The following is a 265801-nucleotide window of genomic DNA, read 5'->3' as shown; positions in this document are numbered from 1 at the left end:
TAAGACAGCTGCACCTGCTGCTTGGATGACCAGAATCAGAGAAGCATCACGGTACAGAGGTTAAACCACAGGATTGTGTTTTCTGATTAAATCAAAGCATGTTTCTTATCCTGGATCACATAATTTATCCTGAGTGCTGTGTATTTCACATGTTATAAATCTTCCCTGAACGCTGTATATTTCATATGTTAAAATTTTTTAAATGCGATAATACGTGGTTTTGTATACTTGATCTGCCATTCTTCATTCATTCAACAAATACATATTGGTCATCTGCTCTAAGCCACACCTTTGCTAGGTGCAAGGAAGGCCATGGTGAGCAAGATTGTTATAGATCCGCTCCCATGGGGTCTTCTATCTAGCTTATACTTCCTAGTCTTGAGATCTTTGGAAAGTCAGTTTCTCCTGCGCAAAGTGAGAAAATTAATGAATTCTTTATAGTGTTTCTAGGAAATATTAATATTATGCAAAATAAAGGACCTAACATAGAGTAGGTGCCCAATAAAGTTTAATTCACCTCCCACACCAACAGACTCTGGAAGAGAGTCTGCTTTCCATTACTTGGGGTACTTTCCGATGACTATTGAAATTCCATGGGTTCCCCTAAGATTCATGATATACATTATATCCTATAAAAGACCTCAGGGAAGAAAATCCGCTTAGTAGCTAACCAGTGAGAGGGGAAATGGGTCACCAACTAAGCTGATTACACCCCAGGCTTTCCATCCAAGCCAGATATATTTGCTGGAGTTTCCAGACAGTCTAACTCTACAATCTGGCTAGATCTCTGGACTTCCTCTCAAAGTGAAAATTTAAAAAGCAAGGAGAGTACAATGAGCACAGAGCTGTGGCAGATGTGGCGAGGTGCTGCCTAGACACCCTTCAAGGAATGAGTCGATACTCAACTCCAAGGAGTGCTTGCACAAGGTCATGCCCTTCCCCAGGCAGCCCCATGCAGAGACTGAGGGTGGTGAGGGCACAGGGCCCTAGCCAGTCTGGCCTGATGGGGGCAACTCTGATGGGTGATTCTCATTCCAGAGTTCCCTACCAGGTTGGCCAAAATTTTGCCAGGCTTGCTTTGTGGGAAAATGTGATTCAATCCATGGGTATCACAAATGACTAGTGAGTTCTTTTCTCACCCCAAAATAGAAAGGCCTAAAGAGCCCTACATCCCCACAATTTCTTCTCTGTTCATCCCATCTAGCCCTTTAAATGAATCCAGCTCAACTCAACCTTCCAGTGGTCTGCCGGAAACTTGAGAAGGACACCCACTGGTATGTCATCTCTGGAATCACCCAGGTCACTTCTGCACTGCTCCTTCTTCCCTCCTGACTCCCTCATCCTCTGGTTTCCTTATTTTGTATATAGGCATAGGGAGTAGCTGTGCTGTCGGTTAAAACAGGAGACGAGAACAATTAAAGTTAGCTTGGCTCGTGTCATTTATCTTAAACAACTAATGGTTAAGTGGTGTCCCTAAACTCAAGAGACTTAACAACAAAGGGAAGGAAGGAAGGAATCTGAGAATATTATAGCCCCATCTCCCTTCTGGAAGGATCTTTTAGGAGCTTGGCTCTTAGGATTTTTAGTAGAGACAGCGTCTTGGGGGAGGAGTTACTCTGCGTTCGTGAAATAATTAGATAAAAATGGCTTCTGAGCGGCTTGTCTTAGATTTCCTATCTATTCAACTGGAAAACGCCCCCTTCCCCCCATCCCCCAATATGATCGGAACTTTGGGAGAGCTCAGACAGAGAACTAGGCAACCTACCAGGAAGCAGATAGGCTGTCCTTCCTCTTTCTCAAGCTGGTGTTTTTCCTTCACTCCTCCACCTGCTCCAACCATGTCTCAGATGGTCCTCTTGGCTCCCCATGCTCTGTGGCATGCCTGTGATAGACACACGTAGGACTACATCCCCAAGCCCCCTTGAAACAGGTGGGCTACATGACCAATATTCAGGCTAATGAAATGTTGGACGAAATAATGTTTTAAAAGCCCCTACGTGATTCTCCAGGTTCTCTTTTCCCTTGTTGCAGCAACTGTTGACATTCCAGGTGGTGAAGTCTCCATCAGCCTGGGTCCCTGAGTGAAGAAAACAGCAGAGCCCTCCCCCCATCCTCACTTCCCACTCACTCAAGTAGACTCTGTGAGAGCAGGAATAAATGTTTCTTTGTTAAGCCACTGAAATCTGAGAATTGTTAGCACAGCATAAGCCTAACCAATCCTGACTGCAATGTCCATACAGTAAAATATGCTCAAGTACTTGTAAATTGATTTTTGTCTCTCCCGGATTATATGATAGTTAAAACAAAAGTTTCCAGCTCTAGTCCTCTAAACGCACTGCTCACTGAGCCCCCTGACTAACAGCCTAGTTTTAATAGCCACATCCACTTTCCAGGATAAAATTTCTGTCGTCTGCCTTTTGGTTCCCTGTAAGCTTACACATCTACATCAAGTGGCGACAGACGTACCCTCTGCCTAGGTCAGGAGGAATATAACCATGTTGCAGTCAAAAAAAAAAAAAAAAGACACGTTGGAGATGTCATGATTCCAACCAACCTCCAAACAAGGCTTCCAAGGGCCACGTGCTGTGAGATCACCCTAGTGCAGGCTGGTCTTCAGCACTTGAGAGACTAGAAATTCATTCATTCATTCATTCATTCATTCATTCGTTCATTTATTTATTTATTTATTACTGTGTTGGGTCTTCGTTGCTGCCCGCTGGCTTTCTCTAGCTGCGGTGAGTGGGGGCTACTCTTCCTTGTGGTGTGCGTGCTTCTCATTGCAGTGGCTTCTCTTGTTGTGGAGCATGGGGTCTAGGTGCGCGGGCTTCAGTAGTTGTGGCATGAGGGCTCAGTAGTTGTGGCTCGCGGGCTCTAGAGCGCAGGCTCAGTAGTTGTGGCACACAGGCTTAGTTGCTCTGTGGCATGTGGGATCTTCCCGGACCAGGGCTCAAACCCGTGTCCCCTGCACTGGCAGGTGGATTCTTAACCACTGCGCCACCAGGGAAGTCCTAGAAATTCTTTTCCCAGGATTTTAAGAAGACATTAGGTTTCCAGGGACTGACTCATACTAACCAGATTCATATACCAAAAGACTAACATATAAACAGTACGTCATTTTATTTTTTACAATGTGAATTTGTTTTTTCCAGTGACTTGAATATTCATGAGCACAATCCAGGATGATTCTTCTCTACAAGAGCAAACCAGGGAAGACAGAACACACAAAGAAAGGCTGACATATGGGTATTTGGAGGCTGACCATCTTGGGGGCCATTCCATTCAGACCACCAAGGTAGGTCTTCATGAATCATTGGAAAGTTGAAACTTTCTTTCTCTCTCTCTTTCACACACACACACACACACACACACACACACACGATACTGGATAAATACTAACACATTTTTGCTTTCAAGTTCCTGATTTTTCTTCAAACAGGGTTCAATAAAACTGACTGCATGTTAGTTGGGTCAATAATTGTTCTATCTCGATTGGCTCAGCCAATCATTTAGAGAAAACATCTTTATCATTTCAACATATGGCTGCTTTCATCCACTGCACTTATACTTGTTCTGATTTGGGGAGTGTCTGTCAGTCTCATATACCAAACAATCAGAGTTGAATCTTAATTCTCACAAGGCATAGCAGAAATGCCTTTACAAATCTAGATCAGGGGTTGGCAAACTACAGCCTGGGAGCCAAATCCAGCCTGCCACCTGTTTTTGTAAATAACATTTTATTTGAACTCATCCATGCTCATTAACTTACATATTGTCTGGGATTGCTTTCACACTACATCAGCAGAGTTGAGTAGTAGTAATGGAGCCTAAAGTATCTCCTATCTGGCTTTCTTTATAGAAAAACAAAAGTTTGCTAACCTATGATGTAGACAGTGGCTTTGTCATTTTCCAACCAAATAATTTCTCTAACCAATAGCAACAGCCCCCAAGTTAAAGTCAGATGTACCCTACAGGTGATGGGCAGGAAATAGCCATGTATGGAAATCCCACATTCACATGCACTGGTGCTCTCATGGTTCTGATCCCAGGTTTCAGTAGCTCAAAAAAATCCATTTCCATAGTAAAACTGCTGTGGGTCACACTGCAGAGATCAATACTGAACAAAGACCCTCAGCCTGGCCAGAACATTATCAAAGACACGGATCCTCCAAGAAAATCCATCACTGTGCTCTATAAATTATTCAGCTCTTTGGGTTTCAGTTTTCTTGTCTGTAAAATCAAATAACCCAGCCTTCAAAACAGGTCATTGTGAAGATCAAAATGAGAGAAAACAAGAAAAAATGTTCTAAGGTCATCTGTTGTAAGGTCTTTTGTAAATGTGAGAGGAAGTACAGTAACTTTAGACATCACTGCATCACACTGGTTTTTATATTTAGCAAAGAGTCAAAACAATATGGGGTCTCTTAGGTGATACTAGCAAGATAGCGTTCTTGCATCACTTGCTGTCCCCAAATTTCCTCAGTTGTTACCCAAAGGTCTTGGCACCAAACAGCCTGGGTGCTCCCTTCATTAGAAGCCACTCCTTCAGACAAGACAGAACATTGGCCCTTCTGCTGGGAACGTTTGTCTTCTCCTATGTGCAGAGATGACATCTCAGAGGTTTCCAAGCTTTAAGCAAACTGAACAGGAATCCTCCTTTGAAGTGGCTTACTGAGTGACCCAGAAGGCTCTGAGACACCCTCAGGAACCCAGGTAAGTTTCAGTTAGAATCACAAATGCTGCTACACGGGGACAGAGGTGGGCTGTGTGCCAGAGAGCATTGAGTGTACTGTGCCACCTGCCACGGAGGGTCTCTCAGATCCCTCCAGCCTGACATTCTGAGAGTAAATGAGCAGTAGTCTCCTGGGCATCATCTAAATCTCTAGAATTTACTGAAAATCAGATGATTATCTCTAGGCAGAATGGCACCCGGAGAAAAAAAAGTTAGAATCCATGTGTCCACAGTGAGGGTCTCTGTGGAGACCCTCATGTGTATGTATGTGGCTGTACAAATGTGGTAAATGGATAAAGAGATTATGTGTGAGTGCCTACGAGTTAGCATAAATGGAATCAAGATGCAGTATAGGAAAGTAGCAAGGACTATCAACTCTGGAATCAAGTGCATGGTCCAAATTCTAGAGCTGCCACTTCCTAGCTGTGTACTTGTGGGCAACATAGATTAGATTACTGCTCAGCAAAATATGTCCTGCCCTACCATTACCTCCATGGGAGAACTGTCCTTTCCTGCCCTGTTTAAAGTTTAGTTTTGGCCATGAGACTTGCTTTGGCAGGTAGAATATGGGCAGAAATGGCAGTGTTAAGGAGCTTAAGTGGCATCACATGTTTTTGCTCATTTCTCTGATATCATCTGACATCTCCATGAAAGAAGCCTGCCCCAGGTAGCCACTGACTCTCCATCCTGAGCCCCAAGTAGGACACATGGAGCAGAGCCACCACAGTCAACCCACTGACCTATGGATTGTGTGAAAATAAGTGCTTGTTGCTGTATACCACTGCAATTTTCCCTTTATTTGTTACACAGCAAAAACTGACTGATACAGGCAAGTTACTTAATCACCCTGTTCCTTCTCCAGGTAAGCGGGGAGAAGAGTGGTGCCTGCTGCAAAGTGTTGTCATAAGAATTCAATGAGTTAATGTATATAAAGCACTTAGAACACTTTCTGGCACATAGTAAGTGCTTATATAAGTGTTAGCTGTTGTTGTTGTTGTGTGTGAATGTATGAGTAAGCAGATACCCAAGTAGGTAAGGGTGGGTGAGCATGGACTCAGGTGTCAGAGTGAGCGTGTGGGAGGCGAAGAGGGAGAGTGGTCGGGAGCAGGCGTGTAGGCATCTGTGTGCACGGCCCTCAGCAGAAGTACTCGTTGATCCGTCTGCCCGCCCTGACGCCCAAGGCCTGAGAGTCCAGGCTGGAGTGGGCAGAGAGGAGCCTGTCGGCTTCACTGAGGCTGTGCTGGGACAGCTCCTCTGAGCCGTCCTCACTGTGGCCCAGTCGCTCCAGGTTGACGTAGGCACCTGTGGCCTCGGCGGAGCCCCTGGTGTGGCACTTGCGCCAGCGGCTCTGGAGAGCACCGCAGCAGACGAGCAGCGTGAGGGGCAGGGCGATGATGGCGGCCACACTGATCACCACCACGTTGATGAGCCACTGAGTGGCTTCAGCATCCACCACCTCGTCAGTGGAGAAGATGACACACTGCTCCTTCCGGGGCACCAGGCCCTGCACGCAGACACACGCCACGTACTTGATCTTGGGCACCAGCCCGTGGATGGTGACGCTGGTCTTCCCAGGCTGCACAACCACCTGCCTCATGTCGCGCTGCCCAAAGACCGCGTAGAGGACGCTGAAGGAAGTTGTGTTCCCAGCCTGGGGGGTCTTCCACACCAATGTCACGCTCTGGTAAGTGTCCCCCACCACCTTGAGAGAGCTCACCCTTTGGGCCTCCTGGGGTCCTGCCTGCACATCCAAGTGCTCTCCTGGGGCCCCCATGTGGAAGGGCTGGAGGATCAGTTGCTCCTTCGTGTGGGGCACAGGGGGCCGAGTGGCTGGGACAGCAGGCTCGGGGATGTGGGGGACATGCCTGGCCACCATCTTGTTGTATGCAGCTGCTTCTGCCCCCTCACCTGTCCTTGCCCACAGTACCGCCGGGCCCCCACTGTGTTCCGTGGATGTCTGGGGCTCAGAGACGACCAGGGAGATAAGAGTCTCCGAGGCTCCCAGGAAGTTCTTGGCCTGGCAGATGTAGTCTCCAGAGTCAAGGTGGGACACAGCAGGCAGGCCCAGCAGAGTCCAGCTCGTGCCGTCACTGGAGACTTCCTGGTGCACTGCGGGGAAGAGGCATGTGTGGGAGAATGAACGGGCCCATCTGCCCCAAGCTTCCTTCCAGGGCCGAGTTCACAGCCCCTGGACTGTGTACATTCTGCCAAACACCCTGTTATCCCGAGAACAGACTGGGTGTCACTGAACTTTTCTTAGGTTAGCCATGGGGATGGAGATCACCTGGGCTCAAATTTGAGGAGACACAGGCTGAGGCAGAGTCTAAGAATGATCAGCCTTCTAAATCTGAGATGCTCCAACTGTGTCTTTCAAGGGCCTGAGTTCTGCAGAGCTGACCCGTCAGGGGTGGCAGGCTGATGCTTTGGGAGTATGGTGGGTTGGGTGAACCTGAGGCAGAGGCCCAGCTGGAAGTGCTCTGCACACCCCTGCCTGGCCCCACTGCCACTTCAGTCACAGCATCTCCAACTTTCTGTATTACATTAGTGGAGCTCCTTACACAATTTTGTTTGTACACTGATTTCAAGCCCACAGTCCTAGAGCAACGCTTGCCAATGTAGTTGGGGGAAACACAGAAGAAAGCTGGGAGGGATGGGAGGTGTTCTGGTCAGGTGCCAAGAAATTATTCCTCCTTCACCCTCTTTCTGCATGTAGGTGGGCTGTGACTCCTGCAAACCGCCCCCCCCCTCCGCAAGTGCCAGGGATGGACCACCTCTGTCTACACAGCAAAAAGGGCACAGGCAGTTCCTCCTTGTACGAGCTGTGTGATGCAGACCAACCATTTAGCCTCAGTTTACTTATACCCCAAATAGAAGGATAATCAGTTTGTTCTTTAAAGTTCAGTGACACCTTGTACGTAATACATTTAACACTTGAAGAGCTCAATAGATGGTAACTCCCAGCATTAATTACTCCTAGTGATGCTGGCTTCATATTTACAACTTGGAACCTTACTATCAATATTAAATACACTGAGAGCATCTTCTACCAAAAAGCCAGTGTTTTGCTCCTCTCAGGGTGGGCCCCAAGTCTCTGATAGAGTGGCTGGTGGAATATGACAGGACAGGTTGAGATCCATTGTTATTACTGAAGCCACTGTCCCCATGCCCAGCCTCTGGGCAGAGTCCCCCAACTCCACTCAGACAGGATGGGAGTAAAGAGCCTTGCTTAGCTTACCTCCCTCTCCCTGGCACACCTGAAGCCCCATTCCCCCCTATGTGGGATGATGACCCACCCGCCCCAGTCTGGATCTCAGCACAGCCGTCCCCAGAGCTCACACACCTGTGCCGTTGAGTGGGTGCCCATTGGCCCTACTCCAGCTCATTTCCGGCCCAGGGACCCCGGAGGCCCCACAGCGTAGCAATACTGCACTGCCCAAGGGGGACCTGATGCTGGCCGCCCCCGGACGGAGCTCCGGACTCTGGCACTTCCTCAGTTCCAGCTGGCTGAAGGCCACTCCGGCCAGGCTGCGTGGGCTGGCACACCTCAGCCTGGCCTCTATGAAGGCCAGGTTTGGGGCCCAGCCTTCCAGGAGACGGACCAGGTCATAGAGTCGGCAGTCACACACCCAGGGGTTGTCCTGCAGCCCTGCAGGGGTGAAAGGCAGGGCAGGAGGTGAGCCCTAGATATTCAGATCCCCAGGCCCAGCCCCCCTTCTCCCCCAGGGAGGACAAGGCACGTTGTGAGCTCAGGGTCAGCAGAACTGGCCTCCAGACCCAGCTCCTTGCTTCACTACAAACTTAAGCCTGGTTCTTCATCTAGAATGGCAGCATTACTCCCCTTTCTGGGTGGCTATAAGCATAAATAAAGATAAATGATATTAAGCACTGGGTAAGCCATACAGCATGCCGACAAAATTGGCAGTTACTGCTGCCACTCTTGGACTGATCCTCTCAGGCTACCGGCCAGGCAGTGGGTATTTCTGCAATAACTGCAATATGCCAGAATCCATCCATTTCTAGAAATGCTTCATGACCCCGACCCACCCCCCCCTTTTTTTTTTGGCCTCGCCTTGCAGCTTGCAGGATCTTAGTTCCCTGATCGAACCCAGGCCCCCTGCAGTGGAAGCCTGGAGTCCTAACCACTGGACCTCCAGGGAATTCCTGACCCCTGTCCTCCCAGTATAAGTGGCACTTTCAGCATCACCCCAGCAAAGAGTGTGGCTGTTCTGAGCCATGGTCCCTTTGACACAGGCTCAAAAAGACAAGAGTGAGGATGACAGGGAATCAAATCTTATGTTATATTCCCAGCCCTCTTTACTTTAAAATTGAACACTTTTATAGAGCTGAAAGCAGGTCACTGCACCTACCCTGTCAAAGAAACTTCAACATATAGAGAGGTATTGTGGGTCCTCAATTCTAAGACACAGTTCCTTTTCATATGTTTGCATTTCTAAATACAAAATGAATGCATTTAATGTGATGTCCTTTCTATCCTCCACAGATTGTTATTAAATTTGATAGCATCTAATCAATAGCATATTATATATTTACATACATGTATTTGATATATTTGGAAACGGAAATGTCAAGGGTTGGGGAAGGTGGATTCAGACCTGCTTGTATATCCATGACTCTCGGGTCTTTTAGAGCACTAGCTGGGAAGGCGCCAGCTCCTCTCCTACTCCCCACCCCCATCCCATCCAGGTGACTGCTACCTTGTGTCACTGGTTAAATGCATTTCATGATGCATCTGCACCCCAAGAGTCATCACTGCCCAGCTCTGGTGGTGAGCTATCTGACTTCACACAGAATCCCCAAAGAATTAACGCAAATGGCAAAGTTAAAGGACAATGAAACTTTCACCAGTCAGACTGGCAAAAGTTAAACATTCTGACCACTTTAATTGTTAGCTTCATGAGGGAAAAGATGTTCATCCATCTTGTTCACTGCTGTATCCACAGCACCTAGAATGGAGCCCACACATTGGCTGGCATTCAGATAAGCTTGCAGAGTGGACACAAGCATGGATGGTCGTGCACACTACTGGTGGGGGGTAAGAACTGGCACTTTAGAGACTATGATTAATATTAAAACATCCAACGTGCACATTCCATGACCCAGCAATTCCACTTCTCAGTTTCTATTCTAGAGAAACATTTGTCTCGGTGCACGAGGATGCATTGTCAAGAATGTTCTCTGTGGCATCACAGGTGTTAACAAAATAATGGAAACAATTTAAAGGCCCATAAAAGGAGGAATGGCTAAATAAACTGTAGTATAACTGTATGATGGAATATTATGCCAGAGTTTTAAAAAATGAAGTTGATCCCTTTGTAGTAACTTACAAAGATCTCCAAGACATATTGTGGGGCAAAAAAAGTGCTAGTTGATACATATGATATGATGAAATTTTGTGCAAAACACACAGCTAAAATTTCTATGTGCATGTATGTTTGCTAAAATTTCTATGTGCATGTATGTTTGTATATGCATGTGTATGTAAATGTAAATGATAGGGAACATGCAATAAACATAACAGTGGCTACCTTTTAAGAGGGGGAGAAGAAATTATAATCAGAAGAGGGCATAAAATATAAATATATATATATATAGGACATTCAAAGTTGATTTTCAAATATACAATGCCTTTCCATGTAAGTACTACCCTATACAATGTCCTTTATCAGGTGAGAAAGTCTGCCGGGTGGACAGAGCTGGAATGGGCTTTGCTGTTCCCTGCCCCACATCCAGGAAGTGAGGTGTCTAAATATTCCCTCCTTGAGAAACTCTCCCAGGCCTCAGGGCAGGAGCTGCCCCAAACTGCTCTAAGATTGCTCCAGCCCCCAGGGCTGGACCTCACATGAGCCAAGGCATGCTCCAGGGACACCTGCCAGGAGGCCTCTCTTCTGACACTGCCCACCCACTCCCCATCACCCACTTTCTGCCAGGGCCTCACCATGATTCCCAACCCCTCATGGGACAGGGAAAAGGGGCAGAGCTGGGGTCTGAAATGCAGCAGTCTGGCTGGGAGCTTGAGCTCCTAAACCTACCTACCAATGTGTGCCTCTCATTCAATCTTTACTCAAACCCAGAAGGCAAGTGTGATTTTCCAGGTAAAGAACTGAGACTCAGAGAGGCTTTAATAAACTTGCCTAAGACCCCCGAGTCTCACTAAAGTGGTTCCAAGTGAAGGATGCCATCTCTTACCTAGGACCAGCTTGGCGTGGTGGCCGGGAAGGAAGGGTCCCGTCTGCAGGTGAGTCCAGGTGGCGAGCAACTCCTCGGGGAGCCTCAGCAGCTGGTTGCTGGAGAGGTCAAGGAAGGTGAGGTTCCCTAAGAAGCGCGCGGCCTCCGGGGGCACAGTCGAGAGGCGGTTGGCCTGCAGGTCCAGCAGCCGCAGCTTGGGGGCGTCCCTGAGCGCCGCCCAGGGGAAGGCGGCCAGGCGGTTCCCGGGCATGCGCAGCTCGCGCAGGCGGCGCAGGCCCCTCAGCATCAGAGCGTTGAGCTCGCAGAGCGCGTTGTAGGGCAGCCAGAGCTGTTCCAGGCGGCCCAGCGGCTTGAAGGCCTCCCCGGGCACCCTGCGAATGGCCGTCCGCTCCAGGCGCAGGCTGGAGGTGTCCAGAGGGACAGATGCTGGGGGCAGGGTCATGTCAGGGTCGTTGCACACCACTGTCCTGCTTACAGAAATGGGAGTATTTGAGCAAAGGTCATGTGGGGTCGGAGATTCCCCCTTACTTTACCTCCTTTCAAGAGACCCCCTGGTGCGAACGGCCTCATAGGACACCAAACCCAGACTGCGGTGTGCCCTGGAGGTGGGCTAGTAACAAGATTCCTTCTGTTTTCTCTTTGGGAGCTTCTTGCTTGCAGAGCCTCTCACAAGTGTCCCAGGAGGGCCGTTTGGTCTCGGTCACTGGCCTGAAGGACCTCAAGCTTGAACTACTATGTCCCCTTACAGCCTACACCACCTGCAGCGCACTAAGAATGAATAGTATTTATAAATCCTGAGATCATTTTGGGCTTTGCAGCATTGCATCTATGAGTTAAAAGGGTTCCTTTGTTAAATTATAGCTCAGTTTTTGTGACTGCTTTGGCTTTTCTTCATTTAAAAAAATATATATATAGCAATGGCATCAGAACTGGAAGCCACACACGGGATGCCTCGAGCCTCTCCTGACACTGAGGGACCATGAGATGATCAAGGCGTTTAAAAGCTGCAATTTTGCAGCCCCACAGCTGGATTCACCTCTGGGCTCTTTGCTTGCTGGCTGTGTATCCTTGAGTCTATTATGTAACCTCTATTTTCTTCAGTTTCCCCAGAATAATCGACTCCACCTCACAGGGTGGTTTGGGGGTTTAAATGAGTTCATGTGTGTACCAGCTCTGCATACCTGTCACCTGTAGGAGCCCAATTGCTCTTGACCACTGTTGTAAGTTTCTGCATCCCAGCACTGCAAGTACATCAGGTCAGTCCTACCAGCTCCTTCCAATGCTCCTTCTGCCCAAACAGTGACTTCTTAAACCTCATTCTATTAAGTTTGACGCTAAAGCAGATAGAGAGATAACAGGAGGCAGTCCCCGCCCTCGAGGAGCCTACAATGCAGGACTGTGCTAAATGCTATCACTGAGAGCAGCACACACACGTACGGTAAAAAGGGAAAGATCCTCAAGAGAACGAAACTTTGAGTCTGGGCGTGAGGGGCCCAGCCCTTGTGCAGCCCCAGTTTCATCTGGAGGATGTTTCTGCTCGCACTGAAGGAGGTGGGGTGGGAGTGGGGTGGGGATATTGTTTAGCTTTGCTAAGAGAGGTTGTTCTCTTGTAAGGTCATAACGCATTGCTCATATCATTCTTCCTGGCACCACACACACACACACACACACACACACACACACACACTCTCCACCAGCATCCCTCAGCTTAACTTGCATGCATTACTCAAAGTCAGCTGGGCTTGGCTTGTTTTTGTCAATGGTGCCCACAAAAGGCCCAGTTACTTCCGCCCACTCGTATTCATTCTTTAGATATACATGGAACCCCTACTGAGTGACAGAAGAATATCAGACTCACAGCCCCTGTCCCCATACAGCTTATAATCCAGCAAAGGAAGAAAAAGCATTGGAGGCAATGATACCTTCAGTGATAATGGAAGGTTGGGTGTTAGAAGGAGGAAGGTCTGGATGTAGGTGGGAGGAAGGGAGTTGATGGGAAAACATGTGCTGGAAGCGGGAGAAAACGGTCAATGGAGGGATCAAAGAAACCGATAAGAACCAGCACAGGCCAACCGCACAGCTCCTGGTGGGGCAAAGCAGGCATGAAGGACAAGGGGACACATCTCTCCAGGTGCCCAGACTCACCCCCCTGCCCCAGGAAACCCCAGGACCCACAAGTACACACACTCTGTTCATGATAGGGGAGCATGGAGCACAGGCAGGTCCATCAGGTGCTCAGATGTAAGGGCTGGGCCCTCCGAGAGACCCTGGTTAAAGATGGGGTGAGGAAGGTGTCTGAGACACAAAAGGAGACTCGGTCTGACTGCACAACCTGTGCCCTTGGCCACTGGGGATCTCAGGTTTCCCAACAGCCTTTCATGGCCTCATTCCCCTCATTCCTCACACTCCATGCAGGAGGGCCGGTGCCTATCAGCTGTGGGACTTCTGGGCAGGTAGAACTGATGGTGAGAGCTCTGGCTTCAGAGGAGGCGTAACCACTAGCTGATGTTAGGGGCCCTGGAAACTGCCCTTGGAATTTCATTTTCCATCCTAAAGTCAACCTGCTATCAGAAGCCCTCCCTGGTCCCTGCCCATGGCAGCATCACCAGGTAAGAAGAGTTCTTGAAATGGAACTGAAGTTCTGGGTTCCAGGACCAGCTCTGCCACGGATGCTGTATGACTTTGAGCCCTGTGCTCTCTGTAGGTTGTAAGGGAGGCTCTTTGTCACCCTGGTTCACACTGTCCTTGGCCATGGGCTATTCTTGGCCTATTCAGGGCTTAGCCCTGGCTTCCCTTGGGGAGAAGATCCTTACCTCTGATGATCCACATGGGTTGGAGCATCACAGCTTTGGGCCAAAAATGGAGCTCTTCCTGTTCTTCAGACCACGGAGTATCCTTTCTTGGGGGTGCCTCACCTTACTCTACCACCCCTCACACCCAATCAGTCTGACACCCGTTGCTAAGATCATTGAAAGAGTTGCACTGATAACATTGCTGTCCTGATCAGAAGCCATCAGTGGCTCCCCAACACCCATCTAAGACAAGGGAGAAATAGAGGATGAAATTCCAGAAGGTTGGAAAGATGGTAGGAAAGACCCTAAACCAGGGACTGAAATCATTAAGTTGGGAAATGCAGTGGTCATTAACGGATGGGCTGAAGAGGTCAGAGAAAAGAGAGTTTAAAGACTGCCAAAGAGAGATAGGGAATGAGCCATGGGGGAAGAGCAAGGGTCCACAAACCACGGGAGCCTTGGGAACGTCCCAGGGAGAGGACGGAGGTGCTCTCAGGGCTCAGATGGGGGATGAGGAAAGTCAAAGAAGAGGCTGAGGATGGAGGGGCCCTTGCTTGCAATGGAGTGGGCACTCCTGGCCTTTCTGAGAGCCCATCGAAAGGGGTCAAGGCTGAGGCTCCTGGGGGCTGGGCCAGAGGAGACCCAAAGTGGTAAGAGCATGAGGAATCGGGTGGTCCCATCATGGGTGGGGCGGTAAGAAATACCTGGGATATGATTGGGTACCCCCAGGAGGTGGGGCAAGAGAATGGAAGAGTCGTGGGAAAGAAGGGGCTGGGGAGATAGAGGATGGTAGGGGGCAGGAGGGGAGGAGAGGAAAAGAAAGAGGTAAGAGGGAGACTTCCTGTGCCCTTAAAGAGGGTTCCACTCACAGAATCCTGGAGGAAGACTCAGGAAGGATTTCTGGAGCTGGCACACCTGTGCCCCACCCCTGCCCCATGTGTAAAGGTACCTGGTACTGCCACTCCACCCCCAAGGCAGAGCCACACCCTGCTGACTGGAAGAAAATGCCCAGACAAGCCCCACGAGACCCTTGGGTCTTGAGGACCAGGGAGATGGAGGTTTCACCCCGCCACGGTCCTAGGGCCATGCATCCAACCCCTCCCAGCCCAGCCTAGCTGGTGGAGCCTTGGAGGCTGGGCAACCCACCCCGCACACCTGGTGCCATACCTGGCTTTGCTGCCATCGCCCAGGACGTGGAGGCTGCAGCTGCACTGAGAAGGGCAGGCGCCCCGGGCCTGCGGGGGCCCTCCGAGGGCCAGGAGCCAGAGAATGCCCACCGCCACCCTCATGGCTCCTGGCTCCTCTGTAGCCCAGGCAGAGGCCTGTCCCTGACTGCTCTGTCCTGCCGGCCCAGCAAACTCAGCAGCTGCCCACTGGCTCATCGGCTGCCCACACCCCCAACTGAAGCCATCGGATAATCATGGACAGGCTGGGGATTAGGGAGGGGAGCCCTGGCCACAGCACTCAGCGGCTTATTCCTTCCTGGAATCACTCAGTCCTGAAGATGGGGGTGGGGGATCCCCTTCCAGAGCCACAGCCTCAGACCCAGAGCACGCAGGGCACGGCAGGAAGTGGGCAGCCACCCAGGGGCAAGCGGCTGCTGGACTGCCCTATGCCGGCCAGGCTGCGGCTGCACAGACCCCACAGGGTGCCTGGGCTCAAAAGAGATGAAGACAGAACGCTGGCCTCTAATAAGGGCCACTGGAAATTCTCTCCAGTGACCCTGTCTTATAGTGAAAAGGCGTTGGGATGAAGGCAGTGGAGGCATTAGAAAGAGCCCAAACGCTGGGCCAGGCCAGCTGGGTTCAAATCCCAGCTCTTCCATTTGCAGGCTGTGACGTCGGATAAGTCACACAGTCTCTCGTGGCCTCTGTGTCCTCATCTGCCAAAGGGAAGTAATGTTACTCTACTCAGGGTGTTTATGAAAATTAAGCAACCCAAGTTTCTCAGACTTTGACAGCCTGTGGGAGCAGAAGCTTTCTTGGGAGAAGTACCAGTTCCACGGGCACTTCCAAGTACCTGCTCACAGAGGAGCTGGGAAGATTCAGCTATTTGGGGTCAACCGCAGAGGTGTCTCCCATGGACTCAGGAAGGCTCCCAGCCCGCCGGGCAAACAGCTGCCTCCTGGAGTACCCTGTGACACCGAGTCTCGGATCACTGCCATCTGAGCCTTCAGGGCATTACCACCAATGCCAAAGGCATGAGGGGTCTTGGCCTGAGGGCGGAGCGTGCCCCTCCCCTCAAGTTATCTCACTCCAAGGAGGGTCTCAGAGCAGGATCTCCCAGAGCTTTTTTTTTTTAATTAATTAATTTATTTTTATTTATTTTTGGCTGTGTTAGGTCTTTGTTTCTGTGCGAGGGCTTCCTCTAGTTGCGGCGAGCGGGGGCCACTCTTCATCGCGGTGTGCGGGCCTCTCACTATCGCGGCCTCTCTTGTTGCGGAGCACAAGCTCCAGACGCGCAGGCTCAGTAGTTGTGGCTCACGGGCCTAGTTGCTCCGCAGCATGTGGGATCTTCCCAGACCAGGGCTCGAACCCGTGTCCCCTGCATTGGCAGGCAGATTCTCAACCACTGTGCCACCAGGGAAGCCCTCCCAGAGCTTTTAGAGAAGCTAAAAGTTTCTGTTGGTTTTTACTGATTGTCCCCTACCCCCAACCCCCAACCTCATCCCACCATAGACACCACCTTTCACTCATTTATTCTTCACGTTTGACTCCAAGGCTTTGCTCTTTGGCCCGGCAAACCCTACCTGGCTCCTATGGCTTTTCCAGAAGGTTCCTCAGCCCATGCACCTAGACACACCTACACCAGTGAGGTGTGACCAAGGCAGATACCTGGGGCCCCGGTATACACACAAAATACCTGTGCCAGGCCTGTTTGGACAATATTGGCTTTCAGGAAATATTGGTTCCCATTCCTTCCTCTCTTCCGATTCAGCCAATGTGATTTTCTCAGTTCTTCCCACCTGTACCTCCTCCTCCCCAAACCAGAAAGCCAGCCCTGCCCATTCCCACCTCTCTGGCTTTTTCTCCTTCTTTTGGCCATGCTGCATGGCATGTGGGATCTTAGCTCCCCGACCAGGGATCGAACCCGTGCCCACCTGCAGTGGAAGCACATAGTCCTAACCACTGGACCACCAGGGACTTCCTGCTGGCTTTTCCTCCTTCTGTTGGGGATGCAACAACCCTGCTCTCTTTTGCCAGCCTAAATTCTATCCTTGGTTCCTGGTCCTGTCCTGCTTTCTCTTCTCCCTTGAAGTCTTTTGCGATCTTGCAGGCATGAACAAAAAAACCTGACATATGTTGCTGGTTACAGTAATGCAAGATGGAAATCAGGAAAGGCAGGGAACACTCTGTGGTAACTGAGTTATCAAGGAAGGCTTCCAGGAACACGTGGACAGTCAGCTCAGCCCTGAGGGGTGGTTAGGCTTGGATAAAAGTAGGGGCCAGCAAGAGGAAGGGCATGGGAAATGAACATTTACAGAATAAAATGAGCTGCTTAACCAGGAGCCCAGGCAGTAGGAAACTGGGCTTCTGTTCCAGCTCCATCCTTGAATCACTGCATGACCTCAGGCCAATTCTTTGCTGCTTTGAGCCTCAGTTTCTTTGTGTGAAATGAAAAGGATGATGGTATCTAATTTACGCAGTTGTGGTAAGAATCATCATAAGATCATTTAGCACAGTGCCTAGCCCTTAGCGAGCACTCAATAAACATTAGCTGTATTACTGGTAGTGTAATAAGGAAGAACAAACCTGACTCCATATTAGATCTGTTTCTTTAACTTTGTTATTCTATTGCTTTGGCTTAGAGTTAAGAATGTTACCTGTAGCCTGAAATATACAGAATAGCCCATTCTCAAAGCTCTGACCTTTAAGAGTATAACACTTTTCCATTCATAAAGAGATAAAAAGTTGCAGAAAGAGAATAACATTTGTCCTGTTGAAGGTTTACAAGAACATCTTGGCCTGACATAGGTGGACAGCTGCAAGAACAAAGGATCTGACACCAAGAAGTCTGCAACAACCAACCACGCCCCTCCCTCACCTTGCCTTTAAAAATGCTTTGCTGAAACCCTTCGGGGAGTTTGCGTTTTTTTGGGCTCGAGCCACTCCTTCTCCTTGCATGGCCTGCAATAAACCTTTTTTTGCTGCAAACTGATGTTTACTGTTTGTTTAGCCTCACGGTGCATCGGGCACATGAGCTCCTGTTCAGTAATGGTAACACTCTGAGCCTTGGTTTCTTTACTTGAAAATGAATTAAGTTGTTCTGGATTAGTGTTTCTTTTTTTTTCCTTTCCTTTTCTTTTCTTTTTTTGTTTTTTCTTTCTTTTTTTTTTTAGCTGCACTGTGCAGCTTGTCGGATCTTAGTTCCTCGGCCAGGGATTGAACGTAGGCCTTGGCAGTGAAAGCAAAGAATCCTAACCACTGGACCCCCAGAGAATTCCCAGGAATAGTGTTTCTTGATGTAACTGGCACTATAAGCCAGTGTGTAACTTGTAGCAGGCCCTCATTTATAGAAGGCACAGCTCTTAGTGGGTCATGGGCCACTTACAAGAAGACAGAAGCCCCTCTGTCTCAAGCCAGTGCCTTGGGAGATGCTTATGCTTGCATAGCTTAAGTGCTCTATGGGAGACAGGAAATGCAGCCCCAAAGGCTATATCCACCATGTATTCTTCTGACCAAGACTCACACAGGCCAGGGACAAAGATGCTTACTTTGCAAAAGAGGCAACTGAGATGACCCCAGTGGTCCCGCCCCAGGGACATAACTAGTTAATGGTTAATTCGGAACCAGAACCAGTGTCTAGTCCCAGTTGGAGCTCTTTCTATGACAGCAAATGACTTCCCAACCAGCATTCTTTCCCCATCGCTTGTGAGAACACACACGAGCAGGTGGACACACACACATACGTGCACACACATGCACACAGGTGCTAGGCTTGTCAGCACCTGAAAACATGGAAGGGCCTGGCTCCTGACCCGTTCTCAGGCTCAGCTGCAGCTCAAATCCCCCCTTCTGCTCCCCATCCCTCCCTTCGTTATGCAACTGTCTTCTAATTTAGCTTTCAGCCATACACCATTTGGATTCCACATCCTTAATCCGATGGAGCTGAAATGAATGAGGCAGGACTCCGTGCTGGCTTCACAAAGGCGGCACTGTCTAACTGGTGAATGGGTTCCTTCTGCCCGGGCCAAGAGGACGATTTGGAGGGGCCAGGGAAGGCAGCAAAAAGGAGCTCAATGTGTAGCATAATAACCTGCATGTGCCAGCACGTGGAATGGCGCTTTATAACAGAGGGGCCTGGGTTGGGGGAGCCAGAGAAGAGCTGGGTCAGCTGGGAGAAAGGCAGAGAGAATGGCAGAGTCCGGGACCCTGCCCACTGGCTTCGGGGAGCTGGAGGTCCTGGCAGTGGGAACGGTGCTGCTGGTGGAAGGTGAGCCAGGCAGGAGCCGGGGTGGAGCAGGAACTCAGCGGGGTCCCAGAACCCAGGCCGCAGCTGCAAAGCTGGCAAGGAGAGGTCCCCAAACCCTACTCCTCTGTGCCCGGACCCCTGGGGTCTTCTGATGGCTGCACCTGCGGGATGCAGCACGCAGGCTGGGAAGCCAAGAGAGAGAAGCTGGTTAAGGGTCAGGGAGGGAGGAACTTTGAGAAGGGGACGTCTGCCCAGGGCATGACCAAGAACCAGGGCTTTTCATGTCTCTGCAGCCAGGAGAAAGTTGAATCCACTCCTTGGAAGTCCTACTAAGAATCTCATATAAGATCAGGCCCCTGGTAGGCTCTGGAGGCAGACAGCTCTGCCACTTGCTGTCTGTGTCACTGAAACCAAGACACTTGAGCTCTCTGACCCTCGGTGCCCTGACGTGCCAAGTGGGTGGTGGTAAAGGTTAGATGGGATCAGGGCATAAAGTGCTAGCCTAGATAGACACCCAGGGTTTTCAGTTCATTCATTCCCTTCCTCTCCAGCCCCACATTACTTGCACCATCTCCATTCCCTTGGCCCTAAGCTCTTCTGCTCTAGGGGTGACCTGGGTCCATGAGGTGCCAGCTTCAATCCAGAGTCCCTAAGATGCTCATTGAGGCCAGAGCTGGGCCGGTAGACCCTGGAGTTGGGCCAGCCCAAGACTAGGTTGATGGGGGATGCAGCCCTTGTTCAAAGCAGATCCAGAGAAATAATCAACACATTTTCTCACCCAACAAGAACTGACAGTGGAGAGGGAGCTGCAGCCACTAGGCTGGTCCCAGAGACCCTGGATGTCATCGTCTGGTGGCCGAAGCCCCTTTTCCTCTCCACTGGGAACCCTACAATCTAGCATCCCTCTAGGTCCTCAAACATGCCTTGAAAGTTTACAATTTTATGTTTTTGCACCTGCTGTTCCCTCTTTTTAGAATGCTCTTCCACACCCTGTCCGCCTAGTGAACGCTCACAGTTTGAACGCAGGATCCTTCCCCATTCCTCTTTAGACGGGAGAAGCCCAGGTTCAGGGAGCATAAGGGGCGGCAAATGAGTGATAAAGCCGAAATTCAAGGTCAGGTCTGTCTACCACTGGAGACCACTCCCTTCAAGCTCAGCTCACTGCCTGGTGTCCTGGGAAGCTCCCAGTTCTACGTTGCCACCCCTTATCCAACGCTCTCCCCGACGTTGTTCCAGAGCCCCTGGCGAAGGCATTTTGGAATTTGAAAAACCTGATTTCCAGTCCCAGCTCCGCCACTTACTAGCTGCACACTTAGGGCAAGCTGGCCAGCATCTCTGAGCCTCGGCCTCTCTGCTGTAAGTGGGGAGGATGGTGTCCAGGTGAAGACTCAATGGGAGGATCCACATAAAGTGCTCAACACCCTGCCTGGCACGTGATAAGTGCTCAGTGGCTGTCCATGGCTGTGATTGTTCTGGCACAAACCATGCTGCCCTTTATCGGATTTCTTCCTTGTCTGTCTTCCCATCAGACTGTGCGTTGGTAGAGGGCAGGGTGTACATCTCATGGCTTTCGGTACCTGAGGCCCAGCCCACTGTGTAGGGGCATGGTGAGCTGCACTGAGATGGATGCTGAGTGTTTCGGGGGGGGCTGCTGAGGCCCCATCCACCCCATGGCCCCTCATTCTGAGCCCAGGAGGGCCTCTCCAGCCCCGGTGCCAGCTCTCCCCTTCCTTTCAGCTCTCTCCGGCCTCGGCCTCAATAGCCTGACCATCCTCTGTTTCTGCAAGAACCCGGAGCTGCGGACTCCCAGCCACCTCCTGGTGCTGAGCTTGGCGCTGTCGGACAGTGGGATTAGCCTGAATGCCCTCATTGCAGCCACGTCCAGCCTCCTCCGGTACCTGCCCCCTCCCCAGTCCCTGGGCTCTGGGGCCTGACCTCTGGGCACTGGGCAGCAAGCCAGAGACATTCTGCCTACCTGTAGAAGACTATAGGGGAGAGGGTGGGCAGACTGAACTAGGTTAAATCCGAATTCCAGACTATCCCTGTAGAACCCCAGCCGATTTCTGGAACACAGGAGTTGCTCGGACCTGACCATCAGAGCTGGCTGACTGCGGGGATTAAGAGCATGGGCTCTGCAACCAGGATGCCTAGGTTGGAATCCTGACTTCATTATTTCTATCTCTTGGCTTCTTCTGTAAATTGCATATTATTACCTAACTCATATGGTTGTTGGAAGTATTGACTTATTATTTGTAAATAACATAAAACAATGCTTGGCACCTAGGAAGCCAATAAGTGTTTGTGAAATAAGTGTTTGTGAAAGCAAACAGGATTTTGACAAGTGTCTAAGACCTTATGTGCAAATCAGGGTCTTCCAAAGTGGCCTCAGAAAGTGTTTACCGGATTGCTTTCTTAAGCAGATGGAACATTCCTGTGAAAGCTAGAGCCCTGCCCCACCCCCGCCCCCGGCCCTCCTATGAACACTCAGGGCTGACCAGTCTGTAGGGTCTGAATCAGTGAGGATTCCTTGCCTTGTTCTCCTCCTACCCTTTCCCAGGGCTGGGGAGGGACAACTGAAGCTTCCACCTTGCTTGGCCCATGAGGCTGGGAGTTGGGAGGCCTGGGATCTACCCTCTGGCTTTGTCTTCATCTGCTGTGTGACATTGGCTCAGTACCTTTTCCCCTCTGAGCCTCAGGCACAAGCTCTCCTCCCAACCAGGTTGTTCCATTTCCTGTGATGCAGGCATCTGATCACCAGGGAGACCCTTCGGTCCAACAGAGGTGCTGTGAAGGACCCTGATCCTGAAGAGTCGGCATCAGGCTCCACCCCTTCACCCAGCTGCTTTATCTCTAAGGCCCCAGTTTCCTCATAGGAAAAACAGATACTAAAGCCCTTTTCTAAGGAGCTGAAAGTGCCTTCCAAGCTGCTGCTGAGCAGGTGAGGGAGGAAGACAGGGACGGGGGGAGGGGTCACTGGTGCCCCGTGTCTCCCACAGGCGCTGGCCCTATGGCTCAGAAGGCTGCCAGGCTCACGGCTTCCAGGGCTTTGCAACAGCGTTGGCCAGCATCTGCAGCAGCGCAGCCATCGCCTGGGGGCGCTATCACCACTACTGCACCCGTACGTCTTCGAGTTCCCACAGTGGAGGGACATCCACATACTGAGGGTGATCAGGGAGAAGGTCTGCTCAGTGTTTCCCAGTTCAGGGAAGTGTGGGTGTGTGTAGGTGCCCATGAGCGTGGGGTGTGGGCACTCAGGAAAGGAGGTGGGGGGGATAGTGCAGGAGAGGTGTTGAGGCACATGCTGGGAAGGCTGCCTGTGCCCTCACTACAGCCTCAGGCAAGTCAGAGGTCCTCTCTGAACTTAGTCTCCTTCTCTGCAGGATGATTTTTATAACCTACCTCACAGTTTTATTTTGAAAATCAAATGAGATCCTGGATACAGAAAATGCCCTTGAAGACAGGCACAGTTGGGAGGCAGAGAGGTGGCATGTGTATGTGTGTGTGTGTGTATGTGTGTGTGTGTATGTGTGTGTGTGTGTGTATGTGTGTGTGTGTGTATGTGTGTGTGTGTAAAACTGGGCATGTGCCTTCGCACCCCACACTTCCATGGAGCCTCTGTCATGCGAAGGCTTCATGAAAATGAGTCTAGCTCTAGACTTTCCAAGCTGTATTGCCAAATTCCATCTTCATAATTATCCATATCAGTGTACCACCTGCCGTTATTTTTTTTTCTTAAAAGTGACCCATTTTTAAAAATTTAAACACCTGCTTTAGTCTCATTCTAAAAAATATCTGTGAAATCACAATTTTAATGTTCTTATAATTTTAATACACATTAAAGTAAAAAACATGTTCACCCATAGACCATTTAGAATAACACTCACCACAGAGATACATAAACATGTATCTGGGGGGCCGTGGCTCAGTTACCACTCACAGCAAACCCCCCAGCTTGCAGACTGGGAAGCAGAGGCTCAGAGAAGTTGAGTAGCTTGCCCCGAGTCACACAGCTATAGGGGCAGAGCTGGGATTGGGCATGGCCTGGATGCCTCCAGAGGGAGTCTCTCCCTTTGTCTCCTGGGCTCTGAGTCCTGGAGCTGTGGATTTGCCTGGCACAGAGGCTACTCTGGGGTCCATAGCTAGCATGACCTCAAGACCTGAGCATTTCCCCTTTGGAATCGCAGATCTACCCTGGCCACAGACACACATGGCCCCCTGCCCTCCACAAAGTCACATGCCTCTGTCCAGGCCAAAAAAAAAAAAAAAGGCTTTGTTCTTATCCTAACTCCTATCTGAGCCCCTCCCACCCCATCTGACCTTGGAGCTCCTCTCCCACCACTTCTACCCCAGCCCTGTCCCCAAAGCTCCCTCAGACCATCACGCATGCGTGCACATGCACTCTCACATGTGCACACATAAATGCACACCTTCTCAGATGGCAACCGGCTCTCGGCCTTAATATAGAGCAGTAATCCCTGTCCCACGGGCCTCTGGATCAAAGCCCTTCCCGTGCTGGAGGGCACAGGGGAGCAGCACGAAAACAGGGAAGAGGGAGGGGGGGTGTTATCATAAAAATTATCTCTTTTATTCTTCATAACAATCGTCTGAAGCAGGGAGTATCATTCCCACTTTGTGGAGGAGAAAACTGAGGCTCAGAGAAACTCTTATTGCCTGAGGCACTACGCTATTACGCATCAGAGCCAGCAGTTAGGGACATTCTGCAGACCATAGAGTCCATTATTTTTCACTCTGCCAAGCTATCTCCTCCTCTCAACCATCCTCCTCCTGTGTCCCACGCAGGCAGCCGACTGGATTGGAACACGGCCGTCTCCTTGGTTTTCTTTGTGTGGCTGTCTTCTGCCTTCTGGGCAGCACTGCCCCTCCTGGGCTGGGGACACTATGACTATGAGCCGCTGGGGACATGCTGCACCCTGGACTATTCCAGGGGGGACAGGTGAGGTGAGGGGAGCGGCTTCGAGGCTCCTTTCCATGGGAGTCTTGGCTTTGAGTCTGTAGGACAGCAGTGTCAGCTGAAAATCCAAACGGGGACATGTCAGCATTTGCCAGACAATCTCAACTCCCTAGTCATGATACACACTAAGGAAAGCCCATTCCAAAGACTGGCCAAGTGATGGGAATGTTATGCAAATTGGGGTGCAGAGTAGGGCCACAGAAGGGGTCCTATCCGGGGAGCTATTGGCCTGTGTCGGTTATCACATTCACTGAGCCCCATGACCCCTTTGCCACCTTCAGTACAGTCAGATGTCCCAGCTCTGACTTACCAACTTCTACAGGGAGCCATATCCTTGGTTCGATAGCGTCAAAGAATGTTAAGGTCTTTGCATTGGAAGGGACCTCCTTGGCATACAGTTCAGTTCTCTGAATTCCCTGAGCATCGGCTGTGAACCAAGCCCTGGGCCAAGCCCTGGAGAGACAAGAATAAATGCATGATGGAGCCTACCATTGTGGAGCACACGTCTAGTATACTGCCAGGTCGACCTGGCTCTGGGGAGTCCGGAGCTCCCTCTAGGGGCTGCCTTGGGGAGGGACCACATGAGCTTCAGCCCCCCTCTTGCTTCCACTAGAGCCACATTGCATTCATCTGCTTTACATGTTTATTCATGTTTACTCATAAAGCACCTGCATTGATGACCCGCTTCCCTGGTCAAACCCACTGGAGAACCCTGGGTCTTGTCTAATGCCCTTCAGGGCATTCCCTGCAGGTATTTCCCCAGCTGGTGTCCAGTCCTTCTGGCAGCCCTCCTTCCCACCCCTCCTTAGTGGACAGCACCCAGGTGACATGGTCTCCCCTTCATGGAATGGCAGCCTACCTCCCTGTGACTCCCACCTGCTTCTGGGCAGCCCTCTTGCCTCCCCATGACCACTACCTGGGACCCCAGGCTCTCCTCTGGTCCCTTCAATGATTTCTTCAGTGATACAATGTCCAGTCTCATCCACAGGGTCCTTCCAAATCCCTATGCCAGGAACACTCCTTGGATGATCCTTCCTCCTGGTCCATTGACATCTCCATTTGCTAAACACGTTTCCCAAACTAAAGTGTCCCGTTCTCTATGCTTGGGGCACATACAGAGAGCAGGGCTGAGCCTGCTCAGGGTTGACCTGCCCAACAGCAAGTTAAAGGAGGACTATCCCTCATTCCAGCTCCCTGGCTCCTAAAGGCAGGTTCCAGGAGGACCTAGTAGCTCTCTGGTCCCGAGGGGAGTTCAGCTGGGACCTGGGAGCACCCACACTCTGAATACGCATCTGATGGGAGCAGTTCCCTGCACCTGACTGTCTAGAGCAAAGTCTGGTGGGCTTTCTAGGGTAGCTGATCGTCTCTGAGAGGCAATCCTGACTCCTCCATCCCCTCTGTCTGCAGAAACTTCACCAGCTTCCTCTTCACCATGGCCTTCTTCAACTTCTTCCTGCCCCTCTTCATCACAGTCATATCCTATCAGCTCATGGAGCAGAAACTTGGGAAGACTGGTCGTCCTCCGGTAAGGATCAACACCTAGAGCAGGAGAAATCTCTCTGTCCCTCTCAGGGACACCAGGGAACATGAATGATGTGACAGCCATCAGGGGTTCTCTGTGTTTTCAACAATCAGGAAAGAAATCCAGCTTTCGTACATTGAGCATGGGGTGTTAGGGCAGAAACGCACCTTCCCCATTGCTGGGGATCACCAAGACCTGGGAGGAAGGGTCAGAACTGCTCAGACTTACCCAGACCCCAGAACTCTAAGAGCCAGGGTGCCCTACCGGACACCATCCTTGCTGTTACACTTGCTTCTTCCCAAGAATGTGAGGGTTGGCACAAAATTACATGCATTTTAAATGCTACTTTTAAATTGCTTCAAGATGTTTCATTTAATCACAGGCACAGGCTGTTACCCACAACATAAAACCACACCTGAAAACACATTTGTCCAAGAAAAACAATGCTTCAAAATAAGCCCTCCTGGTCATTTCTCAATTTCTGTGTTAATATTCTCTTGCCACGATTTTCTTTTAACTTTATCAACTGACCAGTCTCTAGCAGATGAGTCATAAGAAGTACCAAAAATTCAAAAACAAACCAAAAAACCCAGGTACTAATGTTACTTTATGTGCCTTATGTCATTTCATTTTTGCACCCACTCCCCGAGGAAGGAAGGTTTTACTGTCCCTATGTCACAGATTAGAAATTTGAGGCTGAAAGGGGTTATTAGCTAAACAACTCAAAATCCATGCAATTAGTAATAGCAGAGTTGGATCAAACCCAGGTCTGGGACTCCACCACTCAAGTGGGCAATCGTAGTGCATAAAAGAAACACTCTCTTTGTTGAGAAACTTCATCTGCCACATTTCTTTTTTCTGTAAATTGGAAAAACACTGTACAAATCGATTTTAGCTGTGGACCCAGGTTCCCCTGGTCACAGAAGGAGGGCGAGGGCTGTGCCGGTGGTTTCCTGCTCATCACCGCCTCCACGGTTGTCCTCCGCGCTCTGCCCTCCCCTAGCCCTGCCTGGGTGCTCAAAGTCGCCCCATTTTATTGGAGGTTCAATCGGCCAGGAGACAAGGCTGTCACACGGATTTTTCCGGGTTGACTTTAAACCATCCGTTTCAGTAACATCAGCAGAGGTCGCCACGCGTTGTCCCAGGGACCACGGCTGCGAGCTTAAGTCACCTTCTTTGTTAAAAGGCGACATGGTCAATAAGAAAATAGGCACTGATTTTTAGCGTCAGAATTTTAACCTCTGAGTGTTATGTGGAGAGCTGGAATTTAGCAAGTTCCGTCCTGAAATTAGAGCGCAAGTCGTGCGCCCTCCTGTGGCCACAGGTGGTACCACATCGCCTGCTGCTTGATTCTATCTCACAGGGCGGAAAGCGGCCCCTTTGAACCCAGGACTGGTTGACCTGCAAGTTGGCTGCAGCTACTGATGGCCAGCTGGTTCTGGGGCTGAGTTGTGAGGGCAGCTCAGCCTGGGGACCCTTACGCACACATTCACACTCACAGAGCCCCTGGTTTCTCAGAGCACAGACCAGGAAGGAAGCTCATTATCCACCCCAGTCCCGGCCTCCAGCGAAGTCAGGCATTATCAGGCCACTTTACAGACAAGGCAGCTGAGGTCAAGTAAGCTTGAACGGGAGGCCTAGGGTCAGGCATCTTAAACCGAAGAGAGATTCATATGGTCCCAGGTTCCTCCACAGGCTCAGCATCTTCCCACAGCCCTGCCGAGTGCCGACCTGGTTCCTGGACCTCACGGGGCTGCCGACCACCTGGAGCAAGTCGATGCCTCCCTCCTTTACCCATGTCTCCCCAGGTGAACACCGTTCTGCCAGCCAGGACGCTGCTGCTCGGCTGGGGCCCCTACGCTCTCCTATATCTATACGCAGCCATTGCGGATGTGACCTCCATCTCCCCCAAGCTGCAAATGGTACAGACACCGCCAGTACCCAAAGCTCTCCCCATCTTTGGCCTCTGTTTCACCCCATCTCTCTTTCTGGCTTTATGGCCTCCAAGATAAGCTCTCTCTTTCTCTTTTCCTTTGAACACTCATAACTCACTGGGTATTAGCTTGTCCCCTGGTCACGCAGGGCCGCTGCTTGACATGGCCTAGGCCTCATGTGAGATGACAGGGACAGCCAGCCAGATGGTGACACGTACACTCTGGGACCAGGGACTGAGATTGAGGCCCAGAGGACTGTGATTCCATGCATCATCCACCAACGTATGTAATAGTCAGAGAAGGCTTAGAGGTTGCAGAATCATGCTAAGGACAGATGCTGGGCGGCTGGGGGGATGTCGGGGTGAACATGGGGGACTGCAGTCACCAGCTTGGACCAGAGAGAGGAACAGAGGCTCTGAAACTTCTCTCCTGGACTTTTCTGTCACAACAGGTGCCCGCTCTCATTGCCAAGGCTGTGCCCACAGTCAACGCCATCAACTATGCTCTGGGCAGTGAGATGGTGCACAGGGGAATCTGGCAGTGCCTCTCACCGCAGAAAAGAGAGCGGGACCGAGAGCAGTGAGCCTCTCCAGAGCGCTGCTCAGACCCAGGCCCACCCTGGCCACCCTGGACTGAGCCCCTCGCAGGAGGCTGCCCGGGAGTCCTGTCCAGCAGCCTCAGGAGCCAAGCTCCAGACACTCACCCACCATCCCCGATGGCCCTGTTGAGCCTGGCCCGAGGCTGGACACAGGGGATTCAGAGAGAAACCAGGCTGCGTGGAAGGAGCTGGGACTTTGTACCCAGACAGACCTGAGTGTTGGTCATAGCGGTCCCCACGGAGGCTGAGAGATCTTGGGGAAGTCATGCTCTCTGAACTCAGCTTCCTGACCCCTAAGGATGTTAATGTGGACCTCAGGTCTGTTGTGAGACTTGAACATGATAGTGTGTACTCACCACGCACATAGAAGCTGCTGCTCATTAGAACAGCTGTTAGGACTCAGAAACTTGCATAGAAAGGGTTGAAAGCCCCAGGTTTGTTTGTGGGAGCTCAACCCAGGCTGCCAGAGTTCAAATACCACTTATTAAATCATGATCTTTGCAGGTGACTTACTCTTTCTGGGCATTTGTTTCCCAACTTGTGAGGTGTGACGAAAGTAATGGTGACTTGACTGTGCAGAAAGGCCCAGAATGTTACCAGGCACATACGAATTGCTCACTGAGAGTAGCCGCCAGCACCCGCCAGTCAAGACAGCTAGCTGTACGTTGTTTAGCTACCGACATTTAAAAAATCAGGACACTTTATTTAGAACTCCAGACATCTGAAGATGAGGCCCCATCAGCCCCAGAGGAGGCTCCATGGTGACAGTTTGAGGCGCGGGGTGTCTCTGCCCTTTGCCCAGGGCACATGCTCTCCCATCAGTTACAGCTCGTGTGTTCCATGAGGAGCCCGCGGGCATCTGAGTCTGAGACACTAACGCTGGGGTCCCCATCCCTGGATGTCCCTCTGCTCCTCCCACAGAGCCAGCGCTTCAGGGACAAGGCACAGCAGGTGCACAGGCCTGGGTGGGACCCGTGGCCCTAGAGGGAAATGGAGATGGGTGGAGGGTGACGGAGGGCTCTTCAGAAGGTCTGATGATGGAGGGACAGCTGCCCCAGGCACCGCGGAGGCAGCAAGTCTGAAAGCCAATCCCGTGGAGCTGAGGGGAGGAGGGGCCAAGTCGGGGGTGGGCGTGGGGTGGCCAGGAGAACAGCATCTGGGGTCCCTGCAGACCAGGACCTGCCTCTTGGTTTTGCAGGTGCAGAAAATCAGGCCACAGAAACATCTAACTCCCAAGAAGTCTGCACAAAGCAGAGGTCGTTTCAGTCATTTTGCAAAACCTTGTGGGGTGGGGAGGGGAACGCAGCCTTCACACAGCACTGTTTCCTAGACCGTGCCCTGTGCCAGGCACTGTGGAGGCCAAGATGCCGCTCGGCCTCACTCCAGCATCCACGCAGAGTCCTTGTCTTCAGCCCTGGAGTGGGGATGGGGTGGGGAAACCTGGGACCTGAGCCGGGCTCACACACAGACGGAGTGGGTCACTAGGAAAGTGATGGAGGCTGCAGCTCAGAGATGCTGACTCTGCCTCCACAGCCCGTGGACCTTTAAATGGTCTTTATTGGGGACCCGCCCTTTACGTCCCCATTAGAAACACTAAATCCTTAAGGAGGGATGAGGAAACACATTGAGAAGAGGGGAGATGAGCCCCTGACTCCAAGAGAGAAGGGCTGGAAGGTTAGATGAAGACACCCAGCAAGAGTGACCCATGTCCCCAGACAGACCAAGCCCCCGCTGGTGCTCAGAGAGGAAGGGAGGAAGGCAGTTTGGCCGGATGAGGCCAAGGACAGCGTTAGCTCGAGCTCTGTATCCCCAAGTCTGTCTGGAGAGGGGAAGGTGGGCTTGGGGCATCTCCACCCTGGGCTGGGTCGGCAGGAGATGGGAAGGGCTGACAGCACCCAGTGGGGAGCGACCAGAGCCCCACCTGAAGCTGTTTGTTCAGAAGCCCCAAGTCCACTCACCCATACCCCTGCATCTCACTCAGGGAATGGATTTAGGGAGCCTCATCAAGGTGCCACTTCTGCAGAACCGCGGGATTGTGTAAAGCCCATTGTAAAAGGCACAAAATTTGTTTCCTAGGAGTGCCTACATTCTAAGGTCCATTGATTTCAGAGTTTATTTAAGCTCTTATAAAAAGAAGTATAAGTATAGTAGAATAATATCCCCCATCCCTCCCCCCCCCCGCCGCCATCTTCTTTCTGGGAAAGATGACTCTGCCTATTGACAAATGGACTTGAATTAAGGTTACAAATAAAGTGGCAAGTTGTCTCTGAGGTAAAGGAATGTACAATCCCTGATCTCCTCCCCGAGATCCCCACTGGGACAATTTTCCTGGGAAGAGGAGGGACTGTGTGCCTGATTGATTAGAAAAAAAGGAAACAAACTAATTATGGCCTAAACTACGTCTATATTTTCTATTAAAAGTAAAAGGATTTTACAAATTTTCTACATTCAATAGCAAGGTAGTAGACCTAATTTATTTATATCTTTCCCCTTGCCATGAAATTGAAAGGATTTCTGCTGTTTTCCCTGTTAGAGACACTCCTAATTCAATTTGTTCAAATACAGGCTCATTCTCCCTCCAACAAAACTGTCTCCTGGATTATTTTTCCCATCTCAGTAATATCATTACTATTTGTCCTGTCATATAAGCTAAATGAAGAGAGAAGAAAGGAGGGAAAAGCAACAGCGTGCTAGGCAGAAGTCCTTACCTGGAAGATAAGGATGACGCGGTGCCTAGTTTCTACCACAGGGTGGCAGTGCTAACTCAATGATAAATTAATTCAACGTGGGTCTCCAGTCCCGGAGGTGTCCTTTTTTTTTTTTTTTTTTTTTTTAATTTATTTATTTAATTTTGGCTGTGTTGGGTCTTCGTTTCTGTGCGAGGGCTTTCTCCAGTTGTGGCAAGTGGGGGCCACTCTTCATCGCGGTGCGCGGGCCTCTCACTGTCGCGGCCTCTCTTGTCGTAGAGCACAGAGCTCCAGACGCGCAGGCTCAGTAGTTGTGGCGCACGGCCTAGTTGCTCCGCGGCATGTGGGACCTTCCCAGACCAGGGCTCGAACCCGTGTCCCCTGCATTGGCAGGCGGATTCTCAACCACTGCGCCACCAGGGAAGCCCCCGGAGGTGTCTTTTGAAGAGCCTGGAGGTTCCTCACAAGGCTACTGGGGTGAATTATAGATTCCTGCAGGATCCCGGACAAGCTTTCTTTTCTGCTCTTGCTACAGAAACCTGATGTCTAGTTGTTTTCCACTCCAAATAATGATGTGATTCCACATCTCTCCTTAAAGGGCACAGAATTGCATGCCCACTGTCCAGAGGACTCCCAGAGGGCCCTACACAGCTCCCCTTTTCTCTGCCTACAGAACAGTCATTGAAAGTTCAGCCAGATGTAAACCTCCAAAGTCTTCCCATGCATAGGATTTGGTTAGGAGGTCTGGTCTGGCTTTTGCCTCTGTCTAATCATGAGAAGTTGGGGCAGTCCCTGAATTTTTCTGACTTGGATTATTCACCTGGAAAGTGGAGGTGAGAGCACCTTATGCTGATGTTACATGTGGGAACACACAGTAAACTATGGGATGTGGGACATAAGGGCATTGCAAGGACTGTACCCAGAGAAGCAGCCCGAGCCTCAGCAGAAGTGCAGTAAATGGCTTTTGGTGATGGTAACGTTTCTAAGGTAACGAGTCCTGGAAAAGCCCTGGGTGAAGGCCAAAATCACAATCCCTAAATCTTCCTGTCCTCTTGGTTGAGGTAACTCGCTGCTCCCCTCTTAAGCTGTTCCCTGGCCCTGACACCACACATCCCTGCAGCTGCTGCTACAATGGCCTCCACTGTCTCCCTGCAAGGCCTGCTCTGACCAGCTGCCCTTCCTTTCGCAGCTGTCAAAACACATGCAAGTCCTTTGCCCTCTAGGTGTGAGGCATCGTGGCAGCTCGGAAAGCACTTAGGTGTGGGTATTGGAAAGACCTGGCATGGATCCAGGATTGGTCTTTTGTTTAATGTGTGACCAAGTTTGAGCAAGTTTCTTATCTCATATTTTGTTCTGCTCCCACCAAAATGGCCTCATTGGGGTGGCATATTTTAAAGCACATAGTGCTTAGTGGGTGTTCAATAAATATTAGAGTCCCACCTTATCGACTATTCCTTGCTATCCCCTGATTTTTACTATTACTCACTCAAGAAAGGGGCGTACAGGAAAATGATGATGATTGAGTGACAATTATATGCAACATGTGTCACATCTACAACCTCGTTTAATTCCCCACAACATCCTCAAAAACATATTCTCAAACTTGTCTGCACCTTTGAATCATCTTGGGGCCTGGCCATTCAAAGTGGTCCCTGGACCAGAAGCACCTGAGTGCTTGTTAGATATGTAGATTCCCAGGCCCCAACCCCAGACCTCCCGAATCCAAATATGCTTTTTAAATGACCCCCAGGTCATTTGTGTGCATCTTAAAGCTTGAAAAGCACGGCGGAGCTTTACAGACTGTAAAGTCTGGGTCCCTCCCACAGAGACTCTGATGTAATTGGTCTGAAGGGCTGGCTGGGCTTGAGGCTTTTAAAAGCTCCCAGATGATTCCATTGTGCAGCCAGGATTAAGAACCATTGATTAGGGGTTGGGGTTATGGACACTCATTCTGTGAAGAGTGATTTAGCTGAGATTTACTCTGAGTCATCTCTGAGGCTATTCTTTGCTGTTTTATATGAATATATTATATATCTATATCCACACACACATATGCATACACATTTCTCTCTAGAAGTCTATTTCTTTCTTTTTTTAAAAATTTTATTTATTTATTTATTTTTGGCTGCGTTGGGTCTTCGTTGCTACGCACAGGCTTTCTCTAGTTGCGGCAAGTGGGGGCTACTCTTCGTTGCAGTGTGCGTGGGCTTCTCACTGCAGTGGCTTCTCTTGTTGCGGAGCATGGGCTCTACGTGTATGGGCTTCAGTAGTTGTGGCGTGCGGGGTCAGTAGTTGTGGCTCACAGGCTATAGAGTGCAGGCTCAGTAGTTGTGGCACACGGGCTTAGTTGCTCCGCGGCATGTGGGATCTTCCCGGACCAGGGCTCAAACCCGTGTCCTCTGCATTGGCAGGCGGATTCTTAACCACTGCGCCACCAGGGAAGCCCTAGAAGTCTATTTCTTTGTTACTCACCCCCATCTAGTCCTATGGCTTGCTCTCATCTTTCTCTTACTAATTCCCCAAATCCCAAAGATCATGGACCCAGCAGTAGAGTTTCAGCCTAAGGCTTTTTGTTTTATCACCATGATATCACTTACAAGGGTCAGGTCTTGTAACTGATGGAGAGACAAAGGCATAAAGAGGTTAAACATGCTCCTTAAGGCCATACAGTACGTGGGGAAACATGACTCCTGACTCCCAGCCCAGATTTTTGGGTATCAGTGCTGGCCATTCAGATGCAGGAGGTAGAGAGCCGGGCTTCTCAAGCCATCAGGTGCACACGAATCATTGTTAAGTGCACATTCTGATTCAGTAAGTCTCAGGTGGGGCTGAGATTCCGCATTTCTAACAAGCTCCCAAGTGAAGCCAATGCGGCCGAAGCTGTAGTGTGTTTGGCCAGGGCATCACACTATGATCCCTGGTCCCCGTTGCCTGGCTCTCCCTTCCCAGCAGCTGACCAGGGTGTTCGTTCAGTCTCCCTCACTTGCCAGATGTTTCAAACCAAAGTTTCAAGGTGCGTCATCAGGCTGTGGAGATCGGCTGACCTCCATGCCATGACTCATCCTACCACTGGGTGGCGCTCTGGGAACACCTCCCTACAGGATTTCATATTGCTCAGCTGCTGTTGGGTGTTCGTGAAACAAATGTTTATTTAGCCTAATTTTATCAGGACACCGTTTAAACAAGACAGTCAAGGTCCTCACTTGCAGTTTACAGTCTAAGACAATAAACAAGTGTATAAAATAGATCATTATGAACTGTGCTGTGCAAGGAGATAAATAAGAGCTAAGATGGGAAGTGACTGGGAGAGGTGGTCAGGAAAGATAGTTCTGAGGTGGTGTCCAGTGAGCATTTGGAAACATGAGCAGGAGCTAAAGGGAGTTGCCCTGGGCGGGGCCACATCACATGGCATCCTCTAGGTGTGGGACAGAGTCACAAACTCCCAGCCTTAGCACAGTCTCTCTTGACAGCCCAGGAATTAGCATGAGGAAAGGAGTGCTCTAGGATTCTGATGAGAAGTTTAGGGCCTGTGATTCTCCAAAATAAATAAAGCCATGAGCATCAGTATTCTGCTACTAGGGGAATAAATGGAGGATCTTAGTGAACATGTGGATTGGGAAAAATTAGAATTAAAAACATTTTTCAAGTCTTTTATTTCTGTGATCCTTAGAACAAACGAAAGCGGAAAGCAGGAAGGGGATTTGGAGTCCCATTTTTTGATGAAAAACTGAGATTCACACAGGTTAACTGATGACACCAGAGCCTGCATTTGAACCCCTTCCTCTTGATTCTAAATTAAGCCTCCAAACCCTGCAGATCCAAATACCTATGGCCAGATAAACTGTCTTGGAAAACATGTACACGACTCAAGACAGCACGTGCTCGAATGTTTTTTCAGGTGCTTTGGGAGGTGACTTAACAGGGTGGCAGCAGGTAAGGTGGAAAGAAGCCCTGGGCTCCCAGTCAGAACAACACCCGCCTTGGGGTTCCAGCTTTGCTGCTCCCTTCCTGTCTGACCCTGGGTGGGTCACTAAATTTTTCTGGTCTGTATTTTCATCTAATAAGGGGTTTGGATTATATCCGTTGTTTTCAAAGTTTAAAAAAATGGAAGTTTTTTTGTGTTTTTGTTTTTTTGTTTGTTTGTTTGTTAGAGAAAAGCCATACCAGGATGTAAATAAATTAGAGGATCCCAGCATAACTTGTCCCCAGTCCTCTTCTCCAAGAACCATCATCCTGGAAGGTCTGATGACCTCTCTGCTTTGCTTTCTAGGAGTCTGTAGGTTGCTTCCCTTTCTAGGTAAGTCCTGAGGTTTCCTACCTGCCCCCAGCTTTAAAGCCTCCAGTGCCCCAAGAAAGCTGCCTCAGAGTCCCTGTCTTCACAGCTGGCAGCCCCACAAGGCAGCAGGTGCCCTCTGTTCACAGCTCTGTCAGGGCATGAGCCCCATGGATGGAGCCTCTTGGTTGTTCTGCCTGCCTGGGTTTCAAAGAAGGCCTTTGTGGAAGCTCAGGCATCAGAGAGCTAAAGACACTATTATTCATCTGTTGCTGTTGGCAGGTGCATTTGCCAAACCTTTGCTTAATTTAAACAGGAAATGATTAAAGGGCTCCCTGGAGCTAGGAAAGGCAGGAAGAATGAACACTCGTAATTATGAGCAGCAATGCCTGACACCGTGCTTTGTGTCATCTCATCTAATCCTCTGAACCATACTAGGATAACAATATTATGATATTAAGTATTATTTTCCACATTGCATATATGTGAAAACTGAGGCTCTAAATGATTATAAAAACTGCCTTAGGACACTATTAATAAGTGACACAATTGGGATAGAAACCCTCACAATTATCTAGATACCAATGCAAGAATAGTTTTTCTAAGATTCTCTAGGATTAAGAAATAAAGCCACAACATCGCAGGATAGCACAATAACTTGTCCTCAGTGGTTACTTCTTTGGAGTTCAATCATTCATTCCTTCAATAACAGCCTGCTATTTACCAAGCACCTGACTTGGTTCTGGAGGTGAGGATAAGAGGTGAATAAGACATAATCCTTTCACTCTAGGAGTTCACAGCCTAGCAGGAAAATAAAGTCATACATTATTATTTGTTACAAGTGCTATAATAGAAGTTGATTCAAAATACCATGGGGTGTCTGCAGGAATGATGGAACAATATATATCTCAACCATATAGCTCAGTTTTAGGGTGTATAAATTGAAAGTGCTACAGGAGCTCAGAGGAAAGTTAAAAGCTACAGGGGCATCCAAGAAGGCTTCCCTGAGGAGGTGATATAAGTTCTTCGCTTCCTAGCTCTCAAGTCTCTGAAATATAGTTGGCTCACAGTCACTTTCCAAAGCAATGTCTCACCAGAGCACTAAGGTCCCACTTCACACGCTGATGTTTCTTCCTAGTGCCTTCCTTTCCTCTATACAGGCTTATATTACATTGACAAAATCCTCCTAGCTCTATTTGTCCATCCTTTCTTCAGTGGAAGTTTCTTCTACATCTGACTATATTTTTTCATAGTCATTTTATTTTATTTTATTTTATTTATTTATTTTTTAAAGATTTATTGATTGCTATGTTGGGTCTTCGTTTCTGTGCGAGGGCTTTCTCTAGTTGAGGCAAGCGGAGGCCACTCTTAATCGCGGTGCGCTGGCCTCTCACTATCGCGACCTCTCTTGTTGCAGAGCACAGGCTCCAGACGCGCAGGCTCAGTAGTTGTGGCTCACGGGCTTAGTTGCTCTGTGGCATGTGCGATCTTCCTAGACCAGGGCTCGAACCCGTGTCCCCTGCATTAGCAGGCAGATTCTCAACCACTGCGCCACCAGGGAAGCCCCTCATAGTCATTTTAAAATCAATGTCTAATAGACATCTTGCATGAGAATTTTCACGTCTTCCACATGTTTAAGGCTGGAGCAGGGTGGGAGAGAGACAGCCCATGGGAATGGAAGGGAAGGGGCATGCTAGGGGCTGAATGTCTGGGTGTAAGGGGCATTATCTAGTGACTTGTAGCATGGTTTTGCCACGCACTATGCTTGCACCGCAGTTGCATGCCATAAAAGCAATGCTGATAAGGAAACCATGGCCCAATGCCAGGATCCATTAGGTTGTGTATTGATCAGAAAGGGGACAGAGTACAGAACAACAAACAGTGGTGGAAGCATCCAAGGGGCACCGTTGATGGAGGATAGATTTGGAGATGGGCTGGGAGGAGCGGAGTCCTAACTCTAGGTCCTGGAGGAAGGAGCGTTCATCTTTAGTACAGGAATTGCCTGCTCTCCACTCCCCCACCCCACCACTCTATGGACCTTAACATCACTGAGGTTTGAGAAAGTCATACCCTTTTAGTTGGGGTGTTTTTGAGATGAGAAAGGAGATGTTGCTCTAAGGCCATTGGAGTTGAAATAATAAATGTAAGGAAAGGAATGATATAAGCTGAGGCAGGAGGCACTGGCCAGACCACACAGGTCGGTTTAAAGATTTTAGACTTTACACTAAGTGTAATTGGAAGGCATAGAAGGGGGTTCAGCATAGGTCAATGTAATCCAATTTATATTTTGACATTCTGGCACAAAGAAGGGTCTTTGTTAGGAAGAGTGGAGGCAGGGGACGAGTTAAAGTCTATTTATGGACATCCAGGGAAAATATGGTGGTAACTTGGACTGTGATGATGGCAGTGGAAGTGGAGGAAAGGACTGGAAGGTGGCTGGGTTTACGGGGAAGATTATGAGTTCAGCCTGGGATTGTTGTGGTTGGAATACCCGTGTGATGCCAAGTGGAGATGAAGAGAGGGTGATTGAATATAAGAGAAGTCTGGATGGGGATGTAGATGTGCAAGTCCTTGCTACAGAGTTGATAACTAAAGCTGTAGTCCGAGATGAGATTGCCCAGGGAAAGATTATACATGGAGAGGAAAAAAGAGCCTCCACCGAGCCTTGAGGAAACCCAAGGTATTTAATGGCCTGATGCAGGAGGAAAAGTCTTGAAAGGAGATGGAGAATGAATATCCAGAGTAATGGGGGAAAAAAACCTGGAGTGGGGGGTGTCCAGAAGTAGAGGGAAGTGAGTGTGTCGAGAAGGAAAGCAAGGTCAAGTCAAGTAAGAATGGGAAAATGTACATTGGATTTGGTGACTTGGTGGCCATTATTGACCTGAGCAAGAACTGTCTCAGTGAAGGGAAGAGAATGGAAGCCAGAGTGGAAATACAGGAGATTATTCCAAGAATTTTAACTGTGAGGTGAAAAAGAGAAATAAGGTAATATGGGGGAGAAAGGGAAGTCTGTGAACTCTAATTTAAGAAGGACAAGATGTGAGTAAGCTTAAATGTTAATGGGAAAGCTCTATTGAGAAGGAACAATTGTACATATGGGAGAGAGAAGCAATAATTCATAGTGTAAGGTTCTTTTTTTTTAAAAAGAGGCTATCGCTTTAATTATTTATGTTTGTTCTGGTATGCACAGAATCAAAGTTTCTCATTTTTCTATGGCACAAAGACAATGATTTAGTTGAGCTGATTACAGTGTAAGCCAAAGGAAAAAGTTATCAAAATCCTTTTAAATACTTGATTTAACTGCAGGACAGAACCTGCTTAAGAATAAATTTTACAAAAAAAAAAAAAAGAATAAATTTTACAAGCCTTTTGAAAGCTGAGGTTTTATTAAGTCCATGAGATTTTATTAAGTCCATTAAAATATCATTCCTTTTTATGGCAACATATGAGATGTGATTTTAAGCATCTTCACTTCTAAACATGTTTTTCTCAACTTTTAGGTATACAATGTCTTCATGTTGAAAATGAAGCTATCGCAACTTCCTAATTTGGAGGAGCATTTCACATTTTCTTTTCTGTATAAATGTTATCTTTCTATACATCCACATAGTGTAGGGTTCTGAGAAGAGGAAGAAGATAGGACCTAACACAAGAGAAGAGAAGGAGAGGAGGGAGGGAGATTTGGATGTTTGTGGGTATACTGGCAGAATTTTAAGGAAATTCCCATTTGATGACTTCAATTTTCTTTGTGAAAGAGGAAGTCTGCTATTAGCAGGGGAAGAAGTGAGAAGGTCAGAAGATTGGGAAGAATGATAAGAATAAAGAAGGTTTAAAATAAAAGTTGAATTTCACTGAAGAGGATTACAAATAAACACGTGAAAAGATGCTCAACATCATTAGGCATTAGGGAAATGCAAATTAAAACCAGGAGAGAACTCCTGTTTTCAGGAAATTGGAATAGACGTGCGATTCCTTATTCTTCTTGCCAAGTATAACTAAAAACCCTAGACAGGATATATAAAGCAAACATAAGAAAATGGCTGAACGATGGAGAGAAGGAAGCCTGCCTAGAGACCTCAGGACCGAGAAATGACACAGCGGTTTGCTCCCTGGGTTTTGTTTTTGCATCCAATACCACAGATTTGAAGCTGAGGAAGCCAGCCTCCCAGTCATGACAATCAGTGAAGAAAAAATAGCCCCAATAAAAAGCTGCTCTCTCTAGCCAAATCAACAGGAAAGGTGCAGCCTGGCAAGACAGAAAACATTTAGCCAATAACCACCCCAATTTAATTAAATACCACAGGAAAATGTTATTTCAACACGTAAATTTGACAACTTAAATTTTATCGATTCCTTAAAAGCGCAAACTACCACAACACATCCAATATGAAACAGATCTTTTGAATAGCCCTATAACTATGAGGGAAATTGAACTTATACTTTAAAAAATCCGAGAAAAATCTCCAGATCCAGAGAATTCTACCAAATGTTTAAAGAAGAACTAACACAAATTCTATGCAATCTCTTCCATACGGTAGAAGAGAAGGAAAGGCTTCTCAATTTATTTTATGAAGCTATCATTACCCTGATACCAAAAACCAGACAAAGACAGGAAAGCTACAGACCAATATACCTCATGAATATAGATGCAAAAGCCCTTAACAGAATATCAGCAAATAGAAATCAAAAATACTTAAAAACAATTATACGTAAAAACAAGATCAGAAGAATCTATTCCCAGGGATACAAGGCTGGTTCAATATGGGAAAATCTATCAATGTAATTGTGGACAAAGAATGTCACCTGCCATTTCAGTAAACAAAGAGTGTTGCCTGCTCTTCCAATAAACCACAAATGTTGCCTGCCATCAAGCCGTCAGCCACTGCAGCTGCCACCTGCCCACGGTGCACCCTGAGGGGAATTCAAGATAGAGAAAAAGAGGATACTGGCCCTAAATAGTTAAGATGCATATCTAAGGAATAATTTCAATATGCCCAGATTCTTGCATATTCCCATACATAGAAAAGCACTAAAATCATTAACTTGGGATGTCTGGGTTTTGTGATTAGCAGTCTTTAGATGTTCAACTACATGTTGTTGTTGTTTTGTTTTTCATCAAAAGCTCCTCTATATCCTTGCTCCTCCCTTATCTCTTTGGAGCAGTTCTTGAGAGCTATATGAGAGGCTGTCTCTCAGGCTGTGGTCCACAGGAAGGTCCCTGAATAAAACATAACTCGGAATTTTTAGGTTTTGCATTTTCCTTCAGTCGATATAATCCACCATATTAACAGACTAAAAGAATAAAAATCACATGATCATATCAATAGATGTAGAAAAAACATTTGATAAAGTTCAACACTATATTATTCATAATAAAAATTCTCAGAAATATAGGATAAAGTTATTTAAGTCAGACAAAGAAAGACAAACACTCTTCCTTAACTTGATAAAGAGCATCTACAAAAACTTACAGCTAACATTATATTTAAAGGTGAAAAACTGAATGTTTCTCCCTAAGATCAGGAGCAAAACAAGGATGTCCGCTTTCATACGTCCTATTCAATATAGTCCTAGAAGTTCTAGCCAATATAATCAAGGCAAGAAAAGGAAATAAACAGCATAGAGTTTGGAAAGGAAGAAATAAAACTGCCTCTATTTGCAGATGACAAGATTGTCTATGTAGAAAATACCAGCAAATATACAAATAAACTCCTAGAACTAATAAGTGAGTTCAGCAAGGTCACAGAATAAAAGAAAAACATACAAAATCAATTGTAGTTCTATATGCTAACAACTAACATGTGGAAACTGAAATTAAAATACAATACCATTTACAATTGCTCAAAGACAATGAAATACTTAGGTGTAAATCTAAGAAGACATATATAGGACTTGTGCGCTGAAAACTACGCAATGCTGATGAAAGAAATCAAAGGCCTAAATAAATGGAGAGACACATCATGCTTGTGAATTGGAAGACTCAACACAGTAAAGATGGTAATTCTCTCCAAATTGATGTAAAAGTATAACGCAATTCCTATTAAAATCCTAGCAACAATTTTTGTAGATATAGATTTGTAAAAATTTTATATAGAAAGGCAAAGAAACTTAAATATCCTAAAATTTATGAAAAGGAAGAATAAACTGGGAGGAATCCATCTACTCGATTCCAATACTTGTTATAAAACTACATAACCAAGACTATGTAGTATTGGCAGAAATATAGTCACATAGATCAGTGGAACAGAATGGATAACGCAGAAAAAGACCCACCCTAATATGCCCAACTAATTTTTGAGGAAGGTGCAGAAGCAACTCAATGGAAGAAGGGTAAGCTTTTCAACAAATTCTGCAATGCAAGTCCATAGGCATAAACAAACAAACAAACAAATAAATGAACAAAAATTAACTTGACCTAAGTCTCACACTTTAGGCAAAAATTAACTCAACATGGATCATGGGCATTAATATAAAATGCAAAACTATAAAACGTTTAGGAAAAAAATTTAGGGAAAAAATTCACAGGATATAGAGCCAGCCAAAGTGTTTTTAGACCTGACACCAAAAGGACGATTCATAACAGGTAAATCTGGTAAATTAGACTTTATCAAAATTAAAAACTTTTGAAAGCAACTGTACTCCAATAAAAATTAATTTAAAAAATTAAGGGCTTCCCTGGTGGCGCAGTGGTTGAGAATCTGCCTGCCAATGCAGGGGACACGGGTTCGAGCCCTGGTCTGGGAAGATCCCACATGCCGCGGAGCAACAAAGCCCGTGAGCCACAACTACTGAGCCTGCGCGTCTGGAGCCTGTGTTCCGCAACAAGAGAGGCCACGATAGTGAGAGGCCCATGCACCGCGATGAAGAGTGGCCCCCGCTTGCCGCAACTAGAGAAAGCCCTCGCACAGAAACGAAGACCCAACACAGCCAAAAATAAATAAATAAATAAATAAATTTATTAAAAAAAAAAATTAAAAACTTTTGCTCTGCAAAAGACCCTCTTGTCAAAATGCCTCTAAGAGGTACTTTGACAAGAACACATTTAATAGTTTCTATGAGGAAGAAAGGAAACCTCACTTCAGTTCAGTAGAGATTTTTATTTGGGACCCTTTCAAAACAACCAATTATTACTCTTTCTACGATATTGCCATCCAGCCCCCATCCCTCACTACTGTCTTCATGGTAATTAGAAGGTATTCATTCATCCTGTGCCTTGCTGAAGTCCAGATACTACTGTCTAAAGCAGTTCTTTAATCTGCCTGTCTAGTGATCCCACCACAAATGGTTCTATTGAGTCTGGCACGCCTCGTGCGTGGTATGATTTTCTACACAGTACACTCATTGTAGGTGAACGGGACAAATGATCTGATTAATAAAGAAAGCTACATTCAAAGCATTTTGTCCCGGACCCAGTAATCTCCATTAGAAGGAAAATACACTTTCTATTTGAGAATCCTCGGATTTAAGTCTTCCATTTGGAGGTTGAAGAGAATAAAGAAGGGAATCTGTGGCATCTACTTCATTCAAATCTTTTTACAAGGTGAAGATTTATTAACTATTTGTTGTTTGGAACTCTTCATTTTAAAGTTCTCAGTAAAAGCAGTCTGTGATGACAGCATCTTCCTACCTCAGAATTCATGTGTGCCCTTTATATTATCAAGGAATCAAATGTTAATAATCATAAATACTTTTTTATAGAAACTACTTTCACCCCTCTTGCCTTCATTGCACACTGCTCTGAAAATATTTCAAATTCTTCCAAAGATAAATGCCTTGGGAGTAGTCACGGAACATTCTTCTTCAACCTGCTTATTAACCCAGCAACAGTTTCGGGATTATGCACCTGTGATCAGGCCAAATGTGGTAGGAACATTATTTACCCCTGTCTCCTCAGGGATGAAAAAACTCTGCATTGCACATCAGCCTCATTTTTTTCCCCTTACTCTCTGCCCAGAAATCCAGCCCCACCCCATGAAAAGGCTGTCTATTCAATCAGAGAGACACAAAGTTGGCTTGTGTAAACCAGGCCTAGAAGACACAAGAGCAATTTATTCTGGTTAATAAGCTGGGAGAAAACATGTAGAGGCCAATTGTACGGTGGGCACAAGAAGGGTTTCTTGTCTGACCAGTGTATAATGTTGTGGCAGACACTGTTATTTGTTTGCTTACCCAATAGCCACCTCCCACCCGCCTTCTTTATTACTTAGAAAAAAACTATCTGCTACAGATATCAGGCAGGTGGCCATGGGATTTAGGAAGGAATGATTTGCTATCAGCCCTGACAGATGAACAAATTACAATTTCTCTATACAAATGTTGGGAGGCTGCTTTGAGATGCTCAAATGATGCTCACCTCCTGGCCTTCATGCCCTTGTGTAGTTGTCTCCTACAGTGAGTAGGGCTGATGTGTGAACAACAGGATATTGTGGAAATGGCAGGGAACACTGGCTAGCAGAGCTGAGGACCCCTAGGAATAAAAAGTCTCTTAAAAGAAAATGAAACAAAACCTGAATCAGCTGAGGTCTTCTGGCCTGATGTGAGCTGCCTTTGGACCCACATAACCTTTTTAAATGGGAGGAAGAAAAGAGTGGATACTGGTAGAATGTGTACTCTGTGTCTATCACTGGACTAGGTACTTTATAAAAATTGTTTTATTTGGTTCTCACACACTATATGTCAGCAAATGTGTCGGCGTTTCCCTAATGATGAAGGACCCAAGACACTGAGAATTTAAGTAACTGGCGGAAGGTCACCTAGCTAATCAGCAGTGGGGAAAGAATTTCATTCCAGGTCTCTCTCAGTCCAAAGCTCCAGCTCCTTACACTCTGGATGCTGCTATTTCCAAAAAGTCAACAACACAGTGGACTCTTGACCTATCTAAGAAGAACTAAAGAGCATTTGGATTAGGTAATAAATAATGTGGATTATTTATTATCGTAGTGCTCTGCTTGAAGTCAGGGGATACTGCTCCCTCTACATCCCCTCTTCAGCTTTCAGGGGAGCTCCTCTCGGTGCTGGAAAGAGCCTGCAAATAGCTTCACTCCTACTCAGTGGGAGAAAGTGAGGTCATTCCTGAAAACATGGGCTGGCAATGCCCTGGGACAGTGACTTAAGCCAAAGAGGGCCAATGCTTGACAGCAACCAAGGGATTTCCTGGTGTGTGGTGAGGTCCCAGGGAACAGAAAAGGCTTCACACAGTAAGACCAGGACCCCATCTTGAAGGCATGCCTGACATGTGGTCAGTTCAACAAACACCACACTATGGGATAAACATTTTATGGTAAGGTAATAGCATAGTGGTTAAGTGCCACCTCAGGTTGTCTGCATTCACATTGTTTCCACTAGCTGTGTAATTTGGGGTGCATTTATTTAACCCCATAAGCCTCAGTTTTCCCATCTGTTAAATGGGGATAATAGGGCTGATTTTATGCAATTATGTATGTCATATGCTTGACCTATGGAAAGTATTCAATTAACTTTACCTATTTTTATTAACACCATTACTCTGCAGTGATGCAGGTCACTGAAGGAAAAGGCAGAGTTTCAACAATAAAAGGGAGAAGGTCCTTAGTGTGTCTCCATATTCCTTGAAGCAGAGCTGGAAAGACAAGATGGGCTTGGCCTCACTTCCCTCCCAGGCCCTCCCTGTTGGACTGTCATTCCTCTGCACACATTCCTCTACAGAAGCAGCCCCACCCATCTCCTGAACCATTCCCAACCAGGACAGGAGGACGTCATGGCCTCAACCCACCAGCTGCACCACAGTTGAGCCTCTTGTCAGGTGCCCACTGAATCCCAGGCCACCCTTCTCCTGTCCTTGTGTATCTGACCTGACTTCTGACTGGTTTTCTCTGCTGGACACTTGTCTGGGGCTGTATCTCCACATGGATCTTGTGGTCCCCTGCCCAGAGGTTGGGGGGAAGAGGCTCCCACGCCCTAAGACGACAGCTGAGCTCAGTCCTCTGTGAGTGCCGCCTGTCAGAAGAATAATGGCACTGTGTTTAATGTGCCAGCTGTCACTGTGACCCCATCACCCAGATGAGCACATGCCATGCACCTGTGGATCACCAGCTGCTTTGTCGAGAGGTTCTCCCATCCTATGATGACCTAATCAGCTTCCCAATCTTCCCCAAAATATGATATCGCTGAGGTCCCTGTGGATCTTGCAGATAAACTCACAAAGGACATCCTATACACAAGACAAGCTGCTTATAATTAAACAGTCTTGCTCTTCGGTTCCTGGGCCCTACTTCACAACAGATGGCAGCCAGCTGTCTGGTTTACCCACTTAGGCAAAGGGATTCAGAAGTTTTCCCATCCATTAAAGCTACCACCTTCCATTCTGAACCACACCCCTTAGTGGATGCACTAAAACACAGTCTCTCCCCTCCACCTGCTTGCTGTAACCCAGGGAAGCCCATGGGTTGTTCTTGATTTCAGTATTTCTGATTGCTATGGGAACAGGGGAAATAGCAGCCACATAAGAAACTGAGTTTGACTCTGTAATATTATAAAATTCTTATAATAACTGGTTTTAGGCTTAGGGTCTGTATTGTTAGAAAGAGATGATTCAGTGGATGCTTGTTAAAAATGGCAAGACAGAGTTTATTCAAGACTATTGCAACAGAAGAGAGACCAAACTCAACTCTGAATACAAACAGAGAAGGAGAGTGTAGGAGGAACTTGGTTAGGTATCAAGAGTTGGGAGGAAGAAGAACTGGATTAGCCCTTGATAAAAGGTGGAGGAAGAAGAGTTTGATTGGAAATCAAAAGGTGGTTGGGAGAGACTCTTCATAAACTGGCTTAGCAGGATTATTTGGTAAAATTAGGCTCAGCAGGTCAAGGATGAGACCTAGTCAAGAAGATCAAGGGGGGAGTCTTTGTCAGTATCGGTCAGAATCGGAACCATCAGGATATATGTATATGGAGAAGGGGTGGGGAGGGGTGGGGAGGGGTGGGAGGGAGGGAGAGAAGGAAGGAAGGAAGAAAGGAGAGAGACAGAGATTTATTTTAAGGAGTTGACTCATGTAATTATGGAGGCTGGCCAGTTTGAAATCCATAAAGTAGGCCAGCCGGCAGGAAACCCAAGCTGAATTTCTGTGATACAGTCTTGAGGCAGAATGTCTTCTCTGGGAAACCTCAGTTTTTTCTTTTTTTTTTTTTTTTTGCTCTTAAACCTTTTAATGGATAGAATGAGAACCACCCACATTATGGAGGGTACTCTGCTTTTTTAAAAGTCAACTGATTGTAAATGTTAATCACATCTACAGAATACCGTCCGTCACAGCAACATCTAGACTAGCATTTGATCAGAAGACTGGCACCATAGTTGAACCACCCTGACATAAAATTAACCATCTAGCATCTCAGCTCCACTGGGACTGGCTGGGCCTCCTTTCATAGGGAGTCCCTGTTGTCCAAGACCGTGGGTGGTCTTCAAACAAGCAAGGGGGTGAATAAAGTTTTCCTACTTTCTGTGATGGATATTCTTGGTGTGATTATAAAGTAGGGTGCTTGCCTTTAAAAGGACAGCTCCCTTGATTTTACTTACTACATCCCGTTCTCCCAGAACTTGGACATTAACGGCTGGGCTGAGAGACAAAGCTGAGAGATGCCAGGTCTGGCTCCTTCCTAATAGCCAAGCTCCTGATTGGATCAGGCTCAACCTGTGGGAATTCCTCCCCTCTCATTCACTCACGAGTGCAGTTTAGAAATGTACTTTGAGTGCCTGCGCACCAGGTACTGCTCCGGGTGCTGGGGATTCAGCAGTGACCACACAGCCTCTGCCATCCTGAAGTTGCCCCTTCTTGCAAAGAGACCTCTGCTCCCATCACCCAAGTGGTCAGATGTGTCCCAGTGGTCAGATGTGTCCAAATAGGCCTGCTTCCAGTTCAGACTCATGATGGGCTCTCTTACCCCTGCTATGTTACGTATATTTTTTTACAATATTTTTAAACATTTGTTAAATAGCACTTAGTGGTAGATATTTCTTTAAAATAGGAAAACGCAGAAAAGTTTAAAAAAGAAAAGTAATCATTTTTACATCCATGCCCATTGATAACAATTGTTAATATATTGGTATATTTCCTTCCGGTTTTTTTCCCCAATGTATATAAAATTGGAAACATACTACACATCCTGGTAATGGGAAGAATTGGCCATTATCTCCGTTTCCTCCAGAAGGACTTGGGAGATCAAAGGCCCTTGGCTGAGAATGAAGTGAAGGCATTGTTAGAAGCGTCATTTCACAGCCCCTCTCGGGGTAACGAAGGGAGCCTCCTCTGAGGCATAATGTGGGTCCTTTATTTTTCAGGCCAGCCTTAAGGAGAGGCAGGTAATAAACCAAACACAACATAGCTTAACAATGCAGCATACTGACTCCCAGGAAATAGGGAGGTGCCCTCAAATTATGGAGCTGCTCAGGGAAGAACTCCCTTCTCATTGCGGGTTTGGACACTGACTCTGACCACTAGCATTGCTGTCTGTCCTTGGGACACGTGGGTGTTGATGCTGGCTTTAGCAGGTGCATCATTTGAAGAAGCTGGATGTAACAGGTGCATTCGCTGGTAGAAATGTGGCAAAGGAAAGCCGATCTGATGCCAGCATCCACCTCGACAGTTGATATCTGAGGGCCAAAGCCCCTCCCGGGCCCAGGATGTGCAGGGGACTAGATTATGGGGTGGGAGTTCCCCCATCATCCTTCCAAAGCCCAGTGGATCATAGACTCAGGCTTGGGGAAAGGCACTGGCGCTTTAGAAAGCGGTGGGTGTGGGCATTAGGGCTGTGTTGCTCAAAAGTTGGGTGGAGGTTTAAAGAAAGAGGCATCACCACAGTGGGGCAGGTGTGAGCAGGGCCCTAGTGCCAAATTAGGACCTGGGTCATGCCCTGAGGGCATTATTTAAAAAATAATAACCTGGGCTTCCCTGGTGGCGCAGTGGTTGAGAATCTGCCTGCTAATGCAGGGGACGCGGGTTCGAGCCCTGGTCTGGGAAGATCCCACATGCCACGGAGCAGCTGGGCCCGTGGGCCACAACTACTGAGCCTGTGCTCCGCAACAAGAGAGGCCGCGATAGTGAGAGGCCCGCGCACTGCGATGAAGAGTGGCCCCCGCTCGCCACAACTAGAGAAAGCCCTCGCACAGAAACGAAGACCCAACACAGCTAAAAATAATAAATTAAAAAAAAAAAAGTGCTCATCCAGGGAGCTGGGGTGTGGTCAGAGGTGGTGCAAGATATTGCTTTATCATCCTCCTCTTCTCCTCCTCTTAGTTCTCTTAGCCATGTTTGTGTATAACTTTTACCAAAAAATTTAAATCTATGAAATTATTTGGGAAGTGAAAGTATGCCTGTTTACATGGCTGGTATACGGAGAGGGGGTCTTGGGGACTACAGGAGGGTGGTGGAGGAGAGGGGCCTCCTGCATGACCCCCGCCCCCCCATGTCTGTGCTGTGTTGGAGGACGAGTAGCAGCCAGCCATTTAACAGGTGGTGTCCGGGGAGCAGCTCTAATGCTGCGGACGCCCTGCAAGGACCCCTCCTGAGAGACACAGGTTAGACCTTCTCTCTACTTGTGTAAGTAAGAGGAAGCTGGCATTGAATGGGGAAGTCGAGGTTGACACTGGTGTTTCACATATCTCTGTGTCTTGCTTTTTACACTTATGGGCATTTTGTGTGTGTGTGTGTGCAATATATACATCCTTTGGAAATTTGGTCAAAATGATATCTAGTCTCATGTCGTGACAATCCCATGTTAGTGGCAAAGCCAAAAACAACACTGCTGGTTAAGAGTGCAGATGTACCAGTCCTATCCTCTGGGCTGGAACCCTGACTCTGCCACCTGACACAGCTTCAGTTTCTACCTCTGTAAAATGACCTACTTCCCGGAGCAGTTGTGAGATTTAAATAAATGGATACATGCAAAGTGCTTAAAACAACATCTGTTACATAGCAAGCACTCAATAAACTGTAGCTATTCCTTTTTTTAAAATTTAGCCATCCTCATTTTTAAATTTAAGGTTTCTTTTTCCTAAAGCTCACTTTGATAAACATCCTTGTACAATTTTTTTTGTGAAACAGTAATACAAATAATTTATATTTATTATAGAAAAAATAGACAATGCAGATGAGAAAAAAAAAAGAAAGAAAGAAAAGAAAAGCTGCTTGCAGTATTACTCCTCAAAGACAACCACAATATATTTGGTGTATATATTTCAAGTTTTTATTTCCTATATGTGTGTATGTACACATACACACACACACTTTACAAAATGAATCTTGTGATACTGTTTTACAATTTTCTTTCTACCAGTTAAGAATAATCATGAACACTTGTCAGGAAAAAAAGGCAACAACATAATTTTTAGTGGCTGCCTAGTATTCCTTTGCATGTTTGTATCATTCTTTATTAGCACCCATTGCCAATTACAAACAGCATTTTATTATTCAAATTGTGCGTATGTGGTGGGGTAAAAAGTTATGCACAGTCTCCTCTGGTGCAAAAGCGTACAGCTTTAAATTTTCTCTGTAATTATCACAAGGTATTCTCTATCAGGTGGTGTAATGACAAAAATTTAGACTTGCCATTTAAAAGTTTGCTATCTCTTCTCTTATTAGAGATAAATTGCCTGTCAATATTTAGTCTCCTTCTTCTGAAATTGGTATCTGGATTGACAGGAGCACAGTGTGTGGAGGAATGAGGGGGCAGGTCCTGGGGCAGAGCTTGGAGCTGTGTACTCTGGTCATGGGGTCTAGCATGAAGTCTCTGGGGGCCCCTTTCTACCAACTGAGCCCTTGACCCATGAATCCTGCAAACTCTATGGTCTAGACACTTTTCTCCATCAGTCCCCTGGCCAGTCTGTCTTCACCAGTGCTTTTCAATCTTTGACACACAAAGCAATCACCTGGAGAGCCTGTCAAAAGAGATTCCTGGGCACCACACCCACAGATTCTGATTACAGGTCTGAGATAGGGCTGTGAGAGTTTGCATTTCTAACGAGCTCCCAGGAAAGGCAGGTCCAAAGACCATACTTTGTGCAGCCCTGGTCCACGTCTCCACCAGAGCCTCTGCTTTGGGGTCACTTTGCTCTCACCAAGGTGGTCCTATGGATGGCTCATTGGTTCTCAACTCAGCTGCCTACCCCACATGTTACTGGGAACTTAGGAGAATTTCTGGATTCTTGTATTCCACAAAAGAAACAGGGGTGGGTGCTGGGAAAGTGCTTCCTCTAGCTCTCCCTTGGATGAACATTCCATGCTGCCTCCTCTCCCCTAAAATGAGGTGGGACTTCCCTGTGAGAGGCATCTTCCAAAGTACCAAATGGGAAGAGAAACACAAGCTCCCTTTGCTTTAGGCTTCGATCTGAAGAGGCAGTTCTTCCATTTTAACACTAGGACCAAATGTGGGGAGGGGTAAACACAAGGACACTGGCACCTGACATTATTTGTATCTCTTTCTCTCCTCTCCTTTCCTCCCAGAGCCAAAAAGGCTTTCTTTCATTGCCCACTTTGTCTGAAAATCACTTTTCCATTGTTAATGCCTCCTTCTTCCTGTGGTGGACATTTGGCCGCCTCCCCTGGGGCCATAATGGCAGAGTGGCTTCTGGGGAACATGATTGAGAGAATATTAAAAAATACATGGCTTAATGTTTTCAAAAGATTGTCTCTGATACATTCAGTAATTGTGTTATCTTTTTTTCTTTGTTACATTTGCCAGACATTTGTCTATTTGTTTATGCTTTTTTATTTGGTTTGATTTATTAATTCTACTTTTTTCCTATTTTCACATTCAATAATATTGTTACCTTTATGACATTCTTCAGTTTTAGATTTTTTCTAACATCTTGAACAGAAAACTTAGTTTATTAATTTTCATCATCTTGAACTTTAAAAATATCAGTATATTTCACAGTCACATACTGTAAATATGTTATTTTACATAAATGGGATCATGTCACACGTGGATACCTTCTCTGCCACCCTCAGTTACATCATCCCTTTGCATCAGCACCTCCCCTTGCCTTTTTCTTCTTATATAATAGAACATTTGAGGCTAGAAATTTATTTCTTTAAATGCTTTGGCTGTATCCTATTAGTTCAACATGTAGGATTCTCACTGTCTTTAAATTTCTATAGACATTAAAATCCTGCTATAGGTTGCCTCATAGATAATGTGAATTTAGACATACTAGATCTAAATTTACTGAGATCAGTGCTTTGATCCCCCCCTCCTCTGAGCCCTCTTCTTCCTTTTCTTTTTTTTTCTTTAATTAATTTATTTATTTTTGGCTGCGTTGGGTCTTTGTTGCTGTGCGTGGGCTTTCTCTAGTTGCAGAGAGCGGGGGCTACTGTTCGTTGCGGTGAGCGGGCTTCTCACTATGGTGGCTTCTGTTGTTGTGGAGCACAGGCTCTAGGCGAGCAGGCTCAGTAGTTGTGGCACGTGGGCTCAGTAGTTGTGGCGCACAGGCTTAATTGCTCCGCAGCATGTGGGATCTTCCCGGGCCAGGGATCGAACCCGTGTCCCCTGCTTTGGCAGGCGGATTCTTAACCACTGCACCACCAGGGAAGTCCTCTTCTTCCTTTTCAAACGGGTTCAGCTAAAATTCTTATCCTCCTCACAGGAAGGGGGAATCTTAGAAGATGTGAGATTGGGCAATGGAGTGAAGAGAATATGGCCTCCAATTTCCTGGGATTCTCCTGGCCCATTGGCCCCAGGTCAGCTGGAAAACACCAGGTAAGAGATCCTGGGACTGTTGCTTATGTCCTGGATGTAATCAGCCACAGAACTCAAATGCACTCCTGTGAATATTTAGGTTGGGGCAGCCATCGGCTAGCAGGTAGCACCAAATGCAGCCAGATCCTGGATGGATTTGGGGAAATCCCAGCTACAAAGACATGACCCTCATCTTTTCATCTCATTAAACCTGCAGTAACATAAACCCGTACATTTTACAAAACTGAATTTTTTGGACTCTCCTAAGTGGATTATGGTGGGGTTTTACTGTGGGATGTGTGAACAAAGAACAGAGAGCGTCGCTTATCACCCAGTTATACAAGGGTTAAATCGAAACCCATGAGGTTGCCCACTAACGGGGCACCCTGAGAGGGATTCAGGATGAAAAACAGGATAAGGCACTCTGTGCTTTGAATAAATGGGCCCCTATATTCCTAGAGAGTGAGAAGTCTATCTCAGGAAGAATTTCAATGACCCTAGATTCTTGCATCTTCCCACATATATTAAAAAAACACTAAAATCATTAACTTGAGGTATCTGTTCTTTGTGATTAGCAGTCATCTTTTACCATGATGTATGCTTGACTATATGTATTTCCTAGCCAAAAAAAATCATATACAAGCTGGCTCCTCTCCTACCTCAGAGCTGAATGAGTGGCTGTCTCCAGGGCTATAGTCCTCAGTAAGACCCTGAATAAAACTTAAACTCACAACTCTTATGTTGTGTTTTTCTTTAAGTCAACAGATGAAATATACTTGAGTCTGTTCCTACCCCCTAGACCATGAACACCCAGCGCCAGAGAATGGCTCCCTGCCCCTGATGTTCACTCACCCACTGCCCTCCTTCCAGCTCACATCACCCTGTGGTCCTGGCGCCAGGCTTTTCTGCATTTCGCACCCTTGGCTCCTAATCCTGTCTGCCATTTCCTCCCTCAAGCCTTCTTACTCCAACCAATGATTCTGGTACTCTCCTTTTTGGTTGCGTTTAAAAATGATTATTATTGTTATTATTTGAATTTATTTCCTATACTGCATAGGTGTTTTCTTCATATGGTACAGCACTGAAAAGCCACACAAGAGTCTACAGTGGAAATAAAGTCTCCTTTCATTCCACATCTCTTAGTAACAGAATCCCCCTTTGTGAAAGCAACCACTGTTAGAAGTTTCTTGAGTATCTTCTGAGAGATGGCCTTTGAAACTATAAATATTTGTGTATGTACACCTATTTCCTTTTCCCTAAACAAGTTGTGGCACGTTATACACATACTTCACACCTGGCTTTTTCCCCTTGACATCGTGACTTAAAGGGAGCTCCATTCCAGCACATGGAGACCTGCGTGTTGTTGTTAATGCCATTACATTTCTTGGGCCTTGACTTTTGGAAAAATGTCTTGGGTCATTCTGAGAACCCCCAAAGCTGCCTTCTACTCCCCACACTGCAGCTTCCAGTAAGAGGTACCCCGTTCAGTCCACCCCACCCTCAGGGACTGGCACCATCCCTGACTCTCTCCCAGGCTTTCCTGCCAATGATGGAGAGGAACGAGCCAGTTCTAGCCACAGCACTTTATTTCTCTCACAGAACAGCTGAGCTGAAAAGGGAAATGGCTCTTTCTGGAAGGGAGTCTGTGGACATTCAACAATGACATGCTGACGCCTGGCGAGGAGCCCAGAGTCACAAAACCTTCCCAGCCATAGCGGGCAAATGGCATTCATACGGGAGGGCAAGGCTCAGCAATATCAAATCAGCAATCCTTTCTTCTTTATCTGCGTGTTTATCCTGTAAGATAAACAAGGGGTCACTTTCCACGAGGAACAGTCAGCATCCTTCTCAGGGCCCAGGGCAGCAGGATATCTCAATTTCTTTACTCCTTGATCATGCAGGTTATTGTATTATCACTTCTTAAAAAGTTAGCCTTTTTCTCCCCAATTCAACAAATATTTTTGAATACTCACTACGTTACAGGTTGTATTCTAGGTACCAAGAATATAACCGTACTGGAAGGTCCCTATTCTCAGTCCAGTTGGTTTTTTTTGTTTTGTTTTGTTTTTTTAATTCTCCAATCTTCCCTCTTACATGCTCTAAAACCTGTTGGCTGTTTCTTGTATAATATTGATATGTTCATTGTAGAGTAATTTCACGGGAAGGATAAAAAACTTTGCTCAATTTCCTGCTTGCTTTTGGTTCCTATTCCTTTCTCCAGACATGTCCACAGATCAGGTGTGTCAAGCAGAGTCTCTTGGCTTCCATGGCTGAATGCCCTGGTGCTCAGCATAATGCAAAGGAGAGAATGGAAGGGAGAAGGAATCAGATACTGCACTGAAGTCGTCCGTGGTAGAAACTGCCTCTAATACACATTCTCCTTTTCTTCATAGGCATAGATTTTTATATCTGGGCACAGAACTGTAGAGAGGAAAGAACACATTTGCCAGCCTCCCTACAACTAGGTGAGGCCATGAACTAAAGTTTGGCTGAGGAAATATAAGAGGAAGCGTCCTGTGGCCACTTTCAGGAACCTACCTTAAGAGACTGCTGGAGCATGCCTTTTGCCCTTTCTTCATTCCTTTCTCCAGCCTACTGCTTAGAACACGGTTGTTGACTTAGACCTTGAAGATGAGAGCCACATCCTAGGGATGGTAGAGGAACTTCAAGAGAAACTGATGGCGCCAAGCCCCATAATGATACTGGACTACGTACACCTTGACTTTTCCTTGAAGGAGAAAAGAAATTCTGGTGTAGTTGTAACCTCTGTCAGGTTGAATTTTGCTGATTTTTTTCCCCATCCCTACCTAAGTCATAAACTACCATCCACTCGGAATACTGAAGAAATATATTTTCATGTTTATTTTTAAATCTCTGCTATTAGTAATGGCAAGGGTTAATTTATAAATATTGATTTAAAAGCTATTAGCCATTCTCAGCCCCCTGCCTTTCCAACCTACACAGTAAAATTTTCAGCTTGAAACCTCAGTCCTACTCAGTGGGTGAGCCTGAGTAGGGGGTATGGAGTGTGCATGTGGAGCAGGGCAGGGGGTATAGAGGAGTTTGGAATTGTTCTTTCAGGAGGTTGGATTCCAACATGCCCAGGCTACCCAGATGGTACTCTACACACCTGTGTGCTCAGCGCAACATCCGCCTGACCCTTAGTGTCTTGCTTCTCCATCATGAGCAGGTCATTCACTCCTCAAGGGTGCACATCCTCTTTTATGTCTGTTAGAAGAACTGGCTACTGGTGGCCTACGATGGGAATCCTCTCCATGATTAGTCCCAAGTACCAGGGAAATTGGTAGCAGAATTGGCATAGGAGCCAGTTGGGAAGAAGTGAAAAAGGCAGCCCATGGGTCATTAAGCAGATGGTTTCCTATCACTGGCACCACTATGGGCCGATGGTGCATGGGCACATTTACCCAGCTTAAAGGTCCAGGATAATCTGTGTAGTTTCTGACAGAAGCCTTCTGGGTTGCTGGTGCCTCGCCCCTGCACTCTGCCCAGCTCTGAACGAGATGGGTCAGTTGGAAGTGCTCAGGTGCTGCCAACAGTGTCCATATTGCTTGGAGAAGTTGATTCTGGACTCCATCACTACACCAGACTGGGATGGATGCTAGCTCATAATGTAACTCATATTTGCTATGTACCCTGCATGCTGATTTGGAATCCTCGCTCCCTATATTGGAAGTCCTCTCTACAATGTCCTCAGTGACCTGAGCCTTGGGATCACCCATCATCCCTTTCCTTCCTGGCCCATTGTTGAGCCAATTGCCCGGGATCACAGACAGATTTCAGAGGCGCTGTGGTGTTTGCAGGAGCCAAGGTGAGGCCAAGTCATCCAGAGAGAGCCACTGAGCCCTGAACAAGTCAAGAGGACTATATCTCCCGCTACCTTACTTGGAGTCTTCCACTTGGAAGGTTAAACAAGGGACATTGCTGCAGTGACTACAGAAGGCAGGAGACAGCGTCTTTGAGGACCCCAACTCTTCCCCAGCACCATAAGGTCTTAAAAGCTATAGCCCTTCCCATCCCCCATAAATTCAGACACCTTCTTAGAGAGAGAAGCAGGGAACAGATGAAGCCATAGAGATATTGGGTCTTTTTACCAGGAAATAATCAAAGACTTCTTAAAAGGTATTGTTTAAAAGATCAGCTATGTCCAAGTTTTAAGCAGATTGATATATTTTTTTCCAAAACCCAGCAGATAAGGAGTCGGGGAAAAGTCAGATTCATTATAGTCAAATAAAGGAATTTAAATTTCTCTGCTGTTATGGGCTAAATTGTGTCCCCCTAAAATTCATATGCTGAAGTCCTAACCCTCTGTACTGAGTGTATTTGGAGATAGAGTCTTTAAAGTGGTAATTAAGGTAAAATGAAGTCATTAGTGTGGGCCCTAATTCGACATGCTGGTATCCATGTAAGAAGAGATTAGGGCATAGACACAGAGGGACACAGGGATCAGATGGCCATCTACAGGCCAAGTTGAGAGGCCTCAGAAGAAACCAACACTGCAGACACCTTGATCTTGGACTTCCAGCCTCCAGAAGTTGAGAAAAAAATTTCTGTTGTTTAAGCCACGCAGTCTTTGGTACTTTGCTTGGCAGCCCTAGCAAACTAATATATCTGCATATCTGAATAATAGTGTAAATAAATTTACATCCCTGTTACGACTTTAATTTTTACACGAATTGAAGTGTGTTGTAATAATATCTAATTATTTAGCACCTCCTCTGTGCCAGGCATTACTCTAAGGGCTGACATATATTAATTCATCTTATTCTTATAAGAACCTCATTTATTCTCCATTTACAGATATGAACACTGAGGGACAGAGAAAGTAACTTCTAAAGCCTCACAAAGCATCAGTGGCACGTGGCAGAGCCAGGATTCAGAGCTAGACAGTTAGGCTCCAGAGCTACATGCTCCACCAGCACAGGGAAACTTGGTTTTTCACTGAAATATAATACTTCCTGGCAGTTTGCCATGTCAGTACATGTTTGTCTAAAGACTCACATGGAATTATAGTTTTATTCCAGGGTATGAAAATTAAACCTGCATTGATGCCTTTGCTGCTTTAGCAAGTAGCCTTCTGACCATCCTCAGGAACAGTGACTCATCCAGAAAGAATTAAGGCATTTCCTCTCACCCCCAAGGAGCAGAGTGGCCATTGTGTTTCTAAGGATTGGTGGGCCCTCCTTCATTTAGTAGAGCTCCTTTTTGAGAAGCTTTGCCTGAAAGGAATTTAAGCCATATTATGACAGAAAAGAAGTAAAATGAGAGTTTGTAGGAGAGGTACTAGATGGATTTGGAGCTAGCACCCTAAGAAATGCCTGGGAGCAGGGGACAGGAAGAAGTCCTTTGAAAGGTCCTGGGGTCCAGTAACTGGCCCATACTTGTGTGGTCCCATCTGTGGTATATAGTCTGGAAAGGGTCAAGTCTAACACCAGTGGGGGCAGAGGACTGTAGGGAGTTCTGTTGGAGTGGCCAGGGTGGATGCCAGACCAGAGAAGGGCTGTCCTACACCAGAGGCAACCAGCCAGGGCAGGCTGCACAGTGGGGAGAGGAAACTGTGGGAGTAGGCAATTGCCCTAGATGCTGCCTGCCCAGCCTCCTGGGAAAGCCTATGAAATCCATGTCCCCTAGTGAATCATCTGCTAGTGAGGGGCTTCCTCTTTTTACCCCAGGAACTTGGCACACCTTCAGGAGATCTCACTAAATTATTTAATCTCCTGTTCTCAATCTCTTTTTCCATTTTCATCAATTTCTGGGAGAGTTCCTCAACTTTATTTTCTATCCCTTCTATTGAGTTTTTTCATTGCTGCTTCATCTTTTTCATTTCCAAAGGCTCTTGAACAGTGTTTTCAGAACATTTTTTATGACATCTATTCTTGTTTCATGGATGCAAGGATATTTCTTATTTCTTTCATATTTCCTTAAACACATTATTTATACTTTTTTTGTGAGGCAAGTGAATGGGGGGTAGTTTTCTTTTTCCTGCAGAGTTTCTGGTTCCTTTCAGGTCTATTTGTTTGGGTCTCTGTCTTCTGCATTAAAGGTTGTCTTCTAGTGTGCTGCAATTTTGGTTTCCTGTTCATTGTTAAGCAGGAAGGGGGAACTAAGGAATCCTATAAAACTATATTGGATTCTGTACCTATAGAAAAGAAAATATACCTTTTTTTGAAGTGCACGTGGAAAATTCATGAAAATTAACAAAATATTAGGTTGCCAAGAAACTCTCAAGAAATCCCAAAGAATAGAAATATACAAATAACATTCTCTGATCATAATGCAATAAAACTTTTAGAAATTAGTGACAGAATTTCTTAAAAATGTAAAATTTCCTTTTTCCTGGTAAGTTAAAAAAACTATTAAACACCTATTGGATTAAAGGGAAAATAAAAAAATAAGATTGCAGAATTTCTTGAAAATAATAATAATGAAAACATGACATAGAATCTCTGTGATACCACTAAGGCAGTTATCACAGGAAAACTTAGAGCTTTAAACACCTGGTGCAACAGAAATAAAGACATCAATATAAATGAATTTAGCATCCAAAATGGAAAGCTAGGAAAAAAGTAACTAAAAGAAAGGAGAAGGAAACTAATAAAGATCAAATTATAAGTAATGACTTGGAAAACAGAAAAGAGTAGAACTAATACATCCAAAAGTTGGTTATTTGAAAAACACAACAAAATACACAAACAATTAGCTAACTTAAGCCTTAAAAAGGGAGAAATCACAAATGTAAGAGGGAAATCGCATAAAAGGGGGTAAATCACTACCTAACTTATGCTTTAAAAAGAAAGAAATCACAAAAATAAAAGGGAAATAGCATAAAAACAGAGAAAACAATTTTTAAGAAGAAAGTACTTTGTGCAACTCTGCAAATAAATATGAAAACTTAGAAGAAATGGGTATGTTTTCAGGCAAACAGAAGTTGCCAAAATTGATCCTAATAGAGACAGAAAGTCTAAACAAACTAATTGCTATAAAAGAAATGAAAAGGCTAAAGAGTTATTGCATAAAATAATACACAAAGAATCACCAAGCCAAATGGTTTCACAACGAAATTCCACGTAATCTTTAAAGGTCAGATAATTTCATTGTTACTTAAACTATATATAATATTAGGTCAGATAATTTCATTGTTACTTAAACTATATATAATATTAATCTCTAAACCTGATGAAGATTATCAGGTTTTTATTCCGATACATTTCAACTCATTTAGGATAAATTCCAAAGATTTTTATTCCATCTGTAAATCTTTTTTTTTCTTTTTTTTTTGGCCGTGCCATGCTGCATGTGGATCTTAGTTCCCTGACCAGGGATTGAACCCGCGCCGCCCCCGCCCCGTACTGGAAGCACAGAGTCTTAACTACTGGACCGCCAGGGAAGTCCCAAAGATTTTTATTCCAATAAAAGGAGACAACAGACTATTCTCAATTAAGAATTTCCTTATCTATTCATCCATGTCTTGGCTCTTGTGAATTATGCTGTGATTAACACTGAGGAAGAGATATAGCCTCAAGATAGTGCTTTACTTTCCTTCAAATATATACCCAGAAGTGGGATTGCTGTGTCATATGGTAGTGCTATTTTTAATTTTTTGAGGAACCTCTGTAGTGTTTTCCATAGTGGCTGTACCAATTTACACTCCCAACAATACTGCACAAGTGTTCTCTTTTTCCACATCCTTGCCAGCATTTTTTATCTCTTGTTTTTTTTTTTATTTTTTATAATAGCCATTCTAAGAGGTATGAGGTGATATCTCTCTCTCTCCCTTTTTTTTTTTTTTAACATTTTTAAAAAAGAAATTTATTTAACCAAAAAACCAAAAACAGTTCACCCGTTTCTCCCACCCTTCCACACCCCTGCCTCTGGCGCCCACCAATCTGTCTGTTCTCTGTATCTATGAACTTGAGCTTGTTTTTTTTTTTTTTTAGATTCCATGTATAAAAGAAATAATACAGTATTTGTCTTTCTCTGTCTTACTTATTTCACTTCATGTAATGCCTTCGAGGTCCATCCACATTGTCACAAATGGCAAGATTTCATTTTTTTTCATCTCTGAATAATATTCCATTGTATATATACCAAATCTTCTTTATCCATTCATCTGTCAATAACACAGCTGTTTCCATATCTTGGGTATTGTAAATAATGCTGCACTGAACACAGGAGTTCATGTATCTTTTCGAGTTAGTGTTTTGATTTTCTTCAGATGAAAATCCAGAAGTAGAATCATGGGATCATTTGGTAGTTCTATTTTTAATTTTTTGAGGAAACTTCATACTGTTTTCATGGTGGCTGCATCAATTTACATTCCCACCAACAGTGCACAAGGGTTCCCTTTTCACCACATCCTCACCAACATGTATTTCTAGTCTTTTCGATGATAACCATTCTAACAAGTGTGAAGTGATATCTCATTGTGGTTTTGATGTGCATTTCACTGATGATTAGTGATGTTGAGCATCTTTTTAAAGATAATAAATGTGTATTACAGTATTCAAGCAATAAATAAATAAATAAATACAGAAGTCCCTAGGAATATTAACTCCAAACTAGTAAAACATGTTAAGATGTCTGTAAACTTAAGAAAATACACTGAAATATTATTATGATTGTATTAAGTGTGTCTGAGAATTGTGAGAAGTCTTTTCCTTGTTTTACCTATTATGATCCTATTGTAGATACTTTTTTAATCTAATAAACATGCATAGTAAAAATGTATAAATATGCTTGCTGACTCTTCCCTAGACTCATTCCCATACAGACATCTGTAAGGCAGACACCTCTTCCCCCAAACATTCTGTGCTATCATACCGTTTTTCTTAATAAGCAAGTCCAGACTGCGATCCAAAAGATCATCTGATTCCCTGTTTCTGTGCCCTGACACCACTGGGCCCATCCCAAAAAACACAGGGAAGGTTTGTCAAACTACCAACGTTCCCACCACAGCATTTTGTACATCTGCCCCTGACTCTTCATCTTCTGTTCTACTTCCCCTGCTCGTGGGGCTGGGGTTATACCCTGGCCTTCTCAGCTGTTCTCTGCCACCTAGCCTGTGTTGAAGGCTGCCACAGTTGAGTTACTTATCCACATAACACATGACACTTAAACCTTTGTCTCCCATCAGTCATTCATGGGTTTCTGGGAGATGGTCATCTCCTACCTGATTAGGATGATTGTAGCATAGATTGTTGAAGAGGTAGTTTAGTGCAGTGGTTCTTAAGGTGTGGTCCCTGGGCATTATTCCTCCCAGGAACTTATTAGAACTACAAATTTTTGGGTACCACCCAGGCCTTCTGAATCAGAAACTCTGCGGGTGGTGTCCAGCAAGCTACAGTTTGCTAAGCTCCCCAGGTAATTCTAACTAAAATTTGTGAACCACTGCTCATCTTGATCTGCCCTCTCACCTTTAACCTCAGTCATAAGCAGGCTTCAGACTCTCAGAGGTCAGACTTCTAAGGATATATATAATATGTATATACAATATATTTATATTTAATATTAAAAGCTTTTCTATATATAGCTTGATATGCCTGATAGAACTAATGTGACATGATAACAACCAAGTAAATGAGGAAATTGGGATAAAGACTAAACAGCAATAAGGAAAATTAGATGAAGTTGGGAAATATTCATACACAGCAAGCCCCCAGTAACCTTTGCAGAGGAAGAAGGGAAAGGTGACAGTATTTAAGAGCTGCTAAAGAAAAGAGAAAACATAATCACCTCAAGTCTTTAGAGAATCACAAGATAGCAACCTAGCAGTTTGGAGAAGCATAGCTCTTTCTGCTTTTTGGAACAGAGATGTTCCTTTCCTAGATCCTCATATGCAGACTATCGAGTATGTAGCATCTTCCCCAATTCCCGCATACAAGCTGTTAGGAGACTTTTTTTTTTTTTTAATTAATTAAATAATTTATTTATTTTTGGCTGCATTGGGTCTTCGCTGCTGCGCGTGGGTTTTCTCTGGTTGCGTCAAGTGGGGGCTACTCTTTGTTGCCGTGCGCGGGCTTCTCTTTGCGGTGGCTTCTCTTGCTGCAGAGCATGGGCTCTAGGCACGCCGGCTTCAGTAGTTGCAGCAGGCAGGCTCAGTAGTTGTGGCTCGCGGGCTCTACAGCACAGGCTCAGTCGTTGTGGTGCACGGGCTTAGTTGCTCCGCGGCATGTGGGATCTTCCTGGACCAGGGCTTGAACCCGCGTCCCCTGCATTGGCAGGCAGATTCTTAACCACTGCGCCACCAGGGAAGCCCGAGGAGACATTTCTTGTACCACCTCTCAATTTAGCTGATGGCATAAACCCCAAAGCGCATGTTAGTAACTGCATTTCTTGAAGGATGTTCTTGAGGGGTGTGTTCAAGTGTTCAGTCTGGTGTTTGCCTAATGACCTGACTTAATCCAAAGATAAATCGTGGAGTGTTTAGTTCTAGTCTTTCTCTACATTTTAAACATACATCTTATCATCCAAGAAATTCAATCTTTAACTTTATGGGTTGATTTTAAACATGACACTATTTTCCAAATATAAAAGTATATTATTAAGAGAAGTCTGGTTCTACAAATCAGGCATGCCCCCTCATATCAGTCTGGTAATTTCCACTCCCTTTCCCCTTGGAGTATCACTGATCTGGAGGCATGAAAGAAATGGGTATTTCTCAAGAAATCCTCAAAGTTATTTACTGCAGTGGAGCTGTTGATAAGCGTGGCCCACAAGGATTTCAGGTAAGTCTATTGTCAGACAGGGGAACCTCCAGGGCTTTTACATCCAGCTAGACCAGGGAGGCCTCCAGGGGCAAGGGCACTCAACAAGCCAAGCCATCAAGGAAGAAAGGAGAGGAAGAGAAGGCCTATGGCTGATGGAAGTCCCAGAGGGCAGGAAGACCTGGCTTCCGGCAAAAGAAACCCAGATTGATTATGTCATGAAGCTGTTTCCACTCTCAGCACTCCGGTGTGCCTATTTCTTCCCCTCAATCTCAGTAAGATCCGGCAGAGTGTTGGTTCTGGCATTACCCAGAGCAAGCACCGGAGGGCAGAAAACAGGGATGGACCTGAAAACACAAAATGTTAGATCTGTCCACTTCACCGAAGTGTGGGAGAGGAGCCCATGTCAGTCCCAAAGCTCAGACTACTCCTAACTTTTCGGGGTCAGAAGGTTTAGTTGACAGGTTTGACCGCGGTCAAGAGGCAAATGTTGGTCCAGGAGGTCGGCTACAGGTGGGTCAGCCACCAGGCTGGCGTCACAAGTTGGGCGCAGGAAAGGCCTGAGTCAGGGGGCAGAAAGGCAAAGTCAGTGGAAGGGGGCGGGTCCTGAAGTGGGGGCGTAGCCTGGGAAAGGCTGGCGAGAGGGCGGGGGCGGTGCCAGAAATGGGCCGAAGCCGGAGTCAGGCGGCGGGGGCGGGCCCAAAGGCGGTGCCTAACCTCGTGAGGCTCGCGCCTGCGCAGGGCGTCCCGGGGGGGGGGGGTTGCGCGCGCGCGGTGCGCGGGCCCCGGAGGGCGGAGTCCAGGCGGGCGCCGGCTGAGGGAGGGGGTGCTGTGGCTCTGGAGTCCAGCGCTCCCTGAGGCCGTGGACGTGATGCTGGCTTCTGTGGGTCGGGCGGCTGGGCCAGCGGGGATGTGACGGGCGGCCCCTCGCCTCACCTGCCGTCCTTTGGCCTGTAGGTCGCTGGGCGACCCGCAGCCGGGCCGCGGCTGAGGAGGCAGCGCGACCTCCGCACGGTGAGAGCCGGGGTCGGGGCGGGAGCAGGGGCCGGAGTCGGGGCGGGGCGAGTGCCCGCGGTAGCCCTGGGCAGGGGGCGCGGTCCGGGGCCCAGGTCCGGGCGCCCGGGATAGGGCCGTGGCGTCCTCCGGCCTCCTGCCCTCCGGAGCGACCCTCTGGAGTCTCCGCGAGCCGCCTGAGGCCAGGCAGGCGTGGAGCGGGGAGGTCGGACGCCCCTCGCCCCTGGGGCTGTGACAGGCATATCGGGGCCCGTGGGCCGCTGCGGCTGCGGCCCTCTCTCTCTCAAGGAGAAATCAGGGCGAGGCTGAGATACCCAGTGATTTCAGAGCCAGGATGCTAGTGAGGGATGATAGGGAAAGTACCAAGTACCGGGGTGCCCCGAATGACTGTGGGTTTTTTTTTTTTAATTTTAATTACTGGGCCCAAACAAAGACACACCCTAAACACATCCTGAGAGAAAACTTTGGTGGACCACACCGTTGCCATAGGTTCAGATGCTTCTTCTCTCTCCTTTTTAGGCATCTGCTGTTTTTATACATATATATATATTTTAACGCACCTACTTTTTTTTTGTCAGGCAAAGGGAGAATGACTCCTTTGAGGGAGCATTTGACGGCTAAGCTTGAGTTTGAATTTCAATAATTGCAAATTCATCTTTGTGGGCTACCCAGCCAGTTAGGCTTGCTGTTCCTAGACTAGGCCTGAACAGTGTGGAAATTACTGATGCAGGGACTCTTCATAGTCCCAGATTGGAATGTCTGTGTTTCACTCCCATTGGTGAGATAAATGGAGCTTAGGCTTTCCAAAATAACCTTTTGAAAGGCATTCCTTTTCTCCCTTTTTTTCCTGAGCGTTAAAATATTAATGGAACCTATTAATTTTGCCAGTTTTTTTTTTTTTTTTCTTCTTAAGCATCATCTTTTAGACTAGTTTTAAAGAGAGTTTGGTTACGGCACCTCTTCTTCAACCAAAAGGCGTTTAAGATACTCGCCTTCTGCAAAAGATAGTCACAAAAAAACATGTCTTATCTGTAATCAATATATGTATTATAAGGATTTAAACATTCCTGAATGTTTTGCCTGAAGTCAGTCTTAGATGTTATTACTGTTTGCCTCTCTTAATTTATTACTTAGTATCTTTATTATTTTCTTATTTGCTTGTTTTCTTTAGTGTTCTCAACAACACTGATGTCAAATAATCTTTAGGTAAACACACACTTTCTTGAACCCTTTAGCTGTAATTCATACTGTTTTACTTCAGTGTTGTATTAATACGCCATAGTAAGAAACTGCTAGAAGCCATCCTGAACAGCAGGAACTCTCCATTTAAAAAAACACAACAAGGCAATTTATTGTACCTTTTCACATCCAGACCTGCATTCTCCGTTTGTTGTCTTGACTCAACTTTGATTGGGGAAGAAGGGGGGACTTTGATTTCATGTTTAAAAGTCCGGCAGTGACTCTTCATAATCTGTATTGGATAAAAGTCAGAGTCCTTCACGATTTCTCGTACTTGTCTTTGTTTCTCATTTCATCTTCTACCATTTTGCCTGCCCTCTCTGAACAAAGACTACTGAGAGTTCTCTGAAGATGTCATCTTCCTTTGTGGTTTTACACTGTTGCCTCTATTGAGAATTCTCCATCTAGTAAACAACTTGCCCTTCAAGATCTGACCAAATTATCACCTCTGAATCTTGTCCAGACATCTCACTTGTCTTCACTGATCCATTAGTACATTGTACATTCTGCAGTTAGTATTTGTCAGTTGGTAGTTAATGATTTGTTAATATGTCTGTGTCCACCAGACTTTTGGGCTTCTTAAGGGAAGGGACCTTTGCAACTCTAACATATGCTGTTTTATGGCACAGGTGCTCACAAACTGTTTACTGAATGAACTTTTGAGGAATGCTCCTAATCTTGAATATAGTTTATAGGTAAAGTATGTTAACTACCTCTTTCCATGTTAGAAAACTTAGAAGAGGTGACTGCACAAGGTACTTTAAAATTTCCAAGAATAAAGTCAAAATTGTTGTTGCTGGTTAGGAATGAAACCCCACTTATGACAGAAAAAAACCAATATGTTTTATGACAGAAGAATAAAAAGAATATGGCCAGTAAGTATTGCTGTTTCTTTAATTTAGGCCTTTAAGACAAAGAAATTTGCCCAAGGTCATGCAGGTAGAAGGGGACAGAGCTGGGATACAATCCAGGTCTTTTGACCATCTGTGTCCTTGCCCCCAGTTTCCTACTTCTAAGTCTTGTTTTATAATCAGACTGGGAGGTTTTGAGAGAGTTGGACGTATATTGGTTAAGGGGGTCTATTAGTAGAATATTGAACTTGAAAGAATTCGTAGATTATTTGTTTCAACTTTAAAAATTTTACCCATTAAACGACTGAAACCCCAAAGGGCAAGAAACTTACTTGAAGTTACTCAGAGTCACTTGTATCCCACATCTCCTGATGTCACACTTGTGTATTTTTCATTATTCCATGGTGCTTTGGGGGAAAATGAGGAAGTTGTCAATTTTCAGAGGGAGAGCAAATCAGCTTCCACTTTCAATCTCTTTGGCTGCTTAGCTGCCTGCTGCTTCTAGGGTCTTAGAGCCCTTGAGGCTAAGAAACATGATGATTCATTTGAGGATATAGGAGAAACCTAACCTCCACTATTCCATTCGTCTGGGGTTTTTGACCTCATTGCTGGGCAGAGTGCCCCATAATAAGTGGCTTCTGCTCACCATATGGAGACCCCCACATACAGTTACATTTTGATGGTAAAATGAGATTTAATAAAATAAGGTTACAGCTGGCTAATAGCATGGCTAAAATTACATGTATGGCTAGTCTGTATGTGAGAAGAGCCTATCTGATTACTTCTATGTGATAGGTTTTTTGGAAAAGAAAAATTGTGGTTTTATGCCTCTGAAAAGTTAGTTTTGAAATGTGTACTTCCTATGGGAGGCCTGATCAATTCCAACAGACAACTTAATGGTCAAAGAAATAAGGAAAAAAAAATAAACTTAAAATATTCTTTTATTCATTTCTCATCATATATACATGATTTTGTACTGTAATCACAGCATAAATATAGTTCAATATTTGCCTTCATATTTAATGTTTTCTTACTGCTATAGTTTTTATATATTTAAATTATTATACAATGTTACAGTGAGTTGATTTATTTACTTATTTATAATTATTGGACATCTATGCTGCTTCCCGTTTTTCACGGGATGCAGTTAACATGGAGATGTCCTTTGTTTTGCTTCTTTCCTTTAGGCTAAAGCCCCAGCAGGGGGAATTATAAGGTCAAAAGGTATGAAGGTTTTTGTCACTTTTGAAAACTATTGCTAGGTTTGTTTCTGAAAGGTAGTATTTTTTTTTTTTACTGCTTCCAGCAGTTTGGTTGACCAGTTTTATCTTTTACTTTTACAGGCTTTTGTTTTTAACTTTTTTTTTTTTTTTCAAATGGGTATAAGGGTACCTGCTGTCTAAGATCACTATTCACAACAGAAAAGGAAGTGCAGTATTTCTCTCATTTTACTTTCTCCTTTGTATGAATTGTTTGTCCTTTGCCCATAAATTTACTGGACTCTTCTCACCAATTTTCATTAGTACCTAGCATCATAAATATATTATTCTCTTGAAATATGTTTGTGATCTGTTTTATTTTTGTTATTTTTATTGTTGTAGACTTTGCAGTTTAAAAATTATTAAAATCATTGACAACAACAACAAAAAAAACCAAAAAAAAATCATTGACAAAATTTTTTGTGTGTGATTTCATCTTTTGATTGTGAGGTCTAAGAACAAATGTCACTCTACCATCTGATGCATATTTTTATTTTCTTAAGCTTCTACAGTTCTTTTTGTTATATGTATATATCTTTAACAATATATGCAATTGAGATTGCATTTAATTTTTGTGGATTTTATACTATAGAGAATCACATTCTTATAAATATCTGAGTTTCCATTGGTAAACTGCTTCCTGCCTTTTTTCTTCTTGAACTTGAATAGGAAACAAAACGAAACTAACCTAGTTTTTTTTTATAAATGGGTACTTGTTTTTTAATAAATTATAGTAAATTTAGGCAAAAATTTCATGAAAGCAGTTTTTGGTTAATTGAAGTTTTTGTTGTTTCCGGATTAACTAGAAGATCATTTCTGATTTAACTTTTATTGTTAATCATTCTAAAATGTACGAAAATAAAACCTTGGTTATCTTCTTCCTTTGGGAGTAAGACATTCTAGATAGATGAGACAACCCTGGTGTAGTAATTAACATTGATTGAGTGCTGGGTACTTTGCTGGTACTTGGATAGAATTTCTTACTTAATCCTCATAACAACCCTAAGATGTAGGTTCTTTTCATATCCTCATTTTGCAAATGAGAAAGAGAGGTAAGGTGACCCGCCAAAGGTAACACAGCTAGGAAGCATCGGAACTAGAACTCAAACAGCCTGCTTTTAAAGGGCTCTATTGGAAAAGTATATTATATTACCTTATTTTCTCTGCTAAGGATTTGAATTTTATCTCTTAGATACTGGAAAAATATTAGATGTTTCAAAGCAAGGGGATGTTATAGTATGTTATATCTTTTAGGGAGATGGCTGATGTGGCATAGTGGAAATATATTGAATTGTGTTTCTGATAGGAAGTGGTTGAAATAGGTCGAATGAGAAATGAAGCCTAAACTGCAAGTTGGAAGTGGAGATCAGGGGTATTATGGAAAGCTATGGGGCTTAGTAACTGACAAGAGAGTGGGAAGCTGGAGTGTTGATTTGGACGTTATCGAGTGGGGTAATGACAGATGAATATGCGCTCACAGCACTTTGTTATATTTCTTTCATAGCACTGACTGTGATTTATTGTACGTAACTTAGTGACACATCTACCTCCCCCACTGGGTTATGTACTTGTCAAGGACAGGGACTGAGTAGAAAGCATGAGCTAATAATACAGGATGAGCTAATTCAGGAAGATGGCAAGAGACTGAACTGGGGGTAGGAGACACCAAATCAGCAAAAGCAAAAAGTGACTGGAGGAAGAGAAGCTCTAGAGAGTGACAGTTGTCAGGGAGAAGGGGGAAGAGCCATCAGTGCAGGATTAGAAGAGGAGCCTTAAGGAGAGGGAAGTATTAGCACAGAAGTAAACATGGAATGCCACCTCACGCTACAAACAGTTTTGGTTCGTGTGCCCTACTGTGATTTGCTGATGGCCAGTGGCTGTATGGTGTTAAATGGTCTTTCCTTTGTTACTGACCTCCCCCCCCCCCCCCCCCATTTCTCAGAGTATCCTGTGCCCTCTTTTAGCTTCTACCATCTTCTTGCTACAGGGGCTGTTGCTGGGGCGTGACTCAGCCTATAGAGAGCAACGAATCAGAACGCTCCTTTCTTTTTAAGTGAATTGACCAATCAAGAGTACGATAGGTGTAATCTCTGCGTTTTTAGCTCTTCTCTGCTGAGTTGATCGCCTTTGAATGCCCCCCAAGTTACCTCTTGACTTCTAATTGGTTATTTTGAGATTTGGAGCCATTGGGAAGCCAGAGAATTCTTAAAGCCTGCATCCATGAAAGTGAAAGATTTTCACCTTTCCCATGTTGATCAGTAAGTTAGTTTGAAAATATTTAGATCATCTTTGAGGATTGTTGATCTTAAAAATGCCCCAGGACCATCATTCCAAATAATTAAGAATCTCTCTTCTCTTTGTATAGTTCTGTCATTATCTAAGGTGTGGGAATTTGTTTTAAATTTTAAATTTCCTCGGTCAGTTCGTAACTTCATGTCTGTTTTTCGAAGAGTCACTTAGAAGAGGAATTTGTGCATGATTTCTTCTGCTACCTTTTGCTTCAGAGCATCGTTATCCTTCACTGTCTGTGTTGTCCTTCCTTGTATTCATCTGCCCAGTTTCTTCTGTACTTGCTAAGTAGAATAGGAAGGGGGAAAAGAGAAAAAACATGGGTAATTATTCCTCTCCCCCGCTTTTCCATGGTTGTTACCACTCTTCCCTCCCCCATTACTGCTCTCAGCTATCCATTTTGGCATGGTCTCCTGCCCCATCTCTTCAATTCTATGTATGGTAATGGGAGATGCAAGACAGCTCTTTAGCTGAGGAATGCTGGATTTCTCAGGGTTTTGGTTCTTCTGTGATCTCTGTTTTGGTGTCATATTGAAGAGCCCAGGTGACATCTTGTATCTTAACAGATGCTTTCTATTCCCTGGCAATCTACCTCTCTGTAAAATGGAAAAAAATAAATCCAGGTCCTGTTTCTTTGAATTCTCTCTCTCTCTCTCTCTCTCTCTCTCTCTCTCTCTCTCTCTCTCTCCTCCCTCCCCCCCTCTCCCCCCCCACACCCCCCTCCCCCCATATCAAGATACCACAATCTCTTGATGACAGATACCCTAGTGCATACACTAGAGAAAATGAAGATAGGCAGACACCAGAAGGTACTTTGAATTGTTGTTGTCATTACATTAATGATATTTGGTTGCAGCCTGAGTGCTTTGGGGAAATTTGAGAGCTTTCTCTGACCATTATGTCTTGGCAGCCAGTGTTAGGGTTGGAAGTTACAATTTTCTCAGAAGACCATACCTTAGAAAAGCAGGGACTATTCATAACAGCTATTTAAGTGTGTAGAATGGGTCTGGTAATATTTTGGTCTAACTTGGTAGGCCAGCTTACAGGAAACATATCCAGGTGGTATTTCTTTACAGGGAATAGGGAGGCAGGGATGGCCATTTCTTCTTCTTTCTTTTATTTTTATTTAAACATTTTATCTCAAGCTTATTTTCTTTATTTTAAGATAGTCTGGACTTGTCAGCCCTTATTTATTTTTGGCATCAGCTAGACTTGTAGACTTGGCCATTGTTGTGGCCACTTTTGCAGTTGACGTTTTTTTCACTACTTGAGGATTTCTACACTGTAAGTTTCCTCAACCCAGGCTTTGAGACCAGATCCTGAATCTGGATTTTCCTCATTCATGCCATCTTTCCATTCAACAAATACCAGCTGGGCACTTGCTAGTAATGGTGCAGTGAAGAAAACACATTTTCTGACCTTGTGGAACTTATATTCTAATAATAAGATACAGAAAATAAACAAGTATGTATGCAATATGTCAGCTATTATACTGCTGTGGAAAAAAACAAAGCAGAGGGCTTCCCTGGTGGCGCATTGGTTAAGAATCTGCCTGCCAATGCAGGGGACACGGGTTCGAGCCCTGGTCTGGGAGGATCCCACATGCCGCGGAGCGGCTGGGCCCGTGAGCCACAACTACTGAGCCTGCGCGTCTGGAGCCTGTGCTCCGCAACGGGAGAGGCCGCGACAGTGAGAGGCCCGCGCACCGCGATGAAGAGTGGCCCCAGCTCGCCACAGCTGGAGAAAGCCCTTGCACAGAAACGAAGACCCAACACAGCCAAAAATAAATAAATAAATAAATAAATTAAAAAAAAAAACCAACAAAGCAGAATAAGGTGGAAAGAACACACAGAGGGGATGCTGCAGTGATCAGTGGTGAGCAGAGATGTGGAAGAAGTGAGGTTGTGATCTAATTTGTACAGATATTAGGGGAGAGCATTTGAGGAAGATGGAATAAGAGTGCAGGTGTCTATTGTCTGAAGCATGCTTGTCCTGTTTGAGGAGTGATAAGTAGATCATTGGAGGCCTTGTGAGGAATGATTGGTGGAAGATGAGGCCAGAGAGGTGGGTGAGGGGGCTGAAGGGATGGTAGTGGGAGTGCAAAATAGATCATATATGGCCTTACAGACCAGTAGAACTTCTTGGCTTTTACCCTGAAAGTGGGAAGCCACTGATGGATTTTGACTTGTTTTAAATAGACCTTTCCACTGCTGTGTAGAGAATGTCATAGGCGGGGCACAATGAGATAATTCAGCAGGCTCCAGCAATAATGCCAGGTGGGAGATGGTGGTGATTTTAGGCAGGGTTAGGAGAAGTGCTCACAGTACATTTTGAAGGCAGAGCCAACAGAATTTGATGGTGGATTGGATGTGGGTTGTAGGTTTTGACCTGAACAACTGAAAGAATGGAGTTGCCGTTTACCGGGATGGGGAAGACTGCAGGAGAAACAGGTTTTAGAGGGAAGTAATGCGTTCAATTTTGGATATGTTAGCAGTCCAAGTGGAGATACTGCCTAGACAGCTGGGTATACATGAGTCTGCATTTCACTTCAGAGGAGGGGCTGGGGATATAAATTTCCAGTCATTGGCATAGAGATAGTATTTAATACCATTAGAACTGATTAAGATAATCTAGGAAGTGAGTGTGACTGGAGAAGTCAGAGACTTTGCCTTGGGGTACTCTAATGAGAGAGAGGGACCTGGAGAGAGAGTTAGTGCTAGAGCTAAAAAATGAGAGTAAGAAACACCCTCCAAAGGAGGAAAATTAAGAGTGGTTATCTCTGAAGCCAAGTGAAATGTTTTAAGAAGGGGGAAGTGAGTGATCAGTTGTGTTGGCTGCAGTTAGATCGAGGACTAAGATGTGACTTAGATTTAACAATATGAAAATCATTGGTGGGAATTCCTTGGAGGTCCAGTGGTTAGGACTCTGCGCTTCCACTCACTGCAGGGGGCATGGGTTCGCTCCCTGGTCAGGGAACGAGGATCCCTCATTCCTCGTGGTGCAACCAAAAAATAAAAAAAGAGGAAAATCATTGGTGACCTTAAGTTGTTCATGGTGGATTAATGGAGATGAAAACTTGATTGGAGAGGGTTTAAGAGGGACCTGTAGGAGAGAAATTGGAGACAGCCAGTTTTTTCAAGGAGTTTCAACTGAAACTGAGGAAAAACAGGGTGATAGCTGGAGGGGATGTGGAGTCAAGGAATTTTAATTTTTTTAAAAGATGGGTGCTTTTCTAGTATATTTGTAGCCGATGGAATGACCCAGTAGAGAGAAAAAAAATTACAGGAGCTATTTCTTTGAAAAATAAATGAAATTAATTTTATCCTTGTCTGTGACCCTAAGGTCTGTCATTATCATATATGTGTCCTTATGTACTGACCTATTTTTTTTTCAAATGAAGACAGTGGCTAGTGGAGATAGGTATTAAAGAACATCCCCCCAATTTGGTGAATTTTCATCAGTTCAAAACTGTAGTTTTTATATGTGGGTAACAAAATTTTTAATGAATTATTAGGAATCTGTTAAATAATCTTTGTTGTTGTTGTTATTGACCAGTTTTTCTCTGGTAACTTTTATCATAATGTTAACTGATTATCATTCTCAGTAGTTTTGCACAGTGCTAGTAGCCATGTGGTAGGTTCTAAATTTGGATTCGGTAATCTCTGCCTGCTATGGTAGTTTTATTATGAAGTACCTTTTTTAAAAAGAAAAAAAATTTTTTTGATGAAAAAAACCTTTTAAATTAAAGTATAGATAAAGTACTTTTAAGGGGAAAATTTGGTGGCCACTCTTTTTCCCTTTTTTTTTTTTTAATGTCCCTGATAGTACTTTTACTGTAATTGCTTCTGATTATTGAGTTGTTATCAGAGATGAGTTCTGAAACTCATGGTTCAAAGCCCATATTACAGTTACAGCACTTTATGTGCCTCTTTCTGTGGTTCATTTATGTTTGAGTAGGTAGTTGTCAATATTTAGTGCTGGAGCATTATTGCAATTGTTTCTTAATCTTCTTCAGTTTTCCTCGAGATTTTCTTCCCTTAGCCACTGCTACTGACTTTTGGATTTCTGAAACAAGTTTTGTTATTGCTTAAAAATCTTCTGTGGCTCTGCCCTGTTTTTTGCTTTTCCATCTCTTGCCTGCACTTGCACTCTGCTTTAGGGGATTTGGAGTGCTCCTTAGGGCATTCTAATGCACATCTGATGTTTCTTACCACAGGACTATAGGATAAGGGTCAAATTCCTTATCAGTGTACAGAAAGTCTTCCATGAGCTGTGCCATGACATCTCTGTCATGTTTCCATGAAGATGAGAAACTCTTTTTGACATCTCCATGCTTTTGCACATACTATTCCTTTTGTTCCAGAATACCATTCAGCTTCTTAGCTATCTTGTTAAATCACTTCATCTTTTAAAAAGCCCAATGTAGGTGTCTCCTCTTCCAGGACAGCTTCTAGGTCTATTTTCATCATGCCTCCTCTACCCATCCTCCATCATATTCTCTGATCTGTGTTACCTGTGTTTCTTTACATTTTTCAGTGACTTTGTTGTAGTATTTGCTGTATGTTACTTTATTTGCTTTGTGTCTGGTCCCCCTTGTCCCAATGCAAACTGATAGTCACTCAATAAATATTTTTGAATGAATGAATAAATAAAGCAAGTAATTATTTAGTATTGACCCCTTTTTTTGTTTTTTTTTAACACATTTATTTTATTTATTTATTTTTAGCTGGGTTGGGTTTCGTTGCTGCGGGCGGGCTTTCTCTATGCTGCGCATGGGCTTTAGTTGTGGTGAGTGGGCGCTACTCTTCGTTGCGGTGCGTGGGCTTCTTATTGCAGTGGCTTCTCTTGTTACGGAGCATGGGCTCTAGGTTTGTGGGCTCAGTAGTTGTGGCTGTCGGGCTCTAGAGCACAGGCTCAGTAGCTGTGGCTCACGGGCCTAGTTGCTCCACGGCATGTGGGATCCTCCCAGACCAGGGCTCGAACCCGTGTCCCCTGCATTGGCAGGCAGATTCTCAACCACTGTGCCACCACGGAAGCTCCTAAAATAGAATAAAATCTTGAATGCAAAGTCTTTGGCCCAGACTTCCTTTCTTGTCTTCTGCTACATGAACTTTCATTCGAGCAAAACTCTTCTACATTCTGTTCCAAATACACTTCGCACTCTTCCTTTTTTGCTCTCTTCTCCAAACAGTGTTTTTATTACTCTTGCTTCCTCTACTTGTTGAAATTGTATTAACCTTGGACATAGTTCCTAATTGTTAAATCCTGAGTGAACCATTTAGCTGATCGTGCCCATGTTCTTGACACCCTCTTTTTCTTGGCTTCCATGATATCACTCTCTCCTGTTTCTCTTTCTTACCTCTTCTTTCTCAGCTATCATTACTAACTCCTGTCCCTTAATGTTCATGTTTTCCAAGGTTTCAGCCTGACTTTTTTTTCTTCATTGTTATGCTTTCTTGAACACATTATTTTTTGTTATCTCATATCTGTGTTCTTTTACTCACCCTAGTTTCTCTCTTGAGCATTCCAGTCCTTAAGTTTGCTATTTAGAATGCCTTCCTGATAGTTCAGCAGAAAACCTGAAATTTAAAACATCAAAAATTAGTACGTGGTCTTCTCCAGACTTATGTATTCACTTCATTTCCTGCCATGGTTAGTGATGCTGCCAGTCACTCAGTTACCCAAATTATAAACCTGAGAATCATCTTGACTTCTGTTCATTTTCCTTTGCCTGTCAAGTTCTGCTGATGGAGCTTTTCCTTCTCCATTCCCCTGACTGTTTCCTTGGGCCAGGCTCTAATATCCTGAGTAGACCATTGTAAAAAAACCCTTTGAAAGTAATTCTTCTGCTTGGTCCTGGATATTCTACAGGAAATGCATGTTGGTTGTATCCAGTAGGAATGTCAAAGGCAAAATAATTTTGGATCTGCCACCCTAGAATAGTGCTTGCACCATTAAAGGTCAATTTCCTAAATATCTCTGTTAGGTGATATTGTTAAGAATTAGTTTATGCTTTTTACAAGAAATTTGCTTAGGAGTTAAGAATATGGTTTGTAAGGATTAGTGGGGAAAAGCAAGAAAAGATATATGGATAAGTCCCAGAAGTGCTCTTATAGGACATTTTCTTAATGAGCTAGAAAAGAGATTAAAACTTTGAAAGTAACACTTGGTGCTTTGTGTCCAAATGCCAGTTAAAGAACAATTAAGTATAAACCCTGCTTTCCACTTACACCAAACCACCCAAGGATCTGTGACCATACTACTATCTTTCAGGACTCCTTACCAGTCTTGGTACCATACTACCCCCTTGGCTCAAAATGCCCACTCACCCACCTTGGTCCACCTTGGGAACTCTCTCTGAAGACTTTTTCCTTTCTTAGCTTAACCCTTAAGCAGGAAGATCTTGAGGCTGTGAATAGATGAAAATAGGAGCTTTAGTGTGGGGAATTGTAAGCTAATATATTTGAGTAGTACCTTGAAGAGATGCTTTTAACTGTCAGTTAATACTCAGAAGAGACTCCTGATATCATTGTTGCATGTTCCTGGAAGATGCGGGCCTAATATGCTGATGCTGCAGATGTGGTAACATAATCCCTGTACCTCTATATCATCAAATATGATTCATAAGCACAAGTCGTTTAGTATTGAGTCACCATTTTCTGAACCCAGATATAGTCATAGAAGAGCTCTTTAGTTTCTTGAATTTTGTCTTGGTTTGCTAACAGATTTTGTAAAATTTTGTAGAATTTGTCTTGCTTGTTACATTTAAAGAAGTCCAAATTTGCAGAAGAAAGTATTTTAAAATTTGATCCTTTATATTCTGGATGATTTACCACATATTTCAAAATAATTGAATTTTACATGTTGTGAATATTTTGCAAAAGTATTAAGTGTATTTTTATTAGCCTTTGCTGTTGCTACATTGTTGATCTTTATTTACTTTTCTGATAAATGTAGAGTTTATGAGGCTGGCACTATATTCTCACCTGGAAATTACCTTGGAAAATCTATTTGAGCATTCTGTATTGTAGCATTTCGAAGTTTAGAGTGGGGTGTGTGTATCATTTTGGCTTATATTGTCCTGCCTAGGGACGTCCCTTGTGGAGGAGGTAAGAAAGAAAGGAAAAAGTCTTCAGAGAGAGTTCCCAAGGTGGACCAAGGTGGGTGAGTGGGCATTTTGAGCCAAGGGGGTAGTATGATACCAAGACTGGTAAGGAGTCCTGAAAGATCATAGTATGGTCACAGATCTTTGGGTGGTTTAATGTAAGTGGAAGGCAGGGTTTATTGGGTAGTTGTGGGAGAGAGCTGCTGCAAAGGAGTAAAAGCCAGATTTTGAAGGCTTTTGTAATCTTAGCTGCATTTTCTTACTGTCTGTGTGGCTATGGACAGATCATGTGATTTTTCCACGTTTCGTTTTGCTTAAATCTGGAAAATAAGAATAATGAAAATATCTACACTGTAGGATTGTTGTGAGATTTAAATGAGGTAATGCAGGTACCTGGCATACAACTTCTCAGCAGCTATCACCTGCTGTTGTTAGTACTGTTTTAAGGTGTTTGTTCTTTGGAGGACCACTGAAGGATTTTAAATTGAAGAGTGACATGATCAGATTTATGATTTTAAATATCAGCTCTGGGAAAACTATAGGGATGAATTGAAGGGGAAGAAACTGAAGGTAGGGAATTAAGGAAATTTATGCTAGAATACTGGCTCTAGATGGTAAGATTCTAGATTAAGAAATGAGGTAGTGTTGGAGAACACAGGACAGAGTTGAGAATTATTACAAATTGACATGCGCATTGTATTCCACGAGTTGGAGAGATCTAAAGGAAACTAGGAGAATAGACAGCCATCATATAGACAGAGTACCTAGCTGAGTAGGAACCATTGTATTCTCCTACTCATAATAAGAGAGTGCAGAAGAGGATGGATAGAAGCAAGTACTTGTCATTGCCAAGGAACTAATGACTGAGCTGGGTTGCCTACTGTTCCCCAGATGGGGCTGGAGGGTTTGGGCAACTCTGGATGAATCCAGAGCAGTAACTTTGGGCAGCACACGGGGATTATATGCCAAGTGTCAGGAAGCTCTAATGAGTGGAGGAGAGAAATGACGTAGACCACAAGTAGACCTTAAGCAGTACCAGGCATGAAATAGAGAAAGAGCTAGTTCCTAAGGGGTTGGAAGGACAAACTGACAGTGTTGTGATATATTTGGATTTTCTAAGTACTAAAAGAGGATCAAGCCCCACTAAGGACTCACCTAAGTTTTGTTAATTTTACAAGCCCAGAAGTATCCTTCAAGCATTTGGTATTTTAACATTTGATAGTGAGACATTTTGCAGTATTACCATATAGTCATTTTGGGTAAAGATGTATTTCTGCTTTATAGTTTTGTTCTTGAAGTACTTTATGTGTATTCTTGTTTAATCGTATTGTGTCTGGCAAGTTTAACTGTAGTATTTGAAAACTACCTTTCACAGTAAAATGATTAGTTTTTAATTTGTTTACTAAGTTGCTTATTCTTACCTGACATAATTTTACTTAAAGTTTCTTTCATAATAGAGAACAAAGTTCTGTCTAGAATATTATGATATGTATTTTCTTGTCACTGAAGCGTTCCTTGCGTTGTATTGACCAGTTGCCAGCATAGGTTAAATATAAATGTACTTTGATTTTAAGGTGTGGTTGATACTCAGGCCTCAGCCTTTAACTTTTTTTCAGTCATAGTTTATGAAATTATTAATTATTTGTTATTGAAGTAGTTATGAAATTATTATTTGTGTTACTGAAGTAAACACGATTTGGGGATTGTGCATAGTGTTATTAATATTTTCAGTTCTTTATCAGCAACCCCTAGTTGCTGTGTCTCGTTTGGTATGGAATTAGAGGAAGACTCTTTCTACATACTGCTATGTCCAAGGTAAAGAAAAAAACCAAAACACCTTTTTACTAGAATTGTAGTCATAACATATTTAGATTCTCCAGTAACTTTTATTTCTTCCCTCAGCTTTTACTGAGTGTTTTTTCCTACATCTTTAAGAATTAAAAAAACCCAAATATGTTGTGGTCCTTGTTTTTAAGGAGCTTCCAGTCTAGTAGAGAAAGCAGAACACATGTAGACATGATTTTAAAAATAAAATAATGTGATAATTGCTGTACTTAGAGAGGTATGGGAATGTTTAGAAGGAACACTTAATCCAGGTAGAGAACACATGAACATGAGCTGATTCTACAGTGAGGTTTATTGCTGTATGTTACATGAAAAGAGAAGATACAGAAGCAAAGAGCTGTCATCTAGCAGCCTGATATAGGTCAAGACATAGGACAGAACATTCCAGAGAGCAGAAATATAGATATTGTACTTCATGTGAGATTGCAAAAAAGCCTGTTCTAGTCCTCACCTCTTGTCATGCCATATCTCTGTAGAGCTGTTGTGTATGTTTCTTGTCTCCCTGATGGAGACACTACTCTGGATAATGAAAAGACAAGGTGGCTTGTTGGGGAGAAATACAGATGAGATGGGTTGAAAAGAATTGGAAATATTTAGCATGAATAAGAAAAATCTAGGACTGACTGCTTAAAATTTTTTTTTTTTAATTTGGAAATTATTTCATACTCAGAAAAGTTACAAGAATATGAGTAGTACAAAGACTGAGTAGTCTTTATTCAGATTCACCTGTTGTTAATATTTTATGCCATTTGCTTATCATTTGCTCTGTCACATATGTACATATATATGTATATGTATACATATGTCTGGATACATGTATATGTTCTTGCACGTGCCCACGTGTGCGAAGCATTTGAGAATAAGTTGCATACATCATGATACTTTACCCCTAAATACTGTGACATGTACTTCCTAAGAATAGGGGTTTTTAAAAAAATGTATATTACTCAGCCATAAAAAGGAATGAAATTGGGTCATTTGTTGAGACGTGGATGGATCTAGAGACTGTCATACAGAGTGAAGTAAGTCAGAAAGAGAAAAACATATATCGTATATTAACGCATATGTGTTGAACCTAGAAAAATGGTACAGATGAACCGGTTTGCAGGGCAGAAATTGAGACACAGATGTAGAGAACAAACGTATGGACACCAAGGGGGGAAAGCGGCGGGGGGGTGGGGGTGGTGGTGTGATGAATTGGGAGATTGGGATTGACATGTATACACTGATGTGTATAAAATGGATGACTATTAAGAACCTGCTGTATAAAAAAATAAATAAAATAAAATTCAAAAATTCAAAAAAAAAATGTAACCATGGTACAAACTACTTCACTGAATTTAACATTGGTAAAATAATTTAATCTACCATTTGTAATCCAATTTTTAAAAAATTGACCGAGTCTCTTTTATAGCATTAATCCCCTTCCACAGACTGCCTTTTAAAGAGCAAAGAATGAATCATGAGAGATTTTTGGTAGCATCATGGAGACTTAAAAGTTAGATTCCCCTTTTATTCCATATCTGTCTTTCCCCCAGTCTTTGCATCTCAGAAAATGGCAGCACCATTAGAACAACCATTAGTTGTTGCATTTAACCTATCATCAAGTGCTACAGCTTCTGTCTCCCCCATTCACCTTGAACTCCTTTATTCCTTTCTGTCCATCTACTTCAACCTGCCTATCCGTCATTTCTCATCTGGATTCCTCCCTACCTAGCTTCTTAACTGATTTCCCTGCTTCCATGTTTTCTCCCTTCCAATTCATTCTCCACATAACAGCTGGAATAATCTTTTAGGAATGAAAATCAGATTGTGTCACTCTCTTGCTTATAACCTTCAGTGGCTTTTCATTGCGCCAGAGTGCTAGCTCCTCTTAGGTACAACCTAGATATTATCCCTCTGAGATGGCTTCCTTGATGCCCAGTCTGCTGTTTTCTCCTATAGCATTTCATTGTTTTCCTTCATAGGATTTAGGATTCATAATTATTCGTTTAGTTGTGTGTTTTTGTTTTTTTCTTTTTCTCTGTTTCCTACACTAGACTGTAATTGCAAAAACCATAGGGGTCATGTCTGTTCTGTCAACTTTTGTATACCTAGCACCTAGCATATTGCTAGGATCATAGCAGGTCATTAATAAATATTTGAATACACTAGTAAAAGGAAACCTGGGAGGTTATCTAGTTCTACTGCCCACCCAGTATGAGTCTGCACTATCTCTGGCAAGTGATTATCTAGCTTGTTTTTGAATGCTTTCAGAGATGGACAGCTTAGTGTTTTATGTAGTAGCCCATTACCTTGTTGAGTAAATTCTGACAGTTTGAAAAGTTTTCATTATTTTGGGCTGAAAATACGTTTCTGTTATTTCCATCCATTGATCCTAGTTCTGCCTCTTTTTGACACCTTAAGCTACTTGACAGCAATAATAATATATTCTCATGGTCTTGCTAGGCTAAAACATTTGTAAATACTTTGCTTTTCATCATGTAAGATGGTTCTTCACCCGTACCCCAGGGTAACCCTAAAAGTGGTATATTGAAAGATAAAGATGTTCATAATTGGTCCAGTAATTTGTGGTAAAATAATTTATAGCATATAAATTCAGTGTAATATATTGTAGCCATTAAAATAATAACTGTAACTATAGAAGTATGGGAAATATTTATAAAATAATGATATTTAAAAAGTAGAATATTGTATCTAGATATTTATCATAGCCGACTTTGGTGTGTAGATGTAATTGAGAAGGGAAATAAAGTAATGAGAACAGTTGTGTTAGGGTAGTGGATTATAGGAAGAAGTTTTAAAATAAAAACTAGCAATAGTTTATACTAATAGTTTAATAAGAAAGGAGAAAATGTACTGCTCATAATGTCATTCCAATGAGCCTGAAGTGAGACTTCAGTAATCTGCATTAATTCCTGATTTACATGGTGCATTTCTTTTAGTGTAGTCTAAGATTGCCTGTGTGTGGCCTTATCACACTGTTAACCCTTTTGAGCTCATCAACTAAAATTGCTAAAGTTAAACTAAGGCCCCAAATTTATTTCCTTGAGGTTTAAAAACATTTTAATTTTTCTGCAGTAATGTATCAAATTGGCTTAGAGACCTGAAATAGACTGAATGACTTGAGGTATTGTTTAGGGTATTCTTTCCTGTCTAAGTTATTTCTTGAAGGTACCAAAACCTTAGACTGCTGGTGTATTATTTGAATGTTTTCTACCAATACTACAATTCCTACTATCCTGAAATAGGTTACTATTTTAATATTTTCAATTAAAACTAATAATTAAGTGGTAATTATAACTAAAGTTTAGAAAGTTTTTTCTGAGAAAAAGCTTACTTATATACTATAACTAGCATATTTAAAAGCAAACTTAAAAATAACTCCATACTTTGTTTTTACAGAGAAATGTCTTTAGAATTGAATTATAGTAATTTCTAAACTTAAGGGTGTTTATTTAATACTTGGAAAGCTATTTTCTCATAAAACCATTATTTTATGTTTGTCAACCCAAAATAATAGACAGTAACACCATTGGATATTAGTAATTAAATCCAGAAAATAAAATTGATTGAAATTATGCTTTTTTTTTTTTTTTTTAAATTTTTACACTTTATTTATTTATTTATTTATTTATGGCTGTGTTGGGTCTTCGTTTCTGTGCGTGGGCTTTCTCTAGCTGCGGCGAGTGGGGGCCACTCTTCATCGCGGTGCGCGGGCCTCTCACTGTCGCGGCCTCTCTTGTTGCGGAGCACAGGCTCCAAACGCGCAGGCTCAGTACTTGTGGCTCACAGGCGTAGCTGCTCCGCGGCATGTGGGATCTTCCCAGACCAGGGCTCGAACCCGTGTCCCCTGCATTGGCAGGCAGATTTTCAACCACTGCGCCACCAGGGAAGCCCTGAAATTATGCTTTTTAATTGATATGTGAAGAAAATCAAGTTTTATTAGATGAACATTAAGGAGATAGGTGGACATTTAAAAAGAATGAGGGGCTTGAGAGTAGGATTTCTGTGTTACTGTTCTTTGTATCTAGTAATTTGCTGTAAATGGTTGTTGAGTGAATTCTGAAAGAATTTCTAGGTAAGAATTTCTGGAAATTTCTAGAATTTCTAGGTTTCTTTTCTGTGTTAGAAAAGCTCTAGAGAGCAGGCTCAGTAGTTGTGGCGCACAGGCTTAGTTACTCCGCGGCATGTGGGATCTTCCCGGACCAGGGCTCAAACCCGTGTCCCCCGCATTGGCAGGTGGATTCTTAGCCACTGCGCCACCAGGGAAGTCCCAACAAGAGGATTTTTTTGTTTTTTTCCTCTGAAGTAGTAACTGGGCAAGAATTTGAAAAGACAGAAGGAGAGATGGATAAATACTTGGTTTTTAAGTTTGTGTATAAGACTGTGCTGTCCATTATGGTAGCCTGTAGCCACGTGTAGCTTTTAAATTTAAATGAGTTAAAAGTAAATAAAAATAAAAATTTATTTCCTTAGCCACCATAGTCATATTCTAAGGCTCAAGAGCCACTTGCGGTTAGTGGCTACTGTATTGGACAGGGCAGATATAGAACATTTCTGTTATTGTAGAAAATTTTATGGATAGTGCTAGAATAAGAGATTGTATGGAATGGGATTACTCATGAGAGTGGAGACAGATAAAATGGTGACTTGTGTGCACACACTCCTTTTAAGGCTAAAGAGGCTAAATCTTGAAGGTGGGGTGAGGGAGAGGAGGTGTGTGAACAGGGCCCCAAAGACATATAATTCTTTACACTGGCCATCAGGTGACAGTGTCTACTCAGGTCTGGGGAAAGGGAGGAATGAGGGGAGCAGTCCTATGGATGAGTGACAGCCAGTGTGCAAGGTTTTTTTCTATATATGCAAAAGTTTGTCGGTAGGGTCTTTACATTTTAAACGTTTCTTAGATGTTGCAATAAAATGTTTTATCCTTGTGTATTTTAAAACTTATAATCAGAACATTTTACATGCTGCACGCACATATATACACATAACTGAAACTAAAGTGTCATGAAGTACTTTCACTATGCATGATGCCTTCTGATATTTTCTGTTCTCTTCTATTCTTATTGCTGTATATGTAGCAAAGGTATTGATTCATTATTAAGTAGGGAAAAACTGCTTTAGGATATTACTACAATAAATCTAGTTTCCAAAATATAATATAAAAATGACTCAGTGAAATGTTGCAAAATTAATTTTAAAAATCCAACTGAACATTATAAAAACTGCTGAAGCTGTAACTGTCTTAGGTTCTACACTGGTTTTCCTTATACGAAACACAAAGGCAAAAATGTTTACATAAAATAATTACATTTTATAGTATTGTTTCAGGTTTGAAAAAACATTGCAGGCAAGTTTATTACTCTAAGTCCACTGAATGTGACATGCCTCGTTTCTTTGGTCTGACAAGTAAGACCATTCTACACACAAATGGAATCACTTACTTCACATGAAAAGACTGAGTCTGTCACCATTTTACTGTCTTTAATCTACCTTAATCTTTCATCGGCAGCTTGATAATAGAATTCGGATAAAGCCTTTTGAGGTTGTCTGCAACTTCTGTCCTCCTTTGCTGGCATTTTCCCTCACAGTGGTCCATTCCAGTATTATTTTGTAATTCACCCCAAATAATATAATTATTTTTCACCTTCAGACAGTTTTGATTTTCATTTCTCAATTACATCAATCAGAATTTCCCCTTGCTGTTTTTCTTCTTCAAACAATCAATGCCTACATGTATTTGTGTACTCTTCCAACATCTCTTTGCCTTCTATTTGTTCTCTAATAAGTTTTAGATTTCCCTGAACTTCACCTGCTACGTCTTTGCAAAAATGCCTTCCTTCATCTGTCTTGTCTCACTAAAAATTTCCCAGTTGTCATTTTATAGCTTCGTTTTTTCTTATTTGTTCCATAACTTCCTCTTAATGATGAAGCTGACAGTATCTCTCCTTTTACTTAGGATTTCTTTCCCAAACTGCTTTTAGAACTTCTGTCTGCATCATCTGAATCAGACAGTTCTACTTCCAGTGTTCTTATGTCATCTTCCTGTTTAGAGAATTGCTTTTCATTTTCCTTTTGTTGATTTCTTAGCTACCTCTAATTCCTTTAGGTGGTAAGAAGTATCTTTGACTCAGCGTACAAGAGACTTCCGTTCTTTTTTTGGTTGCAGTAGTTGTCTGATTTGCATTCCTTGTTCCATTTTCTTGGCTTTAGCTATGTTTGCATAAAGAGTTATTTTAAGATACAGTTCCTACCCATGTTATAATTCATTGTTAAAAAGTGAATTTTTTTCTTACTGTGATATTCTTGAAAAAAACTGCAATTTGAATATTATTTATTTTCAGTTCTTCAGAAGGCTCTAGTAACTGTTGTCTCCCCCTGTGGCTACATTTTTTTCTCTTATTGGAGTTAAATTGGAGCATCTTTTTCAGCTTTCTATTTTCAATCCCTGACCCTTTTCATCATATTCTTCTGTTTCCCTGAAGTGTTGATTTCTTCAAAAAAATAGATTATTCTTTGGGTTTTTTTCATGGAAATTGACTTTACTGTTACTTTGAATAATTCTTAAACATTTTCTCTTATCTATTCAACTTTTACATTTAAAGAAGAAGAAACAGATTTTCTGATTTGTGCTCCATGAATAAGTTTTTGAATATTTTTCACTGTTAAATTTGATTGATTCCTTCCCCATCCATTACAAAACTAAACAAACACATCCGTTACATATGCTTTTCTTGCAGTTCTCCCAGGATGTTGGCCATCTCGTCCAGTACTAGAGAAGGTATTGGGAAAACAGTGGAGTAGTCCATTCTATTCTAGTCTTTTCATTTACAACAAAACTTGCTTGTCATAAGCCAATACATTGATGTCATGATCAGCAGTTTGAAAAACACAGTATATTGCATCTTAGCTTAGAGAAAATGAATTGGAGAGAGGCTATATAGGGTAATGGTTAAATTTGAATCCTGGCCTCACCACTTAGTAGCTGTGTGGTCTTGGGAAAACTACCTAACCCCTCTGTGTTTACTTTCTTCCTTTGTAAAATGATTACATTTACTTCATAAAGCAGTTGTGAAGGTTAATAAATATGAAACCCTTAGAACATTGCCTAACACATAGTAAGAGCTATAAGAGTGTTAGCTGCTGTTGTTCCTGCTTTTACTACTACTACCACTACTATCACTACCCATCATATTGAGTGCTACTGACTTGGGTTCAGTAGTCTTGGTTCTTTATTATCTATGTGAACTTGGACAAGTTACTTAACCTCTGAAGAAAACTGAGTTTCTTCATCTCTGAAATGGGAATAAATGTACCTGTCGTGTGTTTTAATGAGGTTAAGATATGGTAATTCTTATAAACTGATCAGCACAGTGCCATACATATACTGTTCTTGATAAAAATTAGCTGTTATCATTAAGGCCCCTCACAGTCATGTTGTCCTCTTTTGTTTTCAGTAGGGACAATTAGGTTTTTCCACCCTCCTGGTCCCATAGGAAGGAGACTTTCTAGCCAGGTCATTGGAAACACTGCAGAGCCTGCCTTCCACAGGTGTTCTGTCTCGTGGGATATTGCCCTGAGTCGGTCCCACAACATCATTCACTTGTATGCGCTGATGTCTGTTATGTGCCAGGCTCTGTGCTAGATGATGAGAATTTTAAAAATGAGTCTTTTAATTAAGCTATTGAGTAAATATTACAGACATTTTCATTACACTTACATTTTTGAAATTATTTGTATTGCCCACGTTCTCAGTAATCTTGCTGGTTGAGTTTGCTCATAACATCTAATAAGACCTAGTCCCTGCCTTCTACAGCCCCGTTCAGCTGCAAGCACAATTCCCACATCCTGCAGGTTTAGCCAGTCCTGACTGAGGTGGGTGAGTGGAGCCTGCAGTAGTGTCCAGTGTTCCCAGGGCTAGAGCCCTGAGCAATGTGCCTGTTAAGCTACCACCTTCTTCGTGACTCAGCTGTAAATCAGAATGTCTGCCTTGTTTTCCTGTCTAGCATTCCAGGTCTCATTATGGGACTGGAAGCCCATCTTCATCTTATATCCTGTGGTATCTTGCTCTAGCTATTGTTCCCACCGTTTTCTTATTTTTAATCTTCTGTTTTAGCTCTTTCTCTGCATCTTAGAAAAGAGAGCACAAAATTAGAAAAAACCAAAACTACTGCCTTTATATCCTCTCAAGTTATTGCCTTTTTCTTTCTAGTCTTTGAAAGAATGGATTACGTTTCCTGACTCGATTTCTTTACCTTTTTTTTACCCTTGAACTCTCTGTAGTTTTCTGTGCCTCATCTTGTCTCCTGAAACTCCTCTGGCAAAGGTGACCAAATTTGCAAACTACCAAGGGTGATCATTCTTTTCAGTCTTTAGTTTTTCTTTGCTTATCTGTGGAATTTGACACTACTGCCTATTATCATTTTCAAATTCTCTTCCAGTTCTTTTCTTTCCTTTTGGATTGTGCATTCTCAGCGCCTTTGTTGCTTTTTTTCCCTTCTGTCCATTCCTTAAATGTTTGTGATCCCCTGGATCTCCTTAGCCTTTCTTTCCTTTTTCTACATCTTCCCCAGATGACTTCACCTGTTTCTGGTGGAACATTTGACTGTTATCTTTGTACTGACAGTTCCCCAATCATCTCCCATTCAGATCTTTCCCTTGCATTTCAGACTCCTTTACATGGCTTGTAAACACCCCCACCTGCACCCTCTGTAGGTACCTCAAAGTTACCTCAAAGTCAGCTTGACATGCTAAGTTCACGATCTCTTTCCCCAGACATAATGTTTGCCCTCAATTAAAGGCACCACCCTCTGTCCAGTCAGGCCTGGAATCATGAACCCTTTCTCCTCTCTACATCTAATTAGGCAATCAGTTATCCATTTCCATCTCCTACACCTAATCAGTCAGTCAATTATTCATCCATTTATTCATTAAATATTGTGCTCTCATTTTGTGTCCACTGTTATGATGAAATTCTCAAGATTCAGTATTGCTAATATCTTTTGTATTTGTATCTTTTCTCTAACCTTTTTGCTACAATCCTTGCCATCATTTTCATGTTAAAACCTCTTAACCTATCTACCTTTCTTCCTCTGGTCCATCCTTCATACTGAAATCAGAGTCAGTTTTCAGAATTCACGTCAGGTCATTGTTTTCTGGCTTAAAACCCTTTGGCTTCCTTACTGCCTGTAGTAAAGTTCAGATTTCTTAGTATGGCATTTAAGGCCTTTCGCAGGCTGTATTTTTTCCATTGAACTTCTCTAGTTTCCTGCAGCATTTCTTTGAACCCTGTTCACTACCCTTATTTAATTAATAACAGTTTCCTGAATGTGCCATGCTGGTTCTGTGCTTTTGTTTATACTCTTTACTTAGGCGGTATTGCTTCTCACATTGTCTTTATTCTTATTTACTATTTATCATTTGGGCCCAACTCAAGTATTGGCTTCCTCTATGAAGCCATTTATGAAATCCCTTCTCCCATTAAGCACTTTCTTCTTTGTGCCCTCATGTACTACCCCATATACTCTCCTATAGCAATTATAGCACTTCATTGCCCTTTTCTTGTCTATATGTCCTTTTCTCCGTATTGGAGTGTCTGTTGTATCCACATCCTCTAGCACAGAGCCTGATTTGTAATAAATCTTTCAATAAATGTCTTCAAAAAGGCTTTCAATACACGTTTGATGACTGAATTAATGTATTCTAAGTCATGACCATGATGAAAACATTCCTTCCTTTGCCAGATCATAAGCTTCTCCTGGCAGGCATTGTATCCTACCTTGTTTATTTTTCAGGATCTTTTCTCATAGATGCTTAATAAAAAAATATTATAGTAATCTGAGGTGGAGGTATGCAGTGAATTAAGTGGGGTTTCCCTGCAGAGGAAGAAGTTGAATTGTGATAGACCTAAGCACAATAAGATTGCTCTTATATTCAGTGGTCCTTATGCCTTACATCATGATCAACTTATAGATGCAAATATTGTACCTAACTTTAATCACTCTGATTTTTACAAAATCAGTAAGATTCTCAGTGCCAGTACCTCTGGGGACTGATTAAATGCTGTTAACTAGTTTAAGGATTTTTACTTTTTAAAAATGTTAAAATATGAGTATCCTAGTTCTATTAAAAGTTGCAGAGTAATTATCTAAAATACTTTGTAATTAAATCACACAAAGAACATATAAAGAGCACAATCAGACTGAGATTGTGTCATGTCCCATTTCTTTTGTAATTTATTTTTTCAAAATAATGTTTTATGCCAAAAGTTGTAGGTTTCTTGGAAAAAACTTAAAGAGTTAAGTGCCATGGGTATGACTAGGGAATGAGATTCCAAATTAGAATAAATTCTTAAGCAAGAAAGCTACCAGGGAGGAGATTGGCTTTTTCATTGGGTTTAATAACCCAGTGTGGTTTGTGGAGGGGTGGGAAAAAAATCAGTATCATGAATTTGGGTACCTGTTTTACCTAGGAAAATAGGAGTTTATAAACAGAAGCTTGTACTTGTGTCAGGCTGTGTTATGCTTTATACATGTAAATGCTTATATTGCTTTTTTAAAAAATTTATTTAATTAATTTATTTTTGGCTGCATTGGGTCTTCGTTGCTGCACGCGGGTTTTCTCTAGTTGCGGCGAGCGGGGGCTACTCTTCATTGTGGTGCGTGGGCTTCTCATTGCAGTGGCTTCTCTTGTTGCAGAGCACGGGCTCGAGGCACGCGGGCTCAGTAGTTGTGGCACGCAGGCTCAGTAGTTGTGGCTCACGGGCTGTAGAGCGCAGGCTCAGTAGTTGTGGTGCATGGGCTTAGTTGCTCTGTGGCATGTGGGATCTTCCTGGACCAGGGCTTGAACCTGTGTCCCCTGCATTGGCAGGCGGATTCTCAACCACTGCGCCATCAGGGAAGCCCTAAATGCTTATATTTTTGATTTGAGGTAAAACTAACAAAATTCTCAGAAAATCACTGTTAAGCGTTATGCTTTTCTTGCTTTCAACCTGCATTTATAAAATGCCAATTATGTGCGAGCCTATGTCCTAGGGCCACAGTGAGGAAACAGAAGAGTGAAAGGCATAGTTTGTATTCTCAAAGAACTTGGTTTCCAGTGAAGGGAACATAAACCTGGAATGGTCTGAGGAACGCTTCTTGGCTTGTTGACAAGAAATAGGAGTCCACATTCATTTAAATGCCCTACGCAGTTATTGAGTTTTACCTGAACTAAATAATAAAATTTGGAGAGAGAGCTTTTATGGTTGGCCAGGGGAGCTTCCAGTTCTTCTTTAGCTGCTAGTATTCTCTTTGTTCCTTAAATTAAAGTTTCAGGAAGTAATATACTTTGAATCTGCATTTAATAACATCATTTAATGTTCCTAAACCACAAATTCATTTTGAGACTAACTTTCACAAGTTGCTTTGATCCCCATCTGCCTGAGTAAAAAATTGTAGCTAGAGGACAAAAAGGTCAGCTTGATTAAAAAAAAAAAAATGGGGTTTTGGGTTGAGCTCGGTGTGCACTCTTTAAAACCATGAAGAATCTGGAATGAAGTTGTATTGTTTTAAACCTTTACTTTTGAAGGTGTTACTTTTACTTATTTAATTGCTATAATCAAGGCTTTGAATCAACTTGACATAGATGACAGCCAGAAAAAACATGGGAGAAGAGGATATGAGGGAAATGGTTGGGTAACACAAGATAAAAAAAAAATTTTTTTTTTTTAAATTAAATGTAGTTATCTGAATGAGAAAGCAAGTTTCAAGAAGTGACTGGTAGGGGCATGTAGTCATCAGCATTGTTGTTCAGGTAACTGCTCTTGGACTCAGTAGTGAATTTCTGCCTATGTAAAATCCCTAAAATGTATGCATTTCATACCTTCTAAAAAGCTATTTGAAAAACTAAAAAAAAAGAATATGAGTGGGTTCCTCAGATGATAAGGTAATTGATATGAAAGAAATTTGAAAAAGAGAAAGCTCTTACTTGTTCCTTTGCAAAAACGTCTTTAATCAATACCTAGGTTCTTTGCAGTCTCCATGCTTCTCCTCTAACCGTAGCTATCCAGTTCCTTCCTTCATTGTTGTCCCTAGCTATCAGTAAACTTCTCAGAATATTTCATTCCTTTGTCAGGAAGGCAGTCTGCATGGATCCTGGAATCAGGTAGAGTTGAACCTGAATTCTCTTAAGTAATTTATGAACTTATGACTTTGGACAAGTGTTTTAGCCTTTCTGAATCTTGGTTTATCTGTTTAAAATAGAATGAAATCTACCACCTTATAATATTAGGAAGATTAAACAATTAACAGGGACAAAGTGGTAAGGATGTTACCTGTTATATAAGTGCTCAGTAATATTTGCTCCTTCTTTTCTCTTCTTATGCAATTGTGGATTCCTTTTAAAAGCAAAAAACTTTGATTTGTAATTTTTTAAAAAAAGAAATTATAAGTAGTTTTGAAAATTTTTTCAAATGTGAACTACCATACTTCAAATGTGCTATACTTAAAAAAATCATTCTTACAGAAAGTAACTCAAAATCTCAGATATTTCCAGGCCCTGTACCAGGTATTATTCTTAGTTCAGCATTAAACTAAAGCTCACAGACAATGTTAAAGTATTTCAGAGAAGATTATATCATTAGATGATGTAGTCAACATGTAATTTTTCAGACTTATGACTGCATTTTTTAATTGCTTAACCGACTGCATATCAGGTAAAGTGTAGCAAAGACAGCACAGCTACTAAAATGAAGCAGATTCACAATGTCTGTTTTATTTCACTTCAGAGTGATAAATAAGTATAGGAGGAAGTTTCATGAGTATTTAAAGACAGAAGGTAGCTCATCAACAAATGAAGTGACAATATTCATAACATAAGCAAATATGGAAACTTTATAGTTGAGCTGTCAGATTAGCTTAGTTTTAAGACCACAGTCCAAGATGATTGATATCAATTATGTTGCAGTTATTTGTGCATTTAGAAATCAGTAAATAATCTTGATAGGAAATAGTACATTCAGGTTCTAATCTTTTTTCTCCCCTCCACGTGATAGCACCCTAAACATTTTATAGTAACAGTGTGTCTTTCTTGTGGGCTTATCTTGTGCCTCTAAGTTATTAATACTTAAGATGTTCTTGGGGGATAACATATATTACCCTCATTTCAGACAGTCAAGTAGAAGCATAGAGAAGTGAAAGAATAGAGTGTTCCGTTCTCAGTCTACTTGTGACTGGCAGGGAAATGTTAAAGCCTTTCTGACTCACAGATGACTCACCAGAGGACAGAATCTTTAATGTGTGTTATTTAATGATTTGCAGAATGACCCTTATATCTAATATCATTACCAGTTTTCTTATGGTCACCCTGAAAGTATTTGTAGGTGTGGAGTATGTTTTGTGGTAAAGGTCGTTATCAGAAAATGAGGATGGCAGTCATTTGGCATGGATATGCTGTCCCTTTTCCTGCTCGTGGCAGATAATTGCTGTTAGATCAAGATTCTTTACTGCAGAGTCTAGATTTCACCTCAGAGTCCTCAACGTATTGCTCAAGGCTGCTACTACCAATCAGTCACAGGCCCACAAAATGAAATTACTTTTCAGTCTTGGCTTACTATTTATTAAATTAATTTGCACTAAGATTATGAGTTTACTTAAAAGTTGAGGATCTATCATATTTGTGATCCTGTAGCAGGCACAGTTTATGCTCTCATACTTTCTTATGGGTCAAATAAACATGCACACAGTTATAAGACAGACTCAGCTCTATTATTGGTGTGAAGGGAATGGAGAAGGATGCAAAATTAATTTTGACTGGAAAGGTTTGTGAGTGTAATGATTTTGGACTTGGAGGGTAGGATCTTCAAGGTGGTCTTTACAACTTTAGCAAAGGCATAGAAGATACAAAATATAGGATGGATTTTGGGGAATGATAGACAATGTATCTTGGCTAGAATGTATAGTACTGCAGTGATAGGGTAGAAGCAAATAGAGAAGCTTGATCTCTGTACAGTGGGTTTTGGATTTTATTTTGTTCCTGGGCCACACGTGGTTTTTAATCTATAGAATGACATGATCAGATCTGTGCTTTGAGAGAATAACTGTTTTGACAGTTTGAATAGAAGTGGAGTCGGAATCTTGATAACGTAGGAAGCCTTTTTAGTAATGCAGAAAGAGATGAGGGTAAGAACTAGAATTGTGGAATAGATATGGTGAATTTAGAATAAAATTTTAAAGATAAAATTGATTAAGTAAAACATTAAAGTGAGGTTGAAGTCTGGAGAAATTGAAATGGTAATTTATGAAAAAATAATGTCTGTTGACTAAAAAAATCCTTTTTTGTGTTTTATCCAAACTTCTATTTTTATGTCTTTTAAGTATATTTTGTGTAATATTAAACTTAATTTTAAATAATTTTTTTGGTAAGATTAAACTATTTAAGAGTCTTGTTTGATACTGAATAAATTTTTAAAATTTTTTAAATGCAGTTTTTTAGTTAACATGTTTTAAATGGCAAAAATATGGGCATATTTAAAGTATTTAAACAATAACGATTTAAAGGTGAAAAGAAGTCTTCTTTTCACCTAATTCTCACTTCCCTAATGGTAATCACTATTAACAGTTTGTGTGTTTAAATATATAGGTGCACGCACATCTCTATGTGATATCTTCTGTCTGTCTGTCTGTTTATTTATCTATCTGTCTGGCATGTTACTTTTATAAAAATGGGATCTAGTGTACAGTTTCTCAAAGTAGCAAAAACGAACATGTTCATTTACATGTCCCAAAGAGAGTCTTTCTGTAGCACACAATAAAAAGAAGCAAAAGCATATAAACTTGAAATTATGCTTAGTAACCAATGTTTTAATATTCTTACTTAGAAATGATCTAGCAAGCCAGTGATTATCCACTAATTAATTCAGCTTAATATTAGTCTAAGCTTTTGTTACCTTAAAGTTCTTGGAAATTATTTGTAAGCTGACATACTATAAAACATAATTACTGTTGAAATGAAAAGTTTGTCAGAATAGTCATTCAATTTAAACACAGTTTTACATTTTCATAGTCTTAAACATTGTGTGTGAGTAATACTGGCTTATTTGATCAGTAAGCCTATATACGTTTTAGAAAGTTACTCTAATGGAATAAAGATGTATGCTTGTATTATACTTAACATTGATTAAAAAAAGCAGAAGATAAACCTATTTTATTAAACTATTTTTGTTTGCCATTTACCTTAATTATATGAACTTGGTTCTTAAAACCTTTCTGAATTAATTTCTGTAAGAATAATTTTTAAAAATATAACACATTTAAAATATTAGAAGATCAATTTGCTTATTTTCTGGGAATTTTGGTAATATTCAATTTATAAAAATAGTGCATATTTATCTCTATAAGCCAGTCGGAACAGAGCTGCTTTAAGAGACTTTATAATCTAATTTATTAATACCCTCTGAGGGTAGGAAAGCATTATGTACTCAAAATGAGAGGTAAAGACTTTTTTGAATTAATAGACACATAGCCATACAGACACTGAGAGAGCTTATCTTTTTCCAATTCTCCAGTTTTAGCCATGGCTACAGAGTTAACAAACACAAACCCTGACCCTTCCAGATACCGAAGAGCTATTCTCCTTCCTGGTTGGCATGAAATTCTTAATTGATTTGAGCTCAAGATAGGTAAACAAAAGAGATAAGTGAACAGGTGACTAATGAATCAGATTCTTCTTTTTCTCTCACCCAACACAGATCTGTATAAACCATTAATTTGTTTACAGAGATCACTGAATGACAGTCCATAAAATCAAATTCTGAATCATTGTTATCACCAACAGAGAATAACTTATTGACCATAAATAAACTAAAAACAAAAACAAAATTAGAAGAGAGGAAAGTTAAAATAGAAAGCACAGTTAACAGAGTTCTATTGCTGTTCTTAGTTCACTTCTGGGAGACAAGAAATGTCTCGGCTTGAGCTGCCTGTGAGGTGTACTATTCTGGCAAAGAAGTTACCTAGCTCTGTCAGGTGAATCCACTGGGTATTTCGGTGGAATTTCCAAAACTACTAAGGATAAATTTTAGAAGAGAGTTAAATCATGACTCCTATTCAGATATCAAATGAACATGTTAAAGGTTTTATTTATCTCATCATTAATGAGGGAGTCAGAGATATGTTATAGCTGGTTCAAGGGAGAATGCAAAGGACACATACGTTTACAGATCAGGAATATTGAAGTGAATTTGCAAAGCTGGCTTCTTCCATCATGGTGGAGAGAAGTCAACTGAAATGGGCAGAATTTATTTGCATGTCTGTAGACAAGAATTGTGTGCTTTACCATTAGTTTTCTATATGTTAACCTCTATCTTTACAGAGTTGTAAAATAGTCCAATGACAATTCCTGTAGGATTAAATTATCCCTAGAAGCTGCAACATTTCATCAGAAGGATCTTTTTTGCTTATTCAAAAGTCTTAAAATTTTCTTTACAAAATGATTTTTTTCAATCTGCATTCCCAGAGAATTATTTCTTTATCCTTGATGTTTTATTAATTTAATTTAGATATGTATTTGGATCTATGGTTTATTGTATTTTTCCTTTCCCTTTGTAGATTTTCTTCACCTTTATTTTAGGGCTATTTTCTATCATGTCTACCTGCTTTTTCTCTTCTATTTGTTTAGTTATTCTACTTCAGGGATACTAATTATCTTTCTGTTTAGTCTCTGTCCTACTTATTCTGATTGCCTTGGTATCTCTTTCTTTTTTTCTCCTTAGTACTTAGGTTATCTTATGATTTTTCTTCTTGCCATTAGTTTGATTTTCAGTGTTTGGTTCTTTTTCTTGCTTTTTTTTTCAAATTCATTGTTCTTAATTGATTTTCTTAGCTCCATAGCTTTTCTTTTCAATTCACCTGTTTTGTCTTTTTATCTTTGAGCTTTTGATTTATTAAATGTATGTGCTTATTAGGTTGTTTTCTGTTACAAAGAACTCACTGGGGATTTCCTTATTTTCCTGTGTTATGTTTTCTTTCAGACTAGGTTCTTCTTTTGTTCTTTCCTCTTCCTTCCACCCTCTTGTTTATACAGTTGCATGGCCTTTTCTTTATATCTTGCTAGGTAAAGACTTGGATAGCGAAGTCAAGACTTTATATCTGCCCTGATTTAACATGGGTGAGTTCTCCTTGATGCCATCCTCATCTTCGCTGTGACTTTGTCTCCTCCTTTTACTGTACCCCCTCAATACATCTTTTGAGTAGTGTGTTTTATTCTCTGTCTGATTCTCTGTAATTGAAGGATATAAGGTGGTGGTGGGGGGAGAGTTCTTCTGGGGCTCCAGGCTCTCCTGTCTCCTTAGATTTTGTTAAGTGTCCTGTACTGGCCTTATTCCATCCTGCCGAGGGTGTAGTACATTTCTAGGGGCTTCAGGCCCTTTCCTTAACTCAGAAGAATGCCTTGGAAGTCAACAGGTTCTGGTGGCCACTCTCCCTGTCTCAGCTTAGGTTTTAAAGCTTCTGTGCTGAAGATGTTCTCCTGGACTTTTCTAGGGCATGCCAAATCAGGTCTTTCTTTCCAAACCGGAGGATATTTATTAAAATATTAAAATATTTATATATTAAAATTTTCAAGTTTTATTAACTCACCAATTTTTCTCATTATTGCTTCCAGACAGTGTAATCAGGCTAGGAGCCAGATCACACTGTGCAGAATCTTTTTCTGGCCACTACTTTTTAAAGTTTAGAGATTTTTAGTTTAAGCATTTTCTTGTTTGACTGTAGCTGGTGGATTTTTGGCTGAAAAATGACACACACACACACACACATGTATGTATAGTCTGTCTCTTTTTTAAAAAAATTTATTTATTTATTTTATTTATTTATTTTTGGCTGCTTTGGGTCTGCGCGCAGCCTTTCACTAGTTGTGGCAAGCGGAGGCTACTCTTTGTTTCGGTGCGCGGGCTTCTCATTGCGGTGGCTTCTCTTGTTGAGGAGCACGGGCTCTAGGCACGGGGCTTCCGTAGTTGTGGCTCGTGGGCTCTAGAGCGCAGGCTCAGCAGTTGTGGTGCATGGGCTTCACTGCTCCGTGGCACATGGGAACTTCCCGGACCAAGGCTTGAACCCTTGTCCCCTGCATTGGCAGGCAGATTCCCAACCACTGCGCCACCAGGGAAGCCCTAGTCTGTCTCTTTTATTAGATATTGGGGATAGGAAGTTCTGTAATTCTGTTTCACCCCACTATCTTTACTTAAAAGTCTGTATGATTTTCTAAATATTTACTTTTGAGATGATTAATAACACATATGTACTCTAGAAGCTCTCTAATTCTTAATGTCAGGAATGATTTGGAATCAATTTTTTTTAATTGAAAAAATAAAACCAACAAGTTGAAGACAATGTCTTAAGGTACATAATTAAAAAAAAAAAATCAGTGACCCTAAGGCATGTGTTTTTCTTTTATTTGAATTTTGCTCTTGTATGTGGTGTTACAACATTTTTATATAACCACAGTGAACATATAGTGACCATATGATATTTTTGTTAATGTTAGGGCATTTTAATATTTTTATCTCATTTTTGTAATCTCATCGATGACATATTATAATTTATTAAAGTTACTCAAATAGAGGACACTTTCTATTTTTATGCTCTTTTGTGTTCATTGAACCTTTTTGTTGTTTTTTATTACCTTTAAAATAATTTGAGGGACTTCCTTGGTGGTGCAATGGATAAGACTTCACGCTCCCTATGCAGGGGTCCTGGGTTCGATCCCTGGTCAGGGAAGTAGATCCTGCAGGCATGCTGCAGCTAAGAGTTCGCATGCCACAACCAAGGAGCCCACCTGCTGTGACTAAGACCCGGTGCAACCAGATAAATAAATATTAAAAAAAATAAATTTGAGAGGTTGAGATTAATGGACTAATCAATGTTATTAAATCATTATACTTCTCACCCTGGCACTAACTGTAATGTATGTTTATATTACTGGATAGAAATTCTTTTGAGATATTTGCTTAAAATGACAGCTGATATTTCAGCTCTTGATGCCAGAAGAATTTTTTTGGTGCTGTTGGATTCTTTATCTACATCCTTCCTGTAACTTTAATAATGAAAGTTTTAAAATGTATTCCAGTTTTTATAAGATCAAGTGCACTTAAAAAAAAAACCAAAGTCACGTTTTTACTTTTAAAGGAAATAATATTACCCAAAATGGAAAAAATAATTTGGATTGGAAATTGGAAGATGTGCTGTAGAAGTGTTATTTTTTAAAACAAATTTGATAGTCTAATTTTATTATTTCTGGATTTTGCTATCATCATCCATAGCCCAAGTTAATAAAAGGGTTTACAAAAATGTTTATTTTCTTCTAACATAAAGTTATTAATTAGTGCAATCAGTATTTATTAAGAGTTCTGTAGGAGTTATGAGTAACTTTTGGGTTTTGCTGCATTTAATTATTTAAGAATATGCATTCATATTATGTAATAATCCATGTAATTATCCTTATTTAGAAATGTTTAATCTGCTTTTTTGTCTCCTCAGATTTTGTCAAATTTTAAGAACAAATGCACCATATAGCTCATGGAAGAAAAAACACAAATCAAGACTTTTTTGGGTTCCAAGTTGCCAAAGTATGGAACAAAACCTGTAAGAAGTACACTGCAGCCAATGCCAAATGGAAAACCTGTTAATTTATTGGGAACTTCCAAGAGTAGCAATGCCAAAAGTTACATCAAAAATAATGGCTCTGATTGTTCATTGTCCCATTCATTTAATTGGAGAACGGCAAATAAATACCAATTTAGTGCACAAAGTCCTGAAGAGCCTAACGGTACTCAGAGTTCACATGATAAAGAAATTGATCCTGAAAAACATGCACCTGCTCAAGGAATGTTTGATAAAAATGGGATGAAGGGAGGTTTGAAAAGTATTTCTTTACTCACATCAAAGTTAGCAAAGCCATCTACTATGTTTGTGTCATCTGCAGAAGAGTTAAACCAAAAGTCTTTGTCTGGACCGTCTAATTTGGGTAAATTCACCAAAGGCACATTATTAGGAAGGACTTCATATGCTTCAGTCAGTGCTCCAAAATCGCAGTTGAATGGATTTTATGGAAACCGATCAGCTGGTAGCATACAAAGGCCTAGAGCAAACTCCTGTGCCACCAGAAGCAGTTCTGGAGAAAGCTTAGCACAATCCCTAGATAATATTAAATCTCTTGCTTGTGAAAAAATGGTTAGGTCACAGAGTTTTTCACATTCCATTCAGAATTCATTCCTTCCACCTTCATCTATAAGCAGATCACATTCCTTCAATAGAGCTGCAGATCTTACAAAGCCTTATCAGAATCAACAGCTACCCATTAGAGTGCCTCTGAGGTCAAGTATGCTAACAAGAAATTCTCGGCAGTCGGAAGTACTCAATGGGAATGAACATTTAGGGTATGGATTTAATAGGCCTTATGCTGCTGGTGGAAAGAAGTTGGCTTTACCAAATGGCCCGGGTGTAACTTCCACTTTGGGTTATAGGATGGTTCATCCCTCTCTACTGAAATCTGGCCGACCTCCATTTTCTGGGACTATCACAGTTGATGGTAATAAAAATTCACTGGCTGACACATGTATAGAGGAAGATGCTGCACTTGTGGCTAAGGACAGAGCTAAGGATAAGGACCAAGAACTAATTGAAAATGATAGTTATAGAACAGAAAATGACCAGACCATGAAGCATGATGCTAAAATTAGATACCTGAGTGATGATGTGGATGACATTTCATTGTCTTCTCTGTCATCTTCTGATAAGAATGATTTAAGTGAAGACTTCAGTGATGATTTTATAGATATAGAAGATTCCAACAGAACTAGAGTAACTCCAGAGGAAATTTCTCTCAAAGAAGAAAAGTGTGAAAATGTACCACCAAAGGATATATTTGATTCCCCCAAGGAAAATGAAAAATCCTTCAGTAAAACTGATGAGTGGATAGATATAAGTGTCTCTGGTAAATATTAATGTCCTTAATTTTTTTTGCTTTCTCCTAGATAATAGAACTGAATTTACACTTAGGATTATCTTCTGATTAATTCCAGGATACTAACAATTTCATGGAAGGATGGATCCAGACAAAATTGGAATGGGGCAACATTTACCTTCCTTGTGACTTTTGTCCCTTGTTCTATTTTTCATGCTAAAACAACATCCATAAAAACATTCATTCCCTTATGGTATTTTACCTTTGCTCTTCTTTGTCACACACAGGCTTATTCCTGCTTGCTTCAAAATTATTTTTTTTCCCTGCTTCCTCCAATCAGTGGCAGCCTGTTTTAAACCATCTCTTCCTTTAGGGTAGTAGATCGCTACTATTTGTTAAGAGTAAAGCTGTACCAAAGGGTAAATGGACTAATATAGGTTATGTCCAATCTAATGAATTTTTTTATCCTAGGCAATTTTCATTTTTTTAAAGGAAGACTTAGATTTCTTGCTTAGTAGACTTAATAGTTAAACTTTCAGAGGAGCTTTATTTTTTTAATTGAGGAGAGTGAGATAGCACCTGTTAAACATTTCTTCTTATACTTGGTAATCCTGGTGCTAAATACTGGAGAAAATACATCTCTGTGCCCATCTGGCCTGAAAAAGGAACAAACTGAGGGTTTGGGTATACGCATGTAGTCTGGTTGAGGGACTAGGCCATCCCTGGAGATGTGCATAAACCCTTGACTGTCTGAGGGTCTTCTAGTTAGGAGTGACTGCTGGAGCAAGTTATTTCCTTATAAGAGTCAACTGCAAGGTTAAATGATATACACAGAGTAAAGAGTTTCCTGGGCAGTGCTTAAAAATAAATATCTTAGGAAATATTCAAAGAATATGAGGCTTTATGTACATTTCTAGAAATATTGCAGAAGTGAAAGATGGCTCAGTGAATTTTCTTTATTGGGAAATATTTCAGTAGGTTATTTTTAAGATTTTGCATCTTGATTTTTTTATTGTTTAGATTTAGAAGATTCTAGTTATGAATACTTTTTTGCCAACTTTTTTGCTATATCAAATTATTAAAGCTTATATTTTTTGAACCTGAGAATTATATTTTTGTGAATTAATAACTTTTTTTTCCCTCTCTTTTAAAAAATCAGTTGAAGACAGGAGTGAATGTTCAAAACATGCTTCTGGAAACAACTTGATTTCACCAGAAACAGATTACAGAGCTGGTTCTTCATTTGAACTCTCTCCATCTGATAGCTCTGATGGAACGTACATGTGGGATGAAGAGGGCTTGGAGCCCATTGGAAATGTCCACCCAGTTGGGAGCTATGAGTCCTCTGAGATGAACAGCATAGTATGTATGGATTTATATACCATTTTGGAACATTTTGTTTACTTTGCTATAGAGAGACTTGGGATATTGATTGGATTTTTTAAGTTTATGAACTAACTCTCCTAGTTTGCGAAATGGGAATTCATATCTCTTAAGGGCCTACAAAACATCTGATCTTAATACATAAGCATATATTTGTATCATATAGCACGAGTTAAATATGTTCTCATACACACATATTCATAATATAGTCGACCCTTGAATAACATGGGTTCGAACTACGAGGGTCCACTTATATGTGAATCTTTTTCAATAGTAAAAATACTACAATACTACACAGTCTGTGGTTGGTTGAATTTGCGGATGCGGAAATGCGGGTATGGAGGAACAGCATATATATATAGAGTGCCGATTGTAAGTTAAACGTGGATTTTCGACTGTGCGGAGGGTCAGCACCTCTAACCCCATGTTGTTCAAAGGTCAGCTGTATGTAAATAAATACACACACATATATTCATATGGACACACTGTACTGTTCGGGTTAAGCTAGGCTAGTGGTTCTCAGTAGGGGAAGGCAATGTCTGGAGACAGTTTTGGTTGTTACATTGAGGGATGCTGCTGGCAACTAATGGGTAGACACTGGGATGCTGCTTAACATCCTGTAATGCACAGGATAGCACCCACAACAACGATTTATCCAGCCCAAGATGTAAATAATGCTGCTGATGAGAAATCCTGGGCTAAGCTGTTCTGAGGTAACATTCTCAGTGCCAACTCTCAGTGACTTAACACAATAAAAGTTTATTTTTTACTCTTAAAACGTCTATTGTAGGTCTGGACAACTCTCTAGGGCAACTGTCTTCAGTGTTCTAAGCTGCTTTGATCTTGGGGCTTCACCATGGCCTTTTGGGACCCTTTGTCACTCTGGTAACAAGGATCTCACACATGCAGTTACTGCTGTGGCCTGCAGATGGCATATGGCACTTTTACTCACAACATACTGACCGGAACTAATCTTATGTACTGAGTGGGCAGGAAGTGTAATTTTCTTGTGTGCCTGGTAGGCAAGGGCACCAGATATGGAGGAGCACTAGAGGACCTACCATATATTTATACATGCATATTTTAAGAAAAATTGCAAGTAATGTGGATTATATGCCATGTGAGTAAAGTATAGTTGGTGTGATTAAAGTTATTCCCTGTAGTTACTGAGTATATAAAATCAATTTTCCAGTAGTTGTATGGGAAAATTAGTAGTCTTTGTGGATATATTAAATTCCAGGTAGACTTCAGGTGATGTAATTTTCACAGGTTTATTCATATAAACCTGTGACTTGGAAAAAAATAAACGTTGTTACCAGAGGCTTGTTAAATTGCACAGACATGGAGAGGACATGTACTTAATTTAGAGGCAGCATCTCTTATTTCGTTAGATAAAGGAAGTTCAGAAAAGATTACAGTTTAGGGCCTTATGTGCTCTCTTACTAGGACTTTTTAAGCGAATATGATTGAAGTTGAAATGACCATTGTGTCCAGTAGATGGCAGCAGTCAGCCGCCTAGTACCTGACATTTTTCAGACAGTTCACTGTTCTTGTAACATAAATGATGAAATAGCCTCTGGAAGAGTTCAGTACACATCTGAATTGACCATTAGTCTCTAAGATCCATGAATTTCCTCCTTGATCATTTGGCTTGTGTATATGGGATGGGAGACTACAAAAGTGTTCATTCTGTGCTTTGGAACGGAATGGTGTCTGTGTGTCATTCTCTTCGGATCTAAGAGGAAGGTAGTCTGAGAAAGGATGGAGAATTGATGGTAAAATTTGAAAAGAGTGTTTAAGATCTACTGTGATAGTGGATTTACCATTTATGCTCTAAAATTCTATCAACTGTTTGCTTTTTCTATTTTCAATTAATTTTGTTACATGTGTACCTGTTTAGAATTGTTTCCTTGGTGAATTGGACTTCCAGTCATTGTTTAGTGATCCTCTCTAACCCTCATATGCTTTTTGTCTTAAGACCTCTTTTTTTTCAGAATTAGTATATTTTACCAGTTTTATTTATATATTTTCTATCCTTTCACTATCAGCTCTTTTGATATATAACAAATAGGTTATTTTTTTTTTAAACCCAGATTTATAGAATTGCCATTACATGATGCTATCTTTTATTTTTAATTTAATTTAATTTTATTTATTTATTTTTGTCTGTGTTGGGTCTTTAGTTTCTGTGCGAGGGCTTTCTCCAGTTGCGGCAAGCGGGGGCCACTCTTCATCGCGGTGCACGGGCCTTACACTATCGCGGCCTCTCTTGTTGCGGAGAACAGGCTCCAGACGCGCAGGCTCGGTAATTGTGGCTCATGGGCCCAGTTGCTCTGTGGCATGTGGGATCTTCCCAGACCAGGGCTCGAACCTGTGTCCCCTGCATTAGCAGGCAGATTCTCAACCACTGCGCCACCAGGGAAGCCCAGGTTATTATTTTTTAAAAAATACAATCTGTCTTTTGCTTTTAACTGGTGAGTTTGGTCCTTTATGTTTGCATTTATTGATATACTTGGAATTAACTCTGTTATCTTATATTTTTGTTTAAATTATCTCACTTTTTCTGTTTCTTCTTTCTCCTTTTTCTAAAATAGTATATCTAACTTACCCAAAAAGAACTTTAGTCTGTTCTCATTTTCCTTTGTCTCTCCATTGCCTCCTTTGTCTCACCAAAGACATTTCCTAATCTTGTGTCCTTCCCCACAAGCACCACTATGGTTGTTCTTTACAACAGTGCTCATTCCGGTCCAGGTTGAGGTTAGGAGCCTTCACTAGAATGTGAGTCAGCTGTGTCCACAACTAACAGTTTAGTTCAAATCCATTGTTTAGTTTAGCTGACTTTCTCTTTGAAGAAAGCAGTGTGTTGATGCAGTCTGGTGCAAGCTCCTTATCTTGTCATAGGTCCTAACAGTTTGTAGACGGACTACTTTGCATAGCACTTGTCTAGAATCTAGGCTATTTTTTTTTTTTTTTTTGCTTAAATATTGACAGTGGTTTGTTGAGGTATAATTTAAATACAATAAAATGTACAAGTCTTTTGCATATAGCATAGAGAATTTTGAAAATGTGTGTACTTGTTCAACAATCATCCACATTTATGATATAGAATATTTCCAGCACACCAGAATATTTCTTGTGCTCTTCAGTCATTCTGTTACCCCACCCCAGGAGCAACCACTGTTCTGATTTCTATTGCTGTAGCTTAGTTTTGCCTTTTCCTGAATTCAGTATGAGTAGAATTATAGACATGTGTTGTTTATATCTGGCTTCTTCCAATAAATGTTATATGCATATTTGTTAGTTGTTGTTTGCTCATTCTTCTTGTTACATAATAATCCATTGTGTGAATATATTGTAATTTATTTTATTCTGCTATTGATTGACATTTAGATTGTATCTGGTTTTGGGCTACTGCTTCTGCTGTGAAGATTTTGCAACATGTTTTTTGGTGAACATTTATGCATTTCTGTTCACAAAATATGTAGGGAGAGGAATCGCTGGATTATAGGGTATACTTATGTCTATAGCTTTAGATGCTTTCAGTTTTCCTAAGTGGTTGTATCAGTTTAAACTCTCACTAGCAGTAAATAAGCATTCCAGAAATTCCACTTTCTAGTTTATACTTTATGTTGTCTGTTTTTTTTGCATTTTTGCTATTCTGGTGGGGGTATAGTAGTATTGCATTGAGATTTTTGTCCTGTGGTTTGTGGTAACTACTTGTTTGCCATTAGTATATACTCTTCTGTGAAGTGCCTCCTGTTGGGCTCTATGTATTTTTTCTTAATTAGTTTGTAAAAATCGTTTATATATTTTGGATATAAATTTTATATATATACACACAGATATACACATATGTGTATACATTTTTATATATATGGATTGCTTTTAAAACCTTTTAATAGTGTCTTTTGATGAATAGAATTTAACAATTTAACATTTTTCCTTTATTATTAGCACTTTTTGCACTGTGAGAATTTTTTGTCTACTCTAAAGTTATGAAGGTATATTCCAATGTTTATTTTTAAAAGCTTTGTTTTTTAACCTTTCATATTAAGGTCTACAAGCCATCTGGGAATTATTTTTGTGCATGATATGAGGTAGAGGTCAAGATTAATTTTTTTTCTTTTTTTGGAAAAGTCATATTTTTCCTACTCTACTGCAGGGTTTTCTTTGTCGTAAGTCAGTAACTATCTATGTATTTCTTGCCTCTCTTTTAGTTCATTGGTCTCTTTGTTTATCCTTGTGTCAGTGCTACACTGCTTTAATTGTTGTAGCTTTAAAATAAGTATTGACTTCTGGTAGTGTAAGTCTTCTAGTTTTGTTCTTTTCCAAGGTTTCCCTAGTTGACTTTTTGTAATCTATTTAAATGTTAGAATGAGTTTGTCAGTTTCTGCAAAGAACCTATAGGGATTTTGAATGGGATTGCATTGAATTTATAGATCAGTTTGGGGAGAAATAACATATTTACTATAGTGAGTCTTCTACTTTATGGGTGTGGTCTGTTCCTCCATTTACTTGGGACTTTAAGAAATATTTATTGCTAATATTTTGTATTTTTCTGTAAAATTTCATACATATTTGCATTATTTTTAGATATTTGATTTGGTTGCTATAAATGGTACCACTTTAAAAATTTTATTTCCTGAGTTTTTTATATATAAAAATACTTGATTTTTATATTTTGACCTGTTTTTTCAGTGACCTTGGTAAATCCACTTACTAGTTTTGATAATTTGCCTGTGAATGTTTTTGGAGTTTCTACATATACTATACAATGATACCATTTGCAAAGGCTCAACATGCCTCCTAAACCCCCCTCCCACCCCACCCTTTATTGCACTGGTTAGAACCTCCAACATAATGTTGAATTGAAATGGTGATAGAATTTTAGGAAAATTTTAATAGCTCACCATTAATATTTGTGTGTATGCATATGTGTGTGTGGGGGGGGGTTGTAGATATTTTTCATCAGATTAAAGAAGTTCCCTTTTACTTTATTTGCTGAATTTTTGTTGTGAGTGAATGTTAATTTTTTTATCAAACACTTTCTCTACATCTATTGAAATGATTAAATTATTATTATTATTTCTGTTAGTGTGGTAGATTGCATTTCTTTTTTTTTTTTGGGCCGTGCTGTGCCGCTTGCAGGATCTTAGTTCCCCGACCAGGGACTGAACCCGTGCCCCCTGCAGTGGAAGTGTGGAGTCCTAACCACTGGACTGCCAGGGAATTCCCTAGATTGTATTTATTGATTTTCAAATATTAAACCACCTTTCCATCCCTGGAATAGATTTACTTGGCACTTGAGTGTGATGTACTATCCTCTTATAATAAATGTTGTTAACTTGATTTCCTAATATTGAATATGTATTTATGTACATTTTTTTTTGCATTTATGTTCATGAGCAAGATTGCTTTGTAATTTTCCTCTTTTTTTGCGGGGGAGGGGGTATTCTTGTGGTGTTCTGGTATCAGGGTTATGTTGGCTTTATAAATGGGTTGAAAAGTGTTACTTTTTTTTTTTCCCTTTGAAGAGTTTATGTACAATTCATGTGGCTTCTTCCTTAAATGTTTAAAAGAATTCACCAGTGAAACCTTTTGGACCTGGAGTTTTCTTTGTGAAAAGAATTTTAAGAACAGATTTAATTTTTAAAATAGATGTTGGCCCATTAAGGTTTATATATATATTTCTTCTTGTGTTGGTTTTGAGAACTTGTCCATTTCATCTAAGATGTCATTTGTTGGTGAAGGTTGTTCAGGATTATCTTATTTTTTTTTAAACATCCTTATGGTCTTGTAGTGATGTTCACTTTTTCATTCCTGATTCTTGATTCCTGCTAATTCATTCATTAGCACCCTAGTAGCAAATATAAAAATGAGTTTCTTCTAATGTGTCTTACTTTAAAACAATGATTTCTAAACCATGTTGTATAGGCCATCTTTTTTTTTAACCTTTAATGCATTTATGTATCTGTGGATAATACATGATATCGTTTTGTATGTCTGTTTTACAACTTATATAAGTGATACATTATGTTCTGTGATTTTTTTCTTTTTACTCAGTTTTATGTCTTTGCGGTACATGTGTATTTATATTATAGGTCTATTTCATTTATTTTTACTACTGTATAATATCATTTAAATATACCATTTTTTTGCTCTCCGTTCCTCTGCTAATGGACATTCAAGTTATTCCTCACTAGTAATATCAAGACAGTGCAGCAGTGAACATTCTTACTCATGTTTCTTTGATCATATACGTCAGGATTTCTCTAGGATATAAACCTAGGGATAGCATTACTGGATCAGAGGATCTATGGATATTCAGCTTTACCAGATGCTGCCAAATATCTTCCTAAAATGGTTCTACTAATTTATACTTTGCAGCAGTGAATGAAAATTTCTCTTGCTCCTTATCTTAGCTCGCTTGCTATTATCTGACTTTAAAATTTTAGCCAGTCTGTTGAGTGTGAAATGATACTCATTTTAATTTGCATCTACATCACTATTAATTTTATAATTTTTTCATATATTTACTGGTTGTTTGGTTTCCTTTTCTGTGTATTACTTATTTATTGATTTTTGTACTGAGTTGTTTGTCTTTTTCTTCTTGATAAGAAAAAGTTTCTTGTGTGGTCTGAATTTAATTCTTGTTAAATGTGTCACAAATATCTTCTCTCAGCCATTGGCTTCTAACTTTTTTTTTTTTTAATTTATTAATTTATTATTTATTTTTGGCTGTGTTGGGTCTTCGTTTCTGTGCGAGGGCTTTCTCTAGTTGCGGCAAGCGGGGGCCACTCTTCATCGCAGTGCGCGGGCCTCTCACTATCGCTGCCTCTCTTGTTGCGGAGCACAGGCTCCAGACGCGCAGGCTCAGTAGTTGTGGCTCACGGGCCCAGTTGCTCCGCGGCATGTGGGATCCTCCCAGACCAGGGCTCGAACCCGTGTCCCCTGCATTGGCAGGCAGACTCTCAACCACTGCGCCACCAGGGAAGCCCCTTTTAACTTTTTTTGTTGCCTTTACCATGTATAGTTTTAAATTTTCATGTAATTAAATTTAGTAATGTTTTTCTTTATGGTTTTTACTGTGTGTATATGTGTGTGTGTGTGTGTGTGTGTGTGTGTGTATGATAAAGACAAAAGCCAGGGCTCTGAGACAAGCTAGATTAAAAATCCCATCACTGTCATGTACTAGTTGTATATCTTTGGATTCTCTGTTCCTTTTTTTTTTTTTTTTTTTAATAAAATGGAGATAATAACAGTACATATCTCCAGGGCTGATATTAGGAAGTACATGCCTGAATGTTTTAACAGCCATGTGATAATGGTTGTTGAGTATTTTGAGTATCATCTCGGACTACCCCCTGGAATTGCTGTGAACCTTAAGTAAGGTCATACATATAAAATACTTAATGCCAGGGAAATAGCAAGAGCTCAACAAATGTTAGCTATTTATCATTTTTCTGTTGTCTTCATTTGTTTACATTTAAGACTTTAATCCATCTGAAGTTGGTATGAGGCATAATAATTTACCCTCAGTAATATTCTTTCATAACATACTTGCTGTGCAAAAAAGACTTAACATAGCAGGCCTGAGATTGCCTATCCTTAGCTGGCCCTTTGCTGGTAAACAATTCCCTTACTGTGATACAAAACTTTCCCTAAGTGATAAAGAGTGGTTCACTGTGCCTCAACTGTGCATGTGGTTTATTCTGTGTACCTGCTTTCCTTCTGGGGTTCTGGAGTTTTGGTATGTCCTAGGCAGAGGGTGCCCATGTCACCAGCCCTCAATAGAAACAACCAAATTTCTTAGGAACGTCTGTAATAGAGAACACTTTTCACGTGTTGTTACAACTTGTTGCTGGAGAAATTAAGCATACGCTGCGATTCCACTGGGAGAGGACTCTTGGAAGCTTATACTTCGTTTCTTCCAACTTCGTCCCATGTGCCTTTTCCTTTTTTTATTTTGTTTCGTGTCTTTGTGCTGGAACAAATCTTAGCTGTGAATATCTATGACTGCTGAGTCCTGTGAGTCCTTCTTGTGAACTATCTAACCTGGGGGTGGTCTTGAGGACTCTGACAGAGGTACTGATTAGAAGTTATCTTTGTTCGCTGCAGTAAGTATATTTTTAATTTATCATCTTTTATATTTTTATAATAATCCTTTGAAGTAGCTATGGACCAGTTACTAACTCTTGCTTCAGATTTGGATGAGTTTAGATGCGTTGAGTGAACTGATATTGATAGGTTGGGAACTAGCTTGCTGACTGTTGTACTCTCAGTCCTGTATTCTTGTTTTTCAGCCTTATATCTACTCAGGATAACTGAGCATTTTAAAACTCAGGAAACTTGTAGTCGACATTTAACTTTTTTGAACATGAAGTACAGCATTTTTTTTTGTTAGTAAATATTGTCCAAATCATATTGTATGTGAACAATTAGAGGCAAAAACATTTTCCACTGTTGTACACCGAATCACAACCCTCTTTGCTGTGGTGCTGTGACCAATATAAGAGCTCTCATTGCAGAGGAATTGAATTACAATGTCACAAAGACTGATTTCCTAACACTGATATATTTAGGGATTGATAATTTTAAATCATCACATGGAGTGCTTTTATTTTTGGAAGGATTTTTATGGAAGGCTAAAGAAGTGGTTGAACCAGATTTTCCCTGAAAGTGTCTAGCTTTATTTTTCTATTTTATCAGCCTTGACTTATGTTCACGTAATAGGCAGGTTTAGCCTTATCATTTAAATAGAACCTTTTTTACTTTGAAATGTAGATTCAAATTCTTGCTTGAATGCTTTTGACACATCAGTAAGTAGTTATGCCTCATGATGCTAACACATTTTATTACAAATTTTTTTACCTGTGTTTTACTAAGGGAACAGCTGGCTAGATTTGGGTTTCTACCTTCGTGGCTGATGTTGCTAGACTTTATTGAGACTTAAATGTATGCTGAATATCATAATATTCTTAGCAGTAATTTACGTGGGAATAGGACTCCCGTAGGTTTTTTTGCACTGAATTTTGGAATTTCCTGTGGTCTAGAAATGTAGCAGAGGAATACTAGAATATCAAATTTGGTTTTTATTTTTCATATTTAGTTTTATTTGGCTTTAATTTGTTTCCTGTTTCTTTGGGGTATATTAACAGGGACCAGCCTTGAGGCTGCCCACCCATTTTTGTAAGTAAATTTACATATATGTAAAGTTTAATTTACACGTAGTCTGTGGCTGCTTTCTGCTACTGTGGCAGTATTGAGTAGTTACAACAGAGACTATTGCACACAAACCTAAATATTTACTATCTGGGCTTTGAGAAGACGTTTGCTGACCCCTACATTAGAACACTGCAGATAATTTTAAAGATTCAGAAATTAACTTTTTAAACCAAATAAAAATCTATGGAAAATTTTTAGGCATTTAGTTTTCTCTTTGTTGTCATTGCTACGCCGTTCTTTCTCTGACCCCCAGTGGAAGGTATCCATCAATCCATTTAACATATTTGAGTGACCATCATGTGCAGAGCACTGAGGATACAGTGATCAAGACAGCTGTAGGATCTGTTTTTGTGCCTATATTTTATTAAGGCACATGTAGTTGAAATATTTAGCTAACTCATTAATTATCTTCAATCGATAAGTGGAGAAAGTGCTACAAAGGAGAATTACAAAGTGTGAAAGTGTATTATTGGAAAACCTGGTCTGGTGTGAGTGTAAGGTAAGGCTTTTTCAGGAAATGATGTTTAGGCTTAGTTGGCCCAGGGATACAGTAGGTAAAAAGGGTATATGTAATTGGAAGAATGTCAGATGTTTTAGTAAACGGGATATGGAAATGCCTTGAAGTAGGAAGGGATCATGGAGTGTTTGCGGAAATATGAGAAGGCCAGTATGGCCTGAGTACTGACACAGAGGGGAGGAGTGGCAGGAGAGAGGAGGCTATTAGTATCGAGCTTTTATGGCGCACAAAGGGTTTGAATCTTTATCCTAAAAACTGAAGGGAAGCTGTTGGAGGATTTTAAGCTGGAAAGGGACATAATTTGATTCACATTTTAAAAACGCTCTGTATAAAGATTGAATTAGGGGGCTTCCCTGGTGGCGCAGTGGTTAAGAATCCGTCTGCCAATGCAGGGGACACGGGTTCGAGCCCTGGTCCGGGAAGGTCCCACATGCCACGGAGCACCTGGGCCCATGCGCCACAGCTGCTGGGCCTGTGCTCTGGAGCCCGCAGACCACAACTGCTGAGCCCACATGCCGCAACTGCTGAGGCCTGTGCGCCTGGAGCCCGTGCTCCACAACAGGAGAGGCCACTGCAATGGGAGGCCCACGCACCGCAACAAAGAGTAGCCACAACTAGAGAGAGCCCACGCACAGCCAAAAATATAAATAAATAAATTGAAAAAAAAAATTGAGTTAGAAGAGAGAGAGAAAGTATGCTGGAAGCTGTCATTCAAGTGAGGGGTGGTAGTGGCTTGGGCTAAAGTGACGGCAGAGTGAAGATGTAGTGGGGTCAGCAATCTTGAAAACGGGTTTAGAGGGTACAGCTGATGAAACTCAGTTACTCATTGACGGTAGGGGAGAAAAGTGTCACCTCCTCCCGTTTAGAAGTTATGATTAGTACTGTTGCTCTCATTCATTCTGCCAGAATCATCCTAAATTGTCAGTTTGACTTGTTATTTTCCTGATGATTTTCTCATTCCTTATAATGTCAAATGTAAACCCTTGACTGGCTCTCCATGGTCTGTTCTCACTTTATACAGGTCTGTCTAGTTGCTTTTAATCTCCAGTTCCTACTACATGTCTTGAATATAGTTGATATTTCTCTCTCTCATCACTCTTTTAGGTTTCTGGCACTAAATAAAGACTCAATATATACTTGTTGAAATGGGTGCCATGATGACATGCCATTTAATTCAAAATAAATGGAAACCCTTAAACTAAATATAATGTTTAATATTATTCAGTATTTTTCCATACACATTGTGACATAACCTATTTACAAAGTAAGTTTCTAAGGTACCACGTGTCATAATAGCAAGTTGCAAGTAACTAAAAATGTGACATTAGCATAGGTGTGATAGTGGAGGGACAGCTTACAGAAAGTTGAGACCGTCCTAATATAGGTAAATGAAAATCTCAAACTGACATTAATATTTTCAGTATGCTCTGATATAGAATACAGAACTTGAATGCATAGAAGGGATCTAATCCAACTCATTTAACTATTTTACAGATAAGGGGAAGGAATGAGATGAGGAAACTAAATTTTTCTTAATTTCCTTTTTTTTAGCTAGACTAGTGAATCTCCCATGTCCATTTAATTACTAGCATAGCTTCTTTTTTGGCCTGTTAATGTAACTTTTAGGTTTAAAAACAAAGTTTAAATTTATCGCACATGGTTGTTGTGACCCTTTAAACATAATACTTCACTCTATATTGTTTCTTGTAGATTAAATCTGTTTAATATGAAGTTCAATTCAGTAATTATTTATTGAGCTTCTGGTACATCTCAGGCACACTGTTAAGTGCTGAAGTTACTGAATATGCATAAGGCTGTCTTTGTCCTTTATGAATTCAAAATCTAGTATGATAGGCAAATATAAATAGATGATCATAGTATAATTTTTAAGTGATATCATGCATGCTGTGTTAGCATGTGCATGATATACTAAGAGGAAGTGACATCTGAGTTGAGTTTTGAAAAATGGATACAAAGTTGACCAACTGGTCAAGGAAAAGGGAGGGTGAGCATTTTAGGCATAAAGAATAGCATGTACAGTGACCTGGAGGGATCACAAAATCGTGATGTATGAGAGGAATATCTGCACACTAATAGTATAAAGTGTGAAGTAGAGAGTAATTAGAGATGAAGCTGTGGAATTAATAAAGTGGAAAGGAAGAAAAACCTTGTATCTCAAATCAGAAAGACAAGTGATGTTTACAAATCAGATTTTAGAATAAGACAGATATAATTTAAATATTATATCAATATCTATATTTCAGATCTTTATACACACTTCCTGTCTATGTACTGGGACCATGAGTAGAGTATTTTTTTCTGAGCATTTTTTCTTTTTTCATAAAAATGGAATTATTGGACTGTCTAAACTCCTTCTGGGTCAAAGCCTGTGTTTCAGAGAAAAAGTTAGTGGATTTAAAAGTAGTTTGTCTTATGGTTACCAAGGGAGAAAAGGCGGGGGAGGGGTAAATTAGGAGATTGGGATTGACATATGTACACTACTATATGTAAAATAACTAATAAAAACCTACTGTATAGCACAGGGAACTCTAGTCAATTCTCTGTAATAACCTATATGGGAAACGAATCTAAAAAAGAGTGGATATATGTATATGTATAACTGATTCACTTTGCTGTACAGCAGAAACTAACACAACATTATAAATCAACTATACTCCAATAAAAATGAATTAAAAAAATAAAAGTAGTTTGTTAAAAAAAAAAGAGTAATTAGTTCACTACCAAGTCCCTTTTACCTAGCATAGGACCTGGCATAGAGTAGATGCATAGTTAGTAATATTTATGAAGAAAATACTGAATTCTGTGAGTTGGATCAGATAGTTATTAAAACTAGTTATGGTTAATGAGGACACTGAGACTGAGGAGTTAAATGCCTTTTATGAATTTTAGGAGTTGTTGAAGTTGCTGTTCTAACCTAAATGATTAGTCACTTCAGAACTGTTAATTTGTACCCCCACAGGAAACACCTTTATCAATGAAAGTAAGGTGTTTATATAGAATTCCTTTGCCTTTAGTCTTGCAGACTCCATTCATTTCCACAGTTACTTTGGACAGTGCTTTATTCCCCTCACCTCCTTCAGTGAGGTTGTTTCATAAACTTAAAAAAAAAATGCATGCATTAAAATTTACTCTTTGTGCTATAAAGATCATTGAATTTTGACAAATGCTTAACGTCTTGTATCATAAAGAATAGTTTCACCATCCAGAAAATGTCCCCTATATTTTATGTTTATCCCTCCCTGCAGTGAACCCCTTGCAAACACTAATGTATAGACCATCTCTATAATTTTGTCTTTTTAAGAATGTCATATAATTGAAATCATACAGCACATAGCTTTTTCATATTGGTTTCTTTCATTTAGCAATATGAATTTAAGATACATCTGGGCCTTTCTGTGGCTTGCTACCTCATTTCTTTTTATTGATGAATAATATTGCATTGTACCACAGTTTGTTTATCCATTCAGCTATCAAAGGACATGTTGGTTGCTTCATTTTTGGCCATTATGAATAAAGCTGCTATAAATATTCACATGCAGATATTTATGTGGACAGGTGTTTTCAACTCATTTGGGAAAATACCAAAGAGTGCAAATGCTCAATCACATGGTGAGACTGTTTAGCCTTATAAGAAACTGCCAAACTGTTTTGCAAAGTAGCTGTACCATTTTGCATTTCCACTGGCAGTGAGTGAGAGTTCTAGGTCCTCTGTGTCCTCACCAGCAATTGGTATTGTCAGTGCTTTGTGTTTGAGGCATTCTAATAGGTGTATAGTGGTATCCTGTTATTGTTTTAAATTTACAATTCCCTAATGACAAATGATGTTGAGCATCTTTTCATATGCTTGTCATCTGTATATCTTTAAGTGTCAGTTTGGATCTTTTGCCCATTTTAAAATTCATTTCTTACTGTTGAGTTTTAAGAGTTCTTTGTATATTTTGGATATGTCTTTTATCAGATAAGTGTTTTGCATGTGTTTCCCAGCCTGTGCCTTGTCTTTTCATTCTCTTAAAAGTGTCCTTCACACATATACACTACCAAATGTAAAATAGATAGCTAGTGGGAAGCAGCCACATAGCACAGGGAGATCAGCTTGGTGCTTTGTGTCCACCTAGAGGGGTGGGATAGGGAGAGTGGGAGGGAGACGCAAGAGGGAGGAGATATGGGGATATATGTGTATGTATAGCTGATTCACTTTGTTATAAAGCAGAAACTAACACACCATTGTAAAGCAATTATACTCCAATAAAGATGTTAAAAAAAAAAGTGTCCTTTACAGACCAAACATTTTAATAAATTCCAACTTAATTTTTTCTTTCACAGATCAAGGTCATGGAGTTTTTCTACTTTGTTTACTTCAAGAAGTTTTATAGTATTGTATTTTACATTTTGGTCTGTGATCCATATTGAGTTAATTTTTGTATAACACATATGTTTGAGTTAATTTTTTTGCATAAACTTTTGTCTAAGAATTCCAGCACTATTTGTTGAGAAGACTATCTTTTCTGCATTAAGTTGCTGTTGCTCTTTTGTCAGAATGAGTTGAGTGTATTTGTGTGGGTCTCCTTTTGAGCTCTCTGTTCTTTTTTGTTGATCTACATGTCTGTTCTTTTGCCAGTCACATTCTGTCTTGATTACTGTCTTGTTATGTCTTATAGTAAGTCTTGTGTTGTATAACGAAGAATTCAGCTGGCTTTTGTTCCTAGTTCCTGCGTGGGAGCCTCTACATCTTTGGAATTTCCCAAGTGATAGGAGTGTTTTTGTTCACTGTGGGCCCTAATAGTTTATGCTAACAGGGCGACTCAGGGTCAGGGTAGGCCATGCAAGAAAAACCAAACATGTGATTCGAGGGTTGGGGTGTTGAGCCCTCTGCTATTAGTCTGATCTCTGGGGAGCAAGGTAAGTGGGCTGGGCATTGAGTTCAGTCATGTGGCCAATGATTCAACCATGCATGCTTTCATAATGAAACTACTATAAAAACTCTGGACACTGAATCTCAGGTGAACATCCCTAGTTAACCATACTCTCTGCATATGTTGCTCATCCGTGTGCCAAGGAGGTGACCTGTTCTGACTCCATGGGGAGAGAACACAGAGGCTTTGCATTTGGGACCATCTTAAACTTTGCCCTGTGTGTTTCTTCTTCTGGTTTGTCATGATTTATACCATTTTGGCTATAATACAACTTATCATAAAGTATATTGCTTTCCTGAGTTCTGTGAGTTGTTCTAGTGAATAACCTGAGGGAGTCATGGGAACCTCTGCATTTGTAGGCAGTTAGTAGGACATACAGGGCCTGGGAACGCCTGAGCTTTATTTGGCCAGTGGTGTCTGAATTAATGTCAGTCTTGTGGAAGACTGTGCCCTTAACCTGTGAAGTTTGTCCTAACTCTGGATCATTAGTGTCAAAAGTCCTTGTAGTTGGTGTCAGAAAAAGTGGAATATGCTAGATAACCCTGCCTCACTGAAGCATGTGGGAAGAGAAAGGATGAAAGGCCTGGGGATGAAGAAATTTTGATTCTTGGATGGCTATCTAGTCACTCATGATATGAAACTGCAGCTGTTCTGTGATCCATTACTAAAGGCAAAAGTTGTGGAATAGAATTTAGAAATGGTGGGAGACACAATCCCCAATGAGGTGGCTCACAGGTTACAGAAGGAGATGCAGAATAATAAGAAACAAACTAAATATATAATGTGTTGGCTACTGTTACTTGTAATAGCTAAAGTGAAAGTAATATAGAGTGCTGGGGCTGATCCTGATGCGGGGCCTAGCTTAGATTTCAGTCAGTCTGATCTACAACCAATAGCTTTAAAGCCACCCCTAATGGGAGAGATTATTCTAGGACAAAAGGCAGTACTGTTATGAACTCTGGTTACCAGGAAGGTGGTCCGGTTAGGGAGAGGGAAAAACCAAGAAACTACTGAAACCAGGGGTTATAGTGCCAAGGAGTAGTCTTGTTTTGTGGATCTGTGTCATCAACTTCCTGAAGAACTTTTAGTAAAATGGATTGTGAGAGTGACTAATTTAGGGGTAGTATCTTTGGTTTTGAATGCTACAGAGTGGAAGAGAATGTTGGGTTGATATAGGACCCACAGCTCACTGTAGAACAATCACAGATGGCTGTCCATAGTAGGTTACCTGAGGGAGTGGGTAGCCTGGTGGACTGGATAAAACTTGCTGTAAAGTCGGTTTATCTGAGAAGAGAGACTGTGTTTCTTCTATAAATGCCAAGTGGAACACCACAGATGAAGAGTCTGTGCACTTCATAGCAAGCCATGCTGGACTGACTTGATGATGACTGGGTTATTTATCTACTGAATATGCCCCATAACCAGGTCATGGTAACTCTTGTGATTAAGAGGGCCCCTTTTACATGGGCACCTCATGAAACAATACTGTTGTAAAACCAAGCAGCTGAGAAACGTTATTAGATTTGTTGTCTCAGTTTCCCATATCGATGTTAAAGATGAAAAAAAAAAGTCATTAACAAGAAAAGGGAGGAAAACAGAAGGGGAGAGCCAAGGGATTCGTCCCATCAGGGGTCGATGTTTATGAGAAATGGAGTGAATATATTGGACATTGATGAGGTTAAGACAAAGGTGTTAATGCAGCAGTGTTGAAGATTGAGTGTACCAATGGGAGCTAATGCTTGTTCTACAACTTTAAAGGGGCCTCAACAATACCACTGTATTTATCCCAGTTTGGAGGAATTTTAAAAGCTTAAAGGCAAAGATAAAATTGAGAAACCTGACCTGGAATCACCTGGGACAGTGGTCTGCTAGATTAGTCAAAATGAAGATTGACAGAAGGGATAGAGTCCCTTGGCTCTTAACTCTTCCCCTGTGGGGACCTAAGGCCTTATGTATGTGAGTGGGTAAAATGGTCACCAGGTGTAGAAGAGACCTTTCTGGGACTCCTTGACACAGACCCCCATGTACTTTGGTATCAAAACATGATGATGAACATGTCTTAACTGGGGCCACTTTTAGACTGAGAGAAAATAGTAATGCATTGGTTGATGGGATTAAGATGAAAGTTCAAGTGAAAGTTTAAACAGGCTTTATGTGAAGTAGTTGGTCTTCTTAGCTGAATGTTTTATGGAAAAGGATATTATGCCCTATCTAGTATTGTGAAGCAAAACTGTTTGGTGAAATTTTAATAAAGGCTACTGTTAGGAATGCAAAGTTGATGGGATTACTGTCCTATGAAGGTCTGAGAATAATATTGTAATTTTCTGTAAGATGTTATGGAAAAACCCGAACGAACTTTTTGGCCAACCCAATAATTCCACCACCAACAATATAATTCTTGAAAACAGCTTGAGGATTTTTTTTCTTTCTTTCTTTTTTTTTTTTCTATTTGAAGTAGTTTCTCTCTGAATGGTTATTCCATGCACTTGATACACAGGTTTGTGTATATTATTTTACTTTTGATTTTTAGGGATTTGTTTAAGCATTATTTGCGATAGTAGAATATTGGAAACAACACAAACACCCAAATAACATTCATATTACATAAGAATAGCATATTATAGAGGCTAAGGCAGGGGAAGGAGTATGAAAATACAGATATTTGTTTAAAAGTTTTAAATTAATTTTTTATTACTTTTTTTTTAGAAAAAGTAAGCAAATATGAATATATTTACCACCCCTCAGCTTCTAAACATATATATTATGCTTTTGCTATTACAACTAGTTCTTTAATAAATAGCCTTGTCTTTTTGTATTTTGGGGATAGATATATAGAATGGTGATATTGGATCAAAGGTTAGATGTACAATTAATTTTCTTAGAAATTTGAGCAATATTTTTTAATTTTCAAAAGCTCTTTTTTATTCTTGAGTGAAATTTCATTCAACATAAAATTAACCATTTTAAAGCAAACATTTCAGTAGCATTTTGTATATTTGCAATATTGTGCAACCACTACCTCTGTCTAGTTCCAAAACATTTCATCACCCCTAAGTAAACTTTGTACTCATTTAAGTAGTTACTCTCCATTCACCCCTCCCCAGCCTCTGGAAACCATCAATCTGCTCTCTGTCTGTATGAATTTACCTATTTTGGATATTTCATATGTGGAATCATACAACATGTGACCTTTTGTGCCCAGATCTTTTACTTACCATAATGTTTTTGTGGTTCTTCCACATTTTGTAGCATGTATCAGGAGTCCATTCCTTTTTAAAGCTGAATAATTGTCCATCATATGTACATTCCATTCATCCATTAATGGACATAGGACATATGGGCAGTTTCTACCTTTTTGCTGTTGTGAATAGTGCTGCTATGAACATGCATGTACATGTGTTTGTTTGAGTACCTGCTTTAAATTTTTGAGGTGTATATACCTTGGAGTGAAATTGCTGGATTATGTAGTAATTCTGTGTTTAACTTTTTGAATAGCTGCTGAACTGTTTTTTTTTTTTTGCAATTGCAGCTGAATCATTTTACATTCCCACCAGCAATGTATAAGTCTTCCAGTTTTTCTACATACTTGATGACACTTGTTTACTATCTTTTTTTTTTTTTTAATAGTCAACCTACTGGATATTAAGTGGTATTCCATTGTGGTTTTGATTTACATTTCCCAAATGAATAATAATGTTGAGCATCTTTTCATGTGCTTGTTGGATATTTGTATATCTTCTTCAGATAAAGTCTATATAAGTCCTTTGCCCATTTAAAAAATTGGATTATTTGTGGTTTTATGTATCTTGGATACTAGAGTCTTATTAGATATGATTTGCAAATATTTTCTTTCATTCTGTAGGTTGTCTTTTCACTTTATTGATAATGTCCTTTGATGTACAAAAGTTTTTAATTTTGATGAATCTAATTTAATTTTTTCTTTTATTACTTCTGCTTTTGATGTCATACCTAAGAATTTATTGCCAAATGCAAAGTCATGAAGATTCAGGGTCTTTTGTGTTTCCACACAAATTTTAGAATTATTTCTTCTAGTTCTATGAAAAGCGCCATTGCTATTTTGATAGGGGTTGCATTCAATCTGTAGATTGCCTTGGGTAGTATGATTATTTTAACAATATTAATTCTTCCAGTCTATGAGGACATATATCTTTCCATTTGTTTGTGTCATCTTCAGTTTCTTTCATCATTGTCTTACAGTTTTCAGAGTAAAAGTCTTATTCCTATGTATTTTATTCTTTTTGATGCAGTTGTAAATGGGATTGTTTTCTTAATTTCTGTTTCTGATAGTTTGTTGTTAGTGTATAGAAATGCAGCAGATTTCTGTATATTAATTTTATTTCCTGACACTTCAATGAATTCATTTATTCTGTTTTTTGGTGGTGTCCTTAGAATTTTCTATATATAGTATCATGTCATCTGCAAACAGTGACAGTTTTAGTTCTTACATTCTAATTTGATTTCCATTTATTATTTCTTTTTCTTGTCTGATTGCTGTGTCTAGGACTTCTAGTACTATGTTGAATAAAAGTGGCAAGAGTGGGCATCTTTGTCTTGTTCCTGATCTTAGAGGAAATGCTTTCAACTTTTCACTACTGAGTATGATATAAGCTTCAGGCTTATCATATATGGCCTTTATTATATTCTCTCTATACCCACTTTCTGGAGAGTTTTTATCATAAATGGATGTTGAATTTTCTCAAAAGCTTTTTCTGTATCTATTGAGATGACCATATGGTTTTTTTTGTTTGTTTTTTTTTAAATTTTTAAAAATTTTTTAAAAAACATCTTTATTGAAGTATAATTGCTTTACAATGGTGTGTTAGTTTCTGCTTTATAACAAAGTGAATCAGTTATACATATACATATGTTCCCATATCTCTTCCCTCTTGCATCTCCCTCCCTCCCACCCTCCCCATCCCACCCCTCTAGGTGGTCACAAAGCACCGAGCTGATCTCCCTGTGCTATGCGGCTGCTTCCCACTAGCTATCTATTGTACATCTGGTAGTGTATATATGTCCATGACACTCTCTCACCCTGTCACATCTCACCCTTCCCCCTCCCCATATCCTCAAGTCCATTCTCTAGTAGGTCTGTGTCTTTATTCCCGTCTTGCCACTAGGTCCTTCGTGGCCTTTTTTTTTTTTTTCCCTTAGATTCCATATATATGTGTTAGCATACTGTATTTGTTTTTCTCTTTCTGACTTACTTCACTCTGTATGACAGACTCTAACTCCATCCACCTCATTACAAATACCTCCATTTCATTTCTTTTTATGGCTGAGTAATATTCCATTGTATATATGTGCCACATCTTCTTTATCAATTCATCTGATGATGGACACTTAGGTTGCTTCCAGGTCCTGGCTATTGTAAATAGAGCTGCAATGAACATTTTGGTACGTGACTCTTTTTGAACTATGGTTTTCTCAGGGTATATGCCCAGTAGTGGGATTGCTGGGTCGTATGGTAGTTCTATTTGTAGTTTTTTAAGGAACCTCCATACTGTTCTCCATAGTGGCTGTATCAATTTACATTCCCACCAACAGTGCAAGAGTGTTCCCTTTTCTCCACACCCTCTCCAGCATTTATTGTTTCTAGATGTTTTGATGATGGCCAATCTGACTGGTGTGAGATGATATCTCATTGTAGTTTTGATTTGCATTTCTCTAATGATTAATGATGTTGAGCATTCTTTCATGTGTCTGTTGGCAATCTGTATATCTTCTTTGGAGAAATGTCTATTTAGGTCTTCTGCCCATTTTTGGATTGGGTTGTTCGTTTTTTTGTTATTGAGCTGCATGAGCTGCTTGTAAATCTTGGAGATTAATCCTTTGTCAGTTGCTTCATTTGCAAATATTTTCTCCCATTCTGAGGGTTGTTTTTTGGTCTTATTTATGGTTTCCTTTGCTGTGCAAAAGCTTTTAAGTTTCATTAGGTCCCATTTGTTTATTTGTGTTTTTATTTCCATTTCTCTAGGAGCTGGGTCAAAAAGAATCTTGCTGTGATTTATGTCATAGAGTGTTCTGCCTATGTTTTCCTCTAAGAGTTTGATAGTGTCTGGCCTTACACTTAGGTCTTTAATCCATTTTGAGTTTATTTTTGTGTATGGTGTCAGGGAGTGTTCTAATTTCATACTTTTACATGTACCTGTCCAATTTTCCCAGCACCACTTATTGAAGAGGCTGTCTTTTCTCCACTGTATATGCTTGCCTCCTTTATCAAAGATAAGGTGACCATATGTGCGTGGGTTTATCTCTGGGCTTTCTATCCTGTTCCATTGATCTATATTTCTGTTTTTGTGCCAGTACCAAACTGTCTTGATTACTGTAGCTTTGTAATATAGTCTGAAGTCAGGGAGCCTGATTCCTCCAGCTCCATTTTTCGTTCTCAAGATTGCTTTGGCTATTCGGGGTCTTTTGTGTTTCCATACAAATTGTGAAATTTTTTGTTCTAGTTCTGTGAAAAATGCCAGTGGTAGTTTGATAGGGATTGCATTGAATCTGTAGATTGCTTTGGGTAGTAGAGTCATTTTCACAATGTTGATTCTTCCAATCCAAGAACATGGTATATCCCTCCATATATTTGTATCATCTTTAATTTCTTTCATCAGTGTCTTATAATTTTCTGCATACAGGTCATTTGTCTCCTTAGGTAGGTTTATTCCTAGATATTTTATTCTTTTTGTTGCAATGGTAAACGGGAGTGTTTTCTTAATTTCACTTTCAGATTTTTCGTCATTAGTGTATAGAAATGCAAGAGATTTCTGTGCATTAATTTTGTATCCTGCTACTTTACCAAATTCATTGATTAGCTCTAGTAGTTTTCTGGTAGCATCTTTAGGATTCTCTATGTATAGTATCATGTCATCTGCAAACAGTGACAGCTTTACTTCTTCTTTTCCGATTTGGATTCCTTTTATTTCTTTTTCTTCTCTGATTGCTGTGGCTAACACTTCCAAAACTATGTTGAATAATAGTGGTGAGAGTGGGCAACCTTGTCTTGTTCCTGATCTTAGTGGAAATGGTTTCAGTTTTTCACCATTGAGGACAATATTGGCTGTGGGTTTGTCATATATGGCCTTTATTATGTTGAGGAAAGTTCCCTCTATGCCTACTTTCTGCAGGGCTTTTATCATAAATGGGTGTTGAATTTTGTCAAAAGCTTTCTCTGCATCTATTGAGATGATCATATGGTTTTTCTGTTTCAATTTGTTAATGTGGTGTATCACGTTGATTTTTTTGCGTATATTGAAGAATCCTTGCATTCCTGGGATAAACCCCACTTGATCATGGTGTATGATCCTTTTAATGCGCTGTTGGATTCTGTTTGCTAGTATTTTGTTGAGGATTTTTGCATCTATGTTCATCAGTGATATTGGCCTGTAGTTTTATTTCTTTGTGACATCTTTGTCTGGTTTTGGTATCAGGGTGATGGTGGCCTCGTAGAATGAGTTGGGGAGTGTTCCTCCCTCTGCAATATTTTGGAAGAGTTTGAGAAGGATAGGTGTTAGCTCTTCTCTAAATGTTTGATAGAATTCGCCTGTGAAGCCATCTGGTCCTGGGCTTTTGTGTGTTGGAAGATTTTTAGTCACAGTTTCAATTTCAGTGCTTGTGATTGGTCTGTTCATATTTTCTATTTCTTCCTGGGTCAGTCTCGGCAGGTTGTGCATTTCTAAGAATCTGTCCATTTCTTCCAGGTTGTCCATTTTATTGGCATATAGTTGCTTGTAGTAATCTCTCATGATCGTTTGTATTTCTGCGGTGTCAGTGGTTACTTCTCCTTTTTCATTTCTAATTCTATTGATTTGAGTCTTCTCCCTTTTTCTCTTGATGAGTCTGGCTAATGGTTTATCAATTTTGTTTATCTTCTCAAAGAACCAGCTTTTAGTTTCATTGATTTTTTGCTATTGTTTCCTTCATTTCTTTTTCATTTATTTCTGACCTGATCTTTATGATTTCTTTCCTTCTGCTAGCTTTGGGGTTTTTTTGTTCTTCTTTCTCTAATTGCTTCAGGTGCAAGGTTAGGTTGTTTATTCGAGATGTTTCCTGTTTCTTGATGTAGGCTTGTATTGCTATAAACTTCCCTCTTAGCACTGCTTTTGCTGCGTCCCATAGGTTTTGGGTCGTCGTGTCTCCATTGTCATTTGTTTCTAGGTATTCTTTGATTTCCCCTTTGATTTCTTCAGTGATCACTTCGTTATTAAGTAGTGTATTGTGTAGCCTCCATGTGTTTGTATTTTTTACAGATCTTTTCCTGTAATTGATATCTAGTCTCATAGCGTTGTGGTCGGAAAAGATACTTGATACGATTTCAATTTTCCTAAATTTACCAAGGCTTGATTTGTGACCCAAGATATGATCTATCCTGGAGAATGTTCCATGAGCACTTGAGAAGAATGTGTATTCTGTTGTTTTTGGGTGGAATGTCCTATAAATATCAATTAAGTCCATCTTGTTTAATGTATCATTTAAAGCTTGTGTTTCCTTATTGATTTTCATTTTGGATGATCTGTCCATTGGTGAAAGTGGGGTGTTAAAGTCCCCTACTATGATTGTGTTACTGTCAATTTCCCCTTTTATGGCTGTTAGTATTTGCCTTATGTATTGAGGTGCTCCTATGTTGGGTGCATAAATATTTACAATTGTTATACCTTCCTCTTGGATCGATCCCTTGATCATTATATAGTGTCCTTCTTTGTCTCTTGTAATAGTCTTTATTTTAAAGTCTATTTTGTCTGATATGAGAATTGCTACTCCAGCTTTCTTTTGATTTCCATTTGCATGGAATATCTTTTTCCATCCCCTCACTTTCAGTCTGTATGTGTCTCTAGGTCTGAAGTGGGTCTCTTGCAGACAGCATATATATGGGTCTTGTTTTTGTATCCATTCAGCCAGTCTGTGTCTTTTGGTGGGAGCATTTAATCCATTTACATTTAAGGTAATTATTGATATGTATGTTCCTATTACCATTTTCTTAAATGTTTTGTGTTTGTTATTGTAGGTGTTTTCCTTCCCGTGTTTCTTGCCTAGAGAAGTTCCTTTAGCATTTGTTGTAAATCTGGTTTGGTGGTGCTGAACTCTCTCAGCTTTTGCTTGTCTGTAAAGGTTTTAATTTCTCCATCAAATCTGAATGAGATCCTTGCTGGGTAGATTAATCTTGGTTGTAGGTTTTTCTCCTTCATCACTTTAAGTATATCCTGCCACTCCCTTCTGGCTTGCAGGGTTTCTGCTGAAAGATCAGCTGTTAACCTGATGGGGATTCCCTTGTGTGTTATTTGTTGTTTTTCCCTTGCTGCTTTTAATATGTTTTCTTTATATTTAATTTTTGATAGTTTGATTAATATGTGTCTTGGCGTATTTCTCCTTGGATTTATCCTGTATGGGACTCTCTGTGCTTCCAGGACTTGATTAACTATTTCCTTTCCCATGTTAGGGAAGTTTTCAACTATAATCTCTTCAAATATTTTCTCAGTCCCTTTCTTTTTCTCTTCTTCTTCTGGGACCCCTATGATTCGAATGTTGGTGCGCTTAATGTTGTCCCAGAGGTCTCTGAGACTGTCCTCAGTTCTTTTCATTCTTTTTTCTTTATCCTGCTCTGCAGTAGTTATTTCCACCATTTTATCTTCCAGGTCACTTATCCGTTCTTCTGCCTCAGTTATTCTGCTATTGATCCCATCTAGAGTATTTTTAATTTCATTTATTGTGTTTTTCATCGTTGCTTGGTTCCTCTTTAGTTCTTCTACGTCCTTGTTAAGTGTTTCTTGCATTTTGTCTATTCTATTTCCAAGATTTTGGATCATCCTTACTATCGTTATTCTGAATTCTTTTTCAGGTAGACTACCTATTTCCTCTTCATTTGTTAGGTCTGGTGTGTTTTGACCCTGCTCCTTCATCTGCTGTGTGTTTTTCTGTCTTCTCATTTTGCTTATCTTACTGTGTTTGGGGTCTCCTTTTCACAGGCTGCAGGTTCGTAGTTCCCGTTGTTTTTGGTATCTGTCTCCAGTGGCTAAGGTTGGTTCAGTGGGTTGTGTAGGCTTCCTGGTGGAGGGAACTAGTGCCTGTGTTCTGGTGGATGAGGCTGGATCTTGTCTTTCTGGTGGGCACGTCCACGTCTGGTGGTGTGTTTTGGGGTGTCTGTGGCCTTATTATGATTTTAGGCAGCCTCTCTGCTAATGGATGGGGCTGTGTTCCTGTCTTGCTAGTTGTTTGGCATAGGGTGTCCAGCACTGTAGCTTGCTGATCGTTGAGTGAAGCTGGGTCTTGATGTTGAGATGGAGATGTCTAAGAGATTTTCGCCATTTGGTATTACGTGGAGCTGGGAGGTCTCTTGTGGACCAGTGTCCTGAAGTTGGCTCTCCCACCTCAGAGGCACAGCCCTGATGCCTGGCTGGAGCACCAAGAGCCTTTCATCCACACGGCTCAGAGTAAAAGGGAGAAAAAACAGAAAGAAAGAAAGAAAGAGAGAAAGAGGATAAAATATAGTGAAGTAAAATAAAGCTATTATAAAACAAAGCTATACAGACAAAATCTCACCCAGAAGCATATACATATACACTCAAAAAAAAAAAAAGGAAAAGGGGAAAAATTAATATATCCTGCTCCCAAAGTCCACCTCCTGAATTTGGGATGATTCGTTGTCTATTCAGGTATTCAACAGATGCAGGCACATCAAGTTGTTTGTGAAGTTTTAATCCGCTGCTTCTGAGGCTGCTGGGAGAGATTTCCCTTTCTCTTCTTTGTTCGCACAGCTCCCGGGGTTCAGCTTTGGATTTGGAGCCGCCTCTGCTTGTAGGTCGCCTGAGGGCGTCTGTTCCCCGCCCAGACAGAACAGGGTTAAAGGAGCAGCTGCTTCGGGGGCTCTGGCTCACTCAGGCGGGGGGAGGGAGGGATACGGATGCGGGGCGAGCCTGCGGCGGCAGAAGCTGGCGTGACGTTGCACCAGCCCGAGGCGTGCCATGCGCTCTCCCAGGGAAGTTGTCCCCGGATCACGGGAGCCTGGCCATGGCGGGCTGCACCGGCTCCCGGGAGGGGCGGTGTGGAGAGTGACCTGTGCTCGCACACAGGCTTTTTGGTGGCGGCAGCAGCAGCCTTAGCATCTCATGCCCGTCTCGGGGGTCCGTGCTGATCGCCGCGGCTCGCGCCCGTCTCTGGAGTCCGTTTAGGCGGCGCTCTGAATCCCCTCTCCTTGCGCGCCGCGAAACAAAGAGGCAAGAAAAAGTCTCTTGCCTCTTCGGCAGCTGCAGACTTTTCCCTGGACTCCCTCCCGGCTAGCTGTGGTGCACTAACCCCTTCAGGCTGTGTTCACGCCGTCAACCCCAGTCCTCTCCCTGCGATCCGACCGAAGCCCGAGCCTCAGCTCCCAGCCCCCGCCCGCCCCGGCGGGTGAGCAGACAAGCCTCTCGGGCTGGTGAGTGCAGGTCGGCACCACTCCTCTGTGCGGGAATCTCTCCGCTTTTCCCTCTGCGCCCCTGTTGCTGTGGGATCCGCGCTGATAGCCGCGGCTCGCGCCCGTCTCTGGAGCTCGTTTAGGCGGTGCTCTGAATCCCCTCTCCTCGCGCACCAGGAATCAAAGAGGGAAGAAAAAGTCTCTTGCCTCTTCGGCAGCTGCAGACTTTTTCCCGGACTCCCTCCCGGCTAGCTGTGGTGCACTAACCGCTTCAGGCTGTGTTCACGCCGTCAACCCCAGTCCTCTCCCTGCGATCCGACCGAAGCCCGAGCCTCAACTCCCAGCCCCCGCCCGCCCCAGCGGGTGAGCAGACAAGCCTCTCGGGCTGGTGAGTGCTGCTCGGCGTCGAGCCTCTGTGCGGGAGTCTCTCCGCTTTGCCCTCCGCACCCCTGTGGCTGCGCTCTCCTCCGTGGCTCCGAAGCTCTCCCCCTCCGCCACCCGCAGTCTCCGCCCGTGAAGGGGCTTCCTAGTGTGTGGAAACCTTTCCTCCTTCACAGCTCCCTCCCACTGGTGCAGGTCCCGTCCCTATTCTTTTGTCTCTGTTATTTCTTTTTTCTTTTGCCCTACCCAAGTACGTGGGGAGTTTCTTGCCTTTTGGGAGGTCTGACGTTTTCTGCCAGCGTTCAGTGGGTGTTCTGTAGGAGCAGTTCCACGTGTAGATGTATTTCTAATGTATCTGTGGGAAGGAAGGTGATCTCCGCGTCTTACTCTTCCTCCATCTTCTTCTCCCCCCCGACCATATGGTTTTTATTCTTCAATTTGTTAATGTGTCGTATCACACTGATTGATTTGCAGATATTGAACCATCTTTGCATCCCTGGGATAAATCCCACTTGATCAAGGTGTATGATCCTTTTAATGTATTGTTGAATTTGGTTTGCTAGTGTTTTGTTGAGGATGTTTTCTTGTATTGCTATAAATTTCCTTCCTAGAACTGCTTTTGCTGCATTCCATAGATTTTGGAGCATTGTGTTTCCATTTTCATTTGTCTCCAGGTTTTTTTTTTTTTCTTTCTTTCTTCTTTGATTTCTTCTGTGATCCAGTGTTTGTTTAGTAGCATATTCTTTAGCTTCCACATGTTTGTGTCTTTTTCAGGTTTTTTTCTTGTAGTTGATTTCTAGTTGTCATAGTGTTGTGGTGGGAAAAATGCTTGATGTGATTTCAGTTTTCTTAAATTTGAGACTAGTTTTGTGGCCTAGTATATGATCTATCCTGGAGAATGTGTTATGTGCACTTGAAAAAAATGTGTATTTTGCTGTTTTGGATGGAATGTCCTGTAGATAGCTATTAAGTTCAATGAGTCTAACACGTTCTTTAAGGCCAGTGTTTCCTTATTGATTTCCTGTCTGGATGATCTGTCTGTTGATGCAAGTGGGGTTTTAAAGTCCTCTACTATTATTGGGTTACTGTCAATTTCTCCTTTTGTGTTTGTTAATACTTATTTTATGTATTTAGGAGTTTTTCTCTTAAATTGTTATACTTTCACCTCCAGGATTTTTATTTTTCATTGCTTTATATTCTTTATCTTCACTGATATTCTGTACTTGGTTAGATATACTTTGCCTGAGGTTTGAGCATATTTAATATAGTTGATTTAAAGCCTTTGTCTATTAAGTTCAGTGCTTGGGCTTCCTCAGGGATCATTTCTGTTAATTTTTGTTTTTTTTCTGTGACTGGATGATACTTTCTTTGCATGTCCCTAAGGTTTTGTTGAAAACTAGTCATTTTAAATATTTTAATATAGCAACACTGGAAGTCATATCCCTCATCTTCCTTAGGGTTTGTTTTTGTTACTTTTTTAGGCTATAGCTGTTTTTTTTTTTTTTTTTAATTATTTATTTATTTATTTATTTTTAGCTGTGCTGGGTCTCAGTTGCAGCATGCAGGATCTTTGTTGCGGCATGCGGACTCTTAGTTGCGGCATGTGGGCTTCTTAGTTGCGGAATGTGAACTCTTAGTTGCGGCATGCATGTGGGATTTAGTTCTCTAACCAAGGATTAAACCCGGGCCCCCTGCATTGGGAGCATGGTGTCTTACCCACTGGACCACCAGGGAAGTGCCCCTTTTTTTTTTTAGTGACTTTTCTAAACTATTTTTCCAAAGCCTCTCTTCTTGTCATGTGTGGCCTATGAAGTGTGTGTTAGTTTAGCTTGTTGTTTATTTAGTGTTTTATGCAGAGATTTCCTTGAATGCCAGATGGCAAATAAAAAGAAAGAAAAGAAAAAAGGAGGGAGAGAGGAAGAGTGAGAGGAAGAGGAAAGGAATAAGGGAAAGAAGAAGAGAATGAGGCAGAGAAAGAACAAAGAATTAAAAGGAAGGAGAATTAAAAGATCTTACAGTCAAAATTAAAAAAAAAACACCCATTCAGTGTCTGTCTGCATATTGGCTCTGTGTTGGGGCACTCCTTCAATATTTAGCCTGACCATTTACAGTTCTACCTTAGCCTTCACTTGCTACTTTTTCTGGGCCTAGAGATCAGCCAGAGGTGAAAGCTTTGGGCTTTCTTAGGTCTTTACTGAGAATACATTCTGCCCTGGGCATTTTTGTGGCTTTCTAAATTCCCAACATACATGGCACTTTTGAATTACCTAATTTCCCAAAGGAATTTTCTCCCCAGCCTTTTTTCTCAGTCTTTTAGTATTCTATTATATCAACTATAATTTTTTGCCCCAGGGTGACTGTGGATTGTTTGTTTGACTTACAGTGGTTTTGAGCAGTGCCCACAGCTTTTCTGCCTGAGTGAATTCCAAGTTGGGCAAAACAAAGAAAAACACTTTGTGTTAGTCATTCAGGTAACCCCAGACAGGTTAGAGTGGACAAACACAGTATTTCATGAATAAGTTTGCCACTGTGCCCTTTGGAACCAGGTAGCAGAGTCCCACACTGGGAACAAGGTCTACTTTAAGTCTGCAGTCAAGCTGGGGAGGGGCATATGGGAAAGGCCGGTCTCAATGATAATTGGAATGCAGATTGTTACAGCAATTCTGGGAAATGGTTTAGCAGTTTCTTATGAAGTTAAACATAAACTCACTATATCACCGAACAGTCCTACTCACTTGGGTATTTACTCTAGATAAATGAAATCTTATATTCACACAAAAACCTGTACATGAATGTTCATAGTAGCTTTATTTATAATAACTAAAAACTGGAAAAACCAGTTTACTTCAGTGAGTAAATGGATGCACAGACTGTTACATCCATGCAATGGAATGCTATTCACTAGTAAAAAGTAATGAGTTACTGATATATTCAATGATTTAGATTAATCATAAAGGCATTCTGCCGAGTGAAATAAGCCATTCCCAAAAGGTTACATACTGTATGATTGCATTTATATGACATTCTTAAAAAACACAACTATAGTGATGGAGAACAGATCATTGTCTGCTAGGGGTGATGGGTGGGAGAGGGTGTAATTAAAACTGGATAGGACAAGGAACTTTCTTTGGGTGAAGAAATTGTTATGTGTCCTGATTATATTGGTGATTACACAAACTTATATGTGTTTTAAAATTCATAAACTGTATGCTAAAAGAAAAAATTAATTTTACTGCATGGTGATGAATACAAACTGGTGATGAAGTCCTTTATTTGCCAGAAACATTTAGGCTTTCTTCAGTGTATTACTGAAGGAGAAACTCGTTAAGGAAGCACTGGCCCACCATCTCATAGTTCACTCTTTTTGAATGGAAAAGCATTCTCAGAGACCAAGGAAGTTCTGTGGCACTTCTGCTCATATGTGTTTAGTCAGGGTTTTAATTCCAGTGAGACTTGTGGGAAGCTTCTGGAAGCCAGACAGTATACAAATTTATGTTTTCATTGTCATACTCCCAGCTAATGGCTGCGCTAGATCGTCTCCCAGGTGTATGTGGATGTTGGCTCACAACAAATGCAGGCTTGCCAGTGAGAGGAAGAGCCTGCCATCACAAACATGGAAGAGAAACACTTTCCCATGTTAAGCAGTCTCCATGCTTACATGGCTTCCTTTCTTCCTATAATAATGCATTTCCTAGGCTGTGCAAATGACAGATTTCTACACTAGTGAAGAAAAATTATAATAATTTTTTTCTTATCTGTTTGCCTGAATCCTTTCTGAAAGGTCTAATAATATCTCTGATACAACTCTTCTCAAAATCTGATATTGGAGAAACAAGAGACCTTCTATGGGAATGTGGGAAGAACTGTCTAAGACAGATATTAGAATCCAGTCTTCTCAGTCAGCATTGTGTCTCTTGTCAAACTCATTATTCAACAACTTTCAGTTGTCATCTATGTGATAGCGACTCCCACACCTCTCAGCTCCACTCCCCTGTATATTTAGTTGTCTGGTGGACATGTCTTCTTGAAGATGCAGCAGGCATGTCAAAACTGTCAGGTTCTAATATTATTTATTAATTTTTTATCTCCTATCAGATCTGGTCATCCTTTTTCAGTACTTTATTTCAGTGAATGGGAATCACCCAACTGTTTCTAAATCCAGGAACCAAGGAGTCATTCATCGCTCTTTCTTTACTTCTTAGTTAACTTTGGTTCTTTAGATCCTAACTCCTCAGTGTGTCTTATAATTGCTATTCTTTCATTGTCACTGACACTAATTATATCAGGCTGCTGTCATATGTCACATGGATTCTGCAGTAGCTACAAAACTGCTTTTTTTTTCCCCCCATTTAAATCCATTGTCTACACTGTAACCAGAATAATGTTTCTTTAATGCAGATCTCAATTTGTCACTTCTTAAAACTCAACAGTCATATCCCTGTCATTGAGATACAGTCCAAACTCCTTAAGATGGCTGAAATAGTTGTTCATGATGTAGATATATTTCTGTCCCTTCCCCTTACACTCTGTTTGAGTGTTGTCTTAGTTCTAGCTACTGTAACAAAATACCGTAGGCTGAGTGGCTTGAACAGAGACATTTATTTTTTACAGTTTTGGAGTCTGGAAGTCCTAGATCAAGGTGTTGGCAGATTCAGTTCCTAGTGAAGGCCCTCTTCACCTTTTAACAGAATCCTCACATGGTGGGGAGAGAGAGTGTGTGTTCTGGTCTCTTTTGCGTCCTCTAAGGACACTAATCCCATCATCGGGTCCCCACCATCATGACCTTGTCTAAACCTAATTATCTCCCAAAGGCCATATTTCCAAATATCCTCATGTTGAGGGTTAGAGCTTCAACATATGAATTTTGGGGGGGATGCACACACAAACATTCAGTCCATAACAAGTGTTAATGAGCTACTTGAAGTTATCTGAATAGAGCAGGTCAGCATACTATGTCCTGTAAGCGAAATTTGACCAACCACCTGTTTTTTTCACAGCCTGCAAACTAAGAATGTTTTTTACACTTCCAGAGGTTACACTTTAAATGGTTATATAAGTACCTACATAATATACTTGATTTTCTCTGTAAGCTTGCAAAATCTAAAATACTTTTCACCTTTTAAAAAGTTTTTGCCAACGTTTGGAATAGATTATGCTTTTTGCTTCCTTGCCCTTACCATACTGTTTAAGCAGAATATAGTCTCCTCTTCCATGTTCTAGAGGCTGAATTTGTTGTTTCTTAGGTTGCCTTGACTTGAATTTGTTTTATTTAAAAATTTTTTATTTTATTTTATTTTTTAAATTTAAAAATTTTTTGAACATCTTTATTGGAGTATAATTGCTTTACAATGGTCTGTTAGTTTCTGCTTTATAACAAAGTGAATCAGCTATACATATACATATATCCCCATATCTCCTCCCTCTTGTGTCTCCCTCCCACCCTCCCTATCCCACCCCTCTAGGTGGTCACAAAGCACCCAGCTGATCTCCCTGTGCTATGTGGCTGCTTCCCACTAGCTATCTGTTTTACATTTGGTAGTGTATATATGTCCATGCCACTCTCTCACTTCGTCCCAGCTTACCCTTCCTCCTCCCCGTGTCCTCAAGTCCATTCTCTGCGTCTGTGTCTTTATTCCTGTCCTGCCCCTAGGTTCTTCAGAACCTTTTTTTTTTTTTTTTTTAGATTCCATATATATGTGTTAGCATACGGTATTTGTTTTTCACTGACTTCCCTCTGTATGACAGGCTCTAGGTCCATCCACCTCACTACAAATAACTCAATTTCATTTCTTTTTATGGCTGAGTAATATTCCATTGTATATATGTGCCACATCTTCTTTATCCATTCATCTGTCGATGGACACTTAGGTTGCTTCCACGTCCTGGCTTTGTAAATAGAGCTGCATTGAACATTGTGGTGCATGACTCTTTTTGAATTATGGTTTTCTCAGGGTATATGCACAGTAGTGGGATTGCTGGATCATATGGTAGTTCTGTTTTTAGTTTTTTAAGGAACCTCCATACTGTTCTCTGTAGTGGCTGTATCAATTTACATTCCCACCAACAGTGCAAGAGGGTTCCCTTTTCTCCAAACCCTCTCCAGCATTTATTGTTTGTAGATTTTTTATGATGGCCATTCTGACTGGTGTGAGGTGATACCTCATTGTAGTTTTGATTTGCATTTCTCTAATGATTAGTGATGTTGAGCATCCTTTCATGTGTTTGTTGGAAATCTGTATATCTTCTTTATAGAAATGTTTATTTAGGTCTTCTGCCCAGTTTTGGATTGGGTTGTTTGTTTTTTTGGTATTGAGCTCCATGAGCTGCTTGTAAATTTTGGAAATTAATCCTTTGTCAGTTGCTTCATTTGCAAATATTTTCTCCCATTCTGAGGGTTGTTTTTTCATCTTGTTTATGTTTTCCTTTGCTATGCATAACTTTTAAGTTTCATTAGGTCCCATTTGTTTATTTTTGTTTTTATTTCCATTTCTCTAGGAAGTGGGTTAAAAAGGATCTTGTTGTGATTTATGTCATAGAGTGTTCTGCCTATGTTTTCCTCTAAGAGTTTTATAGTGTCTGGCATTACATTTAGGTCTTTAATCCATTTTGAGTTTATTTCTGTGTATGGTGTTAGGGAGTGTTCTAATTTCATTCTTTTACATGTAGCTGTCCAGTTTTCCCAGCACCACTTATTGAAGAGGCTGTCTTTTCTCCATTGTATATTCTTGCCTCCTTTATCAAAAATAAGGTGACCATATGTGTGTGGGTTTATCTCTGGTCTTTCTGTCCTGTTCCATTGATCTATATTTCTGTTTTTGTGCCAGTACCATACTGTCTTGATTACTGTAGCTTTGTAGTATAGTCTGAAGTCTGGGATCCTGATTCCTCCAGCTCTGTTTTTCTTTCTCAAGATTGCTTTGGCTATTTGGGGTCTTTTGTGTTTCCATACAAATTGTGAAATTTTTTGTTCTAGTTCTGTGAAAAATGCCATTGGTGGTTTGATAGGGATTGCACTGAATCTGTAGATTGCTTTGGGTAGTATAGTCATTTTCACAATGTTGATTCTTCCAATCCAAGAACATGGTATATCTCTCCATCTATTTATATCATCTTTAATTTCTTTCATAGTATCTTACAGTTTTCTGCATACAGGTCTTTTGTCCCTTTAGGTAGGTTTATTCCTAGGTATTTTATTCTTTTTGTTGCAATTGAATTTGTTTTAGATTGACTCTGATTTGCCAAGATACATATCCATGTGATATACCCTCATTGCACTTGGGAATACCATACTGTGAAGGAATTGTCTGTTTGAGGAGAGACAAGTAAACTTGGAGGGTTGTTGTGACTTTGTTAAATTAACGTTTGTTAAATAGAGCCCCAAGATGTTGGCTGGTAAACCCCAATTCAACAAAAGACCACAAGAGAAATTGAAATAGAGAAGTTTATTACTCTCAGGTCCTGGAGGAAGTACATGGCATGCCTGCAGGGGCCATATGGGAAAACGTGGCATGCCTCGAGGAGCCATACAAGGGCAAACAGAGTGGCAGGAACCTGGGGCACATGCTTTTATTATTAGGGTCTATGGCTGGAGTGCTTTTAGGTTCCTGGGCTAAGGCTCGATTGGACAGTTCAAACCAAGAAGTGCAGGGTTTTGGTAAGCTCGGCGGTGGTCTTATCTAAGGTTTCACAAGGGGCAGTCCCTGGGAGGCAGGGGAGACTGTTGCTCACAAGGGCTTTTGGAGAAGTCCTGTTAGGAATTTACATTTGCTTGTGACTCTGGAACTGTTATCTAGGGCAGGCCCCTGCAGACTTCTTAGTCACACAAAATGCATGCCAAGGCAGCAATATCATGGAGTAGTTTAGCAAACTCTCAAGATAGGGATTGTCTTTTTACATGAATATATCGTGTACCCAGAATTGTGCCTTGCATATATACTGGTTTTCATATGTGTTGAATTTTTGATGGTATGTCTTGTGGTTGCCACATGGAGGCAGGATCAACTCCCCTTCCCCCAGATTTGTTCAGTGTCGAGAAAGATGGTGCCACACATGTAGCAAGAGAATGTGAAAACATTTATTATTCACATAGTGAGACTTTCTGGGAACACCAGGACAGACACCCAAACTAGTCCAGAATGGCTCGAGTGAAGAGGGGAGAGGCAGGTGGCTCTGTTTATTATTGTGGTTAGGGGTTGGGCTGGGTTGAGGATTCCCACATGCAGGCTAGATTTGTGTGGTTTGAACTTCCCTGCTGTTGCCAAGGGAGGTTCACTTTTTTTAGTGTGAAGTTTTGCTTATTATAAAAGCAGTATGTCCTTACTACAAAATCAAAAAAAGTGTAACAAGTCAAAATCAAAAAGAATACAAAGAACATAAGCACATGTTGTCTCACACAGTGGAAAATAATAACAGTTCTTTGGTTTATCACCGTTCAGACATTTAAATGTATTTTTCAGCATTAAAGATGGAGTCATATTGTACATATATAATTGCTTCCCCCCCACCATTTTACAGAGCATCTTTCCATATGTCTAGATAAATTTCTGAAATATCATATATAATGATTTATTGATGAGTGTTAACTTGAAGCATAAATATGGATGGTTTTCCCTTTCTGTAATTATTGCTAACTGTGTCCCCCTTCCTTTTCCATTGAGCTTTCTTAGTAACTTCTCAAAGTGATACAATTTTTTCACCACTTCTGAATTCATTAGAACAGGCTCATTCCCATTCCCTAAGACTATGTTTTTAAATCTTCATTATAAAATGAAACCTACAGAAAACCCTACGAAACAAATGTAGACTTTAGTTAGTTATTAAACGTTGAACACCTTTTTAGCAGTGGTGGCAGTGCTCCTTTTGCTGACTGGTGCATCTCAGCAAGCCCTACTTTGGACTTAGAAAATGAGGTTCTATTGCCTTTGATTCTTTGCTGTGTCTTTAGTTGTCAGATTTGGCCTGGGGTGCCCAACATCATCTTGTTTCACACATACTCATACAAATAGCCAAATGTTTTAAACTGAAGATATGATTTTAGGAGTAAAATTATGTAAGTTATAATACTTATTGCAGAAAATGAGAAAATACAGGTACTCTAATCAAAAAAAAAAAAAGAAAAAGAAAAATCTCATAATCCTAAAATAGTTAACCTGTGTTTTGGTTTTCTTCTAAGTTTTTTCCAATGCATATTATACAATTTTTTTTTCATAAAATGGATAATTCTGTATATGCTGTTTTAGAGACGTGATTTTTTTTTTCCATTTAACATGTAGGCCTTTTCAGTGGAAGAAATGTATCTTTTATTTTAAGATGAAAAACATCTTGTGTTCATATTGATACTTCCCACTTATACTCAGGAACATAACATAGAATTTTTACTTAATTTCATTGTTTTTTACGTCTTTATTTTCTTTTTCCTAAGATGAGAATCCATTTTTCAGCAAATACCAATATACACAAGTCTCAGAATAACAACACCATTATTACCATCTGTAATGTAATTACTGAAAATAGTTTGAGGATTTTTTTCCCCCACTTGAAATAGTTTCTCTCTGATATACAGATTCATTTATTTCAATTTAATGTTGACATATAGGGATTCGTTGAAACATTATTTGTAAGAGCAAAAGATTGGAAACAAAGTAGTTCGTATTTTTCCCCAATTAACATCTTTCTATGTCTGTAAATATATTTTTATTATCTTTTTTTAAGAACAACATCATATTCTGTTATATGACTATATCATACTTCCTGTTTAACCATTTTTCTGTTGTTGGACATTTAGCTCATTTCTACTTTTTTTGCCATTCTGTCCAATGCTACAATAACCACACTTATACATATATTTTTTGCATTTGTCTGTTTCTAAAGGATAAATTCTTAGGAGGGAAGACTTTGCCTTTTTAAAAAAGGTTTTAGCTAAATTTTAACAAATTGGCCTCCAGAAGGTTTGTATGAATACTAGATTCCTCTAAATCATGATAAATCCACATTGGTGTGGTAGCATTCTTTCCTACATTGTATTTATTGGCCGTTTATTTTCTATTTATTTTGTGAATTGTCCATTATGACCTTTGCCAGTTTTTTTTTTCCCATATTCATTTTTTTCCTTGATTTTTTTTTAGGAAGACTGTTTTAAGGACAGCAAATATTTCATAATGGAAAGAGGTTCTGCGAAATACCTTTTTCTTAAGCCAAGGTTAAATAATTATGCAGTTTTTTTGTTTGTTTTAAATAATAACAATTATTCCAATTACTCTTAGTTCTCAGTGGATCCTGGAAGGAAGGCCCAACACAAAAATTGAAAAGATTTGGGTGGAATATCCAATATAGGGAACACTTCTAATTTTATTCATATTATCTGTAATAAAGTAGATATTCCCCTTCTGTGAGTGTTTTTCAAGGTCATAATCTCTCAGTCCCATTTAAAGATTTGTGAATTTGTGATCTTTTTACTTATATATACTAAGGCAAGATCTTGCAGTATTAGATCAGTTTTTGGATTGGAGGGATTCACTAGTGGGCTATAGGTCAAACTGAGTTCATTACCTTAAACTTAGTTTTTGTTTATTTAATTATTTAGACTTCAGAATAAGAGTCTTCTAAAGCAAAACAGTACTTTTCTAAGGATAGATAATAGCTAACAAGATTGCAAATAGAACCCAGGAGGGACTGCTTATAACCAATTTGAGTAGTCCAGTCCTGCAGTAGAGAAAGAACAAATTAAGGTAAACCAAGGAAGTAATAGTGGTGCTGAAAGTAGTAGTAGCAGCGGTGTGTGGCTCAGGAAAGGACATGTAATAATGACATCATTAAAGACTCACTTCATTAATTTACATAAGTAGTCAGATCCCTAGAGATAATAAAATACCACCTCCCACACCAAATATGAATACATCTTGTGAGATTGTTTACCATTTTTGATTATTCATGTTATCAGGGAAGTTGTTAAAAGCATGGACTCGGGAGATTGACCTCCTGTTGTTCACATTCTGTTTCGGCCAGGGATTTAGATTTTCTGTGCATTAGTTTCATCGTGTATAATATGGAGATTATACTAGTCACTAAATCATAGTGAAGACTAAAGAAATCAATTAATATCTGTGAAGTGCTTAGAACAATATCTTGCAGATAGTGAGCACTGTGTAAATTTTTAAAAATACAAATAAAAATCTACTGGTGGGGAAGAAGACTAGGAAAAGGATGTTACAAATAGCTTAACCAAGTAAACCAGTTGAATCTTTTTTTTTTTTTATTTTATCTTTAAAATCTATTCTTAACCACACAAACATTGAGTAAAATAAGATTCTCATATAGTGATGTTCAAAAATAATGATTACACTGAGCTAGGTTATAGCATTTTTTCTGCTTTTGTTTACAGGATATTCTGAATAATCTTGAATCATGTGACCTTGAGGATGATGACCTTATGCTTGATGTGGATCTGCCTGAGGATGCACCTCTTGAGAATGGTAGGGGGGACAATATTGAACCTTCAGAAGTATATAGTTGAGCTACTTGACTATATCCAATTTGGTATTTGTTATTTACAGACTTCGTTATCTCTATGGTGGTAGCCTTTTCAGGCTGCGAATTTATCTTAAGTGATGTTAAACAGGTTCCTTTGCAAAATTATTTAAATGTTTAAAACCTGACTTTGTAGGTTTTTGGTATAACTCTGTATGATCCAATAAGATTGTATACCTATATCCTAAAGTATCTGGTAGATAGGATTTGTCCTTTTTTCCCTTTGTCTTATCCAATTTTTTATTCCTTTGTCTCATTTTGATTTTAAGAAAACATAAATTTAGAGAAAAGGTATCATTTGACTTGTAAAACAGCAGCAAAAACCATTAAGTTAATAAGTACTTTAAAAAAATCAATTCTGGGAAAATGGTGACCTGAATGAATTATTCTATCCTTTTTACTCTCAAATCTGGTCTGTCTTCGTCTCTGGATCCCAGTAACTGCTGGAGTGGGGCTTTAGATAATCCATGTGCAAGAGGGGCCTAGGTGCTCTTGCCCCCACTGCCATAGCATTTGAAGGATTTTCTGTCTTAAAGACTTGTCAGGAACCAGAGACCAGCCTAGGAATCCTCTGGGGCAAGGGTTGAAATCAGGATCCTCCTGGAAGAAGAATCTCAGAGAGCTATGGATTCCCTGTTAGTCAGCATTTGCCAGGTTTCTTAGGCCTTCCAGGGTCCAGGGATGAACTAAAAAGGGTAGTGAAGTCCTTTTTATACATGATGCTAGAAAAATGCAAGGATATTTCAGAGAGGGTGGTTGGTTGTTCTAGTGCTTCATCGAGGTACAAGGAGCCTGCTTGCTGTTCACTTTTGTCATATTGGTCAGGGTTGTTTTGTTTGTTTTTTCTCTTCCCCTGCTGCCAGGATGCTGTATAATAATCACTCTTAGAATCTCAGTGGCTTTCAAAATAAATATTTATTTTTCTCATTCATGGATCTTTGTATTAGCTGGGACAGCTCAGGCTGTGGGACTGAGTTCAGGTCTACTCCTTGCTTCTTCATTTTGAAACCAGGACTCCTTGGAGCAGGTTGTGCTCATGGCAGATGGCAGAAGGACAACAGGGTGAGGAGAAGCATGCATATAGTATCTCTTAAAGTCTTCACTTAGAACCAGCACAGTGTTAACTTCTGCCCACATTCTGTTGACCAAAGCAAGTTACATGGCCAAGCCTAAGACCTGTGCGACTGGGAAGTATACTATATTCACAGTGCGAATCTCTGCGACAGAGGACATTGGATGTATAAGTCTATTGAAGGACAGAGTGTAGAGCTGAGAACAATATCTACTCTACCACAGGGGTAGAGACTGTTACATCTTCTTGTGGTTCTGCTGTCACTTGGGATACTCTAGCAATCAGTGCTGAGTTCTAGTCAACTGAGAAAGAAAAATCACAGCCAGTACCCAGGAAGAGGAACAGGGAAAACAGCAGAACTCCTGGGATTAGAGTGGCCGAAAGAGATAATAATGAGAGCACTTAGAGAGATTCAATTGCAGCACAATGCTTTCTGGAGCTTATTATAAAAGAAGATTTCCCAACAAAACAGTTCAATCGATGACAGAAAGCATAGTTGAAATCTGAATTAGTGGCCTAGAAGATCAAGTGGAAAAGTATTTTAGAACATAGAAGAAAAACATAAACCATTAATGATTATAAGGGAAAAAATAGTGAGACTTTATGATCCAGGAGATTTAATGTGAAGTTTTAAGGGCTGGTAGTGAGGAATGAAGGATTTACCTCTGTGGAATAAATTATCTAATGCATTTTACTTTGACAGAACTATAACAACTTCTCTTTGGAAACCTTAGCTAAACCAGGAAGTAGAGAGATGGCATTGGTCTTAGCGCCTGCCTCATCTTCAGAGCACAACAAAAGGTTATCCATATATTAGGTAAAAGTAGAATCAAGGCAATTTAAAGTTTCTGAGGTCTTGGTTGGGGACTTGTGAAAAGTAGGAGGGAACTCCTGAGATATAACATCTCACATATATTATAGATTTTCCTAGGAGAAGGCAAACAAGTATTGATTATTTTGAGCTAATTGAACACTGAAGAAAGCAGAACCTGGATCTAAAATATGTAGCCTTCAGAGGCACCAAAGATAAAACAGTATTTAGATTTGGTACTACTGGGAAGGAGGGAATGACTATTCTCTTTATAGGTCTGAGGTCCTGAATGACTATACCCACTGCCGCTGAGTTTTTTTATTGACAGGATAGGAATGTTACAAGGACTAGTACAAGGTTTAAGGAGTCTTCTAATATACTTAGACTATTGGTTTTAGTTCCCTTTAGCTTCTGGTTTTTGAAGCTATTATGCAAATTTGGGTAGAGTTTTGGATGGATCACTCTGGATTTTCTGAGTTCAGCCCCACTAATTCTGCCAATATCAGTGGAATTTTTGTCAACAAGAAGACTGGCACCTTGTTGAGATCTTTGTTTGGGTTTGATTTGGACACAAGTTTGCTGTGACTTTATTATGAATAGGGAAGTCATCTGGGATTTCAAGGAAGAGGCCATGAAGAGAATATTTAGCTGGCAATTGCATTTGTGCACCTATTAAGGTAGCATATGTGGTAGCACAGACAAGGAAAGAATGTTTGTTGGTCAAATGTTTCTTGGACAGTTATGGGCTAGGACTTGGGAACTGTCTGAGTTATTGGCGATAGCTACACTGGGTGGTTTAGTGACACTGAGGGGGAGGTTATATAATAGTCACAGGGTTTAAAGTTGATATTATAGTGCCTATATCAATAGTATATTTGCAGGGTTGTCCTTTACTGTTTAGAAAATTTTATCTTTGAGTTTAAGGGTAAAACCTGAAATTGGGTGCTTGATTTTTCCCTCAGAACACTTTGATTAATCACCCACTTATTTTCTCTCTTTTATTTCTTAGGCAATGCAAGACAGTTTTTCAGTGTCCTGCTATTTATCTATAAGTGTATCAAGAGACTCCTTTCTCCAGTGTTTAATTTACTGGGGTGGAGGCATCTCGTTATATGTGAAGGACATCATTTTATTCTGAGTCTTATTCTGCTTTTTTCTAAGTCTCTTTCCAAGCACTGGAAGTCTGGCAAGTGAGGAGGGAGACGAGGTCACATCTCTTTCAGAATCTATTCCTGAATGCTATCTGATGGTGTTAGTCTATCTGTGAAATCTCTAGTGGATTTATTCTTCCTTTGCTTACAGAACTGAATCAGAGCCCAGTCTACATTCACAGAAAAGACTTTGTTGACAGCCTCTGAAAGTCCTTTTCTAACTTCTGATTTCCTCTGCAATTGATGGAGTTCAGGACACACGACCCCAAAATATGGCACCTTGGCATATTGAATATTTTAAGCTGAAGGAGTTTGAGAAAATGGCAGAAGCAGAAAAGTCACTCTGATTTCCTCCCCCTCTTGCCCATCTTCCCTGAAACAGGTCATAAAACTGTCATGTGAGAGGTGCCTTCCCCATACCTAGAGGAAAGGAGCATCCTTATCTCTGAAGACAAAGTTAGACCAAGAAGATCCTAACAAACAGGCCTTGCTAAAGTTTCCCCCAGTTTACCACACTTAGACTCCTTAACCTGTCACATTCCTCCTTGACTGTCTACTCTTCATCAAGCCTAGCATAAAAATATACAGGTCTGTTTCTCTGGGTCTTCATTTCCTCATGAAGACTCCCATTGTCACATATTAAATAAATTTGTATGCTTTTCTCCCATTAATCTATCTTGTCAGTTTTACTTTCAGGCCCTAAGAGAGTTGAGAAAAACTTTCCTCCTCTATACAATTGTGGGTTCTTAAGTCAACTTTAGGTTTTTCACACTGTGCTTTTTCTATTCTGTTTTTATGTACCTAGATTTCCTTCTAATGTATGAACTAATTGGTATAGATCTGGAGGCCCTGGATTATCAGTTGCTAAAAGTATTCTAAATTCTTCTGGAAATTTCTCCCAATCTTGTTTAGACCTTAGAAAGTCTGTAGCTATGGCTCTCAGCTCAGGATGAGACCAGATCCAAGTCAACCTTAAGAGAATTTTCCGTCTTCTGAAGGAAGGTTCACTTTAAGAGGCATAGAGCTTTTTAGGTTTCTGGTCAGCTTGAAGGGTAGGGAAAGAGGTTAAAGGGAGAGATGGGGCAGAGGGAAACTGAACATAGAATGAAGGAAGAAGAATAAAAGGAAAAAGGACTTTAGATTTGAGTAGCAATTTGGGAGGATCTAAAAAGAGAGATCATTTTCTTTTATATTTTTCTTTTACCTTGGTCAAGGAATCTCTTAAGGAAATTTTGGAATCTGAATTTCTTCTAGCAGACCAGTGGGTATTTGAGATTTGCTTGCTTTTTGTTCTAAAGTGTCTCTCATATGAACAATTTGGTTATACCAAAGGCATAGTTGTATTGTTTTATTCTCTTGCTCAGAAACTTCTAATGGTCACGCATTGCCTACAGATTAAAGCGTAGCGTTTGGCACATTCATAGCATCATCCTTAGGTTTATGAAATTTCCATAGTATACATTTTCTTAGGGGTGATCTTTCTTCTACTCGTTCTGTTTTAAACTTTTCTCTGTTGAAAAAGATGTCTTTCTAATTACTTCCTGAATCCTACCCCATCAAATTATGGTGCCTATTAAATTGCGCTTACTTCATGTTATTAATATATTTCCTAAGGCCACTTTTTTGCTAAACATTTTATTGAGATATAGTCATATGAGGTCAGTAGTATTGTCCTTTACCACTTTCCAGTTACTGTATTTTCTTCTGGAAATTTATCTTTCTTTTTCAGTACTAATGGCTTTTAGTAATAACAACTTCATGATTTTTTTTTTAACGTGAGCTTTTCTTCTTTCAACCAAATTTCATTTTAAAAACTTTCTTGTTCAGATTGTAAAACCTCCTGCATGACACATTCTTTCCAGACTTTCTGATGTATAATTTCTTCCTGCTATCTTCATAGCCAGTTGTTAGTCATAGATAGAAATACTACCTGTGTCAGCCATTATCTTCTTAGGACTTTAAGTTATTAGAAAGAATCTAGGTTACTTTTGGCATCATATTTCGTTCTTTATCAAATCAGAAGAAATGGGTATGATGAGTGTTAGACATAGGCATCTCCATATCCCATACCTTTCAGTTAGCTATGTTAGATTCTCTTTCCCTCATCACAGGGTAGAAGTCCTGAAAATTCTGTCTCCTACTCATAGTAAAAAACCTACTAAAATCTGCCTTTTACTTTGGGAGCTAGAAAGCCCCTTCAGAAGGTGTTTATTTATTCTCTATTCCTAAACTCATAATTAGGGTCAAATCTGGTGTGTAGATAGTTTTGATCAGCATATTGGTTAAAATTTTTTTTGGAAAGCTTTAGGTTTGCCTCATCCTTCCCAATGATATTACACATTCAGAAGGATTTATTTCCTTTCTTAGTCTTGTTTGTCCTGTTCCTTCATTGGCTCTGGAAACTGGCTTTAAATTAACTCCATCTTGTAATTTTATTGGCTTTCCATTTTATTTTCTATGTTATTTCTTTTTCTCTGCCCTTAGTCTTTTCTAAGAAACGACCACTAATGTTATTTCGCATTCTCTTCTTAGTAACATTTTAAAGTATCAAAACATGATTGATGGGTACTGCAGGTAGTAGTATAAGCAGGACCCTTCCTTCCTTCAGAGTTTTGGAGGAGACATTTTTCTGAGAGTTTAAGCCCCCCTCTGTCCCAATTCTAACAAGAGTGTTTTGTAGTCATGGAAAATATTTGTTTCCGGTGCCTATTTGTCAGTTATGCTGATGGTTGAGTTCATGTTTCAATGAAAGTGCTTTATTTGGAGCCTGTGTGTAGTACCAACAATCTTTAGTAAATACAAAAGCAGCACATCATTTTCTGCATTATAATTTCCCACAGCATTTAACCCCATCTCCTGACCTGTTTTCCTGGTTAGTTTGCTTCTTATTACTCTTGAGTGCACTGTGTGGATGATATACTAATTATATATCAGATTCTTATTACAGAATTTCTTTTTTGGGGAGTGAATGGAATTTTACCTGCGTGAATTAAGAATAGGTATGAATTCAGATTTAAAAGTAGATATAGATTATCCCTCAGCTATATAGAATTGCTTAACCTAAAGTAACATTTTAATGCCATGTAGAAATACTTAAGGAACTTAACTGAGTCTATGAGTATAATGTGAATGTCAACTAAAAGCATTTTTAAGCCTTCTTAGGATTATTTTTCAATTTATTTTTCTTTTGCCGTCTTATTTTCTCCTCCTTACTTTTGCAGCATAATGGTCACCATGCCTTTATTTACCTAACAGTCCGGTTTTCTTTATTGAACTTTAAAAAAATATGTATATCTTAATTTATCCCAATAAGATGATGAGAAATTGTTAGAAATAATTTCAAATGTAAGTCTTCTTTAAAAAATTTTTCTTTAAAAAAATTTTTTTTAAACTATAAAACCTATTGTTTTTTTTCCCCAAATTGATTTCTCTAATGGAAATTTTCTAATAAACAAAATTTCAATGTCTTTTAGAACCTTATTTAAATTGTTACTCATATACAAGTAATGTGTTCACAGTGAGTTCAGTGTATATGAAAATTGAACATATATACTTTATATCAACCTTTTTTTTGGAGTGGGGAAGTTTGTTTTTATCTGGTATATTGTAATTAAACACTTTCCATGTATCAAATTCAGGTTTAGGTTAAGTTAAAACAATCATTTAAATAGTGAGTTTTGTTTCTTTTTTAAATTGGGGAGGATTAGGTTGATTTCTAAAGCTTTCTTATCACAAGGGATTCTGAACATGTAGGATTTGAACTTTCTCATGTAATAATTCTCAGACTAGAGAAACCTTTCCTGTTGCTGCCTTGGGTTAGTGTTTAGTTGTATTTTTAGTAACAGTCTTAACTCAGAGGCTATGTAAGCACTGAATGAAGATGGAGTCACAGGGTAAACTGGGCTTGCTTCCCACAGGGAGGGCTGGGAGTTGAGCAGGAAGGAAGGCCTGTTTGTCAGTGCCTTGTATGCAACTATGTCTGAGTAGGCAGCAAGCGACACAATGTCTCCCTTGTACAAAGTAACTCTCTTAGTGAGTGCTCAGATATGTGAGGAAAAAGTGTTTGGGTAAGTGAAGGAGAAGCTTGGGGTGTTTCAAAGAAATTCTTTTCATGTTTTTGTGGCATTTGGATTTCAGGGAGTGTACTGTTTGTTGCTGCAAAGTACTGGCTTTGTTTTCAGTGGCATTTTAGAATTTTTGAACAAGCTCCACTATCGGCAGATTGGAGCGTTTTACTTTCTAAAACTGTGAGCTTAATTTAAAAAATATGATTTGTTTATGATGAAGAGTTAATTTGTGCTTCTTGAAATCAGTAAAAATTAATTGTGGCATTCATTTTTAGGAATGAGTTCTCTACCAGACTTAAAATCTTCTACTTTTTCTTGTCATTTTCATTCTGAAGTCAGAACCAACTAATGATAATGATGAAAACCACTTAAAACTGACTATTGGTGTTTAAAATGTATAATGTTGATTTCAAGGATAATTTGCTTGTTTTAAAACAGTAGGACTGTTGTTACTTAAGTGACTGTGATAATGAAAGTTCTATAATTTACTTCAGTTTGAATAATATAAAGTTCGGTTTTCACTGAAAGAACTAGTCATTTTTCTTCTGGAAATCTTGATTTTGTGGTTAGCTAACATAAATGGCTGGTATTTTTAGAATATTACTTTTATATTTTCAGCAGCATTTAATTATTGAGCTATAAGTAGTTAGCTTTTATAGAGTGTGTGTACATGTTTCTAGTGTTTCGCTTTTGAATTTGTCTAGTGGAGTGTGACAATATGAACCGCTTTGACCGATCAGACAGAAATGTTCGGCAGTCTCAAGAAGGATTTTGGAAAAGGCCACCCCAGAGGTGGAGTGGACAGGAACATTACCACCTTAGCCATCCTGACCACTATCATCACTATGGAAAAAGTGACTTGAGCAGGTGAGTCTAATGTCAATTATATTTTCTGTCTTACTAGTTTTGAATCATATTTCCCCCCACCCCTCAAAACTGTTTTTCGTCTTTGTTTTTAGAGGCACCAAAAAACATTTCAAGTTATATGTGGTACTAATTGGAATAATATGTCTAATTCTTTTCTTTTGGCTCAAATCTTTTTTCATTAGCTTTGTCGTGAATATAAATATTTATGTCTGCTGTTTGAACTTTAAATTTTTGTGTGATTTTCTAGTTCTTATTTGGGAATGATCGGAGATGTTGACTTTGTTGAAGTTTATTATGTTTAAGATATTAATGTGTAAAATTAGTGCCAAGTGATTTGTCTTCTTTTGCTTATATAATAAATTGAAAATTTAAAATTCCTCAAGTACTATACTAGAATACTTTTTCTTTTTGAAGTGTAGCATAGTCTTTAATTTGGTCAGACCTTATGTATAGTGTGGCTGTGTAGTCATTCAAACCTGGGATCAAACCCTGGCCTGGTACAACTTAGGTTTGTGAGCTTAGATAATTTTTTAACCCCTCTCTACTTCAGTTTACCATCTGTAAAACATACTTAATAATACCTTTCTCTCAGTGTTCAAGGATCAGGAATAAAAGTGCCTGGAACAGTGTCTGACTTACTATAGGCACCCGATGGCAGTTATTAATTTTTTTCCTTTTTACTCTGTCATCTCATTCTCCTAGGGACTTGAGGTCCTTTTGGAGCACATTTACAATACAAATGATAAAACTGGGATAAAGACATAATGGAAGGGGGGAAACTTAAGGCACTGTATAGTTCTTGAAGTAAGAAAAAAAAATTAAGATTCCTTGCAGCAAAAGCAAAGAACAAAACTTGAACAAAACTTGAAGATTTATGATATACATAAGATAAAGGGTATGTTTCTCAGTTAATTTGCTTTTATGAGATAGAAACCTGAAAGCAGTTGCTTTGCATGAGTTCTTATAAGGAGAATACCTTGTGATATAGTGGACAGGTCTCAGACAGCTTCCCAAAGTAGAAATAATGATAAATTCCTTAAGTCTGTTTTTTCTTTATGTTCTTCAATCCATGCTACAAAAAACTCTTAAGTGAGAAAAGGCAGTTGTACAGTGGATCATGAAACAGTGAGGTCCAACTAAAGATCCTTTTGTTGGTAAAATTTGATGCCAGGATAAAATTTAGAAGATCTAGAAGAATGTATGGAGTACATACCCTTCCAGGCATTATTTTGGCTGTTCTGTTTCTCGTATCTGGGCTTTTGATAAGGAATGGACATCAGAGAGTTGGTATTATCAGGCAGGAATCTGATGTAAAGATAGTCTTCATTGCTAATAATGAAGGTGACGCTTCCTTCATCTTTGATGGTTGGTTTATAAGAAGGTAAATTTAAGGCCAACTTATGAAAATTTAAAAGCCTACCTAAAATATGAACCTTTGCTTATAAGATTTATTTAACCATTTGACAAGTATTTTTTGAGAACCTGTATGTTGAGCTCTGTGCTAAATTCTCAAGCTGGAATGAATTTGGAGATGGTGTGAGAGGTGAAAGCTGTAGATTGGTACTGGCTTCTCGGAGCATTGTTTTGAGGAGGTTAAAAAGAATTATGCAGTGTGTGAGGTCAGTTGGAATCATTGCAATTATCAGGTAGGTAGAAGGCTCTTGTGCCTTTTCCATCCCATACAAATATGAGTAGTAAATACTTCCTGCTGCCAGGGTGTTTAGTGTATGGGAGAGACAGGTATGTAGATAGTTATAATGTAGTATTAGTACAGTGTAATGATGAGAGGTGCCTCAAAGTGTTGTATATAGGACTCCAGGAGCATACAGGTTTTTGTCTAGGATAGTGATGCATAAAGAAAGTTACTGTTGAACTGATAGCTATGACTGTAGCAATTGCAGAGGATCAGTTTCTGTAGAAGGATGAGTATTCAGATGGAAAAAATAGCATGTGCAAAACCGTGTATGAAACAGTGTGACATTTTCAGAGAACTGCTCTTAGGTTCATAGCTGAATTGGTAGGTCACTTGGAGGAATGAATAAATGTGATCTCTAACTGTAGATAGCAAAACTATCTATGCATTTTAAGATAAAGGGTGGCAAATTTCAGCTTTGTGAGACTATTAATCAGAATATGCAAAATGGAATGAATTATCTGGAGATAGCAGTCTCTGTCCCTGGCAATGATCAAGCTGAGACTGATTATTTATCTGTCAGAAAAGTTAAGCAACATTTTTCAAAAACTGTATTCCTGGATGTCAATAGGTGTAGAAAAGGGAGACTCTGATCAGATGAGTATAGGAAGAACAAGTTAAACGAAGTTAATTTTTTTTTTAAATAGTAGACTCTGCAGTGCCTTTAATATATAATTATAGTACTGTGATGATGCAAAAGGTGGTAAAGGAAAATATGTAGCCATTTTCCAAAACATGAGGACAAATCCCTTCTACAGAGTGTATTTTGAGGGACTAGTGGTTTGTGGATCATCCACACTTGTGAGTCTCGATGAGGAGAGAGAAATGCACAGAACTCTTGGTGGTTGCTAATCTGACTCAGCGCAGAACTTCCCAACAAGTGAACTGACACATACTGGTTTGTTATGACTAGTTATAGGTTAACCAGTTTATGGATCCCCTCAGGCTTTTGGGTAGCTGTGCGAGGTTTGGGACTTCTATATTTCTCAGAGCCAGTTACGGGGATGGGTGGTACAGAGAGAAATCTCATCCAAGATAAGCCTTACTCCAGCAAACCTTAAAACTATTATTTTCTTTCTATACCTTGATTTTAAAAGATTTGGATGTACTAACCCCAGGGCCTTTTAATATTACATGTGTAAAAGTTCCTGTTCCCATTCTCTGACTTCTTGAATGTTGCTGGTTCCCTTTCCTGTCTGTCCTTCAGTTCCCATCGTTGTCATAATTAATTACAGGATTATGTCTTAATCTGTAACTCAGGGGACTGGTGGTTCAGAACCACTGATCTACTTTCTCTGTATTTTTGTCAGTACTGTTTCTCTTTTCACCTGGCCTATCCTTTTATTCCTCTTTTCTCCCCAGACCTCCCTTTTGCCCTACACCCTCCATTAACCATATGGAATTCTCTCACATCTTAACAAACCCATATCCTTGACTTCTTCACCTACATTCTCCTGATTGTAACTTTTTCCTAAATGTACTAATTCCTCAGTAGCATTCTTATATGAATGATTCTTATTTTCCAGGCACTCTAGTACTGTACTGTTTACGAGTGAGGTCTTTGTCTTCCCTCCTCATTGTTACTTCTAAATGAAGTGTTCTTAAGCCTCTTTCATTTGACACTTAGGGCATTTGGCTTTATCAACTCCTCCTTAATGGTCCCAATACCTAGCTCACAAAAATCTTGGCCCTTGGCTCACTTTCCCTCTTCATTGTAAGCTTTGCTATAACTCTGAGTGTAGCCTCCAGTGTTCATGTGCATGATTCATTTAACCTTCTGACTCCCTAGTTCCTTAGGAGTCTCTTATATATAAGATCTGTCATCTGAGAATAGAGATAGTGTTACCTTTTTCTTTTCAATCTGGATACTTTCCCTTTTTTTTCCTGCCTGCATAATTGGCTAGAATCTCCAGTACAAGTTAAGGAGTGATGAGAGCAGACATCTTTGTCTTCTTTCTGATAGTAGGAGCAAAGCATTTGGTCTTTCACTGTTAAGTATGACGTTAACTGTGGGTTTTGATAGATACTCTTTATCAGGTTGAGGAAGTTCCCTTCTAGTCCTATATTGTTGAGTGTTTTTTTTAACCACGAATGGGTATTAGATTTTGTCAAATGCTATTGCTGTGTCTTTTGAGATAATCATTTTTCCTTTCATTCTGTTACTGTGGTGTATGACTTTGATTTTCAGATGTTGAATCAACCCTGCATTTCTCGAATAAATCCCTCTTGGTCATGGTATCCTTTTAGATGTTGCTAGATTCAAATTGCTAGTATTTTGTTGAAGATTTTTCTGTATACATTCATAACAAATACTGGTCTGTAGTTTTCTTGAGGTGTCTTTGTGGTTTTGATATTATCACATAATTTGAACTGGGAAGTGTTTCATTTCTATTTTTGAGAGAGTTTGTGAAGGAGTTTTGTTAATTCTTCATTGAATGTTTTATAGAATTCACCATTGAGGTTATTTGGGTCTGGGCTTTTCTTTGCAGTGAGTTTTTTGATTACTAATTTAATCTCATATATTCTGTGGATGTCTGTTTGGTTTTCTTAGTTTGTAGTGTTGCTCAAGTCTTCTGTTTCCTTGCTGACCTTCTTCCTAGTTGTTTTATCCATTAATGAGAAGGAGGTATTAAAGTCTCCAACTTAAGTATATCTTGTAGGGAAGGTTTGATAGCAACAGGTTCACTCAGTTTGTGTTTATCTGGGAATGTTTTAGTTTCTCTTTAATTTTAAAGGATAGTTTTGCTGGATATAGGATTCTTGGTTGATAGGCTTTCTTTTTTTTTTTTTTATAAATTTATTTATTTATTTTTGGCTGTGTTGGGTCTTCGTTTCTGTGCGAGGGCTTTCTCTAGTTGCGGCGAGCGGGGGCCACTCTTCATCGCGGTGCGCGGGCCTCTCACTATCGCGGCCTCTCTTGTTGCGGAGCACAGGCTCCAGACGCGCAGGCTCAGTAGTTGTGGCTCACGGGCCCAGTTGCTCCGCGGCATGTAGGATCTTCCCAGACCAGGGCTCGAACCCGTGTCCCCTGCATTGGCAGGCAGATTCTCAACCACTGCGCCACCAGGGAAGCCCCGATAGGCTTTCTTTTAACGTTTTTGATCCCTATGCTTTCTGATGAAAAATCAGCTTTTAATCTTATTGAGCATGTCTTCTACATAATAAATCACTTTCTTCTTGCTGTGTCAGGATTCACTTTTTCTTTGGCTTTTGACAGTTTAACTATGATGTGTCTCTCTTTTGGTTTATCATATTTTGGAGTTTGTTGAGCTAATGATTAGAAAGCGATTTCCTTAAATGCCTTGCACCAATAAGTTTCCCAGCCTTTTGCCAAGGGGCTCCGTGTGTGTGTGTGTGTGTGTGTGTGTGTGTGTGTTCAGGGGTGCCTTCAGCAACCTGATAAGCAGATTGCAGCACTTTCTTAGCCTTCATTTCCTGTTTGCTCAGAGGCTCAAGGTCAGCAAAAGGTGAGGGATTAAGACCTTCTCAGGTATTTCCTTGGCTTTCACACGTGTGTGCCCTTCTCTATGCCCAGGAATATGTTGGAGCTTTCCAAAACCTCCTGTGTACATCTCATTCCTCAGGTTTTCCTTTTAAGTTTTTTGGTCACCTTCTTGTTTGTCCCAAGTGGTATTGCCATCTTAGGCAGCTGAGATTTTAACCAATTGCCACTGATTTTTTTTTTTTTTTTTTAAACAAATGTACTAGAGATAAGGCTGTTCCCACTGAGGTAGCTCTGAATGAGGCCAAATAAAACAACTGCTGAGAATGGTCCTTTTCTAGGGAGGTGCCATTTAGGTCAAATAGTAACAATTCTCTAGAAATGGTGCTTTTTGGGGAGTTCCAATCCCATTTTACCTCCCATCCCACCGCCTAGAGATTGCTGAATTTCACACCTATTGTACTTGTAAAGCTTTTGTTTTTCAAGCCACCACAGAGCTAGGAAGATAGGCAGGGAAATAGAATAAATTAAAATGTCACAGAGTTTGGTCTTCTCCTGAGATTCAGCTGGTTTTTTTCAGTAAGTGCTCTTCAGTTGTTGCAAGCGCTTTCAGAGCTCTGAAAAAGTTGATTTTGACAAATTTGCCAGTGTTCTCAGAGCTTTTATGGAGGAGTGGATTTTTGAGATCTTTTATTCTGCCATTCTGTAAGTACTTCCTTCTTTTCCTTTTGTCATGGATTTTTTTTTAATTGCCTTTATTATTTAGAGCAGTTTTAGGTTTACAGAAATTTTGAGCAGAAAGTACAGGGAGTTTTCTTATATTCCCTCACCTCTTATGCACAGTTTCTCTATTAGTAACATCTTGCATTAGTGTGGAATATTTGTTACAATTAATGAGTCAATGTTGATACATTATTATTAACTAAAATTCATAGTTTATATTAGGTTTCATTTTAAATGCCTTGAAGCAATAAGTTGCGTGTACATTCTATGGACTTTGACAAATGCATAATGATGTATATCTACCATTACTGTATCATACAGAATAATTCTACTGCCCTTGAAACCCCACATCCTCCATCTGTTCATCCCTTTCTTCTCCTCCCTATCCCTACCCCCTGGCAACATTCCTGACAAACACTGATCTTTTTACTGTCTCCATAGCTTTGCCTTTTAAACAGAATACCATATAGTTGGAAACAGAATGTAGCCTTTTCAGATTGGCTGTTTTTAGCAATACGTGTTTAAGGTTCCTCTGTGTCTTTCCATGGCTTTATATCACTAAAGAACAGTGAGTTCTTTTTACCCCTAAATAAAAGTCCATTGTATGGATGAACTACAGTTTGTTTATCCATTCACCTACTGAAGGACTTCTTGATTACTTCCAGATTTGGCAATTATGAATAAAGCTGCTCTAAACATTTATGTGGGTAAGTTTTCAACTCATTTTGGTAAATACCAAGAAGCATGATTGCAGCGTCATATAGTAAGGGTATGTTTAGTTTGGTAAGAAACTGCCATGGCTGTACATTTTGCATTTCCTCCAGCAATGAGTGAGAGCTCCTGTTGATACACATCCTTGTCAGCATTTGGTGTTGTGTTGTGGATTTTAACTGTTCTAATAGGTGTGTAGTGACATCTCATTGTTGTTTTAATTTGCAATTTTCTAATGATATGATGTTGAGCATTTTTTCGTATACTTATTTGCCATCTGTGTATCTTCTTAGTGACATGTCGAGATCTTTTGCTCATTTTTAAATTGGGTTATCTGTTTTCTTGTTGATTTTAAGAGTTCTTTATATATTTTAGATACCAGTCCTTTATCAGATACATATTTTACAAATATTTTCTCCAGCCTGTGGTTTGCCTTTTCATTCTCCTAATGATATTTTTCACAGAGCAGACATTTTTAATTTTATGCAGTACAGCTAGTCAGTCTTTTCTTTCATGTATTGTACTTTTTGTGTCATATCTAAAAACTTATTGCCAAGGTCACCTGGATTTTCTTCGTTGTTATTTTGTAGTTTTACGTTTTACATTTAGGTCTTTGATCCATGTTTCGTTAATTTTTGTGAAAGGTGTGAATGTCTAATTGTTCCAGTACTATTTATTGAAAAGACTGTCCTCTCTCCTTTGAATTGCCATTGCTCCTTTACCATACATATGTATGGGTGTATTTTGGACCCTCTATTCTGTTCCACTGATCTGTTTTTTTGTACCACAGTCTTGATTACTGTCACTTGATAGAGTAAATCTGTAAGTCAGATAGTGTCAGTATTCTGACTTTCTTCTTCTTCAGTATTGTATTGGTTATTCTGGGTCTTTTGCCTTTTCATATAAACTTTAGAATCACTTTGTTGCTACCCACAAAATAACTTGCTGGGATTTTAATTGAGATTATGTTGAATCTAGCATTAAAAAAATGTGACCAAGAAGTTAAAAATACATATGTTTAACTTTTAATATACAGTTTTTTTTAATGGTGAGAAAAGAAACAAAGGTTTTGTGAAGTCAAACTGTGACTCAGATTAGGAAATAAATAAGGAAGAAAAATCTCAATCTCTGTCTCTCTCTGTCTCTCTCTCTCACACACACACACACACACACACACAATCTCCATTCACCAGTCTAACCTATGAATCACAAATCTTAAGATTTGCACAAAAATCACACATCTTAGTAATCAAGAAGCTCTGATAGTAGTGGTGAAGAATATAAATATATGGATAGAGCCATATAATTTGGGGAGATTACTTTAAAACTGCAGTAAGTGATTATGTAGCAATGTGATTATTAGGTGTGTGGGTTGCATATCAGGTGCTGCTACTGTATATGGATTAAGTTTGAATTGGTTTTAAAAAAGCTTATTTCTTAAAAATTCCTTTTTGTAGTTATTCTGATTGTGTTATTTTTCTTGTTGATTTTATTGGCTGTACTTATAGAACAATGTTAAATAATATTGATGATAGTGGGCATTTCATTCTTATGCTTCTGTAACCACTGAAATAATTTTTGCCTTCATCCATACATGTATTGGTTCAATTCTTCATATCCACTAGCCGTCTTGGCCTATGTTTGGCCACATAGGTTCTGCCTTTGCAAACACACTGCCAGCCTTCCAGTGTTTTGCCCAAAGCAGCTTGGAGTCTTTTGTTGCTTTCAAGATCTAATTTCCCTACTAGAAGTCCATGATTGTTAAAATTTGTACAAAAGTACAAATTTATGACTGTTAACCTAACATGAGGTATTTTTCCAGTAATTCCTCTTTTTTTTTTTTTAACATCTTTATTGGAGTATAATTGCTTTACAGTGGTGTGTTTGTTTCTGCTTTATAACAGAGTGAATCAGCTATACATATACATATATCCCCATATCCCCTCCCTCTTGTGTCTCCCTCCCACCCTCCCTATCCCACCCCTCTAGGTGTTCACAAAGCACTGAGCTGATCTCCCTGTGCTATGTGGCTGCTTCCCACTAGCTATCTGTTTTATATTTGGTAGAATATATAAGTGCATGCCACTCTCTCACTTCGTCCCAGCTTACCCTTCCCCCTCCCCGTGTCCTCAAGTCCATTCTCTACGGCTGCATCTTTTTTCCTGTCCTGCCCCCAGGTTCTTCAGAACCTTTTTTTTTTTTTTTTTTAAGATTCCATATATATGAGTTAGCATACGGTATTTGTTTTTCTCTTTCTGACTTACTTCACTCTGTATGATAGACTCTAGGTCCATCCACCTCACTACAAATAACTCAAATTTCGTTTCTTTTTATGGCTGAATAATATTCCATTGTATATATGTGCCACATCTTCTTTATCCATTCATCTGTCGATGGACACTTAGGTTACTTCCCTGTCCTGGCTATTGTAAATAGTGCTGCAGTGAACATTGTGATACATGACTCTTTTTGAATTATGGTTTTCTCAGGGTATATGCCCAGTAGTGGGATTGCTGGGTCATATGGTAGTTCTATTTTTAGTCTTTTAAGGAACCGCCATCCAGTAATTCCTCTTTTGTCTCACGTTTTTACCTCTCATTCTGTTTCAAAGGTTCAGGTTTTCCTATGTGAACTGCATCATCTTCTTAGAATGTGAAATTTCAAGGTCTTCATTATCTTTCATTATCTTATTTTTTTTCTTCTCCTGTTTTAACAGTGTCCTTTTATTTTCTGAAAATAACCTCCATTATGTATTTGCTTTCTGTTTCGTTTTTGTCTTCTTCTGCCTCTGAGCCTTCTCAATTATATTCATTTTTTCCAGCAACCTTCAGATGGCCCTCATTGAGGTGTTATGTTATTTCCAGCTTATTGTCATATGGTTTAGCAACAAATATACACATAGATATAAAGCATTTTGTCAACATTTATCAGTTGGGGAATCTAGGCGAAGGGTATATGGCATTATAGTATTCTTTTGACATTTATGTTAGAAAAAATTTTCAATATAGAGAAGTTAGAAATTATTGATAATAATAATACGTAGTAATTGGTTTTTATTTAACAATTATTATAAGTCAAGCACCATTCCAAGCATTCTAACATATGTTATTACCTCATTTAATCCTTATACCAACCTAATGAGATAAATGCTGTTATCCCCATTTTACAGCTCAGGAAAATGAAGCATAGATAAAGTGACTTGCCCTGTGTGTTATATAGCTAGTGAGTGACAGAGCTGAGATTTGAACTCAGATAATCTGTGCATTAATTGAATAATATAAAAATGAATAAGTCCCTGTTTTCAAGTTATCATCAAGTTAGAGGTGATATTTATGCAGATTTCTTTCACTTATGCTGTGAAAGAAGTTAAGCGTCATAAAACAATTTTATCTAGTTAAGGGGCATCAGGACTAGGAGAAGATGTAAGTTTAGTTTTGGTTCTCATGGTGGAAGTATTTGAAATGCAGCCTAAGGCATATGAACTTTATTTGGTAGGCACTGGACAACACTGAGAACTAAAGAAACTACAGCCCGAAGATATTAAGTATTTTTAAGAGCTAGTTACTGTCAGCCAAGATATAAACTTCAGTCCTAGGCCAGAGCTGTCTCTTTTATACTATTGTGGCTTTTCTAGATGCCAGTTCTTTGTCCCCATATTCAGTTAGTGATCAAGACCTGTTGACACTTCCTTTGAAATGTTTTTAATTCGTTAGTCCCTTGCATGTGGTTCATATTTATGCCTAAACCTAATATAAGCCATTATTCTATTCCTGATTCTCATGCTGTAGACTCCAGACCAGTTTTCTTCAGTCTCTTTCCTCTCTGCTTTTTCTCTTACTCACCTGGTAAAATAAAAAGTAATTTTAATTTTATTATTATCTGGAACTGTTTTAACATGACTGCTTCCAGATTATAATTTTAAAGTAGTGCTTTTTCATGTCACAGCTAAAGAATTTTAGAATCTCAGAGACGGAAGCTTAAAAAGAAAAACCAACCTAGTGGTTAAAATTCATACTTGTTACTCATTCAATAAAAACAACAACAAAAATAAACAAACAAAAAGTCGTTTCTGACAGAAAAAAGAAGACACAGTCTGTGTCTTCATGGAGTTTATCATTTGGCATGGATTGCAAATGAATGCAATGTATTGTGGCAAGTACTGTGATGGGGTCCAGCAGAAGGCTCTATAAGGACACCTGTGGAAGTACCAAGTGCTGTTTTAGGGGATTAAGGAAGCTTTCCCTGAGGAAGAGCTAACTAATTTAAATTGAAGAGGAGTTTTCATTCTCCAGATCAAGTGTGCAGTGGAGGACAGAATGGGTAGATTGGCCAAGAGTACAGAGAGGTTGAGGACATGGGTTTGGAGATGAGGGCGATTGTCGTGTGCTTTGGCAGTCTCAGGTAACTGGCTATGGATTAAGAAATCAGTCTGAGGGAGGCAGGTATATTGAGGGATGAAGTTGAAGAATAAATTGTATTCAGGCTGTCTGTAGTCTTATAAGCCATGTGTAAGAGTCTCCTTGTCCCTGAAAAGCATGCACTTTTGTGCCATTTATTTTCATTTTCTTTTTCTAGAAAACTTTACCTTTCATTTCAGTCCAACTCAAACCTTGCACTTTATAGTTCATCCCAGCTTCTTTCCTACCCAAGAAAATTTCCCAAAGTATGTCAGCTTTTTCTCCAAAAACATAACTCTTGTCTCTACTATTCATTTGCCAGGTGATTCTATCTTTTTGTCTTACTATTTAAAAATTTTTTCATCACTGTGTGTATAGCTTCTCTATTTAGTTATGGATGGTAAATTCCTACTAATAATCGATCAGTATTTGAAATTTAATAATTCAACTATATTTTGAATCTGTAAAAATAAAACAAATGTGAACAAATTCTTATCTATGGATCAACAATTTAAAGGTTCTTAAAAATCTCTTCTTTGGTTAAAAGAAAAATCAGGCCTGAAATCAAGTATGAGAAGTAGCTTCAGAGAAAAATAATCTTACGAAAACCAAGCTCATATTGAATATTTGAGAATTTAGAGATTTGGGAATATTTGTTAAAAGCTAGAAAATTTAATAGAAACTGTATTTCTACTTTTGAAATTCAATGCATCCATGAATTTAACTTTAATCCTAATATGTTAATGTAGCCGTTATACTGGGGAGAATACTTTTTCAATGTATTACTTTAAATATTGAGATTTCACACATGTAACAAGTTATTGTCTTAAAAACCACCTGGAATTATGTGTAATGTGAATGCAGTAATTTTTAAATTGCTATAGCTATGACTTCCGGTTAAAACATTGTGTTTTTCACGTCCGTGAAACACATTATCTGTAGTTGTTTTGGTTTTTTTTCCCCTCTTATTCAGCATGTATGTTATTGCATGAAACTAAAGGGAAGCTTAAATTTTTTTAGAGTAGATTTTTTTTAAGGTAGTTTAAGATTAGGAAATATGTGGTGTGTATAAGACTTTTGTAAAACCTTGTTTAATCTTTATTGGAAAAGATGGTTTATCAACAATGTAAAAACAAAAGAATAACAGTGTATCTGTCTTAACTGTCTGCTGGCACTTTGAAGACATAGGAGTCCAGGGGTGTGTCCAAACTGGGAATTAATGAGGGTAGCATAGTTATGCAGCTAAAAAAGATGTGACGTTTAAGAGGGTAATTAAAATTAGAAGCTAAAGATCAGACTATCAGTGCAGAAAAGTAAAATAAGTATAATTTTCTCCAGGCAAGGCCTTTCCTCAGAGGTTTTTGTTTCTACTCTAGTTCCTAAGGAATAAGATTTACTTAACCAATGTGTAAAATACACAAAAGGAGGGAGTGCAGATGATAATTGTGTTAATGACAACTAGGATTGATTGAACTTTTCAGTGGAAACAAATTCAGTATCTGAAGTGAGTAAAAGTCAAAGGCTTTGTGATAATGATAAATGATTTATAATAATCACTGTAATAATTTTATAACCTTTATTTCTTTCTGAAATTATATTGTATATCTTTTCCCTCCAACTTCTTCCCCTGCCCTTCCAGAGGCTCTCCCTATAGAGAATCTCCTTTGGGTCATTTTGAAAGCTATGGAGGGATCCCCTTTTTCCAGGCTCAGAAGATGTTTGTAGATGTACCAGAAAGCACAGTGATACTGGATGAGATGACCCTCCGGCACATGGTTCAGGATTGCACCGCTGTAAAAACTCAGTTACTCAAACTGAAACGGCTGCTGCATCAGGTTAGTATGTAGTGAACATTTTCAGCTCTGATATTTTGAATTGCAAAATGGATTGACTTTACTTATTTTTAAAGTAAAGTTGAATTTCTAATGTCTACTTAGATTTGTGGAGAAATAATGGTTTAAATAGTACATAATAGGAACTTCTCTGAGAGGAAAAACAATGTGTGATTTTGCATGGTGGTCTCAATACAGTCCCCAGCATTTATGAGCTATGTGATATTTGGTAAACTCTCTGCTTGTTTCCTCGTTTTTATAGTACCTGCACTGTAAGGTTGTTGAGAGAGTTAGAGTTAGTACTTGTAAATTGAGTGATTTAATACCTGAAACATAGTAGGTGTTCAGTCCTCAGTGGCTGCTACTATAATTTCAGCTAAGTGAGAAATAAGGAATAGCAATTTACATAATTATATAATTTCACTTCTATTTGAAACCTTCAAGTTTAGTCATCCCCAGTCTTCTCATTTTTTTCGGAGAAAATCTAGATGATGTGGTTGTCCAAAGACACATGGTGAGCTGATGGTAGAACCTGGCTTCTGATTCAATAGCACTTTCTTTGTTTGACCAGAGCACATACAGGCAAAGTCCAATGCAAAACAGAAAGCTAAGGAATAAAATACTAATTTTAAATCGGGAATATATTTTGTTTAGTTTTAAATCTATATTTGTATTTTGTAGACTGGGCAAGTTTAACTTAAAATTATGGTTGAGAAAGAACAGTCTGGATTTTCTGCTCAGTTTACATTCTGAGTTACCTTCCTCAGGATTGTATATTCTAACTTCTTATGATCAGGGACCAAGTCTTAGAATTTCCAGTGGCCATCAAAGCCATCTGGCGGCCATCAAGATAGATACTCAGTAAAGGCTGTTTGAAGTGAACTGTGGCTCCTCTGTTAGTAACTACAGTTAGTGTGACCATCCTGTTAGTCATGTAAATTGTTTTATATTACTCAATTATGGATTCTCTGGACTAGTCTCCATTCTTTTTTTAAAAAAATTATTTATTTATTTATATTTTTGGCTGTGTTAGGTCTTTGTTGCTGCGTGCAGGCTTTCTTTAGTTGCAGTGAGCGGGGGTTACTCTTCGTTGCGGTGCGCGGGCCTCTCATTGCGGTGGCTTCTCTTGTTGCGGAGCATGGATGATAGGCGTGTGGACTTCAGTAGTTGTGGCTTACAGGCTCTAGAGCGCAGGCTCAGTAGTTGTGGTGCATGGGCTTAGTTGCTCCGCAGTATGTGGGATCCTCCTGGATCAGGGATCAAACCGTGTCCCCTGCACCAACAGGCGGATTTTTAACCACTGTGCCACCAGGGAAGTCCCTGTTCTTCTCCATTCAAAAAGGTAGATATTTGACTACCTTTTGAAAAGACACTTTTCTGTGCTAAGGCCGCGAGCAAGAAAGTGGAGGATCCTTTTCGGATCTGAGGTTCTTGGACTCCTCTCGAGGCAGAAAGAGATTCAGTGATTGAAACACCCGGACATAAAGCTTACAACTTAGTTTAACTGTAACTAGGATATAGATTCTCTTCATAGTATTTCTCTTCTTGCTGGTCCTGGGAGAAGATTTTCTTTCAGGAGCTTCAGAGACAAAGGAAAGAGAAGGTAGAAAAGGTGGTAAATAGCTAAAATATGTTAAATATCTACTTGGAGTTAGTCATTGTACTAGCTTTACCACATAGCCTCTTTTGCGTCTGGGTGTATTGCCCTGAAACATGAAGCATGATTGAATATCATCTAATTAAGACTAGGCCACCTCTAATAATGAGTGAAGTAGCATAATTCAGGAGAGAATAGGTGAATTGGTAACCAACCATAGGTACCATAAAAATAGAAAACTGTTTTTTGAGACACTTTATGAAAAACTGTGAATATCTTAATGGCTCTTTTCTGTCATTATGGCCTCTGAAATTTTAGATAGTACACATTGATCAGATTGACTTTATCCATTGTTTATGCAGTGAAAACAAAATTATGAGAAGAAAATTGTCTTTTTAGGACATCTTTAAAGTTCCCCAAAATGCTAATAGAAGTTAAAAGCTGAATTAGTCCAATATTTTGTATAATTGCCTCTTTTTTTTTTGGCTGCGTTGGGTCTTTGTTGCTGTGCACAGGCTTCCTCTAGTTGCGGCGAGCGGGGGCTACTCCTCGTGGTGGTGTGCGGGCTTCTATTTGCGGTGGCTTCTCTTTGTTGCGGGGCACAGGCTCTAGGCACGGGGGCTCAGTAGTTGTGGCTCGCGGGCTCCATAACGCAGGCTCAGCAGCTGTGGCACACGGGCTTAGTTGCTCCGCGACATGTGGGATCTTCCTGGGCCAGGACTTGAACCCGCGTCCCCTGCATTGGCAGGCGGATTCCCAACCACTGCGCCACCAGGAAAGTCCAATTGCCTCTTAATGTTACTAAATTTTAAAAACTTCACTGTAATACATATACATGGCTTAAAAAAATCACGTAGTATCGAGAGGCTTAATGAAAAAACAGTATTTCTGTCCCTCTCCCCACTTCAGTCAGCCTTTTCTAATCTGAACAGGTTCCTATCTGAAGCTTCTTTAGAACTATCATACAGGGACTTCTTTTGTCATATTCTGGGATTTTGACTGTTATTTCCTGGATAACATATCTTCTTGTTTCTTAGTTTACTCCCTTATTTAGCTGGAGTATAGCCTTAATTTACTTCCTAAGAGAGGGCAAATGGGTGGTAAATTTTTTTAAATTAATGTGTCACTGAAAATCTCTTTTTATCTACTCTCACATTTAATTGATACAAATAGTTTGGCAGGGATGGAGTAGTTTGGCTGGGATAGAAGTGAGTTTTTCCGTAGAAATTTGAAGGCATTGCTTTTCTAAGATCCAGTTTAGCCACTGAGAAAAGTCTACTACATTCTAATCCATTTTACATTTTGTTTTGTCTGTTTTTAATCTCTCTGGGAGATTTTTAGTCTTTTATTTATGGTATTCTGCAGTTTCACAGTGATATCCTGGGATTTTTTTGTTTGTTTGTTTTCCACTTAATGTATGGGTAATTAGTGAGCTTTTTGAAGATTCATGTAGTGTGAAATTTTCTTAAGTCATTTCTATGATTATTTTCTTTACCCTGTTTTCTCTGTTTCTTTCTGGAATTCTTGGTAGTCAAAACTAGAACTTATGAATTTTCAGTCTTTTTTCTTTCATATTTTCCTTTTCTTTGAGTTTGATTATGTTTCTGGTATATTTCCTCAACTTCATATTCCAGCTCCCTGTTTCTGTTGAATTATTTATCTTGGCAATTGTATTTCCAGTTTCCAAGAACTCTTTATTGTATACCTTTCCTTATTCATATCATTCAGTTCTTATTTTGTCAGTAAACTATATTAAGTAGCTTGTTTCTGTTCTTTGTTGTTAAGATTTCTCAGGTTCCCGACATTATTATCTCTTTCTAAATGGTCATTTTGTTCTTTGTGTTTATTTTAGTTTCTCTTTCTTTTGGAATATTTCTTCAAATATCTAATGATTCTTTGTTGTTTATTAATATTTAAGAGTGAGGGGGGAAAAGTTGGTTCAGGACTCTTATACATGGCCTGGGCTTGTCAACTGGCTGGCTTCATTTTATAGTGACGGATGGATGTCAGTGGACCCTCAGTACTTCCTAAGTGGAGGATTTTTCTTTCTGAGGTTTTGTTACAGTTTCTCCAGAGAAGAAACCTCTGATTTTTTTTTTTGCTTGGAGTAGAGGTAGAAGACTGGGAATCTATTTTTGCCTTATGCAGACTTCTAGTTGATTCCCATATTTTTAACCCTAATGAGTCATATACTTATCTTTTCCTATATCTAGTATTTTGACCCTCTTTGGAGTTTTGCAGGGCAAATTGGTTCTCTTTTTGTTCGTATTCCTTGTCTACACACACTGTAGTTGTGTCTTCCTCCAGTCCTGCTAAATCACTAGTTAGAGTTTCTGTCTGCTATGTCCCCTCTTCAGTTGTCTTTATCATTATGGTTTATATGTTTTTTAAATTTCTTTACTCTCATTTTAGTATCGGTTTAAAAGAAAGATAAAAATATCTCTAATCAAAAGCCCTCTACTTCTTATCAAATAAAATACAGAGAAAAATATTTAAGTAGTACTTTAGTTGTGTGAATGCTTACTTATGAAACTTTAATGTGTCACAGCTCAAATTTTATTTAATCCTTGCATGTTGTTGTTGTTTGCTGGATTTGCCAGTAGAGAGGTGACGTTTTGTATTCATTTGCAAACACAAGAATTGTAAGTAAACACTGGCGGCCAGTATTTGCTTGGGGTTACTCATATGAGATTGCTATTATAGGGAGGAGTCACCCTTATTTCAATGAAACATGAAGCTTTTCAAGATTTGACTGAATACTAGCTCAGAAAGAAGAATGTCCACTTAGAAAGAGGTAGTTGCATAATCTCTTTTGTTCTCTTACTTTGATGTTCTCTAAGTGGCTTACCCTAAGGCAGTGTTCCTTAAACTCCAACAGAATTCTTTTCCTTGATTATTTTTAGCAAAGTTTAGTTAGGCTATTTCCCTTATAAGGTTGAATTAAATTTATATAAGAATACTAAAGAAAAATGAATGAAAATAAAAATAGCATAAAAATGATTTCTGCAACCCGATTCTTATTGGAAACAACAGAATTTTTTAGAGCTTCTGAGAACTTTACATATAAATACATAAAATTTCTATTACCTAGTACTCATTAAATGTATGTTAGATTGATTTTAATCAAACAATTTTGCATGTACCTTACCTGCCTTAGTTGCTTGTTATCCATCAATACAGTGGACTCTCATTACTGTCTTTGTCTTCTTGACATCCAGGACCTGATCAAGAGACCCTACTTGATAGGACGAATGAGAAGCCACCTTTGCATTTTGTAGACTTCCCTTTAGTATCTATTACCAGTTTGAAGGAATTGCTTTTGTGTTAGTCTGGGTTCTCAAGAGAAAAAAGAACCAATAGTGTGTGTGTGTGTGTGTGTGTGTATTTATCTATCTACATGCACACACACATGTAATATATGAAGAGGTTTATTATAAGGATTTGGCCCACATAATTATAGAGGCTGAGAAATCCCAAGATCTGTAGTCGTTAGGCTGGAAACCCAGGAGACTGATGATAAAGTTCTAGTCTGATTCTGAAAGCCTAAGAACCAGGAGAGTCAATGGTGTAAGTTCAGAGTCCAAAAGCCAGTGTCCCAGCTCAAAGACAGTCAGATGGAGAGAATGTGAATTCTCCCTTACTCCACCTTTTCTTCTATTCAGTCCCTCAGCAGATTGGATAAGGCCCACCCACATTCGGGAGGCATTCTGTAAGTCCACATTGATGGTAGTTTTGGCGGAAGCATTGCAAGTGTGGGAAGCAAATCATATCCAGAGTAAGGACAATAAGGACAAAACACTGCTTCTTCCGTAATGGAAGTGGTCCAGTGTAATCAACCTGCTACCAGATAGCTGGCCGATCATCCAGGGGTTGGTGCCATATCAGGGGCTCAATGTTGATCTCTGCTGCTGGCAGGTAAGATGCTAAGCAGTGACTGTAGCCAGGTGGGCCATGTTGCTGAGTCCATGCATAGTCTCCATCCCTGCCACCGTGGCTGTTTTGTTCATGAGCCTATTGGATGATAATAGGGGTGGCTGGGAAAGAGGCTGACTGGTATCCACAGAATGGGTCATCCTATCCACTTGGTTATTAAAATCCTCCTCTGCTGAGGTTACCCTTTGGTGAGCATTTACATGAGACACAAATATCTTCATATTTTTTGCCTATTCAGAGATGTCTATCCACATATATATCTTCCCTAAATTTCCTTGTCACCAATTTTTCACTCATATTCCTTCCAACTCCTGACTACCCTGTCAAACCATTGGTTGCAGCCCATGAATTGGTATATAATTGTACAATTTTTCCTTCTAAGCAAAGTGAACAACTAGATTTACTGCTTGAAGTTGCCCACTGGGAGGATTTTCCTTTACCACTGTCTTTCTGGGATGTCCCAGAAAGGGACTGTAGTGTTGTAGCTGTCCACTTTCAGGTGTTGTCTGCATGTTGTACAGAACTATCTGTAAACCAGACCTGAGTCTTCTCTTCCCCTATCAGCTGATTATAGGGAATTCCCCATGAGGCCATAGTACAGGCTGAGAGAGAAAGGCTGTATAGCAGGAGTAGGGACCATGGGCATTTGGGCCACTTTTTCATGTAACTTACTTGTATCGTCCGGGTCTGCTTGGGCCTGATCACATATATACTACTTCCATTTGATGATGGAATATTGCTGTACACACCCAACTTCATGGCTTTGTGTGCCAGATAATACCAGTTCATGATGGGCAGCTCAGGTAGCATGGTAACTTGGTGGCTCAAGGTTAAACATTTAGTCACTATTGAGATCCAGTAGCGGAACAAGAGCTGTTTCTCAAAAGGAGAGTAGTTATTTGCAGAGGATGGATGGATTTTGCTCCACAATCCTAAGGGCCTACAATGAGAGTCACCAGTGGAGGCCTGCTAAAGTCTCCAAACAACATCCATATCTGCCACTGTCACTTCAGTACCAGGGGATCTGCTGGATCATGTGACCCAAGTGGCAGAGCAGCTTGCACAGCAGCCTGGACCTGTTGCAGAGTCTTCTGGACCCTACTCAAAACTAGCAGCTATTCCAGTCACTTGGTAAATGAGCTGAAATAACACATCCAAATGAAGAATATATTGTATTCAAAATCCAAAGAGGTCCACTAGGCATTGTACATCTTTTTTTTGGTTGTAAGAAGATCCAGATTCAACAGCTTATCCTTTACCTTAGAAGGGATATCTTGACATGCCCATGGTCCCCACTCATGCTACACTGCCGCCTTTCTCTACCAGCAGTTGTTGATATTCCTTTTGTGTTTCTGGTAGTAACAGTAAATTGATGATTAGCAGTGCTATTCAAAGTAACTTTTACATGAAGTTTCTGTTCCTGGTCCACTAGAGTTAAAGTAGCTCTTGCCAGAATAGACGTCAACACATTTCATCCTTCTTCCACAAATTCTTGCTACCAGGGAAAAAAAAATTGAGCCAAATTAAGCAGTATGTTTACTGACTACTTGATTTATATTCTGGTCCAAGCTTTTTACTGTGTCATAGACAGGAAACAGTTTGTGGACCAGAACTGTTCTGCAAATCAAACTGTGAATAACACTGGTGTAAGATACTGTCCTTACCTGTAAAAGAAACATCAAGGGAATGATAAAGATATGCAACCAAATGTTATATCAGAGGTATATTTATGTAGTATGCAAGAGAAAAAATGCCCTGGGAATGGAGATGAAGAGATTCACCGTATGCCATTTTAGAGACATTGATATTTTGCTTCCTGAAAATTGAGTTTATCAGGTGAAGAATTTTTTGGGGAGATCAGTGGAGTTGGCACATGCAAAGGCACAAGTTCTTAAGAGCTGCGTTGACTGAGGGAAAACCCACAAGTACTAAGATACTCAACAAGGAGAAAACCAGAAAAACCAGGGCTCACTTGGTACACTTTGAGGTGACTATTAATACAACTTCTTACTCTAAAAAAGTTTATTAATGGGAAATAATTAAGCACTTATGCTGCATTTATAGTAGGATATATATTTCAGTAACTAAAGAGATCCTTCATGAAAGACAGTTCATCTCTGCTGAAGAATGCCAGCAAATGAATGTACAAAGTGTGATACAATTAGAGAAACATCATTTTACAAACCCTAATAAAATTCCGTAAATGAAATTTATGCCAAGATTATTATTGTTACAACCATTAGGTGAAAGAGTGATGCTTTCCCAGCCAATTCATATAGTGCCAAAGTAACATTGTATAACTTACTTTATGGTTGCAGGAGAAAAACACATAATTGTTCATTGGAGAGATCAAATTGCCATCACCCCTATCCAGTGATTAGTTTTCCCATCACTACTGAGTTGGGTTAACCAGATAGTGTGTATCTTCTCATGTGATACACAGAATTATGTGTAATATATTCTAGGCAAAAATATTTAATTTTAATTCCTCAAGTCATTATTTACAGCTTCCTTTTTATAGGAGAAACAAATGATAGGAGATTAAGAAAGGAAGGAACCAAAGAAATTCAAATGGTTGGAAATTCTGTAGGAAAGATAGTGACGTCGCTTCAGCTTATTAGTGTCCTAAAAATTTAGTACAGGGAGGTGACAGTGCTACCTTAAAAGGAATTTAAGAGACAGCTAGATGCAATGTGAGGTTATGAATTGGATACTGGTTGGACAGATAACTATAGAGGACACTTTGGGTCAGTTGGAGAAATTTGACTATGGCCTATGTATTAGATGAGGTGGAATTTTACTGAAATGGAAAGACTGTTGACTGAAGAAAAGCAGGTTATAAAACAGTATGTGCATTATGATCATATATCTTTATCTCTATATATCTATATACCTATATCTCCAGAAGGATATGCACTAAGGTGGTAAGTGATGATACCTGGGTGGTGAGAATGTGATCTTTTTTTAAAATTTACATTTTCTAATTCCTGATTTTCTACAATATATATTTACTGTTTTGGAAAAAATAAAAGGCTATTGAAAAAGTATGTGTCCTATTTAAAGATTAGTTAAAAATTGGATATGGTTAAAATGTAGAGTATTAGGGAAGAGGCAGGAATGATAAATAGGCTTAGGGCAGATTGTAAAGGGTCTGTGTGCCACAGAAGGAGCTTGGGCATTATTCTGTAGGCAGTAATAAGCTGGGATTAGTGACATGGCCAAATTGGCCAAATTGGTATTTTAAAAATATCACTTGAAGGGATCTATGGAAAATGAATAGCAGAGAGAGTGACTTAAGTCATAATATTTAGGCGGCTGTTGAGGACATCCAGGTTTTAGCTTAAAGTTTTTAAAAAGTCTTCTGTTTCCTGTATGTCTTACATAGTTGTATGTAAAAATTTTATATAGTGGTCATACATTTCATACTGGGCATTCTTCTAGGTTCTGTAATGTATATGATCTCTAGTTCTTGAAAAGTGGGTGATATTGGCTTCATCTCACAGTTGAAGAAGTTGAGACTCAGAGAGCTAATTAGTGATAAAACTGGAGTTTTTACCCCAGTCTATATGGACTCCAAGGCCTGCTGCACACAGCGACATTCTAGGAGATACCCTGGGGTACAACAGGAAGAGGAGAGTGTGAAGGCAGTCTCCAGCACTCTCCTCACCATCGCCTTGCATCCCTTCAGCCAAACCCAGAACAATGGTTTATTAAATAGGCCTCTGTATTTAAGAGTTCACTTGAACAAAGTTCTCAGTGCACACAAATAAAATTTAAAAATTGTAAACAGTTGTGTTTAGTATTGATCTATTTTTTGTTTTTGTTAATGCAGCTCAAGGGTACTTCACAATTTAAACAGCGCCTTTGTGAACTCTATCGTCTTTCTCAGTAACACTGTGGGATAGGGAGGATGGCAGTGATCCTATTTTAATGGTCAGAAAACTGAGACTCCCAGATTTACTGTGTTTCTCAAGGTCACCTGGTTGCATACTAATGCAGAATGTATTTTAAACCCAAGGCTTTTGAAATATTTTAGCATAATACTTCTCATATTGTATTACCTAATTTAGAGAATTTTAAATAAGAATTTTTGATCCTGATCTGAAGACATGGGCACATACAGAATAAAAAAATTTTTAATGGTGTCTTATTTCCTTACTTTAATTCTCTACTTCCTGTTTCAACCACTTGAAGCATAATATGCATATAGAGAAGGGTACAATTCATAAATGTCTATCTCAGTCAGTTTTCACAAACTGAAAATACCCATGGACTCAGCACTCAGCAAGAAAAAGAGCATTACCAGGACCCCAGAACAGAAGCCTCTTTCAGTCATTAACCTGCATTTCTAATGGTGACTATCTCATTTCTGAAAATATAGATGAGTTTGCCTGTGTTTGAACTTTACATAAATGAAGGGAATGTATTATATTTCCTTTTTGTGTGTGGCTCCTTTTGCTCAACATTATGTTTGTGAATTATTTCATTTTTTTCATTTGTTCTTATTGCTATAGAGTATTACATGATGTGAATATATCGCAGTTTATTTCATTTGTTCCACAGTTGATAGGCACTTAGGCAGTTTTTGGTTATTATGAATAGAGCTGCTACCTTATTCTGGTATATGTCTTTTGGTGAACACACGTGTGCATTTTTGTTTGGTATATACCTATGAGTGGAATCAGCTTTAGTAGATGCTGTAAAACGGTTTTCCAGAGTGCTTATGCTCATCCATTTTCTTCACTCTCATTTCATTATTTTCCCTGTATGCTTTTATCATATTATCACATTGAGCACCTCTTTTGACCTTGGAGTGAGAAATGAAATATCTAAGGTGGAGTAATGAGAAGAACATGATGGTATCTTTTTCTGACACTTTTCTTTGGGATTGCAAAATATTTGATCCTGATCACTCATACCCTGTCTACCTGTTTTGGGGGATAAAAATAAAGAGGTATATAGTAGTGGTTTATGAACTGTCAAGTATGATATACAAATGTTTGTTTTATTATTTCCTCTCAGCTCCAGTGTTGAGAATAAAACCAGTAACTTGTCCCTCACATAATTCTCTTGTCTGTCTGTCTGTCTCTGCCTCTGACTCTTTCTCTCTGTTCCTGTGTCTCTATCTCTCTGTCTGTGTATGAGGGGGAGTGGATGCATGGGTGCAGTGGCAGGTGGATGAAATATTTACAGCAGCAGCATCCTGGGAGAGTGCACTAAGAGTTGAGGTGCTGCTGAATGATTGCCACTTGGTGGCAGAGAACCATAGAAAAGTCAGGGAACTTATGCTTCTCTATCCCCAGACTTTTCTCTTCATTCCAGGAAAAATAAGTTTATGAAATATACATAAAAAGAGAATATACAACATAAGGGTACACCTTAATGAATAATGTAAAACAGGTTTGTACTCACCACCCAGGTTAAGGAACGAGACATTAGGAAGCTCCCTATGTGATCCTTCCTGATTGTAGTGCCTTCCCTTTCCAGAATCTAGTATTTCCCTTGCTTTTTCTGTTAATTTTTAACTGTCTCTGTTTGTGTCCTCATGAATATTAGTTTTGCCTCTTTTAGAACTTTATATAAATGAAATTATACTGTAAGTATTTCTCTGTGAATTGCTTCTTCCATTCAGCATTTTCTTTAAGGTTCTTTCATATTTATGTTTAGTTCTGCTTCGTTAATTTTCATTTTTGCACTGTCCAATTCTGTGAACAATTTCTTTCTCCATTTTATTCCTCATGTCCATTTTGTTTCTTTCCAGTTTTTTTGTTGTTGTTATGACAAGTAATGTTGATATGAAGTTTTCCTGGTATACATGTGTGAAAATTCTTCTGGAGTAACTAACTAGGAGTGGAATTTCTGAATCATGGGGCATAGAAATATTCCACCCTACAAATACCAAACTATTTTCCAAAATTGTTCAATCTGTTTCACTCCCTTCAAGTAGTAGATGCTTTTTTTGCATTGTTCTACATCTGAGCAACACTTCGTATTATCAAACTTCTTAATTTTTGTCCTGTGATGGGAATCTAGTGATATTTAGTTGTGGCTTTATTCTGCATTTCAAAATCAGGAAATCAACATTGACACATTACTACCATTAAATCTGTTCACCGTTTGTCCCGGTAGTGTCCTTTATAGCAGAAGCAGAAAGATCCAGTTTAGAATCACACATTGCTTTTAGCTCTCATGTTTCTGTAGATGTCTTCAAACTGTGGTACTTCCTCAGTTTTCTCTTGACTTTGATGACCTTAATATACTTACTCTTTTGACCAATTCTCCTGAATATAACCTGCTTCTCACCACCTGTCCTGTGCAGTTGCCCTCCTCATCCCTCTAAGATTCTGAATCCCCATGCCTGGCTGCTCCCCTGTGTACACCTTCCTCACCCTACTTGGGCTCTGACTCCTTGTCAGCCCCATGGGTTCTGACACCCCACACCAGTCTCCTCCTCCTGTGGATGCCCCTTTACTCTGCTTGGGCTTGATACCACGTGTCAGTTGATGCCTGCACGTGGATGCCCTCTTAGCCCTACTTGGGTCTGACACCTGGCACTGGGCCTTTTCCTGCATAGATGCTCTCTTCATGCTGCTTGAGTTCTGGTAGCCCTCTCCAGGCCCTCCTGTGGGAGTACACCCACCCCACTCAGCTTAGACTCTGACAGCCCAGACCAGGCTGCCCCTGTGTGCATGCACCCTCCTCATTCTATTCAGGTTTGACACTGGAATCTTTCTTCCCCCATCCTTTCTGTGGATGCCCTTTTTACTCCTTTGGACTCTGACATGCCATGGTAAGCTGACCCCCTGCAGGGACATGTTTCTCAAACCACTTAGACTCTGAAACCCTATGCTGGGCTGTCGTTTTGGGTGGAGACTTATCTTTTTTGTCTCACCTGATGGCTTATTCAGGAAGATAAAGGAAAGTGAGGAGGAAGAGTAAGCAAATTTTAAAAAATTTATTGACTTTATCAGGTAGAATTTGCATTCAAGTAAAGTGTACCCATTTTAAGTATGCAAGTGGAGTTTTGATGAAAAGACACAGTTGTGAAACCCCCAGCCCCACCATCAAGGTATAGAACACTGCTGTTGCTGCTGACATTCTCTCATGTCCCTTTGGAGTCAGTCTTCTCTCAAACCTGGCCCAGGCAGCCATTGCTCTGCTTTCTGTTACTAAAGCTTTGTCCTTTCTAGAATTTTATCTAAAAGCTTTGTCTTCTTCTAGACCATCCAATGTGTGCTTTTTTTTGTTGCTGGATTTTTTCACTCACCATAATGGCTTTGATACTCATGTGTGTTTTGTGAGTTTCAGTACATTCCTTTTTATTGTTGAATAGCATTCCATTATACATGTATGCACCACAATTTTATTTTTATCCATTTACCCGTTGATAGACATTTGAGTTGTTTTTAGTTGTGGGTTAATTGGGGTAATGTTGAATCTCTAGAATAATGATGGAAGTTAATAATAATAGATGTATTCAAAAAATTAGAATTTGAATTTAGGCCATTTTTCCCACTTGTTTGTTTTGGATAAATTATCTTGGATAAATTAAATTACGTAAATTTCCTATGCCTAGACTTCCTCATAGAAGAAATAGAGATTATAATAGCTCCTATCTCAGGACTGTTATAAAGAAAGTATTAGGAAATTCAGATAAAGTGCTAAGCATAGTGTCTGATGCATAGAAGGCAGTTAATAAGTAAGTGTTAGCTGTTATTTTACTGACAATAGCAACATCAACAAAGGTAAAAATGTGAAAGTCAAGGGTTTTTAATTGCTTGCATTGCTTACAGTTTTATGTAGCTGCCCAAAAAGCTAATTCCATTTACTTTAGTATCCATATATTGTTATTTCATCATTCAGTATACTTTATTAAGCACTTGTTGAGTATCAAGGATTGTGGTAGTAATGAAGATAAAAAGAAAGAAGACATAATCCTGTCCTATATCTAGTGCATTGTTCTTGAAACTACACATTACAAATGGTTAGTGGGTTTTGAAATAAATTTTGTCCACCATAACGACTTTTTTCCTAATGAAGTAGAATGGTATAGAAACTATTAGGGGGCATCACGTACGCATGACAAGCACAGATATTGTTTTGTGAAACTTGTTTTTAGTGTGATATTTGTATCTTTCTGTCTGTCTACCATCCATCTGTCCATTCACCATCTTTTTTAGACACATGCATGCAAACATACACACACACATGCATGCACACATATTCAAGTATATATGTACACGGTTATGATGTAAAATGTATTCCTTATTGTGGGACATGGTCCAAAAAAAAAACCTGCTCCAACAGGTAAACAGTACTATACTCAAGACTCCAAGGATAATAAATCAAAGATTTAAATTGGAAATAATGAAATAACCACTGCATCAATAAAACATTAAATCATCAATAAATCTGAGAGATGTTTGTGATATTTTATAAAGAACGCTGGAAAACTTTAAAAGATTTAGAGAAAATACTGATACTTATATTCTATAAGAAGGCTAAATATTATAAAAATTATCTTAATCCATGGATATTAATGTAGTAACCAAGACTACCTTATAGTCTAGGAGAACCAAGCTACCTTATAGTCTAGGAGAACACACGAGTATTAAATAATTGTAAGAATGATGTGTTGGCATGTCACACTGACTTGACATCCAGGCTCCCTGGGATCAGTCTCCAGGTCCAACCCATGTAGGAATAGGCTGGGCCATATGCAAGAACTTCTGGGGGACACACTGTACTGTTAGGGTCCATCCAGCTCCTAAACAGAGTTGCTAATTCCCCTGAAGCCAGATTTCATGGGAACTCCTTAGCCTTTCTCTCCAAGGCATTGCCAGGGAGTCTAGTCCATGAGAGGCACATGGGAGACCTCTATCTCCCATGGTGGGGGTGTGGGGAGTGGGTGTTGGGTGGGTGGGAAGAACAATGTGTTTGAAAGAGCAAAGATAAGATACAATCTGAGTGTGTGATTGGAGCCCGTAGTTCTTCCTAGTACTATTGGTAGATGTAATACAATTTCAGCCAAAATCACAACAGTTTTATTCTGGGGATTAATCAAAATGACTCCAAAATTGTTAACACCAAAGTGTAAGAGTTGTGTACATTAAGAAAGACAAAAAGAGAAGGAGGGAAAAACCCTTTAGAGCAGGTTATAATATTGACACAAATAGAAACATAGAGCAGTGGAAGAGAATAGAAAACCCAGAAATATGTGCTGAAGTATGTACTAAAATCAGTTGGACACAGAAGGGTTTTGAAATAAATGTTGAGAAAAACTCAGTAGTATAGAAGGAATTATTTAGTTTCTTGTTTTATATTATAGTAAACTCAGATGGTTTGAAGAGTTAAATATTTTTTTTAAATGTAGAAAAATTAGAAGAAATCTGCAACTAATATTTTTAAGTGACAAAAGAAACCTATAGAAAAGGATATCCTGAGTCAGATATGTACAAATTAAACACTTAGGTTTAATAAAAAAAAAGTTTAAACAGAAGATATTTGTAGGTAAGGTTTGCTTAGAATATTACAGACTTTACCCACATATAACAATGTTCTAGTCAATTTGAATGCCGGGGAGATTTTTCTGTTTTGAAAATGTCTTTGCCCCAAACCATCTGTGAGGATCAACTCATCTTTGAAACACTTATTGAAAATCAGGCTTTGTGACTCTATATCTTTAAAATCTTTCCAAATGTAGCTTGAATCATTAGATTTTCAGTCCCATAGGTGAATTACAGTATTACTCAAAAAACTATTCTCAGCGCACACATTCTGTGATGTGATGTTCATCCATATATACTTTTGTTTTTTTAAAAAGTGACTTTTGAAAAGAAAATGAAACAAATCTCTCCTCTTCCTCTACTCCCTTTCCTAGGATGCCTCTTGTGATTGTGTTGTAGCATATCTGAAACACAAGGCAGTTTTGTTGACATCACTGATGCTGCTTGTCAGCAGAGATTGGTCAGTGCTGCAAACTTTTTGGTTAGTCATTTCAAGTGTCCATGTCCATTGCAGCTGCTCTGGAACTCATAGGAAGATCCCAGTTTTTGCAAACTCATGGAAGAACCACTTGGGTAAGATGGAGTTTGTTATAGGGTTTTCCAACAAGTTAATATGTGAAGAGTTTAATATTAGAACAAAAGTTTACCTTTCTGCTTTGTCAAAAAGAAAAGTGGAAGATGGTGGACATCTTCCTCGTAGGACAGAGGAAGGTTTACCTATCTTTTTGAATCTTTAGTAAAATGCTAATGACATAAGAGTTAATCAACTTAAGGTTAATTGCATTCAGAGTTCAAAAATCCTAACTAGACCTCACTAAGACACTTCACTTAGTAAAGCAGCCAGAATACTTCGATAATCAGTTAACTATGAATTGCTTACTTTTGTGCAGTGGTGTTTTATAGTTTTTATGTATTATTTTTGTATCTATGTATTTATTAAATATGTTTATGCAAAATGCTTAGAATAGTTCCCAGCACTGGTCAATAACTGTTAGCTCCTTAGTATGTGTAGTATGAAGCATGAAAATTGCATGCATGGTTGTTATCCAGTGTTTTTAGAAAGAGAATGTTTTCTGTACATTTTATGCTTTTCCCCCCTCTAATGCTTAAAAAAACTTGTCTCAAAATGTTTCCTAATGTCTCAAAATGTTTGATCTGAACACTTTTCATCTTAGTCAAGGTTTTATAGCGAGTACTACCATTATTTAGGGTCAAAGTTATTTGGAGGGTAGGTGGTTTTATTATTGATTGAATTGGAGATTATATTCATGTTCTTTAAGCTCTTGTGCTGTGATGGAAATAATAGCTTTTTCCTTCTTTGATCTCTTGAATCTAGACTACTAGTCTGTTAAAAAAAATTGGAAGGCTTTTTTTTTTTCCTTTGAGACATAGCAATAACTTAAACATTAATGACTTCCAATTGTCTTGGGCTGTACTATAAATTTATTTTATTTAGAAGAATTTTTTCAGTTTTCAAAAATATTGGTTTGGAATATGAGACTCGCTTTTTAATTAATTTCTAATTTTAGTATATTAATAGTAAAGAATAATATCTATATGATATAAATTCTTTGGAATGTGTTGATATTTCCTTTGTGTTGGAAAACTTTTCCTTGGCCAAATAGTAAATATTTTAGCCTTTTCAGCTGAGAGGCAAAATTGATGTTGTTATGTAGATATTAATAAAATCATTTAAAATGTAACCATTTAAAAATGTAGAAACCATGTTTAGCTCATGGACTGTAATAAAAATAGGCAGTTGACTGGAGTTGTCCTGTGGACAATAGTTTGTTAACTAACCCCTGGCTTGGAGCCTGGTCAGTTTTTGTGACTGTTCTCTGTTTGTTTGAATAGGATATATATTCTCTATGTTTTATGTAGTGGTATATCTATTATATTAATCTTTTAGTATCTTTAGGATATTTTATTAGGTATATAAATCTTTATGATTGGCACATCTTCTTGGTGGATTGTTCCTGTGGTCATTAATTAAAGCCTTTCTTTATCCTCATTAATACTTTTCATCTTTAATTATACCTTAATTATAACCCGTGTGTTATAATAGTATTGCTGTGTCAGCTTTATTTTCCTTGGGATTGTTGAGATTTATCTGTTGTTTCTCGCTTTCTGTTTGCTTTTGTTTTATTAGTCAGGCCTTACATTAGTTTTCTAGGGCTGCCATAACAAAGTACCACAAGCTGGGCAGCATAAACAACAGAAATTTATTCTCTCAAAGTTCTAGAGGCTAGAAATCTGAAATCAAGATGTCATCAGGGCCATGTGTTCTTTGAGGCTCTAGGAGAGGAACCTTCCTTGCTTTTCTAGCTTCTGGAGGTTGCTGGCAACCCTGCCATTCGTTGGCAGCATCTCCAGTCTGCTTCCATCTTCACATGACCCATGCTTCCAAATTTCTGTCTTCTTACAGGGACACCAGTCATATTAGATTTAGGCCCCACCCTAACCCATTATGACCTCAACTTGAATATATCTGCAAAGATCCTATTTCCAGATGAAGTCATAGTCACAAGTTCTGGGTTAGATGAATTTCTAGGGGGACACTATTCAACCTGTTACAGTTCTATTGAGGTATAATATACATGCAGTAAAATTCAGTCTTTTTTGTTGTACAGTTCTGTGAGCTTTGACAAATACATGCAGTTGTGCAGCTATTATAATCACACTCTAAAATTTCTTTTCTTTTTTCCTTAAAGTCAATCCCTGTATCCACTGCTAGCTCCTGGCAACCACTGATCTGTTTTATGTCTCTGCAGTTTTGCCTTTTCAAGACTGTCACATACATGGACTTGTATATTTTTTAGTCTTTGGAGTCTGGCTTTTTTCACTTACTGTAATGCATTTCAAATTCAGTCATGCTGTAACATGTACCAGTAGTTTCTTCCTATTTATTGCTGAGTAGTATTACACTGTATGCATATATCATAGTCTATTTATCTGTTTACCAGTTGAAGGATATTTGTGTCTCTTTCCAGTTTTTGGCAATTATGAATAAAGCCACTGTAAACATTCATGCACAAATTTTCATGTGAGGATGTTTTCATTTCTCGCCTGGGGGTGGGGATTGCTAGGTTGTATGGTAAGTATATATTTAACTTTTTGAGAAGTTGCCGAACTGTTTTCCAAAGTGGTTATATGATTTTGTATTCCCACCAGCAATTAATGAAAGTTCCAATTGTTTTGCATCCTTGTCCACACTTGGTATTGTCAATATTTTTCAAAAGCTGTTCCCATAGGTATACGTTGGTATCTCACTGTTTAATTTGCATTTGCATAATAACTAATGATGTTGAGCATCTTTTGTATGCTTATTTTCCAACTGTATATCTTCTTTGGTGAAGTGTCTATTCTTTTGCCTATTAACAAAAATTTTGTATGTTTTATTATTGATTTTTGATAGTTCTTTATATATAAGTCCTTTATCAGGTATATAAATGATGAGACAAATGAATATTGAAAAAATGGAATGCGCTTTTTGGGAAAGTATTTACAGTTGTGAGTTAATGAAGTCAGTTAAAAACCCTAGACTTTCACATTATCATTATTTTTGTTGTTGCTATTGTTAAAAAATAGCCACTTTATAAACGCCTTTTGCCTTTTTTGCAGTTTTGCTAATGATTTTGCAATTGTCAAAAAACCTGCTTTTGGTTTTATTGATTTCTGTTTCTTGATTTTCAGTTTCATTAATTTCTGTTCTCTGTTATTTTTGTCTGTTTGTTCTGGCTTTAATTTGTTCCAGTTATGGATTTGATACCTTTGCTTTAATATAAGTATCTCATACAATAATTTTTCCTTCTAAGCACTGCTTTAGTTGCATTCCACAAATTTTGATATGTGGTGACTTCATTTTCCTTTGATTCAAAATATTTTCTCATTTACTTTGGGACTTCTTTTGGCCCATGGATCAAAGAAATTTGTTATTTACTTTCTAAGTGTTCAAAGATCATTTTTCTGTTATTGATTTCCAGTTAAATTCCCTTATGTTCAGAGAGCACATTCTATTTTCTCTTCTTTTAAATTGAGCTTCTCAAATATGTAGGTTCATGTCTTTCACCAGATATGAGGTGTATTTATCCATTATTTCTTCAAATATTTTTCTACCTCACACCCTTCCTTCTGTGACTTCAATGATATGAATATTAGATCTTTTGTTATTTCCCCACAGCTCCTGCAGCAGGCTCTGTTTTTTTTCTCTTCATTGTTCAGAGTGGATGATTTATGTTGATCTGTCTTTAAGTTCACTCTGTTACCTCAAATGCTGGAATTTAGTCCATCTAGTGCATTTAAAATTTTTGGTTATTGAATCTTTGCAGTTCTAAAATTTTCATTTGTTTCCACTTTTATATTCTGTCTTTGCTGAGACTTTCTCTTTCCATTCCCTTTAAGATTTCAGCCTTACTTTTGGAGAATTTTTATAATAGCTCTATTAAAATCTCTTCTGATTAATTTCAACTTCTCTTTTATTTTGTCATTGATGTTTGTTGATTATCTTTTTCTGTGCGAGTTGAGATTTCTTTTGTTGTTTTTACATTGAGTAATTTTGGATTACATTTTAGATGTTCGAATGTTGTGAGACTCTGGATCTTGTTTAAATCTTATGGAGAATATTGTTTTTTGTTTTTTTTAAAGCAGACAAATGATCTGGTTGGGGTCAGACTGCAAGTTCTAATTAGCCACCTTTGGATTGTGGTTGTAATATCAGTTGTTTCCAAAGCCTCTGCCATGCTTGCCACGTCTGTTTTGAGTGTACACCTTCCAAAGGCTAGCTTGGGACCTGGGCATAGTCTTAGTTTATTTCTCAAAGTCTTTGAAATGCTATTTAGGATCAGATCCGAGCAACTGTGGTGTTCAGGAGTGGTGAACCTAGTAATTTACATACAACTTCCTGGAGTCATTTTCTTTATGACTTCCTGGTATTTTCTATTTCCCTGGGCTCACCTTTTTATTCCTGTACAGTGAAAACTGATGTATTATTTTTCCTGTTCTGCTTCTTCCCACAACTACCCCCATGTCCAAGGCAGTTGAGCTTATGTTGTCTCCTCTTCTTTGAGGTTCCTGCTCTGCACTGGGCAGGAAGTTATTGTGGATATTGGGAAATAAGTCAAATTTTACAGTCCCTTTTTTCTCAAATATATACTTGTTTGTAGGACTGGCCCTGTTTTTATATGTCAAGGCAGAGATAAACTTTTTACTGAGATGAGTCTTGTAAAATTTCTTTTTCTTTTTTTTTAAACATTTTTTAATGTTTTCTGAGAACATTTGTTCTTCATTAGGATGTTACATTCTCTCTCAGGTCAAATTCTTAATGTCTTTATGGCATCACCAATAAAAATGTAATTTATCTCTGCTGGAAATTTGACAACTGCTAATACTTCACTGTCAATCACTATTACCTGTTGAATTTTTCTAAGTACTCATTCCTAGGCCTCATCACTAGAGATTCTGATTCAATAGGTATACAGTACAATAAGTAAAGAAGAAAATGATCTACATCCTTATGTCTCCTATTTTAGCACTCCTGTTTCAATACAGGACATTTTCATGGTCTGGGAGATTTCCTTCAGGACAGATAGGTCTGAGGAAGGTTGCTATGGCAGTACTCGTTGAAGGTTGTTGACTCAGTGGGTGTCCCAAGGCAGCTAAGTACTATCTGAACAAATAAGGTATCGAGCCGCAGTTGTACTGCCTTGGTCAGGGACTCAGTCCCTCACCATCATCCCAGGCATATTCTTTTCTGGTTCATCTTTCTTAAGGTTGTCTGTGAATCGTTGAACATGCCATTTTTCAGCTGGTTATTCCTAAACCACTTCAGCAAGGGGTAGGACATAATACTATTCTGTCATTTTTTAAAAATTGGGTTTAAGGACAAAAAATTTAATTTTTTCAATTTTTTAAATTGAGGTATAGCATACATTCAGTAAAGTGCTTAAGGTGTACCAGTCTTAAGTGTAAAGCTTGTACTTTTCAATTGTATGTACGCATGTAACTGCCATACAGACAAGACATAGAACATTTCCAGCATCCTTATGGATTATAATGCACTTTACTGTCAATAACCCCTTTCCCCTGAGTCAGCCACCGTTCTTCTGATTTTTAGCACCATAAATTAGTTTTGCCTTTTTTCAAACTTCATATAAATAGAGTCACGCAATATGTATCTAGTATTTTTAATCAAATGATTTTTGTGGTCAAACCTTTTTGAGCCATTTAATATTATTGTTTCTGACTCCTTTATACTCAGAACACCACAGCTAATTCAAATCAGATTTAATTTGACTTTTATTTTACATTTTTCGTAGGTGAGGTAGTCTTAAAATTTTTAAGGAAATTTCCCATATTCCTTTCCCCACTTTAAAACTTTTAGTGGCTTTCTGCATCATCAAATTGTATAGTGTATGTTATTTATTCCCACAAAATATTCTTTCCTGAGCTCTGTTGTTTCCTGTTCCACATTTCTTTCTACCAGTGCATAGAGATGAAAAGGAGATTTCTAAAATCTTATTTCCTGTTTTCCATGCTTGCATTTGGCCTGGGGTGAATTCAGGTTGAACTCAGTGTCTGCAGTTAATTTTATTAATCTTACGTTTCCTTTTTCTTCTTTCTGACAGCATGATGGAAGTGGTTCATTGCATGATGTTCAACTCTCCTTGCCATCTAGTCCAGAACCAGAAGACAGTGATCAGATATACAAGGTATGATGACGAGGTAGTCATGCTGAATTTTTCAAAAAAAATTTTTTATTACTAAAATTATAAAGCAATAATAATTAAAACATTTAATAATAAATATATTAAAACCTGCAGCTTTGCTGTCTTGGGTTTTAATCAGATTTCTTTTAACTTTTACTACCTTATTAAGTTAAGATGATATCACTGTGGTGCTTTAATTTGAGTTTGTTTTATCAGTTGGATAATCATCTGTCCCTGTATTAATATTGGTACAGGATTCTTTTTTAAAAAATAAAAATCATTAAATTCTTTTTTTATAATTATGAATAACAGTTTTAAAAATATGACTACCAACAAAAATTAAAACAGTTAATAGGTACTTCTCATATATAATCACAACATTGAAGAAATATTAATGAAAATGACATTAATTAATTTTTTTCATGTTTAAAGATATAATTATAGAATGCAGATGCAGGTTAGTGTTTGAAGGTGTATTTTTTTATAGTTCTCATCTTGAGGTCTGTTTTTAGTTGAAGAAAGCTCTTTTTGTTTTTTGCATTTACCTGAATCACATATTTACTTCTTAAGCACATGCAGGTATTCTTGATGTCTTTCATGTTTCCAAGTAAAATTATTGTTTCCTTTCACATTCTATTTTCAAGGTATGATAGTCAGTGTGTGCTACTTATCTGTAGTAACAACCTCAAAATATTGGTGGCTTACAATAACAAAAGTTTATTTCTTGTTATTTCTCAGTATGTTGCATTTTGGTTGTAGATCAATGGGACTTCACGTGTTCTCTTCATTCTGAGATCCAGGCTGAAGGATCAGCCCTTATCCTGGGACATGTTTTTTGTACCTGAGGGAAAGTAGCATTGGCATAATAACATGTGGATTCTGCTTGGATGTAACATATGTCGTTTCCAAAACAGGTCAAGTGGCCACGCTTGGTATTAGGGGTCAGAGAAGCGTAATTTTCTCATAGGATGTGGAGTGACCTATTGGGAACAAATTTATGTATAAAACACAAAATCAAAAGAATATAGGATAGTAGTCACATCTGGTTATCTAATCTTGGCTTTTCAACATGTTACCTACCTGTTCTTATATAAATTTCTTTCCGCCTCTGGGCTTCCATCCTATTGTGAGTGTAATAATAGGTTTGCAGTAGGACATCTCTTTTTAAAAAACTTTTACTTGCATACTCAATTGAGAACCATTGATTTAGATGATTTCTGATTATCTCGGGTTTTTTTAAGTTTTGTGACTGATATTTTAAAAGTAAAGTTGACTTTTTTCCTGAATTCTTTTTTGTGAAAAGTTTTTTACATGTAAAGAAATTCTTTTTAAAGAAAAAAAGTTTAATTCCACCTTTTTTATAGAATTAGTGTCTTCATTTTGCCCATCTTCCTTTACAGTTTGTCTATTAATTTAATATTACATGATAGACATATCATGTATTTATTTCTTGTCCCCAATGCTTTCCTTTCAGGCAGATCATTCCTAGTCTTTCTTCCTTCTTTCCAAGGTGAGATGCAATAGCTCACACTGTCTCAGCCCAGTACACTAGACTGTCCTTCACTTTCATCAGCAAATCCCCAAGTATGTCATCTTCTTATCCAAGATGGTTTCGCAGTTCAGTCTCAAATGATACAAATACGGTGACTTATACCATTACAATTTTAGGGTCTAAAATCTCCACTGGACCTGCCATGTCTCCAGTCTTTCCTTTATGTCAGGGCGGCTGTCTCTCCCATTCCCTTGATGAGCTGTTCCAGACACTGACCACTCTCCTCAGCCTCCTTCTCAGCTGCTCTTCTCAACTTCTGCAGGTAGCCTTGTGTTTTTCAGGCAAGATCTTCTGCTGCCTGCCTTCCGACTTAGTCTGTGTCTATGTCATTCTCAATCACTTTGTTCCAGTTGTAGGGAAAAGTGACCGCTGTGCTGTGGAAGGCCACCTTTTCTTCTCGTGTTCTGGACTCTTTTCTTCTGCTGCAGTTAAAGACCTCCTCTCTCATCTCTCTTCAGTGTGCTTTCTCAACTTCCCCTTCATCCTCACCTTGTAAATTTCTGTATCTTACCTATCCTAAATTCAGTAAATCGAATAAACCTTTTCTTGACTCTCCTTAAACTACCTTTCCAGTTAATGTGGAAACCTGGGAAAATAGACATTTGGCATGGCCTTTGTCCTACAAGCTTTATCCCTTGGTTTTTGTGTCACTTCTGTCTGAATTCCCTATATACCCCTTAACATCGCCCCCCCCTCCATTTTCTTTGTAGGTTCCTTTTCTTCTTTAGAATGTAGATTTATATCTTTAGTCCAGTCCTCATCAAACTTTCTACTGTAATGATTTCACATATAACATATATATTGATAACACATAAAATCAGTCTCTCTCATACTTGGTAATCCAGTTGTCCACTGGACATTTCCACTGTGTGTCCCACTCACAGGTGGAACACCTCTAACACACCTCTCAAGAGGTGTGTGTACCTCTAGCAATGTATTTAAAACTCAAAAATATTCCTCATTGGGGAATTCCCTGGCGGTCCAGTGGTTAGGACTCAGCGCTCTCACTGCCAGGAGCCCAGGTTCGATCCCTAGTCAGGGATCCCATGAGCTGCACAACGCTGCCAATATACATATATATATTTCTCTTTGGACATATTTCTCCTCCTTCATTCTCTGTTTCTATTTACTATATCATCTAAGCTAGAAATGGAGATGTCACTCTTGACTACTTCTCTGTGCTCTTCTCTCACATGCAGTGAATTGCCAACATCTCCTTTTCTCCTGTTTCTTCTCCTCCCTATTATCACTCTTGGGTCAGGCCCCTGCTCTTACCTGGCATATTACAACATCTTGATAACCAGTTTCCTAGCCTAGTTTTGTTGTTGTCCTTGTCAAGTATATCCTCCAAACAGCTGTCAAAGCCATCTCAATTGCAGATCTGTCTGTTACTCCCTGGCTAAAGCCATGCTTGATGTTCAGGCCCTCTATGATCTGGCCCTTGCCTAGTTTACTAACCACATTGCTCCCCACTGTATACCACAGCCTTCATGTGACAGCATCACTGCTTGTAATTCTCCAAATATACTATGCTTGTCCCCATCTCTGTATTGTCTTATAGAATCCCTTACCCTAAAATACAAAGCCTGCCACACTTTGTGTCCTTAGAACTTTTTACTTATCCTTTAAGACTCCACTGGAATTACCCATTTCCTGATGTGTTCTCCTTTGCCTGTCTTTATGTGTAAAATCCTTAGAGCAGTGCCTATTCTAAAGTAAGTGCTGTATGCATGTCGGCTATAAATGTTATTACCATATTGTGTTTTGATTTCAGCTTTGAGTCCATTTCCTCCAACACCAGCAGAACCTAACCATGACTGAATGATGGCTGTGTAGTATTCCATCAAGTCGCTCACTGCATTGTATTTCAATTGTCCTCTTATAGGACAATTCTAAATTTGTAACTTTAAGAGAATATCTTATTATAGGTTTTCTTGTACTTAGGATCATTTCTTTGGCATAGGAGTTGGATAACTGAATCAGAGAGTGCAAGTAATTTTTATGACTTTTGTATATACAGGCATACGTTTGTCCAGAAACGTCAGTTGTTATGTCTGATAATGTACCATTTTTTCTGCAGTCTTGTCAATCACATTGAGTATTTCTCCCCCAATTTAATACCTGTAAAACAATACCTTTAATACTTTAATTTTTATTTCTTCAATAAGTCAAATAGAACATTTTTCCAGTTATATGTATATTTGTGAGAACTGACTATTTGTCTATTGGGGCCTAGAAATGATCTTATATGTTTGAACAGTCTCCTAATATACTTGAGTTATAAATTCTTTGTCATATTAGCGTAGGTTTTCACCAGCTTTTAACTTTAATGTTAATTGTATAGATGCTTTAAATTTTTATATAATCAAACATATTTATCATTTCTTAATAGCTTAATTTGCCACTTAGTTTAAAAATGTGTCCTTCATGATTTGCAGTCCATCTTTTTTTTTGGTCTTGATTTATTATTTTTTAAAGTCCCTAAACTCTTTAAATTCAACTGGAAGTCATTTTTTATATATAATAATTAGTCTTTCCCAATTGTGGTATACATAACAGCATTTTAAAAAATATTTTCTTCCCTATTGTTTCTTCCCCATTGCGATGCTTATTTGATATGTGAAAGCCTTCATAAAATGTCTGTTTCCAATCTCTTGTTAATGAAACTGCAATATTTTTTTTTGTTCCCAGTATATCTGAAGAAGAGTGTATACTTTGCTCATGACCAACACATTATGATTATTTGCTTACTTACTTTTCTCTCTGGAAAGATGTATCATTCACATATATATTCTACAGTTTATCCCTGAACAACACAGTTTTGAACTGCGTGAGTCCACTTACATGCGGATTTTTTTCAATAATATATACTGTGGTCGATCTGCAGTTGGTTGAATCCAAGGATGTGAGCCTTGTGGATATGGAGGAACTGTGGATGTCAAGGGCCGACTAAAAGTTATACCCAGATTTTTGACTTTGCAGAGGTTCGGTGCCCCAACCCCTGCTTTGGTGCCCCTAACCCCTGCGTTGTTCAAGGGTCAACTGTAATTTCCTTGCTTGCATTACTTCATCAGTATATGTTTCTGGATAGTTGAATAGCAGTAAACAAAATGGGCTAACTATAGGGTAATGATACCTTATACTTGGAAATGTAACTGGATTCCTGCTAACCTTGACAATAGGTTTCTCTTAATACTATTAGGAATTTCTTATAGACTAAGTTGACAGGGTATTTACTCTTTGATTTAGGCAGTTCTCATGAAAGTAGCTCATGGAAAAAGAATCTTCCTTGTTATCCTTCAGGCACATTTATCTTTCTGCTGATTTCTGAACCAGCCATGAAATGACTCTGTGCCTTTAATTACACAGTTTTCTCTACTTGTGGCCTTCATTTCCTCTGACAGGCAACTCTTATACATTCCTTGAAATCTAGCTGAAGTTACTGTTTTGTGTGTAATTTATTTTACTACGTGGCCTAGTTCCCGATTTTCTTGTCTGTAAAGTGGGGATAATAGTACCTACCTCAGGGTTGCAGTCAGAATCAACTACTTAGATACCTAAAAGGTACTTAGTTCTTGGCACCTGATTAATACTCAGTGAATGTTAGCTGTTGCTGCTCTTATTGTTCATTGTTTACGTGTCAGACTCCTTAGACTATGAATTCTTAGAAGACCAAAATGGGTTTTTTTAAAAAATGGATTAATAGCTGGCATATTTAAGAAGAATTTCCCCCTTAAATAAACAACCAATTCATTACTCAGTCTTAATCATTGATTTAATGCTTCTCATTAGTGTTTTTAAATACAATTAAATACTTCATGTTAAATTTTTTAAAATATTTCAGAATGAAGATTTATTAAATGAAATAAAACAACTTAAAGATGAAATAAAGAAAAAAGATGAAAAAATCCAACTATTAGAACATCAGCTTGTAAGTATTATAGTGTAGTATGTAAAGTGCAGGCTTTTCAAACTGGGCAATATGTATATTTTTTTATAAAACTAGCCAGAATTGAAACTGGATTTTATTTTTACCTTTTAAGATTGCACTATTGTATTATTTTTAGGTTACATGCACTCTTAAAGTATGTGGTTTAACTTTCAGTCTAAATAATAAATTTTCAAGGTGCAAAACTCAATCCATTTTCAGTTGCCTCTGTTTTGCGTATTTGAAATTCACCAATTTACATTCATGTTGTTGAGGAATGAAACTGGGTGTTTAGTCTTAGGAATCTGAATGGCTGTCTGTTAGAATGGCTGTTCTAAAAAAAAAATGTTTCTTGCCCATGGATGATACTGAGTGATCTCTCAGAGATATGTCTGAATCGTTATAATTTTATAATTGTTATGATATCAAATGTTAGTTCCATATGAAAACTGTATGTGCTGTATCTTGAATTTAATTATAATTTGGTTTGTAATAATAAAAGGCCAGGATAACAAGAATATAATGGCATAACAATCACAACAAGCCAAAGAAAATCTTTGTTGGAAGTCAAAACCTGTTTTGACATAGCAAAGCAATGCAGCAATATGAAGGAGTAATCTCACTCAGAATATAAAGAATATAATATACTGAGCTCTGAGCCATTGGGGTCAGATCAGAGATCCACCTTATGAATAAATAGTAAGAACAGATGGATCAGATGTTATGATTAAGGGTATCAGAAAACTTATGAATCTGAAAAAAGAATAACTGAATATTGCAAATTGAGGGCCTACCAAATATAAGATTAAAAAGGAAAAGAGTAAGACCAGTGTTTGTATTTAAAAACTAAAGACAAAACCCAACCCAACCAATTTTTAGGGAGAAGAAAAGGTACTTTTAGGAAATTAAGCTTCAAATTTTGCAAAAATCTATTACAGAGCACAAGAAGTTGTATCTAGTGCACTTTAAAAAAAAAGGTTATGACCCTCACATTTTATAGCTAAATGCATTTTTATTTATATACAAAGATACATTCTCAGACCTTTAGTGTATTGAAAAATATGCCACCCAGTTATCTTTGTAAAATTATTTAATAATGCATCCCAAATGCTTGAGAGAGAAATTTAAAAATAACTCAAGAATAAGGAAGTAAAGATTAAAATGAATGAGTGGTGAAATGAAAACCATCTTCAGAGAGATTCAGTGGGATAAACTTCCCAACTACTAACGGGAGAAAACTTAATGCTCATTATTTAATCTTATGTAATTATATATCATTTCATGTTAAAAATTTTTAATTTATTAATTAAAACATGTTTTGAAATAAAAAATTATTTTTAATTAAAGTTTTAAATTGCTATTAATTTTTGTAAATATTTAGATTAAATAAAATAGGTTTGAGAAAAGAGATAAGGGATATGCTGAAGAAGTCAGTAGTACTGAATTGTTTATCTACAAATGGGTATCTAAAATTATTCTTTTTATATACTTAGATAAATTAAAATGTTTGTGAAATGCTTTAAGATAACTAATAGTAGATTAGAATAATGTATCTTGCAAAAGATGAAAGTAAAAAGACATCTAAAGTAGAGAAATACCAAGGATGTCTAAAAACAGCAGAAGTAAAGTGACAGAAATAAGACCAAATGTAATAAATATAATAGTAAATGCAAACGGCCTTATCTCATGGAGAGAGCTTTGTTGAGGATTTAAAGCAAAATCCATTAATTTCTTTGTATAAAGGAAATTTAGATAAAGTAAAACAGCACAATAATGCTGAATATAAAAGGCTGGGTGAGACAGAATAAAGTTATTCTCATCTAAAAAACTGAAGTTGCAGTATTAAAATTAGAAGAAGAAATCTAAGACTGAAAGAATTATGAAAAGAGGTCACTTTATATTGATATAGGATTAATAAATAATGAAAGATACAGCTTTTTACGCTGAGAAGTTTTAATAGTGTTCTTTTTAATTTCAGTGTGCCTCTTTAAAAAATAAGAAATGTTCTCTTCCTAGCTGAAATATTACCTTTAACCAGTTAATAGTAATTTTTTAATATTTTCTAATATCCAGTCCATATTCAGATTTCTGCGGTTCTAAAAATATCCTGTACATTTGTACATTACATCTAGTTATTCCTTAAGTCTCTTTTACTTTAGAATTATTCTTTTTTTCATTGTACTGACTTACTGAAGAGACTGGGCCAGTTATCCTTAACAGTATCTCACCTTACAAATAACTTTTAGAAAGGTTTTAGAAATATCTAAGAGAATCCTAAAGAAAGCAAGAAAAGCAAAGAAAAGTGAAAACATTACTCTTTAGTGATATGTGCTTCGAAATTCTCTGTATTTGATACATTAAACTTAGAAATCGTATTTATCTTGGAAGATCCCATCACCTACCTTTAGTTTAGTTGTGGAACTGGAAAGTCACTTGTTCAAATCAAGAGAATTTAAAGAGATATAAACCACTGAAAGTAGAGATAGGTAAGAGCATTTTTCAGATTACCAAAATTAAAACTGCCTTTCTCTTTACAGTTTTTTTCTTTCCTTGTATCCCTAATTTGCTCTTCTTAAAAATAGCAAAATGGCATCAGAGGAGCCATGGAATAGGAATTAGATAACTTTTCTTCAGTACTAATTAGCTGAATCTCTTGTCTTCAATATTAATTAGCTGAATGACATTGGCAGTTTCCATCAGTCTCTAGTGCTTTCTTTATCAAAAATGTGAAGTTTTTTCTAGATGATTTCAAAGTCTTTTTCCATTTCTAGCTTTCTATACATTTTATCTTTTTTCGAAAATAGGCACTCAGCTCTAACCTATGTTTACATGCAAACTTTAAGAAAAATATAGCAACAATATGATGTGTTAAATTCATATTTTGTGTGAAATATACAGATATAAAATCAGATTGCAGTGCTCCAGAAATGAAGCTGAAAGGTATAGAGGTGTGACTATTTGAACCTTATTCCAAAATGCTGAGAATGCCCATTTATTTTCATCTTAGTGTACTAGTTAAATGATAGTTAATTTAGATGCATTTGTTCATTGAATCCTCAGAATAATCTTATGAAATTATTATGTAGAATTTTCTTTGTGGAGACATTAGAAAGTGGAATTCAGCTTAAGTAGGTTAGCAATGTAATATATTTGAGAAGCCATGACCAGCCTGAAGCTGCATAGACCTGGGTTCAAATCCTGGCTCTGAAACTTAGTAGCTGTCTTCTCTTAGGGAAGTTACTTAATTTCTCTTAAGCCTCTTCTATATGTGAGGATAATAAAAATAATACTGACCATATAGGGTTGTGATAGCTAAAGGAACTACATATGTAAACTCTCTAATGCTACAGTTGGCCCATGGGTGCATGATAAATAATAACTCTTATTTGATGATTTGCCCCAAATCACACAGCTAGTAAATCAGTGCATATCTAATGATGTTTTAAGTTTTAAGTAAAAGTCTAACTAAAAATGACTTGAAAATAAGAACATTTATAAACTTAAATAACAAGAAAGTATATTGGTCCCATCTGCTTCCATGGTTTCCTGATTGGTCATTTGGGTAATGGCAAAGTTCTAGGGTAGCTTTTTTGGAATCCTCTTGGCTGCCCCTTCATGGTCACAGGATGTCTGCCATAGCTCTATGTGTCATATACTCAGTAGTCCCCAAAGATAGGAAAAGCACCTGTTTTCTGTAGCATACCAATTTAAAAAATTAAGAGCACTTTCTTAGAAATAACCTAGGCTTGCCTCATGTTTTATTGGCTAGATTTGAGTTCTTTGTCGCTTAAGCACTGAGGAATGGGATTAATCAGATTGGTTCAGACTAATCAAAATCTATCACTGGGTCAAGAGAGGATACATACTTCCCTGAATATGGGACTGCATAGAAGGTGAGCATCTGAACAGAATCTGTCAGCAATAAAGAATGCAGATGGAGAGGGAGTGATTTGAGTAGCTGTTTTCTATCTATTGAAATGTCACTAAAAACTAGGTTTTCCAAATTGTGGAAAATTCAGATATTTGCCGGTTATTGTTCTTCTTATGTTAACACATAGGCTACAGACAGGACATTATTTCTGGAATTGCAGCAGTCAGGATAGAATAAGTAATGTGCTTGCATTAAGATAAATGTCTTACAAAAGACATTAATGTCTATCTTATGAAAGAAATTAAAGATGATACAAACAGATGGAGAGATATACCATGTTCTTGGATTCGAAGAACTGACGTTGTGAAAATGACTATACTACCCAAGCAATCTACAAATTCAATGCAATCCCTATCAAACTACCGATGGCATTTTTCACAGAACTAGAACAAAAAATTTCACAATTTGTATGGAAACACAAAAGACCCCGAATAGCCAAAGCAATCTTGAGAACGAAAAATGGAGCTGGAGGAATCAGGCTCCCAGACTTCAGACTATACTACAAAGCTACAGTAATCAAGACAGTATGGTACTGGCACAAAAACAGAAATATAGATCAGTGGAACAGGATAGAAAGCCCAGAGATAAACCCACGCAGATATGGTCACCTTATCTTTGATAAAGGAGGCAAGAGAATACAGTGGAGAAAAGACAGCTTTTCCAATAAGTGGTGATGGGAAAACTGGACAGCTACATGTAAAAGAATGAAATTAGAACACTCCCTAACACCATACACAAAAATAAACTCAAAATGGATTAAAGACCTAAATGTAAGGCCAGACAGTATAAAACTCTTAGAGGAAGATATAGGCAGAACACTCTATGACATAAATCCCAGCAGGATCCTTTTTGACCCACCTCCTAGAGAAATGGAAATAAAAGCAAAAATAAACAAATGGGACCTAATGAAACTTAAAAACTTTTGCACAGCAAAGGAAACTACAAACAAGATGAAAAGACAACCCTCAGAATGGGAGAAAATATTTGCAAACGAAGCAACTGACAAAAGATTCCTCTCCAAAATATACAAGTAGCTCATGCAGCCCAATATCAAAAAAACAAACAACCCAATCCAAAAATGGGCCAAAGACCTAAACAGACATTTCTCCAAAGAAGATATACAGATTGCCAACAAACACATGAAAGGATGCTCAACATCACTGATCATTAGAGAAACGCAAATCAAAACTACAATGAGGTATCACCTCACACCAGTCAGAATGGCCATCATCAAAAAATCTACAGACAATAAATGCTGGAGAGGGTGTGGAGAAAAGGGAACACTCTTGCACTGTTGGTGGGAATGTAGATTGATACAGCCACTATGGAGAACAGTATGGAGGTTCCTTAAAAAACGAAAAATGGAACTACCATATGACCCAGCAATCCCACTACTGGGCATATGCTCTGAGAAAACCATAATTCAAAAAGAGTCATGTGGGCTTCCCTGGTGGCACAGTGGTTGAGAATCTGCCTGCCAATGCAGGGGACACGGGTTCGAGCCCTGGTCTGGGAAGATCCCACATGCCGCGGAGCAACTGGGCCCGTGAGCCACAACTACTGAGCCTGCGCGTCTGGAGCCTGTGCTCCGCAACAAGAGAGGCCGCGATAGTGAGAGGCCCGCGCACCGCGATGAAGAGTGGCCCCCGCTCACCACAACTAGAGAAAGCCCTTGCACAGAAACGCAGACCCAACACAGCCATGAATAAATAAATAAATAAATAAATAAATAAATAAATAAATAAATAAATAAATAAAAGAAAACACATTAAAAAAAAAAAAAAGAGTCATGTACCACAATATTCATTGCAGCACTATTTATAATAGCCAGGACATGGAAGCAACCTAAGTGTCCATCGGCAGAGGAATGGATAAAGAAGATGTGGCACATATATACAATGGAATATTACTCAGCCATAAAAAGGAACGAAATTGTGTTATTTGTAGTGAGGTGGATGGACCTAGAGTCTGTCATACAGAGTGAAGTAAGTCAGAAAGAGAAGAACAAATACCGTGTACTAACACGTATATATGGAATGTGAAAAAAAAAAAGGTTCTGAAGAACCTAGGGGCACACAGGAATAAAGACACAGACATAGAGAATGGACTTGAGGACACAGGGAAGGGGAAGGGTAAGCTGGGACGAAGTGAGAGAGTGGCATTGACATATATACACTACCAAATATAAAATAGCTAGCTAGTGGGAAGCAGCCACATAGCACAGGGAGACCAGCTTGGTGCTTTGTGACCACCTAGAGGGGTGGGATAGGGCAGGTTGGAGGGAGTTGCAAGAGGGAGGGGATATGGGGATATATATATACATAGAGCTGATTCACTTTGTTATATAGGAGAAAGTAACACAATGTAAAGCAATTATATCCAATAAAGATGTTAAAAAAAAAAGATAAATGTCTTATATTATCTGTTTTCTTCTTTACAAAGTCCTATTATATTGAATTCCAGGAGATCTAGATTGACCTGCATATATATTGAATTTTGTTTCAATGACTGTCCCGTGTTTCAGAATGGGAAATATGTCTGTACTAAGAATGGGAAACAAGTCTGTATTACAGAGATTTTTGTTTTGATTAGATTTTATTTTGATTATGGAAAATGGGATGATCCGATTGCAATTAAGAAAAAATTTGAATATTGGTAAATATTTTAAAAGTAAAAACTTACCATTTTAGCTTGATGCAGTAATCAAGAATTTGTTATGTAGGTTTTCCTACAAGAAAGCATATTTACCTCCAGTGGGGTTGTTTAATAAATAATATGGCTATATTCCAACTTCACACCAAGGAGAAATTATCATTATCAGTCTTTTCCTTTTTTAAAAATTTGATATTTATTTGAGAGACCATAGTTTACACAATAGGCACGTTATTTTGTGTTGTATAAATTATTGAATGAGTATGCTCTGAGTGAAGTCATGTGAAGAGAATTTATTTATGAACTGAGATGGTCAGATAGATCTTGTCAAAGGGCAGAGATCCTTTAAAATATTCCAGTCCAGTAAAGTCAACACATCATTAAAGGGGCTTTTAAATGCATTGCACGGGTGAAGAGACAACCTTACTTGTGGACTGGTGGTATTTAATAGCCGAGTCCCATCAAAAATGAATTTAAGAAACTGTGCTGCAGTGATTGTAGTACCATAATAGTTTAGGGAAGTATTTAAAGTTTTGCTATTATATTCTTTATATACTGTATATTGCTGCATATGTTCTACATCTATATACACATATATTTATATACATAAAATCATAGGTAGCGGGTTGTATGGGCAGTATAAGAGATTGCCAAGGGTAATTTTGACTATTCAAAATTTTGCCTTGCTGGGTGAATCTAAAATCCAGTCTGTGAAAAAGATGGGAGACTACTGAATAGATTTTGATGTTTGCCTTTTTATTTTAACCCCCTAAGAGAGACCCTAATTACTTTGTTTGTATGTATATGTGTATATATAGAATTATACCAATGTAAAAATTTGTGTTTTTGTTCAGGCAACTCGGTGTAACTGCCATCAAAAATCTAAAGAGGAAAAATGCACATATGCTGATAAATATACCCAAACACCCTGGAGAAGAATTCCTGTAAGTAACACATACTCTTATCCTCTTTTCTTGTCATTTACTATTTTGATGTTTTGTTCTACTCTTTTTACTCTAATAATTTTGAATCTGCCATGGCTGTCAGTTTTTTTTTAAGGTAAGTGGATTTTTCTTGTTCTTAGGTGTTTCTGTGCTTTCTAAAGCTTCTCTTCTGTGTCTTATATGAATGAATGTGCATTTAATAGCTTTTCCATTCTGCATACTGTAGGTCATTTTATTTGAGTGTCTAGTCTCTCTCTTATTGCATGTATTTATGAGAGTAGTAGTTCCCCATGCCCTACAAGAAAAAGAAGTCCAAAATGCAGTCTTCCCTCTTTAGCAGGATGTGACTCTGAAAATATATTATATAGCCTGTTCTTTTTATTTGTTGAGACTTTTCAAATATATTCTGTTATTATAATTACTCAAATAAATATTGAGGCTATTAGGAAGTATAAATGCATTAAGATACAGACAGTAAAGGTTATGTTCTGGGCATAGTTAGGGTAGGGAATGGCTTCTTCTAAACAGTAGAAAATAACCATGCATTCTGTGCTTCTTCATTGTTTTTCAAAAATACTACATCTCAAAACATGTTTAGTGTTAAAAATACACTTTCTGAACTCAGCTCAGGATACGCCTGAGCCAGAGAGTCATCATGGCTATCAGTCATCGTTATCCTATTGTACGGTGCCAAGTAATAGGTATTTCGTGGTAAGAGAATGCCTGATAAGCCAGCCTTGACTCTTCTTTTGCCTTATTTTAAGCAGTGGAATCCTAGTAACACAAATGAACAGGGAATTATAATGGTGAGTGTAATCAACAATCTGCTTTTTTTAAACTTAGCTATAGGCCTTTAAAGTTTATAAGATACTTATTTCTTTTCATCTAATAAGTAGTTATTTTTTGTATGCTCTGTATAAAATACAAAGCTAATAATTAATTTGTTCAACAAAAGTTTGGTGAGCCCCTCCCATCTCAGTTATTAGCCTCTTGAAGTAGAAGTGGGGAATTGGGAAAGAAAATATACAGACAAATAAGGATTCTTCCATTAACAAGTGCTTATTGAAGGAACTGACGATGTGATATAGTTAAAGTGTAGAAAGTGCTGTAAGGTTCAAAGGATTGGGAAAGTCTAGGTGGAAGAATCAAGCTTGGTGAAAAGGGTGAAGGTAGTGGTTGAATCATAGAAAGCAAAAGATGTCAGTAGACAGAGACGAGTTCCAGAATTGAGAATGAGAGACTATTCTACATCAGCACTCTTCCATGGAATTTCCTTGAGGTCCAGTGCAGTAGCCACTAGCTACATGTGACTGTTGAATACTTGAAAATGTGGCTAGTGTGACTGCAGAAGATAACTGTAAATAATATTTAATTGTAATTAAATGTAAATAGCCACATATGGCTAGTGGATACCATATTGGACAAAGCATCTTTAGAGTTAATGATGAAGTAGACTTAGATGGATTATAGGAAAGCCACCTGGAACAATAAGGGGAAGTCAGTGAAGGCAATTTTTGGAAGAAATGAAGGAAAATAAAAAAGATAGAGTTTATATTTAGGTAATGGGAAAAAAAGAGAGAAAGAAGGTAAAAATGAGTTGTAGGAGAAGATGGTACCTTCAGAAGAAGAATGGATAAGTCAAATTCAGACCAAATGTTCTCATCTGAGGGACAGAATACCCAGATAAAATGGTGAAATGGATAACATGGAAAGAAGAATAAAAACATGGAAGGTGCCTAATCACTCATACAAGAATACTTGAAGAGACTAGGCATATGCAGGAAAATGGTGATTATGTGAGAAATAAGGATTCACTTTAAACATATAAACTTATAAAACTTTATTTTAAACATAGTATGACATTGTTGATCCATGTACAAGCATGTTCTTATAAATAATATTATCTTGGACTGAATTTTAAGTTTTTAAAATGTATTTCCAATATCGTTTTTAAAGCATTTAACATCAGTATTTGAAGATTTGAATAGTTATTTTGCACAGTAAGCAAATTCTAAATTTTCACAATAGGTACTTTTATAGAACATTTGTTTGAACATCTTAAATTAACTAGAGAAGACAAAATACCAGAATACATTTCTAGACTCACACCATCAAAGCTTATTATTTATGCCCTTGAATCTCAAAGAAGGGATTGCAAGATGGACCCAAAGGATTCACATAATGACCCAACCTGGATTACTCTGAAAATTGAGTGTAGGAATAAACACTGTTTTATTGGTATCAATGGGAAAGTTGCTGATCAGCTAAAACTGAGATTGTGCACAATTTGACCTGATACTAGTTTCCTCTCATATTTTAAGAACTAACTCTTATTATATATAGCAAAGGAGTTAAGAAAGATGCTTTTATATAAAATTTAAATGCTCTGTTGGAATTAGTTTCTAGTACTGAATCACAGATTAATCCACTTTATAGCATATTTAATAGATATGAATAAAATTTATATAAATTCAAGAATTGGAGTATGATCAGCATTATTTGCAATCCTTTGTGCTTAGAATTAGGTTCGCATGACTCAGATTTATTGGATCATACATATATTTCAAAATGTCATAGTCAACTATGTTCCTATTGTAACTATTTATAAAATAGAAAATATTGAATCAGAAAAATATATCACAGACATATCACACACACAAAAAATCAATTGTTTATAATTCCCAAAGGAGAAGGAATTTACTTAGTCCTACCAGTCATGATGTATGTGCTAGCAAAGAACTCTGCTCCTTTTTTTTCCCTTGCCTGGGAGATAAGATGAAATGTTAAATATAAGGAACAATATAACCCAAAGATTTGTCTCAAGTACTCTTTCCTAAGTCCTTTTTCTTTTAGACCACATGCCTTTCTGATTTGGAAGTGGGCAGTATTATTGGTTAATTTTTATGTAAGATTAATGTCCTGATTTTAAACTTAGATGTGCCATTTTCACCCAATTAGAGAGTCATTACATTACTATTTATATATATTTCCGAAGGGAATTAAGGGATTTATTTCTTTGCTAAGCTCTTTATTTATATTCACTATTACTTTTATTTAAAATATGCCACTAGAAGTATTTTAAGTGAAATATATGTATACTTTGGTGTATAAACATGTAATATTTATGATGTGGTCATGCAATAATGTTTAATCAATATTAGACATTGAACATTGAATATGACCTATGTTTCAGTGAGCTAAATGCTGATAGGAACCATCTTTGTACTGAGACATCACATTTTAGCATGCATGTGAGTATGACAACACACCAAGAATTCTATTATGTGTGTCTTTTACACTGTAGTTTATGAACAATAGCACCTGAAACCAATAACTGAAAAATGGAATTGATTTTCAAGGCTAGGGACAAATGAAATACAGATATTAGAGCAGCTCAATGATTTATCTGGTCATAAATTTAAGGGTATGTAAATTCGTATCCTTTAATACCAAATACCAGAACTGAAGTAGGCATTTTTGGAACTTTGTTTAAAATATCCACTGAAAGGGACTTCCCTGGTGGCACAGTGGTTAAGAATCTGCCTGCCAATGCAGGGGACATGGGTTCGAGCCCTGGTCCGGGAAGGTCCCACATGCTGTGGAGCAACTAAGCCCGTGTGCCACAACTACTGAGCCTGCACTCTAGAGCCCGTGAGCCACAACTACTGAGCCTGTGTGCCACAACTACTGAAGCCCGCGCGCCTAGAGCCCGAGCTCTGCAACAAGAGAAGCCACCGCAATGAGAAACCCGCGCACCGCAATGAAGAGTAGCCCCCGCTCGCCGCAACTAGAGAAAGCCCTCATGCAGCAACAAAGACCCAACGCAGCCAAAAATAAATAAATAAATAAATTAAAAAAAATAAAGTATCCACTGAAAGAAACAAAGTTTGTTTGCACAGTAGTTAGAAAACAAAGGACAGCACCAAAGTTTTCCACTGCTGGTATCCATTTCATGTGTGTAATGTAGGGTTTAACTTACTGACTTAACACAATGAGGGTGTAGGCAGGACATAGATTTTACTCTTAGAATTTAATGTTAGATAGCAATCAGTGAGAAATGGATGATCCTGTTAGGTTTCCAAGAAGCAGCATGATCAAATTAGTCTTTTAGAAGAAATTAATCAGCTTCCATAAGAGGTAATAAAAGTTGCTCCTCTTTTAGTTTATGCTAGCAGAGTGCTAATTTATTAGGCCTTTATTTGTTGGAGCATTCTAACTTTTCTTGTTCTTAGGTAATTACGAAAACATTTTTACAGATGTTTTAGAAAATTACTATTTTTTAAATGTCAGATGTAACTAAATTTTTTTCCTAGAGAATGTCTCTTTAGTATTATGCTCAGAGGGTTCTTTCAAAAAGTTACATTGATATTCCTGATATAGCAGAAAATAATACCATTTCTCTTACCTAGTCCTAAAGTTTCTAAGCAAATATAGCTATCCTGATCATTCAGAACAGTGAAGTGTCAATGTACCTTCAGCCAAAGCCCACCAGGAATATATCTGTAAAACGAGTTGGGTGGATTACTTGTTGCAGCCAGGGAGAACACACATCGTGAAAAATGATCTCAAGATTGTATCAGAAAGAACCTTTTATAGGATCTGAGCTTTTCTTGGATGATTTAAGGGAGGGTCTAAGGAATCAGGGGTTTGCTCAGATTGGATACTATCAGAAGGTAGAAAAGTCTATAGAGTATTTTCTGGATGGCACAGTGTGACCTTGCCTTTATCTGTACTTAGGCAAAATTATGAAGTGACCTTATTTTCTTTCATGTTACCATGGTCTCAGAGTAACCATGGTATTCTGTGAGATTGTTTATGAGATCACTGGGCACTAGGGGCTGCTTGTTATCTTTCTCAGAAGGAATACCTGGGCATGGATTAAATAAAAATTTACCAACCAGATGAAATTTCTTTTACGATTGTAACTCTGTAACATTTGGATTGTTACCTCTCTGTTTTTTAAAATCATTTACTATACTTTGCCATGTTTTAGTGTAGTTATTGGTGGTGGTAGTAGTAATGATTACATAAGAATTATTATGAGGAAAGAGAGAAGTTTGGAGAGTTACAGTTGGATCACATTATGGAGAGACTTAGATGTTAGACTGAGAACTTTCAACTTAATTCTGTAGCCAGAAGGTTGTAACAGGGGCCAGACTTAACTATATTTTGTTACAGGGAGAGTAATGTGAGAGGAGAAACTGTGATTGTCTTGAGGCAGGGGCTGTGTCTCATTCCTTCATTTGTGCTTAGTGGCTTAGCACAGGGCCCAGTAGGATTGAATCAATTCCAGTGAGAACATAGTGAAGGCAGGGAAAACTACTTAGAAGATTATTATAATAGCCCAGGAGATGAGGCTAACCTATGATTTTTGATCTCTCATGGAGATGGAGGGAAAATCACTGAAGCAGAATCTGTTGTCTTGGAAAGTGATTAGATGAAAAGGTGTGATGAATGGGAAGAAGATGAATGTAAGTTATCAAATGTGGATGACTGGGAAGATGACATGTCAGTTAAGAAAATAGGAGAACCAAGAGAAGGGGTTTTATTAGGTAAGAAAACTGCTAAAGGTTTTAGATATATATTTTAATCACTTGAGATTGAGATTCTGGCAGGACAGAAGGGTAGAGGAGTTTGAATATGTAGGATTGGAACTTGAAAGGTGCCAGAGAAGTTAGATACAGATGTAGATTCAAAGTGGGGCGGTGGGAGGTGGGCATGAGTTTATGGAAGACAGAAATCTCTAGTAAAGAGTTTCATCCACTAAGGAAGCTCAGTGTTACAGTGCCAACTGCCACAGACCCCTTTCGGAGCAAATAAGACCATTCCAGGAGGCTTCCTAAGCTCTCCCAGAAGAGGGAGACACAAGCAAACTAATCTTCCTGAATCAGGAAAAGTTTTATCTTTTCAGTGCTAAGATTAAAAATTCTCCATCCTCTAAGCTCAGGTGGTAACTCTCATCTGTTCTCATCTCTTGCTTTAAGAAAAAGCAGCTGCTGAGGGAAGAGCTGCAAGTGTTCTGAAGAACTTGGCTCCCAGTTCTTCATCTTATCCCACAAGGTTCGAGTTCACAGAAAGATGTTTTTACTTGGTCTCCCTAGGCTTTATCTTGAGAGAAATGAAATTTCCTCTAAAACCCTGAATCCAGATACTCTTGTTTTTTAATGTTTTCGTATTCTTTTATTTTGTTCTTGTTTGTGTGCGTATGTATGTGTTTTGTCCCACCGATTTAAAGTGTAACTAGAATGTTATGCATATGGTTAAACTATACATCAGATATCCTATGTTTTCCTACAAGTAGATTTTTTTTCCCCTTGGATGTGATATATTCATATGCATTCCTACTGCTTTTTGTTTTTATATACAACCATTGTGATTTCTCTAGCAGAAAGCATCTCATATCTTCATCTTAAAAGTCAGCAGAAGATTTAAAGTAGACTCAGATGAGCAAAAGGCCCGTTCCTGGGCAGAGCTTAGGGATCTTCACAGCATCAACTAGGAAAGAATTATGCACTTTCCTGCCCTCTAATTAGTGCTCCAATATAAATGTAATGTGAGCTACGTATATAATATAAATGCTTTAGTATCCAAATTAAAGCAAGAAGAAACATGCAAAATTAATTTTAATAAAATACTCTATGTAACCCAGTAGTACATTTGAACATGTAATCAGTATAAAGAAGATATTGAGATATGTTACATTCTAGTTTTTGTTTTCGTATGAAGTCTTTGACATCTTGTGTGTATTTTACATTTATACCACATTTCGATTGAGACTATCTGCTTAACCCTATGTAGCTGCTATCAGCCATATTGGACAGTGCAGCTCTGTATGGAGGTCACTGGGTTTGGCTTTAAACCTGAACTATGTAGCAGGAATTGACCAAAAAAACACAAAATAGAAAATTCCTTCAGGTTTTAAACCATAGGTCCATTTATTCATTCATTCATTGAACTTTGACTAGTTTTTTCTATTTTTCAATCCCAGTGCTAAGGGCTTTGGATACTAAATAAAAGACATTGCTTGATTCTTAGTTTATGATACTCATGGACAGACAGCAAAGTGTAAATCAGATGATAGGACAGTGAGGCCTTGTTTCTGGACCAGAGGATGGTGGACATGTCTTCCAGTTACGGGGACTAGACCTTCTGGCTCTCAAATCTATCTTCACATGGCCGTGACTTCCAGCAGTCTTCAGTTCAGGAGTGTAGTGTATTCCAGCACTCACTGCTGGAAGAGATCTATCCGTCTGGGAACTTTTTCTTTCTTTGTTAATACTGTCTTTTTGCTCAAAATCATGTTTCCCATCCTTTCCTTACATCTTATAAATCATACGTCTTCTAAGTTTCTAAGTTAGGGTCTTCCGTACAAGTTCCCTTCTTTGTAGAAACACTTCCAGTAGACATGGAATCGTGGGGAGCCAGCACATGCTGTTTCTTAGCGCTGCTGCTTGGTGTTGCTCACATGTCTGCTGTCTCTGAACTTGCCTGGTCTCAAGGTTTAGTTAGTCATGTTTTATAGCTGTTTCAGTTGTCTTTTTTACTATTGAAAGGAATATATAATCATCTTTTTATTATCAGGGAAATTACCTTTAGTTTATAGAGATGAGAAGGTCCTTAAACATGTTTTCCTTCTCTACCCAAGAAAATATGATCCTACCAATATAATTAGCGTTTCAAATAGTTTTCCTCAGTATCACTCTAATGTGCATTGTTTTTACTCCTCTATTTATGTTTTTACTTTTTATTTTAAATTCTTGTAGATTCATAGGAAGTTGCAAAAATAGATCCCTTATTTCGCCCAATATCCCACAACAGTTACATTTTATATAGCTGTAGTACAGTTGTCAAAACCAAAATTGACTTTAGAGTATGCATAGTTCTGTGCCATTTTATCACTTGTGTGGATTCCTGCAACAACTACCATATTTAAAACACAGAATTATTGCACCACTACAAAGTTCTCTCTTCTGCGCTGCCTTTTAATAGTCACAACCACTTCTTCCCCTACCATTCCTAACCCCTGACAACCACTAATGTTTTCCATATCTAAATTTTGTCATTTCAAGAATTTTATATAAATGGTGTTATACAGTGTGTGAGCTTTTGAGATTGGCTTTTTTTCACCCAACATAATACCCTGGAGATCCATCCAAGTAGTTGTGTCTATCAGTAATTTGTTCCTTTTTACTGCCGAGTAGTAGTCCATAATATGGATGTTCCACAGTTTTTTTAACCACTTGTGTCTATAATAGATAGACATGTTGGTAGTTTCCAGTTTTTGACTATTACAGATAAAGCTATTATGAATATTTGTGTAGATGTAAATTTTCATTTCTCTAGGATAAATGGCCAGTAGTGCGATTTCTGGGTAATGTTGTAACTGTACGTTTAGTTTTCAGAGAAACTGGCAAACTGTCAGAGCGGCTGTGCTATTTTAGATTCTCGTCAGCATTGTATGAGTGATCCAGTTTCTCTGCATCCTCACTAGCACTTAGTGTTGTCATTATTATTTTTTTAATTTTAGCCATTCTGGTAGGTGTGTAGTTGATATTTCATTGATTTGTTGGTCTTGGGGGAGTAAAGAATGGGTATCATTGTGTTTGTTTTTTAAGATTTTTAGGTGCTTGCAGTGTGTGTCCAGGCCTGGCAGATGTTATATATTCATCTCTAGGTAAACACAATAACTTAATTTAATTCAGTTTGAATCAGTAAACAGAGTCTCCCGTTTGCTGGGGACGGTTAGGCAGAGAATGTGGGACATTTAACATCTTTTAAACTCCTGCCAGGTTCTAGGTATTCTTACAGATACTTTCACTTAACTTATTTTAAAGAACTAATGATTTATCATGAGAGACTATTTAATGCAGTTGTTTTAAGTGCTGTATAGAGTTATAAAATTAAAGGATAACAATGACTCTGGAGTGGGGGTGTGTGAGCCAACTGAATTACAACTAAAAGTGAGACGTTTCTTAGAGATGAACCATTCTATCTTAGTTCGTTCAGGCACCTATAACAGAATACCACAGACTGACTGGCTTATAAACAATAGAAATTTATTTCTTACAGTTCTGGAGGCTGGAAATTCCAAGATCAAGGCACCAGCCTGCTTCCTGGTTTATAGACAGCCGTCTTTTCCCTGTGTCCTCAACATGGTGGAAGGGGTGAGGGGGCTTTCTGGGATTTCTTTCACAGGGCACTAATCCTATTCATGAGGGCTCCACCCTCATGAGCTAATCACCACCCAAAGGCCCACCTCCAAACCATCACACTGGGGCAGTAGGTTTCAACATATGAAACTTGGGGGCGGGGACACAAATGACTTAGTCTGTAGCACATTCCAATTCTTCATCTTACAAATGAAGAGACTGAGACTCAGAGAAGATCAGTGGCTTTCTCAAGGTTATAGGCTCTTAGAAGATCCAAGGAAAAACACAGTTCCCTGATTCCCAGTGGGTACTATTTCCATAAACCCCCAGGGAGACCTTATTTCTTTGAGAAGGAATCTCTGACTGCTGGTTTAGTTTATATACAAAATCCCTATCTGAAAGTTTCTTTACCCAGTGCAGTGAGTAGAAGCTGGTCCTGCCTGGTGAAACCCATAGGGAGAAAAAGAAAAGTACATGCCCCTTCTTGGCTGAGGACTTGCTTTGTGTAAAGGTTTTGGACCAAAACATCTCTGAAACAGCAAAATGGAGTTGTACCAGGTAATATCTATGGAGAGCACCTGGGGTCATCACCCTATTAAATATTTCCTAATCTGTTTTCACAAACATCCATGGCTAAATTAGTGGAGAAGTTACAATAATTTCAAAAGACAGGATCTTTATTTACTAGGATACTCTAAAGATCATTAATTTTATTTAGTTTCTTGTAGCTATTTGTTCCCTTAATCAACATAGAAAATGGATCTTTTTTTGGTTTTTGTTTTATAGTGAGCAATGTAGGATTATTCTTAAATTTAAATAAGTGTCTGATTATACTCAACCTGAGGCAAGGAATGTTGATACAGGAGTGGACATAAGTTTTTTATTTGGATCAGTGTTCCTGAAATATCTAAACATCAGTAAAATACATTAGTAATCTTCTAGTACATCATTTCTATATCAGATTAATTGGTGTGAAAAATTATGCATACTTTATTTTGCAAATTGAGCTGGGTGTGATGATGATTTACAAGCTCATTTTTCTTGATGCTATCATGAGTGTTTCTATAGTTTTATGTGTGGATATGTCTCATCAGTGAGGAGGCTAGGAACAGAGAGACATGAGACCCAATCTAGTTCTATTTGTGTGAACAAATTCTCTCTTGAAGACCCAGTTTTACCTGGAATGTGAGGAAATTGAAGTAAATGACATTTCTGTTGTTTTCCAGTTCTGATAATCTGATCAAAATAAGTAAAGCTAAGAAGCCACAAGTTAATAAAATTAAAAAGTTTGCATGTGTAACCTGTGGCCTGTATGTCACATTCTTGATATAGTACTCACTCTTACAACATCCTAAGTCTTTTGAATGCTCTGTTGGCTCTGCTATCTTCAGCTAATGTTCTTTATTTTAGCCGCTAATCCTTTGAAAACCTATGAGTTAAAAAAGAAAAAATTTTTGTATGATAATTTTTTAATGCCTAATTTATTATTGATGCAGTTTCTGTGTGTTTAACACCTAAAGTCTATCTCCCCTTTTAAATGCTTTCACTTTTTGCAAAAAAAACTGGAATCTGCTACTTTAAAAAGAGATACATGATGATAAATGTAATTGTGTGCCAGAAAAAATATATTATTTCATATGCATTAACTACAAATATTAGAGGAAAATAATTTTTTCTTAACGTATGAAAAATAACTAGTTTTGGATTATGATGTATTTTTAGTAATTTGGGCTGCCTATATTTTAAAGAATGAAATCTGTCTTCTCATTAACACTGTTGTTATTTTTTTTTTAAAGTATGACTGTGGTTTCTCTATTTTTGGTTCCCTTTTTTATTATACCTCCCTACCCCCATCTCTCTCTGCACAGGGTGGGTATTCTGCCCCCTCCTTCTCTCCTTGGCAGGGCTCCTTCCAAGGCATCCCACGGACTGTTCCACCGCACCGCAGACAGAGTGAGTCTGTGTCTCTCACTCCTATCCTGCTCTGGCTTCCCGTTCATGGTATTCCCCTTCTGCATGACTGTCCCTCCCCAGCACCTCCTCTCCCTCCAGAGTGACCTGCAGGCACACGCTAAACCAGCACTCCCTGGGCTCTCCTCTCTTAATTAATACTTCCTTTGACTGCATGTAAATAGACTTTTCTCCTTAGAGCCTTAGGAAAGCTGTCTGAAGTTAATGTCATTCTAATGCCGTTTAAACCTATTGCCAGTGACCCTATACCTACTGACATGCATCTGTCTTTAATATATTTTCTATTTTCATGACCTTGAGATATATGAATAAAAATTGTTTTTTAAATCTAGTCATGTTAAAAATGTATACACTATCTGCAGTAGTATAATGGACAGATGCATATTGTTTAGGGAGCAGGCTTACTAGACCATTGCACATTTCTTTAAATATTTTCTAATCAAAAGGTGTTGATTGTGTTTCACTGTCATCTAATACAAAAATCTTTTAAATCATTTTTAAGAGTGTTTTTTAATAACTAATATGTCTTGTAATTTATCAGCTGCTTTACAGTACAGAAGAAATGGCTTTTGAATATGCATGGTTTACTAACACTTCTAATGATTTAGTAATTGTTTGACTTCAAAAAAAATCTTTGTTTACATTAAATCTGCTTTCCAAAACAGTGTTTATTATTTTGTGTTATGTACTTAAGTATATAACTGGTAAGTTGGTTATATTTTATCTTTTTTGAAAAGTCACCCCAAAAAAGCTAATGTTAATGAAAAAGATATAAATGTTGTCAGAGTCACTTTTATGCCTTCTCCATGGATTTGCCCTGATTTGTGATTCATATCAATTTTTTCATAAATTATTCTTGTCAAAATCATGTGAAGTATCAAAGGTCCAAAAGGGGGAAATTTTAAGCAGTTAAAATTTTAAAATGTGATTTATTCAAATAATTTGTTTCTTGAATTAGTCAATTATGAAGTATCAATATGAATTTGAGACAAGGTTTGAAGTTTATTTTTTGGCCATTATGCCTTTCCTTCCCTTTTGCACTTTTTAAAGAACAATGGAATAGAGAGTTTGCATAGGCTTTTATATCAAGTTTATTTACTAGCAAGTTAATTTGTTGAGTGAAAACGTTCCTCCCTTTTCCTCCTTTCCCATCTCCTACCACCTTTGTAAATCCTCCTTTTTACTTCCCTTGCTTCAATTAGGTTGCTTTCTCCTCTATTTAAAGATGGCTAGCACATAAAGAATTATACTAAATTGCTAGTGAACTAATCTGAATTTCAAAGGGCAATTATAACAAATGATAATGTATTCTTAAGCTGTAGCCAGTATACTGCATGGTTGACAGATTTACCTCAGATTGAGGTAAATTACGCACCTACCTTAACTTTTCTGAAGCCCCCTTATAGTCCCTGTTCTTTTTCCCCACTGTTCTTCTCCCCTATTCTCCTTCTTCTCAGCTACATGTAATGTGGAATTGGAGTTTAAGGTTAATTATTCAGTATCACAAATAGTTCAGATTTATTTTTAAAACATGTTTCCCAGAAGTACCCATTTCACTAGTTTCTCATTAGTATAGCTTTAGAAATTACTTATCCCTCAGCTGAATCGTTGGCTCTCCATTTCCAAATGCTTCTTTCTCCTTTGGGTTCAGAGGTATTTTTTTCATTTCCAACTATGAAGCAGCACTGTCTGTCCTTCAGCACTACTATCAAGAACTGTGTTTCTAGCTTTTCTAGATCAAACCTGCTTTCTCTGCATCTCCAAGTTAGCATAAAGAAAGTTTGGTTCGCCAGAGTTTGGATGTGTTGGCCACCTAAGAGAAGGTATATACATTGGAGTCTTTTCCTGGGTAAGTTCTCATGGCTTATGCAACTAAGAGAACTGGCCCTGAGACTTGATCATTGAGACTTGTAGGACTCTGTTTGTGGAAAGTGATAACTAGAGGACTTGTTAACAGCTTTTTGACAGCTCTTATTGAGCTTTGAAGGTTCCTTTAAAGGAAATATGTTTAAACTACTACACTGTTTTGAATTTACCCTGAGAAAGCCTGAAGGAGTATAAAAAAATAATAATATAAAGGAGTATAAAATAATAATTATTATTATTTTATAATGATAAAATATAGAGAAGGAGAAGGGTATGAAATTATGGGAGTAAATCCAGTAGTTTTCCAGAGAGTTTTGCAATAGGTGTCCCCTTTTCCTGCACTAAACTGCTATGTATTCAGTGAAACAATATTTGTCGCCACGTTTAGTCAGTATGTGATTTCTAGTGCTGATTTTAATTTTGGAGAGGTTAATTCTGTAAGTGATGGTATGTAGTTGAGAGAGTTCTCCTACATTATCGTGTTTCAATAATAAGTTCTTTCTGATGCCCTCTTGAACATCAACTTAAGCGAACTGCATTTTTTTGTAAATGCAGAAGCCAGGTAAGCTTGGCTATTAATCTTCAGTAAGGTAGTCTGTTTTTGGTTTTTGTTTTTTAAAATGTGTAAGAGTAGTGGACCTAATAAAACAGGCATAAAGAGATAGCCTGTTGTAGATATTGCAGAGAGTGAAATAACTAATGTTTACAGGGACTATTTAGCTCTGGTAACTCCAGAAAGCTGCAGTGGCCAAGGATGTTCTTGGTGAATTTAAGAATAACTCTAAAAAAATGGAGATAAAAGGAAAATCCTGGTCTTTTAAGTTTTTTTTTTTTTTTTTTAACTTAGGAAATTTGACTTACATTCCTTTTCTCAGGTGTATTACTAGTCTCAGCTTGATGATGCTTATCTTCCAGTTTCAAATTAAATTTTCTCTAGGTTAGCAGAAAATATCTGCATTTAAACATTCAAAGGTCTTCCTGCTGTCAGTAGGCACTTCAGCTTTTGTCCAACTGACTTAACTGTCATTTGTTTAGTCTTTCTAATTTCCAACTGTGTAAAATTAAGAATGATATATACATATATATAACCTACCTCACAGTATGAAAATTTAATAAAAATAATTACTTTTGGCAAGTAAAAGCCTTAATGGTAATCTCAAATAACATTTCTTGCCGGAGCATATGCTTTCAGGAATACCTGGCTTTTCAAAAAGTATATCTTGAAATAATACCTATTTCTTATCATGCCTAAAGAGACTTAAAATTTGCTGTTTAACACCTTTCTTGAAAGAATTTAGAAATCTTACTTCCTTTAGCTTCCATTTACAGTAACTTAAATTGGAAGAAAAAAGGTGTTTTTAAGCAACAAAAATAACATAAATACATGTTTATGTCTTAATAGCCATATTAAGCCCAGCAGTTTCTTCTTAAAAAAATTTTATTGAAGTATAGTTGATTTACAATGTTGTATTTAGTTTCTGCTGTACAGCAAAGTGACTCAGTTATACATACATATATTCTTTTTCATATTCTCTTTTATTATGGTTTATCACAGGATATTGAATATAGTTCCCTGTGCTATACAGTAGGACCTTGTTGTTTATCCATCCTATATATAATAGTTTGCATTGGTAATCCCAAACTCCCAATCCAGCCCAGCAGTTTCTTGATGCAGTGCTGCCTGATTTCTAAATTTATATTACAATAATCACTAATTGTATTCACCAGAATTATATTAAGAATGGCAATTATATTGTCTGATATTTTCCTCCTCCTCTTATAAACTTCAGGGGTTGTTTCACAAACCTTTTTTGACACAAATTCATTTTACATCATAACCCAGTATATATTTACTGAATGAAACTATATATTTACAACCCAAGGCACACGTGTGTGTATATTTAAAATTCAGATTAAAGATTCATGAAACAGTACTTTCTCTTAGGACATATGATACTCTCATATTTTTTTTCCAATTTTTTGTTTTGCTTTTTTTCACATAGTATTATATGAGCATTTTTTATATAGTAAATATTTCTTGAAAACATTTTAATGGCTACATGATAATACATTATCATGTGACTATGATATCATTTATTTAATGTTTTCCTGTTGTTTGACATTGATGTTGTTTCCATTTTCCCCTGTTAAACAGAGATACTATTGTAGTGCAATTTATTCTTGTGTTTAGATCAGTGTCAGCACTAGAAGGATGGTTCTTAAAGGGTGTGTGCTTTTTAGAGATGCTTGATGTGTATTGTTGAACTGTCAAACATGTTCATAAGGTAAACATTAACGTGGCTCAATCCGATTGGCTTCACCATGTGACTGTAATCAATTGTACATATAAAGATAGCATCAGTCAGTGCTTTAATGAGAAATTAGCTCTGAGAGTGACTTTTCATAAAAATAAAATATTTTTGATGAAGTGGAAAATAGTAACTCAGTAAAAACTGAACAATTTGATTTTACAGTAAGCTATTTTTTTAAAAGTGTGGTTGATATAGAATATGACACTGTGTCCATATTTGCAGTTAATTCAAGTGCAGATTAGTCATTGGTTAATTGACTAGAAATGTGCATCAAACTCATGGTCCAGGAGGCCGTCCCATAAACGTAGGCAGGGGTTAGTTTCTTTCTCAACACCTTGCATTTATGAGAAACAAAGCAATTGCTGTTATCTGTATAAGCCTTTTATAACAACCTGCTCTGCAGATTGTGGGATTGTTTTGTTAGCTGTATTTGTTGCCATATCATAGTGCCTGCAGTATCCTACTCTGGATAAATATACCATGCGTATTGGTCACACCAGTGGAATTGTACTATTATGATGTTATTTAGTTTAGTTTTTTTTTTCCCCCTGAACTATTCTCCATCCCAGAGGTAGATGCTGATGGGTTCTTTGTCTTAGAGATATAGACTCATGAAAATTAAGCAACTCACACTAATTATGCCTGTGCAGTAAATGCTTACTTAAGTCACTATTATTCACGTTGATAGTTTTTATGTTTTTAATTAATTTGTATTGGAGTATAGTTGCTTTACAGTGTTGTGTTGATAGTTTTTAAAAGCAGTTAACTGATCAACTTAGAAAAGTCATTGAACTCCTTATTTCAGAAATTGCTTATTTATAATTTATATTTATCAGTCAGATATCTTCCCTAAGTTCTCTGAGATCTAGAGGCACTATTCTGAGATCTAGGGATTCCTTGGAATCAGATTCCTGGTCCTCAGGAATCCTTGGAAGCTTTGATTGGGTTCATGTGAATTACAGACCAGAATTCTTTGAATCTAGTTATACTAGGGATCCAGTCCTGTCTTCTATCTCTATAGTGATGTGTGGAGCCTTGCTTGTAATGTAGAACATTATATTTAAGACATACATGAAGATCAGATTATTCTTTTATTGGTCTTTAATGCAGCAGCAGTTAAAAGTAAACTAACATTCAGTTGTATTTATAATATGCAAGACTGAAATTATTAAAAATAATTTCTACTTCCTTTATAAGGGATTACATGCAGCTAAACCTTTTTAGATCTTTGGAGTATGAATATTAATTGTGTCAAAATTCTTTTCAGTATTTTATTTGGTAAGATTCTTCAAGTGATTCCTTTTAAGGGTAAGATTATATACACTGTTCTGTGGATATGAATATTTGTATTAACTTGCAAACCACTTCATCAAGAAAGTATAAATCTATTAAGAATATGTTTTCATTTTATAGAAATATATTAAAATAATAATGCCTAGAAAAATACAACAAAAGAAAAGCAAATACCGTTGGCTGCTACCCAGTCATGGCAATTCCTTGGTGTTGTATGTGGTCTCTGACACCACTGTCCTGTCTTTTTCTTGTCTCTGCTTTCCCATTATGCCATTGGCAAGGAGTTGAGAAGTTAGTCCATTACTTCTCTGACAAAGCGTGGTACAGTACAATTTCAGATTTTTTCCTACCACCTTCTTCATTGTAACTTTTTTCCCCCCAGTTTGCATGATGCATGTCAGAGCCTGCATGAAATTACAGGCATGTTACAAATGGCTCCATTACCATCTTCCTTTTAACCTTTGAAATGTATTTAATAATGATAATAAACTTGTATGTATCAAGAAAATAATATTAGGTCATTCCTGTATCTGTTATGCAATAGCATTTTTATGCTTTAGAACATTTTCTGCTTTCTACCTTACACACTTTGACATATTTTTACTCCATCAGGACTTGATATTTCTAGCTGCTGTCTTACTATTGGTGACTTTAGAACAAGAATGTTTACAGAAACTTCCTTTGTATGTTTACAGATATGACTATTTTTTCTTATGTTAATGCTAGAAATCTTTGAAGTGCTATGAAATGGTGAAGGTGAAGAGTTTTTGTGATGAGTGCTAATTTGCATTTCCTTGTGTTCAGTGTGTTTCCTCCAGTGGGTCTCTTGGAGCCACTTTTCCCTGGAAATACTGCTTCACCATGTGGCTTGAATTTGGTGTCTGAGAGTTATCCTCTGTAGGACAGATCAGCTAAGAAGGAAATAGGACATTATCTAGGAAAATTAATACCTGAATGTTGGTATTGAATCTGTCTTTTGAGTTTTTAAAACAATCATCTGGCTATATTGCATATTCTGAAAGCCTGTGAACTCAATGGACTTAACCCAAATATCACAGAATAATAAAACTTTAGTGCTGCATTTTAAATTCTCTGTCAGTTCAAATTCTGGCTTTGCCATTTAAAGTCTGTGAATTTGGAGATTCTACTTAATTTCATTTAACCTCAGTTTACTCATTTACAAAAAGAAGATAGTACCTTCCACCTAGGGTCTTGTGATAATTAGAGATTATGCATGTGAGCGTAGAGTTTGGTTATCTACCATTGGAAAGAAGGGAAACCCTTCTTTTACAGTCTAGAGTATATTTCTCAAGTATTTGTAATGTGTCAGGCATAATACTAAGCACTTTATATGCATGTTATCATTTGTGATTTACAACAATTCAATGAGGTGTAGGTACTATTATCCTCATTTTACAAGTTACAAAATTCCGTCTCAGAGTAGTAAGATAATTTACCCAATATCTCACTGATAGAGATAGAGCCAGAACTCAAACCCAGATCAGTCTGACTTCAAAAGCTCAGTGATTCAATACTGTGTTGTACTAGCTCCTTCATGTAGCCACATGTAAATTTTCTCTAAACGTTAAAGTGCCTTGCATGTCCTAGCTCTGGTTTATCTCCAGGAGGGCACTTGAGGAATCTTGACTTCTGTGTCATATCAGATATGCCTCCTGTGGATTTAAAACATATAGATATGACTGACATTATTGAGATATGTATTTGGAGCCTAGAAACCTTGCAATCTGTAGCAACTAGTTTATTATAATACTATTATAGAACTTGCTTCCCCCCCCGCAAGATGTAGTTACAAAAGGGCAATGGCTTGAATTAATCATTTTCACACCTTTTAATAATCGTAAGTGACATTTACTGAGCAATTTTGATGTGCTCTGGGAGGTTCTATCCTAAGTGTTTTACATGTTATAATCATTTTTAATTATTAGAATTAGAAATGGAAAATAGTTGAATGCTTGTTAAGACAGTTTCCCTAACATATTTCATCCAGAAATGTCGAGCCTCCAACTAAAAAACAACTCTGGCGTAGCTGGTGGGTCATTATGGGAGGTGCAGGTCATAATGGGAGGTGCTGCGTTCAAGCTAACATGTAATGAATCCTTCATGCTATGCCTCTAAGCATGAATCATTAAGCTGACTCCAAACTTATTTAGAGAAAACATTTTTTTAATTATAAGATTTCTTTTCCATCAGTTATTAAGACTCGTTTAAATTAGTGCTGCATCATTGACCTAATAGGGGAGTATCATTTTGCTAGTCTATTACCAAAGAAGCTGTGCTGGAATATACCACTTACCAATATTCATTTATTTATTTATTTATTATCTAGTAAATACATATTTAATCCCTGCTATGTGCCAAATACTGAGGATACCAACTACGACAACAAAAAATGAATAAAGCACGGTATGTGCCTTAAGAAGCGCATAGTCTCTGGTTATCTTTGTAAGCAGCACAGAATAGACATTTAAGGTTATCATTGAAGATGCCTATCAATCCCTTGCATAATTACCCAGTAGTGCCTATTGCTGGCACTCTTGACCTTAACATCTGTAGCCATTGCATCTGAGAATTCTCAGAATAGTGTGCTGAAGTATATGTATTTAACTACTAAAGTAAGACTTGAAGTTGCTGAGTCCAGTTAGAAGCCCTGAGTTCTTTCAGTCTAGGAATGGATCCACATTTTTAAGCTTTAGTAACCAACCTTTCTACAAGTTGCAAGGATGGAGTACTAAAGCTCTACGAATTTGTGACTACAGAGAGTTTCCAGAGGTCCCTGCAGTAGTGGGGGAATTCCTTTTGCCCTCTGAGTCTTGTGGGCGGCTGAGGCTATGTAATGAATGGGCTGGTGGGCAACTTCCCCAGAGGTCTTTTTTTGATACAGGGCAATACCTCGTCTTTCATCTTCGAAGCCGGAAACCTGAACTCATCTTAAATTCCTCTATCTCCTTCAAAACTCTTTCAATCATTTCCAGTTTTTTTCCTGATATCCTAATTTTAAACCCTTATAGTTTATCACCTGGGCTGTTAGCAATGGCGTACTACCTGGGTGTTATGCTTAACAGTCTCGTCCCCTACTGTTACATTCCTCACTGATTCCACCAGAGTGACATTCTAAAATACACATTTGGTCTTACAATTCCTCTGCTTAAAATTCATCAATGTCTCCCATCATCTACTGTACAGAGTCAGAACTATTCGGCCTGATGCGAGTTCCTTTATGAGTTGGCCCTTGCCTACACTTTCCTACCAACATTGTGCTTGCCACTTCAGTCTAACAATTTGAAGTTACTAGAACATAATTATGTTCTTTTTTTTTGCCTTTGTGTTTTGCATGTACTGGCCCTTTACCCTGAATGTTCTTCCCTTCTTGTCTTCTTGGCAAACTCCTACTTATCTTAAAACTCAGTTCAGATGTTTGCAATTCTTGGATGCCTTCTGTGACCTCTCTAATCAGGCATATATTTTCTTCTTGCTTCTACATTTTGTTATGCTTGAGACATGGTCTCCTCATTTGTCTACCTGACTCTTTCTTATGAGGCCTCTTAACCACAGGAACAGCATTGTGTTCAGGTTCATATTTTCCTACACCTACTACAGTGCATGATATATCAGACATTTTTAAAATGAATCAATGGTTTTGATATTCCTTCCTATTGATCTTATTATCCCTGATTACATGGGATTTTTCTTTTTATATTTAAAATTCATTCTGAAAACACCTGTGGTAGTGCAGTAGTAAACGTGGGCAAGATGAATTGTTAATATACAGCTGAGCGTTTAGAATTTGGGGAATTGTACTGCAAGCAGCAAGCTGTCCGAACACATCTTTGCTTTTGCTTGCTAGATGTTAAGAGGCAACTTGTTGTTCTACTTGTCAACAGGTAATTAATGACAACCCAGTCTTTAGTGGGTAACCAGTTTTACACAATCTTCCATAAATCAGGAGTAAGCCTTTCCTTGGTCCTCACTATAGTCATTTCTTGATCTTCTTCTAGAGACAGAAGATCAAGTAGCAGAATTGATTTACAAACTAGTTTTCAAATAAATAATAAAACAAGACATTTATTTTGGGATAAGGAAATTAAATTTTTATTTAAAATAAACTTAAAAATATAAAATCTATATTATTCAGCATTTAGAAACCACTGATTTATTTAATGTAATTAAATGATAGTATGGACACTTTTTGTATAGTTGGTCAGTCTAACTCCTCTCAGTTAAAAGACTCAAAATTTTATTATTTTTTAAAAACCTGATTACTTTCTAGTTCTTTAGTATTTGTTACTGAGCTTTACTGCCTTTAATACAAGCAGAACATCTTTCTGACCTGACACTCTGCTGTATTTCCATTTAGTTCTCTGGTAAGCAGTGGTCATTTGGGTAATATAAGTAATCAGAACAATGCACATGGATAATTTATCTACAGTTCATAGTACTCCTTTTCTGGAGGCTTGATTATCTTAATAATCAGTTTAATCTTACTTAGAAAATTATACCTGTTTATGCTTTGAGCTGGTAGTGCATGTTTATACCATTTTTTTCCTTATGGGCAATAGACATATTACAATAAAATCATTTTTTTAGATTGTCACTGATATTTTCAAAGGTCTTAAATTGTTTTAAGATTTTTAACTCGAGACTAGACTATCGTACTGTTTTTAAAGGTGAAAAGAGGTAAAAAGGGAAAATAGATCCCCATTCAATTAACCATTTGATATTGCACTTTTCTCCTCCTTGGTTGCTTTTTTTTTTCCCCTTAGGTAGATTTTGGTTTGCTTAATAGGGCCCTGCTTTATATTTTTACTGATCTTTCTAAAGAATATATCACTTTGGCATGGCCAGTTTTTTCTAGGGAATCCCAAGGAGAGTCTTGAATAAATTCCTTGATGATTTTAGTACCTCTAAATCATCTCTATGGTGATATATTGTGAAAATGCCCAGTGACTTTAACTAGGACATTTATCTTGAAGCAAAAACTGAGATGACTTATTTATTTTAAATATTCAAAGATAAAAGTTTAATGTAACATATTCTGCATGGATTAACTTTGAGTAGTCATTTTCTTGATTTTTATTATTCTTATAAATAGCAAGTCAACCCCATGCCATCACGACCAGCCATCCCTCCATGAGGTGGTGACCTTTGTTCTCAGTCACTTGTAACCCCTCCATAATCTAATCCCTGATTGCTGACTCTGGTAGCCATCGTCCAGTGCCGGTCAAGGAGGTGAAAACAGGAGCAAAACACAAATGATGCAACATAAATAGATTCACCCTTTCTTTTGGGGAAATTAGAGATACTGTGTAGATTTGTTTGTGGATTAGCATAGTAAAAAAATTATTAGTAAAATATGGTCTTTTAAAAACATTCATGTTTCAAAGCCCTTTGCCAAATTTTTTGACATTTTCAGCCCACATCATTTAATAGAACGTATATATGAGTGTGTGTGTGTGTGTGTGTGTGTTTGTTTAAACATTTAGAGCAACTATTCCTGTATCATGATATGACCAATAGGCTCTGCCCCATAAACTTTTAACTGTTTGGGCCATTGAAAGATAACTTTAAGATTCATATTTCTTTACTGAATGCCCCAAAGTAATGGAAGTTGTATGTTTCCTCTGATTTGTATAGAATATAATCACACAATAAGCTTCAGAGAAGTGTGTGCAAGGCATGTGAGCCTTAAGAACTTTACTTTTGTAGGCTTCTGAGCTTTAGTTCAAGTTACAGGCAACTTGAAATCTGTTTTAATCTCAGACATCATTCAAAAGGCTGGTTATTTTTAGTTTTATTAATGGACATTTGCTCTTGGGGAAGGTAAATCTGTTTTTCACATATCAGCCATAAGAGAACCTTGGTTGATCCCTCAAATGGCAGTGAGACAGAACAAATAAGCTGTGAAAACATTTTATTCTGAAACTTTTCAATAAGAATATTAAAGGTAGGTTAACATTAGCTAAAGATGTTGACCTATTTTTTTTTAAGTTATTAGAATTTCACATCAACTGAGAATATAATCTTCATTCTAAATTGTTTGTCTGCTGGTAATTTTAATTCTCGATAGAGGTACAGCACCTGACACTTTGAAGTTAATGCTTCCTCTGGTGAAGTGTATTAAAGTGGTATAGAGCTTTCCTTAAAAAATAAGCCTTTAAAATGGGTAATATTCTGAAGGTCATAGTTGCTATCTGAATGTTATATGGAGATTAAACCAAAGGGCTCTAGAAATCATTCTGTCAAGCTCTCTTATATATGAAGTTTTAAATAATTAATGAATCAATTAAGGTAGGAATCTTTTTTTACAGTAAATCAGTACTTTAATATTTTTCTTTTCTCCTGTTTGATTTTGGATCTTGTTTAGTGTTTACTGCCCGTACCATTTTTTGTTTGCATCATCACTCTTGTATGTGTCTCATGAATTACTTGACTATTGCAATTTATTTTTTAATTAAAAAACCCCCACATGCTTCTCATATTAAAACATAATAAGTACCAACACAGCCTAATTGGAACTTATATTAATTCTGGGTGTTATTTCTAAAATGAATTGTTGCTAATGTTGTTTTTAATTCTAATAGCCTCAAGTACTACAGCCTTCCAGCAGCCTTCCCAGACCCACAGACCACGCCCAGGGAAAACTAGTAAAGCCACAACATATCGAGGCCCACAGTGAGTGCATAATCCAGGGCATACATCAGGCTGTTGCACCTCTGGATGAAAGCTTTACACACGGCTTGCAACAAGAAAGCAGCAGTGGTCTGGAAGACCGGCCTTTTTCATCAAGCCCACAATTCACTAAGGATGTGGTGAAGAGTACACCTTCTGAAGCAGACTTGAACATGACCATGAATGCTCAAGAGCCTTATCATTTGGCAAATAATCAAATTAGTGACATGCAGTTTGTAACCACTTCTCTTCAGACACTTCCCCAGTCAAGTATAGTAGACCAGGCTAAGAGAGTTGGAAGAAATCAGTCTTCACCAGAGGGCTACACATCTCAGCCCAAGTCCTTGAAGCTTTTTAAGCCATCCATCTTGAATTCTGTGGTACCTCCTCCAGTTCCTGAAACGTTTCCAAGTGGGAATCCCACTTGTAAGAAGTCACCAATAATCACACCATGTAATTCTGCAAAACTCCAGCCAACATCTAGTCAGACAAATCTTGCAAATAATCCAAATCCAAAAGCATCTAAGCTCCGCCCCCCTGCTGGCTCTTTCAAACAAAAACAAATAAGCAACCCCCGACTAGAGCCTCAAAACTTCCAGGCCAAGACAAGCATCCCAAGGCCACTAACAAGAAGAAAAGAAATCATGCAGAATCCTAATGACAATTTGAATTCTGGGGATTGTTTGGCCTCTAATCAATATTCTCGTCTTCCTAAACCAAAGATACATTAAGCATAGCCATCACCTGCCAATTTGTTTTTTTAAAAAACAGTCTGTAATAGCTTTATGTGCAGTTTGCTACTGTGATGGAGGTTCCATTAAAAGCTTGCAAATCTAAAAATTAAAATGTGGAAGCTTCTACTAGTTTGGCTCTTCCATTTTATATCCTGGTTGAAGTACATAGTATTTGAGCATATTTGTCTCAGGTAAACACAAAAGTTTGCTTACCCATTCAGAGGTCTACAGAAGGCTCTAATCATGTTATCCATCCCTCTGCACATCAGAAAATTCATAATATTCCACTTAGCAGGCAACAAATGTGCTTTGCTGATTTAGTCCTTTTAAGGTCTGTATTAATTGTGGTTGTCAGAGCCTCACCCTTTTTCACTCATCCCTCCTGTGAATATGGTTACTATTTTAACTAAAGATTTGGTGATAACGGAAGATGGTAGTCTGTAAGTAGAGTTCTGGCCAGTGATTTGTATATTTAAAAGGTCTATGCAAAAGCTCTGTGATGAATACAGGAGATCAGGCTTTTATTGGGAAGTTTATGTAAGTTTTATTTTTCTTTGCTATAGTCTCAATATTTATTTACCAGACAAATTCCCCTGGCTAAAAATGTTTCATATTATATATATATAAACCAATTATATGTTGCTTTAACATCTTGTTTTACACACACACACACACACACACACACACCCCATTTGTGTTTGTTTTTGTTACTGAATAAATTTTGGAAAGCTCGAGTGAGGATACATCTTGAAACCTGACATAAAGATGTATTCATTTGTAACATATGTTGGTGCTAGAGTTTTGCTGGTAATTCCATTTTGAACCCTATCGGCTTATGGATCCATGATAGCTGTTTTGAGGTTCCACAGTATATATTTTAAATTAAGTCTTTATTGTAATGTTTATATTTATTGACTTTTTGCTAATATCCGAAGACTGGAATAATGGACTTGAAATGTTTGCACAGAACTTTGATGGGATATAAATATCCCATATATAGGGATTTAAAACTATTTTCTATAGCAAAGCGAGTTAAAGTATTTTGAGTATAATTGTAAATTTAAGTAAGACTATCTTGAGAAAACCGGAATTCATAATAGCTGTGTTTTTTTGAGTTTTCCAGGTTTCCCTTTTATGTTGGTGTATGTTTGAATGACAATTTCTTGAAAGTAGATTTGGGAAGAAAAATAAAATTGGAAAGGGGAAATTATGTTTTATTAAAAGGTATTAAAAGATATTTCAATGGCAATATGTTTATTTATTTTAATGTGCTAGGAAGGTAGCTGTGGAACTGCCAAGGGACCATATGCATTAACCTAATTATGCTGCAGGCCGCTTGTCGGGTGGTTCAGTAAATTTGCCCTCCTGTTTTCCCAAATCATGACATCTCTAGGCTGTTCAACTGTTGCTGCTTTTGTTAGAATTAATGTCTTTCACACAGTATTTACAGTGTCAATTTTTGTTGTGATCAGCTGACCAAAAATTTATCAAAAGGGTTTATGGCCAAAAAATCAGTCACTGAAATTCCTAGGGATCCCTTTAAAAAAATGTACATCACCCCATTTTAGAGGAACAACACAGCAAGTACTCTAGTGGAAATTTGAAAAGAGGTGTTTACTACCATTTGATGCAATCTTCCTTTACCTATAAGGAACCATTCGAGTGAATTTGCCATTCACCAGATATCAGCCATTCTTGGATTTGGTAAGAGGTGAGCAACACAAATCTAGTATCATACTCTCATCTGACAGCACTTCTGTCAGAGAAGCACTAAAGTTTAGAAAGTTTTTCACATAGTCCAGATACCGTTACTATGCTAAGCGATCAGACATATCAGGAAGGCTCTTTTTTCTTCATAGGGACAAGCAGTAATAGCTGAAGCTGTAAGTGGGTACATGTGGTTTTTATTTTGAAGGAGAAAGAAAACTGATCTCAGATATTGCAAATGGGGTGTTTCCCTAAAGTAAAACATACTGATTAGTAGGTCTTGGTTTATTTAGAAATTGATACAAACTCTTGTGAAACAATATTAACAAGTAGGCGTTTATCTTTAGGGGAAAATCTTTAAATTTTTACTTTATTTTTAACCCCCTAGTCTGAGGGAAACGTCTTTATTAAAAATGTTGACTCCTGCAATATGTTTATTCTAATCCTTTTCCTGCTCTGTTTGTTATCCCTGATGAATTTGCAGAAATATTAATCCATCAGTTCAATTTCTCTGTACCTTTGTTGAGCCTTAATCTTGGCATAAGGCTCATTAATATAATTATGAAGCATACTATTACATTTAAGAGAAAAAAATCTAGGATGCTTGCACGAAACAACAAAGTATTTGCCTGCTGTTTTCTTTAAAAACTGCAAGAATATTTTGCTAGTCTGCTCCTTAGTAAATGTTAAGTCAGAAATGAGGTGAGGCTGTAGCTCACCTGAATAATCAGAGCTCACTCTCTCAGATTTGGCTCGATCTCTCTTTAGTGCTTCTGTAAGTCAACTCTGTGCCAAATCCTCCTGCACAGGAACTCAGATCACTCTTTTCCTTGGTTCTTGTGATTTCGGTGAAGATGGTGGCAGTGTATGAATTCTAAATCCCGAGGAAAAAGTCTTATGGGCATTGGTTAAGTTTCACATTGGTGAAAGAGAAAATAGAGTATGTAGAATTATACATTTGGCTGTTAATGGGATGCATATAAAATTCCTTAAAGACAGCTTGGCTAAGGAGTTAATCAGTACAGGTGCAGATGATTTTAAGGCATTAAAGGATTGTATAGTAATATCATTTAGAATGTTTCTAATAACTGAGACCCTCTAGCATTTTTCTTTTGGAGTCTCATTTTAATTTGTGCAATATTTTCAGGCATATAGACTGCTGTTCATTGTATTTATATAGATGTTAGGGAACTTTACTAAGTATTTTAACAAGTAAAAATCTGAATATGAAAGAAAATATCAGATTTGCACTTTAAATGAGCTTAATTGCTTGGAGTTGTGCCTGAAATATCGAAATGCCTCCTATCGGGTGTGGCTTTCTTTGTTGAAATGAATTTCTCTATAATTGTTGCTGTTCAAAGTACAGCCTTTCACAGTTGTATTCTAATAAGCATGTCACTTTTTCCATTAAAGCACTGAGTTCTTTGAATGTTTCATTGTCCCCTTAAGTATTTTACTCAGATGCATCAGAGAGAACATGGTCCCCCTAGAGCTGTCACTTCTAAATCTTCCTGTAGCATGGATGGTGTAACAGACACAGAGATGCACTCTTCATTTCTGAGCGGAGTTGTCATGATGGTTTCCTGGTCTCTAGGGCACTGAAGATGTAATTTGGAATCACCAAATAGGCTTGCAGTGAAGAGCAGTAAGACTGCAGCATAGTTTCAGTTTACTCTCAATCTTACATAATAGTTTTTGTGTTTATGAATTAGTTGGGGTGGTTATGTTTGCATGCTTATGCACACATTTGAACATTAATTATAGCTGTAATACAGATACCTGATGTTTTTCCTTGGGGATGATGGCCTTGCTATTTTTCTTAATTCTGATGCCTGAATTATATTTTAAAATTTTCTTTCCACACCTCCCTTCAATTTTTCTGCTGCAGCAATTTGAAAGAGTATGTTTGGGTAAATGATTATAATGGTGAGCACCAATCTACAACTATGCTGTTAAAGATACATCAGATGTTTAAACTTTGTTGGGGGAAAGCTACCCACTTTCTCCTTGGTAAACCATCGCCATAACAAAATAATACTGACCCTAAGAATTTAAAATCTCTTAAGTCACTGCTGACTAAAAACAAACACCACGATCTTTAATGTCTGCAGTATTGTTTTTCCCATTGATTTAAAAAACCAGTTCAGAGTAAATACTGTATATTAGAATTTGCTTGTAAAATGAATTATAAAAACTGGATGTAAAGTCTCTTTCCTGAAAATGTTGGCATAGTAAATAAAAATAAAGTTCATAATTATAAAAATTTCCTTGTCCTGCTCAACATTGACATCCACAGTGTACTTTTTCTCATATCTTTTTTTCTACAAAGATCTAAAATATTCATTTCGTTGATTTTTTTTCAAACTGTATCATTTCACACACTCCCTTCAGCATACACACCACACTCCCAGCCCTGATTGAGTAAAAGGAATAGGGAATTTATAATTTATTTTATTTTCCAGTTTAGCTGTATGTGATAGACATTGTATAATAGGATATTTGAAGTTGCTGCAGTGATATATCACATTATTATAGAAAATGGTTCCATAAATGCCAGAAAAAGAGTGAATGAAATTTTATTAGTAATAAATGTGATAATGGCATTTACCATGTTGTAAGACACCTATATCAGTTTTAAGGCCCTCTGAGTTGTTAGCAAGTATTCTCTTAGATTAACTCAAAATTTTTCCTTTTTAGTCTTTCATCAAGTGCAGTCATTTGTTTCCCATTATGTTTTTTCCCCACATTTTCCATTCTGAAAATCTTTTTCTTCCCCCACAGAGAAAACAAGTAGAAGTTCTAACTTCTTGTGTTGATCGGGTTTAAGTAATTTTGCTGGCTATATTACCTATTCCATCACTGTGCGGGCTGCTGGGTGGGCAGAGATGAAGGCCACGTGGTCTCTGCCTCCTGGAGCTGAAGAACCCACAGGTGGTTTTTAATACCGTCTCATCCAGTTCATCATCTTGTTCGGAGCATAACAGTAAAACTCCTCTCCACTCCTTTCATTTCATTCTGGGCTTTAATTCCCTTGTGCTATTCTCATCTTTGCTTCTGTGTTACCTTTCTTGGTTACAGTTCTTTGTTTCCCTTTGAAAACCTGGCCTTTTATAATAACCTGATTTTATTCAAGAACTCCTTTCTTAGCTGTACTGGATAGTCTTAAGTATTCTGCATTCTCTTCCATAGGTGATTTGGTCAAGATTTAATTTTGAGGTTTCTCAGCTATCTTAAGCCGCCTTCCCTTTCTGACTTCAGCCCATAGATGTCTTGCTTACAGGGGCCCAGCCACTGAGGTAGCAGTCTTAATTCACAGTGTCCTGTCACAGGATTATAGCAGTGTCCTGTTACAGGAGCAGGGCCAGGAGTCAATCCTACAGCCTCACACACAGAAGAGCCTGTGGGCCAAATGGAGGTCCCATTTCAAACATCTTAGATACTAACAGGCATAGTAACACAAACCTTAGTTTATAAAAAAGCGCTGTGACAAGTACTCTGATACGTGCTGTATGTGTCCATTACAGTCATGATAGCTAATAACCCTTGTCCTATGCATGCCAGTCATCATTCTAAGCACTCTATGTGCTACTCTTTAGCAACAATCCTATGAAGCAGGCACTAGTATCTCCGTTTTACAGAGAGGAAGGTAAGGCTCAGAGAAGTTAAATAAGCTGCCTAAAATTTCACAGCTATTAAGTGGCACAATAGAACTGGAAACCAGGCCATGTGGTTCAGGGTCCATGCAATTAATCACAAGGCCATTACCACTTCCCAAGGTATATTTCATCTCAGTTCATTTTCACAACAGCCCTTCCTTTCTCACGTGATAAAACTGAGACTCAGGGTGTTAAAAGTCACTTGCCCAAAGTCACACACTTATTTAGCAGAATTGGTTCGGGGTGGGGCTGAAGCCAATATATTTTTTATTGAATTATGCTGCCATCTAGTGGTAAAATTTGGAAACATCCTTACACATACATTGCCTTGCCCGTTTCCAAAAGACTTCAAAGCTGCTTAATATTTCAGAAGACAGAAACCCTGCAAAATCCCCAAAGCATTAAAATAAGAGTGAAGGGACAACAACTACATGATAATGGTGGAGGCAATATCTTTTAACTGAGAGCAGACTTGGTTCTGAGTTTCCTGGCAGCCAAGGCAAAGAGGGGAACTTGTATGTGTTCTATTTTTCTCACTGCCAGAAGAAAAGTAGATCAGTACATCACAAGAGTTTTCCTGGTCTTGGACTTCATTAGTAATTCAACAACAACAGCACTAAAAATGCTGGAGGTTCCCTCAGTGTGGACATTCATTTACCTGGAAAAGCCAGCATAGAGTCTCAATAGAACAGGTGTGCCTGTTTATACAGGAGCCCTGGCTCAGCCTCCTACTCTCCGCAGGCAGTCACTCCTGGGATGGGAATGCCCTGTGAAGGCTTTAGCAAACTATCCACTAGATCTTTTTTTTTTTAATTTAATTTAATTTATTTTTTTATACAGCATGTTCTTTTTAGTCATCAATTTTATACACATCAGTGTATGCGTGTCAATCCCAATCTCCCAATTCATCACACCACCCCCCAACCCCCCCCACCGCTTTCCCGCCTTGGTGTCCATACATTTGTTCTCTACATCTGTGTCTCAATTTCTGCCCTGCAAACCGGTTCATCTGTACCATTTTTCTAGGTTCCACGTATATGTGTTAATATACGATATTTGTTTTTCTCTTTCTGACTTACTTCACTCTGTATGACAGTCTCTAGATTCATCCACGTCTCTACAAATGACCCAATTTCATTCCTTTTTATGGCTGAATAATATTCCATTGTATGTATGTACCACATCATCTTATCCATTTGTCTGTCTATGGGCATTTAGGTTGCTTCCATGACCTGGCTATTGTAAATAGTGCTGCAATGAACACTGGGGTGCATGTGTCTTTTTGAATTATGGTTTTCTCTGGGTATATGCCCAGTAGTGGGATTGCTGGGTCATATGGTAATTCTATCTTTGGTTTTTTAAGGGACCTCCATACTGATCTCCGTAGTGTCTGTATCAATTTACATTCCCACCAACAGTGCAAGAGGGTTCCCTTTTCTCCACACCCTCTCCAGCATTTGTTGTTTGTAGATTTTCTGATGATGCCCATTCTAACTGGTGTGAGGTGATACCTCATTGTAGTTTTGATTTTCATTTCTCTAATAATTACTGATGTTGAGCAGCTTTTCATGTGCTTCTTGGCCATCTGTATGTCTTCTTTGGAGAAATGTCTATCTAGGTCTTCTGCCCATTTTTGGATTGGGTTGTTTGTTTTTTTAATATTGAGCTGCATGAGCTGTTTATATATTTTGGAGATTAATCCTTTGTCCATTGATTCATTTGCAAATATTTTCTCCCATTCTGAGGGTTGTCTTTTCGTCTTGTTTGTAGTTTCCTTTGCTTTGCAAAAGGTTTTAAGTTTCATTAGGTCCCATTTGTTTGTTTTTATTTCCATACTCTAGGAGGTGGATCAAAAAAGATCTTGCCGTGATTTATATCAAAGAGTGTTCTTCCTATGTTTTCCTCTAAGAGTTTTATAGTGTCCAGTCTTACATTTAGGTCTCTAATCCATTTTGAGTTTATTTTTGTGTATGGTGTTAGGGAGTGTTCTAATTTCATTCTTTTACATGTAGCTGTCCAGTTTTCCCAGCACCACTTATTGAAGAGGCTGTCTTTTCTCCATTGTATATCCTTGCCTCCTTTGTCATAGATTAGTTGACCATAGGTGTGTGGGCTTATCTCTGGGCTTTCTATCCTGTTCCCTTGATCTATATTTCTGTTTTTGTGCCAGTAAAATATTGTCTTGATTACTGTAGCTTTGTAGTATAGTCTGAAGTCAGGGAGTCCGATTCCTTCAGCTCCGTTTCTTTCTCTCAAGACTGCTTTGGCTATTTGGGGTCTTTTGTGTCTCCATACAAATTTTAAGATTTTTTGTTCTAGTTCTGTAAAAAATGCCATTGGTAATTTGACAGGGATTGCATTGAATCTGTAGATTGCTTTGGGTAGTATAGTCATTTTCACAATATGGATTCTTCCAATCCAAGAACATGGTATATCTCTCCATCTGTTTGTGTCATCTTTAATTTTTTAATCAGTGTCTTATAGTTTTCTGCATACAAGTCTTTTGTCTCCCTAGGTAGGTTTAATCATAGGTATTTTATTCTTTTTGTTACAGTGGTAAATGGGAGTGTTTCCTTAATTTCTCTTTCAGATTTTTCATCATTAGTGTATAGGAATGCAAGAGATTTCTGTGCATTAATTTTGTGTCCTGCTACTTTACTGAATTCATTGATTAGCTCTAGTAGTTTTCTGGTGGCATCTTTAGGATTCTCTATGTATAGTATCATGTCGTCTGCAAACAGTGACAGTTTTACTTCTTCTTTTCCAATTTGTATTCCTTTTATTTCTTTTTCTTCTCTGATTGCCGTGGCTAGGACTTCCAAAACTATGTTGAATAATAGTGGTGAGAGTGGACATCCTTGTCTTGTTCCTGATCTTAGAGGAAATGCTTTCAGTTTTTCACCATTGAGAATGATGTTTCCTGTGGATTTGTCATATATGGCCTTTATTATGTTGAGGTAGGTTCCCTCTATGCCCACTTTCTGGAGAGTTTTTATCATAAATGGGTGTTGAATTTTGTCAAAAGCTTTTTCTGCATCTATTGAGATGATCATATAGTTTTTATTCTTCAATTTGTTCATATGGTGTATCACATTGATTTGCATATATTGAAGAATCCTTGCATCCCTGGGACAAATCCCACTTGATCATGGTGTGTGATCCTTTTAATGTGTTGTTGGATTCTGTTTGCTAGTATTTTGTTGAGGATTTTTGCATCTATATTCATCAGTGATAATTGGTCTGTAATTTTCTTTTTTGGTAGTATCTTTGTCTGGTTTTGGTGTCAGGGTGATGGTGGCCCCATAGAATGAGTTTGGGAGTGTTCCTTCCTCCGCAAGTTTTTGGAAGAGTTTGAGAAGGATGGGTGTTAGCTCTTCTCTAAATGTTTGATAGAATTCACCTGTGAGGCCATCTGGTCCTGGACTTTTGTTTGTTGGAAGATTTTTAATCACAGTTTCAATTTCATTACTTGTGATTGGTCTGTTCATATTTTCTATTTCTTCCTGGTTCAGTCTTGGAAGATTATACCTTTCTAAGAATTTGTCCATTTCTTCCAGGTTGTCTATTTTATTGGCATAGAGTTGCTTGTAGTAGTCTCTTAGGATGCTTTGTATTTCTGTGGTGTCCGTTGTAACGTCTCCTTTTTCATTTCTAATTTTATTGATTTGAGTCCTCTCCCTCTTTTTCTTGATGAGTTTGGCTAATGGTTTATCAATTTTGTTTATCTTCTCAAAGAATCAGCTTTTAGTTTTATTGATGTTTGGTATCGTTTTCTTTGTTTCTATTTCATTTATTTCTGCTCTGATCTTTATGATTTCTTTCCTTCTGCTAACTTTGGGTTTTGTTTGTTCTTCTTTCTCTAGTTCTTTTAGGTGTAAGGTTAGATTGTTTATTTGAGATTTTTCTTATTTCTTGAGGTAGGCTTGTATAGCTATAAACTTCCCTCTTAGAACTGCTTTTGCTGCATCCCATAGGTTTTGGATCATCGTGTTTTCATTGTCATTTGTCTCTAGGTATTTTTTGATTTCCTCTTTGATTTCTTCATTGATCTCTTGGTTATTTAGTAACATATTGTTTAGCCTCCATGTATTTGTGTTTTTAATGTTTTTTTCCCTGTAATTGATATCTAATCTCATAGCGTTGTGGTCAGAAAATATGCTTGATATGATTTTAATTTTCATAAATTTACTGAGGCTTGATTTGTGACCCAAGATGTGATCTATCCTGGAGAATGTTCCATGGGCACTTGAGAAGAAAGTGTAATCTGCTGTTTTTGGATGGAATGTCCTATAAATATCAATTAAATGTATCTGGTCTATTGTGTCATTTAAAGCTTGTGTTTCCTCATTAATTTTCTGTTTGGATGATCTGTTCATTGGTGTAAGTGAGGTGTTAAAGCCCCCCACTATTATTGTGTCAATTTCCTCTTTTATAGCTGTTAGCAGTTGCCTTATGTATTGAGGTGCTCCTATGTTTGGTGCATATATATTTATAATTGTTATATCTTTTTCTTGGAATGATCCCTTGATCATTATGTAGTGTCCTTCCTTGTCTCTTGTAACATTCTTTATTTTAAAGTCTATTTTATCTGATATGAGTATTGCTACTCCAGCTTTCTTTTGATTTCCATTTGCATGGAATATCTTTTTCCATGCGCTCTCTTTCAGTCTGTATGTGTCCCTAGGTCTGAAGTGGGTCTCTTGTAGACAGCATATATATGGGTCTTGTTTTTGTATCCGTTCAGCAAGCCTGTGTCTTTTGGTTGGAGCATTTAATCCATTCACGTTTAAGGTAATTATCAATATGTATGTTCCTATGACCATTTTCTTAATTGTTTTGGGTTTGTTTTTGTAGGTCCTTTTCTTCTCTTGTGTTTCCCACTTAGAGAAGTTCCTTTAGCATTTGTTGTAGAGCTGGTTTGGTGGTGCTGAATTCTCTTAGCTTTTGCTTGTCTGTAAAGCTTTTGATTTCTCCATCGAATCTGAATGAGATCCTTGCTGGGTAGAGTAATCTTGGTTGGAGGTTCTTCCCTTTCATCACTTTAAATATGTCATGCCACTCCCTTCTGGCTTGTAGAGTTTCTGCTGAGAAATCAGCTGTTAACCTTATGGTTGTTCCCTTGTATGTTATTTGTCATTTTTCCCTTGCTGCTTTCAATAATTTTTCTTTGTCTTTAATTTTTGCCAATTTGATTAGTATGTGTCTCAGCGTGTTTCACCTTGGGTTTATCCTTCCTGGGACTCTCTGCGCTTCCTGGACTTGGGTGGCTATTTCCTTTCCCATGTTAGGGAAGTTTTCGACTATAACGTCTTCAAATATTTTCACGGGTCCTTTCTCTCTCTCTTCTCCTTCTGGGACCCCTATAATGCGAGTGTTGTTGCGTTTAATGTTGTCCCAGAGGTCTCTTAGGCTGTCTTCATTTCTTTTCATTCTTTTTTCTTTATTCTTTTCCACAGCAGTGAATTCCACCATTCTGTCTTCCAGGTCACTTACCCGTACTTCTGCCTCAGTTATTCTGCTATTGATTCCTTCTAGTATTTTTCATTTCAGTTATTGTATTGTTCATCTTTGTTTGTTTGTTCTTTAATTTTTCTAGGTCTTTGTTAAACGTTTCTTGCATCTTCTCGATCTTTGCCTCCATTCTTTTTCCAAGGTCCTGGATCATCTTCACTATCATCATTCTGAATTCATTTTCTGGAAGGTTGCCTATCTCCACTTCATTTAGTTGTTTTTCTGGGGTTTTATCTTGTTCCTTCATCTGGTACGTAGTCCTCTGCCTGTTCATGTTGTCTTTCTGTGAATGTGGTTTTTGTTCCACAGGCTGCAGGATTGTAGTTCTTGCTTCTGCTGTCTGCCCTCTGGTGGATGAGGCTATCTAAGAGGCTTGTGCAATTTTCCTGATGGGAGGGACTGGTGGTGGGTAGAGCTGGCTATTGCTCTGGTGGGCAGAGCTCAGTAAAACTTTAATCCGCTTGTCTGCTGATGGGTGGGGCTGGGTTCCCTCCTTGTTGGTTGTTTGGCCTGAGGCGACCCAACACTGGAGCCTACCCAGGCTCTTTGGTGGGGCTATTGGCGGACTCTGGGAGGGCTCACGCAAAGGAGTACTTCCCAGAACTTCTGCTGCCAGTGTCCTTGTCCTCACGGTGAGACAGAGCCACCCCCTGCCTCTGCAGGAGACCCCCCCAACACTAGCAGGTGGGTCTGGTTCAGTCTCTATGGGGTCACTGCTCCTTCCCCTGGGTCCCGATGCGCACACTACTTTGTGTGTGCCCTCCAAGAGTGGAGTCTCTGTTTCCCCCAGTCCTGTCGAAGTTCTGTAATCAAATCCCGCTAGCCTTCAAAGTCTGATTCTCTAGGATTTCCTCCTCCCGTTGCCGGACCCCCAGGTTTGGAAGCCTGACGTGGGGCTCATAACCTTCACTCCAGTGGGTGGACTTCTGTGGTATAAGTGTTCTTCAGTTTGTGGGTCACCCACCCAGCAGTTATGGGATTTCATTTTATTGTGATTGAGCCCCTTCTACCATCTCATTGTGGCTTCTCCTTTGTCTTTGGATGTGGGGTATCTTTTTTGGTGAGTTCCAGTGTCTTCCTGTCGATGATTGTTCAGCAGTTAGTTGTGATTCCAGTGCTCCCACAAGAGGGAGTGAGAGCACGTCCTTCTATTCCACCATGTTGAACCAGTCTCCTATCCACTAGATCTTACAGGCCCCGGTGCCCACAGGTTTGGTACTTTTGGCCCAGTTATATTTCAAAAGCAGCACTGAGGACCTGACACCCTGGTTTGGACTTTGGAGAATGACAATGATGGTGCTCAGTTGTGTCGTGAACTCGCAGAAATGAACTCTAGACCTGAACAGTCCAGTAAAGTGGCTGTGAGCCACATGTGGCTACTGAGCTCTTGAAATGTGGCTAGTCTGAATTGAGATGTCCTGTAAGTATAAAATCCGGATTTCATATAGAATATCTCACTAATAATTTTTATACTCATTACATTTGGAATAAATTTTTTCATATTGGGTTTAATAAAACATGTCATTAAAATTAATTTCATTTATTTCTTTTGCAATTTTTAAATGTGTCTTTTAAAAAATTTAAAATCACATATGTGGCTAGCATTGCATTTTTGTTAGTGCTGGTCCAGACCATTTACCCTCCTCTTCCTGGCTCCTACCAGAGAACAGGTGGACTTGGCAGTGTGGTTGCCCTGCGATGCCCAGGACTCTTAAGAATCTTCTGTGCTATCAAGAGAAGAAAACTTGTCTTTGTCTTCCAAATACAGGCTGGCTCCAGAGGGGATTTGCAAGACCCTGATACGAACCATAGCAAAGCTGGGTTCGAGTTGGAGAATTTGACTAAAATATTCAGTAGTCTCAAACAACTTTGCTCTGTCAGTTGGGACATCTGGTTCTCTATATGTGTGTAAATAGTCCTGGGACGGGGGCATGGGGGTATTGCCAATAGCGGGAGAGGAAGAAGCAGAAAGCAGGTCTGTTTTTCTGAAGTCCAAAATGAACAACCCCATGTACCTGAAGTAGGTCTCTCCTTTGTAAAATATTCTTCAGTTTCCAGGTATATATTGCTGAGTCCTCTTCAGGGTCTAGGTCCAGGGGCCAGGGTTTGGACTCCACCCTCTAAGGCACACTCTGATTTGCTTTTGCATTGGTTATAGCTTTAAGAGGCCAATCTCTGCAGATTTCCTCTGGATTTTGAAAAGGCTAGAGGCAGGGAGATGAGAGCATAAGGTTTTTGTAAACTATAAAAAATCCGAAGTGCATACAAGTGCACACACTTTCAACCATGAAGCAACCACAAGTCCCCAATCACATAACTGAGCTCATCATTACTGTGATTCCATTTTTTTCTACATCATGTGTTACAATATTGAGTCAATTTCCCAGAAGTTTCAGTGGCTTTTCTCTGACTACGCCAATCAGTAACAAACCCTCACAGTCACGTCAAGTGAATGTCAACAGATCCCAGTGTGCCATGCTCTGCATAATGACTAAATGAAGCAAAATTTCTTTAGAGCGCTGTTGGAGGACAACAGGAATCTCTGGCAAAATCCAAAAGATGGCATCAACCTCTTCCATGTACCCTGGGCAGACTGGCCAAAATGTGATGGCAACTTGCCTGGATGGGCTTCTTCAAACTTTCCGGTCTACTCCTAATGCATTTAAGGGCATACTCCAACTCTTAGATAAGATTAGGTAGGACCAGTGCCCACCTGAGTTATCGGAGGGGTGTGTGTGCCTCCCACACAGTAACTCCTCCTTAAGTATGAGTTTCCACATCAGGGGAGCCAGATGTGCATGAGGCCTTTACCTGGGGCTGGAAGGAGGGCAGGGAATGATGAGAAGCCTCCTGCTGAGGTGCACAGGATTCACTGTGGGGCCTTGGCTCTTTGGTAAGTCTGAATTTTGGGGATAGATCTAAAAGACTCTAGTAGCCTGTAGAGGACACAGCTTTGGAGCCAGGAAGGTGACTGGCTCTTGGAGGGCACTCCATCAGTCCTGCTGAATGACTGCAGGGATGAAGCTGAGTGAGCAGTGCTAGTCTTGCTGCCTGTTACTCTGGGCCACTTCTTTTGTTCTGTCCCACATCTTTAGGGCAGCCCTGGAGGGGCCTTGCACCCAGCTCAGGCTAAAGTTCTCATGGGAGGGCCAAGACCCTGGGCCAGTAGGTGCTTCTTAAGCCCCCAAGAGGAAGAGGAGAGGATGCTCCCCAGGGAGTGGCTATCATAGGAGGTCCTGTTCTATCAAGTGTCCTCCAATTTGAGTAAGGCCTGTGGAAGTGCTGCAGGGACCTCCTCCCCTCTTCCTCCTCCGGCCCGCCGGTGGTGCTTCCTCCCCAGGGCATTTTCCCAGCCGGTTCTGACCTGGGGTAGCGTTCCCAGAAATGGCCACACGGGGGCGCGCGGCTCCCGTTCCGGAGCAGCGTCTGGGTCTGGGTCGGGAGAGTAGGGAGAAAGGCAGCCAGGCCGGGGACCGAGGACGACTCCTGTTAGGGTCGCAGGGCCCCTGGTCCCCCTCCTTGTACGCCTGTTTCAGGGCGGTATATCCCTTGAGCATCTAAGGGGGACGCCGCTGCACCTGGAGGTCTCCTCCGACTTCGTTTCCAAGGACGCCCGGGCGGGGACCGCTGGTGCAGCCTGGGTTCCCGCCCATCGTCCGGGAACGGTAACAGTAGCTTTTTCCTGCAGGGTTGTTGAGAGATGGAAAATGTTAACAGGGCTCAATTAGTACTTCTCAAGTGCAGGGGAGATTGACGGGGGTCTGTGCTGGGGGTTCGTCCTGGCGGCGGGGTGGGCAGCAGAGCCGGAGACAGGGCGCCGCGGAGGCCTGGGAACCACAGGCAGGCTGGGGGCTCCATCAGGAACCCTCTGCGGTCCCCGCTTCTCTCCTCCTCCCCGCCTCCGGGCATGGGTCTGTTTGTCTGTCTGTGTTTCACAGGGCCCCAGCCTTTGCCCCCAGCTGGGGAGCCTGCACGATGAGAGAATTGGGCTGGCCATAAAGTTGACAGCTGGAGCAGGGGTTCCTGACCTTCAGTCCTGTCCTGAGTGATACAGGGAATCAGCCTCCAGACTCTCAAAGGAGAGGTTGGGACGACGGGGTCCTGCCCAGGTACAGACCCGGTGACAAAGGTGCTGGGGCCTGCGCAGTAGCGGCTCCAGCGCCTGGCACTCACTACAGGCCCAGCACTCCACGCCTCATGTGGTACCTCATTTAATCCCACCACCGCTCAGGGACATAGGTGCTCATGGTCCTGGTTTTACAGGTGAGAAAAAGGAAGCACAGTCAGCTTAAGGAACTTGCCCACAGCTATCCAACTGTAGGGGGTACAGGGCTGTGGGGGTCTGACCTTAACCACTGCAGGTCCCAGGACCTAGACTCACCCGAGGGTTGAATCCCTGCTCTCCTAGTAGCTGGCAGCTTCTCAGCTTTGCTATCTGAGCTCAGCATCCTTGTCTAACACCACCTACACCTTCCAGCACTGCTGGGGTGAAATGAGTTTCTTGTAAGACACCTAGGGCAGGTCTAGGCCCAGAGTAAAGGCTGACCCATGGTGCAGAATTCCACTTGTGAAGGACCAGGGAGGTGTCTTATAACTCCCGGGGGATTTTTCCGTGTTTTATGTGAAAGTCTGGAGTTCTTTATTCAACAAATATTTTTAAGGTGTTTGCTCTATGTCTGCCCCAGTTCAAGGTGTTAGGGATGCACCAGTATGGAGAAAAAAGACACAAATCCCTACCTTCAAGAAACTTACATTCTGGTGGGAAAGACAGAAAAGAAGATACATGGACCTTTAAATGGTGATGTGTGCTAGAGAAAAAAAGCAGGACAGGAGAGGAGGAGCTTGTGTGAGTGTGTGTGTGTGTGATTCTGTTTTTGATTGGGAGGCCAGGGCAGGCCTCACTGAGAAGATGCCATTTCACTTAATCCCTGAGGGACCCCACCCTCTGACCCGAGGCTGCAGGGGCTGGAGAAGCAAGTTTACAAGCCCTGGTGCAGATGGGGTGCATATTGAGGGCCCCCCAGAGTCCTAGCATTGGCATCTGTAGGAAAATGATGGGTCATGTTTTCAAAGGCTCCAGAGACAGCACTTCCTGTAAAAACAAGGCCAGGGACATGGAAACAAGAAAATCGACAAAAAGGTGAATGTCCTCTAGACGAGTAGCTGGTTACAGTTGTAATATATTTGACTATATGATAACGTGGAATTTAAAACTTTAGATAGCAGCGGGCAGAAATGTGGAATTTGACCTTCATAAAGTGCTTTATTTAAAATCATTAGAAGTTCTGCCAGTTAATGTGCTGAGGAGGCAGCTGCAAGGCTCCCGACGCATGTGTGTCCCCAGCGTCCTGCTTTGGGAACTCATTAGGTCTCCTGTGGATGGGTCTGCGAGGGGTCAGCCCGCGGTGGCCCTGGAAGTCAGGGCTCCCAGCCAGCACGGTTCTCATTGTCTGCTTGGCAGGCAGATGCCCCAGCCGTATGTGCACAAGTGCCTGTCTCTGTGTGATTAGATTCCAGAGCCCAGGTCCTGGCACAGTCCTCTGCTGACTGCCCAGAGGTTGACAATCTTGTCCTGATTTGGCCTGGCTGTAGGACTGAAAGTCTCACCACCTGAGAGGTCCCTTCAGTCCTGGGAAAACCTGGAAGGCTGGTCATCCATTGGGGGACCAGACACCCTCCCTAGGTCTCTGCCTGCCTCTCCATCTGTAGCCTATAGTGACCTCTGACGACCTGCCGATTGATGCTACGTTCCTGCAGGGCTGTGCACTTGGCCCTGGGGCATCTCAATTTCACACAGCTACTTCTGGGCTTCTTCCCTGGCCCTTGGGCATTGTGGCTTTCCAGCCTCAGTGTGGGAATCCCAAGGGAGGGCTCTGATTGGGCCATCCAGGAACTGCTGACTGTGACTAGCCAGGAGAGGGCTGCTTCTGGGAGAAGGGGTGCAAGGGGCTGTCACAGAGTGACTTGTATGGCAGAGACCATATCTATAGACTGGTGTTATTATCCCCATTTTACAGAGGAGGAAACTGAGGCTCAGGGAGGAAAAAATACTTAATCCACATCACATGGCTGGAAGTGGTGAGCTGAGATTTGAACTCAGGTCCAAATGACTCCAAAGTGCTTCTCCCTCTGTACTCCAGGCCTGTTCTGCGGGGAGGCACGTGGAGAGCCCGTGGGCTCCTGATCGACCTCTTAGGGCAAAGGAGGCTGGGCCCTCTGTTCTGTGCCCTTGGCTTCCAGGTCTGGCTTTCCAGGTGTCAGTTCCTGTCTGGGCCTCTAGATGTCGCCCGCCTCCAACGTCCATTCTAGGCTGAGCCGTGCCGTTCCCAGGATTAGCAGGCAGAGCTCTCAAACTCTGTGCTCAACTCCCACTCAGGTGGAAGGGCTGGGCCTCCCTCTCACAGGCCCCTGAGGCCCGAAACGCTCTCAGCACCTGGCAGGCTGCGCATCTGGGCGGCAGGGAGGGTGGGAGGAGTGGGCGGGGCCGTGGTCACCGCGTGCCCCTCCCCAAGTCCCTCCTCCGCACCGGAAGTTCAGCTACCCACGTGCCCACAGGCCTTTTCACTTCCCGCCTGGCTCAGGTAGGTCCCTGGGGCACACGAGCCCGTCCGTGATGGAGCAGCTCCAATGCCCAGACTCCGCTGATGAGCAAATCCCCACTTTTCGTTATTCTGGTGCTGTGGGTCTTTCCCTTGCTGACCGTTCAGCTTTCATTTGCCGACCCCGCAGCGCCTGCGCACATGGGCCGGAGGAGCCCTGGACGTTCCGGTCTCTGCCGGTAGTGCCCCTCAGAGGGGTGACCCGACCACCCTCTGTGCAGTCAGTGGTCAGCCCGGGCACACCTGTCGACTCTGCTGCTTGAGTTCCTTCCCAGCACGCGGCAGACGTGAATTTGACCGTCATGGACTTGGGTGTATCGAAATAGTCGTGTTATTTCTCTACGACACAGTTCTGCGTGGCTCACAGGCCCCGTTTCCACTAGAGAGCGACACTGTGACAACCTGAGGTAAGTCTGTGACTTTTCACTAAAATGCAGTCGCTTTGGGTGAATGCTTTCGTCGGGTGCCTGGGGAAGCTCTTCCCCTGCCCCCTTCCCTCGCCGGTCGGGGCGTGACTTTGCTGGGGGAGGCTGGAGGAGAGTGGCGTCCGGCCTCAGGGCACCTTCTGTCCTCCTCGGCCTCACCTGAGGGGTCCCAGGCCCAGCCAGGACCAGGCGGCCCTGTGCCCACCGCTCTCACCGGCCCCACCACCATCTCAGCTTCGCCTCCCCTTCATCCCAACCACCGGGCCTCTTCCACTGCCTGGGTCCTGAGGAGGGGTACACAGGTGCTCTGGAGGGGTGTGTCCTGAGGCGTTCGTTGGGCTGGGTCTTAAACAAAGGCCTTCTCCACTGTTTGGTGTTTCAACTAGTAAAAACCCGAACTGCTAGCCATCATCTCTCACCCAGCATGACATTATGCCTCACCAGTACCCCATCCACATGCACCATCGCCCCTAATCCTCAGCAGCTCAGCGACTATGAGTGTTGTTGCCCGTGTCAGCTGCCGAGCAGGGTGAACGGGTTACGGTCAAACACAGACCCTCCTGACTCCAAGCCCAGGTTTTCCACATGATCCCACAGGGCTCCTTGGAGGACGGTAGGTCAGAGGCAAGTCCGGCAAGAAACTGTGCCAGTGTTCCAAGGAGGCTGAGCCCAAGCCCAGAGGGAGCCCCACAGGCACGCTGCCCTCTTGGCCACAGTCCCTGCCCACCCGAGACTCTGGTGGGGGGAACAGGACGGTGTAGAAGAGAGAAAATTGGAAAATGAGCAAAAAGTGGGGGAAGAAGTAGAAGAGCCCAAGGATGATCATCATCCTTCCCCCCTTTGGGGGAGGTCGAGCCATGTTTTTCTTTTTGGAGGAGGGGGGTTAACACAGGGTGACTGTCTTTGTCTATTTGGGCTGCTACGATGGAATAGGCTTATAAACAACAGAAATTTACTTCTCACAGTTCTGGAGGCTGGAAGTATGAGATCAGGGTGCCAGCTTAGTCGGGTTCTGGTGAGAGCCCACTTCTTAGTTGAATGCTGTCTTCACACTGTAACCTCACTTGGCAGAGGGGTGAGGGGTCTCTGTTTGAAGGGCATTAATCCCATTCACAAGAGATCCACCCACAGGGTTTAACTACTTCCCAGAGGCCCCAGCTCCAAATACCATCACGTTGGGGATTAGGATTTCAACATATGATATTTTGAAGGGAAACCAACAATTCAGTCTGAAGCAGTGACAGAGCTGGGATCCATCCCCTGTTCATCTGTGAGGGGTGTCTGGGGCTTTGTGATGTCCTTGACAGATTGGCTTTGCCCTCCTGGGCTCTGGGGATGGAACGTGAGGCCAGCTTCCCCCACAGCTGCTGCCCTTTCATCCTGGGCCCCAGGATGAGCTCATATAGCACAGGTGCCAGCCCATAGTGGGGAGATCACAGCTGAAGCAGGGCTGCCCTGCTGAGCCCAGCCTCAACCAGTGGTCCTCAGTGGGCCACACTCATAAGCATGAGAATAAGTGCTGACTCATATGCCACTGAGTGTTTGTGGTGGTTGTCCAGCAAAGCTGAACGATTAGTGCCATTTTGGGGTCAGGTCTGAATGAGTTACAGCCCAATTCCATGATATAAAAGACTTCATGGAGACACTAATAGTTTGAAGATTGTGCAAGCTAGACTGCCATTGGTTTTCCTGGGGCAGGAGTTTTTGTTGTGTGTGTGTGTGTGTGTGTGTGTATGGTGTGTATGTGGGGTGTGTGTATATGAGTGGTGTGTATGTAGTGTGTGTGGTGTGTGAGTATGTGATATGAGTGAGATATATATGGTGTGTACGTATGGTGCGTGTGTGTGGTGTGTGTGAGGTTTATACGGTGTGTATGTGTGGTGTGTGTGTGTGTGTGTGTGTGTGTATGTATGTTTGGCGGGGAGAGGACATGATCTCCGGTCAGGGCTCAGGCAAATGGCCTGCACAAGGTGAGGGGCTGGTTTCCCACCCAACGTCACCCTGGATGGAGCTCCTCCTAGACTTTACAGATGAGTCGGCTTGACACTGCAGCCTCATTATTAGCCGTCTCCCAGTCCTGTAAGCCTTCTGCTTATGGAACAGTTGCTGCCTATGGGTAGATTCTGATTTTGTCTTCTTTCCTCTGTTGGGTGGAGGTAAGGCCGTTGTCCCGTCTCCATTCTGATGCCACAGCAGGTGCTGCCGCCGGTGAATCAGTGTTTCCAAGCATTACAGACTTCCTGGTCCTCCTATAATTTAAGTACAACTTTGTGGTCTAAAGATCCTTATTTGCCCTGAGTTTACACGCCAGGAAGTGATTTCCTTCCCCAGAGCCATAAAGCACTGCGAATAGGGGCCTGAGGGCCCAGCACAGGTGTCCACAGCAGTCAGCCATCAGCCAGGAAAAGCCATGACATGAGCAGTGGGCCGAGGTGTGGTGGGCAGGCCACAGCCCATGCAGATCCACCATTAGAACTCAGAGAAAGCGGAGGCAAGGCAGCTTCACAAGGTTCCACCCTCTGGTTTGATGGGGTAGGTAGAAGCCTCCGGAGGCTTCCTGTGGGGCATTGACAGCTGGCTTTGGCCAATCACTGCGGGCTCCCCTTCCCCGCCTTGCTGCCCACTTGGACATGGTGGGTGACTGGGGGAATTTCTGGCCAGCTCTGGATCTCCCCTATCTCCACCCCCTCCCCATTCTCCACCATCTCATGTCTTCCTGGGCATTGCTTTGTGCAAAGACAGAAAATACCAGGGAGTTGTCAGAAAACGCAGGGGCCCCATAGGATCCACTGGGTTTGATGTCCAAGCTTCTTTTCTGAAACTCAAAAACGGGAGCAGATTTTCAGCAGCCGCTCCAACTCCTTTCGATATGATGAAATAATGAGAAGCAATTGCCCCGTGACATCTGACACAGAACGTTTCTTTTTCTAGTTTACCCAAATAACAAGATAGTTTTATTTATAATGAGATAAACGGAAAGGATGCTCGGTAAGGCTTGGAGTCATTATAGAGCTATTTCTATGTTGATGGCGATGAGAAGAGAATGCAGAAATGGCTGTCACAGATTGAAAGGGGTGATGTTAAATATGCCTGTTGCAATGTAGCCAAGGTGGAAGGCCCCATTTCAATAAGGAGGATGAACAAGCAGTGTATGACTTTTGTGTTTCCTGGAGAAGAGGGTGTTTGTGGCCTTCTGAGGCCCCTCCCCAGGGTCCTTCCAGCAATTGCTCTGGTCTTCTTACATCGGCATTTGCTCCTTTAGGCCTAGTGCAGGTGTTCCTGGGGATGACCCCAGGGATCCTATGGGATGCAAACCTCAGGTGGTCGGCCTGGGCACCAGCAGGCCTGGGAGGAGACAGACCACAGTCTAAGGGGCCAAGGAAGGGACCTGACATTGAAGACAGGGCCAGCTGACTCCATGCTGGGCCAGGGGTGAAGCCATGGGATTGACTCAAGTAGATGACAGAAAACTAGATCCAAAGTGGCTTAAGCAGAAGGGATTCGATGTGGCTTGATTTGGGCTTAAAGGAAGCCATAAGAGTGCCATTTCTCGTTTTTCCTGGTTTGCACTCCATTCTCTCCCATGCTGTGTCTTGTCTCAGGCTCCCTATCGTGGTTAGACCCTTACCCCTGACAGTGCAGCCACATCCTGGCAGGCTCTGAGGAAAGAGGGACAGCCCCTTTCTAGGGCATCCAGGAACGTGTCATTGCCTACCTTTGACTCTGGCCCGTGTGCCCATCTCTAAAACAACCCCCGTGCCAGTCGAAATGCAGTGCTCTGGTTGGCCAGGCCCGGGCCATGGACTCTACCTGAATCACATGGTCCCCAAATGATGGTCCTCCATCATTGCCTGAGTCTGGTGATTCATTCTCACTGACAGTGCTTGATGAGAGGGAGGCAGGTGGGATGAAGCAGGGTCCAGCCCAGAGCCCACTGGGAGGTTTTAGGAAGGCAAATCAGCATGGGTCCCACAAATGTGGGATTCCCACCCATATAGCTCTTCGGTCCATCCTCTTTTCTGCCTGCATTGCTGATGCCTTATTTTGAGCCCCCATTTTTCTTTTCTCCCTCCGGAATCATTACTGTCTGAGACATTTTTGTGGAACACAAAACCTCAGCATGCCACTCCTCTTTCACTACCCCAGTGGTTCTCACGCCCACAGGATGAGGCCAGAGTCCTTAGTGTGACGACAGAACCTTTCCTGGGTAGGCCTCTGTCCCCTTCTACAGCCTCCTCAGACCAGTCCAGGTCCTCCAAACATCGTGCTTTTCCCATGCTTGTGCTTTGCATATGCATCTGCCTGAGGTGCCCAGCCACCCCTGCCGTCCAGCTAGAAAAACTCCTGTGTATCCCTCAGGACCCAGATAGTGTCACCTGTTCTGTGATGCCTCCCCCAGGTTCTCCCAGGCATTAGTCTGTGCTCAGGCTCTCTGTGCTGGCTCTTTATCGGTTTTAACAGCTGCCTTCTTGTCTCATGTCCCCAGGAGCCTGGAAGTTCCTTAAGGACTGTGCTATAAAATATTCTTTTAAATTTTTTATTACGGAACATTGGAAAACTACAGAAAATAACAAATATGTATTCAAAACCCAGATTTGATAGATAACAACAGCTTGCCACATTTGTTTTAGCTTTCTCTTTGAAGAAATAGATATTAAAAAATACCACCAAAGCCCCAATTCCCCGTTCCCTTTCCTTCCGCTCCCAGGCTTCTGCAGTTGGATGGAATCTCTATTCAACATTATGCTCTTGAGAATTATCCATGTTGATTTATGTAAATATGTTTTGCTCATTTGTACCATAATGGAGGGCTTTTGATTTTAAGAATAAACTGTAGCTTACTTATCCTTTTTCTCCTCCCAATGAATGGCTCTGTTTTTGATTTTTCAATGTTATAAACGTGCTACAGGGAATGTTCTTACGTGTGTCTCCTGAGATCACAGGCAGGAAAGTATCAGCAGATAACCCAGTGGTAGAATTGTTGGCTCATAAGTGTGTAGAGTCCATGCATCCTCACCTTTAATAAACTTTGACTGAGTTCTCACCAGGGTGTTGTACTTGCTCACGTGCCCCCAAGGGATCTCAGTTCTGAGCTACCCTCAAACCTCACCAACATTGACTGTTAGGAGACTTTTAAATGTTTGTTACTCTGAGTAGAAGAGAATGAAGTTTTGTTTCATTCTCCTTGCCCCATGACTGTTGAGGCTCAACCTTTTGTCTTTTCTCTCCCTCTTTTTTAAAAAAAAATTTATTTATTTATCAGTTTGGCTGTGCTGGGTCTTTGTTGTTGCGCGCAGGCTTTCTCTAGTTGCGGTGAGCGGGGGCTACTCTTCATTGTGGTGCACGGGCTTCTCATGGCGGTGGCTTCTCTTGTTGTGGAGCACGGGCTCTAGGCGTGTGGGCTTCAGTAGTTGTGGCTCGTGGGCTCAGTAGTTGTGGCTCGTGGGCTCTAGAGCACAGGCTCAGTAGTTGTGGTGTGTAGGCTTAGTTGCTCCACGGCATGTGGGATCTTCCTGGACCAGGGCTCGAACCCGTGTCTCTTGCATTGGCCAGGTGGATTCTTAACCATTGCGCCACCAGGGAGGCCCTCAACCTCTTTTCGTGTGTTTGTTGGTCATTCAAATTTTCTCTTCTGTGAGTTGTCAGTTTTCCTAGTGGCTTGTTTGTCACTCTGTGTCCTGGAGCTGACGCCTTCGTCTGCTGTACACACCATGTCTTATCCATCAGTGTGTCCCTGCATCCCTGCATCTCCCTCAGGGCCAGACCCAGGCTGCCCCTGGCGAATGTTTGCTGGAAAGTGAGGAGGTGAACCAGGGGAAGCAGAGAAGCCAGCCCCACTGTACAACCGGGATGGAGGAGATGGGTCTGCCTGGGCTAGAATCTGAGTGAACAGAAAGTTGGCGATGGCCAGTTAGGGCAGGAGGGTGGAAGTTGAGACACTGAGAAGGGATTTGAGCCGAGGGTCCAAGGCTGTGCTTTAAAGAAAGCCTCTTGAGGAGTGGGGTGGGGAGGAGAAGCTGGGGAAGGGGCTTAGCAGGAGCAGCTGACCCACCCCGTGAGGACTGAGGACATCACAGCCTCCCAGAGGCCAGAAGAAGGGGTCAGGGAGGCTGCCGAGTCCAGTGACCCTTCTCAACTCCACCCTCCACAAAGCAAAGAGTCTCTGGGTCTTCCTGACAACAGTTGACAACAGTTCCTCCTGAGGCCTCCCTAAGGTCCTTCGGGGCAGTAAGAAATGAGCTAGGCTCTCAGTCCTCTTCCCAAGGTGAACTCATTAGCAACGATCCTCAAGACTCACATCTAGACATTTTATTTCCAATTTTTTCCCATCTTGTTCCTGTTCTGAGTCATTCAACAGGCTCCCAGGCTCTCTCCATTTGGACACACACTTGAGGGAGGGCAGCCCCTGGGTGTTCCGCGGAGATAGTGAGGGCTGGCCCTGTGTTCCAGCACTCACCCTGGGAGAAGTGGGGACTGGAGTCCTGAGTCCTAATCATGTCTTTATTAGCGAAGACCCACTTGCAGCCACTCTGTGGCCACAGTTCAACTCTCATCTATGTGTGAATGATTCTTTAAATAAAGTTCAGAATAAGCTTTGAGAGGGCAGGGATCATAGCTGACAGTGTCCCAGCACCTTCAGTACACCTGGCACATAGGAGACCTCACTAATGATTTATTCAATAAATGAATGAAAAGACCAGAACATCCAACACTCCAGAGATGGCAGTTCTCCCTGAGTTTGTCTATACATAGAATTCCAGTTCAGTTAAAATATCATCAGGGTCTTATTTTATTTTTTAAACACTTAATCAGATTATTCTTAAAGTTCATCTAAAATCATGAACATAGAACAGCCAAGAAAATCCTGAGATCAAAAATTTCCATGAATTAAACTTCCTTCATATAATAAAACCTATCATAAAGGGACAGTAATTGAAAGAATACGGTAGTGGTCCAGAAATGGATATATTAATGGATGATATTAAAATGCAGAAATATATTCAAGTAATATTGGAATTTTGGTCATAATAAAAATGGCATATCAAAATAGCAGAACAATGATTATCTAGTTGATGGTGTTGCAACCTCTGCCAGAATATTTGGAAAACCAGAACAGTTAAACCTTGGCTTCACTCCATGCACAAAAATAAGTTCCATGTCCCAGGGGGAGTTTTCTAGAGTGCATTTCCAGTTCCCACTGGACCAGCCTGCATTGTTCCTTATCTCTAGCGCCTCTCAATAGAGGGGTCTTGGGCCCATCCCCACTTCCGTGGCCTGTCGTGAAAGGCCACTGCTCCTGATGGGTGTGGGTCCCTGGGTCCACACTTGCCCTTTCTGCTCAGGAAGTTGCAGTCCTGTAGGGGTGTGAGGGTTTGGGGGGCTGATTAAAGAAAAAGATACGACCACAAGAGGCAGTAACACACAGTAAGCTTTGTTGGCCGGGAGGGGGCTTGTAAAAGGGCTTTGAGTGCCTGGTGGCCTCTGGGGGCAGGGGCTGTCTCCAGAACACCCTTCCTCTCATTCAGAGATACTTCCGAGAGCCAAGTGATTGCTTTCGGGCCTTGAGTTTTCTTCAAATTTTGCCTCTGGGAAAAGAGATGGTCCTCCTGCTGGAACCAGGCTTTGCCTGCCTCACATGCAGACCAGCTTCCCATTTTCTGTCTTTCCTTCTCAGCCCACTCAGCCCCAATTTTGAGTCCAATTTCTGTCGGCTTTACAGTCAGACCTATTTGAATGCTAAGCCTGGCTCCACCACTTCAAAGCTGTGAGCCCTGAGCAGTTCGGCTGACTCCTCTGGACCTCATTTTCCTTCTCGGTGCTACAGGGACATTGCTTCAGTGTCAAGACCATTGGGAGAAAAGTGCTGGCCAAATTCTTAGCACAGAGGAGGCGCTCAGCATGTTTTAGTTCCTCTTTTTCTCTCTCCTCTCTTTCCCTTGTGGTCTCCTATTCCTACTCCTGGGCTATGGTTTTGTTCCACTCTGTTGCATTGTGGCCTGGATACGATCTTTCCCAGTGCTCCATCTTAGCTGAGACCCAGCTTTGACAACTACCAGAGAAGCAGAGGGGCTTGGGCTCGGGATTTAAACCCTAGTTCTGCCACTCATGAGCTGTGTGACATTGAGCCAGTTACTTCACTTCTCTGTTGTTTGGTTTTCTCATCTGTGTTGTGGGGATAATTGACAATAATTACCTTCTAGAGTTAATGGAATGACTTAGGATGATGCCTGTGCTTTTAAGTGCCCAAGGTATAATACATTGCCTGTTGTAATCATCAGACCCATTTGTCTAGGGTGAAGCCATTGAACTTGATTCTCTTATTCAGTAACCAACTCTTGAGTGTATTCAGGCTTCCACAGTCCCTTGTTTCCAGATGGCAGCATGCCAAGTGGCCTAATTCCATCCTCTTTACCTCCTTTCTCTTGAGGGCTGCTGGATCAGTTCAAATAGACTCTGGCTGCTGTATGTGGCAACTGCATGGCATGCTTTTTTTTTTTTTTTTTTTGACTTTTATTTATTTCTTATACAGCAGGTTCTTCTTAGCTATCTATTTTATACATATATTAGTGTATATATGTCAATCAAAATCTCCCAATTCATCCCACCATCACCACCACCCCCTGCCACTTTCCCCCCTTGGTGTCCATATGTTTGTTCTCTACATCTGTGTCTCTATTTCTGCCCTGCAAACTGGTTCATCTGCACCATTTTTCTAGGTTCCACATATATGCTTTAATATACGATATTTGTTTTCCTCTTTCTGACTGACTTCACTCTGTATGACAGTCTCCAGATCCATCCACATCTCTACAAATGACCCAATTTCGTTCCTTTTTATGGCTGAGTAATATTCCATTGTATATATGTACCACATCTTCTTTATCCATTCTTCTGTCGATGAGCATTTAGGTTGCTTCCATGACCTGGCTATTGTAAATAGTGCCGCAATGAACATTGGGGTGCATGTGTCTCTTTGAATTATGGGTTTCTCTGGGTATATGCCCAGTAGTGGGATTGCTGGGTCATATGGTAATTCTATTTTTAGTTTTTTAAGGAACCTCTATACTGTTCTCCATAGTGGCTGTATCAATTTACATTCCCACCAACAGTGCAGGAGGGTTCCCTTTTCTCCACACCCTCTCCAGCATTTGTGGTTTGTAGATTTTCTGCTGATGCCCATTCTAACTGGTGTGAGGTGATACCTCATTGTAGTTTTGATTTGCATTTCTCGAATAGTTAGTGGTGTTGAGCAGCTTTTCATGTGCTTCTTGGCCATCTGTATGTCTATTTTGGAGAAATGTCTATTTAGGTCTTCTGTCCATTTTCGGATTGGGTTGTTTGTTTTTTTAATATTGAGCTGCGTGAGGTATTTATATATTTTGGAGATTAATCCTTTGTCCATTGATTCGTTTGCAAATATTTTCTCCCATTCTGAGGGTTGTCTTTTCATCTTGTTTGTAGTTTCCTTTGCTTTGCAAAAGATTTTAAGTTTCATTAGGTCCCATTTGTTTATTTTTGTTTTTATTTCCATTACTCTAGGAGGTGGATCAAAAAAGATCTTGCTGTGATTTATGTCAAAGAGTGTTCTTCCTATGTTTTCCTCTAAGAGTTTTATAGTGTCTGGGCTTACATTTAGGTCTTTGATCCATTTTGAGTTTATTTTTGTGTATGGTGTTAGGGAGTGTTCTAATTTCATTCTTTTACATGTAGCTGTCCAGTTTTCCCAGCACCACTTATTGAAGAGACTGTCTTTTCTCCATTGTATATCCTTGCCTCCTTTGTCATAGATTAGTTGACCATAGGTGCATGGGTTTATCTCTGGTCTTTCTATCCTGTTCCATTGATCTATATTTCTGTTTTTGTGCCAGTACCATATTGTCTTGATTACTGTAGCTTTGTAGTATAGTCTGAAGTCAGAGTGTCTGATTCCTCCAGCTCTGTTTCTTTCTCTCAAGACTGCTTTGGCTATTCGGGGTCTTTTGTGTCTCCATACGAATTTTAAGATTTTTTTGTTATAGTTCTGTAAAAAATGCCACTGGTAATTTGATAGAGATTGCATTGAATCTGTAGATTGCTTTGGGTAGTATAGTCATTTTCACAATATGGATTCTTCCAATCCAAGAACATGGTATATCTCTCCATCTGTCTGCATCATCTTTGATTTCTTTCATCAGTGTCTTATAGTTTTCTGAGTACAGGTCTTTTACCTCCATAGGTAAATTTATTCCTAGGTATTTTATTCTTTTTGTTGCAATGGTGAATGGGATTGTTTCCTTAATTTCTCTTTCTGATCTTTCATCATTAGTGTATAGGAATGCAAGAGATTTCTGTGCATTAATTTTGTATCCTGCAACTTTACCAGATTCATTGATTAGCTCTAGTAGTTTTTTGGTGGCATCTTTAGGATTCTCTGTGTATGGTATCATGGCATCTGCAAACAGTGACAGTTTTACTTCTTCTTTTCCAATTTGTATTCCTTTTATTTCTTTTTCTTTGATTGCCGTGGCTAGGACTTCCAAAACTATGTTGAATAATAGTGGTGAGAGTGGACATCCTTGTCTTGTTCCTGATCTTAGAGGAAATGCTTTCAGTTTTTCACCATTGAGAATGATGTTTGCTGTGGGTTTGTCGTATATGGCCTTTATTATGTTGAGGTAGGTTCCCTCCATGCCCACTTTCTGGAGAGTTTTCATCATAAATGGGTGTTGAATTTTGTCAAAAGCTTTTTCTGCATCTATTGAGATGATCATACAGTTTTTATTCTTCAATTTGTTAATATGGTGTATCACATTGATTGATTAGCATATATTGAAGAATCCTTGCATCCCTGGGACAAATCCCACTTGATCATGGTGTGTGATCCTTTTAATGTGTTGTTGGATTCTGTTTGCTAGTATTTTGTTGAGGATTTTTGCATCTATATTCATCAGTGATAATTGGTCTGTAATTTTCTTTTTTTGTAGTATCTTTGTTTGGTTTTGGTATCAGGGTTATAGTGGCCTCATAGAATGAGTTTGGGAATGTTCCTTCCTCTGCAGTTTTTTTGGATGAGTTTGAGAAGGATGGGTGTTAGCTCTTCTCTAAATAGGTGATAGAATAACAGGTGATAGAATTTGATAGAATTCACCTGTGGAGCCATCTGGTCCTGGACTTTCTTTTGTTGGAAGATTTTTAATCACAGTTTCAATTTCAGTGCTTGTGATTGGTCTGTTCCTATTTTCTATTTCTTCTTGGTTCAGTCTTGGAAGGTTATACCTTTCTAAGAATTTGTCCATTTCTTCCAGGTTGTCTATTTTATTAGCATAGTGTTCCTTGTCGTAGTCTCTTATGATGCTTTGTATTTCTGTGGTTTCTGTTGTAACTTCTCCTTTTTCATTTCTAACTTTATTGATTTGAGTCCTCTCCCTTTATTTCTTGATGAATCTGGCTAAAGGTTTACCAATTTTGTTTATGTTCTCAAAGAACTGGCTTTTAGTTTTATTGATGTTTGCTGTTGTTTTCTTTGTTTCTATTTCATTTATTTCTGCTGTGATCTTTATGATTTCTTTCCTTCTACTAACTTTGGGTTTTGTTTTTTCTTCTTTCTCTGGTTCTTTTAGGCGTAAGGTTAGATTGTTTGAGATTTTTCTTGTTTCTTGAGATAGGCTTGTATTGCTATAAACTTCCCTCTTAGAACTGCTTTTGCTGCATCCCATAGGTTTTGGATCATCGTGTTTTCATTGTCATTTGTCTCTAGGTATTTTTTGATTTCCTCTTTGATTTCTTCAATGATCTCTTGGTTATTTAGTAACATACTGTTTAGCCTCTATGTGTTTGTGTTTTTTACGTTTTTTCCCCAGTAAGTGATTTCTAATCTCATAGCGTTGTGGTCAGAAAATATGCTTGATATGATTTCAATTTTCTTAAACTTACTGAGGCTTGATTTGTGACCCAAGATGTGATCTATCCTGGAGAATGTTCCATGGGCACTTGAGAAGAAAGTGTAATCTGCTGTCCTGTAAATATCAATTAAATGTAACTGGTCTATTGTGTCATTTAAAGCTTGTGTTTCCTTATTAATTTTCTGTTTGGATGATCTGTTCATTGGTGTAAGTGAGGTGTTAAAGTCCCCCACTATTACTGTGTTACTGTCAATTTCCTCTTTTATAGCTGTTAGCAGGTGCCTTATGTATTGAGGTGCTCCTATGTTGGGTGCATATATATTTATAATTGTTATATCTTCTTCTTGGATTGATCCCTTGATCATTATGTAGTGTCCTTCCTTGTCTCTTGTAACATTCTTTACTTTAAAGTCTATTTTATCCGATATGAGTATTGCTACTCCAGCTTTCTTTTGATTTCCATTTGCATGGAATATCTTTTTCCATCTCCTCACTTTCAGTCTGTATGTGTCCCTAGGTCTGAAGTGTGTCTTTTGTAGACAGCATATATATGGGTCTTGTTTTTGTATCCATTACACAAGCCTGTGTCTTTTGGTTGGAGCATTTAATCCATTCACGTTTAAGGTAATTATCGATATGTATATTCCTATTACCATTTTCTTAATCGTTATGGGTTTGTTTTTGTAGGTCCTTTTCTTCTCTTGTGTTTCCCACTTAGAGAAGTTCCTTTAGCATTTGTTGTAGAGCTGGTTTGGTGGTGCTGAATTCTCTTAGCTTTTGCTTGTCTGTAAAGCTTTTGATTTCTCCATCGAATCTGAATGAGATCCTTGCTGGGTAGAGTAATCTTGGTTGTAGGTTCTTCCCTTTCATCACTTTAAATATGTCATGCCACTCCCTTCTGGCTTGTAGAGTTTCTGCTGAGAAATCAGCTCTTTTATTCTTTTTTTTTTTTTAACATCTTTATTGGAGTATAATTGCTTTACAATGGTGTGCCAGTTTCTGCTTTATAACAAAGTAAATCAGCTATACATACACATATGTTCCCATATCTCTTCCCTCTTGCATCTCCCTCCCTCCCACTTTCCCTATCCCACACCTCTAGGTGGTCACGAAGCACAGAGGTGATCTCCCTGTGCTATGCGGTTGCTTCCCACCAGCTATCTATTTTACGTTTGGTAGTGTATATATGTCCATGCCACTCTCTCTGTTTGTCACATCTTACCCTTCCCCCTCCCCATATCCTCAAGTCCATTCTCTAGTAGGTCTGTGTCTTTATTCCCGTCTTGCCACTAGGTTCTTCATGACCTTTTTTTTTTTTCCCTTAGATTCCATATATATGTGTTAGCATATGGTATTTGTTTTTCTCTTTCTGACTTACTTCACTCTGTATGACAGACTCTAACTCCATCCACCTCACTACAAATAACTCCATTTCGTTTCTTTTTATGGCTGAGTAATATTCCATTGTATATATGTGCCACATCTTCTTTAACCATTCATCTGATCATGGACACTTAGGTTGCTTCCATGTCCTGGCTATTGTAAATAGAGCTGCAATGAACATTTTGGTACATGACTCTTTTTGAATTATGGTTTTCTCAGGGTATATGCCCAGTAATGGCATTGCTGGGTCATGTGGTAGTTCTATTTTCAGTTTTTTAAGGAACCTCCATACTGTTCTCCATAGTGGCTGTATCAATTTACATTCCCACCAACAGTGCAAGAGTGTTCCCTTTTCTCCACACCCTCTCCAACATTTATTGTTTCTAGATGTTTTGATGATGGCCATTCTGACTGGTGTGAGATGATATCTCATTGTAGTTTTGATTTGCATTTCTCTAATGATTAATGATGTTGAGCATTCTTTCATGTGTTTGTTGGCAATCTGTATATCTTCTTTGGAGAAATGTCTATTTAGGTCTTCTGCCCATTTTTGGATTGGGTTGTTTGTTTTTTTGTTATTGAGCTGCATGAGCTGCTTGTAAATCTTGGAGATTAATCCTTTGTCAGTTGCTTCATTTGCAAATATTTTCTCCCATTCTGAAGGGTTGTCTTTTGGTCTTGTTTATGGATTCCTTTGCTGTGCAAAAGCTTTTAAGTTTCATTAGGTCCCATTTGTTTATTTGTGTTTTTATTTCCATTTCTCTAGGAGCTGGGTCAAAAAGGATCTTGCTGTGATTTATGTCATAGAGTGTTCTGCCTATGTATTCCTCTAAGAGTTTGATAGTGTCTGGCCTTACATTTAGGTCTTTAATCCATTTTGAGTTTATTTTTGTGTATGGTGTTAGGGAGTGTTCTAATTTCATACTTTTACATGTACCTGTCCAGTTTTCCCAGCACCACTTATTGAAGAGGGTGTCTTTTCTCCACTGTATATGCTTGCCTCCTTTGTCAAAGATAAGGTGACCATATGGGCGTGGGTTTATCTCTGGGCTTTGTATCCTGTTCTGTTGATCTATGTTTCTGTTTTTGTGCCAGTACCAAACTGTCTTGATTACTGTAGCTTTGTAGTATAGTTTGAAGTCAGGGAGCCTGATTCCTCCAGCCCCATTTTTCGTTCTCAAGATTGCTTTGGCTATTTGGGGTCTTTGGTGTTTCCATACAAATTGTGAAATTTTTTGTTATAGTTCTGTGAAAAATGCCAGTGGTAGTTTGATAGGGATTGCATTGAATCTGTAGATTGCTTTGGGTTGTAGAGTCATTTTCACAATGTTGATTCTTCCAATCCAAGAACATGGTATATCTCTCCATCTATTTGTATCATCTTTAATTTCTTTCATCAGTGTCTTATAATTTTCTGCATACAGGTCTTTTGTCTCCTTAGGTAGGTTTATTCGTAGATATTTTATTCTTTTTGTTGCAATGGTAAATGGGAGTGTTTTCTTAATTTCACTTTCAGATTTTTCATCATTAGTGTACAGAAATGCAAGAGAGTTCTGTGCATTAATTTTGTATCCTGCTACTTACCAAATTCATTGATTAGCTCTAGTAGATTTCTGGTAGCATCTTTAGGATTCTCTATGTATAGTATCATGTCATCTGCAAACAGTGACAGCTTTACTTCTTCTTTTCCGATTTGGATTCCTTTTATTTCTTTTGCTTCTCTGATTGCTGTGGGTAAAACTTCCAAACTATGTTGAATAATAGTGGTGAGAGTGGGCAACCTTGTCTTGTTCCTGATCTTAGTGGAAATGGTTTCAGTTTTTCACCATTGAGGACAATGTTGGCTGTGGGTTTGTCATATATGGCCTTTATTATGTTGAGGAAAGTTCCCTCTGTGCCTACTTTCTGCAGGGCTGTCATCATAAATGGGTGTTGAATTTTGTCAAAAGCTTTATCTGCATCTATTGAGTGATCATATGGTTTTTCTCCTTCAGTTTGTTAATATGGTGTATCACGTTGATTGATTTGCGTATATTGAAGAATTCTTGCATTCCTGGGATAAACCCCACTTGATCATGGTGTATGATCCTTTTAATGTGCTGTTGGATTCTGTTTGCTAGTATTTTGTTGAGGATCTTTGCATCTATGTTCATCAGTGATATTGGCCTGTAGTTTTCTTTCTTTGTGACGTCTTTGTCTGGTTTTGGTATCAGGGTGATGGTGGCCTTGTAGAATGAATTTGGGAGTGTTCCTTCCTCTGCTATATTTTGGAAGAGTTTGAGAAGGATAGGTGTTAGCTCTTCTCTAAATGTTTGATAGAACTCACCTGTGAAGCCATCTGGTCCTGGGCTTTTGTTTGTTGGAAGATTTTAAATCACAGTTTCAATTTCAGTGCTTGTGATTGGTCTGTTCATATTTTCTATTTCTTCCTGGTTCAGTCTTGGCAGGTTGTGCATTTCTAAGAATTTATCCATTTCTTCCAGGTTGCCCATTTTATTGGCATAGAGTTGCTTGTAGTATTTTTGCAGTGTCAGTGGTTACTTCTCCTTTTTCATTTCTAATTCTATTGATTTGAGTCTTCTCCCTTTTTTTCTTGATGAGTCTGGCTAATGGTTTATCAATTTCGTTTACCTTCTCAAAGAACCAGCTTTTAGTTTTATTGATCTTTGCTATTGTTTCCTTTATTTCTTTTTCATTTATTTCTGATCTGATCTTTATGATTTCTTTCCTTCTGCTATCTTTGTGGTTTTTTTGTTCTTCTTTCTCTAATTGCTTTAGGTGCAAGGTTAGGTTGTTTATTTGAGATGTTTCCTGTTTCTTGAGGTAGGCTTGTATTGCTATAAACTTCCCTCTTAGAACTACTTTTGCTGCATCCCATAGGTTTTGGGTCGTCCTGTCTCCATTGTCATTTGTTTCTAGGTATTTTTTGATTTCCCCTTTGATTTCTTCAGTGATCATTTCGTCATTAAGTAGTGTATTGTGTAGCCTCCATGTGTTTATATTTTTTACAGATCTTTTCCTGTAATTGATATCTAGTCTCATAGCGTTGTGGTCGGAAAAGATACTTGATACGATTTCAATTTTTTTAAATTTACCAAGGCTTGATTTGTGACCCAAGATATGATCTATCCTGGAGAATGTTCCATGAGCACTTGAGAAAAATGTGTTTTCTGTTGTTTTTGGGTGGAATGTCCTACAAATATCAATTAAGTCCGTCTTGTTTAATGTATCATTTAAAGCTTGTGTTTCCTTATTGATTTTCATTTTGGATGATCTGTCCATTGGTGAAAGTGCGGTGTTAAAGTCCCCTACTATGATTGTGTTACTGTTGATTTCCCCTTTTATGGCTGTTAGTATTTGCCTTATACATTGAGGTGCTCCTATGTTGGATGCATAAATATTTACAATTGTTATACCTTCTTCTTGGATCGATCCCTTGATCATTATATAGTGTCCGTCTTTGTCTCTTGTAATAGTCTTTATTTTAAAGTCTATCTTGTCTGATATGAGAATTGCTACTCCAGCTTTCTTTTGATTTCCATTTGCATGGAATATCTTTTTCCATCCCCTCACTTTCAGTCTGTATGTGTCCCTAGGTCTGAAGTGGGTCTCTTGTAGACAGCATATATACAGGTGTTGTTTTTGTATCCATTCAGCCAGTCTGTGTCTTTTGGTGGGAGCATTTAATCCATTTACATTTAAGGTAATTATCAACATGTATGTTCCTATTCCCATTTTCTTAAATGTTTTGGGTTTGTTATTGTAGGTGTTTTCCTTCTCTTGTGTTTCTTGCCTAGAGAAGTGCCTTTAGCATTTGTTGTAAAGCTGGTTTGGTGGTGCTGAACTGTCTCAGCTTTTGCTTGTCTGTAAAGGTTTTAAGTTCTCCATCAAATCTGAATGAGATCCTTGCTGGGTAGAGTAATCTTGGTTGTAGGTTTTTCTCCTTTATCACTTTAAGTATATCACTCCCTTCTGACTTGCAGAGTTTCTGCTGAAAGATCAGCTGTTAACCTTTTGGGGATTCCCTTGTGTGTTATTTGTTGTTTTTGCCTTGCTGCTTTTAATATATTTTCTTTATATTTAATTTTTGAGAGTTTGATTAATATGTGTCTTGGCGTGTTTCTCCTTGGATTTATCCTGTATGGGACTCTCTGTGCTTCCAGGACTTGATTAACTATTTCCTTTCTCATATTAGGGAAGTTTTCAACTATAATCTCTTCAAATATTTTCTCAGTCCCTTTCTTTTTCTCTTCTTCTGGGACCCCTATAATTCGAATGTTGGTGCGTTTAATGTTGTCCCAGAGGTCTCTGAGACTGTCCTCAGTTCTTTTCATTCTTTTTTCTTTATTCTGCTCTGCAGTAGTTATTTCCACTATTTTATATTCCAGGTCACTTACCCCTTCTTCTGCCTCAGTTATTCTGCTATTGATCCCTTGTAGAGTATTTTTAATTTCATTTATTGTGTTTTTCATCGTTGCTTGGTTCCTCTTTAGTTCTTCTACATCCTTGTTAAATGTTTCTTGCATTTTGTCTATTCTATTTCCAAGATTTTGGATCATCTTTACTATCATTATTCTGAATACTTTTTCAGGTAGACTACCTATTTCCTCTTCATTTGTTAGGTCTGGTGTGTTTTTATCTTGCTCCTTCATCTGCCGTGTGTTTTTCTGTCTTCTCATTTTGCTTATCTTACTGTGTTTGGGGTCTCCTTTCACAGGCTGCAGGTTCGTAGTTCCTGTTGTTTTTGGTGTCTGTCCCCAGTGGCTAAGGTTGGTTCAGTGGGTTGTGTAGGCTTCCTGGTGGAGGGGACTAGTGCCTGTGTTCTGGTGGATGAGGCTGGATCTTGTCTTTCTGGTGGGCACGTCCACGTCCGGTGGTGTGTTTTGGGGTGTCTGTGGCCTTATTATGATTTTAGGCAGCCTCTCTGCTAATGGATGGGGTTGTGTTCCTGTCTGGCTAGTTGTTTGGCATAGGGTGTCCAGCACTGTAACTTGCTGGTCGTTGAGTGAAGCTGGGTCTTGGTGTTGAGATGGAGATCTCTGAGAGATTTTCGCCATTTGGTATTACGTGGAGCTGGGAGGTCTCTTGTGGACCAGTGTCCTGAAGTTGGCTCTCCCACCTCAGAGGCACAGCTCTGCTGCCTGGCTGGAGCACCAAGAGCCTTTCATCCACACGGCTCAGAATAAAAGGGAGAAAAAATAGAAAGAAAGAAAGAAAGGATAAAATAAAATAAAATAAAGTAAGACAAAATAAAGCTACTATAATAAAAAATAAGAAAAAAATTATTAAGAAAAAATGTATTGAGAAAAAAAAAAAAAAAAAAAACGGAAGGACCAAACCCTAGGACAAATGGTGAAAGCAAAGCTATACAGACAAAATCTCACACAGAAGCATACAGATATACACTCACAAAAAGAGGAAAAGGGGAAAAAATAATATATCCTGCTCCCAAAGTCCACCTCCTCAATTTGGGATGATTCATTGTCTATTCAGGTATTCCACAGATGCAGGTACATCAAGTTGTTTGTGGAGCTTTAATCCGCTGCTTCTGAGGCTGCTGGGAGAAATTTCCCTTTCTCTTCTTTGTTCGTACAACTCCCAGGGTTCAGCTTTGTATTTGGACTCACCTCTGCGTGTAGGTTGCCTGAGGGCGTCTGTTCTTCGCTCACACAGGAAGGGGTTAAAGGAGCAGCTGCTTCGGGGGTTCTGGCTCACTCAGGCTGGAGGGAGGGAGGGGTACGGATGCGGGGCCAGCCTGCAGCGGCAGAGGCCGGCGTGAGGTTGCAGCAGCCTGAGGCGCACCGTGCGTTCTCCTGGGGAAGTTGTCCCTGGCTCACGGGATGCTGGCAGTGGCGGGCTGCACAGGCTCCCGGGAGGGGCGGTGTGGAGAGTGACCTGTGCTCACACACAAGCTTCTTGGTGGTGGCAGCAGCAGCCTTAGCGTCTCATGCCCATCTCTGGGGTCCGCGCTGATAGCCGCGGCTCGCGCCTGTCTCTGGAGCTCCTTTAAGCAGTGCTCTTAATCCCCTCTCCTCATGCACCAGGAAAGAAAGAGACAAGAAAAAGTCTCTTGCCTGTTCGGCAGCTCCAGACCTTTTCCCGGACTCCCTCCTGGCTAGTTGTGGTGCGCTAATCCCTTCAGGCTGTGTTCACGCAGCCAACCCCAGTCCTCTCCCTGGGATCCGACCTCTGAAGCCGAGCCTCAGCTCCCAGCCCCCGCTTGCCCCGGCGGGTGAGCAGACAAGCCTCTCGGGCTGGTGAGTGCTGGTCGGCACCGATCCTCTGTGCGGGAATCTCTCCGCTTTGCCCTCTGCACCCCTGTTGCTGCACTCTCCTCCGTGGCTCCGAAGCTCCCCCCTCCGCCACCCGCAGTCTCCGCCCGCAAAGGGGCTTCCTAGTGTGTGGAAACCTTTCCTCCTTCACAGCTCCCTCCCACTGGTGCAGGTCCCGTCCGTATTCTTTTGTCTGTGTTATTTTTTTTTCTTTTGCCCTACCCAGGTATGTGGGGAGTTTCTTGCCTTTTGGGAGGTCTGACGTCTTCTGCCAGCGTTCAGTGGGTGTTCTGTAGGAGTAGTTCCATGTGTAGATGTATTTCTGATGTATCTGTGGGGAGGAAGGTGATCTCCGCGTCTTACTCTTCCGCCATCTTGCCCAGACCCCCCGAGAAATCAACTCTTAACCTTATGGGAGTTCCCTTGTGTGTTATTTGTCGTTTTTCCCTTGCTGCTTTCAATAATTTTTCCTTGTCTTTAATTTTTGCCAATTTGATTACTGTGTGTCTCGGCATGTTTTTCCTTGGGTTTATCCTGTATGGGACTCTCTGTGCTCCCTGGACTTGGGTGGCTATTTCCTTTCCCATGTTAGGGAAGTTTTCGACTATAATGTCTTCAAATATTTTTACAGGTCCTTTTTCTCTCTTCTCCTTCTGGGACCCCTATAATGCGAATGTTATTGCGTTTAATGTTGTCCCAGAGGTCTCTTAGGCTGTCTTCATTTCTTTTCATTCTTTTTTCTTTATTCTTTTCTGTGGCAGTGAATTCCACCATTCTGTCTTCCAGGTCACTTATCCGTTCTTCTGCCTCAGTTACTCTGCTATTGATTCCTTCTAGTGTATTTTTCATTTCAGTTAATTTATTGTTCATCTCTGCTTGTTTGTTCTTTAATTCTTCTAGATCTTTGTTAAACACTTCTTGCATCTTCTCGATCTTTGCCTCCATTCTTTTTCTGAGGTCCTGGATCATTTTCACTATCATTATTCTGAATTCTTTTTCTGGAAGGTTGCCTATCTCCATTTAGTTGCTTTTCTGGGGTTTTATCTTTTTCCTTCATCTGGTACAAAGTCCTCTGCCTTTTCATTTTTTTTATCTTTCTGTGAATGTGGTTTTTTTCCACAGGCTGCAGAATTGTAGTTCTTCTTGCCTCTGCTGTCTGCCCTCTGGTGGATGAGGCTATCTCTCATGCTTTGTTAAGAGCGTATTTGTGTGTGTGTGTGTGTGTGTGTGTGTGTGTGTGTGTGTACTCACATATCGGCATGCAGTCTGATTAACAGTGAGTCCTAGTTCTCTTACAGTGTAAGAAGAATGTGACTCTTTCTTTGCTACCAGTTGGCATTTTATTCTAAAATATCACTTGGGAACTTAGATTGCTGATGGAACTAGGTCAATTTGATGAAAACTAATTTATTGAATGGCTAATTTGCCAAAAGCCAATTCACCAAAAGTTAATTTGCTGAAAATAAATTTGCTGAATTATTAAATCACTGAATGACCAGTTCACTGAAAACTGTCAAACCCTCAACCCCGTTTAGGAGTGGTGGCTGTAGATGTTTTGCTGTCGGAGCAAGAAGCACATGTAGAGAAGACTCATAAGCAAAGGCAAGGGTTAGGCAAAGATCCTTAAAAATAAAGAAGCTAGCAACCATGAGTTGAAGGGAAAGCCCATCCGTTTGCAGTTAAATAACAGCTTTTGAACAGTGAAACATACAAGGATTCCATATGCAGTTGACCTGGGCAGGTTGCTCTGTGGTTAAATGGCTGCAAGAAAGCTATGATGAAACTAAAACAAAAATTAATTCTCAAAAGTTTATTACTCAATCATTTACAGATTGGCTTTGGCGAACTGATTTTCAGTGAATCAGTCTGTTTTCTTCCCCAGTATGACCTTAGCCTGAGACTGAAGTGAGAATGTGACCAATTGGGAGAGGCCATCCATCCCTCCATAGAAAACAAGGGACTGATGGTGGCCTCTGGTCTATGTCTGCATCTCAGCTAGGGCTGGGGCAGGGGAACCTGGGGCTGGGGATCAGGGTCAAAGAGCCTGTGCCTCTGGGTGGTGGTAGGATTGATGATTAAGCCAGTAGTGGTTCTCTGTTCTGGGGGCATGCTTAGAAGGATGCCAGACCCAGCCACTGCTAAGAATGGGACAGGCAGAAGCTCAGAATTGACCTGGGCCCAAGGCAGTAGGCAGGACTGTGGGGAGGGACCCTCTACAGCCCCAGACCTTCTATGAGGAGCAAAACAGAATTGGCAGGGGCCTGGGGACAGCCTCAGCACAGCAAGCTAAGCTAGGAGCCCCAGGTTCCCTGAATGTAGGCTCATTTATCGAGTTAAAAAAAAAAAAATCTATTGTGGGCCCATAATGGTAAAAAGAAATAATTTTAGCTGAATATATTGAGCATTTACTGTGTCCTAGAACTATGCTAAGCACTTGTGTGCATTAATCATGTGAGCAACTCTATAAAGGAGTTGCCATTTTTATTTCCATTTAACAAAGAACCGAGGCTCAGAGATATTTAGAAGTTTGCCCAAGGTCACAGGGCTAACAAGAGTCAGAGGTTGTCTTCACATCTAGCTCTGTCTGGTCCCAGATCTATGCTCTTAACTCAAAAATGTTTATGTAATTATATTAATATATGTAAATATATATGCATGTCTGTATCCTTTCTTTTAAAAATACATATGAGGTAATATACTGTTCTTCCTTTTACTCTTCATTTAAAAACATGCATTGGAGTTCTTTCTATGTAAGCACATATAAATACCTCATTCTTTTTAAAAAACTGAGTGGTATTCTATTGTGTAGATCTGTTGAATCATAATTTATTTAAACAAATATGAGAGTTCCAATTGCTATATTTGACAGTTCTTGGTATTACTCATCTCTTTAAGTTTAGCCATCCTGGTGGGTGTGAAATCATATTTCATTGTGGTTTTAATATACAATTGCTTGATGACTAATGAAATTGAATACATTTCCATATGTCTATTGGGCATTTTTCTATACTTTTGTGTGCCCATTCAAGAATCTTTCCCATTTTTCTATTGTGGTGTATTATTTTTATTTGCTTGTAGTAGATCTTTGTATATTCTGGATTCAAGTCTTTTGTTACTCACATATGTATATTGCAGAAGTTCTTCTCTCATCCTCTGACTTGTTTTTGATTCTCTTAATAGTATCTTTTGGAGAACAAGAGTTCTCAATTTTAATCAGGTTCAACTTAGCACTTGTTTCCTTTAAAGTTAGTGCCTTTTGGGTCCTATTTAAGAAATGATTCTTTACACCAAGATAATGAAGAAATTTCCCCATATTATCTTCTAGAAGTTTTATTGTTTTATGTTTTTATTTAAGTGTACAATCCACATATGTTTAATTTTTGTTGATGGTATAGAGGTCAAGATTCAACTTTTCCAAATGTTTATCGAATTGACCCAACACCAGGTTGATTAAAAGACCATTATTTTTCCCTGTGCTCTACAAAGTTACCTTTGTTAGAAACCAAGGAGTCATATTGGATTGCCTGTTTCTGGACTCCATATTCTGTTCCATTAGTTTAGTTACTGCCTTAATTATTTTGGCTTTCGAAGTCTTTACACAGAGTAGCTCTTATTATTCCATCTGGTTCTTCTTCAAGAGATTCTTCACTTTTCTTGGCCCTTTGCATTTCTATATAAATTTTAAAATTGTCTTGCCAACTTCCAAGCTGAATTAGAAAATCCTGCTGAAATTTTGGTAGAGTCCATGAATATGGTATATCCCTCCATTTATTTAGGTGATCTTCAATTTCTCATAGTATTTTGTAGTTTTCTGCGAAAACTAGAGTTCTTGTACCTTCTTTGTTAAATTTATTCTCAGGTTTATTTTTTACCATACTATAATTGGAGTATTTTAAAATTTCATTTTCTACTTGCTCATTGGAATGTAAAACTACAACTGCTTTTTGTGGGTTGATAGTGTATCCAGTGACTTTGCTAAGTGTATTTATTAATCCTAGTAGTTTGTCTATAAATTTTTGTGTATTTTCTGTTTTGCACTATGTAGTCTATGTGTTAATTTATGATCCTTATATCTTTCTTTCCAGTCCTTAAATATTTCATTTTTTGTTCTTGCTTAATTGCATTATAGTATCTCTAGCATAATGTCTAATAGAAGCTGTGAAAATAAGGATTCTTGTCTTATTTCCAACTTTGGGGGAAAGTGTTTAGAATTTCATGGTTACATGTAATGTTGGTTGTAGATTTTTTGTACCTATAAATCAATAGATTAAGAATATTTCATTCGAATCCTAATTTGCTAAGAGTTTTTAAAAAATCATGAATGGGTGTTGAATTTATCAAATGATTTGTCTTTACCTATTAAAATGATCATGTGATTTTCTGCTTTATTGTTTATGTGGTAAATTAAATTCATTGATTTTCTAATGTTAAATTCCTGTCCATTTGTAGAATAAATACATCTTGGTTGTGACATATTATTATTTTTATATATTGCTAGATTTGTATGAATTTTGATTCTGTGTTTATAAGAGAGATTAACTTGTGATTTCCTTTCTTATAAAGACTGTCAGATTTTGTAATCAAAGCTTGTACTTGCTACATAGAACAACATGTAGAGAAGTGTTTCCTATTTGCTGTTTTCTGGAAGAGTTTGGGTGTGACTGGCATTATTTCTCTTTAAATATTTGGAAGAGTTCACCAGTGCAGCTGTCTGGGCCTGAAGTTTTCTTTGAGGGAATATTTTTAGTTATGGGTTTAATTTCTTTAAAATGCATAGTACAATTCATATTTCCTATTTTGGGGGTGTTTTCTTAGATATTTATCCTTTTCACCTAAATATTTAAATTTATTGTCCGAAGGTTGTTCATTATTTCTCCTTATTTTCTTTTTAATGCCTGGCAGATATGTAGTCATTTCTCTTTTTTTTTATTCTTGATATTGATTTCTTGTACCTTCCCTTTGCCCCCCATGATTAGTCTTCCTAGGGATTTATAAATTTTATTAAAGCTTTCAAGGAGCAAGCTTTGTTTTTGAACTTTGGTTCCCTTGAATTTTCTCTGTTCTACATTTGTTTTCTATTTTATTAATTTCTGTTCTTTATTATTTTCTTTCACTTTGAGCTTGATTTACTATTCTTTTCCTAACTTAAGATGGATGTTTAGATCCTTGTCTTTTGGCATTTCATCCTTTCTCATGAGTACATTTAATAGTAAACATTTTCTTCTATTTAGAGTTTTAACTGAATTTCATACATTTTGACATGACATGTTTCACTGCCATTCAGCTCCAAATATTTTCTAATTTCCTTTGTAACTTTTTCTTTCACTAGTACTGTTTACAAGTGCCCTGCTTAAATTTCTAAACATTTGAGAGATTTCTAGTTATTTTTGTTACTCATTTCTAGTTTACTTCCATTATAGTCAAAGGTTATACTCTGTGAAATTTTAATCTCTTAAAATTTGTTGATATTTGCTTTATGAACAGTAGTATATGGTTGATACTGGTAAATTTTCTATGTGCCCTTGAAAATAATGGTATATGTAGTTTGGGATATAATGTTTTATATATGTCAGTTAGCTAAATTGTGCTACATAAGTTTAAATACTCTCTTTTTCTGGATTTTTGTCTACTTACTCTTTCAGTTATAAAGAGATGTATATTAAAATTTTTCCCACTAAAATTGTGGATTCATTTAATTTTTTTCCTTTTAGGTTTGTCAATTCCTGAATTATGTATTTTGAATCTATGCCATTAGGTGCATACAATTTTAGACTTTTTCCAATTTTCCTGATTGTTCACTCTTTTATCATTATGAAATATCCCACATTACCACTTATAATGTGTTGTCCCTAAAGTTTATTTTGTCTAGTATTACTATAGCTATCAGCTTTCTGATAGTTAGTGTTTGTATGGTGCGTTTTCTTTTCTATCTTTTACTTTCATCCTTTCTATATCCACATATTGGGGGTATGCCTCTTACAAGAAGCATATAGTAATTGATTTTTAATCCCCATGATAACCTTTACCCCATGATAACCTTTACCTTTTATTTATTACCTTTACCTTTTAATAAGTTAAGGAATATTTAATTAATTAATTAATTAATTTATTTTTAAGGAATTCTTTTGGGGGAAGGTGATTTCTTTTTTTTTAAAATTATTAGCACCTTTAATTAATTAATTAATTAATTATTTATTTGGCTGTGTTGGGTCTTCGTTTCTGTGCGAGGGCTTCCTCTAGTTGCGGCAAACGGGGGCCACTCTTCATTGCGGTGCGCAGGCCTCTCACTATCATGGCCTCTCTTGTTGCGGAGCACAGGCTCCAGACGCGCAGGCTCAGTAGTTGTGGCTTACGGGCCTAGTTGCTCCGCGGCATGTGGGATCTTCCCAGACCAGGGCTCGAACCCGTGTCCCCCGCATTAGCAGGCAGATTCTCAACCACTGCGCCACCAGGGAAGCCCAACTTACTTATTTTTAATATAATTGTTGATATGAATTTAAATCTGTCATCCTAATGGCTTTTTTCTATTGGTTTCAGCAGTTCTATGTTCCTTTCCCTATGTTTTCTTGCTTTCTTATAGATTCATCAAGTAGTTTAAATTTGTTCCCTTCTTCATTAGTTTGATGGCTTTTATATTCTTTTACTGTTTTTTAAATGGTTATCTTAGACATTACAGTAGGCATCCTTAATTTTTTAAACTCTGATAAATTATCTTTCACTTCTCAGTAATTCAAGGGCTTTAGGATACTTTAACTTAATGTTTTTCTTGCCTTTTGTGCTGTTTTCCTCATGTATCTTAATTGCATGTGTATTTTTAGACCTCACATGATGTCATTATTATTGTTGTTTCATACAGTCAGTATTCATTTAGATCTGTCTGTCTATATGTATGTACACTGTATATCTTTTCTAATTCTCTTTGTTTTTTTTTTTCTGGAAATCCATGCTTCCATTTAGAATTATTTTTCTTCTGCCTGAAGAACTTTCTTTAGTGTTTCATCTGATGTAGATCTGTTTAGTTTTTGATTATCTGGAAAAATGTCTGTATTTTGTCTTTATTGTGAAGGACATAAAGGATTTTTATGCTGATATAACATTCTTAGCTGTCAGTTAGTACTTTGCATATATCATTCCACTATTTCAGAATTCTCCTCCTTGTTTCCATTGGGAAGCACCAATCCTATTTCTCCTTGATAATCAGGATCAGGTAACCCAGTCTGTATAGTTAATCCCCCTTGTTGCTTGCTGGTTTAATAGCATGAGGAGCTGTGGGAATCTTAACTCCCAGTGTCTCTGGTGGAATAATTTCTCCTTTAGTAATTACGAGCTTGAAACCAGCAGAGCTCCACTTTGTGCCATATTTAGACTCGTACTCCTGAGTTATGCTGGGATCTGATCCTGGTAATGGGTCTTCAGGCAAGAGGGAGTGGTGGTAGTGGGGGTGTGGACCTTGAGAATGAGACTCCTCTTGCAGTTAATCCTCTTGACCCCAGGTAAGGGCAAAGCTCTTTAAGCAAGGCAGAACTATGCACTCATCACTGAGGAGAGAGGGGAGACTTCTCTTGGCAAAGGATGACTCAGAAGGATTTGGGAATTTGAGATGTTCGGTTTCATCCAAATCTACTCAAATGACCCCATTCTCAGGGTCCATTCCGGTTATTACCCTAACTTTACCATGAGAGATCTGGTGAGGGTGTCATTCTGGTTCTTCAGGCTGCTTCTGCTTGACTCAGGGAACTGCAGAAGACTCTCGCTTACCTCACAATAATTATACAACCTTAAGGTGGGTGAATCAGAAAGTTATTTCTAAGTCTGAAGAGAGCAGAGACATAAACAATATAAAAAAACAAATGGTAGGGTTAAAGAATGTGTGCAACATTTGTGCTGACAGTGGGCAAATACGCTCTTTAAAAAATTACTTCCATACATTGTTAAGTGTAGTAGGCAGACTCATGGCCCACAAAGATACCCCCACCCTAATCCCCTGAACTGATGAATAGGTTGCTTTAGGTGACAAAAGGGCTTTGCAGATGTGCTTAATGGACCTTGAGATGGAAAGCTATGCCTGGATCATCCAGGTGGGCTTAATCTAATGCATCCTTAAAAGCAAAAGAGCCTTTCCTGGTTGCAGAGAACCAGAGAGATGGCAGCGTGAGAAGGACTTGGATGGTTATTGTTGATTTTGAAGATGGAGGAAGGGGCCATAAGCCAAGAAATGTGAGTTGCCTCTAGAAGCCAGAGAAAGAAAAGAAACAGATTCTCTCCTAGAACCTCCGGATAGGAACATAATCTGGGCAACGCCTTAATTTTAGCCCAGTGAGAACCATTTCTCACTTCTACCTCATAACTGTAAAATAAGTTTGCGTTGTTTAAGCTACCAAGTTTGTGGTAATTTGTTATGGCAGCAATAGAAAACTAATACAGTGAGAAAAAGACAAATAACTCAACAGAAAAACAGGCAAAGGATACGAACAGATAATTCACAGAATTAGCCAATTAACATTTGGAGATATGCTTAATCTTACTAATGAAGCAGGTAAATGCAAATGAAAACAAGATACCATTCTTCACTCATCAAATTGGCAAATGTTAAAGCACTTGATAACACACCCTAACAGTGGGAAGTAAACACTTTTAAACATTGCTGGTTGGAGTGTGAATTTCTGTAACTTTGGGGAAAGTAATATGGTGATAACTAATAATATAAATAACATACAAATCCTTTGACTGAGTAAATAAATCCAATTTTGGCTATCTTTCTCTTGCAGAAGTAACAGGGCTATTTTTTTTTTCTCTAAACGTACGAGAAAATTTGGTGTCAAAAAACTGGAACTAATCTGAAGTTTCATCTTGAGGAATGGTTAAATAAATTTTGATAAATTCATGATATGAAACATGCATAAGGTAATACTAACTAGAGCTCTATGCAGAGGTCTAGAAGGTGGTCCATTGTATACTGCTGACTAAATAGGTTGCAAGATAACGTCCATAATATGAATCCATTGAGATGCAAAATAATACAACAAAGCATAAAATAACGTTTGCCTGCATATGTTTGTATACATTTCTGTTTGTATAGAGAAAGATGTGGAAAGAAACACACCAAGCAGTTAATATTGATTATCTCCAGGAATGGCACTGGGCGTGAAAGGGCATGTGGGAGAGTGAGAGAGTTACCTTTTTCTTCATACAAGTCGGTTGTCCATCTTTTTACAATGAGCACATACAACTTTTAAAGTAAACATTTAAACATTTCTAATAGAGCATTTAAGAAAGGGATAAAACCTTGCATTTTTGAACTTACACATTTGCCCATCAGCCAGTAAATCACCCTTTCAGCTGGTGCTGGTGGCACTGCCCACTGGCCAACAGTCCAGTTTTGGCCACAGCACACCTTCTTTGTCTACACAGCAGTGTGCCTTTATGCAGCTACTTCAGCATTTTGTCCCTCTTTTATAAAAATGAGGGGAAGATGGGAAAAAATGAAAGTGCAGATAAGAAGTGTAGGTTTCATAAATTTAAACCAATAGAATCAAAGGTGGAAATCGTTAGGCGTGCCAAAAGTAATAAATCTCTTACCTGAATCAGATACTCACTGGACTTGAACCAGCTGACTGTGAGTTTGGTTGTGAAAGAAAAGAACAAAATTAAGGAAAAGAGGCAAAGATCTTTTATATCTTTTAGGACAAATAGCTGGTGGTTACATGATATATTTATGTATCCTCTCCAAGATGGAACCACCTCTAAACACACTTAAAATATATAGGTCTGTTGCAGGTTTTTCTCACATTACACTTTTTTTTTTTTCCGGTACACATTTGGTGTGTACAATAATAATATATGCTTACTGCTTTTTCCTGCCATTTCTTTGTATACATTTCCTGATTCTCACCTCTGGTTAGGCAAGACCCTCATGTGGTCTTCAGGATGAGTAAGGTAAATAGGAATAAAAAGTGCAAGGAATAGTCAAATTTCAACTATTTGTTTCCCGAAACAGGCTCTTAAGATTCAAAAGGGCAAGCCCAAGTGTTGAGGCAAGGTACAGAATGTATATCACAATGATAAGACTGGAGAGAAAATGAAGGAGGAGGCTACCCCTCTCATGCCGATGGGGAGCAAAGAGAAGGTGGCTGAGGCTGGAGAGGAGGAGACTAACGGGGTCTTTCATAGGGGTCTGTGTGTATGTGACCCAGGCAGGAGGCCATGACAGCCTTTGGTCTTTGCTTTGAGCAGGAATGAATATGCACCTTTAAAAAAAAATAAAACCAAACCAAAACAGTTTTGTTTGTTTGTCTGGAGGCAACACCATGGTGCTCAATGACATTATGTATTCTTCAGTATTATCTGGATTTTTTTCACTTCACCCCAC

At 39.8% G+C, this 265801-nt stretch overlaps 3 protein-coding genes across 11 annotated transcripts; 2 read left to right on the top strand and 1 right to left on the bottom strand.

Annotated features, from left to right (window-relative positions):
• Window positions 1-5864: 5864 nt before the first annotated feature.
• Window positions 5865-15139, bottom strand: LRIT1 (leucine rich repeat, Ig-like and transmembrane domains 1). The gene is made up of 4 exons (XM_061196761.1): window positions 14896-15139; window positions 10937-11403; window positions 8070-8375; window positions 5865-6838 (listed from the first exon to the last, which is right to left on the bottom strand). Exons 1-4 carry the CDS (start codon window positions 15108-15110, stop codon window positions 5865-5867), a joined length of 1962 nt encoding a protein of 653 aa, XP_061052744.1. The 5' UTR covers window positions 15111-15139.
• Window positions 15140-19082: 3943 nt separating this feature from the next.
• On the top strand, window positions 19083-28151 carry RGR (retinal G protein coupled receptor). 3 transcript variants are annotated; one of them, XM_061196728.1, is made up of 7 exons: window positions 19083-19161; window positions 20878-21031; window positions 22122-22258; window positions 23941-24094; window positions 25520-25637; window positions 27443-27556; window positions 28020-28151. In XM_061196728.1, the coding sequence occupies exons 1-7, from the start codon at window positions 19083-19085 to the stop codon at window positions 28149-28151; spliced, it is 888 nt and encodes a 295-aa protein (XP_061052711.1). The 3 variants fall into 3 exon arrangements, with proteins under 3 accessions (XP_061052711.1, XP_061052721.1, XP_061052730.1); XM_061196738.1 differs by having other exon boundaries at window positions 20878-21034; window positions 22137-22258; XM_061196747.1 differs by lacking the exon at window positions 27443-27556 and having other exon boundaries at window positions 20878-21034; window positions 22137-22258.
• A 35211-nt stretch (window positions 28152-63362) lies between these two features.
• CCSER2 (coiled-coil serine rich protein 2) lies at window positions 63363-218126 on the top strand. 7 transcript variants are annotated; one of them, XM_061179911.1, is made up of 11 exons: window positions 63363-63568; window positions 97674-99129; window positions 100259-100461; window positions 138327-138417; window positions 146278-146440; window positions 159046-159241; window positions 180898-180981; window positions 186375-186461; window positions 193896-193985; window positions 205003-205087; window positions 217176-217363. In XM_061179911.1, exons 2-11 carry the CDS (start codon window positions 97713-97715, stop codon window positions 217268-217270), a joined length of 2511 nt encoding a protein of 836 aa, XP_061035894.1. In that variant the 5' UTR covers window positions 63363-63568; window positions 97674-97712; the 3' UTR covers window positions 217271-217363. The 7 variants fall into 7 exon arrangements, 6 of the variants coding, with proteins under 6 accessions (XP_061035894.1, XP_061035865.1, XP_061035884.1 ...); XM_061179882.1 differs by lacking the exon at window positions 205003-205087 and having other exon boundaries at window positions 217176-218126; XM_061179901.1 differs by lacking the exons at window positions 159046-159241; window positions 186375-186461 and having other exon boundaries at window positions 217176-218126.
• Window positions 218127-265801: the final 47675 nt, after the last annotated feature.

Source organism: Eubalaena glacialis, chromosome 1, assembly GCF_028564815.1.
Source record: "Eubalaena glacialis isolate mEubGla1 chromosome 1, mEubGla1.1.hap2.+ XY, whole genome shotgun sequence".
Lineage (NCBI taxonomy): Eukaryota > Metazoa > Chordata > Mammalia > Artiodactyla > Balaenidae > Eubalaena > Eubalaena glacialis.
The sequence above is the reverse complement of the archived record's forward strand: the minus strand, read 5'-3'. Positions and strand labels throughout refer to the sequence as shown.

Bases quoted from the DNA above. Each gene is read 5' to 3' on its own strand.
- LRIT1 (XM_061196761.1), bottom strand. From the start codon at position 15,110: ATGAGCCAGTGGGCAGCTGCTGAGTTTGCTGGGCCGGCAGGACAGAGC. The intron at 8,376-10,936 runs GTAAGAGATGGC...TCACCCCTGCAG, and splicing joins CCACGCCAAGCTGGTCCTAG to GGCTGCAGGACAACCCCTGG. The intron at 6,839-8,069 runs GTGTGTGAGCTC...TCTTCCCCGCAG, and splicing joins GCACCCACTCAACGGCACAG to TGCACCAGGAAGTCTCCAGT.
- RGR (XM_061196728.1), top strand. From the start codon at position 19,083: ATGGCAGAGTCCGGGACCCTGCCCACTGGCTTCGGGGAGCTGGAGGTC. The intron at 24,095-25,519 runs GTGAGGTGAGGG...CTCTGTCTGCAG, and splicing joins GACTATTCCAGGGGGGACAG to AAACTTCACCAGCTTCCTCT. The intron at 27,557-28,019 runs GTACAGACACCG...CTGTCACAACAG, and splicing joins TCTCCCCCAAGCTGCAAATG to GTGCCCGCTCTCATTGCCAA.
- CCSER2 (XM_061179882.1), top strand. From the start codon at position 97,713: ATGGAAGAAAAAACACAAATCAAGACTTTTTTGGGTTCCAAGTTGCCA. The intron at 146,441-159,045 runs GTGAGTCTAATG...CTGCCCTTCCAG, and splicing joins GGAAAAAGTGACTTGAGCAG to AGGCTCTCCCTATAGAGAAT. The intron at 180,982-186,374 runs GTATGATGACGA...AAAATATTTCAG, and splicing joins ACAGTGATCAGATATACAAG to AATGAAGATTTATTAAATGA.